General features: G+C 41.9%; 7 protein-coding genes and 1 pseudogene across 18 annotated transcripts; 4 read left to right on the forward strand and 4 right to left on the reverse strand.

Moving 5' to 3' along the window:
• The first annotated feature begins 59127 nt into the window (after positions 1-59127).
• Positions 59128-124901, forward strand: Tmigd3 (transmembrane and immunoglobulin domain containing 3). 8 transcript variants are annotated; one of them, XM_076933069.1, is made up of 7 exons: positions 59128-59240; positions 116033-116134; positions 118003-118356; positions 120022-120088; positions 122038-122138; positions 122643-122701; positions 124774-124901. In XM_076933069.1, exons 2-7 carry the CDS (start codon positions 116095-116097, stop codon positions 124774-124776), a joined length of 624 nt encoding a protein of 207 aa, XP_076789184.1. In that variant the 5' UTR covers positions 59128-59240; positions 116033-116094; the 3' UTR covers positions 124777-124901. The 8 variants fall into 8 exon arrangements, with proteins under 8 accessions (XP_076789184.1, XP_076789187.1, XP_076789185.1 ...); XM_076933072.1 differs by having other exon boundaries at positions 118003-118344; XM_076933070.1 differs by having other exon boundaries at positions 118003-118344; positions 124777-124900.
• Positions 104576-108265, forward strand: Adora3 (adenosine A3 receptor). The gene is made up of 2 exons (XM_034500626.2): positions 104576-105317; positions 107194-108265. The coding sequence occupies exons 1-2, from the start codon at positions 104983-104985 to the stop codon at positions 107798-107800; spliced, it is 942 nt and encodes a 313-aa protein (XP_034356517.1). The 5' UTR covers positions 104576-104982; the 3' UTR covers positions 107801-108265.
• A 1463-nt stretch (positions 124902-126364) lies between the features above and the next one.
• C4H1orf162 (chromosome 4 C1orf162 homolog) lies at positions 126365-134235 on the reverse strand. Of its 3 annotated transcripts, none has more exons than XM_034500630.2 (6): positions 133209-134235; positions 129559-129606; positions 128779-128836; positions 128139-128233; positions 127832-127881; positions 126365-127532 (listed from the first exon to the last, which is right to left on the reverse strand). In XM_034500630.2, the coding sequence occupies exons 2-6, from the start codon at positions 129593-129595 to the stop codon at positions 127374-127376; spliced, it is 399 nt and encodes a 132-aa protein (XP_034356521.1). In that variant the 5' UTR covers positions 129596-129606; positions 133209-134235; the 3' UTR covers positions 126365-127373. The 3 variants fall into 3 exon arrangements, with proteins under 3 accessions (XP_034356521.1, XP_076789188.1, XP_076789189.1); XM_076933073.1 differs by having other exon boundaries at positions 129559-129740; XM_076933074.1 differs by lacking the exons at positions 128779-128836; positions 129559-129606.
• Positions 134236-139350: 5115 nt separating this feature from the next.
• Atp5pb (ATP synthase peripheral stalk-membrane subunit b) lies at positions 139351-153804 on the reverse strand. Its single transcript, XM_034500835.2, has 7 exons — positions 153641-153804; positions 153349-153385; positions 149806-149951; positions 147883-148046; positions 145630-145755; positions 140323-140502; positions 139351-139735 (listed from the first exon to the last, which is right to left on the reverse strand). The coding sequence occupies exons 1-7, from the start codon at positions 153678-153680 to the stop codon at positions 139658-139660; spliced, it is 771 nt and encodes a 256-aa protein (XP_034356726.1). The 5' UTR covers positions 153681-153804; the 3' UTR covers positions 139351-139657.
• Positions 153805-153884: 80 nt separating this feature from the next.
• Wdr77 (WD repeat domain 77) lies at positions 153885-163097 on the forward strand. Its single transcript, XM_034500934.2, has 10 exons — positions 153885-154186; positions 154442-154627; positions 156363-156504; positions 156763-156812; positions 159298-159368; positions 159489-159543; positions 159950-160021; positions 160656-160764; positions 161253-161321; positions 162056-163097. Exons 1-10 carry the CDS (start codon positions 154072-154074, stop codon positions 162213-162215), a joined length of 1029 nt encoding a protein of 342 aa, XP_034356825.1. The 5' UTR covers positions 153885-154071; the 3' UTR covers positions 162216-163097.
• Positions 163098-168985: 5888 nt separating this feature from the next.
• On the forward strand, positions 168986-181654 carry Ovgp1 (oviductal glycoprotein 1). Its single transcript, XM_034500638.2, has 11 exons — positions 168986-169106; positions 169708-169737; positions 170136-170340; positions 171302-171358; positions 172877-173042; positions 173491-173615; positions 175116-175224; positions 175310-175495; positions 176434-176550; positions 179270-179405; positions 180314-181654. Exons 1-11 carry the CDS (start codon positions 169022-169024, stop codon positions 181300-181302), a joined length of 2205 nt encoding a protein of 734 aa, XP_034356529.1. The 5' UTR covers positions 168986-169021; the 3' UTR covers positions 181303-181654.
• A 21752-nt stretch (positions 181655-203406) lies between these two features.
• Cimap3 (ciliary microtubule associated protein 3) lies at positions 203407-220278 on the reverse strand. Of its 3 annotated transcripts, XM_076933075.1 has the most exons (7): positions 220052-220242; positions 208181-208326; positions 207505-207603; positions 206653-206783; positions 204730-204847; positions 204221-204273; positions 203407-203653 (listed from the first exon to the last, which is right to left on the reverse strand). In XM_076933075.1, exons 1-6 carry the CDS (start codon positions 220224-220226, stop codon positions 204265-204267), a joined length of 678 nt encoding a protein of 225 aa, XP_076789190.1. In that variant the 5' UTR covers positions 220227-220242; the 3' UTR covers positions 203407-203653; positions 204221-204264. The 3 variants fall into 3 exon arrangements, with proteins under 3 accessions (XP_076789190.1, XP_034356314.1, XP_034356315.1); XM_034500423.2 differs by lacking the exon at positions 204221-204273 and having other exon boundaries at positions 220052-220278; XM_034500424.2 differs by lacking the exons at positions 204221-204273; positions 220052-220242 and adding an exon at positions 208411-208593.
• A 3389-nt stretch (positions 220279-223667) lies between these two features.
• Positions 223668-237032, reverse strand: LOC117707402 (chitinase-like protein 3; annotated as a pseudogene).
• Positions 237033-270879: the final 33847 nt, after the last annotated feature.

Genomic DNA, 270879 nt, shown 5'->3' on the forward strand with positions numbered 1-270879 from the left:
ACACCTAGAGACACTATAGGAACTAAGAAGCAATGAATCCTAGCACGGTGCTGAAGCAGTTGGCCTTAAATAGGAACAAGGACAGTACAGTCACAGACTGTTTTGTAGCAAAAGGCCAGACACAGAACAGGGAGGCGTGTATCTGAGGTAGGCATAGCCCACAGCAGAGCAGGGAGGCCGAGGGCGAGCTAAAGTATAGTCTTTATTTTGCCCACCAGGCTAAGTACCAGGCAAGCCTTGAGGAAAGAGCACTTTTCTAACTGTTCTCCCTTAGGAGTGGTACCTTTTGTCAGTTTTCCATGCCCTGCACACCACACACCCACACACGCACGCACCCACGCACCCACGCATCCACGCAGCGCCCATGCATCATCCATGCCCTGCGTGTTCCTTGTGTATATTTTTTTCCAGTTTATACTAAGTGCTGTAAGTGTTGCCTCTGGATGGATGGATGGATGGATGGATGGATGGATGGATGGATGGATGAATGAGATCAGATCTGCCCTGTGTGCTTTCTTTTAGCCTCTCTTAACATGGTGGTCGTATATCCACACTGAGATCACTCAGCAAGGTGCCCTCCATTGGTTGGAGTTTTACTGAGGAGAGTCAGTGAGAGAGGGGTGGGAGGTAGGTAAGGGAGTGGCTGATAGACTCCGGAACTTGACTTGCGAAAGAAAAGAGGTCAACTAAAAAGCAGTGGCGCTCCGTGGGAAGGAATAGTTTCAGAGGAAGCAACCAAGTGAGTGAGGGCGAGGGGACTTTCCAAGGATCAAGCAGACACAAGTGAGGAAATCAGGGGAGAGGAAGTGTGCAGCATCTGTTAAGATACGAGGGTTCAGACTGGCACAGCAGAGCTCCAGAAAAAAAGCACACAGCCCTTGGGACTCCAGCCTGGACACTGTGAGTAAGTCACTGATCCGCTAGGGCCGAGAACTGGACCTGCACTCATAACCATCTGGAGCGCCACAGTCTGGGAAGAAAGTGAACGTAGGAAGGAATTAGCCCGTTAGATACCACTGGGGCCCCTGTGCAAAGCTTTGGGAAACCTCCTGGACACTTTTCCTTCCTTCCACTGTGAGCTCGTGATCATTCATGGAAGTACTTGTGTCCCTAGAGTTTGATAGACGTGAAATATCTGTTAGGTCCTCCTGTCTTCCCATCTGCTGCGCATGCCATCACCTTTCTCAGTCACCAACCTGCCAAGCCTTGGTGTCCTTTAATCCCTCGTCCCTATCTCTATGCCAGTCTCCCTCAGAGCAACCTGCACTGTCCAGCAGAACATTCTACTGAGATGAAAATAAACTACTCTTCTGCCTATTTTCATTTATTGTTGGCTGTTTTGTTTTATTTTGTCTTGAGACACGGCCTTGTTTTATAGCTCTGGCAGGCTTGGTAGTCATTGTGCAGTCCCAGGCTGGCCCTAAACTTAGGGCAGACCACCTGCCTTGCCTTCCCAAACTCCAGGATTACTCCCAAGGCTGTGTCTTCACTCCCCAAGAACTTCATTGTTCTCTATCTGCATAATCCACAGGTGGCTATGAAATACTTCAAATGTGACCGTGTACTGAGGGGCTGTATTTTCAATCTGATTTAAATTTAATTAGATTTATATTTAGGTAGCTGCATATGGCTACAGGCTTCTATAGTGCTCGGCACAGGAAGAGACACTTCCTATCCTGTAGCTGTCCCATCTGCCAGCTCTCTCTAGCTCCGTCACCCTCACCCTTTGTTGGTTATTGATCACCTCTGGTCTAGACTCTTGCTATACGAACACTCCTCTCAGGCTCCTGCTCAATTGTTTTCCTTTCCATCTGCCTTGTGTTCTTGCAGAAACACCCTCCTAAGCAATAGTTAAATCCTGACCCCCCACCCCCACCCCATTTTAGAACTTTCATTAGTTCAACACCAAATGAAGCATGAACTGTTCAGTCTAATACCCGGCCATTCACATATCTTCAGCTCTCCCCCCACCCCCCAAAAAAACCACACACACCACATGCACCTTACTAGGACATGTGTTGTGAACTGTTTGCTACAATTCCTCCTAACTCTTCAACTGCCTCTCTGCTGGTTACAGGTGCCTTTCATCCCTTATCCCAGCTCCAAGTCTGTCTCATACTGCAGCTCCTACCCAGAGGACTTTTTTTTTCCTTAAAAGTCCCACATTTTCTATTTGTATCTCACCTATGGCCTATGTAGCTGCCTTGGGAAATATTTTACATTTTCTTTTTCGTTTCCTTTCTTTTCTTGATACTAAATACCACTGCTTTCAGTGAAGTAGTACTCACTGCAGTGTGAGCCTTGCACCTTGTAGAATGAGGCGCTCCTCAAAGAGCCGTAGAGTGAGTCACGTGCTTTCCTGAAATCTACACTCACATCCTTGTCTAGCGCTAACAAAAACACGACTGCTCTCAGAGAGAATGTCTTTAAAGCCTATCAAATTTGGCAGTATGAAATCATTTCTTTTCATGTTATTGCTGGCCGAAGGTCTTCCAAATGCTTCCCAAACCTAGCATACTTTCACAGTACAGTTTCAGTTTGGAATCCTAGAGAGTGTGGTTATGCCGAGATCTGGCAGGACACACAAAGCTGTGTCCGGGACCAATCTATGGAAAGGGCCTTTAAGAAGCATTGAGAATGTGCTACAGATCAATAGGAAGAATCTTTCATGTTTTGAGCATTACAGGATGTATTTTTATAGCTTGAATTCTCAGAAACACATAACCCATGAGGAGCATTGCATATATTCAGGAATATCTCATGAACTTTTTCTGGTACTGTGTTAGAAGTTAGACAATTGGAAAGCAGGAATATTACTTTACTAAGTAAATTGTTCTGGGCTTGATCAGACTAATGGCTAGGCATGTAGTGGGGGAAGTTCTACACCACTGATCTTCCCCCAGCCTCAGGTTAATATTTTATATGCATAATATTCTTTATACATATAGGACCTCATACACATTCATTCCACAAACCTAAACTGAGGCATACTGCTTGCTAGGGGCTTAGGCTTGTTGCTAAGAATACAAAGAAATGGTCCCTGTGCTAAAACATTATGACCTGGCATTGGTAAGCTGTAACTAATTTAATCCTATCAGTAACAACATTAAATAGATAGTAGTAGGTTCATTTTGCAGAGGGGAAAAACTGTTCAGCAGTATTGAATGAATCGCCAAAATATGCAGAGTTAGTTTTTAACAAGGCCTAAAACTTAAGCCATCAAAACCTTGGTAGACTAAAAATCTAAGTTTCCGAAAGGCAGCATCTTGATCTATTTTGTTCATTCCTATTCTCACACAAATATTCAAGGAGTGAGAAGGATAACTCCTCAGTTTACAGCACTTGTTGCTCTGGCAGAGGATCTGGGTTTGATTCTCAGCACCCAAATGGCAGTTCTCAATCATCTGTAACTCCACCTCCAAGAGTTCTAACACTCTCCTCTGTTCTCCACGAGCACCAGGGATTCCCGTGGCATGCATACACATATGCAGGCAAACACACCCATACATACAGAATAAAATAGTCTAACTTTTAAAATTCAAGTTTGTATATTTATATATGGAACAAAGGAAGGAGACTATAAGGCAGGTAATTCACTAGTCATGAGTCTATTTTGACTGTGTGGTATGATAATAACCTTATTCATATTAGTGTACTTAAAGTGTGCTCCATAGATTGTTACTTATCTGCAAACTTTATTATTAGTGAACCTTGGTTCATTGTTGTGCAAAAGAGCGAGTAAGCATTTAGAGTCTTTCTGTGACACTGCTGTGACAGTCAAGCAAGTGATCGACTGTGGTTGAACCTGGGCACAAATCAGTTCAGGTGTTGTCCAGCTCACGTGGTGAGTCACAAGTGGCGTGTGCTGTGCTGTGTCCTAGTCACAGCATCTAATTTAATCCTACCCAGGCCATTTACCACCCACCTGCTCCTCCCCCTGGAGATTGTTTCATGCCTTTGAAGTAAAAGTCAGCAGCAGATTGGATTTTTAAAAACTGCTTCTTCACCACAGATGCCGTATCTACCGACCTTATGCTATAGAAGCACCGTTGAGTGGTAATTAAGTCTGTGATTCCTAGAGTGATTTGACATGGGTTTCAGTACAGTGCGGGTGGGGGGGGTGTCTGTCAGTGACCAGCTGTATGGCCTTGGGCAAATTGCTTAACCTCAGGAAACCTCAGCATTCTTACTTATAATATGTACAAGAAAAGTACAAAATTTCATAGGGCTTTAGTAAAAACTGAGATACGCAAAGCACTCTTTTGATTAAAAAAAAAAAAAAGCCTGAGAGAAATATGTAAATTTTTTATGTAGTCCTGGCTGTCCTAGAACTTGTTGTGTAGGCCAGGCTGGCCTCAGACACCTGAGTGCTGGGATTAAAGATGTGTGTTATCACATTCGACTTAAAAAACTGAAAAAAATATATAAAGTGCTGATCATAGAAAATTACATACAATGACAAAATGCCAATTTTTATGTCATAATATACATTACCATTGCTATTTTACTTGTATGTCATAAAAATTCATGCTATTTGAAAAAAAAAGATTTTAAAATCCTTACAATCAAGATAATTCTGTAACTCTCCAGGCTTGTGTATAGACAGATTCTCTCAGTTATCCACACTACATTTCACATAAGCTTTATTGTTAAAACAAAACAAAACCCTTGCAAATAAAAAAAAAAATCACACACTAAAACTAACCAGACCCAAAGTGTGTACTTTGAGATGTACAGACTTTTATATACATTATTCAAAGATAATAAAGGTCAGTTATTTTCATGGTCCTCTGTGCTTGTTTGTTTCAAATATATTGTGTGTGCTATCGAAGGGCAATGCATTTGGCTTCTAGGTGGCTACTAAGAGCAGGTTCTGAAGCTGCATGTGGTGATGCACACTTTTGATCTTAGTACTGAAGGTTAGACAAGAGAAGAGGCGGTTCTAAATCAACCTCAACTACATAGGCATCTGCATTTGTCTGTGCTGCATGAAACTCTGTCTCAAAACAATACAACATAAAATAAACCTGTTATACTAGCAAGCAGAAGCTATGTCATGTACACTTTTATATGAAATAGTTCTAAATAGATAATCACAGTTTCTGTTTCTCCGGCTGCATTATCTGGGTGCTGTAAAAAGGCAGACAGACAGGTACACAATGTGTGTTGAATGACAGGTACACACACGGATGAGACAGAGTCATTTGCTGGACTAGCATATAGCTCAGTGGTTGTACAAAACTAGTGTTCAATCCCCAGCACTGAAACATAAATGTTGCTTATTTGGTGGCATATATTTTGCCAATTGCTGTGTTTTCTACAACAGATGTTTATATACACGATCCCTTTCTGCTGAGCTCAGCCTATCTGGTCTTTCCTCCAGTGAACCTGGTTACCTGACAGGAGCTCCTAAAAAGAAGTCAAGGACTCTTGCAACAAGCAGGTTAGATAGTGATGAGCACCAGCAGGGAGGATACAGCTGGCCTCTGCAGAGATAGTGCAGAGTAGAGAGGGGGGGCAGACTGTGCCAGGAGGAAGCAAAGCCTTTCTTATCGGGAGAGACAGGCTTGCACTATCAGGGAACAGACAGTCACCAGGCCAACCCATACCCCCATAAATGGAGGGAAAGGGAATCCAAAAGGGTTTGCCTAGCTTCATAGAGGCACCTAGCATTATTTAGTCTGTAGCAAAATTGAAGCACATGTAAACTACAAATAGTCCCAATCACAGGGGCTTCCTGTAGGCAGAAGACTGTGGGTAAAGTTGCTAGATTAACAATGAAAGTGTAAGATGCCTGGTTAAATTTCCATTTCTAAGAAACAAATACACTTTAATACAAATATGTTTCATGCATTATTTAATATTTTCTTAGAATCCGAAATTGTAACTGGGTATTTTTTTTCCCAGCAATCTGAAGGCTGGTTAATCATGTAGCATCTGGACTGAGTTCAAATTCTGGGACTTATTAGCTGTGTGACCTTGAACAAATTATTTAAGCTTTCTGAGCTCCAGTATGTATAAATTGTGGATAAAATTATCTTATAAGGTTGTTAATAAGATAAAATAGTAACCATATTAGAATGGGAACAGATACATATAAATGCCAATGGCATCAGCTTCTTTTATAGAAAATATAAATGTTTTGTAATCAAACTACCTTTTAAAACTTAGATTTATATTCCATATATCTTTTAAGAGATCTGAGTGGGAAGCTTTTTCCCCTTGTGATTTACATGACGTTTTCAACTGAACTAAGATGAGTTTTTAAGTTTACTATCACTATCCAGAAGGAACACAGAACCGATGTCTGATAGCACCACCAGACTTCCTAGTCCTCCCCTTGATATTCAGTGACTGAAATCAGTCTTAAAGGTGTTCTAATCTTCAAATTGTCAGTGAGAGATTTGGTTAAATATTTGCAAAATATTCCTTGAATATTTTACTAGGTGAAAGTTTGAAGCCAGAAGGCAGGGAACATAGCTCAGTAGTACAACGCCTGCTTATGAGACCATAGGTTTTATCCCTAGAACAGGAAGAAAAGAAGGAAGGAAGGAAGAAAGGAAGAAAGAAAAAAAGGGAGAAAGATTAAAACTCAGGGAGGTATTAGTGACAGCTCTTGGGTGAGATTTATTGCAGTGGGATTTGTGCTTTTCAAATCATTAAGAAGTACCAACTTGAATAGAACCTTCCAGTTCTTACATATAGAATTTTATTAATGTGTGTGTGTGTGTGTGCATGCGCGCACACACACACACACACACACACACACACACACACACACACACGTGCAATAGAAATAGCAATAGGTTTAGGCTCTAAAAACCTGTTTTTCTCGCTCAGGGTAAGACACATGTATGCTTCTGAGTATCTGCTCCCAAGTATGTAACAGTAATAGTTTGTCTCAAAGAATGAAATGATGAGTCTGTCATTTCAGACATTATAGTATTGGTGTTAGAATAAGCATTCAATAAATGCTTGTTACAATCAAACTATTGATTCATTAAAAAGATGATCATGTGTCAGACCAGCTTTAAAGAAACATTCAAGGAGTTTAGGAAATGGCTCAGTGAGTGACATGTTTACTGTGCAAACATGAGACTCAGAATTTAATCTATAGTGTGCATGAAAAAAAAAGCTTGTCTTAGTGGTAATCCAAGGGCTGGGGATGTGGAGACAGGTAGTTTCCTGGGGCTAATCAGCCTGGTCTAATCAGGGAGCTCCAGGTCCCAGTACTAATCCCTATTTCAAGAAAACAAGGAAGATGCATCGTTCCTAAGGAATAACAGAATAACACGGAAGGTTGACATCTACGTGAACTCCAGCGTACACATGTTCCTGTGTACATACAGGAATAGACACACTCACACACATGCATGCATACACACACACACACACACACACACACACACACACACACACGAACAAGTCAAGCCTGAGGCTTACTACTTTATATAGCTAAGTTGAAACTTCCTACTCTGTTCATGTCTGATTCTGGATGAGAACCAGTAATTTCTAAACAATGATACAACCTAAGAGGAATGCAGGGAAGGACTTTAGATTTTTCTATCCTTCATCACCAGTGTGCCCTCTCTCCTCTCTCTCTCTCTCTCTCTCTCTCTCTCTCTCTCTCTCTCTCTCTCTCTCTGTTGTGACAGTTGGGGGAGGTAGTAGAATAAAGTTAAGATCAGAAAATGAGTGAAAAAATGTCCATTTCCTTTTGGTCACTTGTTAAACCAGACACCAAACATGCAAATAGGACCTGGAAAGTGGAAAACACACTGCCGTAAACTCATAATGTTAATTTTGAAAGGGAAAAACCCCAAATTCAAACCAGATTCAGAAATTATGACCTCAGGGTTTTTTTTTTTTTTTCAGAGTTTCTACTGGTTACACTTGTTTAAATACACTTGTAAGATATACTAGAAAAAGAAATAGGGAAAATACAGAATTTATGAGAATATTTAAATTCAAAGAATAAAGAGCTCTGTGTTTGTATTTGCTGCTAACCATTGAGGCTCACACAACAGAGTATGTTATTTTCTAAGAACAGGGAGCATGAGGAGTTTGCCAAGGCATGTTGGGCTGGGACGTCATAAGGATTGCTTGGGATATCTGGGCAGTGCAAGGATGATTGATGATGGACTAGGGGAACAGAGATGCTGGCTGCGGAATGAACTGGAAGACAAGTTTGAAAGTTAATGACTCAGCAACTGTTTATTGTGTATCAGCTGTGCATATAAGTCACGGGAATGCCATGCTGCAGAGAGCATGATGTGAGTACTCTAGAGTGAATCAGGAGGAAGATGGAAGAAAAAGAAAAAAGGCTTGATGATTAGAAGTTTAAGAAATACTGAGTTACAAACTTTACAAAAGAAAGTGTGTGTGTGTGTGTGTGTGTGTGTGTGTGTGTGTGCACGTGCACGCGCTAAAGCATGCAGAAGTCAACCTCAGGTGTCAGTCTGAATTGTTTGAGACAGAGTCTCTTTGTTGTTTGTATTTGCCTATGCCAGGCTAGCTGGGCACGAGCTTCGGGGGTTCTCCTATCTCCACCTCTCAGTGCCACATTTACAGATATGTGCTGCCACATGTTTTGAATGGGAGCTCAGCTTTACATAGCTTCTGGGGAATCAGACGGGTTTTTTGCGTTTGTATCCCCAGACATTTTACCCACTGTGCCATCTCCCTAGCCTATGATTAGTATTTAAGTTAAAATTAAAAAAAAAAAAAAAAAAAAAAGAATAAGGGCTGTATTCTCAAATAGAGACTAGATTTTAATTTACCATCAAAGAGAAAGATGTTTCGGTGGCGGCAGTGGGAGTAGTGCTGGTAGTGGCGGTGAGGGTGGCAGTGGTGGTGGTGTTGATAATGATAATAGTAATGTTCCAGGTACACATAGGATGCAATTAAAGGTCTGGTCGAGGCTTTAAATACAGTCAGAAGCAGAGGTGAGGCATGTCCCCAAATCCTTCCCTTGCCTCCTGCGTCTTGGGTGTGTGGTGTGAAGGGGAAAAGGCAAGGGTGTGCATGTATCTGACAAACATCTGAAACAGATCGTGTCCTCCCTCGGGTTTCCGGGTTTCTCGGTTCCCTCCTTTCACCCCCAGAGCTGTAATTGCCAAAACAGATAGATTAGCACACTTTCGGCCTGTGTAAGGATCTCACTAATGCTCATTTGCGGATTTTAATGATTTCCAGAACCCCTTCCTGATCTTACTGTCAGCTCAGGTTCATCACAGAAAGTTTGTAAGCCAGCCTGGTGTGGAAGGTCAGCTCCTCAGTGAGGCATTGATAGGGAAATGAATTCAAAGAGATTCTCCCAGTTCTTGCACTGCTTAGTTCTCTAAGGCCCTAAAACACATAAGAGCTCGCTGTCAGATGTCCTAAGGAGCTGGCTCTGGGCAACTTATCAGTATAGTAAATGATACCGGGAGTAGCCTCCCTTTCCCAAAGTTTCACAGTTTCCTCCAATCTGCCTGAGAGAGGAACTCACAGCTCTGAGCTGTTACAATAAAACTATTGGCAGTCAGGAAAGTGAAAACAGGGCCTGGTCTTAATTCATCACACCACCCAGAGTTTTAACACATCAGGGTAATAACAACAACACAATGTTGTCACCTGATAATCTCCCCCTGTGCCCTGCAAGAGTGTCATGGACATAGCATGGCTGGCCCTGCAGATTCTATGCATGCTGGGAGGCACATTCTTTGCATGGGATCTGGAGTTGGGGTGGTGCCCCTGGGCTGTGCAGTGCCAAGATGCAATGCAAAGCAGTTGGGAAGATGCAATTCTCTGATAGAAGCCTTTTGCCAGGTCTGTGAGTAAAGTGTTTCCATCTCTGCTTATTGCCAGGGAAAAATAAGCATTTTAAAAGGTTCCTCGGCTGGGAATATGACAAGAATGCAGCCTTGCCATAGAGGCAGAGGGAGGCTTATTCTTGGTTGTTTGCTGTGTTTTGGTTCTGAGACAGTTTTCACTACAGCCCAAGCTTGCTCAGCCTCTCAAGTGCTGGGATTTCAGGCATAAGCCAATGATGCCTGACTTGAGGGGTAGTTCCCCTGTCTTCAGACAGCACCACACTTAGAAGAATCTGAGTCTGGGCCTGGGAATGTAGTTCAGTTGCTAGAGTGCCTGCCTAGAATGCATAAAGCCCTTGATTTAATGACCAACACTGTATAAAACAATGTGGTGGCATGTGCCTGGACTCCCGGGGAATCAGAAATTCAAGGTCATCCTTGCCTACAAGGTGAATTTCAGATGGGCTACACAAAACTTTATCTTTTAAAACATCAAACTAAGGGCTAAGAGATGTCTCAGCAGTTAGGAGCACTGACTGCTCTTCCAGAGGTCCTGAGTTCAATTTCCAGCAACCACATAGTGGCTCATAACCATCTGTAATAGAGTCCAATGTCCTCTTCTGATGTGTCTGGAGACAGCTACAGCTACTCATATAAATAAAAATAAATAAATCTTTTAAAAAAAAACAAAACCAAAAACATCACCTAAAAGCCATAGAAATTAAATCTAGTAAAAAAAAAAAACAAAGAATAATTAGCAAAGAGTCTTGGTTAAAAACATACAGGGTCTCTTTTCAAGGCAGCCTGCTTCTCCAGCTGCCCCCCTGCCTTTTCATCATAGCTACCAAGTCCTGGAGTGTAGGATCAATTGTGGCTGCTTCCAGGGCAAATGCTTGGTGGCACTAAGCAGTCAGCTTGCCTGTGGTGACAACAGTGACATCTTCAGAGGGCAGCATCCATCAGATGTGCCCTCCCGCTGTTCAGCTCACTTTAGAAGCCTTTCATTTGGGTTTCTAATTTTTAAGATAATGGGAGGGTAATGGTGATTATTTTTTATTTCCTCTCACTAACCGAAGCTTTTGTGTCTGGATCTTGCTGCCCCAGCTGGGCTGCCTAAACAAACACATTTAGAGCAAGCAGAAGCTGGGCCTTAGAAAGTACCAGCTTCACCTTAGAGAGTACCATCTAATTCCATCACAGACCAAGATGTTGGCCTGCAATGTATTTATATCTCTAGTCATTTTCAGAACTACTTTGGGTCCTTCTTTCTTCACACAACAAACATACATAAGAGGGCTGGGAATGTAGGTCAGTGGTAGATGACATGCCTGGCACACATAAGGGCCTGGAGTTTAATCACCAGAATCATAGAGCTTCCTGTCTGAGACATACATGAGGTTCATTTTGCATTTCCAAGTAGCAGTCTGTGAGGTAAATTGGCTTTAGGGATTTTTAACTCATCTGAATGATTTGCAAAACACGAAACTGAGAAAAGCCACCATCCTCAGGAGCCTGTGTCCTCTCAGAATGGGCCAGGTTTGGGCCTCACTTTCTTGGTTCCTAGCAAATAGAACCATTTGGACAAACCCTAAACCCTGTTAACTTCTTCAGCTCTGTGGTAGGTAATAACTGTGTGGTCTGCCACCATGTTGGTCTTCCATGTGAGTCAGAGAGGAGTTATGGGGCTAACAGGAACTTTGGGTGGCAGGTCTGCACTGCACACCTGACTTGAGAGCAGTCAAGCAAGCAGTAGGGAAGTCGGAGGAGCAGAGAAGAGGCACCAAGATGGAGATGAATGCCATCCTGAGGTCCCTCAAAGAGTCAACAGGCTCAGATGCCTTGGAAATACCTTGAATATCACTTTAAACAAAAAGCCTAAGATTGTTTCTTGCCCCTGTTTGTTTGTTTGTTTGATAGGGTCTTCTGAAGCCTAGGTTTGGTCTTCAATGTGGGATAAACTCCTAATCTTCCTGCTTTCCATTCTCAGATTCTGAGTGGGAATACCACCACACCCAGGCTGAAACTACCTTAATTCGTGACAATGAGGATAAATTTATAAGATGGAGAAGTTGCCTCTAAATACTTGGTGACATAGCTGTCAATAGTTGAGAAGAATAAGAATGGCTGCCAAGGAAGGCCCACAGTTGATGTGAAGTGGGTAAAACATTATCAAAGATTTCAAGACCCATATGTCAAGAGATGATGACATGTTTCTAAGGGACTGTGGACATTCTACAAAAATTAATTTCTAGCATAAGCAAAGCATAATGACGACCGCCCTATAAGAATTTGGATAGAAAAATGGCAGCAAGTGTGGGCTGGGGGAGCCTTGATCAATGACAAGGTGTGAACAAGGCAGAGGCTTTGGGCTGACGAGAAACAGTCATCAGACTTCAAAGCCTGCTATGAGACTGACAGCATTGAGGATCTGTGCAGAGACTTGGCTGTCAGCCTTCCTGATAGTCACAGATAGGGCAGATGCTCGAAAAGAGCTGCACTCTCCTGGGCTGCCTTCCTGGCTGTGTGGATGCCCCAGCCTCCTCTTGCTATCCCCACTTCTCAGAGGCCTGGGCCCACTCCAGTGACCTTAAGGATGGTTCATTGTGAGTGATTCTTGCTATGTATTCCTTTTATACTTCTACGTCTCACCAGAGAGATAAGGAATAGGGGCCTAGAGTAAACCAGTGCCGTGTTACATTCACTGTAAGCGAGTCTGAAGGGAAACTCTCATGAACATGAGCGGGAGGCTTGACTTCCAGGGTTCAAGCTCAGTAGGATTCTATGCACAAACAATCATGCTGATCTGCTTCGTTTGTTTAAAAACAAACAAGCAAACAACTAGAGAATGCCTCCTTATTTGGCATTGTACGCTATGATTGTTAAATCACTATCCTGAACATTTCAACTGTTTGTGTTCCAATGCAGATGTCCATGCCCTAAACTTGGAGGAGAACAAGTGAATGTATTTTATAAAGGAGAAGGTAATATAATCAATCACTCTATTTAACGTTTCTACCTGGGCGAAGATGGAAGCTTAATTTTCAAGGTACATGTACACTCTCTGTTGACACTCTACCACACAACAGAATGTTCTACTGGTCTCTCCAGCCCTGAGTTAATTTGGGAGACTGTCACTCAAGCATGATGACAGCCCCAAGTTCCCCTTGTCACATCACTGGGAAACCAAGGCCGAGAAGGACATGTGAGACTGGGCAGGCTTCAGGGGTCTGAACCAACTCCAGCCAAGCTGTCATCTGTGGGAAGTGGCTTTTGGTTGACCAGTGGTACTTCCCAGTGTCAGCACGTGTGTTGTGTCAGCAGCTCAGACTCTATGCTAAGGGACCCCTGTCCTCAGCCATCCTTCATCTTGGGAAAACTCTCTGGTATAAAGAGCATGGCCTCAGTGGGGAGGTAGGATGCTGCCTCAGTGAAGCAGGTGGTTGGTTACTTGAGTAGCAATCTGTTACAGGAAGGAGAAGACTGTGAATTGGTGAATGGCAATGGGAGTTAATTGTGTTGGAACCTCATTTTTGTTCTCATAACTTTGATAGAGACCTGGCAGGGCCTTGCACTACAATCTCCCTTAATAATGGGGCATTGCCATGCCGTGACCCAACTCATGTGTCCTCCCCCATACATGTTGAAATCCCCCTTTCTACTTTGGAAGAGTGTGCATTGGAGTAGATCTTCTTGAAACTTCATTCTCATCTTCTGGGGGGGGGGGGGAGACAGAGAGAGAGAGACAGACAGACAAAGAGTGACACAGAGAAAGAGAGAGAGAGAGCGAGAAAGAGAGAGAGAAACAGAGACACAGAGAAAGAGAGAGAGAGAAACAGAGACACAGAGAGACAAAGAGCCAGAGAGAGCCAGAGCCAGAAACAGAAGTTACATTGCACCCACAATCAAGCAGCAGAGAGAGATGCAAGCTGATGCTCACTCAGCTTGCTCTCTTCTTACTTCCCTTCTTAGTCAGCCCAGGAGTCTAGGCTGTGAGACGGCACCACCTATATTCAGTTAAGCTCTCCTGAAATGCCCCTTCAGGAGGTCCTAGACGTGTGTCTCCTGGGTGACTCTAAACAAGAAAGAGTTACCATCACACTCACTCACACACCTATCCTCACACTCACACACCTATCCTCACACTCACACACCTATCATCATCACACTCACACACCTATCATCATCACACTCACACACCTATCCTCACACTCACACACCTATCCTCACACTCACACACCTATCATCAAACTTTAAAACCCAAGGCTTCCTGACTACCAGGTCTACTCTCTCTCCAGTTGCCTTGATAAAGTGCCCATTCTGAATGAAGATGAACTGGGTGGGTCTTGCAGTTCGTCCACAGGAAGACGACTGTGTGTGAGTGCAGTCTCCATGCTCACTGTGGCTCATGCCATCCCTGATGTCAGGGAGGAAATGAATGGTCATTTAAAAATTCTGGTTGGCTAAAGAGTTAGTGGTTTAAATGAATGCATCTAATTACAAAATGTGAAAGGCTGGTCCTGGCATTAAAAAGATGGATGAATCTGTGAAGGGAATATGCTAAGACTTGTTTGTTGAAAATGGAATTATTAATGACTTGTCAGTAATTTTAAGAATGCCTTAAATCATTCCACTCTTACTCTTTTCATAGAAGGAATATAACAGATGAATTTATAAAGGGTTTATTGTCTGCCAGGCATTAATTTTTATATTTATATGGGTCATTTAATTCTGCAATGATCCTACCTGGAAGATACAGTTATTTATTACAGTTGAAGGCACAGAAAGGTTAAGAAACCTGCCAAGGATACAAAGGCCCAGGAGAAGCCTGAACTTCCAAATCTGGACAGCTATTCACTGTTCCTTCTGCTCCTGTCTAATAGACAGAAAAGAGCAGACAGAGGTATGAAGGTCTGTATCTATATTTGGAAAAAATTCATCTTTTTTCATTTTTATTCCTAGAGTGATAGCAACCTTTTGCAATGCTGAGCCATACTAACGGCAAGACAAGTCTACTGACTATCACTCTTGAGTCTTTCACCACATATCCTTATCTCTCTCTCTTCCCTTCTCAGCATGTCTCTAGCATTCTCCTTGCCCTTGGGAGTGAGAGGTGACTGTGGACTAAGATCTCCTTTCCCAGAGGTAGAATAGTCAGGGCCTGAACACCCACAGGCATGGGCACTAGACACAGAAGACCCCACAATCACCAATCACCATAGGCCTTACTGGGGAGAGAAGTCATTTATTCACACTGAACTCTGTCAGTGTGATAAATGAGTCTTCCTCCTCCTCCTCCTCCTCCTCCTCCTCCTCCTCCTCCTCCTCCTCCTCCTCCTCCTCCTCCTCCTCTTCCTCCTCTTTTTCTTCCTCTTCTTCCTTCTCTTTTTCTTCCTCTTCTTCCTCCTCTTCTTCTTCATCCTCTTCTTCCTCTCCCTTCTCTTCCTCCTCCTCCTCTCCTTTTTTTCTGAGACAGGGATTCTCTGTGTTCTGGCTGTCCTGGAATTTGCTCTGTAGACCAGGCTGAACTTGAACTTGAACCTTTGCCTCCTGAGTGCTGGGATTAAAGTCAGGTGCCACCACTGTCTGGCTCAAGTGGGTTCTTATGTTGTCTAAAAGTAAGTGTGTGGGCCTCACTGGAGAGGGACTGAGCTGTCACCTGCTCCCCATCATGAAGCTGGATAGAGACAAGCTGCAGTGCCTTGGTTTGATCTTAGCAGCTGAAACTTGCATCTGCTCCACTTTCGTCTGTAGAGGAGACTTGCAGAATTACTCATTCCGCCCAGATGTGTAAAGAAAACGGTTTTCTTTTCTTCTAAACCACTATGGTGTCTTTTATAAGCCCTCACCTGATGAGTAGCAAGAGGTAAAAGGCTAATTTTAGCCCCATAAGGTTTCAAACCTAGTCTAATTCAGCTATTTGAACAATGTCTTTTGACCTGTGTGTCTTCGAGATAAGGTAAAGTCCTTCTGATTCTGCTATCCTGCTTGCTTCTTCTTAAATGGCCCCGCAGTTCTGAAGCCAAGGACACTCCACCAGGACACCTCCACCACTAGTTTGCCCTCATAGACACTGCAGTGTGGGGTCAGGGACACAGTGGTCTCCTAACAAAGGAATCAAGGCAGTGGGGCAAGACCTCGAGTGAGCTGGGTGTTCTGTCAATTTACTTCATCCCATGGGGATAGCATCAGAGGACACCGAGACTTCCTGCCTGGCATGTGGCTGTCCCCCACATCCTTTCCCAGCAGCAGAAGGAGAGGAGGTCTACTGGCATCTAGCCCAGTCAGAGGATGTTCTTTTAATACCAGAGAAACAAAAAGAAGAGGCTCGGCTTTTGAACTTGAGTGTGGGGGATCCTTTTTTTAATTTTCATTTATTTATTTATTTATTTTACAGTAGTTGACCAACCCACTAGGTTGCTAAGCTTCCAGATGGGGCTTTCGTGGGGAAGGGAGCTACAGAAAAGACTCAGAGAGGAATGAAAATACTGTGTTTACTGAATATTATCCCCCATTATGTCAAGGTAGACTTGGGATGGTTAAATGGCTCCTTTACTTGTGCATGCTCAGGAGTGTGTGCGTGTGTGTGTGTGTGTGTGTGTGTGTGTGTGTGTGTGTGTGTGTGTAATATAGTAGAAAATGCTTCCAAATTCTTCTCAAAGGAAAGTGTAGGACACAAAGACGTGGCCTCTGCTATTTCTTTGTGTTTTACACAACTTTTGTACAAACTCAATTTCTCATCCGTAAAATGGTATAGTAGTGGTATGCACTTCACTTTGTAGTTAACAAAGTTTAAGTCTGTTAACATATATCCAGAATCTAAGACTTAACTGTATTGAAGTCAACACATTAGCTACTTAGATCCTAAAAATGAATGCCATATATTTCAAACCTCAGAGATGTGCTGTGTATGGTGCAGAAGAGTGTGAGTTTTCAAATCAACTGAAGTTGCATAAACCCAAGCAAGTTGCATACCCACCGTGAGCCTTTCTGAGAAAGTCAGAGAACAGCATCATAGGATAGGTGTGTGAGTGTGACAATAGGTGTGTGAGTGTGATGATGATAGGTGTGTGAGTGTGATGATGATAGGTGTGTGAGTGTGAGGATAGGTGTGTGAGTGTGAGGATAGGTGTGTGAGTGTGAGGATAGGTGTGTGAGTGAGTGTGATGGTAACTCTTTCTTGTTTAGAGTCACCCAGGAGACACACGTCTAGGACCTCCTGAAGGGGCATTTCAGGAGAGCTTAACTGAATATAGGTGGTGCCGTCTCACAGCCTAGACTCCTGGGCTGACTAAGAAGGGAAGTAAGAAGAGAGCAAGCTGAGTGAGCATCAGCTTGCATCTCTCTCTGCTGCTTGATTGTGGGTGCAATGTAACTCACTCCCATCACCAAGCCTTCCCTGCCATGATGGACTGACTATTCCCTTCAGACTGAACCAACATCCCTTCCTTTCTCAAGTTGCTGCCAATAGGTATTTTGTCACAACAAAACTTACACGCTTTAAGAATTAAATTATGCACTGCATATAAACCATGTAGCAAAGAGTGACACCTGACTGAGGCTCTGTGCTCTTCCCCTTTCTCATATGTCAGCAGGATGCTGTCTGAGAACTAATGACTGCTGGGTTATCAGCCAAAGAGCTTCCGTTTTTTATGACCTGCACAATATACTATGGCAGAAGCTCAGTAAAGCTTGTGTAACAGATTCAGATGAACCTCCAAAGCTAGGGCTCGAAGCTATAGCTTTTTCTCCATTAAATGCTGCTGGTTTGAGGACAGATGTTTCATGCTCCTCCACCACCAACTTCAGTCATGTTAGGCACATCTCCCGTACAACCTTGTTTCTTCATTAAAATTCCCCTGGGGTCTGTTGGAGGCATTTGTGTCTGCTTCAGTCACCTTGCTCAACCCACACTTGGAGAGAAAAGTGTTTGCATAAATACTAGCAGATGAATTTTTCAAATATCACTTTTTCTCTCCTGGCACTCTGTGAGGAAAATGAGCAAATATAAACAGACAAATATTGCACTGGAAAGATAGCAGATGAGCGTCTGCCGGGACCTGGACTTGCCTGAGGTTTCCACATTTGGGAGCTGTAGGATGGTGACAAAATCTACTTGTAATATTCTTGCTTTTGATTTCTCAGCCACAATATTAATTGCTTAAAGACTTGACTCATTCCACACTTTCAGCCTAGCTTTCTCCTTGGAGAAGTCAGCAGGATGCTGGAAACTCCCTCTACGAGGGGATTGCCTGCTTAAGTCTAGCATAAACTCAGTTTCGCTCAGGGATCAGGGAGAAGAAAGAAGAGTTTATTGTAACTCCATGCAAGGGCAAGTGAGAAAGAAGCCTCCGTTTCCTGTTTCAGATGACCTCATGCTTATGGCCTAGAGTGTATAATGGATATTAAACATGGGAACTGATTACACAGACTCCCTCACTTTTCTTGATTTGGGTCATTTTGGTTTAAACCACACACCCTAGAAGATGCCTTTATCCACGAAGCCATCCTTAATACCAACCTATACCTTTGGGCCAGATAATATTTTCAGCCATATGTACAACAAATTTTCTGGAGCATCTAGGCTATAGACTAACCAGTAATGTCCTTCCCCTCCCCTAATTCACATGTTGATACCCAGTCCCCATGGTTGATGATGTTTGAAAGCAGGGCCTTTCTGAGGTAATTAGACCATGAGGTAGAATCCTAACAAATGGGTATAAAAGAGAATGCAGGGCCAGCATGATGGCTTACAGCTGTCAAACCTGATGACCTGAATTTCATCCTGGGACCCACATGGTTGAAGGAAAGAAGCAACTCCCACAAGTTGTCTTTAGACCTGCAAATGCACACTGTGGCACATGTATGCACACAAAATTAGACATAATAATAATGATATACTTAGAGAACTTCTCTGCTCTTCCTACCTTAAAAGAACAGTGAGGAGACTGCTATCCATAAACCAGGAAGCAGGCTGGCAGGAGACAGTCTCTTGGCACCTTAATCTTGGACTTCCTGACTTCCAGAATTGTGAGAAACTAATTTCTGTTGGAGATACTCAGTCTATATTATAGCAATCCAAATGGATTAAGACAATCTACTAGAATCATACACTGTCCTAATAGTTAAAACATAACAGTAGAGAAGTCTCTAATGTTACATAACTGAAGTCCAGTGGGAAAATAGTCAGTCATGTTATGATCTAATGATTTGTTTAAAAACGGCAGCAGAAGCAATGGTTTCTGTTACCATCACCAACCATAATATATTCCAAGGACTGGTTTTGGAGTAAATGAGTGATAGAAGCTGCCCTGTTTTTTTTTTTTTTTTTTTTTTTTTTTTTTTTTTTTTTTTTTTATTTTGTAGTGCTGGGAAGGAACCCAGGGCTTGATGCATGTACCCAGGCAAGCAAGTGCTCTAGCAGAAATCCCAGCTCCACCTTGTGACATCTTTGTTGTCAGAGACTGCACAAAGGTTGTGCCTCATAACAAAGGTTATCCATCATTTATAGTTGATTTGGTTGATATCTTCTTCATAAGGTATCTTTTAAGTCCCCTCAAGAGCCTACAATTTGTACTCATTATGGAAGTGCTTGGGTCTTGGAGAATACTTCACCTTGGGTGGACAAGTGTTAACTCATTTTTTGAAGTTACAATGATACTTTATCTATAAGGTTTCATGCGTGAGGTAGCACTGTCATAGAAAACCATAAGCTTTGAAACCAGCCCTGGATTCTAATCCTAACTCTAATGTTTCTTAGCCATGTGCTTTCTGGTTGTATTTTACTTTTCTGCTTTTTAATCGGCTCACATGGAAAACAGGGAGAAGAATACTTACCTCTGGGTTTCAGCGATTCTTATGTGAAATAACCCTGAGAAGTATTTAGTACCGAGCACCATCAGAGCTAATATTGATTGTCAACTTGATTGGATCTAGAATCACCTAGGAGCACAGCTAGGAGTTTGGGCACAGCTGTGAGGAAGTCTCTGGATAGGGCCAACTGAGGCAGGAAGCCGAGTCCCTGCCATTGGTGGCACTGTTCTATGGGCTGGAATCCTTGGCTGAATAAAAAAGAAAGACATGATCTTAGCACCAGGGAGTCTTTCTCTGCTTTCTGACTAAAACAAATCACAGTCTCGGGCTCCTGTCACCCTGCCTCTCCACTTTGAAGGGCTATACCCTCAAACTGTGAGACCAAATATACCCTTCCTTCCTTAAATTGTCTTGGTCAGGCCTTGAGAAGGAGAAAAGTAACAAGCACACACTCCGGAACTGTGCTTCTGTGTGGCACAGAGCTCCATCTTTGAAAGAAAACATTTGCTCGGAATGACTTATGACAGCCACGTAACTGGCAGTTAAATTTTAATGAAAAGCTATACCCATAGCTGACTCTGCCTCATCCTAATGATGCCAAATTCCATCTACTTCAGTCTACCTTAACTAGAATTCAAAAGCGTTCACTCACCTGCAAGTGCCTCGACCAGGAGACCCAAATCAGAGATAGTGATAATCTGGCTGTTTATACTTTAAAGTGAGATCCTCAGGTCTGTCTTATGTGGCCCTTTACCTCCGCTTTACTGTGCTTTTCATAGAGTCAAAATGGTGTGTATGTATATATGTATATATACATATATATATATATATATGTATATATACATATACATCCTTGAAAATGTTGCACTAGAGATAAAATTTGTGGTCACAAATACAAGGGAAATACAAGCTGGGTGACTGGGGCTGTTGTCATAGTGATTGCTATGTTCTCATGAGTTGCTAGATTCTCCCCTTGAGTCTATCCTGAAGGTTCACCTGCAACTTTTGGGTTATTGAAATAAATGCTAGTGGAATTTACCAAATAGTTGAATTGTGAAGCTGATGTGAAAGGTTTTTTAGGTCTCCAAAGTTTGAACATCAGTGAAATAACCTACTTTAAAAAAATATGGAAACAAGTTTAGTGTCCAAAATACAAAAGCTGATTAAGTTACATGTTGGTTATTGGGTAACCATTGATAACCATAGTTGATGGGCCAGCAAAGTGGCTCAAGGTAAAGATGCTTGCCACATAAGCCTGGCAATGTGAGGCTTGATCCTCAGAACCCATGTAAAGGTAGCAGGAGAGAACTGATTCCACAAAGTTGTTCTATAGCCTCCACACGCAATAATAACAAATAAAAATAATAAAACAGTCATGATCAGATATGTTTCCATATAACACAGAAAAGTGGCATATAATTTTATGCACTCAGAATGAATTTAACTGTGTTAAATGACTAAGTCTGTGTCCATGGAAAGATTGGAAAGAATTACTCATAAAATGTTAGTGTGTGGCCAAGTGTGATGACAAATGTCTTTAGTCTCAGCAGAGGCAGGTGGGTTTTTGAGGTCAAGACCAGATATAGCAAATTCTAGGACACTCAGGGATAAGTTCCAGGACACCCAGGGATATATAGTAAAACCTGGTCTAAAAAAAAAAAAAAAAAAAGTCATTGCATGAGGCTTGAAAGTATAGTTAATTTTGGGGAGGATCCTAGTGTATTTTCATTACAAGTGGGTATTGTTTAGTTTGGGAAAATATTTTTAAATGAAGATCTCCAATGGGAAAAAGAGACTTTCCCAAGATGATTCAAACGAACCATTCATTTCCAAGGAGAATGTTCAGCTGCGCTCTGGTTGGTAGCAGAAGGGAGCAGTTTTCAGAAACTAAAAGGAACTAGAAATCATGCCTCAATCAAGTCTGGGGTTTGCTGTGAGTCCGTGTGTGTGTGTGTGTGTGTGTGTGTGTGTGTGTGTGTGTGTAGTTGTTTTCAATTTAGTTGCCAAGTCATGTGGCCTTGTGTCTTCCCACTCTCGGGTGAGATCAAGGTTTCTCCTTCCAAGTCATGGCATCTGGTTTTCCACTTATGCGGGATAGGGGTAGGAGAGCTACGGTGGATAAGCATTAGACTGACACCAGCTCCCACTGCAGGGGCAAGTCAGGCGGAACAGCACTGAATCAACTGACTTTGTCTCTGTTTTAAAGTTAGCCCCGAAGTTCCTGGTTTTGAGCTTAAGGAGAAAGCAGATAGCTGGTGATCAGATCCTGACTTCCCCATGATCTAATATCACCTTTCTCAGAGGACATTTTAATGTTTCTTTTTGTTTTCAAAATTCTTCTTGTAGTCATATCACATTAAGAGTCCTGCATGCTTCTTAGTCCTAGTTTCTTGCACAGGTACTTTTTTTGTCCTCTCCTCTCTCTTTTCCTCTTTCTCTCCTTTCACTCCCTCCCTCGATCCCTCCGTTGCCTCTTGTTGTGACAGTTTAGATCTTATAGAAGCAGAGTGGCTGACTATGCTGGTCTCCATGAAACCAGACCATTAGACAAGTACTCAGGGCTTAGCCCATCCTGTTCTTTTTATGTTTAGAAACACAAGAAGTAGGAATCATCTCCTAAGTCACCAGGACACCCAATAGGTTCTTGGAGGCAAAGCTGGTCCCGGTGAGGTAGCAATGAGAAATGTCTCAGTAGCTTCTTAGTTCATCGAAATACTGAAATGGGCATCTCAGCTGCACTATTCTACTTTAAATTAAAGTTTTAGGCAAAAGATGCATTCTAGAAAGCTCAGTGAGGGCTCCTGAGATGGCTCCACAGGTAAAGGCATTTTCTGCTTACTTTGGCCACCTGACTTCAATCCCCAGAACCCACATGGTAAAAGGAGAGGCCCACCTTACAGAAGTTTTCCTCTGACCTTCACATATGTGCAGTAGCAAGTACACACCCACACCACACACACCACACACGCCACACACGCCACACACACCACACACATCACACACACCACAAAAGGCAGGGGGAGGGAGAGGGAGAGGTAGAGAGGTGGGAGGAGAGGAGATAATCATTTTTAAAAGCTTAGCAAACAAAACTATACAAAGGAAAATTAAATTTGGTCCTAAGTCTTGATACTGAGATATCATAAATCTAAAAATGAGCTGGCCTGGAGAAATAGCATTTTGGCTAGGCAGCCTTGTAGCAGCTTAGAGAATTCCAAACTCCAAGACTCAGAACTTGGACACAGAACAGGGTTATCAGTGAAGTGACTTGTCCAACTGAGATTTACTAGACAGCCCAGTATTAGCAGTTCCCAAGGGGCCTGGGTTTAGCTTGAGTCAGTCAGGGTAAGACAGGCCACAGTGCTGATCTCACCTCTGCAAGCCAACCGAGTTCTCTGCCTCCTCCACCCCCTCAGCCTGCTGTCAGCCACCTCTACCATCCCCACCCCTGCAGTTACCTCCTCTCTGCTATTTACCCACAACACAGCCAGCTGTGGAAGTTTGGTGACTCATTTGCTACTTAGGTATTTTGGGTTCATTACTCTTCAGCCACTTTACTGAGAAGAGCCACTCCCAATGGTGCCAAAATAGAGAAGAGAGGAAGTGGGGCCAGCAGATGGGAGGGGGTGGGGCAGAAATTCAAGGACTGCTGTGGAAAAGGTCAACGGAGGTGCTGTTGTCAATGCCAGCGCTCCTGAGCAAGGCCACTCCAAAAGCAACAATGGAAAGGAAGCACGGCTTTGATTAAAACTTCATTGAGAGTCCTGGACACACAGCCCCAAGTTCTCAACAACAGAGATGATGTGTTCAGGAATCCAGAGGAAGCGTCATTGCTCCTTGGGAATATTTTTAAGCAACCACACCCAAGCTGTGTTGACTTGGCCAAGAACAGGGTGGAAGGCACAATTACAGGACAGTTAAGCACAGCCTACAACACACAATCTGATCATTCACCCTGTTCTCTGACCCCTGCTTCCAAAATGTGCGTGTACCTTTAACTCATCCATCTGGATTTGTTCTGTGGACTGGTTTTGGTATGGAGTGGCTGCTATTTAGAAACAGGGAGACATTGCCTGTGTCATGAACAGTAGAGGCAAGTGTGGGACTGGGTTTACAGCTCAATAGTAGAGTACTTGCCTAGTATGCCTTAGGTCCAATTCCCAGCAACCACAAAACAAACGAAACCTAGAAACTACATGTCAGGTCCTCCAGAAGGATTTGGAGTATACATTTGAAAGGCTTCAGAATATAGTTACAAATCATTCTCCTTAGGAAGGAGCCATTCCTGGTGCTCCTGCTGCAAACCTGCCTTCTTCCAGCTCCAGTCTCTTTGGAACAAATATTGAATTACTATTTGTGATATTTGTCATTTGATTGCAGTTTGAGGCTTGCAAAATGAATGTGAATCCACTGGGGATATCCATTCCTTTCTAATTATGCATTCTTTCATCAGATAAATATTCTCCCAAATACTGAATGCTAGAGCCAGTTGTCCAGGTCCAAAGTTGGGGAATGGGCTACAGACTGCTTCCGAGAAGTCATTCCAGAATTCAGCTGAACCCTTGAATTCTGAGAGAAAGGAGCTATTGAGGGCAACTTATGTTGGATTTTGAGGTTATTGACTTTGGGCTCTTGCGTCCTTCTTATGAGGCTAGGATGTTCACAATATAGAGAGTACAGATAGCTGCAAAGAGCAACCACTTTTCTGGAAACTGAATCACAAGGCAGAATATTTGATGGACTAGAAGATACAGGTTTTTGATGGGTCATACCATCATAGTCCAGGCAACAAGACCATGCAGATTACATCATTTAAATTAATAAAAATAATAATGCCATGCATTTAGAAATTTAAAAATATCACTTTCAAGAACAAATCATGGGCTAGAGATATAGCACAGTGGTAGAGGGCGTGCTTAGCATCACAAAGCTCTAGGTTCAAAACGTAGCGGTTGGGGGAGAACTTCAACACAAAACCAAGATACCTGGATTTATTTTATTTTACTTTATTTTTGAGACAGGGCCTCATTCTGTAGCCTTAACCAGCCTGGAATCCCTTCTATAGGCCAGACTGGCCTTGAACTCACAAACATCTACCTGCCTCTATCAACAGAGCACAGTTCTAAGTAGCATTAGGTACAATCATAATTGACAAATGATGAAAGAACAAATCATAACTAAAACTATTAAATATGTACAGTGGCAAATACAAATAAAAATATGTTTCCAGGTTATAGTGAAGAAGCTTCTTTAGAAAATTAAAAAAAAATCAGAAATTAAAGAGATTGAACTCAAGATAAAGGAAAAACAGCAAGCACAGAGGAAGGCAGAGGGAGGTAAATAATAAATAATAGAAGTCAAAATTAAAATAAGTTATAATAGAAACTGTCAAGAAAACAAAAGTTGGAACATTGTAAGGACTAATAAAATTGAGATGAATTAAAAGGGAATATATATATATATATATATATATATATATATATATTAGAATTTATAAAATAAGAAGGATGTCATAAACTACATACAAGTAAATTTGAACAATGACATGACATACCCAGTTCCTTAGAAAAATGAAACTTACCAAAATGGACTCAAGAAGAAATAGAAAATCTAATTTAAGAACTACAGTTATTTTTAAGCAGTTGTACTGGTAACTTAACATGTAAGTACAAAACAAAATAAAATAAAAATAAAGCACACAAGGGACTGAGAGGTTTGTAAGTAAATGTAGCCAAATACTTAAGAAAAAGTTCCCTGAAGTCTTATAAATCTACTCCAGCACACAAATAAAGAAGCAGAGAAGAGGGAATGACCAAAACTTTTTAAAATTTTATTTTATTTTTATTGGATATTTTATTTACATTTCAGATGCCATCCCCTTTCCCCAATTCCCCTCCCTAGAAAACCCTTATCCCATGCCCCCCTTTCCTTTTTGCTTTTATACAATTTTTTTTAATGTTAATCAAAGGCTTTATAAGTTTGGTAATGCTCAATCAGAAGTGTAACCCAATACCCAACCTAGATGTATCAACTATCTTTGACTGGTGGAGACACGTGAACATCTGCCTCCATGTCTCCTCCTCTCTTTCTCTCTCTCATCACCTAGCTTCTCCTCTCCTTCATCTTCTCCTCTCCTGACTCCTTCTCTTCCTCTCACCTTAGCTCCTCCTACATATCACCCTTTCTGTTAAAATAAAACCTTTCTCTCAAAAATACAATTAAAGCATAATTATGCCAATTTGTACCAGTGAGGTACAAGATAGTCCTAATACCCAGTCCATCATTTTGTTGACTAACCAGAACCTCTGTCATCTGTCCTAACTAAAACACTTAGTTCTGAACCTGGCTTTTTTCTTGGCTTTAGAATGAATGTCAACTGAAAACCATCCACTCAAATCTTTTCTCTCAAAGTAAATAGCCAGGATTGGCTATGAGACTATAAGTTTTCAACCCCGTCAGAAATCCAGAATGACTGAGTTAACTGAAATTATGGGAAGCACAAAGCATCGCTTCTAAAACTTTGCCAATTTATAGAGACTGCTGAACACCTGGACAATCCCTATACTACAAAACATTGGAGCATCTGATCTTCAGCCTTCTGGCCCAGGGTCATCTGACAGACCTTAGTGATGCAGAAATATTAAGGGCTGATTACTTTGTCTAGGCAGATATAATCAGTCGACTATTCTGCAAGTGTGACCACAACTTTTTGTTTGATATTGGTAAAATCTTGGTACCAAATGAAAAAGAAAAAAAAAGTTATAGACCCATCTCTTACCTACAGATGTTAAAGTCTCAAATAAAGCTATGGAAAATTAAATCCAGCAGAAAATCAAAATTAACATTTGTTCAGACTTATCTCAGAACACAATTAGGACATTAGAAAACATATTAATTTGCTGCTTTATACCTTGAAGGAAAAATATTGATCATTTCAATGTATGTAGAGGAAACATTTTCTGAAATTTAATTCATACTAGATATTATCAGCATATTTATAGAGGAAACATCCTTAGCTTGTTTGGTGGTGTTCACCACACATTTACAATGTATACAATAGAATGTATGTGTTTACTTAATGATGAAATATTATGAGACTATCCCTGATGTCTACCAGCATAGCCCTGTAGGCCCTAGGAAGAGCTGTATGATAAAAAGAAATTGTGTAAGTATTTAAAAGGAATGAACAAATAATTTAATTTACAGTAAACATGGCTGTCTACCTAGGAAATTCAAGACAAACTTCTAGTTATTATAATAAGAACATATCAAAATCCATATATACAAGGTTAAAATGTAAATATCAGTTGTGATTCCAAATAGGAGAAACCAATAATTGGGAACTGTAATGATAGTGTGTGTGTGTGTGTGTGTTTCACTAGCTATGGTGGCATACACCTTAATCCCAGCCCTTTGGAGAGAACAAAAAAATATTGTTTTGATTGTTAAAAAGGTTTCTGGCCAAGTATAACATCATTAACTTGTGTCCTAGCACCACAGGAAACTGAAGCATGAAAGTCACAAGTTCAAGGTCAGCCTGGGACCTTGAACATACTGAGACCCTATCTCAAAAACTCCCCTAACAGCAAACCAAACTTCTTCTGAGAGAAGCAGAGTCAGGCAGATCTCTGTTGAGATTTTCAGGCCAGCCTGATTACATAGTGAGTCCCAGGCCAGCTAAGAGTACATACTTAAACCCTTTCTCAGCCTTTCACTCCTGAAAAACAAACAAACAAACAAACAAACAAACAATAAAACATATTTCTAGGCTCTGGAGAGACAGCTCAGTGGCTAAGAACACTTGCTTCCCTTGTAGAGGATCCAAGTTTGGTTCCCAGCATCTGTATCAGGTGGCTCACAGTGGCTTGTGATACCATCTCCAGGAAATCTGATGCTTCTGGCTTTCTTGGGCACCTGTACATACTTACACATACCCACTCCACACACACATACACATAACTAAAAATATTGTTTTGATTGTTAAAAAGGTTTCTGGCCAAGTATAACATCATAAACTTGTGTCCTAGCACCAGAGGAAACTGAGGCATGAAAATCACAAGTTCAAGGTCAGCCTGGGTAACATACTGAGACCCTATCTCAAAAACTCCCCTGAGAACAAACAACAAACCAAAAAGGCATGCTAATATTGGAAAATTAAAGCTGGTCAAATGTATTAATAATTGGAGAGAAGCCAAATTAAAATAGCCATCTATTATTTTATATGCCAGATAAGTAAAATTAAAGAAAAAAAAAAAGGTCTAAATACTGGCAAGGATGTGGGAGCTTATAGCTCTAGCTCAACGGGTTATTATTTGCACTGCACTCCACTTCCTCTAGAACGCATTTGCACATGGCCAGGAACCTCCCTTTACTCACAAGCCTAATCTCCACAGCATAGAATAGTGCCTGGTACTGAGGGAAGTATGAGCAGAAACTAGTAAAGTTGAAGATGCAGATAAAGCACTCCATTTGTAAGAATATAGTCCCCAGGAAAGCCCTAGGAAGCTTCTTTCACATCTACATTAGAGATCATGCATATATATATATATATATATATAGTAGCACATGAGACCAGAGAGATTATGAACTATTTATATAATACAGTATTGTATATCACCTGTAAAATACAGTCCAGTGAGTAATACAGAACTAAGGGTGTCAAGGTGAATAAAAAATATTTTTCACTGCGCTTCAAATATTTTCACTTGAGAACCATCTTTCACTTACCTTTAAGAACTAAAATAGAGGCAGGGAGGTGATGCCTTTAATCCCAGCATTCAAAAGGCAGAGGCAGGCAGATGTCTGAGTTCAAGGTCAGCCTGGTCCACAGAGCCAGTTCCAGGACAGTCAGGGCTACACAGAGAACCTCTGTCTTGAAAAATAAACAAACAAAAGAACGAAAATAGTTAGAAAAATAACCTCGGTATAAAATTAAAATTAATACCTTAAAGTAACATTTGGTTTGGTTTGTTTGTTTTTGCAGTGCTGGGATTGAACCCAAGGCATGGTTGTGTATGCCAGGCAAAGTAGCACTCTCTTCCTGAGTTGCATTCCCAGCCCAATTTGTAATAATTTTTGCTTCTGACAAGTTAAAAAGTAAAACCAGATATATGCTAAGAGATCCAAAATGACATGTGGGGTTTAGAGAGGGTAAAAATTAACCTGTCTAAAAGAAATCAGAGAAGCCTTAGAAGTGAAAACACCTGAGCTGTGCTTAGTCGTCAAACAGGTGGGAATGGGCAAAGAGACTCTTCATGGAGTGAAGCCAGGCCCGGGCAGAGGAAATAGTGCACTGTAGAAAATAGAGCAGCTCTGAGGGTGTTTAGAAGCTCAGCTTCTCTGGAATATGACCCAGCACAGAGTAATGGTGAAAGATAGGTCGGGATGAAACCTTGGAGAAGTTGAAATACACAGTAAAAGTTAGAAAATGTAAGCTAGCTAAAGTCCACCATAGCGCCTGGACTGACTCTTATTTCATATACACAAGCTCCATTAGAGTTCAGAGACATTCAGATTTAGATGTTTTCCTAATAAATTAGGGTTTTTTTTTTTTTCATTTAAAAGTTATATCATGGGCAGTGGTGGCGCACGCCTTTAATCCCAGCACTTGGGAGGCAGAGGCAGGTGGATTTCTGAGTTCGAGGCCAGCCTGGTCTACAGAGTGAGTTCCAGGACAGCCAGGATTACATAGAGAAACTCTGTCTTGAAAAACAAAAACAAACAAACAAAAAAAAGTTATATCATTAAGAAACCAGGCCAAGGGTAGTAGCTTATATTTGAAAACACGAAACGTAGATGGCTAAGGCAGGAGGATGACTGTGAGTTTGAGGCCATCACAGAATTAGAGACTCTGTCTCAAGAACAAAACAAACAGTAAATAAACAAGCAAGGAAAAGATACAATGTTAGTAATGATTGCATTGATACTTAAAAGGAAGCTGCAACTCAAAGGTATGAATAAATGTACATATCTAACTATAATGAGATGTTTCTTACAATCCTTTCACCATCATCACAACTTAGTTTATCTAAATTTTACTTTATCTTGATACGAAACAGCCTTTTACTTGCTTGATTTTTAGTCTAGATATTCAATAATTTATTTTGGGTGGGAAATAGTGTGTGTGAGGTCCTAAATTCAACTCCCAGTCTGGAGGGAGGAGGAAAAAACTAAGTGATGTATTTTATTCTGCTAAAATTCATAACATTGTGAACAAGCTAATTCACAGTCTTTGCTGTCACGGATATGTCATCTAGAGGACAGACCTGTGGACTAATCAGTGATGATTAGGTCTAGTGAAGAGAGGCCTAGGTCTGTGTACAGTTTGTTTTTATAGAACAAAGACAGGCACCAATTTTTGAAGAGAAGGTTTTTCAGGGCTGGCAATGTGTAGTAATGAAGTTTGCATTGTATATACAAGGGGGGGGGGAGGCTATGGATACTCTCCTCAGCTTGAGGAAAGTATGAGAGGACTCTCCCTAGAGGAAGAGGTGCTAAAGCAGGGCATTCAACACTTGCTGAACTGCACCAGATCGGAGAGGCTTGGAGAGCGTGTCAGGAGGTGGAGGAGTAAAGCAGCGTGTACATGCAGTCAAGTATGAGAAGAAAGTATAGTGAGAACTGATGGAAGAAGACATGCAAGCTGCAGGCAGCGGGACATAAAGGATCTTGTGAGGATCAATTCTATCCTGCAAGTTACCAGGAAACAGTGTAGTACCTTAAGCATGGAAACAGCACACTCTGGTTTCATGTCCATTCTGGAAAGATTACTCTAGAAGTCACCTGGCCACTGGCAGAGTGTGGCAGGTAGGGTAGAGAAGAAGCAATTAACAGGGCGCTCTGATACAAGTGGACAAAGTCCTCAGCTACTCAGAAGCAATAAGGGATCCAGAGATCTTAGGTCACAGAGCCTGACACCTGAGTATCCGATCACGTTTGTCGGGGGGGGGGGGGGGGGGGGGGGGCGGGGGGGGCTGAATCCAAGGGAATGGATGCATGTCCAACTTGCCACTTGTGTAGCTAGTGATGCTGAGTACCTGCACGAAGGCTGGCGGGCAAAGATGATCTGTTTAACTTGATACTTGTTATCATTGATGTAGGAAGAGTTTTTGGTTGGACATGCTGACCTGAAGGTGTAGGTGATTCATGGAATTTGTTTGATAGGTTATCACCAAAGAAAGCCCATAAATAGACCATGTGGCACCAAAAGCTGAAAGCAAAGAATCCTGTCTGACTAAAGAATAAGGCAAGGCTAGCAAGTTGGCTCAGTTAATAAAGTGTCTACTTGCCAGGCAGTGGTGGCGCACGCCTTTAATCCCAGCACTTGGGAGGCAGAGGCAGGCGGATTTCTGAGTTCGAGGCCAGCCTGGTCTACAGAGTGAGTTCCAGGACAGCCAGGGCTACATAGAGAAACCCTGTCTCAAAAAACAAAAAAAAAAAAAAAAAAAAAAAAAAAGTCTACTTTTCAAGCACAAGGACCTGAGTTTGAATCTTCAGAATACATGCCAAAAGCTGCTGGTGGAGTATGGAGCCTGTCATCCCAGCATTGTCTGATAGGGACAGGGAAAACCCCAAAGTTCATTTGTGAGCAAGCATAGCTTAATAAATGAGCCAAGTGAAAGATCTTTTCTCCAAAAATAAAGGGGGAAAATGTGTTGTGGAAAGTATTACTGGGAAAAAAAAAAGCGGTCCAGCTAGCTCCCAGCCTTACCGCCATGTTCCCGCTTTAAGCCTGTTTGTCTTGGCAAGCTCTCCAGCAGGACTGGAGCTCCCGAGCTGGTTTCACCAGACTGTTCTCTCTATCTTGCTCCTATAGTTACTGGTCGTTGTGTTTCCAGCTCCCTTTGGCTCATCCCTCGAGCCACTAGTTCCTTCACAGCCATAACCACCTGGTTGTCGGAGGACCCACTTCCCAGTAAAGTAAAACTCTAAAGCTTAAAGATTAACCAAAGGGCCGGGCAGTGGTGGCACATGCCTTTAATCCCAGCACTTGGGAGGCAGAGGCAGGCGGATTTCTGAGTTCGAGGCCAGCCTGGTCTACAGAGTGAGTTCCAGGACAGCCAGGGCTACTAAGAGAAACCCTGTCTCGAAAAAAAAAAAAATTAACCAAAGGATTTATATATTTCAGTAAATAATACACAAGATGCCCACACAATTAGAATAGTCATCCCAATTATCTAACCTTGATATGAATAACTACTGGAGATTGCTAGAGACATGTACCTCTGCCATCTCCTTTCTTCTTCCTCCTCCTCTTCTTCCTCCTCTTCTCTCCTCTCTTCTCTCTCTCTCTTTCTCTCTCTCTCTCTCTCTCTCTCTCTCTCTCTCTCTCTCTCTCTCTCTCTCTCTCTTTCTCTCCCCCAAACTTTCCTGCTCCTCACCTTCTACTGTCTAATCACTGATTCTCTCCTTTATTTTACAAATTAAGGTGGGCAGAAGGATCACAAGAAGTCACCAGTATACTGATTCACTCCTCTGCAGCCCCTCTTGGGAAAGCAGAATTAGCATCAAAATACAAGATCAGGGCTATCCACAACAAAAATGACCAAGGAAAGACACCCAGAATTAACCTTTGACCTCCACATGCATCTGCACCTGAGCATGCACACACAGTCACACATAAGAAGCATAGATACAAATGACTAAGATAAAAAACTCAGGTGACAGCAGATGCTGGTGAGGATGTGGAGAAAGAGGAACACTCCTCCATTGTTGTTGGGTTTGCAAGTTGGTACAACCACTCTGGAAATCAGAAAATTGGACATAGCATTGTCTGAGAACCCAGCTATACCACTCCTGGTCAACCCAAAAGATTCTCCAACATATACCAAGGACACATGCTCCACTATGTTCATAGCAGCCTTATTTATAATAGCCAGAAGCTGGAAAGAACCCAGATGTCCTTCAACAGAGGAATGGATACAGAAAATGTGGTACATTTACACAATAGAGTAGTATTCAACTATTAAAAACAACGAATTCACGAAATTCTTAGGCAGATGGATGAAACTAGAAAGATCATCCTGATGTTGGGCCTTGGACGAGGTAACTCCATTTAACCTGTTACCTTCAGTCACGTAGGACACAGGTAGAGGGCATGATTAACAAGTCTCTACCTCCAGAGATTTAAATATTAATGAATTATCAAAAGGCCAGGGGCGTAGCTAATTAAGTTATTCCCTCCCCTTTTTCCTTCCCTATAAAATGAGACTCCCCTGGCCTTTTTTTTTTTGGGGGGGGGGAAGCGTGTACCACTTACATCCATTAACCATGTCTTGAACAATAAAGCTTTGGAAAACCAGACTCCACGTGTCACATGGTCTCTCCGCCTGATTCCCAGCTTTTGGAACCCTGGAACCTTGCCGATGCAGCTGCCGGCCCGCCCACCGGCAGCTGCGTGAATGTGGGACCCTCCGCTGGTGATGTGGGAAGCCCGCCCGGGACCCTGATGCTAGACTGCCCTGGGACTCTGCCGCCGGACTCCCTCCCCGCGCCCGCGAGATTTCTTCCCCACATCCTGAGTGAAGTAACCCAATCACAAAAGAACACACATGGTATGCACTCACTGATAAGTGGATCTTAGCCCCAAAGCTTGCAATATCCAACTCACAGACCACATGAAGCTCAAGAAGAAGGAATACTAAACTGTGGATGCATCAGTCCTTCTTAGAAGGGCAACAAAATACTCATGGGAGCAAATACAGAGACAAATTGTGGAGCAGAGATTGAAGGAAAGGCCATCCAGAGACTGCCCCACCTGGGGATCCATCCCATATACAGTCATCAAATGCAGACACTATTATGGATGCCAAGAAGTGCATGCTGACAGGAGCCTGATATAGCTGTCTCCTGAGAGGCTTTGCCAGAGCCTAACAAATACAGAGCCAACCATTGGACTGAACATGGGGTCTCCAGTAGAGGAGTTAGAGAAAGGACTGAAGGAGCTGAAAGGGTTTATAACCCCATAGGAAGAACAATAATATCAACCAACCAGATCCCCCACCCCCCAGAGCTCTCAGGGACTAAACCACCAGCCAAAGAGTATACATGGAGGGACCCATGGCTCCAGCCGAACATGTAGCAGAGGATGGCCTTGTTGGACATCAATGGGAGGAGAGGCCTTGGTTCTGTAAATGCTCGATGCTCCAGTATAGGGAAATGCCAGGGCGGGGAGGTGAGAGTGGGTGGGTGAGTGGGGGAACACCCTCATAGAAGCAAGGGGAGGGGGGATGAGATAAGGGCTTTGGGGGGTGGTGGTTACCGGGAAAGGGGATAACATTTGATATGTAAATAAAGAAAATATCCAATAAAAAAGCATAGATAACACACACACCAAGAAATACATGAAAAGTGGGGAGAGAGCCAAAAGGAAAGAAATGTCAAGGAGGGAGTTTGTAAAGTTCTAAGAGGAAAAGGAGAGGTCAGTCAGGGACAGTAAGGTCAGACCCAGGTAATTAGTGAACTTGGAGGACAACATTGTCAGCAAAAGGGGCACATTTCCCAGATTGTCACAGACTTTCAAGTGAGTTGAGGGGTGAACATGAAGACAACTATAAGAAGCAGAAAAGTTGAAGGAGGCTCAGCTAAAGCTAGGTGAGTGGAAGCCTGCAAGTTTTAGTTTTTATTTTTATTCATTCTTTATTTATTTTTTGAGACAGGTTTTCTCTATATAGGCCCAACTGTCTTGGAGCTCTCTATGCAGACCAAGTTGAGTTAAAAATCACAGAGATCCACCTGCCTCTGACTCCTGAGTGTTAGGCTCAAAGGCGTGCAGCGTTATCCTAACTGGATTTTAATGAGAGTAGAGATCACAGTGATTTACTGCCAGGAAACACCAAGCAATGGGGAAAATTGGAGGAAAAAGTCCAGGGACGCATCAGTTCATAGAACGAGACCTTCTTAGACATAGGCATAGTCCAAGAGGGAACGAGGGAAGGGCAGAGTTCTACAGCATGCTTAGGTGCTAGCTAGGTAGTTCAGGGAGCCAATGGGGTGGCGGTAATTTTCTTATGAAACAGGAAGTAAGTTGATTGCCGAACTTGAAGGTGACCGTGTTGAGGGGCTTGAGGCAAGAGCAAAGATGGATAAGCGAGCACCTGGGAAGAGAGGCAGGAAATGCAGGTTAGCAACCGCTCAAGGGTTACCTGAGACTGAGCTTGTGAATCTGCATGGCTGGTGGCTATGTAGTGCAGACACATGCAGTCGGTAAGTAAGGGTGGAACGCTGTAAAAAAAAAAAAAATAAATAAAAAGGTCAAGGAAGAAGAGGTCTGAGGGCAAGATAAATCAAGGTTACTTGTGTAAGTATATAATCTAAGATAACATTGCATAACCTATGCGACCTTGGAGATTCACAGTCTGTTAAAGACATGGAGGAAGAGAGAAGTAAAACTAAAACAGATGGGCGCATAGAGGCTCCAGGTTGACCTGCTGACTTAAGGTTGGATAGCAATTTCCCACTGAAAAAGAAATCTTTCTTCAGGAATCTACAACCCCAGCACTCAGGAGGCTGACGAAGGAGGACCAACATGAATTCCAGGCCAGGTCTGGCTACAGATTGAGACTTGGAGAACCAGGTATGGAGGCTTTGATTACACACCTTTGATCTCAGCACTCAGAAGACAGAGGTGGATCTCTGTGTGTTCCAGGCCAGCCTGGTCTACATAGCAAGCTCCAGACCACCAGCCTTAAGACTCTGCTTAAAAGTGAGGTGGAGGACAGCTGGAGAAATGGCTCAACAATTAAGAGTGATTGTTGCTCTTCCAGAAGAAATGAGTTTGGCTCCCATGTTCAATGGCTTCCAACTGCCTGTCAATCCAGCTCTAGGGTGTCTGTAACATTCTTTTGGCCTTGTGGGCACTGACTTCACATTCACATATACACATTGTCTTAATCAGGGTTTCATTGTTGTGAAGAGACACCGTGACCATGGCAATTCCTATAAAGGAAAGCGTTTAATTGGGTCTGGCTTGCAGTTCAAAGGTTTAGTCCATTATCACCATAGTGGGAAGCATGGTGGCTCGCCCACAGACATGGTGCTGGAGAAGGAGCTGAGAACTCTACATCTATCTGTAGACAGCAGGAAGGAACTGTGAGCCACTGGCCTGCCTTGAGCACCTGAGACCTCAGAGCCCAACCCCAGTGACACATTGCCTCTAGCATCTACCTAAAGGCCACACCTTCTAACAGTGCGACTCCCTATGACTCTATAGGGACCATTTTCATTCACATACACACATAAACACACATACACATAATTTTAAAACACAAATAAAATCTGAAATAACGTAGTAGAGAGGTGCTTTTCAGAATTCCCAGTCAACTACTCATTTGTGTCTTTATCCAACCTTTCATTTAGGCCTTCAACAATGTAAAAAATGTTTGCTGAAAACTTACTATTTGCCAAAATACTATGACTGGTAGTGAATAAGACTTTTCTTTCATCAGTTTTAAAACACACTTCCAACCCTCCTCCCACATCGCTCTCTCCTATGTCTCTGAAGTCAGACTGCTTATACCAACGCCAGTCAGACTGCAGTCATGATGTCATTGTCACAGTCTGCCCAGGCCTAAACTTTATCATAGCTATTCATGCTATTATGACGTCAGTTGAGTTAAGTACACTGTTGGTAATAATATGTTGGGCTAAATTGTTGTTTAAATTACAAAAAAAAAAAAAATCACACTGTGTGATTTGGCATTAAGAGGCAAAGTCACTGTATTTTCGGAAGGCACAGAAATAAAGGCTTGTGTATTTTATGTTAATAAAGCAAATAGTCATCCTTGAAGAAATGATTAAAATTGTTATTGTTACTTTTTTAAAAAAAAACCAAGAGCTAACTGTCTTAAGAGAACTGAAACAGAAAAAAACACCCACAAGTAAAATTGTGTTGTTTTGTTACTGAGATACACATATACAATAAATAATCTCCTAAAATACACAAAGCACTTCAGAAGGAAGTGAGTGGGAAGAATGTCTCCTGTTTCAAAGCATAGAGGCGGTGGGTGTGACAGACTCCTGGGTCTTCGGATTACAGGTAAAGCATCTGGTCAGAGTTTAGTTGGTGGGGATTTTTCTTTGTCAGTGGTGCATAAAATCATGAGTGTTTTAGAGTTAAAAATATCTTTAGAACAAATGTGACACAAAATTCATGTCCTACAACTATCTAAACATTTTCTTCTTGGAAAAACACAGATTATCAGGATTCCAAAAACTAGGTTCTCCAATTAGACAATGAGGAAACTGAGTGCCAAGAGGTGGGTGGCTGGCACATGATGACACCCACGGCTTGTTAAAGGCAGAGGAGATTTATTTACTACAGAGAAAATTGTCTTGCCTATGGCAAAAATAGATAAAAATTATATAATGTCTTGGTGGCCTATATCTCCCTTTAAAACCCTGTGACTGCTCTGCCCCCATCACGAGGACGCTAAACAGCTTCCACAAGCATCTGTGAATACTAAGCCTTAACAACTCGCTTCTGATTTAAGCCCGTCATCTATATCCAGTTTCATCTCCGTAATCACCAGCCCTGCTGGCTTGATAGTTTAAATATTTCAAAGAGCATACTCTCTCAGTGTCCCTTTTTATTTTCCCCATGACATTTTAAAATCACACGATGTAAAAACATCTATAGATAGCAAATTTCTTTATTTGATGTGATTTTTCCTCCCAATATCTAAAAAATTTCCCCACTGTCAGTCCTCCCGCAGAGCTCAGATAGGTAAAGAAAGCAGGTGTCCAAACTTGAAAGGGGAGGATTAAACCAAGGCCAGAAATGGCATCCATTTCCCACAACTGACGAGGCCACCGTGGAACAACCAGGGGCAGGCTTATCTCTTCCCACCCATCCCTTCTGGTCGATGCCAGCGCAGAAGCAATCTCCATTCACCACCCACTGCTTCCAATATTAGGAAGAAAATCTAGTGATGGTGTAGAAAAGCTACTAGTTGCCTAGTTTTCTAGTTTTTTTTTTTTTCCCAGTGGGAAGTTGCAGAGTCTTGAAGGGAAAAGTGTCAGAGGCCCTGGAACTAGAGTTACAGATGGTTGTGGGTGCTGTCTGGATGTTGAGAACTGAGTCCTCTGACCTGGCAAGCACTCCTAACAGCTATCTTTCAAGCTCCATATAAGGAGATTTTTATGATCAACAATTATATAGCTCATTCTTTCAGGTTCAGTATTTGAACTGAATGAGACTCATTAACCCCCTCAGTTATGAGAAACTACTTTTCCTAGTTTTAGGATAGGGTGGTAATTCTGATGACCCCCCCCCCCAACACCAGGCAATGAGTTGTAATTCATATATGAATTATCCTAGAGACATTAAAGAATATGAAAACCACCATGGGAGACCATATTTTATCCTTCTAAAATGTATCAGTTGAACATCAACTAAATTATTTGTTGATACTGCTATTTTGAGACTAGGTCTTTTGTAGCCTAGGTTGGCCTTATACCCACACAGCAGAGGATGCTCTTGAGACTCTCACCCTCCTGCCTCCACCTCCTGAATACTGGGATTACAGGCATGTGCCACCATGTCTGCTTTATGTGGTTTTGGAGACAGAACAAAGGGCTTTGTGCATTCTAGATAAGCACCTACAAACTAAGAGATATCACCAGCCCACTGCTATCTTTTTTAGCAAAAGACTGGGAGTGTAGTTCATTGATAAAGCACTTGTCTAGCATGTGAGGCACTAATTCAATTCAAAGTACTGAAAAATATCTAATAATTTTTCTGTGTGATTATTATTTTTTTAAAATTCTGTTGATCAAATTCAGGATTGTGGGCATGCTTGGCACGCACACTGCTACTGTTAGTGTCCTCAGCCACGACCCACAATTTCAGTTGTGTATTTTGTTTTACTTAATATTACTATGCAATTGTTTCTTTAAATTATTATTATTACTGTGTATATATGTATATGATTGGTATGTGTGGGTGTCTATGTCACAGTTTGCATGAAGAGATCAGAGGACAACTGCACAGTTGGCTGTTTCTTTCCACCTTCACATTGATTCCAGGAATCAAATTCATGTCACTGGGTTTTTGTGGCAAGTGTCTTTATACACTGAGCCATCTTTCTCTCTGACCCTAATTGTTTCATTTGCACTAACAGTCTCCTAAGTATAACCTATTAGAATCTGCAAAAGATTTCACTTTTGATGTAGCTTTTCTTTTTACCCATTCACTTGTGATTATAAATTTTTATTTATTTTTTATTTTTATTTTATTTATTTTTAAGTTCAAATATTTGGTTTTGCAAATTTTGCTATGCATGTTTTGATTTTATAAATAACACAGCAACAAGCATCTTTCTACTCTAAATGAGATTCATACTTAGACTGTGAAAATACAATGGGATATGTTCAAATGTATGCATGTGGGGATTAGTGGCCCGGAAATGGTAAACTGCTTAGAATAACTGTATTTTAAAAGACTGGGAATGTAACTCATTGATAAAGTGCCTGCCTAGCATGTGTGAGGCACTAATTCAATTCACAGTACTGAAGAAAAATCTAATAAGTCACTTGGTTTTTAGAGATAGAGTATGCAGCTCAGGCTGGCATTAAAATTGTCATCCTTTTCCTCAGCCTCCTGAATGCTGCAATTATAAGTATGCACCACCAAGCCTGGTTTATAAAGAAGGATTCTGAAAATAAGCACAGCCGTTTACCCATCACTACCAAGGCTGGACTCCTTGTTCCAGAGAGTAATTGGGCATAGCTCCAGCAGCCAGGGAAGTACTCTGCCATTTTGTACTTTTCCAGGGCAGGGAGCCTTTAAGGATGGGAGAAAGCAGGGCTGTTGAGAGGTTTGAGTTCTGGTCTATGCCTGGTAACTTCTGCTCAGCTACCATGAAATGCCGGACTTCCTTAAAAATACTACATGAAAGCCATTGTTTCCAGCCTTTCCAATTCAATGACATGCTCCATAGAGGTAGACTGACCTCTGGACCTTCATGTGCCTGCTCTCCTTGGAGTTATCCCAGGATGCTGTGGGTGTATCACAGGACAGCTGAGAGAGCAGGTCTTAACCTCTGTGGAAGTAATCCCCCAGCCTGGCACCCAGAAACTTCAAAAGACAAATTGATCCCAAAGTTCTTAGGCCACAACATTTAACACAGCTGTTATAATGTGCACCCTAAAACAGGAAATGTCTTAGGAAATACAACCCCATACTTGTTATTTTTATTTTTAAGAACTATTTAAAAGTCTGAGCAGAAGATGACATTTATCTGGAGTTACCATTAACGAGCTGAAGCTTTTCCCCAGTAGCTCTGCTTTTATGTCTCGGGCCATTGTGGGCCCACTGCTGCTCAATGGGAGCGTAAATATCTCCAAATTAATCTATAACTCATTTTACCTCGCAATATGAGTGTCTCAGACAAGGGAGTTGGTAAGTCACAGGGCTTGTTCTTTTTGTTGTCACTGAACAAGAAAAGATTTACTAAAGCTCAAAGTATTATTAAGACACCTTGTTGTGGGGTATTCAGCAGAGAAGACTGCTTAGACATGGGTTTAAGCTAATAGAAAGTCTTTCTTGCCAGCCAGTGACTACTCTGGGTGTCAGCGATCCCAGTGTAGTACTGAGCCTTTCTCAGGGTGAACTTTTAAGCACAGATTCTTGTTCTTGTTCTTAAGCACAGAACAAGAACAGCTATCCAGAAGCAGAACTACAGAAACCAAAGAATAAGGTTAGGAACCCTTCCAAATTGGTTCCAGAGCCCCTTTGGTTGCCTGTTTGACCCAGACAGTTAGGGACTTTCTCAGATCTCTAGATTTTGATGGATTAAGTCTTTGTTTTCATTTTGGCAGGTGGTATCAGTCTACATGCTGAGTTTTATGGCCTGAATGGTTCTTCCATCATGGACTCAGTTGTGCTAAGGGGCCTTGTTACAACATTTGTGCTTGAAACACTAGGAAGCAGGAATATCATGTAAAACAGAACAGAAGCGGCTCTCACCAGTAGAACAGCATCAGCCAAGGCTAGAAATTTAACCGTATGTGGTCATTGTACTTCTCTCCTCACCCAAGGGCCATCCTGCCCACTCTCTTTGTTGTCCACGTACCATTTGTCAGTCATGTAGCCTCCTCAGATTGTCATCTCTAGGTCTTTGCTAGAGTTCTACATGCATCTGGTATGGCCCAATTCCTCCCTTTCTGGCTGTCTGAGTGGCCAATTCCTGGTCATTCTTTACTGTGCTATCACTTGGGTAATGTCTGAAAGCCCTGTACAGAGGAAAGAGCTTGGATGTTGAAGAGAGACACAGCCATGTTCAAAGTTTGTTCCATTTCATACTAGATGAGTCACGAAGGGATAACCTACACCCCCAGTTGGCTTGCTCCTCTGCTAAAGAAGCTAATGTCTCAGGAGAGAATACGTATTACATCACATATGTGTATGAAATTCTTCTGTGACTTAGACAGTCACTGTCTATGTCTTCCATGTGTATCTTCTAACCTCTTCCAGAATTCTCTAGAAGATTCATTTCAGCCAAAATTTAGAGTGTGAACTGTGTCTTATCTATAGTTAAATGTCTGTGATCATCTGTATAGAATTAAAAATTTTCACCCTCTGCCTAACTTATAGTTTCCAGGTGAAAAGATGTAAGATGGAGGCTCTGGAGAGAATCTTTGTATCGGGAGTGGCTTGTCAGAGTGAATTTGACTGGGTGAAGTTGGGGCTACGTAGTTAATAGGAGTCAAAGTTGGCTGAAGCTAATGTTCTCGTCTAGAAGTGACCTGAGTAGAGCTGACAGCTCAGCAGGTAAAGCTACTGCTGCCCAGCCTGACGTCCTGAATCCCATCTCCAGGATCCACATAGTAAGAACTGACTCAAAAGTTGTCCTATGACCTCTCACACATGCAAGCACTGAAGGAATAAATAAATACATTCTCAGCCAGGCGTGGTGGTGTGTACCCAGCACTCAGGAGGCAGAGGCAGGTGGATCTCTATGACTTCAAGGCCAGCCTGATCTACAAATCAAATACCCAGGACACCCAGAACTACACAGAGAAACCCTGTCTTGAAACAAAACAAAACAACAACAACAACAAAAACAGAAACCTTGTTCATTTGTTTTAAAAGTTACCAGGTCAGTTTTAAAACTTCACCTGTCCAATACAGCAGCCACTTGTCACAGAGTTTCACTCATAAGCATTTGGCTGAGGGCCAGGGCAACTGTAAAACGGAAATTCTGGTTTTACTTGATTCTAATTAAGTGTGATGGTAAAGTAGAACATTTTATTATATTTAGTTCTAATTTGCCAGGTTCTTATTTACTTAACTTTGTGGAAGACCTATTAGTATGTGTGGGGCAACTGGGGTCCATTAATGAGCCTACATTTGTGTGTGCGTGCGTGTGTGCGTGCGTGCATGTGTGTGTGTGTGCGTGTGTGCGTGTGTGCGTGTGCGCGTGTGCGCGTGTGTGTGTGTGTGTGTGTGTGTGTGTGTGTGTGTGTGTGCGTGTGTGTACTTATATGTGTATGAAGCAGTTTTTTTCTCACACCGGCTGTATGAAGGTCCTTGGCTGGCATTAGGATGTTCTCATCCCCTTTTTCCACCATACTTTTTGTAGACAGGGCCCCTCCTCTTACTGAGCTGGGAACTTATTCTTTAAGTAGATTGGTTTGCCATAAATAAGCCCATGGCTGTCTTGGAACCCCAACCTCTGGCCCCCAGCCCAGGGTTTATGTGTATCTGCTGCCACACTTAGCTTTCACATAGGCCTTGAGGATCGAAACTCACCTTTTCACTATTGTGCCACACTTTACCCACTGAACCATCTTTCAAGCTCAAATGTACATGTTAGACTATAAATTTTATAAGCCTTAAAGGATCGGATGGAATGCCTGGTGCTGAAAATACTGGAAATGCATAGCATGCACTGGGGCTCGAAACTGCTCATGAGTAAAAGGCTGTAACATATCTATCTCATTAGCTTTTGGGACAGGCTCTCATATAGCCCAGGCTGGCCTTAAGTTCACCTCTAGATAGCAGGAAATGACCTTGAACTCCTGATCCCCTCACCTCTACTTCCCAAGTACTGGGATTGCAGGTGTGCACCACCCTAGGCATCATTGGGTTTTTTCTTTTCTTGATGCTGAGAAATTAGCATTTTGGTTACATTAGATTATGTTTGTTATCAAACTAATGTCACCTCTTCATCTTTCTCTCTTTGTTTTTAAGCTTTCCTATTGAGTGGAATGCAAGATATTTCATTAGTTTTTTTCATACTGATTACAATCTGAAATTAGCATTTTGGTCCTATAAGATTTAATGCATTGCGAAAATGAATTGTATCTACCAGTGTTCTTATTTTTTTAACCTATGATTGTTAAGAGTATGAAGATGATTAATCATGTGGTAGCCTGTGGAGAAGAGGTTCTGGAAGGAGACAGCTGTGGTCCCACTAACACAGGCATTCTGGCCATTTTATATAGTATGAATCATGCTGGTGAATTTCTAATAGATGGGGAGTCTTGCGTGAGAAATCAAGTTGCAGAGCCCAGACTCAAACCCTGGCCCATCCCAAACTCAAACTCACATGTTCAGAGCTGCCCTCTTGAAATCTCCTGGGGCCCTCAAGGAGGCCAGAGCAGCATCTGGACCAGGCACAAGTACTGGCTATGCCAAGTAATTGCTTCTCTGTCCCTTTGAGGTGTGAGCCAATCCTCACAATAGATTCCCTGACAACAGGGCTGTACAAGAGAAGCTTCCAGCAATGTTCACCTGATGAAAGACACCACCAAGGCTGCCAACATATCTTCTATCTCTGTACACTCCACCTATTATGTCAGCATCTACAAGTTTTTTTTTTTCCTGTAGAATAAGGTGTCTTGACCACAACATTTAAAGTCTGGCACATGTTAACTCTTATATGAGGGGGAATATGGGAGTTGTTCTGGATCATGAGACATTCAGCAGAATCTCTGCTTACTGTTCACTAGACACTGTCCCTGTCTGAGAACTATCCTAAGATCTGCCTCTGTGCATGTTCCCTTTGCAACCTCTATATTCAGCCACTCTATATTCAGGCTCCCTTCCTGCCTAAAAATAGGTTCTTCTTTTCCAGTCTTTTAAAAATAAAACAAATCAATTAACCACAAAAACCTTTTCTTCTTGGTCAAGTTTCCTAAATAACTGTAGGCAGAATTGACTGTCACTTTCCATCCACCTTTGCAGGCAGGGTACCTCACTCTGAAAAGCTTGTGTCTCTGTCCTTTCTGCCATGCTCACCTGATTGGTGATCTCACCCACCTTTCTAATACTTGGTGATGCCCAGGATGTCTTGGCTTCATGGTTCTTCTTTCACTCTCCCTCACAGAGGGAGTCTCTAGTAATGTCTCTGTTGTGTTCTGCTTCTTAAATTCTGACATGTCCTATCTCCTAAGGGGATCATCTCTTTCTTCCTGGGACATGGCCACTGATTCACAGTATTTTTGTTCCAGTGGAAACATTAATTCCAAAGTTTCTTGTTCAAGCCCAAATCTATCTCCTGGGCATTAAACCTACATATCCCCATGTATCTCTCATACACTCTTGAAGAGAACTTACAATCCCCACCCCAACACACACACACACACACACACACACACACACACACACCTATTTTTTTCAAAGGTCCACCTTTCCAGGCCTCATCTGTCCCATCTCAGCCACACAGTAGTCACACAGGAAGGTGTCAAAACTCTGGTGTTTCCAATATGTGGTACTTCCCTAAACTTGTTCCGCTTAGGTTACCTAGAAATGCAACCCTGTAGCTGTAGGTATACCTGAGCCAGATAACTTAGTGTTGTAGTAAATACAAAAACATCCATAATAAACCCTTCACACTGTGGGTACTCCTTAACACACATAAGCTCCCTTCCCTGTGTAGTATAATGTAAAATAGATGCTACAGCTCCTGGAATTTGCTAAGTGACCGAGGTCACAGACCTATATAATACACTTATACAGACACATGTGTTGATCCTAATGAGCCCCTTTAATAGCACCTGATGGTAAGTGAAAGAAATGGTTTAAAGTGGGTCTCTAGACAGACAGCTCAGAAGGGCGGCTGTTCACTAGAAAGACAGAGCGTGTGGATGATTAGAGGCTTGGAACTTTTGGCTCCATTTACCCTCCACGAAGTGATGAGGTGGAGCCTGAAGCTTCCCAGCAGCTGACAGTAACCAGTGCTGTAAGGTGCCCAGAGAAGCGGTGTGCCCCGTCTACACCTCATCTGGATGTTCATCTTTTATAATAAACTGTCAAGTAAGTATTCTCCTGAGTCATGAGCCAACCTTGCAAGTTAATTAAACTTAAGAAGAGCATTAAGAGACCCCTGGCTTTTGGGTCGATGATCAGAAATATGGAACTTAGGGCCTGGACTTAGGAATAGCAGCTTAAGGGAGGGAGTCTGTGGGACTGAACTCTTGACCTGTGGCAAAATGTCAGAATTGAGTTCCTGTGTATCCAGCAGATATCTGCTTGGGAACAGTGAGCTATGGGACAGACTGCAGCCACATTGGGTGTTTTGTGTTGAATAGGCAGGAGTGGAGTAGGAAATAAAGATTTCCTTTTTTGCTTTGCTCTCTGAAAGACATACTCCAGAACATTGATAGCTGTGCTTTGGTAGTGAGATTATAAGCAGTTTTGTGTGTATTCCCTGCATTTTTTCCATGGGAAAGAAATTATGCAACTAGAGATAAACTAGAGATAAATTTTACTAAAATACTCTTACACATACACCTGACTACACCACTCCCTTTCTGCTGGCTGGCTGTTGACTTTCCTGGTCAAGTACAAACCTGTAAACATGGCTTACAAGATCCTTCATGAGGGGGCTTTAGTTTAGTTGTGAAATTTTTAAAATTTTTGACTGTTTCTTACTTGTATGAAATATATTTTGGTTGTATATTCTTGTGTCCCACCCTCTCCTGCTGACCGTTTCTTCCTAAGTAGTCTCTCTCCTACTTTCATGTAGTGTGTGTGTGTGTGTGTGTGTAAGAGAGTGTGTGTAAGTGTATATGTGACTGTGTGTGTGAATATGTGTTTGTATGTGTAAGTGTGTGATTGTGTGTATGTGAGAATGTATGTGAATATGTGTATGTGTGTGTGTGAATGAGTATATTTGTGTATGTGTATAAGAGAGTGTGTAAGTGCATGTGTGAGAATGGGTGTAAGTGTGTGTGTGTGAATGTGTGTGAGTGTGTGTATATGTATGTGTGTGTAAGAGAATGTGTGTGTTTAAGTGTATGTATTAGAATCTGTGTGTGAATATATGTGTGTGTATGTATATGTGAGTGTGTATGTGAGTCAGTCTGTGTAAGAGTGTGTGTGTGTGAATGTGTGTATGTTTGTGTGTATGAGTGTGTTATGTGTGCATATGTGCAGGTGGTCACAGATGCTATATGCTCCCGATTGTAACTGCACGTCATATCTAGAAGACAATATGTTATAGTACTCTTCCCATCCTCTGGTTTTTACAGTCTTTTCACCCTCTCTTCCAGAGTGTCCCTGGCTTTTAAGTGGATGATATAGACGTCTCCTTTAGTGCTGAGCACACAGTGGTCCCTTATTCTCAGCATTTTGATGATGTATGTGTCTCTGCTCTACCTGTCACCCAAGGCTAAAAGAGACTGTACCCGTCAGCAAGTATAAACATAAGTATTTAGAGGCACTTTAAATGTCCCATTAACAAAACATCAGTAATAGATTCTTCCCTAGCCATAGGCAGTTGAGCAGGTTTATAGTAACAGGAATCCCAGAGTCCAGCTCCAGCAGGGTTCAGGTTCCAAAGAGGAGGTGTGGAGCCATCGAGGAAAGGAGACTGACACTATCTGAGGGTGAATCAGGATAGTTCCTGTATTTGTCAAAAAAAAAAAAAAAAGGCTATCTTTTATACTCTATATTTACTTAGTAGCTTAATCACAGGCAATGTTGAAAACAGACTTACTGATTCCAAGAAATATATGATCTTTTCATAGATTGCTTTCAACCTATTTTAGCCCTATTTTCAACATCCAGAATAAAAGAGGTCATCAACTTTATCACAATATTTGTTCTTGACAGCAAAATAATAAGTTCAACAAGCATCTAAGTACCTGTTGCTCTCTAAAGTTTAGCCACCCCACAACGTGTCCCTTCACACTTCCTCCTGCATGCTCTCAGCCTTTGTGGTCAGCAGGTACCAGACATTGAGTCCTGAGAAACAAACCCATGAGAGCAGTTTTCATCCTCAAGGGGCATGATGCAGTGTTTGTATCATGTAGCATAACTGGCATTGAGCTGTTTCCTAACTGATCCTATGTGCCTTGGTCTTACAATATGGACCTGCTGTCCTCATACACTCCCCAGAGGGGAAGATCCCAATATCTTTCTCTTTTTCCACTATGCTGTACCATCCTAGTGCCTTCAATGTATGTTCCTATCTATGGCAGAGTGGGATCAAGCCAATCTAACTTCTAACAGAATCTGTTTTTCATGGGGCATACCAGGTCTTGCCATTCATCCTGTAAGTCACGTACCCAGGGGATCAATCATGGGTACTGTTCTATACCTATTAACTGAACTCTTGCCTTAACTGCCAAGGCCTCAGATTCTGGGTCTGGGTCCACTGTTTCTCTTGATTGTGTGTTTTTATCCTTGGGCCCAGGTGTAAGTGCCTGAGAGTTTCTAGAACCGTAAGCCTCTAACTTCTCTACTCTAAATGCAAACAGGGGAGCACAGTGGAGATTCTTGCACTGGCAAGATGATAGTAAAAAGATGCTGGAGAATATATTGAAACTTTGTCAACCAGCCATCCATACCAACCATGCGGTCCACATCAAGGCTGCTATTCCTTCCTTTGAAGTGAACCACAGACCCAATCAGGAAGTGGTTGGTAGCCTAAGAATCGTCATGCCACTATTTCACCAGTGGACATATCTTGCCTGGCAGATCAGTGTTGTAGCACTAAGGTCCACAGCTGGGTTACATTACTGATGACTTTTTCTCCCCCCAACAGCTCAGATAACACCTTCCAGCACTATGAATGCTAATAGCCAGGAGGAAGCCTCCAGCCCAGTTCTAGCTTGATTTTTCTGTGTCCTGTATCCAAAGTGAGTGCTGTCTTCAGCAGCAGCAGCTTACTGTCTAGTTCTGGTGGGCAACCAAGAGCAGTGGAAATATTTTGTCTTCTTTTGAGAGTTCCTAGGAGATCTGTTTGTCAAAAAGTATACCAGAGCTGGCACTGGGATTTGGGGTTGAAAACCGGCTGCGAGTGATATGTTAAAATGTTTCTCCACGATGTGCTTACATACCAGTTGGTACGTGTACACACACTCCAGATTTCTAATTCTCATTGTTATTTCGAAACTCCATTTAGACATGTATTCCCTAAACTCTGCTCTTATAAAAAAGAGACACACTCTGTGTTGTGTCCATTCCACACTTCTGTATTTATCAGAGAACTTAGGACACTGGTATTCATTTGAATCATCTTGTCTCCCTCTAAGAGACCATGAAATCTTAAAGGACAAGGAAAAAGGACTGTGTTTTAATGCAGCAGATAGAAGATAATCAAATTTTCACTGAAGACTGGAGAGTGTTGGTCAGGGTAGTAAGGTTGCTGTCTTAGGGTTTTACTGCTGTGAACAGATACCATGACCAAGGCAACTCTAGTAAAGGACAACATTTAATTGGGGCTGGCTCAGAGGTTCAGTCCAGTATCATCAAGGCTGGAACATGGCAGCATCCAGGCAGGCATAGTGCAGGAAAAACTGAGAGTTTTACATCTTCATCTGAAGGCTTCTAGCAGAATACTGAGTTCCAGGTAGCTAGGACTAGGGTGTAAAAGCCCATGCCCACATCGACACACCCACTCCAACAAGACCACACCTCCAAATAGTGCCACTCCTGGGCCTAACATATTCAAACTATGACAACCTAACATGCATAAGGCCCTAGGTTCAATCCCTAGCACTACAAAATCATTAAATAAAATGAAACTGAGAAGCCCTGTGGTTTACTTCAGGTGGGGAGCGGATGGAAATAGGCCCTTAGTGCCTACTGTTCTCTCTGTCTCTGTCTCGTTGTCTCTCTGTCTCTTTCTGTCTGTCTCTGTCTCTGTCTCTGTCTCTGTCTCTGTCTCTCTCTCTCTCTCTCTCTCTGGATCTTCTACCACCTCGTGGATAAGAAAGGAGAAATTATAACAATAAAAACCAAGTGCTGGGCTCTATGGGAGTATAAGCCTGCAATTCTAGTACCTGGGAAGTGGAGGGAGGAGAATCAGTTCAAGGCCAGTTTGAACTATTTGAGACTGAGAGTTTTATCCAGTGGGTTTTAATCACATTCACCCCCTTAATTCTTCCCTCCTCCCCACCCAACTCTGTGTCCTTAAAAAACAAACAAATAAGCAAACCCAACACCCTTTAAGACCAATTTATGCTGCCCAAATATTCTTGGATGTGTGATCTTCCACTGGAGCATGGTTGACTTACCAGAAACTACACACTTAGACAAAACTGTCTTCCCTGCTCCCAGCATCTAACAATTGCAAATAGCTCTACAGCTAGGGTGGTGTTCAGTTCCTCTCTCCAAGCTGGGATTTGGTCTGGCTTGAGCTTGCACAGGGTTTGTGAATGTTGTACAACTGTTCTTAGTTCATATGTTCAGGGACCCTGCTGTGTTCAGAAGACAGTGTTTCCTTGTGGTCATCTGCCACATTGGGCTCTTATGCTCTCTCCACTCCCTCTTCTGCAATGATCCCTGAACCCTGGGAGACGGGATATAATAAATATGTTGGAAATCATTTTTTTTTTTTAATATTAGAAAGCGAGGCTCAGAGATGGTAGGCAATTTGCCCAGGCTGAAGCAGGTTGTAAGCTTTCAAAGTTAATGTATTTGACCCTGTCCTTTGAACGAAACCCTTGGTATTCTGGGGAAAATTTCCATCAGGGCTCAATTTAACCACTCAGCACACAAGAAACCTCTTGGTCTCTGCAAAGTAGCCAGCAGGGAGTTGATGAATGTTGGCAACTGAGGTTTATGCTGTTTCTCCTGGATCCATCCTCCCATCTCCAATTCTAGAAAGACACTCAAAATACAAGGATCCTCCCCTACCCCCCCCCCCCCCGCCCCAGTTGCTGGATCCATATCCATTTGGCCTATGAAACTTCCTGACTTTCAGAAAATCTCACCACTCTGCGGTCAGGTTCAAAGTAGGGACTATTTTCTTTTCTTTTCTTTTCTTTTCTTTTCTTTTCTTTTCTTTTCTTTTCTTTTTTTTTTTTTTCAGAGCACGGCAAGAGTTTCACTAGTGAAGATGTGGGGCTTCTGGCAAAGATATTAATACCAGGTAACTTGAGGTCAAGTGCCCCATGGTACTCTGTCTTCCCAAAGCCTGACTGCAGACCCACAGGAGGCTAGAAGCTTCCTTAAAGACTTTGGGTTCTGATTGAGATCAGGGGGCCTCCCAGCTGGCACCAGCAGCTGGTATACTTTCCAAAGATAAGGAAACCAAATATTAGCTAACAGCAGTGTAAGCAGTGCCATAAACACACCCATACCTTTTTCTCCTCCCCTCCTCCACCCCTGGAGCAGCAGCAACCTGTTACACCTGTCCTTAGAGAGGAAAGGAAGGAACTGAATACAGCCTGGCTGAAAGACTTGTTTAGCCCGGACGGGTTCTCCTACAGAGAAAGGTTTCTTTATTCCCCACACAGAATGGGGATGGGTTCCTTGATTTCTTCATGACTCACCTCTCTCAGCACCTTAACTTGGCCTTGAATTATAAACATACCACAATGGTTCTGCCATCTCTAACCATGGTTTATATGGTTGCGGGATCCGGTTTAGCGAGTGTTTTCCCAGCCCCTTTGATGTTGGCTTTATGTCTTGTGTATCAAACGATAGCTTCCCCTTAGGACTTCACACCCTGTATCTTCAGTGTTGCTTGGCATGGTCCTCTGCCTAGTATACCAGAGTTCATCAGGAGCTCGTTAGAAATGTAGCGTCTCTGATTCTACCCCAGAATCACTGAGTCAGTTCACGTTTTAACCAGGTGATTCATCTGCCATTTAAACTTTAAGGTGCCCGGGGCTGGAATGATGTTTACAAATATACAAATTCTGTGATCCTAAGTGAGCTAAATAGTATGTCAGATAGGCTTGTCATTTTCTGCTCATCGAGGTCTTTGGGTGTAGCCAATACTACCACGACCCTCTTTGTATGTCCTTGTATATATTACACATGTATATATTAGATATAATGCCATGTTCCAATATTTCCATTTTAATAATAGTAATAAGTGTAAGAATCTAATGCTAGTATCCAGCTGCCACTTGGCCCACAGTACCCCCAACAGTCCTTTCTCCTTCACAGGCACCCTATTACAGAGACACTGTAAGTGAATCTCTGGCTAACAGACTTCCTGTGCTGGGGGTTTCTCACCTGGGGAAGTGGGTTGACATCAAAAGGGATACCTGATACCTGCTGGTATATCCTGCTCCCCACCTCCTTCCCTACCTCTTGCCTGAAAATCAGAAGCCTGGCTAGAAGCCCTAACCTTCCTCACCCTCAGAAAGGCATAAGAAGAGACCTCTCTTTCGCCATGGGGCTCTCTTCAGAGCCTCTGCCATGCTGTTTCTGGTGCTGGAGCCTGAACCTGTGTTGTTTATCTGTCTGTCCATGGCCTTAGTAACTCTTCCATTAACCTTCAAAATCCCCCGAAATCTATTTCAGTATCCTCTTGATTCCCCAATTTGAGACCTTTCAATGAGTGTAATAAGTACTAAGTACTCATGTGGTAAAAATTTATGTGTATTATTTTTAAGTCTCCATTGTATTGGTGATTACTTAGAGTGCCATAACAAAATATTACAGGCAGGGGGTTTTGAGTTTCATAAATTTCCCACTGCTTTGGCGGTTAGCTGGTCAAAATTAAAGTGTGGGGAGGTTTACCTTCACCACAGCTCTTTCTCTGACTTCCCAGTCACCCCCATCCTTACCTCGTTCTTTTGTTGTTCGGTTTTATTTCTGCTTGGTTTTGTTCTTTATTCAGTTCTAAGACAGTCTCAAATAGCCTAGTTTGGACTTGAACTCGAGCCAAGGGTGACCTTATACTTCTAATCCTGCCTCTGTATCCTTAGTGCTGGGATTACAGGCATGTGCAAGTACTCCTAGTGTATGTGGTGTTGGGGATCTAACCCAAGGCCTCGAGTGTGTTATGCAAGCATTCTACCAGCTGAGCCATAGACACAGTCCCCGTGCTATGTTCTTATGGGCTCTTGCTTCTTTATGTTCATGCATCTGGTGCCTGCAGATCCAGATTTCCAATTCTCACAAAGATAGGACTTTTGGAGTAAAGAGACCGGAGTCAGATCAGGATCATCATCACGTGGCAAATTCTTACCATTTTAAAACTGAAACAGGCTGAAAGACATTCATATTAATGTCATTGTATGGTGGTCACGATGCTGGAGCTGGGATTCTGTGTTTACCTGTTTATATGCCTGGTGTGTGCTATGAGTTTGTGAAAAGAATACAGAATTATGACATCTGTTTTCACAAAGTTTACACTTTTGTGGATACCTTTTCATTTTGGAGCCTGTTTGCCTTCCCTCTCTTGCTGTACAGATCTATTTTTGTGTACTTATACATTATTGATTGCCACATTCAAGAGAACACTACGGCAAAGTCATTTACCTCCCACATCTAACCAGCCTTTGAATGTGGCTTTAGGAAAAGTTACCGGAGGCTGCATTGCTTTTCTGCCCGGTCAGCTGCTTCCTGTGAAATGCATTGGAATTTGCCTGCAACTTTCTTGGTTTCCTTTTAAACATTGCTGTTTCAGCAAGTCCTCCTATCCAGTCAGCCATGCTATTTCTCGATGCCAGCATAACAGGATAGGAGATGAGGCGAAGTCATCAGTCTACATCCATGGTAGAAGCTGTGGGATGGTGCAGCCATTTGCTATGTCAAGGAAGACAGAGCCACAAGCTCCTGTGAAGGAGCTTCTGAAGCAGCCAGTCTCTATCTCATAACCCAGCTCTGCCCCACAGCCTGTGACCACCCACTGGTGTGTTCCTGGGGCTGTGAATATTTCTACAGCTTCGTCACTTCAGGGTACTCAGATGCAGCTTCTGGCAAGGTCCAGCATATGAGAATGGCAGGGGTTCTCTTGTGCTGAAGTGCCAAGCACCACTAGACTCCAACCTTTGTTACTGCCTCTATCAGTTTCCAATCTTCACTGAAGGAGACAGGGGGAAAGGCCTGTTTAGTGAGAGAACATCTTAATTAGACAGTGCTGTAGAAACCACCAAACAAATTCAGCTCTTAAGCTAGGTGGTAGTGGAACATGACATTAATCCCAGCACTCATGAGACAGAGGCTCTGAGTTTGTAGCCAGGCTGCTCTACAGAGCAAGTTCCAGGCTAGTCAGGGTACACAGAGAAACCCTGTTTCAAAAAACTGAAAACCAAAACCAAACAAAGAAGAAAAAAAGGAAGAAATTTAGCTCATTAACAGTAAAGACAACAAATTGTCAAAACATATGCCATTTTATATATTCTATCACCAAAATCTAAGATTATGTGTGGAATTGGGGCTGTGAATTGTCCAAGCAGAAGTATAAGGTTTCAAACAAAATCAAAAGAAAGGGGGATTGCTTGACCATCTTTGCCTTTCAGCATGCTTCATCTTACTATGGTTCTTCTTTTCTAGATAAAGTCTTGCTCTGTGGCCCAGGCTAGCCTGAAACTTTACTTCATAACTTAGGCTGGCCAGCTTATGAAGAACAGGTGTCACATTATTTGTGGGCAAGGCTGGCCTTGAACTCCTCTTCTGCCTCCAACTCCTAGCCACTAAAATTATATATGTGTGCCACAAATCCTGACTGATAGGTGGTTTTGTTTTCTTTTAATTTGCAGTACTGAGGATTGAACTCATAGGTGCAAGGAAAGCATTCTACCACTGAAATACAACCCAAGCCTTCGTGTTTCTTGAGTTCCAAACTAGTTCACAAAGTAGCTCGTACATGTTTAACTAAGAACTACTGTGAGCTGGATGTGGAAGCACAAGCCTTTATTCCCAGCACTTGGGAGGAAGAGTCAAGAGGATCATGACTTTGAGGCCAGCACGGGCTATGTCATGAGACTTTGTCTCAGAAAAGAAGGAGGAAGAGGATAAGAGTCAGGAGTGTGCCAACAGTAAACCTATTGTGTATAGTTATGGTTCAATACAAAATCTGCAGTCCTCAGTGCCTGTAGTCCCAGTTTCTTAGGAGGTGAGTCAGGAGGACTCAGGAATTCTTTGGACCCAGGAGCCTGAGGTCAGTTTGGACAATATAGTAAGGCTTGTGCTCGTAGGTACGCACATACATACATACCAGGTAGGCGACATTGGCTTGTAATTCTAGCACTTGGGAGATGAAAGGTAGAAGGATCAGAAGTTCAAGGTTGTCCTCGCTACACAGGAAATTTGAACTTGGCATTGTTTCAAAACAAAATTTGAATTTTGAGGCATTGTTTCCAAGCAACAAGCAATAAATAATAGATAAATAAACTCCAGCTCTCTGAGAATCATACTAAAATGTCAAAGGATAGCTTGGGCAGCCGGAGAATGTGTGGTAAGGATAGTTTCTGAAAAGACTGTGTATGAGAATGAGAATGAGTGGAGATCTCCAGGAAGCTAAGGGATACCAGCAACATGGATGATCCATCAAGGGAAGGCCCATCAGCCAACAGGGTGAGCTGCTTCTTTTAAGGACACTTGAGTTACTGACAGTGTCCCTACCTTTACAGTCTCATTTTGCTTTAACCAACTACTTAAAGTCCCCCTCTTTAAGGGACAGTCACACTGGGGTTAGGGCTTCAGAATATGAATTTAGCATGGATGCAATTCAGTGATGCTCAGCTGGCTTCTCCTTTCCCCTTTTCTTTAGTCTGGAACTGCAGCCCATGGGAAGGAGTTGTCCTCATGCAGGGCAGATAGTTCCTTCTCACTTAAGTCTCTGTGGAAATGCCCTCAGACAGGCCCAGAGTGTGTCTCCTAAGGAATTTCAAATCCAGTCAAGCTGACAATGAAGATTAACCCTTACAATTGCCTCCTTTCCCCTCAGATGGCTGGAGTGCCCTTTGTCTCTGTACTCGTAAGTCTTGGCCTAAAACTCTTATTAGTGCATTCTTAATGTAATTCTACATTCTTCTCCATATCTGTCTCTCCTAAATGGGTACTTTCTTTTCTTTGTTCATTCAGTTTTCTTTTCTTTCTTTTCCCTTTTTCTCTTCTTTGGAGACAGGGTCTTATGTTTAGCCCAGGCATGGAGCTTAAGATTCTCTTGTCTCAGCCCCACTTCCCCCGAAGGACCTGAGATTGTAGGTATGTGCCACACCTGAAAAAATGTGGACTGATTTTTTTCCTTCCATCCTTCCTTCCTACCTTCCTTCTGTCCTTCCTTGCCTAGGTTTGTGCAAGTTGACGAAAACTAATAATGACACTGCCCAAACCTGTAATATTATTTATGTGATATAAGTTTGGTTGATAGATGAGCAAAAGAACAAAACAAACCCCCAAAAATTGTTGGTACAGAGGCAGATGTACTTAGAGGGCAACAAGTCTGAAGGGGGCCCTCCTTTGCAAGAGAAACTACTTATGCGTTTTGCTCACTCTTTCTTTCTTTCTTTCTCTCTTTCTCTCTTTCTCTCTTTCTCTCTCTCTCTCTCTCTCTCTTTCTTTCTTTCTTTCTTTCTTTCTTTCTTTCTTTCTTTCTTTCTTTCTTTCTTTCTGTGACAAGGGTCTGTCCATGTAGTCTCAGCTATCTTGGAACTTGCTATGTAGACCAGGTGGCTTCAGACTCACAGAGATCCTCTTAAGTCTGCCTTCCTGGTGCTGTAAATAGATTTTAATAAACTCTATTAACTATTAATATAATCTGGTCACCTCCTGTCAATAACCGAGGCAGAGTCCTCTGGATTATTTAATCAGTTCTTGCCCAATTACTGGGGAATTACCCCTAATCTATATTTCTATTTGCTAAGACTGTTAATTCCCAGCTGTGCTCCCAAAATATTTGCTGTTTGAATCTCGCCAGGGGTAATTCTGCACCAGCAGTCTGTCCAGGGGTGTGTGTGTGGGGGGGGTGCATTTCACTCTGGAACATGCTCCTGGTCCATCACATCTAATGGACACCTCCTGATATCTTCATCTTCTTCCTCCTTTACTTTCTTACCTCCTTTCTCTCTCACCTTCCTTCTTATGGTCTTTATCTAAGATGCTCAGCCAGGTAACTAAAACTCTGCATCTTTTTATTCTCCCTAGTAATTGGCTGTAGCCATTTTTATTTAACCAATAGCTTTTAATCAGGGAGCAAGGTTTCTAGAGCATCACTTGGTGTACATGAGGATCTGCTCATGGTGTGTGTGTGTGGGTGGGGGGAACCAGATCTTGAAGGACAGTCTTTAGCATTTGAACACATAGCAGCACCAGACCAACCCCCAACATAGTGCTGGGGTTAAAGGCATGTGCCATTACTTGCAGCTGAACTTCTTGATGGCAGTGCTCGCTGTAATCTCATGTTTACATCTCCAGAGCCTTGTTCACTGCCTATTCTAGTTTGCTTTCTGTTGCTGTGATAAATACTGACCAAAACCAAACTTGGGGAGGAAAGGGTTTATTTGGTTTGCAATTCCATGTCACCAGACATCACTGAGGAAGCCAGGACAGAAGTTCAAAGCAGGAACATGGAGACAGGAACTAAAGCAGAGGCCATGGAGCCATGCTGCTTCCTGGCTCATGCTCAGCTACCTTTCATAGACACTTCAGGCCCACTTGCCTAAAGATTGTACCACCTACAATGGGCTGAGACCCCCTTCATCAATTACTGATTTAAAACATTCCCCGCAGTTCCTCAATTGAGATCCCCTCTTCCTAAGGTTGCCTAGATTCATGCAATAACTAATAATGACGCTGTCCATACCCGTAATATTATTTACGTGATATAAGTTTGGTTGATGGATGAGCAAAAGAACAAAACAAACCCTCCAAAACTGTTGGTACAGAGGCAGATGTACTTAGAGGGCAACGAGGCTGAAGGGGGCCCTCCTTTGCAAGAGGAACTACCTATAGGTTTTGATTTTGTAGTTTGGTATTCTCTTCCATAAATAGCCACATATGTTCCAGCACTTTAACATGAAAACTGGAGGATCTGCAGACAGCCTGGGCTATGCATTGAGATCATGCTTGAAAAAAAACAAAACAAAACAGAGAGACAGACAGAAACAGACAGCAATACACACAGAGAAACAGAGAAGCAAGGAAAGGCACACACAGATATATTTTGGGGGGTCCCCCTAATTGATAAGACATGATATGTCTCTCTACCAGAGTCAGGGGAAAGAAGCTCCTCAAACACTTTTGTCCTTCCCTGACCATTTTGCAGACATCTATAACCTGCTGCTTAGTTGTCCTTTGATCACAGGAAATGAAAATGTTGGCGCTGTGTACCTGGCAGCATGGACCATACTGACTTCCAAAAAAATCACATTAATTAATGACAACGAGATGCCCAGTGTGGTCTCAGGCAACTTTTCTTCCCATTCATGATCACTCCTCATCTTTGTAGAGAAGGGAGGGATGGCCCCTTAGCACCCTGTGATCCTGTAGGAGCTCAGCCATTTGCCTGCATGTTTTGTTTGGAGCTTCATTTGTTCCTCGGAGCCTGGCGCATTAGGGTTGGATCTTTAAGTTATTGTCCCCCTCCCTCCTTTAGTTCATTCTTCAGTACTGTTTGGAAGCTAGCTACCCTCGCCTCATTAGCATCTGCTGTTTGTCGACTTCTCCCTCCTCATCCATCACTGTCCTGGACCTTTGCCTCATTCTTATAAGCAGCAGTAACTGGTCTCTTTTCTTTCTAAACTCGCCAAGCTTCCGTTGAGGCTCTGTGTGAGAGCCACAATGGCCTCAAGCAATCCCAGATGACTGGGTGGCTTCCAGTGCTCCACAGGCTTTGGTGGTTTCCTGGTCACACCCAAGGCAAAGCTTAGATTCTGCTGTGTTTTGTGCAAGCTCACCTTTTCTTCCTCAGCTGCCTCAGCTTGCTGGTCCTCAGGGTGCTCTGAGCTGGTCCTTGTTCTTCAAAGGTGGCTCTTTCTGCCATCTGCATAGTGACCAGCAAAGCACATGGGCTTCCATGTGCCCAGCTGTGCCTTACTCTTTCTGCTTCAGTCAGTACTGACCAACAAAAATATGACCTGAGCCACATGTTTATTTTAGTATAGATAGTCTGGTAGGGATGTTTTAATAAGCTAAAAGAGGGTAGGCATTATAAAATAACAACAAAACTCTCACGTGCTGCAAAATCAAAAGTAGATGAAGCCCTCCTGACATTTCAGACTGTGAGAAAAACGGTGTTGAATTTCCTCAGTCATTCACTTTTATACCCTTAAGAACCCTATTGGACTATGGCCACATTTTTCTTCATTTTAAAAAATTATATTCATTTATTTGGGGGTGGGTTATATGTGGAAGTCAGAAAACTAGTTGCCAGAGTCTGGTTTTTCTTTCTGCCATCTGGGTCCCTGGGATCAAGCTAAGGCAGTCAGGCTTGATAGCGCTCTTCTGTCAACCTTCTTGATATCAGATTTGGATGTTGCTTTCTCTGACCCTCCCTGGCCTGTATTAAGCACCCTCATCTTTTGCTCTAGTGTGCTATGCTTAACCTGATCACTGTACTCACTGCGCTGTGATGCAGCTGCCTGCTCACTTGTCTTTGTTTCTTGTTAGAGTCTGAGCTTCTTGACAATGAAGACTTTGTCTAATTCATTTCTGTATCATCAGCACCCAACAATTCAGGCCTAAAATATTTGCTTGGTTTGTTTGTGTGAAGGAGTTTGAATGCCTAAACAACACTCCTCTGTGGAGCGATACAGTACTGCAGGACGGGGGCCCTCGCTCACTCTGACCTCATCTCCTACCACACTCCCCTTTGTTCTTTACTCCCAACACATTGGCCTCCTTTCTAGTTCTTGAACAGCTTTAAGTCTGCGCTAACCCCAGGGTCTTCCCACTGTGTGCACTTTCTTGAAAGAGCCCTTCCAGTAAGGGTGTGTTGGTGTGCTGGGTTCTCTTATTGCCCCTGGCACCTCACTAAAACCTTCTTCCTTAAGCGCTTCTTAAAGAAAACACACAGAAGCTGTGTTTTTTTTTCCCCCTCACTCAGTCACTCCTTTTTAAAGCAGGGTTCCCATCATCATCTGGAGTGTTGCTTTGCTGATCTGATCTCCCCACTAGAATACAAGCTTCTTGAGAGAAAGGCTCTCCTGTTGTGTTTGGTAATGTACTCTCCTAATGTAGTGCCTGACCCCTAATAAATATATGCTCAATAAATACTGATTGACAGCAAGAAAGTTAACCTATCTAGGATACTGGTGAGAAAGGCAAAAAGACAAGATTCTGACTCAGTTTCACTATTTCTCCCACTTAAACTCTCATAGTGTCCAAATGGCTTGGAAATTCCAAGCGGGTCTGGTCCTCTTGGCACAGCCAAGGTGTGCCTGGTTCTCTAGAGAAGAGTTGAAGAGATGGAATGTGGCTGCTGAAAGCTTCCATGGCAGTTGGTAAAGATGACCAGACAGACATGCAAGACATCAGCGAGACCCACTGAACAGGAAGGGCAGGTAGGAAAGCCCTTGTGTGAAAGAACCACACTGGAGTTAGCTCCTTCTAAGCCTTGAGAGGCATTGAGATGGTACAGAGCGTGCAGACAAGAGACCAAACTCTGTGTGTTGGCTACTCAGGACAAGGGCAAGCTCCTTCCTCAATGTTCACTTCTCTCTGCTAAGTAGAGGCAATTCTATTCACAAGACAGTGAAGACAACCTGACATCAATGATGGATGTGAAAGCATCCTGTGAACCATCAAGCACTCGACAAACATAAGTTATGGGAAGCATTTCCCACGAGTTGTCCTGTCTGTCCACCTTCTGCCTGTAATCGTTGGATTTATTGATTGCCTATAACCCAGGGCTCTGGTAAACTTTTATTTTGTTGTAGAACTCAGGTTCTTTTCTCCTCAATGTCCCTCAATGGTTCAGAAAATCATAACCATTATAATTTATGATTAAAGGAGCCATATCTTGGTATCTCAATGAATACTGTGTGCCAATTATTTCTTATACAGATGTCTTTCCTTCCCAGATTGAGACTGTAAGCTGTCTGCTAAATCACCTGGCACTGTATTTACAGCTTTGCTCCTTACTAGTGATGTGGGATGTGGGTTGCTTAATCTCCCAGTGTTAATCCTCTCATCTATAATATTGACATGATAATATCCTTTTCAAAGTGGTAGTGTAAGAATCCAAAGATGTATTCAATACATCTAAACTATTAACCTAGACCTAGCACACAGTAAGACACTAATCAATGATCTCTTATTAACAAGAGATACTAGCATGAAGCTGGATAATGCTAGAATTGGTATTTTTCTCAAATTCTTGATTGGGAAACAGAAATAAAACTAAGAAAGCAGAGTGACTCCAAGCCAAACCTGGCATTAGTCTCTAGGCTGTCAGTGCAAACAGAAAGGTTTATGGCTTCCCTAACCCAGGCAGAGACTTAAACAGCAGTAAAAAGGTACTTCGTTTTCTTGGTTTGGCAAGTGATAAATCTCATTTGAAATAGGCGGTGAGTTTATGTAGAGAGGGAATATTGGCAGTTTTAGTCTCCAGATGTTGATGGGATGGTTTGAGGCCATAGAGACAGATGTAGCACTGTAACACAGTTTCCAGGACATTTTTGAAAAGTTCCCTAGACGTATTTCAAAACTGTCTAAATCCAACCTAATAGAGGGCGAGTCCTCAAAGTGACAGCATCTATCTTACTTCTAGATTAGCCAGAGATGTGTGTGGTCTTTGTAGGAGGTACACAAGCTGGAGCTAATTGGGTCATGTGCCCCAAGGCAGAACTTGACAAGGGTTTGAGAGGATGCAGGGAAGTTGACTAGTTATAGTACATCCTCTTAGGTCTCCAAGGCAACTAACCAAGTCTTTCAGGTGAGTTGTACCTGTACTAGGGTCTTCTTTCATTCTCTTCAGGACAAACCGTTTATTCATTTTCAGTGTTTGTTAAGAACCCACTGAATATCTGCACCTGCCCCTGGGGTCCAAAGACTATGAAACAGGAAATGAAATCAGCACCATCAACTTCTGCCTTCATTCTCATTGCTAGTTCAGCTGTGAGGCCGGGAGGACAAGGCGGGGCCTGGTAGGGGTGGGAGCATGGTCTTTTAGGACTCGCACGTGATTAAGTGTGGTGAGAGAAATGGTAGACACCTCTGTCAGCCTCACCCCTTAAAATTGTAGTCTTCGCACTACCAGTGCAAGGGCTGTTACTAAGAACTGTTCAGCGAAGGGTTGTTACGTGAAAAATCTAGGCTGTTCTGAGGATTTATTTTGGACTCTCTGTTTGATGTGACAACAAATATTGGCGTTGAAATGAGGACAGCCGACAGGAGGCTTTAGCATGTGGATACCACTGTTCAGAGTCACAAGTCATACACAAGAGCAGATCCAATAATCGCCCAGCCTCTCCCTGCTTGTAAGGCTCCTTGTAAGTAGACGTATAAAATGTGGTGTGGGTGGTGTTTATCCCTTGAAGGCCTTCCCACTCTGATGAGCTCTTTCTCACTTTTTCTTAATGAGTCTATGTTCATCCCGGAAACAACTGATGTGTAGCTTGTTTTGTGCTTAGATAACTCAGTGGGAGCAGATCTGAGCACACTGGAACACAATGGATGATCTAGTGTACCCTCAAACATGTCCCAGTTTGTGTTAAGAGTCGTCTACGTGAGCAAGGACCATGTTTATATACAGTCAGTTTGAAACTCATGTTGTTTGAATTAATCCCTTATTGATATTTTGGACAGCTATTATGTCAATTAATGAAATTTGTATACTAGAAATTGTTACTGCTGTTTGTTACATCAGTCTATCTTTTTTTTTTTTTTTTAACATTTGATAGTTTATAGCTGTATTGGTTATATAATAGTTTGGAAGTTTATGTGTCTTTGGGAAAAGGAAATGATGGTTATGTAGTGTCTCATTTATTTCCATTAAGTTGTTTTGTCTGATATTAATATAGGTGCACCAGCTTTTAGTTAGTACACTGCCCACCACCTCTGCCTGCCTGCCTTCTTTCCTTCCTTCCTTCCTTCCTTCCTTCCTTCCTTCCTTCCTTCCTCCCTCCCTCCCTCCCTCCCTAAGCATGAATTTTTTGCAACCTACTTTTAATAAGGGTTCAACGTTTCCACTAGCCCACCACCCAGCAGAGGTAGTGGAAGAGAAAAGTTATTAGGATGGGGAGTGGACCTGTTCAGCAATAGTTCTTTGGGGGTGAGCTTGATCTTCTTTGGTAGCAGTTCAGTACCATAGTAAACACAAATACAGCTCAGAAGATACAGTCCAGTCCTTTCAGCAAGCAGTCACCAGGCAGCTGTAGTAAAATCCTGAAGAAATTACCAGGCTCACCAACCTGCCTAAGGTGAGGCCTCAGAAGTGGCAAACTGCCACGGGAACCTCACGAGCAGTTCTTGGGTGAAATTCTCTCAACGGCAGTGTTACCACAAGTTCAGCTCAACAATGCTATGTCAGGTGAACCAACACATGGATGTCTTCAGTGAAGAATGGTGAGGCTGAGCAAACCAAACCAATGCTTAGTGCTTGTCTCCCGCTGTCTGTGGGGTCACATTTATACTCCTTCATCAAGTGTCTGCTCATGTGTCTGCTGTATCCAAACATCCTTTCACCTGTGTCTGCTTCAGGAAAACATTCTATCACATGTTTGCTTTAGCAAGACATCCTTTCACCTGTGTGCCCCAGCAAACCATCATTTGACCTAACGTTCCCAAAAAACACATATCCTGAGTCTGACAGCAGGCTCCTTAATCTACCAAACCATCTCACCAGCCTCAAATTCTGTGGAATTTCTTCAGTTCTATTTTTCGATTTGTGGATTTATCTTCTGAGTCAGTCTACCATTTAACTTGCCTACTGAAGTTGTGGATTGAACCCCATAGCCTACCCAACCCAGGCAAGCACTCTACCACCAGAGTGGATTCCCAGCAGTGTCCACTGAGTGTTAAATTCAAGTAAAGTTTTTTTTTTTTTTCATTTGAGTTTCCTCTCACACATATTTTGCAATGTTTGAAAGTCTTGTTATTTTCTCATACTTATAATTATTCTTCTACCTTATTTAATATTCTATAGTCACTTATACCTACATGTAAAGTCATTGAAAGTCAAGTTTCTTCAGCCTACTGTGCTGTCTCTCTCCTCCATGCCCCAGAATACTTTCTTATGGTTTTGTTTTATTTGTGAACTAACATCCTCCGGGACTATGTGTGGACATTCTGAATGATGACTAGCAAATGGATTCGGGTTTACTTTTGCTGGGAGATTGGAGCCAACCTGGGGCCATTTTTAAAAGCACTCTTGGTTTGGGTATTTTGGATCATAAAGAAAATGTGGACACAGCTTCCTATTTTATGGGTGTTATGTGTATTTAAAATTCTCAGAGAAGTCTTGTGGACACTGTACCAAGTACCACGACTAATGTATGATTTTCCCCAGTATATTCTTTTAAGGATATGTGTGTTTTTCTTTTAACATCAAGTATATAATCCTCTGCAGGTCATGAGTAAATGTTTGGGCCTCTAATATTTTGAAATTATGTGGATCTGAAAATATCCTATCTCTCAGTAAGAAAAAAAATAAAAAATCCTGGATCACCGTGGACTAGAAAATGTTCTAGAATAGACAGCAGTTTTATTATTTTCCCTACTCTTCTAGCTTGTGCTATGGGCTTTGTTTTTGACTTTTGGATATTTCCTTCATTTTCTTGCCAAAGAAAAGATGTGTGTACAGGTTTATCTCATAATTTGAGAGATTTATAAGAAAGATATTTCTGACATGAAACTCTCTGTACTATGTATGTCCACAGGCCCTTAGGCTTCTGAATATTATAACATGTCTGACGATATTCTGATTATATTTTACAATCATTCTTTTAGTTATCTTAACAAGCAGGTAAGATCAGCATTATTATAATAAGCCGTTCTCCTTTTAAAGACCAGAAAATGGAGGCATAGAAAGGTGGAGTAGTAAAAAATAAAAATAAATTAAAAAAAGAAAGGTGGAGTAGTATGCCTAAGGGCGGGGTCAGTATGTGGTGGGTGTTTGAATCTGAGACACACAGCATCCATATAATACACATTCTTGAGCATGCCCTCAGCCATAGCCATTTCTGCCTTGTGCCCAGCACTCTTCCATTTGGCTTAAAATCAGAATAAGGAATCTGGATGTCCTAGATTAGGCCTACAGTCCCAAAGGCAAGAGAATTGTGAGTTTGAATCCAGCCTGGGCTACTCATTATGTAAAGTGAGCTTCACTGTGACTCTGCCACAAAAAGCAAGCCAATCCCCCCCCTCCCCCCAGACAATAAAACAAACAGTTCAGAATGGGAACAGAACACAGAGTCCTGTGCAGGCTCTACTACCAAACTGTAACTCAAGCCCAGCCATGGACGCCAGGACCTCACACAAGCTAGTGCTAGTTGTGTGCCTTCCTTGGGAGCGCCACTTCTCAGCCTTGGTGCTCTTTTAACTTCTCCACATTTCCATCTTCATCTCCCCATCCTGGTGGGGGCCCTGAGAATAACAGCTTCAATGCTAAGACCAGTAGCAGAGAGTAGAGTGAATGCTGTTGTTTGCGCTCATTTGGTCAGTCTTGTAACTTTAACTCCCTACAGGATCAGCTCTCAAGGCTCGCCTTGTCTTTCCCATGCCTGAAGCCACTTCCAAGGGTCATTTAATGAAATGGGCTAATGTTGTAACCTTTGAGGCAATGGATGGGAGTCGGGAAAGCCAAAATATTTAACCAAATACCTCAGGAAAAACGGTAAGGTGAGATGCTTTGGGGAATAAGTGTAGAACAGGAAGTGAAGGTAGTGTTGTAAACTGCCTGGCTGGGTGCTGAAGGCGAGCCTCAATAAAGACACGGAAGTCCTCTGAACAGACTAGATGGTATTCTTTTGTTCAGGGTCTTTATGGAAATCTTTGTCCAACCATTGCCGTACCACTAAATTAACACAACACAGACATTAGTGTTTGCACATGACAAAACAAAATTAGCTCACAGAAGTCAGTAAGGGAACATGATACAGGTGTAGTATAGCCATAAACAGGGCCTGTAGATCAGGGCAATCTGCTTGAAACCCAGAACCTTTACATCCTGGGCAAGGACTCTGTCATCGAACTACAGGTCCAGCTTCTCTGACCCTACCTTTTCCAGGCAGTTTCATTAAGTATCCCATGCTGGCCCTAAATCCACTCTGTAGTCAAGGCAGGCCTGGCTTTGATTTTAATTTTGGTGATATAGGCTTATAATCCCATTGTTCAAGAGGCTGAGGAATGAGGCTCTGAGCTGCAAAGCTACTGTGGGCTACAGAGTGAGAGTGTCTGAAGACAAGAAAGAAAGGGAGGGAACACATTGAAATGAATATATCAACACAAGGATTCTGACACAGGCAGTTTAGAGAACCATCTTCTAGATTAAGTTTAGAAAGGAGGTCTTGACTTTTGAGGGCAAATGGCAAATTGACTTTGAGTATGGCAGGTTCAAATTGAAGACTGTGTTTGGCTGGTAATTATGATCTTCGATGGATGCCTCCTGAGAATTCAGGGCTAGACCTAGAATTTGGGCTTCCCACTCTCCTCAAGGCTAATCTTTTAATGAAATGCAACCACTTTTCATTTCCCTAAAGCACAGAGGCATCAAGACAAGGTGTCTGGGAGTTTTAAGCAGAAGACAGTCCCATTACGTTTGTTTCAACACGATGCCTGTGCTTGCAGAGTGGAAAATGGATAGGAGACCAGACAGTGGGATGTGGTCTTTGTGTCTGTGTTTTGCCCTTTGTCAGTAGCTCTCCTTGAAAAAACAAAAACCAGTCAAAACAACAACAACAACAAAACAACAACAGAAAAAATCGCTCAGCTTTTCTTTTAGATAACTTTCCCCTGCCTCTGATATATATATATATATATATATATATATATATATATATATCCGAGTTCTCGTGAGATCACCATGGTTCACTCTTCTGGTCCATGGGTCCCATACACACTGTGTTCCATGGTTGGACCAAAGAACACTCCCTTCTGCTGTGTCTACAAGTAGACTTTGGTGTCAGTGTCTCATCACCTTCCAAATTATAGCTTTCAGATCTCTTGTGAGGGAGTAGACAGACATGTAGTTACACGGTCAGGCACCTCAGCAGGGTTGGCTGTGTTCATACTAGAGCAAAATTCCACGAAGTCTGTTTGTTTGAGACAGTCTCACCACACAGCCCAAGCTAGCTTTGAACTTGTGACGATCCTCCTGCCTCAGCCTTCCAAGCTGTGGGATAGCAGGCCTGAGCTGCCACCCTTACTCATGAAGTTTTACAGTGAAGTGCACAGCAAACTGCCAGTAGCATTTAGCTCTCAGCATAATGTTTTCAGACTTTGTCCCCAGAGAATCAGGCATTTAAAAGGATGTTCTCAGAGATGCTAAAAGCCATGAAAAAAATTGTTTATTTGTTCATCTGTTATATATGATTATGGAAAAATATACACAACAGTTTTAAAGTCTAAGGGAATGGTCTAGAACAGTGGTTCACAACCTTCCTAATGCTGTGTGACCCTTTAATACAGTTCCTCATGTTGTAGTGACCCCCCGAACCATAACATTTTGTTGCTACTTCATAACTGTGATTTTGCTACCATTATGAATCATAATGTAATTATCTGATACACAGGATATCTAATGTAAGACCCCTATGAAAGGGTCCTTTGACCCTCCCAAAGGGATTGAGAACCACTGGTCTAGAAGTAAGCACACGTTTAATATTGTTAGTTTTACATGTTGGAGAAAAGCTCCTACCACAGGATAAAAGGTGCACACATGGCTGTGTGATATTCAACCAAATGTCCCACTCTTACAGGACTCTGGTATCCACCCTGCAAACAACTCTCTCTTCCTCAACCATCATCTTCCCCTCAGAACAACTGCTCAGATGCTCTGTGGTCCATCCAGGAAATGGAGGCATCAGGCAGCTTCCTGTTTCCACCCCTCAGCCAGCATAGCCTCCCACACTCATGGAAAAGAACACTTTTTAAACTTTTGTGCTGTCTGTCCCCAAGTTAAACAGCCCCAAGCAAAGCAGTACTCTTGTCTGAAAAAAGAAGAGCTGGTGGACAGACAGATGTTCCTATTGACAGACACCTCTCAAGATTCACCATCTTCTCTACAGGAGTCTTTCAGCTTCAGGCTCTTTTATGGGTGCTTTCTCACCTGCCTGTGTTGGGCTCCCCACTCTGGGGTCTGCCTCTACCTACTGTTTTTCTACTCTCTTTTTCCTATGTCTCTCTCTTCCATTCTGATGATAGCGACCATTGTGTATATGCATGTAAGTGGTTTCGTTTCTCCCTTCACTGTATCTGTCAGGCTCGGGGTTCTCACTCACAGGGGAGCTCAGATTCCTTATATGGATGGACCTCGAGCTCATCACTTTCCTGCCTCAAGTTCTCCAGCACGCTCAGAAGTGATTAATCAATTCCATTACAGTTCATATTCTCACTAAAATACCCGGCAGCAGCAAGTGCCTCTTCCACTACAGCTTTACCTTCTATGGCAGAAGTCTGCAAGCTATGCCTCCCGGGCCAGATCTGGCTTGCTTCCCATTTTTGAAAATAAAGTTGTATTGGAACATGGCCATGTCTATCCACATACATACTGTCTATGGCTGTTTCTGTGCTATAATCATAGTGGTGAATAGTTGCCACCGAGACCATCTGGCTAAGATCTCACATGCTTATTGTCTGTCTCTTTTTAGAAACAGCTGTCCTGTCCTGGTCTCTAGGCATTTGATCAAAGGTGTCAGTCTTTTACCACTGCAAACTTAGTACAATATTAGTGTCCCCTTTGCCACTGGAAATAGGACTGTAAGTGCCTTTGAATCTAGTGCAGTCAGAGAATAAATTAACCCAAGCCTGTACCTGTTAACAGAGCTTATTTTTCCTCAAGGTTCCTGGATTCCTAGCAGATGCCAAATTTCCCTATCAGGATTACATCAAAGAAGCAAAACCTCTTGACATTTGATATTACAGGACTTGAAGGTGTGTTGTCCTTGTCTGGTGCCAGAATGTGAGGTTTGTAGGACAAGCAGTCCAGAAGAGGGGATGAAGATAATGTGGGCAAGGTTAAGCAGACCACCACCTAGAACCCACAAAACTGTCAGTACCTCCCTGTTCCCAGCTATGCTGGCGCTATCCCCAGGGACTAAGTGCTTGCCCAGCTCTGATGCTGGGAAAGCCCCAGGAAGGTCTCTAAGGAGGCGGGGCAACTATAGGCTATGGCCTATAAACACCAAGGGGCGGGGCTAGCAACTAAGTGACAGTGGGAGTTGGGAATGAAACTCAGGTTCTTTGTAAGAACAGCTCTTTTGAGCTATCCCTCCAGTCTGACCCATGAACTTGAATCCACTTGAACTCCTACTTCCAATTATTCTGGGTTTATTCCCAGGAGTAGAATTGCTGGCTCCTACACTTCAAATACTTCCTAATACTTCAAAGTGCCTCCATAGGTTCTTGGTGCCTAAAGCAAGTTATGCAGCCTTACCAACTGTGCACAGAGCTTCTACTTTTCTCTGTGTCTTATTTGTAAAACATCAGATACAAAAGCAAAGAAAGAAATATTTGCCAGCTCAGTCTCAGGAAGCAGCGACAGGGCACAATAGCACCCACTTATCTGTCCACTTTTCTCCTTTTTATTTCGTCTGAGGTCCCTGCTTATGGGATGCCATCAGGATGAGTGTCCCTCTCCCCAGTCAATCCTCTCTGAAAATACCCTCCTAGGCACAGCCAGAGATATACCTCACCAGTCTCCTAGGTGACTCTAAATCCAGTTGAGTTGACAGTGAAGATTAATCATTACCTTCCACGTATTTATCAGCATGTATTACAAAGATTGGTGGCAGATGCCAGCTCACTGGTCCTTATTTATTTGATTGATATAGCAGGTTTTACGTGGTGGGTCTGCTCTGTATTTCCTTTACATTGACGGTATGGACCATCTATTGGATACGTACTTTTTAATTCTTGTTAAAATTGTGTATCTGTGTTTGATGTGTGTGAGAGACAATGGGCACACACACGACACAGTGCAGGTTTGGATGTCAACAGACAACTTTGAAGAGTCTGTTTTCTACTTGCACATCCTGCTTCTGGGCCTTGAACTCTCAAGCGTCACACAGTGCGTGCTTTTGCCCTCGAGACACTTCTCCCAGCCCTAAATGTGAATTTTCTTAGGAAAAATGTCTGTTTCAGTCCTCTGCACCTTTCCCAATCAGATCCAGTTTTGTGGAGTTGCTGGTGTTCTTCTTGAGTTAGGGAGACCAGCCCTTGACTAAGTATCTGATCTGCAGATAGTTTCTGCTAGCCCGTGGATTGCTTCTTTCCCTCGGTTGCTAGTGTCCTTTTGTATGCGGATGCTTTCAACTTGAAGTGCACCATCTATCCGCTTTTCCTTTTGTTGCATGTGCTTTTTGTGTTGTATGAAAAAACAAATCACCAAATGCCCAACTGATGCCTTCCGTCTTCTCATGTAAGGGATGTAAAGTTTTAATACTTCCATTTCAGACTGTAGTCAAGATAACTTTTGCTGAGAATATTCAGTGTTCTAATGCTGTTGAAAATTGTTCTTCCTTTTCCTTTCAACATCCTTGGTTCCGTCATTGAAAATAATTTGGCCGTGTACATGATGGTTTGTTTCTGGCCTCCCTGCTGTAACCCATTAGTCCGTATGTCTGTCTTGATGGCAGTACCCTTGATGGCTATAGCTTTGCAGTAACATCTAAAAACTAGGAACTGTGAAAACTGTAAGTTTCTCTTTCCCTTTTAAGGACTATTTTTGGCTATCTGGGATTACCATTTTCAGATGGTTGTGATGGTTGTGTTTCTAGCTTTTAAAATTAAGTGAATATTAATTTTATTGGTAACAAACTACTAAAAGACAAGTTTAATAGAAAGCTGAGCCAAATGACTCCCTATGTTACCAAATGATGACTCTTTTATTTCTTTTCTTTTCTTTCTTTCTTTCTTTCTTTCTTTCTTTCTTTCTTTCTTTCTTTTTTTTTTTTTCCAAGTCCCTACTCTGTACCAAATTAATCCCCACCTCCTTTCAGGTGATTCAAGTTCTCTGAGTCCAACTTCTGCAGGGTTATTCTTCCTTGCCATGTTCCTTCCTTTTCTCTTTCTGACCTTTGCTTTCTAACTTCTCCACTAATGCCCAACCACTTCCGGATAGTATCTTGGCTTGCTCTCCACACCTCCCTGGGCCTTAGACTCCCATTTGCACCGTTGGGAATACTTCCCATGGTTTTCTAGGCCTCACGTTCCCCCTGGCTCCTCCTGTGAGAATCAGGTTACCTGTCATTTGCTCCCACCAGCCTTAGTTTCTGAAAAGATTCTGTCTTCTAATTCCTGTCCGTCCCCACCCCCCACCTCACCCCATGCTGTGTGGATAATAAATATTATGTGGTAATTTTCAGAAGCTCTTCAAAGGCAGGCACTGGGTTTTCATGGTTTTTTTTCCAATGTATAAACATAATTGATGGTACACAAATCACGTTTGTTAAACTCAACAGAAAAAAGAAGTTGGAGTCACCCAGGCAGACACTTGCCACTTAAGAGTAGATGTCACCTCAATGGGCAAAAGGAAGGACAAGTGGGAGAGGCCCTGTGGTGCTCTGGGACTCAGAATGTATGACGACTCGCTACAGAGCTGCACTGTCAGCTGACTTCTACAGAGTAGGCTTGGAAAATTCTCCTCTTGCCAGTTCACCACACAGAACTTGTATTCAGAAAACCTATGTAAAGTTCAAGGCCCCCAAAGGCCACTGGGCAACAGTCCAATTCTTCTGTAGCTTAGTAGCCTTTTCCCGGAGGAATGCCAGAGGCCCCGGAGACCTTTTCATTCTCCAGTGCATTTAGACAGTGGAGACATGGTTTTGGACAATTTTACTTCTTGAGACTGTAGATACTGTGGTTGTCATACAGATGAAATGGCCTTAAAACCAAAGCAGACCCAATGGGCTTGGTTCCTGGGACATCCAAGATGAAAAAGATACATGTAGGACATATTATGTGTCTAGCCCAAAGATGAAGGGAGTAGGCTGGCTCAGCAGCCAGGATGAAAGAGAGACATGCTTAGCAGGAAATTTCCTCAGACCCTGCTGGGATCTATTAGTCACAGGCTAATGAGGGGTGTATGCAAAGGAGGTGGTAATGCAAAAGCTTCCAAAGGCACACGGGCCATTTGTGATGACTTTCCCAGTCCACCATCTCCCTCCCACATATGGTAACTGAGAGCATAAATGATTGTGTTTTTCAGTGAAGTTGTATCATCTGTACACATGGTAGGCATGTGTGTGGGGGATTGGGGGAGCGGGTTGGTTTTCAGCTGAGGACTGACCTCAGGTCTATGCATTCTAGACAAGAGTTCTAGAATATACTTATAGGCAAGAAGTGCTCTTTTTTATATGAAGGAAGAAGACAGGAGAGTTATAAATCTCATGATGACCTTCAATGTCCTCTTTGGCCAAGGATTGTGGGTCCAAGTTTTGACCTGCTGTTGGCCATTGGGGTGTTGGGTACAGCTGCTGGAGAGGTAAAATGTGGGGAGTGTTTAACTTCATCTCCCTGTGTCCCTGTCTGGTGTTGGGCTTTAGAGAAGCATCAAGACACTGCTCAGGGGCTGGAAAGATGCAGTCTAAGATGGAGAAGGCCAAAGTTGGGGTTCCCTGATTCTCGGGCACCCAGTCACCACTGTGGCATCACACAGAAGAATCAGGAACAAAGGATGGAGGTCCATGGGCCAGCGACAAGGCTGAGACCATTGGGGGCCACATGCTGAGGATGAGTTTGAGGATGATGAACCCAGGCTGGGGAGACGGGAAACTCCAGCTTAGCTCATCAGTGAAGGTAGCAAAGGTTGTCTGGAAGTACAGAGAGGCCTTCTACGGGAGACTTAGGCCGCAGCTCTGTAGGTGAAGGCCTTCTCCATGCTCCCCACCAGAATTTTGATGGAAGGGACATCCATGTTTATCCATACTGTTTATTGACTGTTCATCATGGAAAATGGATGTGTACCAACTTTTTAGGATGGGCCAGAGACTAAATTTCTTTTGCAAGAGGAATGTCCAGGAAGGGAAGCTTATTGGCTAAACCCTTAGGGCCTCTAGGTACCTTATTAGTATGGAGAACTCTGTTTTGGGCCTCCTTGACAGACATGGGGAGGGTGGACATGTGTTCCAGGCCAGGAATCTGGAAGGGAGCAGGGAGGCACCTATCATCTCAGGTGTGTGTACCCAAGTGCCGGAGCCTCAGACCTGCTCTACCTTACGAAGCTTCCTAGCATGGTCCACTGTCCCACAAAGGATGACCTTGAACTTCTGTTCTTCCTTCTTCTACCTCCTAAGCATTGCAGTTATCGGCTATATTACTATGTGTAGTGCATGGAGTGCTGCAGATCAAATCCAGAGCTCTATGCATGCTAGGCAGATACTCTACCAACGGAGCTGCCTCCCTAGCCCAGGGAGTAGATTTTTAATTACCAGTATCAACCAGGCTCAGTTTTTGGCTGCAGTCATTCTTTTTTAAAAATTGTGGAAATGTCACATGAACTAACAGAGGAATTGTCTGAATTTTTTTTTTTAATTAAAAAATGTAAGAACACTTTAATACTCAAGCATTTAAAGAAAATGATAAGACTTTAATAGTAGTAAAGGTACGTGGTTAGAGGAATTAACTTGAATAAGTCATAAAGGTCACTCCCATTCTCACGCTGGTTATCATGGACCCCATGTGGTTCATATCCTTTATTATGTTGGGTTTTTTTTTTTAAATTATTATTCTTAAGGTTTATGAATGCCAAATCAGACATGTCTTCCTTAGTTGTGGTGAAGTAAAACCGATTTTCTTGAAATTGCTCTTTGATGCCCTGTAAGTTTAGACTGCCTTCTCTCTAAATTTTTCCAAGTCATCACAAAAGGCCTAGAGTCCTCTGACGATTTGCTGTAAGAGAGTTCACAGTGCTGCATGGACTTTTGGCAAACCCGGCTTTGATTTCCCCCAGAGACAAGTTTCCCCTTTAAAAAGCCTGCTCTGTGATCATAATCGATGACCCGTGTCATAATTGCTGCTGACATAGCAGCCCGAATCATAGGAGGATGCCTGGGTGTCAGCTTGCCTGCAGGTGTGTAACTAGTCTTCATCAAGCACACGTGGAGAGCTTCCTGTTAGGTTAATGTGCTAGGAGACATTTGTGAGCAAAGTATGAGCCTCATGCTTGAAAACCTCGGAACCCAGGTAAGCAAAGCTGTCCAACAAGGATGCTCACAGCCCTTCAGTAAGTCTTGGACTGGAAATGAACTGTCAGAGTTAGGAGAAGACATTATTCCGACGTTGGGTAATAAGAATTTTAAAGTGAGTAGGTGATCCCTGATCCTAGACCTGGAGGGATTTTAGTTCGACTTTACCAGGATGGAGTGGAGCTGGTGCCTGTCACGTTATATGTCTGTAATCCTAGCACTTGATGGCTAAGGCAGAGAATCATGAGTTCAAGTCCATCCATCTTGGGCTTGTCAGAGAGATTGGGGGCAGGGCCAGAGATTGGGGGCAGGGCCAGGGGAGAGAAAGGGGAAGAATTATGGGAAAATAGGGCCTGACTGGATGGCTCAGCAGGTAAAGCCTGAGAATTTGAGTTCAATCCCAGGGAAACCACAAAGGAATCCTGTAAGGAGCCTGCTTCTTAAACAGCCAGGCCCACCTGCCCAGGAGTGGTACCACCCACAATAGACCAGCCCTCCCTCATCAATTACTAATCAAGAAAATGCCCCACCCCACAGGCATGCCCACAGGCCAATGTGATGGAGTCAATTCCTCAGCTGTAATTCTTCCTTCCGACTTATGTTGAGGTTTGTGTCAAACTGACCAAAGCTAACTTCAGGTTAGAATTGAAATATAACTTCACTCTAAGAATTCAGACTCCAGTGACAAAAAGGAATAACAGGCTGAGGGGTGTGAGAGATGACATGGGTTGAAAGACCTCTGGATTAACCAGCCTCTGTCGACTGTGCAGGATAAAAAAAATGTTCTTTTCCTGAGTTCAGAACTTAGTTGCATCCACAGAAGAGCAAATGATAATAAAGCCAACACCAAGTAAGAAGGGAGGGCAAGGGTAGGTCTTATCTGGGAGTGGGGGTGGGGTGGGTGGGGGTGGGGTGAGAGACGACCTTCTCAGAGTGCTTCTTTGTTTTCCTCACCTGACCTGTGCCTGGCTAAGATCACTCTAGTGTTAGGAATCTGGAATACTGTTCCTTTGCTGATATTAGTAAGTCATTCTCCTAAAAACAAGTAAATAGATACAAGATACACAATACCAACAAAAAAAAAAAAAAAAAAAAAAAAAAAAAGCCTACCCATCAGACCTAGCCCTTTTGCTGGTGTAAGCAGAGAAGACAGATGCTCAAAGCGGAGTCTAAAGGACTCGGAGCTGACAAGCTGTGTCTCCTTGGCATAGAGGATCCCATTGCCATAAATGGAAGTGGTGTTTGGAGTGTTGTTTTTGCCAGGTCTCCCGGACTTAAATGGAACTAAATGCTCTTGCAAAGATGGAGAAGAGAATGAAAAAAGAGGAGGGGGCGTGTCTGGGCATGGTAGCTGGCTGCCAGCCCTTGCTCTGGAGGTCCAAGTTCAAATATGCTTGCAGGCAAGCCTCAGTTAAGTTTTCTGTCCTCATACAATGAGGCTGTTGTATGGCCAAAGGCTGGAGCAGGCCACTGGCTTTCCAGAGTCCCAACAGCCAGCACCATTTGGACTTCCTCTCGATTCTCCTTCTTTTGGAGACGTTCCTCCTTCGACAGGCATACTTCTGATCCACCCTGCTGTAAGCTCTAGGAAGCAGGAGATGCACTGCGCATGAGCGGGAGTGCCAGCCCTGTTAGCACACAGCTCCAGGAAGTGACAAAGCAATCAGGTAATAAAGATATTCAGTAGATCAAGAAGCCAGTAAACATTTTGTCCTGCTTTTAAACATTTGCCCTGCTCCCAACAACCATTTTAGATGACAGAATTCCTAGACTGTTTGGTTCCTTTTGCTGTGTCTGTTTAAATTTGTAAGCTCCCCCTACAGGAATGACTTGACAAGATGCCCATCTGATTTTTAAGTCCAGAGGGATTTCTGTGCCTACTGCTTACAGATTTAATCAGATGGTTCTTGAAATGGCCCTGACCCTTTCGTTGGGAACAGTTTCTAAAGTGATAAATTTTCTCCCCACCAAGCCTCTGAGAAATTCTCCCTCCTTCCCTCCCTCCCTCCTTTTTCTGTACCCCCCTATGTGTGCAAGCTTGAGTAAGTGTGAGTGCATGACTTCTTTTGAATTCTCTTCAAACAGTAAGTCTTAAGCAAGTTGGTACAAAAGAAAATAGGATTGGAGGTAAGAGTTAGTAGAGGCATTTAGCCGCAGTGATAATAAAATGGGCATTTATTTGGTTCTGACTCTGCCAGGTACTGTTAAAGGCACTTTATGAATTGAATTCATATAATACTCAGTGTGATTTCTGTAAGTGTTATTATTGTCATCACTTTAAAATGGAGAAACTGAGGCACAGAAGAATAATGTCCTGAAGTTGCTCGATCACTGAGCCTGGCTCCCAGAACTATTACTTACAGCCAGATGCTGGCCTGGTTTACAGTGAGTGGGGTGTTCCCTAATGTTCATGCCCACTGAATTCAGGATAGTCATGAATACACTTCTGAATATAGTTCCTACCTATTCATCACCTCTGTGTTCTGATCGCCAAGCATAAGTAGGAAATAATGGGCGGATGAACAGGGAGGAGAGTAAGGGATAGTCATGCCATTGAGAGCACACACCTGACCATTCACGCACTCATATATGCATATACTTATTCACCATTCATCTAAAGACAGTGTCTGTGTGTGCATGTGCATGCATATGTGTGCAAGTGTGCATGGGGGCGGGGGCAGAAGTCAACCTCAGGTGTCATCCTCACTTCTTTTCCTTTCTGGTTGAAACTGGGCCTATCACTGGATTGGACATGACTAAGTAGGCTAGGTTGGCTTTGCAGAAATGTGTGATCCATTTATCTCTGCCTCCTCAGTGCAGGCGTTACAAGCCCATACACACACCTGACTTTTAAAAAATTCTTTCTTTATTTTCCAAACAAAGGTTCTGGGTATTGAACACAGGCCTTCATGCCTGACAAGGCTAACACTTTACAGATTGTACACTATCCCTGTAGTACACTATCCCTGTAGCCTCTCTTTTGGTTCCTTTGAGATAGGTTCTCATGTAGCTCAGGCTAACATAAAACTTGCTGCAGAGCTGAGACTACCCTTGAACTTGAGATGCTCTTGTCTCCATGAGCTGCAATTGCCTGCATTCACTGCCATGCCCAGCTCTGCCTCTTTTGTGTACTCACGTCATTTCGGCACTCCCTGAGACTTTCTCGGCAGGTTATACATAGCCCTTCCCCGAGGGATCAGTTTTTCCCATTCCAGGTCATGGGAAGGGGCAAGAAGGAGAAGACTTCCTTTTCCAGGGCTTGTCAGGAAGCCATGTTTGGAAAGGAACACATGAAAATTGATCATTAAGAACAGTCAAGAGCTTACCAGTTCTCTGTGCATGACAGGGTATCCTCGGCAGCTTTAGGGTATGGGGGTGGGGGAGAGACCAGCCCTGCCCTTTAGAACTCAGCATTGAGAAAACCAGCTATCCAGGGCCCCAGGATCACCCTCTCTGGCCCTGTCATTTACCCATATGCTATCTTTATAAGCAGCGTGAATGTTTTACCTGCCTGCATATATGTATACCACATGTGGTACCTGCAGAGATCAGATGAGGGCATAAGATGCCCTGGCACTGGAATTACAGATGGTTGTGAGCCACTAGGTATGTGATGGAAACTGAAGCTGGGTCATCTGAAAAGCAGCAAGTACTTTTGGCCACTGAACCATCTCTCCAACCCTGCCCGCATCCTTTTATATTATTTTATACTTGGGACTTAAAAGTAGATCCAGTTCTTCCACAAAGACAATTGCATGTCATGCTGTCATTATGCTGTATGAGGTTGTACTGGTATTTGGTTATTAGATGGCATATACTTGTTATTAGATGTTATTAGATGGCATATACTTGTAGAACAGTATTCATATTGTGGTCCCGTTTGTGTAACAAAGATAAAAATGCATAAATAACAATAAAATGCATAATGGTTACACCTACATAGTACTTATATACCAGGCATTATTTTAACTGATTAGTCTTCCAAAGAACTCTGTGAGAGCTAATGAGATAGTTCAATGGTAAAAGTGCTTGCCTCCTAGCCTGCTCATCTAAGTTTGATTTCCGAGTCCCACATTGTGGAAGGAAAAACCTGATGATTCTCGAGTTTCCCTCTGACCTCCACAGGTGGCATGTACACACACACACACACACACACACACACACAGAGAGACACACACAATCTTTTTCAAATGTAATTTATATAAAAAAGAACTCTATGAAGTAGAAATTACTATTATATCAATCTTATATAGATAAACTAATGTATAGAAAGATTGCCACTTCTTTAATATTCCTGAAATAGTAAATGACAAGGTCAGAATTCAATCTCAGGTGTTACAGTATCCAAGGGTCTACTATTAACCAACAGGCTAACCTACAAATGTAAGTGTAAACAAAATCTAGACAGACACATAACAAATTCTCAACTGTTGGTAGCTGAGAGGTATGGAAGTGGGTTGGATGGAGAGGAAGGGATATTTTCTTTTTGCAATATATAATTCCTCCTCCCTTTGTTGGCAGTGCTGGAGATAGAACCCGGAGCTCCACTGAAGGAGTTACTTTGAAATTAGATTATGACTTACAACGTTATGCTGCCATTAAGGGATACAGACAGTTGTGGAGTCAGTGGAACCTTAGGCAAAGGGAGAGAACCCATGGGATCTGTTTCTAAGTAGGGAGAATGAGAACTGGGTCAGGTTGCTAAGTGGAAAGGAAAAGAGGACTGTGGAGAGGAGGAGAAAGAACTGAGCAGCTAAAAGAGCCAGCAGAGAAGGGCTGGGGTTGAATCTGCTAGTTGATGTGTGGCCAAATAGAAGATATTTAACACTGTCAACTTTAAGGACCCACATTTCAGTATAAAGTCTTGGGGTGAGGGAGATCTGTGTATGTGGGTCACAGAAATGAAAGACTTAGCACATTTATAAAATTAATCAGTAATTGTAATTTTCTAGGTGAGATGGCGAGGGTGGTCAGAGGGCCCTTGGAGAATTTAAGTCATAACAGGATTGGCTCCACTCTGAGGCCAAGTGCTGTTTTGGAGAGAACATTGATCTCCCTTCTGCTTATGATTATAGATGAGTAGGGTCACCCAGGGCCATAGAGGCCTGTCAGGGCAGAGGTTGTGCATCAGCTGTTGGGACACTTAGTTGCCCTGATGACAGGCCTCTCTGACTTGGTCCCATGCCAGCAGAATCCAGTAGCTCTTCTGCCTGCTCTGCTAGCAAGCTTAACTACCTTCACCCTTAAACCAGGCTGAGGGCTTTAGGGGAAGGGCCCATTGGTACACACAGTGTCAGACAATGCTCAGCCTTGGAAAGTGAGCCAAAGCAGCCTTCACCCTGCTTTCCAGGGCCTGGGCAGAGGCCACTGTTATGGGAAAGACTGAGTCTTCAGGGAAAGGAAAATCTGAAAGTACTGTCAGCAGGCCCAAGGACAGCCATTCTTGTTTACAATGTTCTAATAACTGGAGTCTTTCTGGAGTATAAACAAGACAGGTTTGTCCCCCGGCCCCCCAGGCTTAGATGAACTTCATTTTAGGACATGGCATGTCTTCCTTTGACAAGTGAAGAGGTACCACCTCTGTCACCATTTCTTCCTCAAATAGCTGCTAGGAGAGTGACAATAGCTGTTTTCAGAGTGAATATTATGAGTCAAGACTCCTACAGAATATTCTTCACAGTACGGTGCCACCTTATGTGATAATGAAATGGAGACTTGGAGATGATCAGAGTTCCACTTATTTGTTTCAGGAGTAGGATTTGAATTCATGTCTGTTCTGCTCCAAATCTCTTAAAATTGTACATTATGCTTCCCCAGATGGGCTTTTCAAACATAGATAAGAATGGCTTTTGAGCCAAGAACCCTCTAATGGGCAAGCAAATTGTAGTATAGACATTTGTATGTTACAGGGCACGGTGTCTGCTCTTCCCTGCCTTACCCACTATAAGTGTCACTTGTATATGTGTCCTAGAGAAGACACTCAGCTATTAAGTGCTATGAGGTCCTAGATGCCTCAAAGCCTCAACGTTCCTTCCATATGTGTAGAATTGAACTCATGCCCAGTTGTGTCCAGAAGTCTGTGAGGTGAGCCAGGCTGATCCTTTTCTCTTTCCCGTGCCAAGCCAGAGGTCCTCTTGCCTGAGCACTGCTATCCATCAAGCTGATGGGCACCCGAGACATGCACCTCTGCCGATAGCATCTACCCCTAGTAAAGCTGATCTGTGCGTTTGTAAGGGCTGGACATGATTTCTCCTTGTCTTGAGCATGGGGTCTAAATTATTTAAGCTACTTGAATCAAGTCTCATCTTTATTTAAGCTACAGAGTCTCCTAGAAGGGCAAATTAGGAAGATTCTGAGAAGAGGCAGTTCACAGCTGGTTGAGCCTTTGAGTGGGTGGAAATGCACTCACTACTTGTGGATATACGTCACAGACAGTACTGTTTACAACAAACCGCCAGACATACAAAGAATACACTGGAGACTTTTACTTCTGACCAAGATGGAGTAATAGGAGCCAAGTTTACCTTCCAAATCATAAACTGGACAAAATACGTAAGACAACAATATTCTGATGCTAATCTTATCAGGCTGTTTTGGAAATCGCTTCCTAAGGAAGAGAAAACAGAGGAAGTGGGCCCTGCAGTTAGCCAGCTTACTACTGGAGGAGTTTCCCATTTGATACGTTATTTCTGCACTGGTGAAAGGAGCCAGTTCAAGCCGGATTGGGTTATACTAAAGGCAGGTTTATTGGGAAGCTGCTCTCGGGCAAGTTCACTGGCCCCAAGGATTCCCCAGCACATTTAGAGTCATCCTCTTCCTGGATCACATGACCTCTCCTGACTCCCATCTTCTTCCTCTACTTGCCTCACAGATACCCCTCCTCTTGAGACACAGGCCAAGGGCCAACCTCTTCCCCCTTACCCACCCCTCCTCTGTCTCTCTTCCCACTGTCCCCCCTCCTTCCTTACCCTCACAGGCTCCATTTGGTGGTCAACAGCTTCCCCTTTACCCATCCCTTCCTTTCCTCTTTCCTCCTCAGTGCCTACTCTGCTCTCTTCCCCTTTTACGACCCCTCAACCCACACCCTGGTCTCCATCCACACACTGTCCTGCTCCACAAGGAATCTCTCCTGTGGCATCTCACACATGGTCCAAGCAGGCCTCTGCTCTCCTCTGCCCGCTCCGGGAGATGGTAGGAGCTAAGGGGTTTGTTCCAGTCCATGATCCTTTTTCCCTGCAGGACCTATCTCAGATTGAGAATGGCTAGGTTTCTTCTTTGCTAGCCCATCCCCCTGTATTGAAGGGTTCTGCTACCTTTACCAGGCTTATGAGCTAACTTGGCACAACCTTTATGTCATACAGGCTTTCACCCTTACACCTGAGGGATGTGGATGGGTTCAGGCACCTGGCAGGCAGTATGTAGACCAGACCCACCCTGTGAGTAACAAGGTGATGCCAGCTACAGAACCCAACTGGAATTACCAGCCAGGTCATAATGGACACCAGAGGAGAGACCTTAGGGTTTGCTGCCTCCTTCAGGGTATGGAATCGGTCTCAGATAAAGTTGTTAACTTTGATAAGCTCCAAGAAATCACACAACAAATGGACAAAAATCTGGCCATTTTTCTAAATCAATTACAATTATATAGACGAGAGCCTCCTGGGGAAGGGCAGCCCAGGCCTGGGGTGGGAAGTTCAGGGTTGGTGGCAGGTTATGCCAGGTAAGAACTGAGGGATGCTGGGAGAACCTGGAGGCCAGGTCTGCTTTGATATGTAAAATGTGCACCTTAGTGTCTTGTCCTAGGGTGGAAACCAAACATCAGTGTGGTGCAGGGAGGAGAAAGCAAGGTAGTGGGGTTCAGGACAAGGACTTGGGAGCTGAGGGAAACAACAGAAGAAAGCACTGGAAGTGGCGATGTGTCCTAAGGAACGCTCTGGGGGATCAGAAGTCCATCTGGTCAGTGTTTGTCAGCTTACATGTGTTGGGAATTTAGCTGAGGCATGGGGAGAAGCACCCAGAAAAGCCCAGGTGGAGAACTTCATAGTTATTGGGGTTTGGGGTGAGAGTTCTTAGAAAGCTAGGACCTTAGTCATGGGACAGAATTATCCCTAGACAAAAGGTGGCTGTGATTTCCCCTATTACCACAAGCCCAGAAAGAACAGAATTATTCCCAAGTAATTTAGCTGTGCTCTAGAACAACACTCAAGTATATTTATGAGAATACATAAATGTCTTAACACTAACAAAACAAAGTCTACCAGGCCTGTTATCCAATTCAAAACATAGCTGGAATAGAAACAGGAATACCACTAACAATGAGGACCATCCAAACAGAGACCAGAAACGACACTTTTGATAGAATTCATAGATAAAGTTTGTGTTGTTTCAGTTTTGGTTTAGACCAGGGTCTCCTACAATCAAGACTAGCCTGGAACTCACAATCCTTCTGCATCCTCTGAAATGTTGGGAATGCTGGTCTGTGCACCCCTGACAGTTGTCAAATGGTAGTTATAATGTATCCTCTGCGCTGAAGAAAGCAAAGATTAAGCATTTTGAGGACAGGGAAGACGGTAAAAAGATAGCTGGGTGTGGTGAGATATATACACATGTAATCCTAAAGTTTTGGGAAGCTGAGACAGAGGGATTGCCTCAAAGTGGATGCAGCCTAAGCTTAAGTGTTTTAGTTTCTCTTCCTGCTGCAGTGATACAAAATACTCTCTTGACAAAACAACTTAGGGAAGAGAGGGTTTATTCTGGCTCAGATGGTACAGTCTTGGCGGGGAAGCCAAGGCAGCAAGAGATTTACAATCAGTCAGAGAGCAAGCTAGGGAATGGTGCCACCCACAGAGGGTCTTCCCCACCCAATTAACCTAATCAGGAGCTTGTCTGCCTACCTCAGTTAGCATAAACAAGATCTCCCACAGGCATGCCCTGAGACCATTGCTCAGGTTAATTCTAGCATCTGTCAAGTTGATAATTAACACTAACCATCATACACAGCAAGTTCCCTATCATCTGAAGCTATAAAGCAAGACTGGCCCTTACCATACCACCCTGCCCCACCTTCCCTGTCGAGAATAAAGCCACAATCAAACAAAACAAGCAAGCAAGAAAACAAACAAACAAAAATTTGGTTTATGGGCCTATAAAAGAACAACCCAACATGAGACGATTTGTACATATGAATAATTTCCTGCTGGTGAGAGCCTTCTTGTTTATAAGAGGCCTGGGTAGGAAGAAGAACAAAAGTGGGGGGGCGGGGAGGGAGAAGAAAGTGTAGAACACATCCTTATACTAGGTCCTCCTCCCTACCATCCAGGTACTAATCCATTCACGAGGGCACCCTCATGCCCGCATAAGAGAATCCCTTATGTTCTCACTTATCCACACCATTGCACGTGGACAGTGCAGGACACATCCAAAGCACAGCACAATTCAGCAGCAACAGAATCATTCAAAAATGACCTTTTCAGGGGTGGGGGAGGTGTCTCAGTTGATAAAGGGCCTGCTTGTGCAAGCACGAGGACCTGGGTTTGGATCTTCAGAACTCAAGTACAAAAGTAGAGTGTGGTGGCCTGCTTGTGTAATCCCAGCACTAGGGAGGCAGGGAGAGGAGGGTTACAGGGACTTTCTGGAAAACACCTAGAAATGGATCCACACATGCAGCTGATTTTTAATAATGGTGCCAAAGCAACTGAATGGGCAGAGGACAATTTTTTTCAACCAACAGCGATGAATGCAATCAAGTGAAGCTCACTTTACCTTACACATCTACAAGCCAACTTGAAGTGTACATAGACACGAATGCAAAGTTAAGACTATGAAAATGTATTCATCTATACTGACAGACCACGGGTCCATAGTTAGAGAATGCAGTGAGGAAGGGTGGGGGAGTGGTTATGAAGAGAAAGGAGGAGGAGACTTCAGGAGACACGGACGTGCTTGCTTTGGCGGTTGTAGTGAGTGTTACACAGGAATAAAGGTATGCCACAATTTACCAAAATGTGTACTGCATGTGTGCTGCATTGCCCATCAGTGCAAGTTTAAACAAAACGGAATTTTAGACTGATAGTCACTAATAATCAGACAACCAGAACAATAATGCCCTTCCTATGTGCAGTGGAGTGTGACATACTTCAACTGAGCTTACTCCATGGTCATGATCCACAGGGTTGACTTCACAATTCAACAACACCTGCAGTTTGAAGTCATCATGTTAAGATGTAACTGGGAAGCAAAGGATTTCATAGAGACAGCCTCATCACTTCATGGAACAAGCCCTGCAGACGTAGTTTCTGTGTCATTAGCACAAAGCTTCCTCTTTCCTACTGTCTTTGTAGTTGAGGCATCATTGAGGCCTATGGTTCCTAGAGGTCCCAACCTTTCAAATTCTTAGACCACAGACTCTCTTGCTACCGTCTGACCTGTGTAAGGGACCATCGCTTTTATGATTTCATAATGAAAACTCTCCACTGTGAGGAGTCAGGGGCTCTTGGGGAACACTGATGTGGCGGCTCCCAGACTGATGACTGCACAGTTGGTAAAGGTGGCCAAGGCCTTTAGACTTCAGCCACCTGCTCTTGGTTGTTTCTCTCATAAAGGAAAGCAAGCCAGCTCCAGCAATAATCCCATCTCTGGAATAACTTAATGGTTTCCTGGAGAATTTACTTGCATTTGTTGCTAGTGTTGCTCTTAATATTTGAAGATCTGGCTAGCTAATGTTTAGCACATGACTATAGAGCCTCCTGAAGAAGAGGAAAACTTTTGAAGCCATTGGAAAGTAGCAGAGAAAAACAAAACAAAACAAAGCAATGAGAGAAACCTAGGCTGGGGATAGCCTCGTTCTACCATGAATTAGTGCTCCTGTAATGTGATAATTATGTGCCTAGTGGTCTCTTCAATTACACATCTCTCTGTGTCACAAGCAGTGGTGTAATTTGCACATTAGGTTCGAATTAGCTTGGGCATGGTGGCTTATATCTGTAGTCCTAGCATTTGGCAGGCCAAGGCAAAAGGACTGGGCAATAAGGTGGGCCTGTCTAGATTCCTTTTCTGCCAAAAAATCATTTCATGTCAGACTTTTTTAAAAAATAATTTTATTTATTTACATTCTAGCCATTGTCCCCTCTCCCAGTCCCCCCCTCCCACAGTTCCTTATCCCACTCCTCCTCCTCTTGTTTCCAAAAGGGTGCTCCCGGCCACCAGACCTCCCCCTTCACTGGGGCCTCAAGTCTCTCAAAAGGATTAGGCTCAGCATGTTCTGCCCCTGAGGCCAGACCAGGTGGTCCTCTGTGCTGTGGGGTGGGGGCCTCCAACCAGCCTGTGTATGCTGCTTGGTTGGTGGCTCAGTCTCTGTGAGCTCCTTGGCATCCAGGTTAGTTGAGACTGCTGGTCTTCCTATGGGATCACTCTCATCTTCAGCTTCTTTTTCAATCCTTCTCCTAATTCAACCATAGGAATTTCCAACTTCAGTCCAATGGTTGGTGTAAGTATCTGCATCTGTCCCAGACAGCTGCTGGTAAAGCCTCTCTGAGGAACACACTAGGCTGCTGTCATCAGTCTCTTCCCAATTTTTGTCCGTTCAGTTCTTTTAGACAGGAATAGTTCTGGGTCAGAACTTTTGACTGTGAGTTAGTAACCCTGTCCCTCCAGTTGTGACCCTGACTGTCTACTGGAGGTGGGCTCTTTGAGTTTCCACTCCATATTGTTGGGCATTTTTGGTAAGGTCACCCCTATGGGGAGCCAACAGAAGGTGGCTATCATCCTTGCAGCCATCTTGAGCCATATACCCTGACAAGAGACTTGTTTATAATAGCCTACAACAGCTGAGCACACTCCGATAACATTTTGTTTTAGATACCCAGGATTTTCCCTTGGGTGTGAGAGACTTAAAGGTGTGTGACTTAAGGGCGTGACTTGGAGATCAGATTTAGAGACAAGACCTAAGGGCATGACTTAAAGGTGTGACTTAAAGACGTGGCTTAGAAGTGAGACATATAAAAGGCAAGAGGCAGACAGAAGTAATTATTATTATTAGGTATTAGGCACCAGGCACTTGGAGGAAGAACTTGGAATTAGATAGTAGGCACTTGAGATTAGACATTAGACACTAGGCATTAGTTATCAGACACTTGTAACTTGGAGGAAGAACTTGGAATTGGGAAAGAGACTAGCAACTTAGAACTGGAATTAGGACCTGAGACTTGGTACTAGGCACTAGGGACTAGGAACTCAAGACAAGGGATTTAGAAAGAGAGAAGAGAGACTGAAGAATAAACAGGATTGAATCACACTCTGTCTAGTCTCCATTCCTCATGTCTGTCCTCACCCTCTCTCTTGCTGAACCCCGACCCAACCCACAGACCTGAGCAGCTTGGGGCTGTGCGGGCTCTAACAGTCTAGCCCCCAAGGCTTTTTGGCAGTGCCGGTTCCAACATTGACAGAGCGGGTCTCAACATTTTGGCCCCCAAATGTGGGGCAGCTCGGGCCGCAACACACCCCCATTGAGTCCTGAGAATCTCTTACCTCCAGGCTTTCTGGTACTTTCTAGAGGCCCCTCCCCTCCCCTGAGGCTGCATATTTCCATTCATTCTCCTGGCCCTCTAGGCTTCTCTTCTGTTTGACCCCTCCACCTGATTCTGTTCCCCTTTCCCCTCCCGCTCCTCTCTCCCACACATGTTCCCCCCTCCCTCTGCCTCCCTTGATTATTTTCTTTCCCCTTGTGAGATTGAAGCATCCTTTCTTGGGCCTTTCTGTCGTTACACTTTTTACAGTCTGTAGGTTGCATGTATTTTGTACTTTTTGGCTAATGTACACTTATCAGTGACTACATACCATGCATGTTCTATTGGGTCTGGGTTTTCTCACTCAGGATGATATTTTCTAGTTCCATCCATTTGCCTGCAAAATTCATGATATCCTTGTTTTTAATAGCTGAATAGTATTCCATTGTGTAAATAAACCACATTTTCTGTATCCATTCTTCAGTTGAGGGACATCTGGGCTGTTTTCAGCTTCTGGCTATGACAAATAAGGCTGCTATGAACATATTGGAGAACCTGTCCTTGTTATATGTTGGAGCATCTTTAGGGTATATGCACAAGAGTGGTACAGCTGGGTCTCCAAGTAGAACTATTTCCATTTTTCTGAGAAACTTACAGATTGATTTCCAGAGTGGTTGTACCAGTTTGCAATCCCACCAGCAATGGAGGAGTGCTCTCTTTCTCCACATCCTTGCTAGCATGTGCGCCACTTCAGCTTTTGATCTTAGCGACTCTTGTCTGGTGTGAGGTGGAATCTCAGGGTTTTGCTTTGCATTTCCTTGATGAATAAGGACTTTGAACATTTCTTTAAGTGCTTCTTGGCCATTGGAGATTCTTCTGTTGTGAATTCTATGTTTAGCTCTGTACCCCTTATTTTAGTTGGGTTATTTTGGTTTTTGGAGGTTAACTTCTTGAGTTCTTTATATATTTTGGATATTAGCCCTCCATAAGATGTAGGGTTAGTGAAGATGTTTTTCCCCCAATCTGTAGGTTGCTAATTTGTCCTATTTTCATTCTTCTACATACTGGCTGCCAGTTAGACCAGCATCATTTATTGAAGATGCTTTCTTTTTTCCACTGTATGTTTTTTGGCTTCTTTGTCAAAAAACAAGTGTCCACAGATTTGTGGGTTTATTTCTGGATTTTCAAGTCTATTTCATTAATAGACTTTAATGTCTCTGTACCAATACCATACTGGTTTTTTTTTTTTTTTTTTTTTTTTTTTTTTTTTTTTTTTTTTTTTTTTTTTTTTATCACTATTGCTCTGTAGCATAGCTTAAGGTCAGAGATGTTGGTTCCCCCAGAAGATCTTTTATTATTGAGAATTGTTTTGGCTATCCTTGGATTTTCTTTTTTTCCATATGAAGTTGACAATTTCTCTTTTTCATGTCTGTTTAGAACTGTGATTGAATTTTGATGAAGATTGCATTGAATCTGTAGATTGCTTTTGGTAAGATGGCCATTTTCACTCTGTTAATCCTATGAATCCATGAGCATGGGAGAGCTTCCCATCTTCTGAGCTCTTCGATTTCCCCCCAACCCCCCATGGATTTGAAGTTTGTCATGCAGATCTTTCAGTTGCTTGGTAAGAGTTATACCAAGCTATTGTAAAGGGTGTTGTTTCCCTGATTTCTTTCTCAGCCTGCTTATCATTTGTATAAAGGAAGGCTACTGATTTGTTTGAGTTAATTTTATATCCTGCCACTTTGCTGAAGTTGCTTATGCGCTGTAGGCATTCTCTGGTGGAATTTTGGGAGTCATGTATGTATACTATCATATCAACTATAAGTAATGATATTTTAAGTTCTTCCTTTCCAATTTGTATCTCCTTTTGTTGTTTAACTGCTCCAGCTAGAACTTCAAGTATTGATTGACTAGATAGGGAGAGAGTGGGCAACCACATCTTGTCCCTGATTTTACTGGGATTGCTTCTAGTTTCTTTCCATTTAATTTGATAATGGCTGTTTGTTTGCTACATATTGCTTTTATTATGTTTAGGTATATGGTATGAATTCCTGATCTCTCCAAGACTTTTAACATGAAGGAGTGTTGTATTTTATCAAAGGCTTTTTCAGCATCTAATGAGATGATCATGGAATTTTTTCCCTTCAGTTTGTGTATATAGTATATTACTTTGATGGATTTTCATATATTGAACTGTCCCTGCTTTTTAGGGATGAAACCTACTTGATCATGGTGGATGATGGTTTTGATGTGTTCTTGGATTTGGTTTGTGGGAATTTTATTATTTTTGCATTGGTATTCATAAGTGAAATTGGTCTGATGTTCCCTTTCTTTCATGGTATATTTCCTTGTTTTGGTGTGAAATGTTTTGTAGATATCTGGTAAATCCATTTGGTTCATAACTTCTGTTAGTTTCACCGTGTCTCTGCTTAGTTTCTCTTTCAGTAACCTGTATATTGGTGAGAATGGTGTGTTGAAATTTTCCACTATTAATGTGTTAGATTCAATGTGTGTTTTGAGCTTTAGTAATATTTCTTTTATGAATGTGGGTGCCCTTGCGTTTGGGGCATAGATGTTCAGAAGTGAGACTTTGTGTTGTTGGATTTCCTTTGATGAATATGAAATGTCCTTTCCCATTTCATTTGATAACTTTTCATTAAAGTCTAATTTATTGGATATTAGAATTACTAACTCCAGCTTGTTTCTTGGGACCATTTGCTTGGAAAACTTTTTTTTTCTAGCCTTTTACTCTGAGATAGTATCTGTCTATGTCACTGACATGTGTTTCTTGTATGTAGCAAAATGGTGGATCCTGTTTATGTATCTAATCTGTTAGCCTACTTTTTTAAATTAGGGAATTGAGTCCATTGATGTTGAGAGATATTAAAGACCAATGATTGTTGACTCCTGTTATTTTTGTTGTTAGATGTGGTATTGTGTGTGTGATTCTCTTCTTTTGGGTTTGTTGTGAAATGTTTAATGTGTACTGTTTTCTTGAGTGTAGTTAGCCTCCTTGTGTTGTAGTTTTCCTTCCAGTTTCCTCTGTAGTGCTGGATTCATAGACAGATATTGTTTAAATTTTGTTTTGTCACAGAACATCTTGGTTTCTCTATCTATGGTGATTGAGAGTTTTGCTGGGTATAGTAGTCTGGACTGGCATTTGTGTTCTCTTAGGATCTGGATGACACTCTGTTCAGGATCTTCAGGCTTTTAGAGCCTCTGTTGAAAAATCTGGTGTAATTTTGATAGGTCTGCCTTTATTTGTTACTTGGTCTTTTCCTCTTACAGATTTTAATATGTTTTCTTTGTTCTGTGCATTTAGTATTTTGATTATTATGTGACGAGAGGATCTTCTTTTCTGGTACAATCTACTTGGTTTTCTGTAGGCCTCTTGTACATTTATGGCCACCTCTTTCTGTAGGTTAGGGGAGTTATCTTCAATGATTTTGTTGAAGATGTTTTCTGGCCCTTTGAAGTAGGAATCTTCACCCTCTTCTATTCTGGTTATTTTTAGGTTTGATTTTTTTCATTGTGTCCTGAATTTTCTGGATATTTTGAGTTAGAAACTTTTTATACTTTTATTTTCTTCGACAAATGTGTAAATATCTACTATGGTGTCTTCTATGCCTGAGATTCTCTCTTCTATCTCTTGTATTCTGTTGGTGATCATCTGTAGCTGTTGGTGATCGTCAGTAGCTCCTGATCTCTTTCCTAAGTCGTCCATCTCCAGAGTTGCCTCCATTTGTGTTTTCTTTATTATTTTAATTTCCATTTTTAGGTCTCAAATAATTTTGTTCAATTCCTTCACCTGTTTGATTGTGTTTTCATGTATTTCTTTAAGGGATTTGTTTTTCCTCTTTAAGGATGTGTTTTCCTGTATTTCTTTAAAGGAGTTATTTATGTCCTCCTTAGGGTCCTCTATTATCTTCATGAGATGGGATTTTAGATCAGGATCTTGCTTTTCAAGCATGTTAGGGTATCCAGGGCTTGCTGTGGTGGTTCTTGTGGTGCCAAATTGCATTGAGTTCTGTCCCTTATGTTCTTGTGCTTGCCTCTTAACCTCTGGTTATCTCTGGTGTTAACTAGTGTGCCTCTGACTGGAGCCAGCCTCCTTGTAGGCTTGTAGAGCTCTGTGACCTGGGTTAGAGCCATTGTCCTGGGAGGTGGTCAGTGCTGTCTCTGGTTAGGGGGTGCCTCCTGTTTCTCTGATTAGAGCATGCCTCCTGTGTCCCTGGTTAGGGCGTACTTCTTGTGTTCCTGGCCAGAGTGAACTTCATGTCAGACTTTTATAAACAAGCTAAAACCTAAAGGAGATGAAACTAGGACAGAAGTCTGAGTGAAGACTCTGGCCTTAGCTTTTTAAAAACAGTGGCTGAAGTTGTGAAAGTTAAGAATGGTCATTGTTTCCCAAGATGTTAACCTTCTTAATGATCCTAGAAAAAACAGCAGGATATTATGGATGCTTGGGCCAGATCTTTGGCACAGGGGACACAAGGCTGTAAATGACAGCTTAAATTCCTAGGCTTGGCAGGATGACCTCACTCACAGTACGTAGTTGATATCCTTCTTGATATCTTATAATTAGATTATGCTCTGATAAGTAATGGCCAGAGCCTGTGAATTTGAATAGTCTTAAGGGAGGGGAGTCATGATGTCTTGATATTACTGGTTTTTTGGCAAATACATTACAGTATCAAGGTTGTGCTATCTTTATTTAGGAATTAAAAGCATGATTCCAGAGTAAACATTCATGCCTTGGTTCAGATTCTGTTCTGCTGTGCCTGCCAGCCTTTGTAATCTTGGGAAAACAGCCTAACCTCTATAAAGTTCAGACTTTGTGTTCAGAGAAGCAAGCACTTTGCAACCAGTAGAGATTTTGCACCCCCACCCTGAAATATTTGGCAAGAGCTGGAGGCATTTTGGATTGTCATAATTTGGGAAGAGGGACTGCTGTTGGTATTCAGTGGGTAAAAGGCCTGGGTGATGGTAATATCCAGTAACCCAGTAGTGCACAATGGGCATCTAACTGTACAATGAGGAGTTACCTAGTCCAGACTGGCAGTGGAGTGAAAACTAAAAAACTCCCTGGCTCAGGGGCAGCACATTTAGAGTCTGACACAAGATTTGTAGGTGCCAAATCAACAGTGCTGTCATCAGCAAATGATCAGTTTAGTGTGGTTTGATTAGAAAACATAAGACAACAAAGAAAATAAAACACACACACACACACACACACGATTCTGAAAAAGTAAGGATCATCCATTTCTTGGTAGAATTTAGAGAATTCTCTATAAACAGTGGTAACTACAGACCATCCAATTGTAGCACGGGCCCAGCCAAAAGGCTTAAAGTGGGGGCTCTGGGGCCTGAAAATATATATATATATATATATATATATATATATATGATTTAACTCAGCCTACTTGTCTATAAAGTGGCCATCATAGTACCTGTCTTATAGGAAATACATGAAGGCACATGAAGGGCCAGCCTGCATAGTATAGCAAGCATCCAACTGGTACTTGCTATTCTTGCAGTATCAAGGAGTGGTTAGGGAGAATACTAGGAGAAATTTTTTAAGTTGTTATTTACTTGCAGTTGTGTATATGTAGGCATACTGGTGCCACAACACACATGTAGTGGTCAGGGACAACTTGCAGGGCTCAATTTTCTTCTACCACTGTGGGTTCTGGGGACTAAACTCCACTTGTTAGGTTTGACAGTGAGTGCTGTTACTGCTGAACCATCTTGTCAGCTCAGAGGAACACTGATTTTAACAAGACCCTCTAAAGTATTTAATATGGAGTATGAAAGGGACACCAACCAAATAAATGGAGAATTTCTGCAGCAGTAGAAACCATCAGAAGACCTGCAGGAAGGGAGCCAGGTGTTCATAAATGCCATCTCCATGGCTTCTCACACCCCTTTGCATCTCTTTGAGTCTCATTTGACAGTTGTGGAAATGGGCTCACAATAGTCACTTGCTGAAGATCACACAGCTGCAGAAGGGCAGAGCTGGGCTTTTGAATCCCCAGTGTGACTCCCTCTGGCCTGTGTTTTTGTGGGCTGAAATTCAGCAACGCTCAACTCAGGGCAAATGTCCAGAACATTAACAAGTTAGGAGGTCTCTATGTTCAGGGAAAGCAAGTGTGAAAGCCTAGCCTCTATCTCCTGGCATCCTGGGTATGTGGAGAGGAGAGCAGAAGGCTGCAGGCAGGGGCCTTTCTGCTTTACTGTAGCTGCTGGGTCCAGTCAGGTCACCCTGCACTGTCAGGCAGCACAGAGTCATACACAGAGAGAATTTCTTAGTGATGTGTGAGACCTCCTGGCCAAAGACAAGGAATGTGGGCTCTTAGGTTACTCAGCATTCTCTCCCACCACAAGGGGAGGGCTTTGGGATTTCTAACCTGTGGGTCTCGACCCCTTTCAGGTCAAATGACCCTTTCTCAAGGGTTTCTTAAGACCTTTAGGACCATAATAAATATCAGATGTTTGCATTACAAATCATAGCAGTCGCAAAAGTACAGTTATAAATAACAACAAAATAATATTATGATTGGGGGAGACGGGGTCACCACACTATGAGGAACTGTATTAAAGAGTCATAGCATTAGGAAAGTTGAGAATAACTGTTCTAGAAGATCCCTGAGACCTGAGACAATTCCTAGCAAATAGGCTGTGTGTGTGTGTGTGTGTGTGTGTGTGTGTGTGAGAGAGAGAGAGAGAGAGAGAGAGAGAGAGAGAGAGAGAGAGAGAGAGACACACCGGAAATAGTGTAGAGTCCTGAGGGCCTCGCTGTGAAGAGACTGTCCTGGCAGCACTTGGGGTTGGTGCAGATGATGGTGTCTGCATCTCTGGTGTCTTGAAGGACCCCTTTGCCTTTCCTGGTGTTAGACAAATGCATTAGTCTTCTGTGAAAGGTCCTGCTCTGCTCTGGCCAGAAAAAAAAAAAAAAAAAAGCACTAAAAGTTCACTAACCTGCTTGTTTAAATATAGGACAGGAAACAGATGCTGGCTGGGCGGAAGTGGGTTGGGGGTGGGGTTTGAAGCTTAGCCTCTGCTGATTTGCTCTGAGGCCTTTCCGTTGTTACCCTGGGTTATATCTCCCTCGGAATTTGGCTTCTCTGGAAGCTCCTCCTCATGATTGACAAGAGAGTTATTTTAAGCTGATCTTTGTGACTTCCTTCTGGCTGTGTCCTCTGCTTCCTTCGTGGTCCAATTCTGGCACAGCCTGACAGGCTGTGGGAGGTGAGGACTGTCTTTGTATGGGCACATGGCAAAGGCTGAGTGGAGAGCCCAGTGGTGCTGACTCTGTCAGGCTGAACACCGGGCCCATGATAGGTAGGACAGTGTGGAGGAGTCCCAGCTTCAGGCCTAAGTCTTAGTCTCAGAGTGTGGAGGTAGCCCAGGGCATCCATTTTGGAATCCTCTAACCCTATCTGCAGTGTCCAGATAAATATGGGGATGCTACTATGTCTCAACTGGTCTGTCCTCCAAGGAGCTCCCCTTTCTGGGACCAGGCTGTGTTGCCCTCTGTGGTCTCTGAGGATGACTATCACTGAGTTCCGGTGGGAGTATGTCTGGCCAGGTGCACCCTCAGACTGTGTGGCTGAGGAGTCAGTGACCTGTCCCAGTCTCTTCACCCTCCATAACAAAGGAGGTGAATGGAGATCATTGTGGCTCCTGGGGGTGGGGGATGGCCTCCTCATAGTTTCTGTTGCTCTCTTTCACTTCCAGTATATAGTGGAGACCCTGAAGTGCAGCTCGTGCCCAACGGCTGCCTACAATAATGCATGTCTGTGGCCTCTTGTTCAACGGCTGGTTACCTCCTGGAAGGGCCCTCCTTAGTCTTCTCTGGAGATGGATATGGTCCCCAGCTCCTGTCACAGATCACAGAGCCACCCTCTTCTGATTTCAAAGATATTCTCTCTCTCTCTCTCTCTCTCTCTCTCTCTCTCTCTCTCTCTGGCTCATCATACATGCAGGGTGAGGCTGGTAGGGAATAGTTGTGAAATTAGTACTTCCTTGCCAAGGCCCATGAGAAATAGTTTGGTTTTTGAGATTCCCCCTGCAGATTAAGAGCTGGCTCTGCACTGCCTTTCTGTTCAACTCAAGCATATGACACACAACCTCAGCGCTCCAGGCAGACCGACACACTGGTCAAAGATGTGAATGCCTTGGGTCACCTGACTCTAGCAGCTGCTAGCCAAGCCTTGGGCAAGCTACTTAACCTTTAAGGAAGGTGATTCACAAGGTGTTGTAAGTGTGTGCATGACCACGAGTCCCTCTTACCTGCACCCTCACTGACTTGCTGTGGGCGGGGCAGTCACCGCACCTGCTTCCTCTTTGGGTCTTTCCGGTTGTCTGTGAAATGGGAGCCACTTCAGCTTTGTCACATCTAACATCTAAATGGTATCTAGGAGAGCGAAGCATAGCTCCTTTGATTTGGTTAGGGCATAGCAAGGAGCTCATCTTCTGTAAGTGGAAGGTGACGAGGGTTGTGAGATAACCCTTTAAAAATGTATTAATTCCTTGAGTCTCACACACACACATACATACACACTTACACATTCACATACACATATACACACTTTTACACACACACAGTCACGTACACTCACACACACACACCCTTACACACAATGTATTTGACCACATTCACTCTCTACTCTTCCCCCTAACTCCTCCCAAGTCCACGCCCATCCCCACAACCCCTCCTAATTTCATGTCCTTTAAACAATTATTTTTATAACCTGTTGAGTCTACTCCTCATTGTTCATATATTAGTGGGTGTGGATCCACCCACTGTAGCGTGGTTGACCTTCTAGGGGCCATGCCTTTAAGGAAAACTGACTTTCCCTCTCCCAGAAGGCCACGCCCCCTGCTTGACTGTAGGAGCAACCTCCCCTTAGGCTGACCTTCCGGCCGTTCCTTGTAGCCCCGCCCAGCCAGCAGCTGCCCCTGCCTCCCTGCAGATGTTTCCAGTTTGCAGATTGCATGGGGTTCTCGTCAGTCATTTGTTCCATTTGCTCAGAAACAACAGCCAGCATTCTTGTCAGGAAGTGAGAGCGTGCCAACCTCAGGATGACACAAAAGGCCCCAGTCATGGGTACTAGATAGAGATGGGGTGGGGGCTGGAAAGGACCAGAGACTGGACCATCTGCAGTGACCTAGACTTCGGCTGCAGTCATGGCCACTGAAACATCTAAGTAGCTTCCCTCTGGGAGGGCCCAGAGTGGATCAGGTCAGAAAGAGGCATTCTCCTGGCGGCCCGGGAGTGACTGGAGAGTCTGGCTCTGAAGACAAAACACTCTCGTTCCTTGCCCCTTCACAGTCAGGATCTATTCCAGGGTTAATGAAAGGTTAGAGGGTGTTCGGTATTCGGGATCAAGAGCAAACACAAATGAATAGAATGAGCATGAAATTATAAGTTCTGTGCCGTGCGTGCGCTTCAAGTTTGTCAAGCAGCTGTTTTGGCAGGAGGTGACCATAATATTCGTCAGCCTTCACACCCTGCCCAGAAGGTGGCCTTTTTATAGCATTGAAGAGTGCCAAGCACTCTGCCAGGCCCTCCAGAATGAGTGACAGGTGAGACACAGAAACTGTGATTATGGTTCTGAATAGGGCTGGCTCCTGCGATAGCCAGGCTTCACCTGGAGTGACTGAGAGTCCCCTGCAGCTGCGGGCCCTCCATCCTGCCTGTCTAGGAACTGCCTGCAGTCAGACCCCCCAGGCTGGCCTTCTCCAGGGCTCACAAAGGGGGGGGGGGGCATTGCTGAACTCTGGCAAGAGCTTCTTCATGCTGACAAGCTACTCACTTCCTGGCACGTTGAAAAGATAGGAGAAGACGCCATCGCCTTCCTGCCGTCGCCTTTGGGCGAGTCCAGTTTCTGAAGCTGGGGAAACCAACAGAGGATTTGGAGCAAAAGACTTCTTCAATAAAAGGCAAGAGATAGGTGCCAAGGAAAGCCGAATCTAGAACAGCTCCAACCTCCAGGTGCTCAGCACGCCTGCGGTTCACGGTTCACAGAAGGTCTGTAGGTATAGAACTGCTTTCTGTTGGTTCGGAATCCACCAAGCACCTTATGAGGAGTCACTGGGTGCGTGACAATGAGGTCCATGTGAGGAGCATGGGTGTGGGACTCTAAGTAACTACCAGAGTGGTCCAGACCCTGCTCCAGCTGTTTGGTCCTTTTTACTTCACTAAGGCCCCAGAGAATAATCTTCCTCCTTCACCAAAGGGGAATTTAAGTCATGGGAGATTGGACAGTGTGGCCAAGGTTATCCACTTAGAAACAGGGCTCACAAAACAAGTAGGACATAGCATGTTCAACTTCTGAGTCAAGCTGGCAGCAGCCCATTTTGATTTCTTCTCTGGGGCCGGGCGGGCCTCTGGGCGTGAGTGCAGTGGGACAGGCCTGCCACCTGGAGGCAGAAGCACAGTGTGCACATGGAGCGGTGGCTCCCTGCAGGCATCTCACTGAGGCTGAGGACAGGCTTGAGGCCAGAAGGTCTGGAAGGTGCTGCCAATATGAGGTGACATGACTGGCCGGACAGGACAGGGAGACTGGCCAGGAAACACACTTGCACTGAATCACTGTTCGGTTGGATGGTCCTAGCGTGTTCATCTGGGGGTTCAGCGAGGTGGGCACCAGAATGAGAAAGGAGCTGAGTGTTCTGGCTAGCTAGGAAATCTGACTGCATTCCAGTTTTGACCTTGAACCAGCCACTTTGGGCACCAGTTTCCTCTCGTGTTCAGTTCGATTCCACTTCTAGCACACTTGTGCCTTAAAAGTCTCACTGTGAATGTTGATTTGGGACAAGAAAAGTGACGAGTAGGCCAGGTGAAGCCACTAACTGCCAGGAACAGTTCTGGGCCCTTCAGCAAAAGCAAGAAGACAAGAGGACAGGGCCAAGAACAAATAACAAGAGCTCTGATTATGAAACACAGAAAACAGGGTGCCCATGGCGTCAGATTAGACAAATCACAGTGAAGCGAGAATGGTCCTGTGGTGGTAAACACAGAGAAGCCACAAACTGTTTGGTTAGGCATTCTCTCTAAGGGCCTCTTAACCAGACCGAGTAAGTCACACCATGCTAAGGACTGCAGCGAAAAGATGCTACAAAGAAACAAAAGTTGACCCTCTTGTTTTTCCCAGCTTCTACCCAACACAGTGACATGGTGAGCATGCTCTTGGGCCGGGGTTGGGGTGGGGGTAGAGTGGGGACAGACCTGGCAATTATATATGTATTCAACTCAAACATAAAGCAGGTCTCCCGTGTTGCCAGGTGCTATTTTAGGCTCCTGATGCTTTTAGGATAATGTGGTAAAAGACAGGGGAAGTCCAAAGTTGAGTAAAACTGGCCAGCGAGTGGGGGAAACAGTATAACTCCAAAGTAGCATAAAAGTACCCAAAGAGAGGCTAGCAGAAGCTGGTGGGATCCTGTTGTGAGTGGGGAGCCACTGGCTGCCCACCAGTGCCCTCGATCCTTCCTGGGAGTTGGTTGGTTGTATAAAACGAATGAGTTCTGCCTATGTGCTGTGCGTGCGTGGCACCATCCCGGATACTTTTGGGCATCAGTACCCCAAGCTCTGTATTGAGTCCTCTCCAAGACACTCACTTAAAATGACAGAGCTTTGTGATGTTTTGTTTCTTGTTTCTTGAGACGGGATCTCACTTTGTAACCTTGGCAGTACACTCTGGCTTTGAACTCACAGAGATCAAGCTGCCGCAGCCTCCTAACTTCTGGGATTACAAGCGCGTGTACTGCATCTGGCTGGGTGTTTTATTTTTTTAAATTGCACAAATCCCTATGATGCATAAGAAACAACACCAATGTTCCTCCTACATGCTCGTTATTTGTGACTTGCATTCTTCCCCAAAGCATGGGCTCATAATAAAGGGACAGAGCAAACAACCAAGACACCAGGAGCCAGGGCTGGAGATTTGACTCAGTGGTTAAGAGCAATTGCCATTTGTGATGGTTTGAATAAAAATGGCCCCCTTCAGCCTGGTTTACAGAGTGAGTTCCAGGACAGCCAGGGCTACACAGAGAAATCCTGTCTCAAAAAACCAAAAAAAGAAAAAAAAAAAAAAGGCCCCCTTAGGCTCACAGGAGAGTGGCAATATTAGGAGGTGTGGCCTTGGTGTAGGTGTGGCTTTGTTTGTCACTAGTGAGTGGGCTTTGAGATCTCAGAAGCTCAAGCCAAGTTTAGTGGCTCACGGTCTCTTCCTGCTGCCTGCAGATCCAGATGTAGACCTCTCAGCTACCTCTCAAGCACCGTGTCTGCCTGCATGCCACCATGCTTCTTCCTACCATGATGATAATAGATAAATCCTCTGAACTGTAAGCCAGCCCAATTAAATGTTTTCCTTTGTAAGAGTTGCGGTGGTCATGGTGTCTCTTCGCAGCAACAGAATCTCTAAGATACCACTCTTTCAGAAGACCTGAGTTCAGGTACCAGCACTCATGCCAGGTGAATCTGAGTGCCTTGTAACTTTAGCTGCAAGTGTACTGATGATTGTGTCTGGCCTCCACACCATCTCCATATAACTACTTGTGCACACACACATACATAAAAATAAAAAATAGTTTTTAAAAGGACACCAGGAGTCTGAAGTTGAGACAATGCATGTAGCTTTTCTGGAAAGTCTTTTTAAAGTGAACCATGATTGCTGAGGCAAGCCTGGCTTGGGCTGACCCACTCTGAGTCTCCTGGCTGCCTATTGCAGAATCAACCTGTACTAAGCTAATGAACGGAGCAGGAGAGGTATTAAGAAAAGCAACATCCTTCCTAGAACCAAACTCTGCAGGGAAATTGGTCTCTTAAACCTTCTGTATAAGCAATAACAATATAGTATCTTTCTTCATGACGAAACACTGAGACAGACTCTGTATAATAACAGCTTTAATGAAAAGTAGAGGGAAATAAAGTTATTGGGGAGAACCCTTCAGCAGAAAGTAAAGTAATGTGGTTTCCTGATGTTGTCTGACTGTGGACTAGATGCAGGAGTGTGGGGTGGACAGGGTTGAGGGAAGATTGGCTGGCTGCCCTCCACTACCAAGCAACCTCATGGGAGGAGCCAAAAACCAGAAAACTGGCACAAATACCCTGTTCTTAGTAGTTGGCCCAGCCCGTGAATCACCCACATCCATTCAGACACTGAAGAGTTTCTGCCCCTTGGCAGTTTGTGTTTGGTATTATTGATGTTGGCCTATTCTTGTATATTTCACTGGAAAGAGCTTAGGTTTGAAACTAAGATAATTTCAGCTCTGGAGAGTTAAGACTGTCATTTTGACAGGATTCTAGTTTCACCTAAAAGACAAACCTCCCCGCACATCTGTGAGAGAGTTTCTAGATTGGGTTAATCAAGATGGGGGGACTCCACTCTACCTGTAGGAGGCATAGATCTATGGGCTGGTGTCCCAGACTGAGTAAAATGGAAAAGAACACTGAACGGACCCTCATCATCCTCCCTTCTCCAGGTGTGGGTGAAATGTGACTCAGATTCTAGTCTTTTCCGATCGTAGTTGACAGGGTAGCAGGTATAAAAGGCCAAGCAAGGAGCTGGGCCATGTCACTTAGCATCCCCATCAGTGGCAGGGCTCACACACTCATGATAGAAGAACCTTGTAGAGTAAGAGGGGAAGGCATGTCATTGAAGTATTAGAGGTTGCTGGTTTCTTGCTGTATCAGGGAAAATGTAGGGTGGGTTGAGAAGAAGCAGGCCAAGGCAGAGCCCCACTATAAACACCTACGACCGGCAGTGCTCTATCTTGGGTTTGTTCCTGCACCTGCTAGTTAGTGTTTACATAAAGGTCACTGAAAGTGACATCAGGACCCACAGTTGACCTGTGTGGAATCACAGGCTGAGCCTCAGAGACTCTGAGTGTCCCTGACTTTAGTCAAAAAATACCAGGGTAGGTAATTGAAGGCCTGAGGCTTGAATGAGGAGGCCGGTTTATGAAGAGGCTAAAGGACATTTGGATAAGTCATGGGCTTTGAAAAGGTTAGGACAGTGACCAAAGGGCTCTGTGCCCACAGGAGGATGGGTTAGGGATTGGAGGGTATTGGGGGAAGGACCAACAATGCACAACCCAGTGAGACTTTCGTAGGGCAGACATCTCACAGCAGCAGACCCCTCCTGAGTCTGCCCCGTCCTTAAGTCAGGAGACCAGACTATGCTGGTCTCCATTATAGAACATGTTCTATACCATAACAGACTTAAGCAGATTCCTCCTCTGTTTGGTGAGAGACGTTCATGCTGCTTGCCAGTCTCTTTGAATCCAGAGGATCAGAATATTATGTGAGACTAGACTGGACTGACCATAGGCAGCTCTACCTACCTTCCTTGCTCCTGGCCTCTCTTGCAAGTCCGAGGTGGTTGGCTGAGGCTGGTTTTGAGCTCTCTTCATTTTCTTTCCTTAGTAGCAGCTTGTGTTTCAGAGGACGGTGGAAATGTGCTGCCATCTGGTGGCCATATCTGAACATAGTGCCTTAGCCAGACTTCAACTACTCAAGCGTTGGCTAGTTGAAAGACATACTCATATTTTGAGAGTCTATAATCTGGAAGAATGTTAGGGACAGCTGAATCCTTTAGACCAGTGGTTTTCAACCTTCCTAATAACCTTTAATACAATTTACTTTAATACAATACAAATGTTGTGGTGACCCCCCCAACCATAAATTTATTTTCATTTCTACTTCATAACTTTAATTTTGCTACTGTTGTAATAAATCATAATGTAAATATGTATGTTTTCCAGTGGTCTTAGGTGAACCCCGTGTAAAGGTCATTTGTAGTTAGCGATCCATAAGCTGAGAACTGCAGCACTAGACTTTCTCTTGGGCTTGGAGGCCTGGCTCACTTGGGTGTGGTCGAGACATGGTAGCTAAGGTCTGGGCACCTAGTCACGAGCAGTTCCCTTTCCTTGAGCAGGATTTCCTGTAGCCCTCAGCTTCGCCCTAAGAAGAGCCTGGGAACCAGATCAGTGAGCGTGGGAAGCCACCTGAAGGCTTAGCATCTTACCTGTAGTTTGACAGAGAGTGGGAAGGGAGCCTATGGAAGAGGGGGCAAGGAGAAGACACCCAGAAGATGACTCAGGACTGGTTCCCTCTGCAGCCCTGCTGTTCGCTGCCATATAGAAAGTTCTGTAAAAGTAAAAGGCTTTGGGGGAAGTGATAATGGTGTCAAGAGGAAGTGAGTAGACATGGTTCTATGCCAGTATGCCCACAGCTTTGTGTCAGCTCTGAGCAGCAATCTCCACCTTCCAGTTGCCCAACATCCTGTCTTGGCTATGACTTGGGCAATTCTAGGTTCTGGAGCCCCATCCCTGGTCTCCCACTAATATACTTTGCTGTCGAAGACTGGCAGTTGAGGTTTTCTAGGCTTTTCTGAGAAGCTACAAAAGAGCCAATGTGTGCCCTCCCTCCGGCCAGCCTTTTCAGAATGTTATGCAGCCAGTGGCTGAGCTATGCCGTGGTGCTCCAGGCCACTTTGTCAGACTGATAACTCCTCGGAGCTCATCCTTGTCTCCCTTGGAGAGATCAGACCCTCCTGGTAGAGCTGAAAATCATGATGGTCCTCCTTTCAGATGGAAAAAAGGGGGGGCAGGGAAGGCTGAGCTTACTTCAATTCACTATTAAAAACTTTCTTAAATAGACCTTTTCTTTTTCCCACCTATGCCTTATAAATGGTCTTCTGTGAGATCCAGAGTGTCACTAGTGGCCTGCTTATGTGGCCCTTTCTCTGATCCTCCCATCTCTTCCTATTTCAGAGCAGGCACTGAATCTATTTCATATGTATGCTTTGACAGTCTCGGTGGCCTAAACATCACATTTTATAATATTAATTTCTTCCTAATATAGATTACATAGTGACATCAAACAGAGGTGGCTTCATGTACTTGTGACAGCTTCGTATTGTAGCTGATTATTTATAAGGGCTACTGTTCAGAGAGCAGGCTCTGAAGCCAGCCGTATGGGTTTGAATGTCAGCTTGTCACTTCCTAACTGTGCTATCTTGGCCAATTTATTTAACCTTTGGGGCCTCCTCTTGCTTATCATTATCGAGCACTGTAGTTTTCTTCAGAAGACTTTAGGCGAGACCACAAATAATAAAAATGTTATTTTATTATAAAACTCCAGGACATTCTGGTGTCCTGGAGAGTACCTAGCAGATCCTAGTTGAGGGATTCTGTCACTGTGTACCCAGTGCTAGGTTTCTGTCACCTGGCTCTCTGAGAAGCATCTCTAGTCATTCACTGAGCAATCGTGTACTGCCATCTGCCAGGCAGCATGCTGTAAAAAATGAAAAGTTCTGGTTTGGTCTCAGAGAACTGCAGGCTTATAGGAAGGGTCTGGGTAGGAGGCTGTTAGGGTGACATGGTGGACCCACATGAAGGAGAGGTGGTGTCTTAGTTAGGGTTTTACCACTGTGAGCAGACATCATGACTAAGGCAAGTCTTATAAAGGACAACATTTAATTGGGGCTGGCTTACAAGTTCAGAGGTTCAGTCCATTATCATCAAGGCAGGAGCATGGCAGCATCCAGGCAGGCATGGTGCAGGAGGAGCTGAGAGTTCTACATCTTCATCTGAAGGCTGTTAGAAGAGTACTGGCTTCCAGGGAGTAAGGATGAGGGTCTTAAAGCCCACACCCACAGTGAGACACCTACTCCAACAGGACCACACCTTCTAATAGTGCCACTCCCTGGGCCGAGCATAAACAAACCATCACAGGTGCTGTAGGAAGTTTTCTTCAAGGTCCTGTTAGAGAACTGTCTTGAAGGGAGACTTTTTATTTTCTAGGTGGGCCAAAGAAGAGATCCTCCAGCTAGACCAAGTGAGTGTGTACAGGTGAGGAAGTGAAAGGGAATTACAGAGCCACGAATTGCTGGGAGCCATGGGCTTATGGCTTCTGTGAAAGAAGCAGATGGTTTGTACAGGCTCAAACCCCACTAATTATAATGAAACCCCTGGGAATTATATTGAAAACTATTATCAGGAGCCAGGACCCAGTAACAGAAGATATGAGAGAATGGATCCATGGGTACTATTGAGGGAACAAGTGTGTGAGGTCTATCCTAGCTTCTCTGCCCCCTTTCCTGGATTGCCTTTTAGATTTCAATCCCCAGTGAACAGATACTTAGCACAGCCATAAGACAAGCCAGTGAAGGACTGTGGAAACCTGTCTCTCACCCTTCAAACTCGCCCTTGAGGACTTGATGCTGTGTTCATTCAGAAAACACAAAAGAAAGGGCATTTCTCCTTTGAAGAAAAGAAGCTCCCAAGGCGTTGCAGAAGCCTCTGGGAATAACGTTGCTGGGTGGGAAAGGCTGGCTATGTTCCTCTGGAAGAGCGTCCACTGTTCTTAATAGCTGAGCCATCTCTCTAGCTCGTCTGCCTAGCTTTTCAATGTAACAAAACATAGACTGTCATCTTGTTTCTGTTGTTGTTAATGTAGAAGCTGCCCATTGCCTGACCAACAAGCCTTAAATAGAGACAAAAGCTTGATCTCCTGTCCTGCCACTCTGTGGCAAAGGATAGAGATTTTTATAGAAACTAACCAAGTAAGATTCTGATTGGTTTTGGGTAAGGAAGACTCTTCCTTGCCTCTTGGTAGAAATTGCTCTCTGTAACTTCTCCTCTGAAGAGAGAAAGAAAGCAATTACAGCAGAAGTAAGAGGAAGGACCACTGGGGAGGCTGATGAAATGTGAAACAAACAAACAAACAAAACAAACCCCACTTAAACACTAGGGCTGGAGAGATGGTTCAGTGGTTAAGTGTCCCTGCTGCTCTTGCAGACGGGGACCCGATGTCCTTCTCTGACCCCTATTAGCACCTTACACAAATGTGCATACACATGGACACCACACACATCAACACACACATACAAACATATGTATGTAAAAATTGTTTTCAGCTTTGTCCCTGATTGTCCTGAATTTTTTAGATAGATCTGGGTGCTCTTGAACTCACAAAGACCTGCCTGCCTCTGTCTCCTCAGTCCTGGGATAAAAGACACGCACCACAATTTTCTCTCTCTATCACAAGATCTTTGTGCTAAGCAGGCAGAGGGTGAAAATATTACATGGTTAGTGTTTCCATCTCTTTTACCCAGTCCTACCCACAGCTCATCTGGGCCCTTAATTGTTAGGAGCCAACTCCTAGCAGAAATCGGTTATAATCTTTGCAGCCATCTCGAGCCATGTACCCTGACTAGAGACTTGATTTCAACAGTCTACAACAGCTGAGCACACTCTGATACCATCTTGTTTATCCCACATACCTTGTTTTGCTGTTTAGTGCCCCCAGCTGCAAGGTGCACGTGGTAAAGTGTCTTCAGCTGTGTTCCCCTGCTTGTGCTTATAAATACCCAGGATTTCCTTGCAATAAACAAGACTAGAGACTTGACCACCCACCCTGTCTTGTCTCCATTCTTCGAGTCTCTTGCCCCTCTATCCCCACTCTCTCTCTTGCTAGACCCTGTTGTCTGATCCCCTCGGACCAGAGCACTTAGTCCCAAAGCGTGGGGCAGTGTGGACAGCAACACTTGATTTCTGATTTCTCCCCAGCATTTGTGTGTGTGTGTGTGTGTGTCCATTGTGAGTGGTACTCAGAGCCTTGTGTATGTAAGTCAGCCAATCATTCTACTTCTGAGATATATCTTTGGCTCCCCACACCCTGACTTGAAGTTTGGTTTGTTTATTTGTTTCTTCTTTCCTTTCTTTCTTTCTTTCTTTCTTGCTTGCTTGCTTGCTTGCTTGCTTCCTTTCTTTCTTTTTGAGACATGTTAAATTACTTAGGCTGGCCTTAACTCTGTAACCAAGACAGGCCTTAAACCTGTAATCCCCCTGTTTTAGCTGTCTATGTAGCTGAGAGTGTCAGCTTTCAGTAACAGACCCTGGCTCTAATCTCCTCTTTGAGCCGCCTCCATGTGACTCAGGCCAGCCTCCTATGCTCTTTCCATCTGTTTTTTTTTTTTTTTTTTTTTCTTCTTCTGAGGGTTCCTGGCCCTGTACTTCCTCTTGGACTATCTCACTTCTTGAAACACTCTAAAGAGGGGTGCTTATCTTGATGGAGCTTGAAAGTTCTCTGGGGCCCAGGGGACAGCAGAAGCCCTGACTCTGTTTGCCTGGGGAAGTAAGAACAGCGGCACTCTCAGATTTTTGGCTTCATAGAACTGTGTCCTCCAGATTATTGGGAAGGCACGGATACGTGGCTGAGGTTGATGGTCCTGTAAAGGGCCCTTTCTGAGAAGAGTCTCTAAGAGAGCATCGTACCAGAAGGAATGAGCAAGTTGTGAATTCTCTGGACTATTGCTACATTTTAACTTCTGGGCAGATGTCTGACAAGAGCTAGGTCCACTGGCCCATACACATCCTGCTGAAGAACCAACAGAAGGTTCCACCTGAAGCTTTTTTGAGACAGCATAAAAGCTAATAATACCATGGCGACTGACTTGTTGAACATCATCTATATCACCATGGAGGTTGCCATTGGGCTCTGTGCTGTAGTGGGCAACATGCTGGTCATCTGGGTGGTCAAGCTGAACCCCACTCTGAGGACCACCACGTTCTATTTCATTGTCTCCCTAGCACTAGCTGACATTGCTGTTGGGGTTCTGGTCATACCTTTGGCTATTGTTATCAGCCTGGAAGTCAAGATGCACTTCTATGCCTGCCTTTTCATGTCCTGTGTGCTTCTGATCTTCACCCATGCCTCCATCATGTCCTTGCTGGCCATTGCCGTAGACCGATACCTGCGGGTCAAGCTGACAGTCAGGTAACCTGGTTGAAGAAGGGGTGGGTCAGTAGTTAGAAGGCTGAAGAGTAGAGCTACCAAGTTTGGCCCCCAGATCCTTTCATGGAAATGAGCCAAAACTGACCCTTGATATTTTAAAAGGGCAGTGAATATCTTTGCACCACATGGTTTGTGAAGACATTAGGCATGAAGAGCTGAGATATGGGAATAGGAAATGGGGGCGCTCTGAGCCCTTCTCCATTGAATATGGGTGTCTGCTTTCTGGCCAGGGTAGCCAAAGATGATGAAAATGTGATGTATTTTTCAGTTTAAAAAAAAAAAAATCTGATCTCAAGTTTTCAAAGTGATAGCGACCCATTAGATAGAATATCCTGTTTTAGGAGAAGTGGAAGACAGGCATAAGAAGAGATAAACAGATGGGCGTGTGGCTTCACAGATGTAAGATCTTAATGCCACTTCTGTCTGAGCCTGTCCTAATGTTGAAAAGGGATTCTTAGATGTATATTTTTCTTTTAATGAAATGTAAAACTTTCCTGAGATAAAGATGTTGTTGTTTGCAAAATGGTAGTATCATTTTCTGTGCCCTGCAAAGAGGACAGTCCAATGAGAAATCACATTCCCTGGTTTCTTCTGGTTTCTCTTGGGGGAAGAACATAGCACAGAAACTACAAACAAGCTATACACAAGTCTGGGTTCCTCTCCCTGACCTTGTGATCTGACACTGGGCACATTATTTCTCGGCTTCAGTCTCTACCTCTCGGAGTGGTTCTGAGCATCTAAACCAGGCTCACCTCCACTCAATTGTAGTGCTGCCATTCTGGCTTCTGTACATCATCCAATGCTGTTTTACATCTTTTAAGATCTATAAAATGAAGATAATAATTTTACCTTTATAAAGTTAAGTATAAAGCCAATAAGTTTAAAGTTCTCAGAAAAACCCTGCCTAGAGCCTGTGTTTAGTAAACGGTAGCTATGCCACCACCATCAATAAAATAGAGATTGTTATGAAATATCTCTAGTTAGCTACGAGGTTTAGTTGAGATAAGCCTTAGTTCCATTCTTGTGTAGTCTGTTTTAGGCTATATAGGAAGGATTATTTTAGGCAGAAATGATGATTCCCCAGGATGAAACTATTAAGGGCTCTGAAACTCTTCAACATAAACTTCACAAAACTCTGATTGGTTAAGTCAAACACCAGAATAGATGCCCGGGTGGAAAGGGGCAGGGACAGATAGAAGTGTGGGGGTGTAGTACAGCTTGTGAGTCCTGTACAATAGCCAACCGAGACAACACAAAGCACAGTACACCAGAAGGCTTGGAGGAGATTCTCATCTGCTTGAAACTCCCAAGACTTAGAGTAACTCTTACACTGCAGGACAGGGAAGGGCTGGAGAGGTGGCTCAGTAGATAAAAGTGCCTGTTATTCTTGCTCAGGTTCCGTTCCCAGCGCCCAGCACCATCCTGCCCATAACTCTAGTTACAGGAGATCCAGATCCCCCTTCTTCTGACCTCCCTGGGCACCAGGCACACACATGGTACACAAACATACACGCAAACAAAACATTCATATGCATAAAATAAAATGCATAAATTTAAAAAAAAAATTCTTGGAGCCATGGTTGAGTGGAGGCATGTAGGTAACCTGATTCTTGGAAACATACTGCTGGTAATTCTCTATTGTTGTTGTTTTTTTTTTTTTAATGCTCCAGAGGAGTTTCTGGATCATTCTATTTTCATTTTGTCTTTGTATCTAGTGGAATTTAGTCAGAGTGACATTCCACCATGGGTGTTTCACCACAGCAGATTAGGGAATTGGGAGAGCTTACTTTGTCTTTCTCATTTTCTCCCAGGTAGTCATTTCTTGTTGTGAACTCACCATTTCCCCCCATTTAAACAGATATAGAACGGTTACCACTCAGAGAAGAATATGGCTATTCCTGGGCCTTTGCTGGCTAGTTTCCTTACTTGTGGGACTGACCCCCATGTTTGGCTGGAATAGAAAAGTGACCTCAGAACTCTCTCAAAATACCACCATTCTTTCCTGCCGCTTCCGTTCCGTGGTCAGTTTGGATTACATGGTCTTCTTCAGCTTTGTTACCTGGATCCTCATCCCCCTGGTTGTGATGTGTGTCATCTATCTGAACATCTTCCACATCATCCGAAACAAACTCAGTCAAAACCTGTCTGGCTTCAGAGAGACACGTGCATTTTACGGACGAGAGTTCAAGACAGCTAAGTCCCTGTTTCTGGTTCTCTTCTTGTTTGTGTTGTGCTGGCTGCCTTTGTCCATCAACAACTTTATTTCCTACTTTGATGTAGACATACCAGAAGTTGCAATGTGCCTGGGCATCCTGTTGTCTCATGCAAACTCCATGATGAACCCTATCGTCTATGCCTGCAAAATAAAAAAGTTCAAAGAAACCTACATTCTGATCCTGAGAGCTTGCAGGCTCTGTCAGAACTCAGATTCTTTGAACTCAAATATCGAACAGACTACTGAGTAGTTATGATGACAGATAAAGAGCCAGATCATCTGCCTTCACATTCAGCACCAGTTAAACACTATAAAGACTTATCAGACATTCTTGCTTCCTTCCACTGCAGTGGCATCATTGGGCTAGTTGCCACAGAGCTCCACTCCTCCCTCCACTCCTCCCTCCACTCCTCCTTTCTCCTTCTGCCTCAATTACTTTCTTGAGCTTCTCTAATTCAATTCTGTGGAAGCCTGACATGAAGGCAACACATTCCTGATTATCACGGACTCTGCTCTTCCTTCCCAGACTCAAGAAGCAATGGAATATTGAGGGAGTCTCGTCTTATCAAAGGAAGACTCTAGTGGGGCTGGATGTACAGAACCTGCTTTAAAAGATCCCTAGGGCATTGGAACAGAAGGAGTGAATTGAATTTAGAGCGGACTAAATCCACCTGTGTGGGTGCATATGAGCAAATAAAAGATGATGTCCAACTGACATGTAGCTCTTTGCTGGTATCGCTTGGGGTTTGCAAGCACAGTTGACGCCTCTTGGCATTCCTCCTGCTTGCTTCTGAAACACAGTCATTCCTGCTCCAAGGTACAGTTTCACCATTGTAGATGGCTGTCCTCTTGGGAGGGAATGGGGTGGTCTATTATACAAGGTTCTGATGTTCTTGAAATCCAAGACAACTGCAGGTTTAGGACAACTGGAAATTTATTTGTTGTTTGTTTTGTTTGTTTTTTGCTTTTGTTTGTCTGTTTGTTTGTTTTTGTTTTGAGATAGGGTTTCTCTGTGTAGCCCTGGCTGTCCTGGAATTTTCTGTATAGACCAGGCTAGCCTCAAACTCAAGCGATATGCCTGCCTCTGCCTCCCATGTACTGGGATTAAGGGCAGGCAACACCACCACCTGGCTACAGCTGGCGATCTTTAGGTGTGCTCTGTAAGTCTGGAACAGGACATTTGAGAAAGCTGACACTAACACATACACACATTTGTGGCTTCAGCTAGTATGGAGGAATGAAATAAGTTATCACAAGATTTTATACAGATACTCTGTATTTGTTACTTTTCTGTTGCTGTTAAATATATATATATATATATATATATATATATATATATATATATATATATATATATATATATATACCGGGCTGGAGAGATGGCTTAGCGGTTAAGAGCACTGACTACTCTTTCAGAGGTCCTGAGTTCGATTCCCAGCAACCCATGGTGGCTCACAACCATCTATAATGGGATCCGAAGCCCTCTTCTGGTGTGTCTAAAGACAGCAACAGTGTACTCATATGCATTAAATGAATAAATAAATCTTTTAAAAAATATATCATGACCAAGACAACTTGTAGAAGAACGAATTTATTTGGGCTTCTCGTTCTAGAGGGAATTAGAGGCCACGATGGTAGGGAGTGGGCATGGCGTCAAGAGTCAGGCATGGGAGCTGGAGCTGGAAGCTGAGTGATCACATCTCCACCAGAATCAGGAAGTAGAGAGTAAACAGAAAGCAGCAGCAAGGCTTCAACCTCTCAAAGTCTAACCTCATTCAGTGTTGCACACCCCTCAGCAAGGCTGCTTCCATCCACAAAGCTCAAAGCAGTGCCATCAACTGAGGACCAGCAGGGGTGGGGAGGGTGCATTTCTGATCCAAGCCACCACATACTCCTCAAGTAGCTCACATGTAGGCAAACAGATTGCTTAAAGGATACAGATGGAAAATGAAGGCAGGGAGGCCAGGCTTTTGCTGGGCTCCTCGTTACTTTGTGAACCCAGACGAGGAGTCAGTGCTTTTTAGTAAAGGCAATCTTTGAGTGCCTGCTAAAATTCCGTTATAGAATATGAGGCAAAAAGTCATTCTCATTTTCTGGGTTTGTGTGTGCACACATTCCTGGGTGAGAAGGTACACATGTAGGTGTGGTGGTGGTGGTGGGGTGTGCATGTGAATTTTGCATGTAGAAGTCAGAAGACAAACTCAGATATCCCTTCTCCCACCAAGGTGGGCATTGCCCACTTTGTTTATTTTGAAACAGATTCTCTTAACCGGCCTTGAGCTTAACAATTAGTCTAGGTGGCAAGGCCCAGATATCAGATATCTGGCTATCTCAGCATCCCCAGGGCTATGATTGTGATCGTAGGCCATAGTGTCCAGCTTTGTGTGTGTGTATGTGTGGGGGAGGGGAGAGAGGTTGCTATGGATTAAACTCTTTCCCTAGCCCTGTCAATTCTTTTCCAGCCACTGAGATTTTAAGTGCCCCTTGGCTCTGAAATTCTGTAAGTGGTTACTACAATTATTTTTATTTCAGTGTGAAGGTGCAGTCGATCATGGTGGGTAAGACATGATGGTGTGAGAGTGAGGCATCTGGTCACATTGTCTCTGTGATCTGGGAAACAAAAGTTAACCATTGGCCAAGTATGATGGACGGAACCTTTAATCTCAGTACTAGAGGGGCAGAGAACTCTGTGAGTCTAATGGTAGCCCTGTGTATGTTTTGAGTACTAGGCCAGCCTGGGATACACAGTGAGACCTTGTCACGAGGGGATGGGCGAATGAGAAAAATGAAAGAAGATTGATCATCATGGTGCACTTGAGGCTCAGTCACGTCACTGAGCCCTGCAGGGAGGGCCCACCCTTGCTTTTGCCTCTCTGGAACCGAAGCTACCCATGGACTCTCACTCCCGAGACACTGTCCCTGAAGTGATGACAAGAGGAATTAGGTGACTGGGCTCTGGCCTAGGGCAAGGCTTCAGACAAACTTCAGGAATAGCCAATTCCACTTTCAGGTTTCCACTTCTCTTTGCTTGATTGGAACCATTGTCTTGAGGTTCTCAGCAAATCAATACAGTGTCTCCCTTCTTTCTTATTCTGTCATCCGAGAAGAATCAAGAACTCAGGGCTTCCCCTTACAGAGTCTCTGATTTAGTTCAAAGGTAGCTCCAGGAAGAGGCCCTGGGCTTGCTCTGGGGTGTCACAACCTCTGCTCCGTTGGCCGGACAGTAAGGGGGAAGTGCTGTAGAGACTTAGTTTCTCGGTACTCTCCACACTGCACCTCTTGAGTTTTAATTTCAAGCTCCATTATTGTAGCAGAGCTCAGTCTCCCCCTTTTTAGGAGACTTGATCCAAAGTGATCACTTCTCTTCCAGTGGGAAGCACAATCAGAACCCGGCTTGCAGGTGTCATTAGATCATGCCTATGAGGTTCTGAAAAGTACTTTTGCTTTTTTTCTTTGCCCCTCCGACTGTCACTGGTGGCTTGCTGGGACCTGGGTATTTTCATTCTTGCCAAGTGAGAATCTCCTGAGATAAAGAGCTATGTCAGCTTGGAAGAAGCCAAAACCCAGACTCAGAAGAAGCTGAAGCTCGGCATGTGAAAAATACTCTTAGCATAGAGTATTTAACAAAGACAAACCAAAAATCTCTGGCTACATCTGAGTAGATCTACTCTGGTCTCAGGTTTAGAGAATGTTGTGTCAGGCATCTTCCCATAGGGCCAGCAAGTTTTTATCCTGAAAGGAAAGCTAACTGGAAATTTTTCTCTATAAAAAAGAGGTACAGAGACACACAGACAAATATAGGGGTGGCTTCCTCCTCTTCCATATAAAGACACTGAACAAATGTATGTGCTAAATATATGAGTTTATTACTTTGATTTTTAAAAATATAAATCAAGTGGAAATAGAGACTAGCCTATCAAGAGTTAGAAAAGGTTATTTCTCCTCTTCCATTTTTTATTACCTTTGTGTATGTGTGTGTGTATGTGTGTGTGTGTGTGTGTGTGTGTGTGAGAGAGAGAGAGAGAGAGAGAGAGAGAGAGAGAGAGAGAGCAAAAGGAAGAGAGGGAGATAGAGAGGGAGGAGACAGAAAGTTTTCAGTGAGATTGGACTAGAGTTCACTATGTAGCCTATACTATCATTAAAACTCATGAGAACTCATAGTAGTCCTCCTGTCTCAGCCTCCCCAGTGCTGGGATTACAGGCATGAGCTTTCACATCTAGTTTACTCTAAACTTGCTGCAGCACTTGGCCCAGATTCAGGCAAGCAGAAGAGTAGGGAAGCTTTATGGTTGCTTAAGAGAAACTTAGGTATAGTGATGCACATTTGTAATCAAGGCACTCTGTGACCTGAGGCAGGAGAATGAGAGACCAGACTGTAGAAGAGCACCTGTCCCTCTCATAAAAGAATGAATAAGCAAAGCACATTGAAATGTTAATGAGCTTGTCTTGAGTGTTGCAAGAATCATGAACAGGGTGGCTGTAGACTGCAAGTGGCTTCGTACTGCTGGGGACAGACTTGGAGAGGCTTTTTGCAAAGTCTTTGTGGAAGCCCAACAAAGAAAGGGTATTTGATTGGCCAAAGTGTTAAGTCTATTACTAGAGGGTTGGTTCTGCAGTTGGTTAATTGACTTTGGTGGTGTGGCTGTCTGGGTTAAGTTTGTGGGTGATTCTTCAGTGCTCACAGAGGTGATTTTTAATTTGATGATGAAGAGGCCCTAAATGTTGGAGCTATTTCAGCCCTTTGGGTTTTTTGAAGCAGAAAAGAGAACAAGAAGAGGCTTGAGTTGTGTCCTTGTTGGAGGGTGTAGCACCTGGCCATTCGGATGCTACAGAGCTGGGAACACATCTGATTCGTCCTAAGCTGCAGTAAGAACAAATATTAAGGAAGCTACCACTTATTAGACAACACTGGTGACTTGAGGATAATTGTCAACAGGGCTCTTGTTTGACTTCCAAAGATCATTGCTAGAGATAACAACTCCACTCCCTAAAAATCCCATTGACTGTCGGCTGGAGTACTGTGTGTTGTAGATCGGTGGCTGCTTTCCTGGCAGATTGCTTCAGGTTGTGAATTAGAATCCTACGCTGATACCATCACCCATATGCATACTTTCCAGGCATGTTTTGTAGAAAAAAACACTGCCCCTAACCACCATAGCTGGGTAGGACAGGAGTAAGAAGCCTGGCTTACTCAGATGACAGATGACTTTACAAGGTAATTCTCTTTGTAAACCCTAAAGTGCTCTACATTTCTGCAGTACGATGGCTGTGTGTGTGTGTGTGTGTGTGTGTGTGTGTGTGTGTGTGTGTGTGTGTGTGAGAGAGAGAGAGAGAGAGAGAGAGAGAGAGAGAGAGAGAGAGAGGAGACAATGCAGTGGAAAGAGGTTTTCGTTGCTCTTATTTTCCAACTCCAGTAGATTTCACATCAGATCACACGAGCTCTACTTTAGTAAGTCTGAACTTGGCCCACTTACTTAAACTGCTGTGTGCTCTCCTCATTTGAAACAAGGGGCTAACACCATTTATGCCGTGTGGATGTGTGGATGTGTGGCAGGGCATACATGACAGCACACATGTGGAGGTCAGAGGACAGTTTTGTAGAGGTGGTTCTCTCCGTTTACCATGTGGGTTCTCAGGAATCTGTGTATTCTTCCCTGCCCCAAATCTAAAGGTTAATGATATCCTTAAGAGAGAGGAACAGAATTAGCAGTTCCAGCTAACACTGACTGTAGGCATCTTCATAGTCCTATCTTCTTATTTGTTTTATTTATTTGATATTCCAATTTGAGACGGAATCTCATAATCCAGGTTGTCCTTGAACTTGATATATATAGCAAAGGATGGTCCTGGATCTGTGACCCAGACAGACCAGGAGGAGATAATAAATGCTTACTACTGTCAATGTTACTCAGAAAATAATAATACTGATTTTTTTAAAATGCAGTCTTTATCTCTGTCAATACTAGATACAAACCAGTCAGTGTTGTTCAGAGATAGCACACACCAAAATTCCAGCACTGTGGAGAGGGAAGCAGGACGTTCCGAGGTTCAGGGTCATCCTTGATCTCTCATGAGATTGACTGCTGGGTCAGACGTCTGAGAGCTTGATCATGGCCACCACCAAAGTGACTCAGGTGTCGGGAGCCATTTGCTTGCTTCTGAGTAAAAAGTCAGGCAGAGTCAAGGCAGGTTAGGATCTCCTGGCACATTTCCCGGCCTGCTGAGGCTTGAACCCTTGGGAAAGAGGTACACTTGAAGCTCAAGGCAAGGGGCTAAAAGTTCTATTGACCTTGGAAGGAACGGGGGTTGGGGGGGAGTTCTGGATGAAAACCAATTGTTTCTGCTAGCTGTGGTTTGTTTTCCCACTGCACTCTGGGGTATAAAAAGGCTATGCAAAACAAACAGAGGGGGATGCTTTGGTATTCACTAGCAGCCCTCCCAAATCTATATTTATTTTTTTACTTATAAATCTATATTTATTTTTTTACTTTTCCTATAATCATCTTCACTCCCCCCTCAGAGACTGTTTGAACTCGTGCCAGTGGGCTCTGACACACTCAGGCATGAGTGATAAGGTGATAAAGGCAAGTTTTTCCTTCTCACGTGAGGCTCTCCATTGCCTGCTTGAGTCCTCATAAAACAATGGCCAACTTCCCCAAGGTAGCAGTACAAAAGACTGGGGTGGAAATCTGTACTACCTTTGAAAGACAAACATCACACTGCCAAGTTTTGTTTATCATGCAGGCTGTCATATTTAGGATTTTCATCGCTGTAAGGAGATACCACGACCAAGGCAACTCTTATAAAGGATAACCCTTTACTCACCCAAGTTCCTTTTGGTCAGTGTTTTGACCATAGCAACAGAGAAGCTAGCTAGAACAGGCTGTGATGATACCATTAACATACCTAAAACAAACAGCTAATAGCATCGACTATCCAGGCAATGTAATGAATTCATGGGTTCTCATTTGCTAACACACCTCACTCATCCTTATTTAACCTATAGAGTCTTCTTTCTAGTCTTCTTTTTGTCTGCATATATTGTTGGGGGGAGAGGATATATATATATTAAATGAGGAACAGATAATGTAATGTAGGTAAAACCCTATCACAATGCAAGCTGCATATGCTGAATTCCTGCGAATTAGAGGAAGGTGCCCCCTTTCTCAAGAAAGGCTGCTATTGCACAATGCAGAAAAGCAATCTACATCTGGCCCTTGGAGGGAAGTACTAGCTAGCCCTAGGGTGGTAAGAAGGAGCATCCAGCTTAAATTTGAGAATTTAAGGTGGTTCAAGAATTTACATTGTCGTGACTAGTGGTCAGAACATGTGCACTTATCAGGAATCAGAAGAAGCTACAGCTGCTTCTGCATGAAAAGATCTACTTGATGTGAAGGCCCAGCTCTGTTCAGAAAAGCTTTCTGGAATTTGTAAGCTCCAGTCCTGGACGCTGACAGCTTCATTCATGGACTCTAGCTTGCAGGCACACATGCTTCTGACAGCCGGATACTCCACCTCTAACCACACTCCCTAGGTCTTCACTGCAGTTTGAAACTCAAGTTGCTTAAGGGTTTCTTTGCTGGGATTCTTCCCATCTAAATAAGTACTGGGCCTCCTAAGAATGATGGGGGTGGGGGAATAAGAGGCGCAGCTTCTTTTAACAAACAGCAAAAGAGGGAGGATACAGTTGCTCACATGAACATATGCCGGTGATGGTATGACTTCTGAGAGTCTATAAGGTATATATGTATATATGTCAAGTGGGTTTAGTCAAGGAGGGGGTTGGTTCTCTTGCTACTTTGGGCTCTGAGCTTAGATTTTTCTTTTTCTTTCTCTTTTATTTTATTTTTTTGTAGGTGTTTGGTAATTTTTCATTTATTTTTTTATTGGATATTTTCTTTATTTACATTTCAATTGCTTTTCCCTTTCCAGGTCTTCCCTTTGGAAACTCCCTATCCCAACTCCCCTACTCCTGCCTCTGTGAGGGTGTCTACCCAACTACTCCTGTATTCCCAGCCTGGGATTCCCCTACACTGGGGCATTGAACACCCTCAGGCCCAAGGGCCGCTCCTCCCACTGACGTCCAACAAGGCTATCATCTGCCACACATGTGGCCAGAGTCATGGGTCTCTCCATGTGTACTCTTTGGTTGGTGGTCCAGTCCCCAGGATCCCCGAGGGGTCTGGCTGGTTGACACTGTTATTTACTGCCCCCCCCATGGGGCTGAGACCCCCCTCAGCTTCTTCAGTCCCTTCTCCAACTCCTCCATCGAGGACTCTGCGCTCAGTCCAGGGAGCTCAGATTTTCACAGTTGCTGCAAAGATAATATTTCATTCATGAGTGATATCCCTCTGATGAGTTCCCCTTACTGAGGACACAACCCAGATGGCTCTGCAGAGCAATATTGCTCAGAATGACTGGTGGTTCTCCCTTTAAGTAGGATAAAACCGCCTCCATTCAATCATGTGTTTCCCTCAAACAGATCCAGGGCTCCTGAGCTCCTCCTCCTTATTATTCCAGCTGAAGGCTCACTTCCTTCTCAGCATGGAGCTGCTCCTTCTGCTCTCCTTGGCTCTCTTTGCGGGTAAGATGTTGGTGAGGAACACTTCTGCCCGCTAAGCCACAACCTTCTGAGGGATCTAGGTCTTCCTCTCTGCTTGGTGTAGCAGTTTAAAGCATATCAATAGTTGGAAGGGAGAATAAGAAGAGGTGAAAATATGTCATGTTAACAGGTCCTACTAAGAGGTCCTAGGTTCTTGCCTCTGATAAGGGAGCTGTGGGGAATTTGAAAACCTTCACTAAAATTAGGGCTCTGTAGGTTTTTTTTTTTTCTCAGTGTCCCCAGTTCTCCCCCTCCCTCCTTTCTTCCCTCACGTGTTTGCACAGATATAGGCAGACATGCTTATCTCCTTTCTGCTTAAGCCTGACACCAAAGATGGTAGTCAGAAACTGGACTTGCCCCAAGCTGTGTCACCTCTTGGTTGTGCTCCCTGTAGACTTACTGCAGACCTCTATGGGTCAACATTCTTGCCTATGAACTGAGGATCACAAGATCTTCTCATCTGGTTGTGATGAGAAGAAATTGACACTTAGGATATGAGTTTGTTTTTTAGAAATGTGTTATCTCCTGTAAGACGCTGGAAGCAGCCTCTTAGTGGTGGTGGGGTAGGGTTCCCTTAGCATACACTTGGAAGGCTGAGAGTGATGGACTCTGCTGTCCTCTCTCTTGTCTTTTATCAGATATTTTCCAAGCCATAGTGAAACTGGACATTGCATGCATTACTTCCCCATTACAAAATATCCTGATATGATAAAAATGCCTACACTGGAGGTGGGCAGTGGTGGTGCATACCTTTAATCATAGAACTCAGGAGGCCAGCCTGGTCTCAAGTCAAGTTCCAGGACAGCCAGGATTACATAGAGAGATCCTGTCTTGAAAATAAAACTAAAACCAAGCAACCAATCAAACAAAAAAGATTACACTGGTCTTGTACAGCAAGTTATCAGGTCCTAAAATCACAAATCCCCTTATTTTCAGTTCTCTGCAGCCAGAACAAGCCTCCTAACCTTTCACTTCCTTTTAGTGGCTGCCAAGATAAGGTAGGAAGCTAGGGGCAGGGCGAAGGGCACAGCAAACCTCAAGCTCTTCAGTGATCCTATGTCCACATTTCACACATTCTCAGGCTCGGAGGAAAGACCTCTCCAAGGGTTACTGGGAGCTAAGCATATGGATTAGGGCTACCTACATTCAGGGAGGTCTGTCTTTTTCCCTTAGTTAATTTTCTCTGGAAACACCCACATAGAAACATCTAGAGATATGCTTAGTTAATCTAGGCATCTCTAAATCCAATCAAACTGACATCAAGATTAACTATCACAAATCCCCAAATAAAGGTTTCTTCAGAGATGGTGTCACTCTGGAGATTCTTTCTGGCTTGCAACTGGCTGTCTTCTTGTGACTTCACATGGTTTTGCCTAACAAGAATTTAAGTAAACACACCAGCCATATTAGATAAAGAAGTACCCTAGTGAGGGGCTGGAGAGACTCAGCAGGTAGCTCACACTGTAACTTCAGTTCCAGGAGATGTCCTTTTCTGACATTTGGGTGCTGGGTGGAGGGATGGTGCTCTTATATACATGCAGGAAAAGAACGCGTATAAACATAAGATATTAACAAAAATTTTTTAAAAGTTTGAGAGTCACCCCAGAAATATAATTGTTTCTTAAATGTCTTGTTTCCAAGTGCAGTCATAACACATAACACAGGGACTAGGGTTTCGACATAATGAAGAACATACACAATTCAACCCATAGTACTGACCATTTATAAATGAACAAAATCCAAATTCCAATGAACTGTCTTCCATGACCCAGGAGAGATTTGGTGTGTCTTCAAGAATAATGAGCACGGTGTGTGTGTGTGTGTGTGTGTGTGTATTTATTTGTTCACAGATGCCATGGTCATGGATGAAAAGGTAAAATCAGGCGTTGAGCTGGACACAGCTTCTGCAATCTGTAACTACGATGAACACTACAAGGACCACACCAAATACTGGTGCCGTGGCTATTTCAGGGACTCGTGCAACATTATTGCCTTCACCCCTAATAGCACCAACCGTGTGGCCCTGAAGGACACAGGAAAGCAACTCATCATCACTGTGTCCTGCCTGGTCAAGGAGGATACAGGCTGGTACTGGTGTGGTATCCAGCGGGACTTTGCCAGAGATGACATGGATTTTACGCAGCTGATTGTGACTGACAACAGAGAAGACCGGGCCACAGGCTTTTCACCTGGTAAAGAGACAGGCAAGGGAATCTTCAAAGGGTAATGGGTGTTTGTTGAGGTGGTAAAAACTCACTGAAGGATTTGGGGTCTGGTGGTGTATACCTTTAATCCCAATACTTGGAAGGCAGTGGCAGGTGAATCTTTGGATGTTGGAGGCCAGCATGGTCTACATAAGTGAGTTCCAAGCCAGCCAGAGCTATAAAGTGAGACCTTGTATCAAAACAAAACTAAAAACAAAACCAGACAAAACCCAAAACAAACAACAAAAAATCTCACTGAAGGAAGTAGCTACTAACTCAAGTTCCTCTTGTATTATTTGAGGTAACCTGGATCTTGATCCCACTAAGTAGGACGGAGCTGGGGTTTAGGTAGAATTTTGTAGGGAAGAAGAGTGTCTAAGTGCTAGGTATGCTTATAACTTCCCTTTCCTCACAGCATCTCGGCTCATAGACCTTGGAAGAGGTTAGAAGGTCTCCTAGACCTGAGATCTTTGTACTGAAGGTCAAGGCGTTGATGCTGTCTTGAAAGCTCAGCCTTGCAGGTCTAGAACCTTGGAGATGGCTCCTTAAGAAGTGAGTGAGGAGCAAGCCACCCGCCGCCAGAGGGCGGACCTCACTCTGCTCTTTACCGTCTCATGGGGAAAAAAAAGTGAGTGAAGCTGTAAAAAGAGACTTAGGCCTCTTGTAACTGTACAGCTTGAGGGATTTAATAATTAATATAAGTATTGTGGTCAAATTTGCCAGCACCCATTTTTACTAATGTGGATTGTATTTAACCCATGGAGGCTACTGGGAGGGACTAGAAACAGATGGCCAAGTCTTTGTAAGCCAAATAACTGTGATTTTTAGCTGGAGCTAATTTTTGGGATCTCTCAGTGTTCATAGGTGCCTTCTCTGTAGGCTGGGAAATCCTCTAGCATCTGTAAGGCAGAGAGCTGTGGAAGACATGATCTGTTCTCTCATTGTTTCTATTTTGAGAAGCAATGTGCTTTCAAGCACTGTCTAGAGCTCAGTGGCAGTAAGAAAACACACTGGAAGGACTCATGAGAAGCCTCATGCCCACCCTGTGCTGGGAAGAGTCTTACTCACATTTAATCTACTAGTAACTGATTCAGCAAGTGACCTACTGAGGGGGTAACATCCATGCTGGCTATGTTTCCGCTTTGTGTGTGTCTGCCTTTAATAGCATTTCTTGAGGTTTAGGCTCAGGAAGAGAGGAGTCTTATCAAAACCTGCTCCTTTAAAACAAACATAGAGAAAAAAAAAAAAAGAACTATGTCATTGGTTGATCCATTTTCTAAAGATGGGACTGTCTATTTGATACATCAAGACTTTTTCCCTTTGGGAATGAGTCTAGCCTGGGACTCTAACCACGAATTGCTTTTAGCCTTCACAAGGCCTGTGTACAAATCTGGGAAAGGTGTCCCTTCCTCGGTGCAGAGGACCCTGTAGCAGGCTGCATACCAGGTGCACTGTGGGTTGGATTTCAGCACCTACTTCTCATTCCAGCCTTGTCCCCTCTCCACAGCATGTTTATGTAACAGTTATTGCTGTCACTGTCTTACACAAAAAGCCAATAATGCACTTATTCTCTGGAGAGCAAAGAAAGGCAGGTGGGGATGCAGCTGGAAGCAAAGGAAGGGCTCTCAAATAGGCTTTGTTATCAACAAGTTCCTTCTGATTCAGATCCTTCAGGCAACAGGACCCGGAGCTGTAGGACTTCCAAAGCTGTCCAAAAGGCAGAGAGCTCTCGGTAAGTTGGGATCTGAGGAGATGGCTGGGTCAGGGTGTGAATGGGGTGAGCCACAATATAATGTAGTTACTAGGTTACAACTACTTTCAGCTGTAGTTTCTCTGCCTAAATAATCTTCATTGTAATGGGTTGGTTTCTTTAAAAAGATTAAGTTTTTTGTTTGAAAATAGCAGAAAATAGCCTCTAATTAGTCTATAAATAGGGCACATTGTCCTAAGGAAAGAGAGCTGTCTGAAATGCAGAGACAGGGATGCAGGCACCAGGACCTCATCAGGACTTTATTTTCATCTCTAGCTCCATTTTCATCTGATGCTTGCATGTACATTTGTTTCCTTATCTTTCTATGTCCTTCTTCCCTAGTTCTATTCTGTTCTTTAAAAAGTTTGATTCATTTTAATTGTGTGTGTGTGTGTGTGTGTGTGTGTGTGTGTGTGTGCCCCTGTGGAGCCAAGAAAATGGAGTTTGATCCTCTGGAAGTAAAGATAGTTATTAGCTGCCATGTGGGTGCTGAGAACTGAGCCAGATCCTCTGTAAGAGCAGCAAGTGAGTTGTTAAATTAATAGGCTGGGGCTGGAGAGATGGCTCAGAGGTTAAGAGCACTGACTGCTCTTCCAGAGGTCCTGAGTTCAATTCCCAGCAACCACATGGTAGCTCACAACCATCTGTAATGGGATCCAATGTCCTCTTCTGGTATGTTTGAAGACAGCTAGAGTGTACTCATATAAATAAATAAATAAATAAATAAATAAATAATAAAAAATAAATTAATAGGCTGGCAAGCCAAGGATGGGTAAGATTCTGCACAGAGCCTTACCAACCTAAGACAGAAGTGCATTGCTTTTAATAATGCATATTCCATGATGGGTAAGAAAGGCATTCTTATCAGAACAACCTAAGACAGGCTCAGTCTTGTTAATGAAATGAAAAGGGGGAAGAGGAGGAGAGCCTTTGGGGCTGCTTGGCAAGAATCTTACATGGGCCAAGGATAAGGAAATGGGCTGCTTAGCAGGAATATGACATTGGCCAAGGACAAGGAAGTAGGTTTCAAGCAGGAATCTAAATGTTAGGCTAGAACAAAGAAATAATTTCAGGTAGGAATCTAAATATTAGGCTAGAACAAAGTAATTTCAGATAGGATTCTAAATTTTAGGCTAGAACAAGGAAGTAGGCTTCAGACATGAAAATGACCTTGGGCTAGGATAGGGAAGTAGGCTCAGATACTTTGGTCATCCTGATAAGCCCTTAGAAACAGGTATCAAGGGAGTGTTCACATAATTGGGTTTAATGCCTTGCTTTTTCTTTGACCATTTGTGTTTATTGTATTGCTTGTTTCTTGACTATTTGCATCTATTGTATTGCTACACCCTCAAGCTAGAACTTACCTTAATACATGCATGTAACTAAAATGGTATAAAAGCAAAAAGGAGGAGTGGGGATGGAATGGGAGGTTCTAGGTAGGGGAAATGGGGAAAGGGAATGGTATCTGTATTGTAAATAAATAAAATATCCAATAAAAATATTTTTAAAAAGAGCAGCAAGTGCTCTTAACTTCTGAGATATCTCTCTTTTGTTTTTAGACAGGATCTGAAAAAGAGTCCTCCCATTTTTCTATGTTGCTAACCATTGACCTTAAACTTTTGATCCTCCTGCTTCTGCTTCCTTCTCCTGAGCAAAGGGATGACTGGTGTGTGCTACCACACCAAGTTCATAAGCACTCTAACAGCGGAACTATCCCCCCATTCCCTGTCCCCATTTAACCTCTGGAGAAGGACTCACTGGCCCAGCTTGGTCAAATGGCCATCAAATTCAAATAATGTGGTCCAAAGAACAGGGTCACTCTTCCAGAATGTAGTTGTCAAGAGCTGTTGGGGCTGGGATGGAACTGGTGTGAGAAGAAAACCAAAAGGTCTCCTTTCAAGAGACCTGATATCTGATGTGGTTTCTTTTAGAATGTCCATTCTGGTCATTTGTATACTGATTACTGGTTTGGGGATCATCTTTATAATCAGTCATTTGTCCAGAGGAAGGCGAAGCCAAAGAAATAGAGAAGGTAAGTAGTCTGGAAGGGGGTTGGGGGCATCTAGAGTTCAAGGAGTAGCTTTCACATGAATGTGACCCTCCTCTTATTACCTAGTCACTTAGGTACCAAGGCAGCTAGCCAGCCCACAGGCTGAGGAGGATGTACTCTACCCTCATAGTGACAAAGGCATTATGAGAAGTAGTGGAAGAAGCATGTTAGTCTTAAGTGAAGGTAGGTGCAGACAGGGAAGAAAGAAGGCAGAGTTAACCACATGTAGGTTCCATATCTATAAGGCTACTTGCCTCCCCAGCACACAAGCTTTGGATGGTAGCTTGATATTTTTACTGCCTGTTTGAAACATTTTATTCACCTATAGGGCTGGAGACAAGGCTCTTGTCAAATAATGGAGCTTCTATAACCACCCCTGACCAGGCCAAAAAGTCTGGAAAGGTCTTTTTGCCAAGGGGTCTGTGTGGGACGGGTGGGCCCGGGATCTTGGCCCTTAGCTTTTTGTCTCTGTTTTCCCTTGAATAGTTACTGGCAAAAGCATCAATAGAAACCAGCAAGCAAGCCAAGCTCCATCTATACCTTTGGTAAGTTCCATCCTTAATTCTTCAGTCCTGCATCCTCAGCCCCAGCAGAACCCTATCTTTAGCCTTCCCCTTTCATAGAGAGAGGACTGTGACTGTATGTCTTTGCCTGGGACACAGGCAGGCCCTACCATCTGAAAAGTTCTCTAGGTCACCATGTGGTGAGTTCACCCTTCTCCTATGCTCTGAATCATTTGCAGAACTGAAAGACCACTGAAAGAATACCACAAGCCCCTTTGTTTAGCCAAGGCTATGCTGTTTGCTTTAGTCATTTTATGATCAGAAACCATAGAAACACCTTGAACATTGTAGAGGCTATAGGTATAGATACAAAATGGATTCCAGTCACTCTAGGTTTGGAAACATAGGAAAACATTTCAGTTTTAATAATAATGAGTAATAATAATGAGTAAGATAAAACAAACAAAAACTCAAAACAGAAACCCACCACCATCACCAAATCCCAGGAGCATCCTAATGACAAAAGACCTATTAATGACACACCATGGGCCAGTGCCTAGAGGATCTGAGAGGATGTGAAAATAAGGCTACAAGGTCTCAGGCTGCTCCTGTGAGATTTGGGTCTCATGCAGGCGTAGAGCAAGCCCTATAAGGAGGTAAAGGAAAGGCTTCCACAGCAACTTTGCCTTTTTGCCATCTAGAAGTTTTGGGATCAGTGGAGGTGAGGGATATACAGAAAGCAACAGCCTTCAGGGCTTGTCTGGTTCTATCCCCTGTAGGAAACAATTGTAGTTTATATTTCTTTCAGAAACTTATTATTGATTCTCTAAGATATGACCCTGGGCAACATTTCTTTTTCCCAAGCTAGTTTTCCTCTCTACATTAAACACTCTGTTTCTATACTCTTCTGAGTTTTCAATCATCCATCCATCCATCCATCCATCCACCCACCCATGACCCACCCATCCCACTTATGCACCCTTCATTTTGCAAACTAGGAACATGCTAGTTGCTGAGGTTACAAAGACAAAATAGATAGCATCTGCCTTCATGGAGCATATGACATAGAAGGGGAAAACAGCTGGGCAGCTGTGGTACTCCCAGAAGCCCAGGCAGAAGCATCTCAAGTCTGAGGCCAGCTTGGACTACACAGTGAGTTCTAGACTTGCTTAGACTACAGAGTGAGACTCTGTACCATACATAAACAAAAAAGGTGTTGTGGTAGGGTGGAGGAGCACAAGCAACCATGCATAAGCACACGTGCAAGCTTGTCAACTAGAATAAGCGAAAGAGGCATGATGTTATAAATGATGGGAAAATAGAATCTAATGTTGTTCTCTTTAGCAAGGAGCCTGTAACTTGTTTTAGCCATGGCCTATTCCCTTATCCTTGGGTAAACTTAGCATCCTGAACTAAAGTCCCTTCTAATTTTGTTATTCTTGGGCCCTGAAGTCCAGATACATCAAAACTCAGTAAGAGGGGAGCAAGCCCTAGGTACCTACAGCTGACTGACAAGTCTCAAAGGGATGACATCAAATTCCAGCCCTGAAAACAAACACTGGTAGTATTCAGTTTCTTACTGAGCCAGTAAGATAGCTCAGTAGGTAGAGGTGCCTGCCACCAATCCTGTTGACCTAAGTTTAATCCCCAGTACTCTGATGTCAGAGAGAACCAAGTTGTCCTCTGACTTCCACATGTGTCCACATACCATAGCACTTGTGTGTCTTCTACCATATATATATATAGATATATAGATATAGATAGATAGATAGAGAGAGAGAGAGAGAGAGAGAGAGAGAGAGAGAGAGAGAGAGAGAGGAGAGAGGAGAGGAGAGGAGAGAGAGAAAATAAACTACAAAAAAAGCCTTGGGTAGTTTGTTCCTGGGAACACTGGGAATGCCAGGAGTGGCTCTTACCACATACCCTGCCTTTCGCCATCTAGAAGCTTTGGGGATGCTTAGGTTTCTTTGAAAAAATTCCTGAGTGTGGGAATGAAATCTTCAATTTAGAAGTGAGGAAAACAGGCTCAGAAATGTGACTTTTGTGGCTTTTTGCTGACAAACACTATGGCAAAAGCCCTCAACTCAATTGTTCTTTTCTGTTTCCCAACAAAGTAGGCAACGATTTGAAGTTCTTTCCACATGTCCTGACTCAAGGAAATGGCTCTAACTGAACACATGTGACTGAAGATTTCTTTCATTTAGTTCCTAAATAAAGTGATGTCATTACAGTAGAATCTCCATGGCAACTGGTCTGCATCTCAGAGACTGATTCTGACCTTTCAGGATTTCTAAAGGACTCTGTGACCTTGCAGCAATCTTTTGTGGCAAATGGCAGCACTGAGGCTCAGAAGAGCTTTGATAGACCACGCCAAGCAAGGTGGCCATTGAATAATCTCTCCAAACCTTAGTTCTCATGCATTAGATTAGCTACAGCAAAGAAGAGGTTACAGAAGCTTTGACAAAGGGAAATTGCTTAATTATTTTATCAGCCAGTAAATATCTGAATATTGTTGAAAAAGCACACCCCCTCCGGCACAACTGACTTCTCCTAGGCTATCATTGCTAGAAAAGTACTTATTGAAATGTGCCTAAAAAAGCATAATATTCCAATGCATTTTTGAGTTGGTATCAAATGTTTTATCCCAAAATAGAAGATCGATGGCATCTGTGGTTCTCATATTCTCTTAGTAAAAAGACTCTGGACCCCAAAGCACATCCCCAATAGGAAACTGTCACCAGTTAGTGGGTACTGCTTTTAACCAATGAGCAACCAAGGGGTGACAAGTGACAAATGTTTTCCCATCAAGAAGCACAAGGCAGGAAAGAAGCATCCATCTGTGGGAGCAAGAAGGATTACCACTACTGCAGTGCTGCCCTGCAAGCTGACCATCTCCCCACATGGCATCCCTCCTGTTCCATCACTGTCTTTGCTGCCCGAAGAGCCTTGCTACCCTGTGGGGGAAGTGCACATCCATGTGTGTGCTTGGACACGTAGAGGCTGGAGGATAACCTCAGATGTCATTCCTCGGGAGCTGTCCACTTTATATGAGACAGGGCTTCTTGTTGGCCAGGAGCTAGCTGACTAAGCTAGGCTAGCTGAACAATGAGAGCCAGAGAGCCTCCTGTCTCCACCTCTCCAGCACTATGATCACAATCATGTGCCACGGTGCCTCACATTTTCCCATGAGTATTGGGGATCAAAGTCAGGTTCTTGTTCCTGCAAGGCGAGCCTTTCACTGATGAAGGCATTTCCTTAGTCCCAGAAGCACACAGTTTGATATGCCATGCTCCCTTCTAAGGAGAAGTAAGCCCAGCCTCAGCCTCCAGAATCCTCAAGTGGCCCCCCAGTCTTAAACAGGGTTGGAGTACAGACTGAGTGTTGATTAGATTCAGTATGTATCTTGTCAGATTAGGTCAGGGCTCTTGAAATGCCTTTGATGAGCATAGTTCAGGTTCTGCCCCGACTCCTTTCTATAGGGAGGGAACTCCAAGCACATAAGCAGTCTGAGGGAAAGGGCAAGGGTCTAGATGTCATGCTTGCATGCTTCCTTATAGTCTTCTTCTTTGAGTCACAAACATGCCCCCCACCCCCGCCAAGTGCTCTCCCTCTGCTCCTGACCAGTTTCAGTCTTGTCCAGTGGTCATGTATTGAATTTATACATAGCCAACTCACCAGGGACTATATTCTTGGAGAAAATTGGCTATTTCCCAGCATCTAAAATTGTTAATAATTCTTCAGCTAGACTGTGTGTCCAACTCATCTTTCCATGCTTGGACTTGCACAGGTCTTGATGCTGTCATAATAGCTATGGGTTCGTATGTATGTATGTATGTATGTATGTATGTATGTATGTATGTATTATTTGTGTGTGTGTCTGTGTGTGCTTGTGTACTAGGTTATGCACACACACCACAGAGTAAATGTGAAGGTCAGAGGACGACTTTCAGGAGTCAGTTCTCTCCTTCCACCATGTGAGTCCCAGGATTAAACTCAGGTTGTCAGGTTTGGTAGCAAATATCCTTATCTACCTCATCAACCCTCAGGTTTATTTTATAAATATATTATTCTTGCTTAGTCTTACCTTTTAGAGTTAGCTTGCCTAATTAAAAAGAATCTTGCTGATTTTTTATGGGGCAGTCTATATGATTGTCCATTTGTTTTGGGGAAAAATGAACATGTTTAATTTCTTCTTTGGGCTCTCAACCAAGGTTGTCACACATATTTCTAATGCCATACAAAGAGGATAGAAACCCACATGTTAGTAGTGTTTTATACAATCTGGACTTTGTGTTGGCTTAGAATTCTGGTCTTGATTTCTGGAGAAGATGAAGGGACAGAATGATAACTAAGAAGGGGCCAACCTTGGAGGAAGGTCTGCCATTATTTGAAAATCTTCCATGGTTATTGTCAGTGCATTTTTTTAATCTTGAGCTCTATCCCCCTTTGGAAAGGTTTAGGGGTGTCGTCCCTCAAGGGACTGACACCACCAGTCGGAGTGAAAGCACCAGCCACCTTTTCTCTGGTGGGGAATGTCACTAACCACTGGTCCTTATGACTGATGGCAACTGCACTAGATCAAGTCTAAACTACCCCAACTGCAGCTTGCGTAGACTGTGGTCCCAAGTTTGTGGAAACTAACAAAAGCAAACATACTAAACAAAACCAGAAAGCAACATGTCCAAGGAGCTGAGCTGAGGTCCTGCATTCTGCCTCATTGGAGAGGCAGATCTGGGTCTGCCACTTTAATCTGAGAATAGACGGTGGGGTCCAAGCCTGAGAAGTGGTTTCTAGTCAAATCATTGCTGCTTTCTTCTGAGGGTTTGAAAGTCATGCTGGCATACGTGAGTGACTCCTTTGATATAGATGACAGCTTTTAAGGAGAAAGAGGAGAAACAAGTGAATTTAATTTGAAGCAAAAGGTGTCTCTTTAAAAGTGACCTGGAAACTTTGAAAAGTGGGGACCCAAAGAGAGCAGAAGAACTCATAAAAGAGCCACTTGCCCAGAGTCCAGAAAGTGATGACAATATTCCAGTCTGAAATGCAGGATAGAGAAGACACAGAATAAACTAGCTCCCCTCCGCTGCCTCCTCCCCCCCCCGAATAATTTGGTGTGCCACCTCATCACATGCAATTTCCCTCTTGCACCCCTAAAGCAGCACATGGTCTTACCTTGGTGGGAGGCTCTGAGTGAGGGTCCTGGGTCTGAGCACTGGAGTAACCTGCAGCAGACACAAAGAAGAGGACTGTCCTTTCACTATGGGATCTGGAGGAGTGGGGAACCTCTCACTTTGGGTGAAGGTTAGTGGGTAGGGGTGTGTGGGCTGTGGAGAGCAGCAAGGAGGAGCAGGGAAGAGCCTTGAGGTGGATCTGCAATGAGGATGGGCCAGGCAGACCTCCCTTCCCCTTCCCCAGCGCTCAGTGCTCACAGTGCCCTCAGGGACAGCAGGAAAAGCCTCGTCTCACAGAGACCACTCACATTTTCTGCAGCTCTTGACGATGAGGAGGATAAGGACCACAAGGAGCAGTGTCAGTAGAACCCCAGCAAAAAAGGCCAAGATTACGTGTTCCTTTCTGTTTTAGCAGAAACAAAAGGGAGTGGATAACCTGTCGGCAGAGGGCCCCTTGAAGCCTTTCCAGGAAGCCAGGCTTAACTTTCTTATGTAGGCTCTTACATGGGCTGGAGGACTTGGTCCCACCCACTGCTGGAGAAGAGATATTTTGCTTTCGGGGGTTCTCAGCCACGAGACTTTCTCCCAATCCTGTCCCCAACACTCCACACCCCAGCACTGTGTGAAGTGTGAGTGAGGATCTCTCAAATCTTGGGCAAGGATGAGTTCATACTGCTTGTAACCCAGCACTTGGAAAGCCGAGGCAGGGAGATTGTGGCAGTTTGGAAGCCATCCTAGGCTACATGGTGAGACATGCTCAATCTCCCTCCCCTGCCCTTCCAGCAAAACAAAACAGAACTATACTCCCAAGATCAAACACTGAGTTCTTTCACCATTTCTGAATCTCTTCTCCCACTCATGCTGTCCTTCCTAAGGCCCCAAGACAAAATGGTTAACAAAAAACCCTAGTGGACTGGAAATGCCACAAGGATAAATGTGTTCCTTTACTTGGGGTTGAAGGAATAGGGTGTAGAGCTGGTCACTGGGGCTGCCGTGGAGGATGGCCCTGCAGAGAACATGGAAGGTGTCAGTTTTGGGGGGGATCAGTATCTCTGCCCTACTCCTTCCTGCCTTCCCTCTAGGATAAGACCCCATGCACTACCACTGCCCATGGGAACTTGCAAGCTGGCTACAACTCTGCAGAGGGGAGATCAGTGAGTCTCTTTGTCAACGCTGGGCAAGTGAACCCAGGACTTTTTGCATACCAGGTCAAGCCCTCTACCACTGAGCTACATGCCATCTGAGCGAGACCTTTAAAATGAGAAGTAGAGCTTCTCATTCACTTGAAATGGTATACAAAGTAAAGGAGCAGAAGTCTAGTGGGAAGCCCTGGGGAGATGCGGTTCTCACTTCAGCAGATACTTTTCCAGTTTCGTTTCTCCGAACTGCCAGTGTGTATGAGTGTGCATGTGGTGTGTGCGTGTGGTGTGTGCGTGTGTGTGTGCGCGCATGTGTGTTCTCCAATGTCTAACCCGCAGGGAGAGGAGCAAGAAACATGAACTAGATTTTCATAAACTACCAGCTGATCTAGTTTGGAGGACTGGCCAGGTCTTTCTGATTCCTTTTTTCTATTCCTTGGTGGGAACTGGCTTCTACATGGCACACTTGAATTCTTGTAGCTCAGAAACATTCTAGCCAACACTGTTCCCCATGGGGCTTTCAACAAAACTCCTTCTTTTACTAATTCAGGGTAAGCACCCAAAGGAATGATTTCTGTCCCGAACTCACTGATTTGGGGTTTAGGTGTGGAGGGAGTAGATCCCATGCTGTCTTCTCCTGAGAATAAAACAGGTACTTTTTAGCTTGGTCCGGAGGCTGGGCAAGGACGTGCACTCAATGGTGCATAGTTCAGAAGGGGCCAATCCCTCTATGAAGGTGCAGTGATGTGTTATTATTGGTACTTTGTTCACCTGGAGATATTCAATAACCAGAGAAGTTACATTGGAACCCTTTAGCCTAGCATTTACTCTACGCTTTTAAAGATAATCAACTGGGTGTGGTCGAAAGTATCTCTAATCCCAAGCACAGGGGAGGTGGAAGTAGGAGGATCAGGAGTTCAAGGTCAACTCAACTATGTAGTGAATTCCGAGTTAGCCTCTGTTACATGAGACCCTATCACAAAACAAACAAAACTAAGAGGCTGGAGAGATGATGAATCGGTGGTTTAACAGCACTTGGTGCTCTTCTAGAGGACCAGGGTTCAGTTCCCAGCACCTACGTGGTGGTTCACAGCTATCTATAAGTCCAGTTCCAGGGGATCTGACACCATCTTCTTTCCTATACTACAACTGAACGCATATATATTCAGGCAGGCAAACACTCATGCACATTAGTAAAAAATAAGTAAATAAAAATAGAACAAAATCAAGAAAACTACTATTAGGTGACATAAGACTCAGTCTCTCCAACCCCCTCCCATTCACTGATTCAATCACTCAAAAACATAAAGTAAAAATCCAGCACCTTGGGGGCCACCAACACAGTACAACTGTGTAGCTTTGGCACACCCAGTGACTCCTCGGTTGTAACACATAACGACATACAGTGCTTCTTTTAAAGTAACATCTTTGAGATAAGTGGTGGCTTTTCAGGCATGCAAGCATGTCACTGAATAAGTAGTATTGAAATGAATGCAAAGATGAGGTGGAGAGATGGCTCAGTGGTTCAGAGTACTTGCTGTTCTTTCGGAGGACCCAGGTATGATTCCCAGCCCCCACACAGCAGCTCACAACCACCTGTTAACTCCCATTCCAAGGGATTAGATGACATTTTCTGGCCTCTTTGGGCACCAGACAAGCATGTGGTGCTCAGAGTACATTCAGGCAAACCACAAAACTGTAAAGCATCTAAAGGCAGGAAAGTACCTTCACCTGGACCCCTAGCACATTGCTAGCTGGGTGGGTTCCATTTGGCCATACACCACGGGCATTATTAAAGCTGCCTGAAACACTGTTTCCTATACAAGGCCAGATCTGTCTCCTGCTCAGCATTTTATGTTCATTCTTGCATACTTCTAAAACCCCTGTGGAACATTTTTAGTGGTGATAGGCCTTTCTGAGTAGCGGCCTCTTCACCATGTTTATGGGGGAGACTTTGTGAGATACTATGCAGATGTCAAAGACCAATGAGAGTCTCAACTCCTGAGCAGTACAGAGAATGTTTTTTCTTATACATGCCATACCTGGGAAGTTTATTTTAGAAAGTATTACAAGGAGAGGATTGGCTTCAAAACTAAAATAAAACAGAGTAATCACATCAATATACCATGATAAAAACTATTCAACACATAGGACTGTTTATTTTTGGAAGTTCTTTATATTTTCAAATAACAGTTGGCCAGAAAGAACTGAAACTGGCAAGCAGACCTGTGTGAAAGCATACTACCCAGTTCAGACTGACTGGACTTTCTTTTTAATTCTTTATTTTTTTTAAAGATTTATTTATTTATTTATTTATTTATTTAATGTGCTTCAGTATTTTGTTTGTATGCATGTCTATATGAGGGTGTTAGATCCTCTATAACTGGAATTATAGATAGTTATGAGCTGCCATGTGGGTGCTGGGAATTGAACCTGGGTCCTCTGAAAAAGTGCTCCTAAGCATGGAACCATCCCTTGAGCCCTGAAACTGGACTCTCTTAATGAGTTCCATGCTTATACAAATGTTTTCCAATGTTTTTAATAACTATTGAGACAGGCACTTTTATGTATAAAATTTCAGCTACAACCCTGGTTACTTTTTGGTGGCCACAACTTTAATTCATATTTAGGCAAACCCACAATTAAAAAAACCTGGGGTTCTACAAATCTTCTGAATCTTAAGGCAATTTACATAGACAGAAAAATGCCATAAATGGCTCACATGTTTTAACCAGTTAGCTTTTATAAGTGGATATGCCTATCCTTAGATATGGGGGAGAGTTTTTTGGGGGGAGACTTTAAGAAGGATTCCTGTCCCCGAGTAAAGCAGTAGCAAGGCAACATTGTACTGTAGCTCACCATTCAGCACTTTCATATCTGTCACTGTCAGGTCAAAAACATAGTGCTGACAAGAAAATTTGGTGGGAAGTCTCAACTGTGAGAACAGGAAGAGCATGCAGAATGAGCAGAGGTAACAATTTTTCTATCACTCTTTGGTTCCTTTTGAAATTTATGTTGGCCATGTGAAGTAGTGCATGCTTTTAATTCCAGCACTTGGGAGGCATAGCATGTCTGTGGACTTGAGATCAGCCTGGTCTACATAGTGAATTCTAGGCCAGGGCAATTACTATGAATAGGGAGAACCTGTCTCAAAATAAAATGAAACAAAACAAAATAAAATAAGTCAATGGTACTCATTGTAGAACACAATGAAATATTAGCATATTTTGTTATATTTTACTATAGTATACATTTATATGTTCTATAAGATATATTTAAAGTATTGAAATATATTCTTCCTGAAGAGTGTGAATTTCCACTAGACCTTACATTTAGAGCTACTGATAACCTCTGCTTTTTGCAGGAGTGGTTTTATATGAAGAGGCACCCCCCCCAAATATTATCACATAAAAAATCCTAGGCCATTCTTCTCTGACAGATTAAGTCTTAAGACAACACAGAGAAACAGCTACTTACAAATCCAGGTGACAAAATATTTACCTTAAAAACCAACAATCTGGCCATGTGTGGTGGCACTCACTGAGACAGGAGAATTGCAATGAGGTCAAGTCTAGCCTGGATTATATAGGATCTGTCTAAAAAATTCAAAGGGAGCCTGGCATGGTGAGTTTACATTTTTAGTCCAACAAGTTGGCAGAGGCAAGCAGATCTCTTTAAATTTAAGGAGAGCCTGAGTTCTAGGCCAGTCTGAGATACATAGTGAGACCCTGTCTAAAAACAAAAAAACAAAACACAAAACAAAACAAATCCAACCAAGCAACCAAAATAAGGGCAAGTTGGATGGCTCAGAAAGGCACATACCCCACAACTCTGGAAAACAGATTCCTAGATCCCATGCAAAGGTGGAAGAAAAGAACTGACTTGAAAGTTGTTTTTGATAAGTGTATACACACACACACACACACACACACACACACACACACACACACACACACTTTTTAATCCCAAAAGAGAATAACAATAATCCAAGCATAAAAGAATAACAATAATCTAATCCAAGCATTTGACAGAAGCAGAAAGTTGAACCAGAAACGGTACTGTTTGCAGTTTGATCTGGCATGAGAGACTCACAGTCCACACTGTGAGGCCTGTGCTACACAGCCATTCCAATGTAATCCTTCCCCCACCCAGATAAGAAAAACATCAGAAGCCACTAAACAAATAATTAAAACCTTTGGTGAGCAGTTATTATTTAGTTCAGATTAGAAGGGTCTTTACCTTTCCAGAAAAATTCCCGACATAAGATGCAGCCGTGATACTAAACTTTTCACTTTTCTGTTCCTAGTCTTGGTTTTCAGAAATGATGAAACAAAAGTTTACTACCACTGCCACTGTCACCCTGAAGCTGTGTCGCAAAGATATGCTTAACCTCCAAGGCACAGACTTCCTCTTTGAGGCCAATGATATTTTTTTTCCTTTCCCTTGTTTCCTTCTCTTTAAATGGGGTCCCTTCTCACAGAGACTAGGCTGGTCTCCATCTGCTGTGGAAGATACTGCCTTTCTGATCCTCCTGCCTCCACCTCCTGAATGGTAGGATCACAGCCTGAACCATCATGCCTGGTTTGTGTGGTGCCAGGATTAAACCCAGATCTTCCTGAAAGCTAGGCAAGCATTCTATCATTGGAGCCATAGCCCCAGCCTGTGCTACATTTCTAAAGCTCATGTAAGCCATAAGGGTTCCTTGTATACATTTTCACGCATGAATGCCAAAAGACCAAGGAAAGTTCATTTCTAGGGAAGAGTTTATTATTTAACCTTCCTGAAGCTACCGGCACCAGCACGACCTCATCACCATCAGCAAGGACTTCATAATTCCATCTGGCCTGATTAAGGAGATGACACTGAGACAGAAAAATGAAGAGTTCCGTGTCCAAATTAAACAATGGGAACTCAAGTGTGTTCAGAGCATTGAAATACCTTTGGAGGGTACAGAAGATTCATTTACTTATAAGCATTTATTAGTAAAATAATATAAGGCAGATGGCATAAACCACTCAAGGATTGATGGATGGGATCAGGCAGTGTATTTGGGATGCTGACATGGTGTCGGAGTGGGCACTGGTAGGAGGAGAAGCAATACAGAGTAAACACAGATGGGCTGGAGCCAGAATATGGAGGTCTTTACATTTAAACCTGTATGCAGCCATTAGGTTTCACAGAGTGAAGAAGACACAGCACTCACATAAACCCAGATGGTATGTATAACTCACTAGGTATGGCCTCCAGATGCAATCACGAGTTCGATGTGGTGGTATGTCTGTGAATCTCGTTCTCAGGAGGCTGAGACAGGGGGATTTCCAAGCTTGAGGGTCTGGGCTACATAACCAGATCTTTTTGGAGAGAAGAGGGGGCAGATTTGAGAAACATTAGCTGGATGAGGTTGCCACCATCATAGACAGCATACTATTCTAGAGTAAACTTACTAAGTAGGACTACAGTCTGAAATCATGGCCAAAGTTATAGTATCATAAGCTGTTTTATCATTTTCAAGTCCTGTATGCTGCTGTGTAAGATGTATGTGCTATACTTTTGCAGTGTGTTTGTTTACTCTGACATCATTGCAAACATGTAAGTAATGCCCAGATGTATGACATTACCATAGCCAATGTCAATGGATGAAAGGAATCTCAGCCTCATTAAAATCTAATACATGTAATATATGTGAACTAATGTTGGCCATCATGTGCTATGTGATTGCATTTAACATTCAAAGAATAATACATAGAAGATTACAAATTTTTTAATGTGTATAGATGTTTTGCCTGTGTAGATGTCTGTGTAGCACATGCATACCTAGTGAAGAGCCCCTGGAACGAACCATATGGGTGGTGGGAATTGAATGATAGTTGTGAGTTGCAATATGGGTACTGGGTCTGTCTCCTGAAGAGTAGTCAAGTGTTCTTAACTGCTGAGACAGTTCTGCAGCTCAAGAGTTTTACTATGTGTGCTTGCTGAGTTTCATACATATCTACAATGTATTTTTGATCTCCTCTTTTATTGTTAATCCCCCCTTCTCAACTTCATATCCTTTTTTCTTAATCCATCTAGTCTACTTTGTGTTTATATTCCCATGGGTATGGCGCAGTCCACTGGAGCAAAGCTGAGTATACTAGGGCTTATGCCCTTAAAGACAACTGATTTTCCTTCCCCAGAACCTGTCAGTTATCGATAGCTCCTCAGCTAGGGGTGGAAGATTTCAAAGCCCTCCCTTCTACATGGACATTTTGATTGGGATACAGCATGAAAATACAGTTTTAAGGAAGGTTATATCATGTCATAGAAAAGCTGTGGAGGCGGAGACAAAGAAGGTTGGAGTAATGGTGATATTTTGTGCATTGTTAGTAAGGACGCAGGCAAAAGGAACAGCAGAAAACCACAGATATAATAGGATTGAAGGACATGGGGATTAAAACACAGGCTGAATCAATAGTCATTCAAACTTTTGAGTCACAGTGGCCAAGCACTATTTTTATTCACTTACTGACTTATTGAACATTGACTCGGCCATCTGTCACTTTTTAAAGCAATTTAAACTTAACATTTATTTATGAACTTACTTCTATATGTGTGTGTTCATGTACATGGCATGTGTGTTAAGGTCAGGGGATAATTTGTGGGAGTTGATTCTCTCTTTTCACCTTGTGGGTCCCAGGAATCAAACTCAGGTTATCAGGAGAGATGACAAGTACCTTTATCTACTATCTCTGTGGCCCACAACATGTGCTGTTCTAACCTCGGGATATAAAAGTGGACAAAAGTTGGCTTTTACCCATCTTTGTGAAACTTTCTGAATGTACGAAGTTGTTAGCATACAGGAGGCAAATGAGTCCATGTGTTGTGATGGAGTGGAGTCCTTTACATGTGTCTATGGCACGGGAAGCTTCTCAGAGGAAAACACTGATACTGACTGAAGTTCTCATTAATAATGCTAACTCTCTCAGTGTTATTCTAGAATAGGAAGGAGGGAATGTTCAGATAACAGACCATTTGAAAATTGCTAGGAAGGAGAGCAGGAAGATGAGAGACTAGAATGAATAAATAATGTTGAAGAAGCAAGAAGAGGTAATCCCTTGGAACCTTTGTCTGTACAGTAAGAGATTACAAAGTGCCTAGGACATGAGTTGGGGTCCCTGTAGAAACCCATTTGAGGGCAACAGGGATGAAAACGGCAGGGGTAGAGAGAAGAGATACAAAGAGATTTGAGAGGCATTCAGGAGAATGGCAGCAGAAACAGGAATAAAACAGATGACCAAAGAGAGCTCTCAATGGCAAGACTAAGAGCCCCAAAAGGAAACAGTGGAAGCTCGACTTAAAGAGTGACAGTTATGTAACCAAGCATGTATGGAACAGATACTGACCCAAGCTCTGTAAGGTGATAGAGAAGAAATGAGCAGGACAAAGCTCTTAAGGTATTTTGCAATCTTATGGCTAGACATCTTTGTTCTACAAAACAGTGTTCCAGACTGAACTTGCAAAACAGAATGTTATGGATGCAATGTTATAGATTTATACACTATGGATTGGGACCCAAAAGAAAAAAACAAGAAGCTAGGTTACTCAATGAGGAAAGGGGGCTGTTAGAAAAGCTTCAGAGAAAATGTTCAAGTTGCATTTATTTTCAATTTGCTTTTCAAGCCACACTCTTCAGTGTGGCTGCTGTCTCAGACACTGTTCTACTGTTGTGAAGAGACACCATGAACAGGACAATTCTTATAAGAAAGCATTTAATTGGGGGCTTACTTAACAGTGTCAGTGGATTAGTCCACGACAGTCAATCATGTTGGGGAGAACAGCAGCAGGCAGGCAGGTATGTTGCTGAACAGTAACTGAGAGCTCATATATGATTCCAAAGTTTTAGGAAGAGAAAGCTAGAGAGAGAGTGGGGGTGGGGGAAGAGTGGGAGAGAGCAGGAGTGAGCAAGACTGGACTTGGTGTAGGCTTCTGCAACTTCAAAGCCTACTCCCAGGGACACATCTCCAACAAGGCTACATTATTCTCAGTTTCACCAATTGGGTACCAGACGTTTAAATATATGAGCCCAGGAGTGAGCAAGACTGGACTTGGTGTAGGCTTCTGCAACTTCAAAACCTACTCCCAGGGACACATCTCCAACAAGGCTACATTATTCTCAGTTTCACCAATTGGGTACCAGACGTTTAAATATATGAGCCCATGGGGGCCATTCCCATTCAAACTTCCTCAGCCATGCTTAGAAAAATCCCAGTGTTTCACCACAGCTGAGCCTAGGGGTAAGGGTTTGGGATATGTTCGGGGGTAAGGATAACAAACACAGTAGACTTTTAACCAATGACACCTTATAGGCGACCAAATGAGAGACCATGTAAGGAGTAACATGATCATTGCTGGGTTTACAGTGGAAGTGATGAGGTACAGGACAGTGGAAGAGTCTTTCCATATGGTCTGAGCACAGGCCATGACTATGGGAAAGAAAAGGAAGGGCAGACATCTGATGCATCCAGTCAATTGTGAGAGTATGTTTTCTGTACTGTGTCCATCCACTGACCAATATTGTGGACATAGAAGAATGAGCATAGAATTGTACACAAATGACAATTTGTCATTTGGAGTGCTATGAACACTCAAAAAGGTTGTGAGAACAGTTGGGCACAGATCTGGGACACAGAAATCATCCTGATTTGCATGGTGGATGAGTTCTGGGCTGCAGCTCTCTAAAACAGATGCACATAAACCCTAAGATCACACTGTTCCTAAGTGCTAATTATTTCACTCCATTTGAGATGGAACGTCCCTTGTGGTTAGGTAATGCTACCTGACAAATTCTGTCCAACTAATTAAAGGATGTAACTGTTGATGTATGACCTCCTGAGTGCTCCCTTCATAGACAGGGCACTTGTGGAGCTTGTGATGTGCTAATGAGACTGGCACAGGTCTAAAAGATCTGAGTTTTCTATGCAGAGGACACTTCCCTGGAGTCACCCAAACCAGCACAAAATTCTAAGTAAAACCCAAATTCTTCCATGTTAAGCTGTTGAAATATGGGGAAACTTTGTACCTTACTTATTTAACCCTGGCCATCCTGATTAAGTCTGTGATGTAGACAAGGAAGCCTTCTGTATACACATGATAGAAGTTGTGGGCCTGTACTATCAAAGGTAGAACATGCAGTACAATTCCTAGAAAGGAATTTGGAAGAGGAAGCCCAGTAATTAGGAGTGAAACAGACACACAGTAGCTAAGGAAATCGAAATAGGAGAAAAAGCATACATATTTGAGGCCAGAAGAGGGATGGAAAAAAAGATGTGGTCAAGTATCAGGTGTTGCTTAGAGGTCAAACATGAGGATTGGAAAAAACAGACTGGATTTGGAATTATGACATAATCTTGATGGCTAGGGCACTGGTGTAGGGTCTTTGCATAATATGGACGTCTCTAGATACCACTGTATATAATTCACTATATGATATTCATGAGCCCCAAAACTAGATTATGTATTGCCCATCATTAATTTTTACAAAAGCCTTTGCTTTAGTTTGTGTACGGTCATGTACACCTGAGTATAGATGCTTATAGAAGTCAGAGGCATTAGTTACCCTGGAAGTGGAGTTTACAGGTGGTCGTGAACTTCTCAATGTGAGTGGGGACAAACTGGAGTCCTCTGCAAGATCAGTGTGTGCTATTAATCACTGAGCCTGCTCTCCAGCCCCATCACCCCGTTTTATTATCAGGAACACTTTCACAGTTCAATTTTCAATTAAATCCTATTGTCATCTTCTGCAGTCCAACAAAAATTATTGGCAAAAGATCTCTGAACTCTGAACTTTAGTTCATATTTTCAGTTCTTTTACTCAATCTGAAAGTTTGTTTATTATTGACCCTTCCTCCTACCTTGCTAACTCTACTGACTCCCAAATCCTTTTTCTTCCTTTCCTGTTGACCCTCTTTGAACACTGGAATTCTTCCGTGGTTCTTTACTCAGTACTATGTTTTCTTCTGGAACATCTCATAGACAAGATGTATTAATTAGTTCAATGACATTTAAAACATTTTCACCATATATGTACATATATGTGAGGTTGTGTGTTCATGTGTGGAGGCCAGAAGACAACCTTTGGTGTCTATCTTGCCTTGCTTCTGGTTTGCTGCTGTGTATACAAGCTGGCCCACAAGCTTCTGGGAATTCTGTCTCTCATCTGGGATTACAGATGCTTGTTACTGCACCAACTCTTACACGGTTCTGGGCATCTGAAGTCAGATCTTCATGAATGCATGGCAAGAATCCGTTACTAAGTTATCTCCAGCCGTCAGAGATATTTTATTTTAAATCATATAATTCTTACTCATAATAAAGAAGTGCTATTTCAGAGTATGAAACTTACAAATTCTGTTTTAAACATTTTATTGCAAGACGTTTTAACTAATTACAAGTTTAAACTATAACCCGGTAATTTCAGCGGGGCAGCTAGTTGCTGCAAATTGCTTATTCAAATGTGATCAGACAACTCCGCATACAGAGAAGGATCAGAAATACCTTACTGGCCAAGGGTTAAGCCACTAAATGGACCTTGATCATTTCTTAGGAAAGGTACATTGTAATTTCAATAGACAGCCATACAGAAAGAGTTCTTCACATAACTAGTTCCCATTTAAGTTAACTCTCTCTGGCTATCACAACTGAGACAGACACATTCACATAACTGGCTGAGCTTGAGCCTTCTTTGCAAGCAGCTTTAGATCTTCAATGCACTTGGCAATGGTCTCCTTTTCCTATAACAAGGAACAAGAAATCTAGTTAGTTCTCTCAAGAACATGGGAGGGTGACATAATTCTAAGGTCCTTCCTACTAGATCAGAACGTCAAGATCATTGCTTAACGTAGAAAGCTTACTAAAAGAATTCACAAGAAAAATTTTAGTACATTGAGTAGATGCAATTTATTTTAGAAATAAATCCTGGGAGCTAAAATTTCCTGGTCCACAGCTTTTATGAGTAAAACCTACAAAAAACTTATGGCTATAAATGTTTATAACTACTTTTACCTGTTTGGGTAATCATAGCTCCTTGAAAAAGACCAACCAACAGACAACTAGTAATACAGAAATATTAATAAAATAACTGGGGCTGGAGACATGGCTCAGAAATCAGGGGCACTCACTTCCTACTCTTTCAGAGGACCTGAGTTTCGTTCTCAGCACCCACATCAGGTGGTTCATTGCGGTCTGTAACTCCAGCTCCAGAGGACTTGAGGCTTCTGGCCTCCATGGGTACCAGCATTCTGTGTGTGTGTGTGCAGACACACGTGTGAATGCTAGCGTACTGGTCCAACCACAGAAGATACAAAAGGTCATCAGGTACCTGCTGTACAGAAATGCTCTTCACCACATGCTTCTCCACCCAGTCTATCATGTGCTCTTCCTCCTTGCGACGCATCATGTCCTGTACAGAAATATGGTAGTCCAGGCGATTCTTTACCTCCTTATATGCTCTATGTAGTCGTTCCCGGTAAGAGACCTCCAAGGCCAGGGCAATGTTATTCTGAGGGTGAGGGGGAGAATTAAGAAATAGTTTACATTTAATTAAGAAATACTGTGACAAAATCCTGCCAGGAAAGAGCTGGTCTCCTGGGAGTGTTCTCACTCCTAAGACTGCAGGTGAGATCAACACTTTTGCTCCAATAACTGTCCAAAGAGGGACTTGCCAGGAGTGCACAGGGCACAGGAACAGCAGAGCAGCCCAGGACAGGATTCTTCTGGTCTCTTATCTGTGCCCCGGAGCTAAGGCTGTCCCACAGCTCTCCATAACCAAATCCCACCCAGAGAGAGATGGTCTCCCCAGGAGTGCTGACACACCTAAGATCACAGACTCACAGGCCCACTGGAGAAATAAGCTCCACTCAGAGACAGCAAGACCAACTAACACCAGAGATGGGGACAGGCAAGCACAAGAACCTAAGCAAAAAAACCCAAGGTTACTTGGCATCATCAGAACCCAGTTCTCCCACCACAGCAAGTCTTGGATACTCCAACACACCAGAAAAGCAAGATTCGACTTTAAAATCCTATTTCATGATGATGATGGAGGACTTTAAGAAGGACATAAATAACTCCCTTAAAGAAATACAGGAGAACACAGGTAAGCAAGTAGAGCCCTTAAAGAGGAAAAAAAGTTCCTTAAAGAATTACAGGAAAACACAACAGGTGAAGGAAGTGAACAAAACCATCCAGTATCTAAAAATGGAAGTAGAAATAATAAAGAAATCACAAAGGGAGACAGAAAACCTAGAAAAAAGACCAGAAGTCATAGATGCAAGCATCATCAACAGAATACAAGAGATAGAACTATGAGAGAATCTCAGGTGCAGAAGATACCATAGAAAACATTCACACATCAAAGAAAATATAAAATGCAAAAATCTCCTAACTCAAAACATCCAGAAAATCCAGGACACAATGAGAAGACCAAACTTAAGGATAACAGGTATAGAAAAGAGAGAAGATTCCCAACTTAAAGGGCCAGTAAATATCTTCAACAGAATTATAGAAGAAAACTTCCCTAACCTAAAGAAAGAGATGCCCATAAACATATAAGAAGCCTACAGAACTCCAAATAGACTAGACCAGAAAAGAAATTCTTCCTGTCACATAATAATTAAGACACCAAATGTACAAAACAAATAAAGAATATTAAAAGCAGTAAGGGGAAAAGGTCAAGTAACATACCAATGGCACAATTACACCAGACTTATCACAAGAGACTATGAAAGCTAGAAGATCTTGGGCAGATGTCATACAGACCCTAAGGGAACACAAATGCCAGCCCAGACTACAATACTCAGCAAAAACTCTCAATTACCATAGATGGAGAAACCAAGATATTCCATGACAAAAATCAAATTTACACAATATCTTTCCACAAATCCAGCCCTAGAAAGGATAATAAAAGGAAAACTCCAACACAAGGAAGGAAACTTCACCCTAGAAAAAGCAAAGAAGTAATCTTTCAACAAACCCAAAAGAAGATAGCCACACAAACATAATTCCACCTCTAACAACAAAAATAACAGGAAGCAACAATCACTATTCCTTAACCTCTCTTAACATTAATGGACTCAATTCTCCAATAAAAAGACATAAACTAACAGACTGGATATGTAAACAGGACCCAGAAATTTGCTGCATACAGGAAATGCACCTCAGTGACAAAGATAGACACTACCTCAGAGTAAAAGGTTGGAAAAAAATTTTCCAAGCAAATGGTCCCAAGAAACAAGCTGGAGTAGTCATTCCAATATTGAATGACTTTCCAACAAAAAGTTATCAAAAAAGTTAAGGACAACATTCATAAAAGAAACTTTACTAAAGCTCAAAGCCTACATTGCACCTCACACAATAATAGTGGGAGACTTCAACACCCCTCTCTCATTAATGGACATATCACAGAAACAGAAACTAAACAGAGACACAGTGAAACTAAGAGAAGTTATGAACCAAATGGATTTAACAAATTATCTATAGAACATCCTAAAAAGAATACACCTTCTCCAAAATTGACCATATAATTGGTCACAAAACAGGCCTCAACAGATACAAGAAGACTGAAATAGTCCTATGCATCCTATCAGATCACCACTGACTTTAAGGCTGGTCTTCGGTAACAACAAAAACAACGGAAAGCCCACATACACATGGAAACTAAACAACTCTCAATGATAACTTGGTCAGGGAAGAAATAAAGGAAGAAATTAAGGACTTCCTGGAATTCAATGAAAATGATGACACAACATACCCAAACTTACAAGATACAATGAAAGCAGTGCTAAGAGGAAAATTCATAGCACTAAGTGCACTGGTAAAGAAATTGGAGAGATCCTATACTAGCAACTTAAGAACACACCAGAAAGCCTAGAACAAAAAGAAGCAAACACACCCAAGACCAGTAGAAGCAGGAAATAGTCAAATTCAGGCCAGAAGTCAACCTAAAAGAAACAAAGATAATGATACAAAGAATCAACAAAACCAAAAGCTGGTTCTTTGAGAAAATCATCAAGATACATAAACCCCTAGCCAAACTAACTAAAGGGCACAGATACAGTATCCAGATTAACAAAATTAGAAATGAAAATGGAGACATTCAACAGAAACTGAGGAAATTTAAAAAATCATCAGATCCTACTACAAAAGCCTATACTTAACAAAACTGGAAAATCTGGATGAAATAGACAATTTTCTAGACAGATAACAGGTACCAAAGTTAAATCAGGAACAGATAAACCATCTAAACAGTCCCATAACCCCTAAAGAAATAGAAGCACTCAGTCTCCCAACCAAAAAAAAGGCCCAAGACTAGATAAGTTTAGTGCACTCTTCTATCAGACTTCCAAAGAAGATCGAATACCAAGACTCTTCAAACTATTCCACAAAATAGAAATAGAAAGAACACTACCCAATTTGTTCTATGAAGCCACAATTACACTTATACCTAAACCACACAAAGACCCAACAAAGAAAACTTCAGACCAATTTCTCTTATGAATATTGATGCAAAAATACTCAATAAAATCATGATCAAGTAAGCTTCACCCCAGGGCTGCAGGGATGGCTCAACATATGGAAATCCATCAATGTAATCCTCTATATAAACAAACTCAAGAAAAACAAAACAAAAAAAAAAAAAAAAAAAAAAAAAAAAAACTACATGATCATCTTATCAGATGCTGAGAAAGCATTTGACAAATTTAACACTCCGTCATGAGCACAGGGAAAAATTTCCTGAACAGAACACCAATGGCTTATACGCTAAGATCAACAATTGACAAACAGGACCTCATAAAGTTGCAAAGCTTCTGTAAGGCAAAGGACACTGTCAATTGTCGGCCATGGAAGGGTATACTGGTTCTTGGGTTGTGGGTGTTCAGCCTCGCCCCCAGAACCCAGGCTCCTGACCCGAGGGAGGTCTAATCTCCATTCAACTTGCACCCTTCAGTCATGTAGGGCAAAGGTAGAGGGCAAGATTAACAGGCCTCAGGCCCTAGAGAGATTTACATACTAATGTACCTAAAGGCCAGAGGGTGGAGCCAATTAAGCATTCCTCCCCAGCCCCACCCCCTTCTTTCCCTCCCTATTTAACACAGGTCTGTCCTGGATTTTGGGGGGCGGGGTGCATCCAGATCCATCTACCATCCACCATGACATTAAAGCCTGTAAAAACCCATGGACTTTCTTGTGCCATTGGGGCCACGCTGTGAGAAACCGTGGAGCCACAGCAGCTGGCCCTAACTTCCCAGTGGAGAAACCTTCACAGCTTTCTCAAACAATTACCTACAGTCAATAGGACAAAAAGGTAACCAACAGATTAGGGAAAGATCTTTGCCAATCCTACATCTGATAGAGGGCTAATATCCAATATATACAAAGAACTCAAGAAATTAGACTCCAGAGAATCAAATAACCCTATTAAAAATGGGGAACAGAGCTAAACAACGAATCCTAAACTGAGGAATATCGAATGGCCAAGAAGTACCTAAAGAAATGTTCAACATCCTTGGTCATCATGGAAATGTAAATCAAAACAACCCTGAGATACCACCTCACAGGAAGCAGAAGTTGAACTTGCCCATGGTTACAGAGCTAATAAATGGTGAAGCTAAGATCTGAACCCAGGCAATCAGGCTGGACTCAAAGAAAATAACAAACTATCCGACATGCTTATAATTTTAAAATCTAATTAAGCTCTTGGTATGATTAAAAGCTCTACTGATTTCTAGGTAAGTTTTTTGAATGAATGTTAAGGATTGGATTATCTAACAGCGAATGTTAAGATTTTCTTACCCATATATGTATGAAATGCAGAGAATGTATTTCACCTTTGACCTTTTTTAGATAGTGTGTGCCTCTTAAAAATCAGCCCTAACTTATTATTTTCCTCTTGTATGGATTCAAAGTGTGTTCTTTTACAGCTTATACTGTCTTGATTTCAGAACAGTCTGAAGTACTTTTTCTTTACTTAACAGTTATTAAATATCAACTGTAATTGCCAATTTCCAGTCAAATTTCTTTTCCACATAAAATAAATAAAGCCAATTTTAATCATTTTTTGAAATATTCTGACTTTTTGGGTAGTGTTTGGGCTTTCTTGAGGATGGGAGGCAAGTGATCTATTGTTGAGCTACATCCCAGACATTAAGTTTTTTTGTTTTTGTTTTTTTGTACACCCAGAAACTAACTACACTATCTTAGCAATTACTGAAACCTGTTGAGGTAACCATTTTTTTTTTTTTTTAACCCTGTATGAAGGTGTGTCTCTGTATTTTCAATGTTTAGTTCTTAAATATTCATCCTTCCTCACTTGCCTAGAGGTAATCTAATAATGTATCAGAGGTTGCCTCGCTACTGAGCTGACTAGGGTGGAACTTCTGGGAAGAGGACTGATGCAGGGAGAAGAAAGGTCATGTGGAACAATCAAGGGCAGACATGGAGGGAACAGACATGGACCAAAGTGGAGCTGAGAAAGGTATAGAGCTAGCCATGTGACAGGTGGTAGGCTAGATAGTCAGGTTGAATTAGAGCCCCAGCAAAAGGCCTAAGCTTTAAACTATAATAGAAGCCTCCATGTCTTTATCTATATCACTGGGAGGACTGAGAAAGTCCTGCTATAGAAACCTACCCTCTGAACATCGAAGAGGTAGTGGCGCTTCTGAACCAGTGCCTGCTGTGCCTTCTCCATGTTGATTGCCTCCTGGACTTGTTTGATGCTTGACTGCTTTACTTCTTCTAGTTGAGCAATTTTTTCCTGTAATTATGATATTACATCAGTTGAAGCACTAATGCTACCAAAAAGTCACTTTTATGCTCCCTCAGTTTTATTCCTCATCTATGAAAATTACCAGGACGAAAAACACACAGAGGGAAATAGACAAATCTTTAGAAAAGTTATATAATATCACTGAATGAAAAAGACCAAGGAAGGTCAACTTAAACTAAAGATGTACGAAAAAGCTATATTAAAACTCGTTTGAACAGAGGTACCCTACATAGGTGAATAATACTGCTCTTAGAAGCCAAAGGTTACTAAACTAAAATCCCTGTGCTAGGAATAAGATGCTAAGTTGTTGGTCAGGGAGGCTGCAAGCACTCTCAATTGTCTATTTCCATTGCTCTTGACTGAGCACTACAAATGAGATGGTTAAGATCCTACTGCTGAAATGACCACACTTTGGTCGGAGGACAGAGAAATCTATCTTGAACTAAAAAAGATAGAAGTTTTCCTCTGCTGGCTAGCTTTCAAAATGCCTGAAGGTTCTAGGTAGAGAGAGTAAGAAAAGTGATCAACATTTTTTCCCAGATCTGAACTCTTCAAGATATAAAACACCGAACTTGCCAGGGGAGATATGTACAATAGACTTATGTCTATTATGGGGTAATCAACCAGTTTTCTGATTAGATTTGACTCTATTCCACAGGAAGGAATTCATGCATGGTTCTGTAAATCTACTCAAAATTTCACATGGCTGAGAGGATGTAACATACTCTCTCTTTTTTTGGTTTTTCGAGACAGAGTTTCTCTGTATAGCCCTGGCTGTCCTGGAACTCACTCTGTAGACCAGGCTGGCCTCTAACTCAGAAATCCGCCTGCCTCTGCCTCCCAAGTGCTGGGATTAAAGGCGTGCGCCACCACCGCCCAGCTCATACTCTTGTTTTTTTGCTAAGTGAATACAGTGGCAAAGTGCTTTCTGAATATTTGTTATACCCACATATTAATGCTACTTTTAGCCTTCATTAGAGAAGCTTGTTTTCAGCAGGTAGTAATTCTGAGACTCATTAACCAAAGTGCCAGGAAACACAATGGTACCCAGCCCTATATGAACATCTACATCACTTCTTCCAAGGCTCAGGGAACATCAAAGAAGAAATGGAATGACTCCTAACAGCTGGTGGATATGGGGGAAGACTGTGAAATGGACATGACCTGGTCACTGCACTAATGCATTCAGAGTGGCTGTGGGTATTTTATGTGTACAAGATTGAGCTGTCCACATTCAATCATGGATGGGGCAGGAAGTCATGAGGCCCCACCCTTCACTTTGAGGGAGCAGTTAATGGTCGCTGAGGGAGTCATTTTCTTCAGTGGGATAACCACTGGTAAGCTGCGTATGCTTCTATAAACAAACCCCCACCTATGCTCATGCAAGCAACATCATTAAAACTCAGCCAACAAAAACAGAAGCATGAAAGCAGGAAAAGGACTTGTTGGGAAGAAAGGTTCAACAGAAATAGGAGGGAGAAAGAAGGTAATGAAGAATGAATCTGACCAAAGTACATGTATGAAACTGTCAGAAGCAGAATGTCCACAAGTTCAAAGTCAGCCTGGTATACAAACTGATCACCAGGCCAGCAAAGGCTACATATAGATCCTGTCTCAAAAGATCAAAATAAAATTCTATCACTTCGGAAACGGACATTAAGGGACTCAGGAATTCAAGATCAGCCTTGATTTTATATGGGAGCCCTCACCAGGGTCCCAATATCACCAACCAATCAAGCAAACAAACACAAATGGAAGCATAGTTTTGTTTTTTTATTGCAAATAAATAGTTATGTTTATTCCAGTTGATACTTGATGTGAAGCATATTCTAAGATTTTATTCTCTGATAATTTTATACATGCATATTTCTTTATCATTAAAGAGGCTACAATGAAATATATTTTGGTTTTTAGAAATGAGAAAAAAGACAAAGGAAAAGTTTGGTACATTTGAATTCTATTTCAAAGTATTAATTAACCGAAACATGACTATAACCATGTAACTAACTCTATTTATTGGTGTACCTTTCCCTCTAACATTCATATAAATAATATTAGGTAACTAGGGTGTTTCTGCTATAATCTACAGTGAGAAGTGAAGTTTACGATTCTTACCTCATTAAGTTTGTCAATAAATTCTCCAATAGAGGCGCCATATTTCTTAATCACATAGACAATCAACCCTACTACTGATATGGTAGAGAAGGTCTCTGCGGTAATCACATATATTTCTTTGGATAGAAAATACAAGCTAAGCCCAGTTCCAAGCATGTAGGGTCCTAAAAAAAAAAAAAAAGTTACTTTATATTTTATGTTATGCTTACTGTACATTTGGCTACTTCAAGGCAAAGTTAAAAATGATAATCAGATTTCACACATACAGATTAGGTAGTATGTAGAGCTGAAAGAAAGATCTAGACTGAAGGAAATCTGTATCATGACTCTAAAAACCTATCAGAAACAGAAATCAATATAATTTCTGAACTTTGTTTCCTCAAAAGGGGAAACAGTACCTTCTTCCCAGGACCGATAAAACAGAAACAATGTAAATGAATCACTTAGCATATAGGAACTGCTCTACAGAGACAGGAAGTTACTTTCTCCAGTAATGGCTCCAGCAATATATCCTGTTGATTGAGTGGATACAAGGGGCAGGACAAAAATCTGCCCATTCTCTGCCTATATTTAAAAAAATGTTAGGATGCAAAAAACCAAACCAAAACAAAAAAAACCCCCCCAAACCAAACAAACACAAAACAAAAAAAAAAACAAGCAAAAAGGAATTATTAAAAAATATACACATAAAAAGAAGTTGTCAGAATTCTGGGAATTAGGACACAAATAATTTTTTTCTAGATTTTTTTTAAAAGCTGGAATTTATGATGATTTAGTGGTTAAGAGCATTTGTTGTTCTTGCAGAGGGCCCATGTATGAACTAGTACACACATAGCAACTGACAATCTTTGTAACTCCAGCTCCAGGAAACTCAATATCCTCTTCTGGTCTCATATGACAAGCACTGCATAAAAGTGGTACACATACATACATGCAGGGAAAACATTCATATACATAAAAAAAATATAAAATATAAAATTTGCACTACCAACTTGGTGCATAGAGTGGACCTTTGCTTTTCCAAAGTGTGTAACTAAAGTAGCCCCTACACCTTCCAAACAGTCTTGCTATGTGGCCCTGGTTGGCACTGAACTTCCTTCTGAAACCATGTACAGCATCTTAACAATTGCCACACTGAGTGGATTTTGAAGGGCCCATTGTATTAACATTGTAATGATTTACAAGATCTGAAGACACTCATTTTCTTCAATTTCAGATAAGGAAATGTTATTTTAGGGCAGACTAGAGCCTTAAAACAAATTTTGGGCTTCCAGTATTCCAGGTAAGAAAGGCATTGTATAGAGACAAAACAAAACAAACAATCAAACAAACAATCCAAATTAGTCAAGTGACCTAAGTTCCAATCTAGTTCAGCCACAAGTTGGGGTAAGGCCCCCTTGCAAATCACTTTTCTAAGTATTCTTGATAATAAAAGTTTTCATGAAAATATCCAAGTATTAAATAGCAAAAGTGAAATCAGTCATTATAAAAAAAAAAAAAAAAGCATGGTTCTGAAGGTCTGTCTCTTTCTATAAGATCAAGAGATGCTCCTACTTGTCCTTAAGGTATGCGTGCATGACACACTCTCTGTAATAGTCTCTATTGCTTTATTTTTATTTATAGCTCCCTTTATTATCTGACAGGACATACAGGTACTAATTTTTAAATTTATTTTATTAATGTTTCACAATATCAGAGTTTAACTTAGTCCATTATTGTATGGCTAGAACAATGCCTGGCAGTAAATCAAAGAAATTAGCATGATTAGCATATCAATAAGTAGAAACAAAGCTAAAATAAATGAAAATGCTGAAACATATTCATCTCAAAGTTTATATGGAATCACTGTAAGTTCTTCTGGACAAAGAACTGACCTGATGTTAGTAGTATCAAATGTATTACTAAAGACACGGCAATGCTCACCTGTGACACCAGTCTTAGGGTAGAGAAACTGGAAAAATTCCTCAGGAATCAGCCCAAAACGTACTTTCCCTCCATATTCAGGAAGAGGTGGTAGAGGGGCAAGACGAGGTTGTCCTGTGTGAAAGACCCTTGTTGCCTGTAATACCCTACAAGCAACCATTATACAAATTTAAAACCAACTTTTCAAAGAAAACAAAACACAGGAACAATTAACAAAAACAATGAATGAATGGGGGATAAAGGCTGAGGTGTTTCCTACTGCCACAATGAAAGAGAACAGACTAGAAATAGGAAGGTCCAGGGAAGTGACTTAGAAGACACTTGAAACTTATATTGGAATTTTTGCCTAAATTTATGGATTATTTACCTAGGACTTATATGCCAATCCAGAGCAATGAAACATGAGAGAAAAGACAACAGCCAGGTACCCACTTAAAACCCTAGACTGACCACTGGGCTTTGAGTAAATAATCTCAAAGTTTTTAAAATTTCAGGGTTAAAAGGTTTAAATTCTTTTTTTTTTTTGGTACTTTATTATATTTGCATACACACTACCACACGTGAAAGTCAGAGGGAAATTTGCAGGAGTTGTTTCTCTTCTACCACCACATGGGTCTGGGAAGAGAACTCAGGTATACTTGTCAGGTATAGTGGCAGGCATCTTAACCTGCTAAGTCACCTCACCAGCCCCTAGAACTCATGTTTGTGTAATCTCAGATCTCTTTATGTAAGAAATAAAACATTACTTTGCGGGCCACTGTGAAGTCTGTTAATTTATATAACATTCTTAGAATGGTGCTTGTCATATAGTAGGGTTCCACATGAGTAGTCAGCTCAATGCCACCTCTGCTAGAAGCAACCTGATGTTAAAAACCTTGACTCATAACATTCCCTTTGATGGAGGACTGCTCATCTCTATGTGAAACAGGCCTTCTTAGTTTGCAGTAACTCTAATTATGTTCAATCTTTGAGCTACATATAAATCTTTGGCACCTAAACCCATTTGTTCTGGTCTAAGGTAACACTCATACATCTGTAGTAAACACTCAAGATCCCTCACAATCCTGCCTGCCTCATAAAAATCTTACCAGATTTTTGTTGTTATATGGGGAAGGAGGATGGTGAGCTCTAGATTCCACACAGTTTTTTTTTTTTTTTTTTTTTTTTAATAACTATTAAATCTTGCTATTGCTACTTTTAGGCTTGAACTATTATATTACATGAGCATAACAGACTTGTACATTATTTGTATTAAAGCATTCTATGGTGCATTTTTTTAGTAATCACAGCATGCCGATGTCTGATTAAGCTTCTGATAAAATCTGTACTTCATTCACATCTGCTGTCAAACTTAGTTTTCTTAAGTTCTGAGGGTGATTCTTTCCTACTTCCTATCTCACATCTCCTTACTGATTTTTACTTATTTATAGCAGTGCTAGGAATTAAATCTAGCACCTCATACATCCTTCAGGCAAACATTCTACCACTGAGCCGCTCCCTTAGTCCTGTGTGCTCCTTTTGAGTATCACTTTATGCCTCTAAAACATCAATGACCCCAGCAAGCTTCGAAACTAAAGAACCATGGTAGATATCCTTTCACTTAAATTAGGGTTTCTTGCTTCAACCTGACTGACATCTGGACTGCACAATTCTTTGCTACAGACAGACGGCTCTTCTGTGCATGTTTAGAAGTAGCCCCGTAGCTGCTGAATGGTAGCAACCAAAACCATTTTCAGACACTGTCAAATGTCACCTAGAAAATCAGCTGAAGGCTGAATCCTGCTAGTTCAAATCATACCATGAGAGAACTTTTAGCCAAGGCCATCTGCCTTCATTCTCATTTTCTTCAACTATTTTAACATCCCCAAACCTGATGGCTCTTCTTGTCAAATACTCCCTAACTGTAGCTCCTTCATATTATTGCCGGTGCTTCTAAGCCATGATCTGACTTGAAAACACTTCAGCAGGTTCTCTCTCTTGTGTACAGAACACAAGTAACAGCACAGCTAAAGCCAGTCCCTGCAGATTCTGTATCTCCATCTTTCTTTAGTGCCTCACCTAGACTCACACGAACTATTCACTCTCTAGAACATCTCTCTAGAACAAGCTGAATGACAACCAAAGGGCTTAGGGCTGAAAGATGGCCCAGCAGTCAAGAGTGCTTACTGTTCTTCCACAGGACCAGGATTTGGTTCCTAGAACCTATGCTGGGTTGCTCACAGCCACCTCTAACTCCAGCTCCAGCTCTAATACCTTTATTCTGCAAGCACACGCGCACACATAAGTAAATAAAAATAAAATTATTAAAAAAAAAAAGTTTGACTTTCCTCAGAGAAATAGCAGGACTGGCATGAATGGTACATAAAGCTAAATGTGGAAGGGATGAGAAAGACCCAAGATATAGATGAGGTTAATTCAGGTTGAGTTTTCTTGGTTTTGCTACATTTAGATTTTCTGTCAATAGGGCTATGAGTTCTGAAGATTTTAAGTGGGGGAACTGCCATAATCTCTCTGCTACATTGAGAATGGGCTGTACTGGGGTAAGAACAGGTGTTAAGACTAAAAGCCTAATGAAATTGTCCATTTCAAAACTGTTGGTGGCTGCTCAGGCCATAACAATGGTAGTGAAAGTAGTCGTGTCAAAGCATCCTCAGGAGCCCAGTCTTACTGCCGGATCAGAGACTGGAGTGTGACAGAAATGAAGGTTGCTTCTTCCATCTTCTTCATGACACTCACTCACTGTATCACGATTTCTGGCAGGGCTGAGGACCAATCAAAGAGGTACACTGTATGGAGTCCTTTTCTATGACTAGTTGAAAGTGGTCAATTATGGTCTCACTTTGTTGCACACACAAAGCATTTGGCAGTTATTAAACTTTGAAAGCTTCATGATTCCGTTTAGGACTAAAAAACACACACCCTGGCATAAAGAAGTGTAACAGCAACATTGCCCACCACCATCCCTAAACACACACACACTGTACCAAGCACTGTTTTTCTGAACTTTAGTTTTCTGAATTAAGTCACATCTCATAACCGATATGCCTCTAGGTGAGGTGTCAGAGCTAGGTTGGGGAACCAGCGGTCCCCAGCTCTACCTCTGGGGCCTTTAAACTGCTACTGTGCAGCTGTGTCTAGGGCTATGGTTATTGTATCTCCACCAAGTTATTCACTATTGCATTATGTGATCATCAAGACAAGCATTTACTAAGCAATAAATGACTTCGGACTCCTGATACGGTCAGAAAAAAGATGGACTGGAAATCTAGAAGACGCCCCAAACAACATGTTTTATTTCGCTATATTTAACCAGATCTGTCCTTGGGTGTAACCTAGTAACTTGGCTGTGTGTCGCTGAAGGTCACGATGAGGGGTGAAACTTAGCCTCTCTGGTGTTTGTCAGAGGGATAGGATCACGTTCAAAGCAATTACAAGAACAGACATCTGAATGGGGATGTCCACTTGCTGAAGTGAAGGAAAACAGTACTTTCTGGCTTAACGCTAAGAAATGGAAAGAGCAAAATACAACGTGGTGACACTTACCCTGGCCCCAGGACAGCCGCGTTCTTCAGACATGGCGCTGCAAACACAAAAGACGTAGGTTAGCAAAGTCAAGGAGAAATCCAGTTTCTACGTTCCTCGGTCTCGGTGAGACGCGATCCCTACGGCCCCTGAGAGGTCCCCGAGATCCTACACGGTCAGGGAGCTCTCCCGATCACTCCTGTCTCTGCTCAGGCCCAAACACTGCTGTCCTTTCTTTACCCGCTTTCCGCCTCCCTGGCCTAGCTTCTTCCCAGTCGTCCTGATACGCCAGCTTAGGGACTACATCTCTCACCCGCTGTGGCGGCGGCAGAAAGTACCACCCGGGACAGCATTGTCTGCGAAGATCCGGACGGCGGATTCCGTGTCCCCGTGACCCCGACCCGAGACTGTCAGAGGCAGGAACAAGATGGCCGTTCACATATCTCGCGAGAAGAGATCAGCGCACTTTCTCTCGGAAGTGCTCTGATTTTCCCCTCCCCGTGTATCGCGAGAAGAGGGAAAAAAAAAAAAAAAAAAAAAAAAAAAAAAAGTCTGGAAAAAAATCCCGCTGCGGGTACAGCAAGCGGAAAGCGAGTTGGAGGTGTAGACGTAATTCTCGCGAGATGTAGAGCGTATCCCTCGGAGAGGGGCGGATGCACAGCGGTGCACCACGTGTGGTGTTCCTCGGGCGCCGAGTCAGGGTCTCGTCTAGTTTGGGTCCAGCTTCGATTTGGAATCGTGGAGATGCGGAAGGATACCCCACCTCCTCTCGTGCCCCCGGCGGCCCGCGAGTGGAACCTACCCCCCAATGCGCCTGCATGCATGGAACGGCAGTTGGAGGCTGCACGGTACCGGTCTGGTGAGCCGAGATCCCGGGCCTGGAAGACCCTTTGCCCACTCACGGGTCCCCTCTCCCAGTACTGATCCCCCCAAGTCCTCCCAGCGCCGTGTGCACTCCCGATCCATTCCTGGCGTCCAGGCCCTGCTTCAGCGCAGCTCCACAAACCTGATCGCTGATCCAGGCTCGTTCTGCCGCGGGTTCTGGGAGGTTACCATAGAAACAAGCCGAGCCTTCCATCGGACACCTTGTAACTTTTTCCTTTTTCCGTCGTAGATGGTTCTCTTCTGCTCGGGGCCTCCAGCCTGAGTGGTCGCTGCTGGGCAGGTTCTCTGTGGTTTTTCAAGGATCCTAGTGCAGCTCCCAACGAAGGTTTCTGTTCTGCTGGTGTCCAGACCGAGGCTGGAGTAGCGGACCTCACTTGGGTGGGGGACAAAGGTATCCTAGTGGCTTCTGATTCAGGTGAGTCACCTCCCTCCCCTGAAATTGAAGACTTGGGTAAAAGTTAGGATGGGAAAAGGTATTTTTCTTTTCTCCCTGAGGTTCTAAACTGCCAGGTGGCCAATGTCCAGTTCACACACACAAAATAAGAAATAGATTGCAGGTTGATTTAAGAAGTGGTGCTGAAGACAAACGGTGATACCTGTTTTATTTTCTTTCTTTCTTTTTTTGTTTTGTTTTGACAGGGTTTCTCTGTGTAGCCCTGGCTGTCCTGGAACTCACTCTGTAGACCAGGTTGGCCTCGAACTCAGAGATCCGCCTGCCTCTGCCTCCCAAGTGCTGGGATTAAAGGCGTGCACCATCACTGCCCGGCCTATTTTCATTTTATTTAGAGGTAGGGTTTCACTGTCCCAGAATTAAGTAGACAGGCTGGCCTTGAACTCACAGAGATTTCTTCCCTGTACTGCAATTAAAGGCATGTGCCACCATGCCTGGCCTCCTATGCTTTTGCTGTTGTTGTGTGTGCTGTAAATGTGAACCACCTTGCTAGGCAACTACTCTATCACTGGACATCCATATTTCCACTTTCTTTGAGTGTCAGGCTTTGGTATTAAAAAAGAAAAAAAATGAAGTTGGGAGGAGATGGAGGGTGAATCTTGGACAAGTTAGGGTATGAATATAGTCAAACTACATTGTATGCGAGTATGAAGTTCTCAGAATTAAACATATTAAAGAAAATCAGAATTTATAAGTTGGTGGGAGCTGGGTGTAGGTGCTGCCTTTAAGCAGAAGGAGGCAGAGCTCTGAGTTGGAGGTCAGCCTGTTCTGCATATCCAGTACCAGGCCAGCCAAAGGTATGTAGGGAAACCCTGTCTCAAGATTAAAATAAAATAGATTTATTTTGGGTCTGGAGAGGTGACCCTATGGTGATAAGTGTTGACTGCATTTTCAGAAGTGGACACTGGGCACTCTCATTCCACTGGCAACCATTTGTAACTCTAGTTTTAGGGGAGCCAGTGCCCTCTTTTGGCCTCCATGGGCACTGCATGCACTTGGTGAATAGATACAAAACAAAACACCTGCATACTTATAAGAACATCTTTCCATCACACATACATTCTTGTTAAGTAGAGCATGAAAATTGAAAAGAACATTAGTGATGGAGCCTGACAGTTGCACATTAGAGTATTGCAAGGCAGGGCTGGGGAAATGGTTTAGCAGTGAAGAACACTGGCTGCTCTTCCAGAGGTTATAAGTTCAGTTCCCAGCAACCATATGGTAACTCACAACCATTTGTAATTGAATCAGATGCCTTCTTCTGGTGTGTCAATGACAGCGTGATGATATAATATAAATCTTTAAAAAATATTACAAGGCATTTTATTCAAGTAGTCCAATCAAATATTTCCTCGTGTCTGTATAACTGGGAAGAGACATCCTCACTGAACTGTGATCTTAGGCTTCATCTTTGTCACCCCGGGAACCAGTTTCCCAGGATTTGCTCTGGAAGCGGGAGAATTGATTGTACATCTGTTTCCCTATCTCTAGTAGGCGTTTTCCTCACACAGGTATCTGGCCTGCTAGGAAAGCAGCAGGGCGACATAAAACCAAGCATTCTGGAAGTTAGCTAAGCCCTGGAGAGAGGCGAACTTTGCTCTTACAGGAACAAGTTTTTGTTAGCTCAGTAACAATTCCTGTTTGAGTCCTAGGCTTGTGCTTCCCTCGCCTACATGTCACCACACTCTGTCCCCAACAGGTGCTGTTGAATTGTGGGAGCTAGATGAGAATGAGACACTTATAGTCAGCAAGTTCTGCAAGTATGAGCATGATGACATTGTGTCTACTGTCACTGTCCTGAGCTCTGGCACACAAGCCGTCAGTGGTAGCAAAGACTTCTGGTGAGTTCCTGCTTTCATTAGTTCTGTCTCTAGATATCCTTACTGTGGATATCCCTACTCTCCTGTTAATTTTATTATGTAATGCTTTGGGCTGCTTTTAGTCTAGTGAGTAATGGCATGTCCGTTTCCTAAGAGATTTGGTAGTGCATTGTAAATAAAACAGCAGGAGTCTAGGAAACAGATGTGGGACATGTTGTTTGAGTACATTTTAATGTTGATACTGCAGGTCAATATTCCTATTTATTTTTTGCATTGTAGCATCAAGATTTGGGACCTGGCTCAACAGATGTCACTGAATTCATACCGAGGTAATTGTTCAGTCCAGCCTATAGTTATCTTTTATTTTCTAATTTGGGATACTTGAACCGTGTTTGGCTAATAATAATAGCCAGTCTGGGTTCTTTTGATTGATCTTTTCTTACCCTAAAATTACAGTCAGGTTCCATTATCTGCTTCCTGTGCATTTCTCTGTGCTTCTGTTTCTGTTGATAATTTCATAGCCTTTTGACTATGTGGGCATCTTTGTTCTGTTCTATTGCTGTGAAACAGTACCATGATCACGGTTACTTATAGGAAAAAACATTTATTTGAGGGCTTGCTTACAGTTTCAGAGGGTTTATGACTATCCTGGCAGGGAGCATGGGGCAGTAGGCAGAGCCGGGTGCTGGAGTGGTAGCTAAGAGCTTATATTCTAATTCACAAGCATGTGGAGAAGGATAGCAAGACTGGGCTTGGTGTGGGCTTTTGAAACCTCAAAGTCCATCCCCAGTACACCTCCCCCACACGACCACACCTCGAAATTCTTCCTAAATAGTCCTCCAGTGGGAGCCAAACATTTTCAGTAGATGAGCCTGTGGGAACCATTTCCATTAGGGTTTGTCAGGTTCTGTTCGGTCTTCCTGTCCATTTCTTACCTTCCATGTACCATCAGGCTTTAGCAGTAGAGTCACATTCATGTCTTCACTGCAGTGTCTGACTCTTGGTTCTTCATTGCTTTCTTGTAGCCTGCAGATCAAGATCCTACTTTCTTGTCAGCATCCAAGCCTTATGACAGCTGTGCACCAGCTTAATCCAGATACAGTAGAGCCTTGCTCCTCTCAGAGGATAACACCTTGTGGATATGTGTGGATATGTGTGTGCATGTGGAGGCCAAAGGTCAGCTTTGGAGATGTTTACTTTGTTTTTTGAGACTGATTCTCTGACTAGGACAGGGAGCCAGGGAGCCACAAGGATTCAGTTGTCTCTTCCTCTGCGGTGCTAGGATTACAAGCAAGTGCTACCATACTTGGCTTATTTATAAGAGTTCTGTGGTTGAATTCAGGTCTTCATGCTGGTGTGGATAGTACTTTACTGACTGAGCCATCTCCTTCCCAAGGCTTTTGAATCTAACTCTATAAAATGTCTGTTTGGGGCTTTCATCACTTTATTGTCCCTTCGGCTTTGCTTCATGAGCAGAACTCGGAGTTGAGTTTAGTTTGGTAGCAGTTCTTTACGAACTTTGAGTTCATAAAGATGGATACTAGAGCGAGAGGAGGGTGGTAAGGGATTTAGTCCTAAATGCAGAACCCTTCTGGCTACTCTGCAAGGCCTAGCTAAATGACCTCAGTGATTCCTTTAGCCTCTAGCTAATTGGTGACATTCATTCATTCATTGGATGTAGACTGCCCAAAAGAATTTAAAGCTATGCCTGACTGTACATTTTAAAATTGTTTAACAAAAAAATTTCAGTGGAGCAAGTGAGATGCCTTGGTTGGTGGGTAAAGGTACTTGCCACCAAACCTGGAGACCTGTGTTTGAGCTTTAGAACCCACTTGGTGGAAGAGTCTGACTCCTACAAGCTTTTCTCTGACCTCCACATACATGCTGTAGCACATGTGTACACATACATTTCATAAATGAATATTTTTTTAAAAATTAGGTAGTTGCCAAGAATTTAACTTTTTTAGCATATCATGTGTTGGCATATTATTTTTTTCTAAGTTTCTAAGTATGTTTTTTTTTTAAAGTCGGTTACCTATTTATAGAAACTTAACAAATAGTGACAAAAACCAATTTATTTGTACTGTTAGCATTAGATTTCACTTTGTTTTAAAATAAAGTCCAACTTGGTTTGTTAATACAGACAAGCCATTTGGTTATATCTTTAGTGAAACAACCATTTTGTTTTTCAGTTCACTGTTAGAAACAGAGAGGCAGCCACAGAGCCACCCTGGTATTTGTGGCATGACCGAGACAGCTTCACTTCATTCACTGAGTTTTTGCAGGTGTCCCTTTGCTCTTTGGCTCTTAGTTTGAGAGCCTCAGGTTTTCAGGCTCTGAACCCTGGCATGGGAAGACCTGGGCTGGAAAGGAGGTACATTCGAATGAGCTCAGCCTATAGGGTGGGAGACGTGTGATGGGAAAGCACAGGCAAGTTCAGTCTTACAGGAAAGTATAAAACACACTTAAAGGGGGGAAAGTATTCTAGAAAACTCACTTGGAACGTAGCACCAGGACTCTCAAGTATTTCATACTTGAGGTATGTGTTCTGTTAATAAGGACATTGTTCTAGAGTAAGCCTCTTCCTTCACAGCATCTATGCTGCAAACTCCTTCCCTCTTCTTACTAAGCCTGTAATCGAACTTCATTGTCTTTACCACTTCATTATTTCTGCTAGCCTTTTCCGGTTTTATAACTATTAACTTTTACTCTGATTGTTCTGGTTTATAATCTGTCAAAATGTTTATTAAATTATCTGATGAAGCCAGCTTGTTTCTTACATTCCCTTTTCTCTGCCATGTTTCTCCTTTACAGCTCACGCAGGACAGGTCACCTGTGTTGCTGCCTCTCCCCACAAAGACTCTGTGTTTCTTTCATGTAGTGAGGTGAGATCCAGTGGCTTCTTCCCACCTGTAGCTAACCTTTAATAGGCCCAAATCCCTGCTCTGGAGACTGGAGAGATGTTGTTTTGGTTTGTGAAATTCTTTCTCTATTCCTTTTTCTAGGACAGTAGGATTTTGCTCTGGGATACCCGCTGTCCCAAGCCGGCATCACAGATGGGTGAGTCTGAGACCCATGGTGAGGAGGAGGAGGAAGTGGTAAGGGGAGCCAATGTGCTGCCCACAGTCACAGCAGAGCTCTTAGATGCCTACCCTCTGACAGAACGACACCATTTTCTATCTCACTGAGACTTTGCTGAACACAGAGTAAGGGTTAGCTTCTGTGTGGGTAGTTTACTCTGCAGACAGCTGGACAAAAGGACTAGGGTTGTTATTTTTATGCCTTGTGCTTTTAATTGTGTATAGGAGATGGTGGGATGGGTGGGTAGCTACAGGTTGTGAGGCTCAGGACTGCTCTAGAAGTATTTAAGAAACCCAGTGAAAGTGTTCCCAGGACTTAGTCTCTTGGAAGACAGCTTCTTCTAGGCTGTGACCTTTGTTCTAAGTCTTCGTTTTCTTCCGTCCAGGCTGCAATGCCTCTGGCTACCTCCCTACCTCCCTGGCTTGGCATCCTCAGCAGAGTGAAGTCTTTGTTTTTGGTAAGGCAGCATGACATACCGACTCTGGGAATGGGGAGGATGACAAAGTGCTACTTACTGCCTTCGTGGAGTCGGTGCTCCTGTCAGCACACTTAGGCACTGCATGAATTATGCGGCTTTTAGTTGGCTTTGGAGAACATCATTCTTTCCTAGTGGGTTTGCTTCCTCATTGTTCAGCTCCTTTATTCTGGGCATGATTAGAAATCAGTGAGCCATGGAGCAAGCGCTTGCTACTAGGGGATTATGTTCTGCTATGGGGTGACTGCATATGGTAAGAGTTTGTAGTTAAAGTACTGGATAAAATACTTTTTCTAGTAATTGTCACAGTCACATGGTGACTGACTGATTCTACATCACAAAGGAAACTGTTGTCTACATCTTGAGAAACTAGGATTCATTCAAATCCAGGTCTGGTTCACATCAAAGACTATGGTTTTTGTTATTTTCTTCCTCAAGACAGTGTCTGTATGAAGTTTGGGTTGTCTTAGAACTTTATATGTAGACCAGGCTGACCTTGAACTCAGAGATCCTTCTGCCTTTGCCTCCCACATACTAGGGTTAAAGGTGTGTGCTACTATGCGTAGCCCAAAGTGTGAATTCTGAACCACTGTGACTGTGTGTATTTTTTCTACAGGTGACGAGAATGGATCTATCTCCCTTGTGGACACCAAGAATGCAAGCTGTACCCTCAGCTCAGCTGTGCACTCCCAGTGTGTCACCAGACTGGTATTCTCTCCACACAGGTACTGTTTGTCACTAGGAACCTGGAAGGGATGGTTGGGGACAGTGGTGAATGAGTAGGAATGGAATGATACAGGCTGTATCTATTTGGCAAAGCATCAGCTGCTTACATTGGTCCTTAGATGGGGCAGTCTTCTAACTTGGCTTTCCTAAGCTTGTCAATATAGTCTTTATTTGGTTTGTATAGTTTGAAAAGACCTGAGATGTAATCTCATTCCTGCTCAGAGTCTGTGAGTATAGGTAATTGCTAATGTAGAGAGGGACCCATTGGGCTGGTTGGTTACCAGCATGGTTTCTCTGAGCACTGGCTGTGTTCCATTTTCCTTGCCTTTCCTTTGAAGTGTAATGCTATTAAGACCTAAACCCAAAGTGGGCATCAGGATGCCTTCTCCCCTGGCTTAGTTTACAGTGGGGTCTGGGCTGGCCCTGTTAGATTTTGGTTGTGGAATCTATGGGCTTCATCGTCTCTTCCCTTTGTGTCCTCTCGTAGTGTCCCCTTCCTGGCTTCTCTCAGTGAAGACTGTTCACTTGCTGTGCTGGATTCAAGCTTTTCTGAGGTGTAAGTTTGAAGTAGAATCCTGTGGTCAGGAATCTGGGATCAAGACCAGTGGGCCAGCAGGTTTTCAGGAGCATGCATGTAGAATTCTTCTTTTGTTGGGTCTGGAGAAATGACTCAGCAGTTAAAAATACTTCTTTTTGTTCTTAGCAACCACATCAGTCTGCTCATAGCTGTCTATAATTCTAGATCCAAGGCATATGATGCCTCTGGCTTCTGTGGGCATCTGCATTCAGATGCACACACACCCACATGGAGACACACTTACACATTATTAAAAACAAGTATAAAGACAATTCTTCATCTTTGTCTGCAGAGATCCCCCACCAACTCCCCCCAAATTCTCTCTATTTACAACTATGTGCCTGCAAGACTTAGTGCTGGAAGCTGTCTCATTGTAGGCTGTCTGGCTAGCATTCCAGCTTCGTGTAGGAAACCACTTCTGAGTAGTGGAACGTGCTGTAGAGTAAAAGGCACTGGATGGGAGACCTGGGTATGTGTCTGTGCCATAATTTCCTGTTGACTCTGGACATTATTGCTTCCTTGTACTGTCCACTATGTCTTCACCTAGGAAAGTAGACTGGATTGGGTAATCTAACTTCCACTGGCTGTGATGGGGCTGTATAGATGATGAACTGTTTCAAAAAATGTGTTATAAGTATGTTATAGGTTTTCTTTTCCTCCTGGGTTTTCACCTTCTGTCTTACCACAACTCATTTCCCCTCCTTTTGTTCTAGGTTTAGAAGTCGAGCCCACAGAGACTTTGTGAGAGATGCTACATGGTCTCCACTCAATCACTCCCTTCTTACTACAGTTGGCTGGGACCATCAGGTCATCCACCATGTTGTGCCGTTAGAGCCTCTCCCAGCCCCTGGACCTGACAGTGTTGTGGAGTAGAATGGATTTCAGAAAAGAAACGAAACAAGCCCTCTGTCTGCAAGCGCCTACTCGCTTGCCCCTGCCTTGCATTTGTGAGCACAGGAGCCTTGTAGAGCATGTTCACTCCTTAGTCCCGTGCAGTAACTAGGCAGATTCTCAGCCTGAGGGAGGGTGCATCCCATAGTGACTCGTAGGAAGAAGCGTCCTTTATAAATGGATGTATGTGTGATTATACATGTGTGAGTGCTGTGTATAGTTTGGAGAAAATTATCCTTCAGCTTTCCCAAAGCAATGCTCTTTAGCCTGTCAAGTGACCAGAGGGTTTTATGCTTCCCATGTCTGGGAATTGGCTATGTTGTTAGGGATATGGAATGTGGGTATCCCTTAGATTCTTGGGAATACTTCACACTACTCAGAGGTGCGTAACTTATTTTTATATAGAGTTTAATTCACTATTATGGGAATTACTTCCATATACAAAAGTGTAGTCCAGTGTATCTTGAGAAGACATAACAGTTTTGTACAAATCCCTGTTAAACTGAATCAAATCCATTTTCTGGGTGAATAAGTTTGGTCCTTGCAGTGTAGTGCTTGCTCACCCTTTCCTTCCTTGGTGTTGTGTATGAGAGATGAGTGTTTCCTGTCCTAGATTTCACAGAAAAGTTTTAGGGATGATGGAGCACTTAAAAGTGTTTCGGTGAAGTGAGAAAATTGACATGGATAGTTACAGAGAAATCTGTCATTTTTCCCACCTAAAAATACCCTGAGGACTGATCTGGGTTCCTTCCTCTGGAGGTCTGAAGTCTGAGTGCTGTATTTTTGGACTCCTAAGATTTGAGATTCAGCATCAGGGAAGCTGTCAGAAATACTGAAAGGTGAAATAAAGACCTTTATCGTGGATATTCCTTCCCAAAGCTGTTGTTTATTACATCACCTGCTCAGCTTCGGTGAGTCACCGGACTGTCAGTCTTACTGCCCACTGTCTGTGTTCTACGGTATTCCAGTCCATTAGAGATGGATCAGTAACTGATCTTCCTGGACCTTTCCAACTTTGGTTTAGGAAAAACACATAAAATGGGCACCCCGAAGGACTATGAGTCTCCATTCTATTGCCAGTCATGAACCTCTGTTGTGATTACTCTTGAGTAAAACACTTGAGCCGGGCGGTGGTGGCGCACGCCTTTAATCCCAGCACTTGGGAGGCAGAGGCAGGCGGATTTCTGAGTTCGAGGCCAGCCTGGTCTACAGAGTGAGTTCCAGGATAGCCAGGACTACACAGAGAAACCCTGTCTCGAAAAACCAAAAAAAAAAAAAAAAAAAAAAACTTGAGAGTTTGCAGTCAAGGTCACCTGGGTTAGGGACTATGTAGAAGTAAGGACTTCCATTGTTAACTAAGTTACAAGGAAGGCATAAGATAGGTAGAGTCAGTTTCTGTTTCTCAGAGATAAAACTTGTGCTTTGTGTCACTTAGGGAAGCCTGCTTTTGAGGCTTAAGACGTGAAAGGAATGAGTAAAGTTTGTTAGAATGGCTAAAATGACACCAAAGAAGAGAACTGAGGTTTTGAAGAGTGTGTTACTCTTCATTAAGAGTGGGGTAGAGAAGAATGTTTGCTGTTCTTCTAGAAAACCCATGTTTGATTCCAGAGCCACAAGCACATACAAATTTCTTTTTTACAGATTTATTTATGTATATGAATACACCACTATTGCTCTCTTCAGAGACACCAGAAGAGGGCACCAGATCCCATTACAAATGGTTGTGAGCCACCATGTGGTTGCTGGGAATTGAACTCAGGACCTCTGGAAGAACAGTCAGTGTTCTTAACCACTGAGCCATCTCTTCAGCCCTGCACATACAAATCTTAAATGTTTCCATTTAGGTCTGTATTGGCAAAAGTAATCCAATCCACATTGATTAATAGTTGCCACAGACGTCCAACTTGGTCAAAGCCACAAGTAATGACAGGCATACTTTTAGATTATTGTATACTATGGCATACAAGGTAAAAGACCTCAAATAATCAGGAATATGAGTTGTAGCAGGTCATCATCTGGAGACTAGTTCCAGCACTTCACTCTTCAGTGAGGGAACACTAGGGCCATTTTGATCGTTGAAAAGCATTAGTTTTCTTCACATTAGTGTTAATTGTTCAGATGTCTGAACAAGAGTAAACGCATTACCTTAGATTTGTTATTCTTAGCATCACTACTATTAAACTGACCTCTGGCCAGCTAAGGTTTGAGACTTGTTCTAGAGTGGTGAGTGTTTGGGACAAGAAACACTGAAGATCTGTATAGTCTCAGGTGACGACAGATGTTACTGGTGTTCTAGGTATCTCACTCTGTAGAACAGGTAGCCCCTGGTTCTTTAGTGAAGAACTATATGAATGTTTCTTGTGGTTCACTGTCATGGCTTCAAAAGTACCCAGTGAGGTTCAGGAGATTGTTCAGTGAGTAAAAGTGCTGGCCATCAAACCTGATGAGCTGAGTTCAGTCCCTGGGACTGACAGTGAAAGGACTATTAACTCTGCAAGTCATCTTCTGCCCACATGTATGCACATGAATAAAATGTAAAAGGTACCCAAACTCAAAACTGCTTGTGACATCTATATTTATGTAATATATAAGGAAGGACAGGATAATCAGAAAGAGGCCTTCTAAAACCCATCAACTTCACATAGTATAGAGCTCTGGTTTTAAAAAGGTACGTATTTGGACAATGCATAATGTCTTGTATTTTCTTTGTGTTTTGTTAGTTGTTTGGTTTAGTTTTGAGCCCATGAAGTAAATGTGAATAGAAAAAGACATTCTTTAATGTGTGTCTATTGTGAAGGCTTAGGGCATTTAACAGAATCCACGTGTGGAAGAAGCTAAATACAATTTGGATCTAATCAGTATTTATATTGAGTTGCTTGTTGCCAATATGGATAATGTTGGGGGCTGGGGATAGGGAATTTAGAACTAGGAAATTGCTTTTGTTGGGGAAAGGGTAAGCAATCTCCAGTCTCAAACATCATCTCAAGAACTTCATGTCTAGTCTATACAGTATTGGAAATAGGAAAAATAGGATAGTAAGCAAGGTAAGTAGGCCACTGTTGAGCATCCAAACAAATTTCCTTGTGAGATTTTAGACTTCTGTGAGGAAGTGTAGATGTTTTTATTGCGTGACATAGGACAAGGTACCCCAACGAGTGAAGAAGGAATACGCTTCTGAAGGGGAGGAATAACTTCTAAGTTACAATGAACACAATGCATGGTCCTACAGTTTTTGATTATGCTTTTCGTGTGGTCCACCACTTACTGTGGATTACTTTGATATTCTGCCATTCTCTGTGTAAGGAATGAGCTGTCAAAATTCAATGGCTCAGTAAGTAGAGTTTACTTCCTAACATACAGTTCTGGTGGGAGCCAGCCAATATTGTTTGAAAACTCACTCGCTTGTCCCTGTGATGTTAGACAAGCTTGTCATTTTGGAGGCATTGTGCTGAAAGCATTAAGAATTAGTTTCAAATGAAAAAGTTACATCCTAGTAGTAATTGTCTATAGTGGATTCTCAGCAATGCAATGAAAATTGCACATTTCACATTACATGCTAGATTAGCTTCAGTTCTACACTTATAATTTATCAGAAATCATTTGGCACTGGCCAGCCTTAGTAAGCTGGGAGTCTCATTCCAAAGGTAGATGACTTTTGAACCTGTAGCTACAGAAGTGGTCCTGGATACATCAGTTAAGAGCTCATATCATCAGCCTAGGTAGGGGGCCCATCTCAAAAAACAAGAAACCTGAAACAACTGACTTAATGTTAAAATTCAGTGTTGTAGAAGTCTTAAGGAGCAGCGATGTACTCTCAAAACGGCAGTAAGAAACGGAACACGATCTGTGAAAACATTGCTTATATGATAACAGTAGGTAACATTCTTCATGCTTAACCAACAATCATCTTTTATAACAAATACTGGGAAACAGACCAGTTTAAACATGAGGTCATTGGCTAAAAAAATGCTCATTCAGGTTTACTGTGAAAGGTCAATATTCTTTTTTTACTGATGGCATTATTATTATATTTTTTACAGTTCAGCCGTTTCCTGCCTCCCAGTTCCCTCTACCACAGTTCCTCATCCCATTCCTTCTCCCCACACTGTCTCCAAGGGGATGTCCCCCAACTCCCAAGAGGCCTCCCCATTCCCTGAGGCTTCAAGTCTCTTGAGGGTTAGGCATGTCTTCTACTGAGGCTAGACCCAACAGTACTGATATACGTGCGCATATGTGCATATATATCTGCCTCGGACCAGCTTGTGTATGCACCTCGTTGGTGGCTCAGTGAGAGATCTCAGGTTAGTGGAGGGAGACTGCTGATCTTCCTAAGGGGTCGCTCTCCTCAGCTTTTTCCAGCCTTTCCCTAATTCATCCATGGGTCCCTGGCGTCAGTCCAAAGGTTGGGTATAAGTATCTGCATCTGTCCCAGTCAGCTGCTTGTTGGGCCTCTCAGAGGACAACCATGCTAGGCTCCTGTCCATAAGCACACCACAGCATTAGTAATAGTGTCAGGCCTTGAAGCTTCACCTTGAGATGGATCCCAAGTTGTGCTGGTCACCCTCAGTCAAAAATTCTGACCCAGAATTGTTCCTGTCTAAACTGCAGCTACAAAAATGGAGAAGAAATGTCAATTTTCTTCAGAATTTTGTATCATTCACACAGCTGATTTAAGCATGCTTCCACAATTTATCCACAATGCCTCGAAAGTTTAGGTCAAATATTTTGCTGAAACCAAAGCACTACACATTTGTGTCCCTCCCTTTAACTCCATTAGTTTAATGAAATATGAGAGGGGTCATGATACTTTGGAGAAAGTTTTAGTTAGCCAAATAAGATACATTAGTATTTCCCCCATAAAAATAGGCTAAATGCTAAGAAATACTTTATAAATGCCAGTAGACGTGTGACATAGTCATTGGCTGTTTCTTCCCCCAAGAACTGAAGGAATAAGATTGTGAACAAATAGATGGACAGACAGAGCACATTAATTTTCAGTGCAATCCCCATTTAATGTGACTCTTATCAACCACTATGCATACAGAATCAGAGGTGCCAGCTTAGGGGTATGGTCAGTCACCTCTGAATTAGAGGTCATTCCTTGTATCTATTGTCTGTGTTGGCTTTCTTAGCACCATATACCTCTGAGCATGTGGAGAGGTCAAGTACAGCTTGGCAAGCAAATTACACCGAGAGCTAGTGCCCTGGCAGCAGTGTAATGGGCCATCTCAGTCATGCAGAAAGGCTCAGAAGCAGAGAGCAACATTTCATATAAAGGTTTTAAAAGAAAACCAGCAGAGTCTCAGGCTATGAGGTAGAGGGAGCCTGCCAAGACTGATGCTCCAGAAATCAACTGTAGTACCAATAGTTTATAGATCAGGTTGCAAAGGCACAGACCCAATAACAAGAACTGGAGCACGGGAATAGTGACTGGGAAGCAAGGGAAGATGGTCATTAGAGTGAAAAAGCATCAGGGGTCATTAAACCAGTGCTACAAGGTGTTGCCAATCCTGACTTTTGTTGGCCTTGGGAGACTCTCTTGATTCTCTTAGGTTAAAAGTAGCCCTAGGAATGGAAAGTACATGAAAATAGATGGGACACAAGGGGCCCCAGGGATGATACAGTCCAGGATGGAGCTCTGGAGTCTGTTCGACAATAAAGCCCATTCTTCCTCACTGCAACACACACGCACACACACTCACACATGCACTTGCACACACCACCATGTTTTATACCTTTTGTCCTTGTTCTTTGATACCCAAATAAACTACTGGTTTAAAAATTATGAGTTTCTTGCTTATTTCCTCCCATAAATGAAGGACAAATATTCAACAGATTTGACACTGGGGCACTGTGGTTTCCATGGATCCTCCATGGCACTGAGATCTGCTCGGCACCTCCTATTAATCCATGTGCAGGGGCATCTGTCTCTGAGAGGGAGACCACACAGTCTGAGACCATCCGAAACGGAGAAAGAAAACCAATGAATCAAAGCTAGCTATCTGATTTACACTTTTAAAAAACCTTTTCATTATTGTTGTGTTTCTTTGAAATTGGTTCTTGGGTATGAATAATCTTACTCGTATATCCGAGGCTCAGGTCACCTCAGGTCTTGTATGTTTGCCCAATAGACACTGGGTCTGAACTCTATATTGTGTGGAAAACCTGCTGCTTTAGTGTGTTTACTACACTTGCTCACACAAGTGTCAGTGTTTGCTTTTGAGCATCCTGCTCCTTTGGGCGACTTTCTAATGACATCTGTAATTTAACTTATTTTATATGCAAACCATAGTTTTCACATGGTCTCTCTAGTTTTCATAAATTCCTTTGAAGTAAGAATGAGCTATTTATGGGAAACAGGCTTTCTTTTAATGTGTGGAAACTTAGGGCCTCAGTAACTCATTCAAAATTATAAAACTTCCTAAATAGTAGCAAAAAGCCTTAATCCAAAGTGGAAGCTTTGAAACTTTCTGATACCCTGTTTTCCTGATAATCTTGTATACACAGAGCTCATTGTGTGGTAGGTCTCCTCCACCTCAATTGTGGGGAGCTGGATGCCAGGAAAGGGGACCGATTGCCAGACACGTCTCAGGGACACTGTATTTCCCTTTGTTATAGCCTGTGGTGAACACTTACTCCCTGCTAGTGTCAGGCCAGGGATATTGCTTTGTTGGCCATGAGAACTACAGCTGTTCTGGAGAGGGAGTGCAAATTGTCTGAGGTCATTGTGACTCTTGAGTCATTGTTTCTGGCCTGGTGTGTATGTGTAGCTGTCCCCCTCACTGCACATGGCCCAGCTCCTATTAAAGAGGCTTGAGCTCCATCCCCATAGCTGCCAGGCAGTTGAGATGGGGAGGCTGCTGCTGTTGGCTGGTGCGTATGACAGATCCTAGCAATGACACAGTCCAGGAGCTATCAGTTTGTCATTTCTCTGGTGCCCAGCTGAGACACCTGGGGCTTAGGGAGCCTGGATTAGGTGAATGTGGGATAGAAAATAATTAAAGGCACTCGTGGAGGAAGGAGCTGGGCAGTAGTTCTCCAACCTGGTGGTTTTCAAGCTTGGGCTTCATCTTGGACCAGTTAATTGGAAACTTCTGAGGAGAGGGTTATGATGTGCACACTTTGTGTGTGTGTGTGTGTGTGTGTGTGTGTGTGTGTGTGCGCGTGTGCGCGTACTTTTGAATCTGTAGTCAGAATTGAGACTTACTGGCTGAGAGGTTTAGCTTACACTTCTAACCACCATTGCCCCTATGCAAAACATGTACAGGTAGCATGTGATGATCTTAGAAAAAGGAGCTTAGACTAGTTCCACTCTGTTAGCTCTGGTGGACAGGAAACCAGTGACTGATGCATGTCTCCATTTGTGTGTCTGCATGTGTACATGATGCTGAACTGGAGGGGGCACTTACTAACTGGCAGGTGTGTGGAGCATGCACACTGAGTGCGTGTATATGAGTTTCTTCATTTCCTGCAGGGCTGGTTCTTCTGATGAAACACAACGATGGTAAGGAAACCACCTCTCCTCCAGAGCCAGGGAGATTCTCTGTCTAGGAAATCTCCATTCAGCATCTCCCGGACCTCTGTCTATCATGGCTCCTTGGTCAGAGGTTATTGATCCAGTAACAATTCAACACAGGACTCTGGTTACTTGCTGTTTGTATGTATCAGTATGTGCCAGGATCTAGACTCTCAAGGCATTGTTTCTTCTCCGGAGCCTCAGCAGCAAGGTCAAGATGTCTGGGAGCATGCATAAGCAGCTTTGGTGTATGTTTGTGGGGGATATGGAGGCTGTTATAGTGGCCTGGTTTCTGATTAGGCTTGTTAGCTCACTCTATTGCTCAGAAGCTGGGTTCTTTTCTTGCCCCATGATCTTCTCTGATTAAAACTTGCTCTTCTTGCCAGGTACTGCCTATAAATTGGTGTGCTATTTCACCAATTGGGGACATAGTCGGCCAGGCCCTGCCTCCATCATGCCCCATGACCTGGACCCCTTTCTTTGTACACATCTGATATTTGCCTTTGCCTCAATGAGAAACAATCAGATTGTTGCCAAGAATCTCCAGGATGAGAATGTTCTCTACCCAGAGTTCAACAAGCTCAAGGAGAGGTATGTTAGATGTGTGCTTGAGTTCTCAGACTTTATAGCTAGAAGGAAATTAATCTCATTTCTCTTAATACTCTTAAATTTTCCTGATTTTTCTAATTCTATTTTTCTCTCAAATGGGGATCTGAGTACTTCCAACTTAAGAGCTCTCCACTGACCAGTTCCCCAGCCCCCCTGAGCTGCTTCTTGCCTCGATGACTTGGTAGTTAGTCTTGCTTCTTCCTGGATGTCTTCACACTCCTCTCTCCTGGGAAGCTTTGGCTTACCCTTTGAGCCCAGTTGTGAGGCGTTCACGCTGCTGATGTGCTTCAAAGAGGTCCTGAGAATCACAAATACTCAACAAATGTTTTTGTTACCTCTTGCCTCTTGAAACTGCCAGGCTGTGAGTTTTCTTCCCAGGAGAGCTCTCTGAACACGGAATAGTTAGGTCATTGACTACACAAAGAAGCTGAGGCTCAGGAGGTGCTGAAGTGTTTCCTGTCTGGCACCTGTGGGCTCCTCCTCTGGCCAAGGGAAGGTTTGTTATTAATATTAACAGAGTGATGGGCAGGTCAAGCCCCCCAGTGAGTGGGATGCTGGTCTGTGTATTTGCTGTTGTGTTTCAGGCACTTAAAGGCACATAATCATTACTCAATGAATATTTGTTGAGGAAGTAAACAAGTGGCTAGAAATATTCTAGACTTTTCTTTCTTTTCTGGAAAAATTAGGGGGAAGTGAAGAAGTTTAGGCCTTTGTATAGTCTTGGTGCTCAGAGATGTAGTGGTCTTTGGATTGATTAGTCTTCTTTATTTTCTTTTCTACTGTGATCTTCCCCACATACCTTCTCCTATTCTTTTCATATCCCCTACTCCTTTTCCCATGGTTTTCCCAGAAAGGAAAAGGAAAAGAAAAAGAAAAAGGAGCAGTGACTGAAGGTGTCCATAGAGTAGAAACCTGCTTACCCACTTTCTCACCTACGTTCCAGGAACAGGGAGTTGAAAACACTGCTGTCCATTGGAGGGTGGAACTTCGGCACATCACGGTGAGCTATTCTGTTGTCTTTTCTCTGGGAGTTAGAGCAAGATGGAAGTGAGAATAATGGTGTGTGTGTGTGTGTGTGTGTGTGTGTGTTCCCCAGGGTTGTGTGGAAAAGCCAGCTTGGATATAAGGACAGCAAAGCCCATATTGGTACTTTCTCAAGTCCTGCATTCAAGGGACTCCTTTCCCCAGAGGGTCATAGGATTTTGGAAAAGAAGGTCCCATATGTGGTAAGAAAAGGGACAGGGAGACATGAGAGACAATAGGACACATTGAGGGCCGGGAGTGTAGCATAGTGGCAGAGCACTTACTGAACATAACAAAGATCCTGGGTCTGACCTTTAGCACCATCTGAAAACACATACAAAACAAAACAAAACAAAACAAAACAAAATGAAGCAAAGCAAAATAAAACAAAACACAAGGCCACTTGAAGCTACAAACCCATAGGAAGAAATACCAAGGAAAATAGACATCTGATGTGAAACTTAGAGCCAGAAACAAGTAACAGGTAAAATGGGGCACCTACAAACGAATCTCTAACTCTTTTTGTTGGAGGCAGGAGTTTTGTCTCTGAAAAGAGAAGTCTTATAAAGGACAAGAAGAATAACCCCTAAACCTCACAGGCCCCGATACCTTCCATTTTCTATGTGGCGATGGCTGTGCTGGAGATTAAGAAGCAACAATAGATGGTATTTTGGTGCTATTGCAGGGACTCACTGCACATGTCCCTCATTCAGTGGCTGCTCTTATTAGTGCCTCCCATCCAAAATACAATAGGGAAATGAGAAAGCACCTTCATATTTTCACAAGGAAAGTTTCCTTGCTTCCTAGCTAAGGTCTGGGGCAGAGCCTGCTTTCTGGCTGTGGAGGGAGACCTGACAGTCTGGTGAGTATAGGATGCCCCTTGTGAGAGACCTCCAGGTGGGATGGAGGATTCTAAGTGTGAGGTGACTGACAACTAGCTCTGTCTAACCCCAGACTTCATCTTTGCTCCTCTGACTTGCTGTGAGTCTAAAGCCAAGTGAGATGTCATGTATGTGGATATGTGTATATGGATATGTGTATATGAATGATTTCCTGTGGTGTGGCTGTATTTTAATTTATTAGGAAAAGAAAGCAAGATTCACAAGTACTAAATAATTTGAAAGGTTTCTTCCAGGTGTCCTCACCCCTCAAGAGGGCCCAGCTGACTGATGGCTTATAGACAATGGTACCCAGGTCCATTTTTAGTCTCTAGGTCTAGTTACTTTATAATCATTTTTCACAAGACTAATCTAGATTTGCTTAAAGTTCAGCTCCAAGAAGCAAGAATTATTCCGAAGTGTTTTGCTGTGCAAAGGAGAGCAAACAAACAAATCAAACAAGCCAATGAAGAAAAGAGCCATGGGAGGGAGTTGCTCTTGAGAGCACTTTGCCTCTTGTGCCAACCAAGCTTCTAGATAGGGGACTCTGCTCGGGCCTCAGGGGATGCTGTGGTTTTGAAGACACTGCATTTTGCCTTACACTGCCCTCCCTGCAGGTTCACCAGTATGCTGTCCACACTTGCCAACCGTGAAAAGTTTATTGATTCAGTTATATCCTTTCTGAGGATACATGGCTTTGATGGTCTTGACCTTTTCTTCTTGTACCCTGGACTACGAGGCAGCCCCCCACGTGACCGGTGGAATTTTCTCTTCTTAATTGAAGTAAGGCCAATAAGCAAATGGTCCTACTTCTCCTTCAGGGTGGGTGAATAGCAGAAAGGTAACACAAGGTTGAGGCAGGAGAAAGGAACAGAATGTTCTTTTACTGACATTCCCTGGAGGCACTGGGTCACATAGTTGTGGAGCAGTTGCTCTGAGGCTGCTTTTGTCTGCATCTGGATCTTGCCCCAGCTCTGTAGCCTAAAGGGACACTTTGTCTTTGAAGCTTCCTGGCTTTGCTCAGGAAGTGCCAGTCTGGTTTTGGAGTTCGAAGCCCGTTTTCTTTCCCTCTGTTAACTCAAGTACCATGTTGGTATGTGTCTGTCTTTCTCATAAACTTGGGCAGAGCCTGTGTTCTCTCTCTGTCCCAGACCTGACTTAAAGAGCTTAAGCAATTTCTGGATGAGGCTTTCTCCCTGGCTGGTTTGTTTTTCTGTGTCTCTCTTCTTAGGAGCTCCAGTTTGCCTTTGAGAGGGAGGCCCTGCTCACCCAGCATCCACGGCTGCTGCTGTCGGCTGCTGTCTCTGGCATCCCATACGTCATCCACACATCTTATGATGCGCTCCTTTTAGGAAGGTGAGTGGCTGTTGCTCCAGAGTGGTTCTAGCATGGTTCTACCATTTGCTTGTCTCCATGTTAGTGAGGTTCTAGGGTGAGTTGAGGAGTAGGGTAAGGAGCTAATGAGGTGTGGATAGGAATGGTATTTTATCCGCCCCTGGGGGTTTCATTTAAAAATCAGAACTTGGTGTTGTACTACTGGCTTATAACGCCATTGCCGTAGATAGAGCCTTCTTCATGGCCCATTGCTGGAATGCACAGGTAGAGAACGTCATGGGCCTGACCTCTTCCTCCTCTGAACACAGGAATGGACATATTATATGCAATTATTATTAGATAATAATGCCAGAGGGCAGATGACAAGTGCCAAGGGAATGGCCACTCATACATTACAGAGCACATCTTTTTTGCAAGCATTAACAAAACAAACAAAAATTGGTAGGTTATCGATCTTCTTACACATGCTGGCTCTGGATTAATTTTCTTGAATCACAATCAGGTATTTAAAAATGAAGAAACCAAGGTTGATGCAGAAAAAGAGAGGAGAATTGCACAAGGGAGAGGCGTTTTAATGTGGGAGGAAAGGAGAGACACAACAGGGAAGAGGGCTCATTAGTGTTGTGTTGCCAGGTAACACTGATGTATGTGTGTGCACACACACATACACACACGCACATATATATACACACATACATGTATATGTATATATATATACATATATAGAGAGAGAGAGAGAGAGAGAGAGAGAGAGAGAGAGAGAGAGAGAGAGAGAGAGAGAAAGAGAGAGAGAGAGAGGGAGAGAGAGGGAGAGAGGGGAGAGCTGCCTTTATCTAACTGGGTGACTTTTAGAGAATTTGTAAATCTGAGTTTCTAATTATTTAACTTTAAAATGTACAAAGTTGGTTGGATATGATATTGAATTCTTGTCTGTAATGACAGCATCAGGGAGGTAGAGGAAAGAGGAGCATGAGTTTGAGATTAGCCTGAGTTACATAGTAAGTTCTAGGTCCACCTCAGTTATATAATGAGACACTGTCATGAAAAACAGAAAGAAGGGAGGGAGAGAGCGAAACTATTTATTTATGGCATTGACCAGATTAAATTAGATAACCAGTATAAACCCTTACATTATGGCGTGATACATGCTTAGTTAACATATTGTCATTATGATTATGAAAGTGTGGGTGCCAGTGGTTACTTAACAAACATCTTTTACTCTTATGGGTTGGTACTGAGCTTTGATTCGTGATGGTCAAGGAAGACCTCTGAGAGCACTGCGTCAAGCCTGCCCTGCACGTAATCCTTTTTCTGTCTGAGTTCTTTCTACCTCTACATGTGGTCCTGGGATACATGGAGCTTGATGCACAGCTATTTCTAGTCAACGATTCATTCCATCTCAAAGAGATTGACATAGCCTAGGCAGGTTCATAAGCGCAAGAAACTTTGATGACCAACTTACAGCTACTTAGCTGAATAGTGCTATGATGATATGAGTTGTATCTCCTCTGTTTCTTATAGACGTTTGGATTTCATTAATGTTTTGTCTTATGACTTACATGGAAGCTGGGAAAAGTTTACAGGACACAATAGTCCTCTGTTCTCCCTTCCTGAAGACTCTAAATCTTCGGTAAGAAAAGGAAAGGTCTCAGGTGATCCACGTTTCCATCATTGAGCCCAGGCCATTGGTGAGGCTATCTTCTTCCCACCTACAGGCATATGCTATGAATTACTGGAGAAAGCTTGGGACACCCACAGATAAGCTTATAATGGGTTTCCCCACCTATGGACGTACCTTTCACCTCCTCAAAGAATCTACGAATGGATTGCAGGCTGCCTCAATGGGACCAGCATCTCCTGGGAAGTACACCAAGCAGGCTGGCTTCTTGGCTTACTATGAGGTGATGATGAGATTAGAGAGCTCTGTCTACTGGTTGGGGAATGAATGGTTGGAGGAGTCAATAAAAGCATAGGGTGGTGGGGCAGGTAAAGTCTGAGCAGACTTGGAAGCACAGGGAATATTGGGGGTTAGCAGAGGACAGCAGGGTGCCAGGTGGAGAGTTATAGCCCCCTCCCCCTTAGGAGGAGTGGAGATGCTGCAAGTGCAAACAAGCTGCTCTGCTTTGCATTGGATCGTGGGAGATATTTTCCTGCTAATCTCATGAAGCATGGTTGTTCATGGTGTCATAGTTGAAAGAATGTTTTTTAAGGGCATGATGGACTAAAGAAACTTCAATGTACAAAACCTTTGAGGTGTAACGAACCAACCAACCAACCAACCATCCAAACAGCTAACAACCCAGCCACAGTAGCAACAAGAAGAGGCATCACAGGGAATGGCACCGATGTTAACTTCTGACACACAGCTTGAGCACCTGTACTTCTCTGTAACATTCAGTTTCTAGCACAATGCTGGGAGTTTGGTAGGTATTCAGGAGCATGGTGGGTTGTGACAACCCATTTTGTCCTGCCTCCAAGATCTTTAAATGTACTAGAAGTTCAAGGGATAGCTAGATAGTGACCTTTATTTGTCTTAGTGTTGTTGTGCTTGACTTTGTTTCTGGTGAATGTCACTCACTTTTCTATCTCTTTATAAAAAGTAATTAATTTTTGTTTTTACGATGGACACTAGAGTAAGGGTTATGTAACAGAAGGGACCAAGTCTGAATGTACAGGAAGTCCTTTGTGGACAGTTTCTTTTGCTCCCTCTTTGGTTTCCTGTTTCAGGTCCTGGTGAGAAGCTTTTCCTGAATCCTACCTCCTGTGTGAAGAAGCAAGTGTATCTCCTAGTGCTTCTCTTCAGGGCATTTCATGGAACTCACGTGTGTCTTCCTGGCAGGTTTGTTCCTTTGTCCAGAGAGCAAAAAAGCACTGGATTGATTATCAGTATGTCCCATATGCTTTTAAGGGGAAGGAGTGGCTTGGTTACGATGACACCATCAGTTTCAGTTACAAGGTAAGACACTTGTTCTTTCCTCTTTCCTGTTCTGGTATTCAGAGTCTCATTAGCTTTGATGAGATTTCCTTCTTCTTCTTCTTCGTCTTCGTCTTCGTCTTCGTCTTCATCTTCTTCGTCGTCGTCTTCTTCTTCTTCTTCTTCTTCTTCTTCTTCTTCTTCTTCTTCTTCTTCTTCTTCTTCTTCTTCTTCCTCCTCCTCCTCCTCCTCCTCCTCTTCTTCTTCCTCTCTCTCTCTCTCTCTCTCTCTCTCTCTCTCTCTCTCTCTCTCTCTCTCTCTCTCTCTGCCTGTGTGTGTGCCCATGATCATGCACACACATGTATATCATACCAAACATCTATAAATATCACTGATAGGTAGCAGGGATTAGGACAAGTTCAAGGCTTCCAGAGGGAGGTGGGAGCAGGAGGAGGAAATAACTTTTGAGAGAGGCTCACTAGGATAGATAGAAATCCTGTCACAGGTTTAAAGGAAAATTTGGGTGGGACCGAGTATTTCTGTGGAGGATTTAAAATACTGCTTTAAGGGGAGTTTCTGAGTTGGTATGTGACTTGTAATTTGGAAGATTTTGGAGCCCAACTGATCATTCCTTTTCCCCAGTATAAGTGGTATAAATAAAATTGAGTCTGCCAGGTGTTTGTGTGTGTGTGTGTGTGTGTGTGTGTGTGTGTATGCACACACAAGATGAGGTGAGAGGAACTGGTGTCATGTGTCTTTCTTAATTTCTCTTCATCTTATTATTATTTTTTGTGAACCTGAAGTTCATAGATTCAGCTAATTTGGTTGGTTAGCAAGCCCCAGGGTTTTTCCTGTCTCTACCTCCCCAGTGTTGAGATTACCCTGCTATACTTGGCTTATTAAATGTGGGCTCTGGAGATCAAACTCAGGTCCTCAGGCTTACAGAGCAGATATTTTACCAACTGAGCCATATCCCTGGCCTGTATCTGGCAGGTTTTCATAGCGATTTTAAGATGTTTCATGGTCTGGTTATCCCCAAATCTGCCATTCCTTTGGAAATTTTGAGATACTTAATAAATGGTAATTCTTGGTTTATCCTACATTCAGTAGGTATTTCAAAAAGTCTAATTTTAGTGTGTTTTCTCGCATGTGAACTTGCTATAAAAAATTGTAAGTTTGGAAACTCTAAGGGACAAGGAAGGATCCAGGCATATGATAATGATTGTCAGGACCAAGTGTTTTGGATGAGTGGTAGATTGTGAGTATTGACAAGTGGTGGATATTGGGGCTTAGGAGTAGAGAGAATTAATAGTTCTTTTGTAAGCAATAGAAGTGGCAGGTGTTGACTATTCTTTGGAAAACAGCTTGGGGTAAAAAGCAGTAGAGATAGTGGGGCACTAATGGTGTTTCACTGTGTGCATCATGCATAACTCAAGTAGAAGGCAAGGCTTTGGCTAGTAGGACCTTGCTCTAGTTTGGGAATGGAAGACACAGAAAAGATGGCTCAATATAAATAGCAAATCAGATGAACTTAAATATATGAGACTCAGAACATCAGATTGAAGTTCTCACCTGCTTGTACTTATGTGCTATGGGGAAGCCCTGGGACCAGCAGCAGAGAGTGGACTTGCATTGTGGGACATTACTGTACCTTGCTGAGCTAGAGCCAATAGAGGACATAAGCCTGGTGAGGAGATGATTAAAGCATTTTGTGAAAGAATATCAGAGCAGAAAGAAACCTTTAGGTGATTATTGGCACGGAACTACTTTAAATGTTTTAGTGCTTCTGCATGGGCAAGCCAGTTAGCAAGGAAACAGGAATCTCTCAGGACCCCAAAACCATTACCTCCCTCCATCACCACTCTCCCCCACAGTTTACACATAAACAGAATGGAAGGTTCATTCCAGTGAAGAGTTTGGCTTTCTCTTTGTGGAGGGGCACACCAGGTAATTTAGCCGCTTGTCTGATGTTCCCATTTCATAACATCCAGTCTGTTCTGTGGCACAAACCCATGTACATGCAGGAAAGCATCCATTTGTCACAGTGCCTTAAATTTCTTGCTTTATTTATTTTATGCATATGATTTATTCTGCATGTATGTGTGTGCACCAGTAGTAGTGCTCTTGAAGGTTAGAAGAGACTGTCATTTCCTCTACAACTGGAGTTACAGATGGTTCTGAGCCACCATGGAGGTGCTGGGAACCAAACCTGGGTCCTCTGTCAGAGCAGCAGGTACTCTTAACAATCACACAATCTTTCCAGCTCCTCACACTGCCTGTTAGTTAACTAGGGTAGGGGAACTAATTCAAGGTGCAGTCTGGCTTCTTGATTTACTATAAATAATTTGTTTTCAGATTAAAAAACAACAATAAAACTTCAAAGTGAACCAAACTAAACCAAAACAAGAGCAAGATCAAGAACAAGAACAACAATAATAACAACAACAAAACAACTCAAAAAACCAAAACCCAAACTGACCACAGGAAACCCAGTAAACCTTATTACAGTTGTGTGTAGGCATTCTTTTGGCCCTCAAAGTATTTAAAATATTATTTAGTTTTCTTGAATGAGGTGACCAAGAAAGATAAGAGTCATATAAAATTTCTATGGCTCTACAGCTAATGAGAAGTAGATGGTAGACTCCATGCAGATTATAATCATACCTGCCCTCCTTCATTGCCTTCTACAGGGTTGCTCATCTTCTGTTTTGTCTCCTGTACCAGACTAGATGTTGTTAGTAACTGACTGTTACTTTTACAGGCAATGTATGTGAAAAGAGAGCATTTTGGGGGGGCCATGGTGTGGACACTGGATATGGATGATGTCAGGGGCACTTTCTGTGGCAATGGCCCTTTTCCTCTTGTCCATATATTGAATGTGCTCTTGGTGCAGGCAGGTAAGTAACTAGACCTGGAAGTCAGAGTTGTAAGTCACAAAACCAGACTCTGGTGGATCTAGTCTACCAGGTCTAACTTCTTTGATTTGACATTGAAGGAAGATAGCAAACTTTAAGGCCAACCAAATTTGACCTCTTTGAGCTTTCTTTGCTTCATCTAAAAACTGAAATAGTCTTAGACTCAGGACACTATTATAAGAACTAAATGAGAATTGGATGAATATACTGTTTCATAGTTAATTTTCATTTCTATTTTTCCTTCTCATTTCATGTTCAAGGGACTAGAAAAGGGATACATGTATATTTAAACATACATACACATAATACAAACACATACACACAAATACACACACATACACACACATACACACACACACACCCTGGCAGTTAGGAGATTGCATGTAAGACCTGAAATCCCTTAGAGATTCAGGACTGAGGATCAGTCAGGCCAAACCCTTATACTGGCTCTAATCTAATTGTTTACAATTTGCTGTCTAGACTCTCCTGACCTCTGCTTTGTTTCTGACACCTTCAATGTGGTATACTGACAGCTTCTCTTTGAGGTGTCAACAGCAAATCAGGCCTTGAACAATAGTACTGTAGGAGGTTTAAAATGAGGCTTTAAACATAGGCAACTAAGAACCTTCCTTGAATTAGGGCCCAAATGCAGAAAATCCACAGAGGACCCACAGTTTGGGCCACTAACACCTTAGAGTAAGGGAACAGAGAGTTTGTGTAGTGGGATTTTTATCTCCCCCCTCTGGGAATTAAATCATGAAATCCTTCAATGAAGGATTTTTGAATCCTGTTCCTCAGCTTTGGAGTGGATTTAGTGTTGTTGGGAATTAAGAAGAAAGGAAGGAAGAGGTAGAAATCTTACCTATTTTTTTCTGATGATTTTTCTCCAGAATCCAACTCAACCCCGTTGCCACAATTTTGGTTTACATCCTCTGTGAATGCCTCAGGACCTGGCTCTGAGAATCTGGCCGTGACAGAGGTGTTAACCACTGATACTATAAAGATTTTGCCCCCAGGAGGAGAGGCTATGGTCACTGAGGTCCACAGAAAGCATGAAAATATGACTACAATCCCTAGTGGTGGATTTATGACCCCTGGAGGAACAGCATCTCCTCCAAAGCATGCTGTAACTCCAGAAAGTAACACTATGGCTCCTGAGACAAAAACTATGACCACACTGGACTTCTTTTCTAAGACCATCACCGGGATTTCTAAGACCACCACTGGGATTTCTAAGACCACCACTGGGATTTCTAAGACCACCACTGGGATTTCTAAGACCACCACTGGGATTTCTAAGACCACCACTGGGATTTCTAAGGCCACCATCAGGATTTCTAAGGCCACCACTGGGATTTCTAAGGCCACCACTGGGATTTCTAAGACCACCACTGGGATTTCTAAGGCCACCATCAGGATTTCTAAGGCCACCACTGGGGTTTCTAAGGCCACCACTGGGATTTCTAAGGCCACCACTGGGATTTCTAAGGCCACCACTGGGATTTCTAAGGCCACCACTGGAACTTCTAAGGCCACCACTGGGATTTCTAAGACCACCACTGGGATTTCTAAGACTACCACTGAGATTTCTAAGACCACCACTGGGATGACAGTAACAGCCCAGACACAGACAGATGAGGAAGAGACCATAGCAACAATGGATCGTCAGTCTGTAACCCCTACAGGGATGGATACGACTCTTGTCTATCTTCAGACTATGACTCCCAGTGAGAAGGAAACTTCCATAGAGAAGACTGTGGTTCTTGAAAAGGCCACTGTTCCCCCCAAAGAGATGTCAGCTACCCCTAATGGACAGAGCACAACCCTAAAATGGGAGAGTTTGATTACTGAGGTAGAAATGTACTCCCAAGATGGGTGAAATTGGTCTTCTAGCTCTATTGTCCTGTTTCTAAGATATGCTTTTTTCATTTTTTGAAAATGGCTTCACACTTGCTGATGGGAACCATTTGTTAACTCAATATATCTTCTAACAAATCTCTTCTCTCTCTTTAAAGAAAAAAAAATGAAAAATTCTGTTATGAATCAAAGATAATGAGCTTCATTGGTGGCAAATCCTAGGGAAAACACTTGTCCTTTCTTCTATTTGCTACAACATATGTTACCTCATGTTGCCACTCACAAACCGTTAAGGGACAAAGTTGGCACCTAAGCCACTATGGGCAATCTTCTAATCTCTTTTCTGTTGAATAAACTGGAAGCATGAGAATCTTCCTGTGGTTGCTGCAGTTTCTTCTATTTGTGTGTGTGTGTGTGTGTGTGTGTGTGTGTGTGTGTGTGTGTGTGTGCCTGTTTGAGTGAATGCTTCACACATTCAGGTGCCTGCAGAGGGCATTGGCTTCCTTGGAACCAGAGTTATAGGTGGCTGTGAGCTGCCTGGAATGGGTATTGCAAACCCAACTCTGGGGCTCTACAAGAGTGGTGAATACTTTTAACTTCTGAGTGGTTACTCTAACTCATCCTGGGATTCTTAAAATGATCTCAACAATCCAATTGTTACCTTCTTTCTTTCAAGGTGAATTCTTTTCATTTCTGGTTTTGGAAACATTTTTGAGTCTAGTCTACAGTGATATTTTGTTGTGTAGATTTTGGGATTCCTTCTCTAATAGTACCCACATACCACTGGATGGAGGCCAAGCTGGAATCTCTTTCTTCTGGAAAGGTTCCCCACAATCCTAAAGGTGAGCTGTGAGGAAGAGAGAGAAGGTGAATTTTCCAAGGACATTTTTTATTTTTAAATTAAATTAAACTTAATTTAATATTTTTATTCTTTAATATTTTTATTACAGTCCAGACATTATCTTTCCCTGGTCTGTCCTCTGACTGTTCCTCATCCCATACCTTCTCCCTCATCTCCAAGAGGGTATCGCCACCCCCTAACTCCTACCCCTAACTCCCACCAGACATCCCAGTTTCTGGGGCCTCATGTCTCTAAAGGATTAGGAGCATCTTTTCTCAGTTGGGCCAGACCAGGCAGTCCTGCTGTATGTGTGTCAGGGACCTCATATCAGCTAGTGTATGCTGTCTGGTTGGTGACTCAGTGTCAGAGAACTAGGGGGTCCAGGTTAGTTGAGACTGCAGGTCTTCTTATGGGGTCGTCCTCCTCCTCAGTTTCTTCCAACTTTTTCCTAATTCAACCACAGAGGTCCCTGGCTTCTGTTCATTGGTTGGGTGTAAGTATCTGTATATGACTCTTTCAGCTGCTTGTTGGGCCTTTCAGATATCAGCCATGCTTGGCTCCTGTCTGTAGGCATACCATAGCACCAGCATAGTAATAGTGTTCAAAAGGAGCCTCCCCTCAAGATGGATTCCAATTTGGGCCTATCACTGAACCTCCTTTCCCCCCAGTCTCTTCTCCATTTTAATCCCTACAGTTCCTTTAGACAGGAACAATTCTGGGTCAGAGTTTTTGACTATAGGATGGCAACTTCATCCCACTGCTTGATGCCCTGTTTTTTTACTGGAGGTGGACTCTACAAGTTCCCTCTCCCCACTGTAGGGCATTTCATCTAAGGTCCCTCCCTTGATAGTCTTGAGAGTCTCTTACTCCCAGGTCTCCAAGGACATATTATGCTTGGAAATTTTTATTTGTTCCTGTAAAAAACAGAACCACTTACTTCCTCCTTAAGAGGATAGTGAAAAAACAAAACATTGATTAAAAACTATTTTAATAGTGGGCTGCAAAGATAGGCAAGCAGTTAAAAGAACTGGATACTCTTAGAGAATGGGATTTTTTTCCCTGTGGCATCCAGACTTGTAAATGTTTATAATTCTAGCACACAGGTTATTGGATACCTTCTTTTGACTTCTGTGCACCAGGCACACACATGAGGCATGTATATACATGTAGGCTTTTCATGTAGGTCCTGGCTACCTGCCTACCAGATTGTCAGGCTAATGTGCCAAGCCTATTTACCATTGCATCCATCTCCCTTGTCTATAGCTATGTAACATGCAAGTCTCCAGAACTTTCTGTGAGTAGGGTGGCTGGAAACGCAGAAAGTTCCTCCAGGCAGGAAGTTAGGCGCGGTGGCTGTGGCCAAAGCAGCTCACTAAAGGCCTTCGCTGTGATTCCCAATGGCAGGCTTCAGAAGACACGTGGAGTCTATGGGTTTAAGCGATTTATTTTCATGACAGATGGTAGTTGAGTCTGGATGTGCACCCCCCCCCCCCCCCCCCCCCCCCCCCCGTGAAACTCAGGGCAGACCTGAGTTAAATAGGGAGGAAGAAAAGGGGGAGGGTCTGGGGAAGAATGCTTAATTGGCTACGCCCTCTGACCTTTAGGTATCTCATTAGTATGTAAATCTCTTGAGGCTGAGGCCTGTAGTCACTGTGGAGGGGCTGGTAAGAGCCTTGTCCTACTTGACTAAATAGTGCAAGTTAATGGAGTTCCATGCCATGTGTTAGGAGCCTGGATTCTGGGAGCATGGCAGAATAGATACCCGTCCCTTGCAGGGTCTCCAGGCTACTTCCAACCAGTGCTTCTACCAAAAACCAAGACCTCTTTCATGGCCCTATAATTTTCTCCTTAAATATGACTCTGCTCCTGCTACAACATAGATTCTAAGAAGGTTTTTCTTTATGAAGCTAGCAGGAATTCAAAACAAGCCATCATTAAGTAGGAACACTTGAGTTGGGAGTTTATTTTAAATGACTGTAGGTGGTATACTTAAGTCTCTAGATCTAAGTGCCATTAGTTGGGCACCACTCTGTGGGAAATGGACTATATTCTGCTGACTACCTATGATACCAAGGGAAATTTAGAAAATTTGAGCCTGCGAACCTATGATAATTTTTATAAAAGGTTTAGTAGCCAGGGTTTTACCAAGGCTAGATTAATAACTTATCACAGCTTATCACACAGTGTGTGTGTGTGTTGTGTGTGTGTGTGTGTGTGTGTGTGTGTGTGTGTGTATGCCACAGCACACATGTGGAAGTCAGAAGATGCTTTCAGGAATTGATTTTCTTTTTTCACTGTGTGTTGTGAAGATCAAACTCAAGCCATTAAGCCTGTGAGGCAATTACTTTTATCTGTTGAACAACATCTCCAGTCCCAATACTACTTACAAGAGTAAAAGTTCTAGAACAATATTCTTACCAGTGTTTGGAGCAGGGTGTTCTAAGTTTACATAAAAATATGCACATCAACATGTTTGGAACAGACTGCTTTATGTTTGTATACATACATGTAGTTTATATGTAGCCCAAGAAATCTTCTTTAACTTTGGAATTTGCAAAGTTCAAATTAAGACAGAGATACAACAATGAAAATCTTGTACCACTCACTAATCCCCTATGCATGCATTCCTTCAAGTGAAAACTAATGTAATTCTGTGCTTTCTATGTCTCTCTTTATTGTGTGTAGAAAGTATTTGCTGGCAAGATTGATTATTGTTCATCATGGCTGCTGTAGGGTCCTGCTCAAGGTTGGCTTGTAAGAGGTGAAGGAGAAACTTACAGCTAACCTTACTAATGTAAACATGGAGGAGAAATGGGAGGAACTCTGTTCATGGTGATCTTGGTGCAGAAACAGAGCTTTGATGTTGCTCTGATAATTAAGGTTGAAGTCTACCATTGTCTGGATAGCCTTCTGAGCTCAGCACAATGTGGAGGAATCCCTTCACTGGCAGGGCTTCACCTTCTCTGACCTTGTCTGGGGAGTTAAAAAACCTTCACATACCTCTACCTGTAGAATGTCATGTAGCCTTGGTTAACAGTGTAGGCTCAACTTCTTTCTCCTGAGAAGAACCCGTTTCAGCTAGCATCTGAGATTCCTGAAATGCTTCCCATGCTAATGAGGCATTTTGGTATATTAAGCCTTCAGTCAATGACCGTTGCCCATCCTGGATATTCTGACCCCTGTTCCCAAAAACTATATAAACTTTGAATCACCCCAAGTTAAGTTGATCTGTCTTTCTACAACTGGTCCCTCCCCACTTCTGCTCCTTTTGCCAGAGTAGACCAATATCTGCTGATGGTCCCTGGGAGTAGGGAGGGTTACACTTCAGTGTTCAATATGGCCCTCCCCAGTAAATCAACTGATTTATCCAGCAGGATGCCTGAAAATTTCCCAAGGAGGCTCTACCAGTGGTCCAGACCAGAATGTTGACTGTGCAGAATGTTCCTGGAAGCCTGTGAGTTTCCTCTTTAGTAAAAATGTTTGCTGGGAGGTCTAGGTTCTTTTGTATAGGGTTTCACATTCTCTCTACCACTTAAATATTCCCAATAATCTTGCTGCTGGCATGAAAACACCACTTGTTCCTACAGCTTAGTATAGAGTTCTGGGGACATTGATTGCAGTCAGGACCTGGGCCAAGATCTAGACATAACAGAAGAATCTAAGCATGTCAGAAAAGTGATTAACAAAGATTCCAGTTTGTATGTGAACATTCTAGGACAAACTTGGTTTACAATTGCACATATAGTAAGATGTTAAGTTAGGCTCCTTATCTTAAGAAAAAATTATATTCTGTTCCAGATTTTCCTTATATTTCTACACAAAGTTCCATGTTGCTTATCCCAGTTTCATCATTTGCTTTGGACTTTGTCCTTATCCCCTGTGCTTTTCGTTGTAGATGGGCCCAACCTTCTCATTCCATCCCCAGCTAATACGATAAAGTACAGTCAAGATAGCAAAGGCTTTAATGAGCAAAACTGGCAAAAATATATCTTATTTTTTACATTAAAGTTACTTTCCTTTTTATTCTGCATATTGGGTGTGCATATACTACAGCATTGTGTGGAGGTCACAGGTCAACTTTGAGAGTCAGTTCTCTTTTTACATCATGTGGTTTCTGAAATCAAACTCAGATGGCCAGGCTCAGTGGCAGAGGCTTCTACCTATTTAACCACCTGGCTGGTCCAAAATATGTGTATTTTAATAGGATACTTCAGAGTTGTACTGCCTTCTCCCACTTTGAGACAGTTGGCTCTGTAAGTTGCTAAGCCATTGACTAAAATCTTACGAAGGTAGAAGCAGAGATAAAAATTTTATTTTTATTCCACACATACTTGTGTGGGAATACTGCATGGAAATCTCCACTGAAATAATGGTGACATCAGAAACCTGGTTCAATGATGGCTTTATTTAAATTAAATTTGTTTGCTTTATGTGTATGGAGACACATCATGTCTCCTGTGGAAGTCAAAGGACAACTGTTGGCTCTCTTCCTCCACCATGTGGATTCCAGGGACCAAACCCAGCTCATCAGGCCCAGTGCTTTCATCCATTGAGCTATCTCACCAGCCCACTGATGACAAACTTAAAACTATGAAGCTGAGAGAACTGAGGAGCTCACACCTTGCCATGTTATTTCATGTTGTGTCAAGAAAACAGACTCAGAGAGCTTATGCATGGATATCCTGTAAAGGAAGCTTTCTACAAGCACTAAGATAGCCTGGGTGTTCAGAGACTGACAGGATGGAGACACAAATGTTAAATGGGGGGTAGTCTTTAGAACAGCTGGGATGGTTATTGGTTGGCTGTTTTGAGATGGGTGGGAAAAGAAGGCAGGACACAAGATTAAACAATGAGACAGTTGTCTAGAAAAAAAGCTATTGCCATCTGGCTTGAATTTCGTACTTTTAAACTTTTATTTTCAACCATAATTTTTATAAGTTAGGAATACTGCCACTAGGTGGCAGCAACATGCAGGGTTACATTTTGTTTCAGTAGGGAATGAGAAAAACAATTGCTAAATATGTCTGTAAAAATGAAATCAAATCATGGTTCTCATTACCATAAAAGTTGCTTTCATCACACACTCTGAAATGAAGAGCTTGGGCCTATTCAGCTGTGATCAGGCAGAGTTCATTCTGCATTCAGAATGAACTCTTGAGTTTCAGAGTTTGTTCTGCATTCAGACAAATCACACTTGAAATTCCACTGCTGCCTTTTATTAATTGTGATCCCAGGAAAGTTAAGTCATCCTAATATGGGTATTGCCATGATAAGACATCATATGTGCCTAGCATAAATTTGTTGTTAAGTGATGCCCTCAGCAGCTATTATTTCCCGTAAAAATCTTTCTAAAAAGAAATGTTAAGTTAGGCTTTAGAGGGGTTGAACATGATGACATTTCCAACAGGAACCTTCAATGTGCAGATAAAGGGAGGAAGACAAGCTCCACATGGGAATGGTTGAAAAAGCAGGTGAATAGTGTCACCAGAGTATATTTCAGCATTGTGTGATTGCTGCTGTTTGGATGCTCTGGTTTATTAGAGTGATGGAATAATGTAGTTTTTCTACCCCCCTTTGTACCCTTAATTTAAATTTCCTTGCATGCAAACTCTGTGCCTAACCTAAGTCCTGTCTTATGTCCTGAAGTCCTGTCCTTGTCTTGTGTGTTCACACATGCATATATGTACACACTACAGTGAGTCCATAGAAAAATGCACACATATGTGGATATGAGTGTTCTAGAGAATGCTGTTACATGCCTCATGCTTTTCTCTGTGATTTGAACTCTGGGAAGTTAGAGACAGTTCAAGGATGATCTCCATTCCTTATGGCTGTATTAATACAACCAAAATCTGAAATCTGAGATGAGGATGCAAGAAAGTAAGATAAGCTAGCCTCTTCCTAGGCCTTTTGTGCTCTGCAGCATCCTTTCCCTCCTCTTACTCTGTGATCAACTGCAATGACGTACAGAGCATGCCCACTATCACTTTCACCATCATTAAACCCATTTCCTCCCCTCTCCCAATATGTTCAATGCACACACTTACTTCCAGGATTCCTGTTGTATACTTTGGTCAGGTTGGCCCAAGCAGAAGCTCTTTATCTAAGCTCATACCTGGATAGCTATGGTGGAACCAGTAGGGGACAAATAATTTTCTTATTTGTTGAATAAGAATTCAGAGCCCAATATGAGTGTTATGAAATATAAAGTGGTTACTGCAGTTTGGGGTTGAGGCACTAACCTGATCTTCCCCAGTAGACAGTCCCTGTGAATTATGGGAGCCATTTTTCTCAAAAAACATTATTCTAGGACAAAGCCAACAATGAGAAATGGTTGTGGGGCTTTGCTTCCTCTGCCCAGATTGGCTAGAGTTCTCTTTTTACCTTTTCGGCAGGGCTGTGGGGACCTCTTGGCATTACTATGGGCCAACAACAGCATTTTAATCCTCTGATCACCAGAATTTTACTTTCTATGAATCATGTGTCACAGAGGAATGCAAACTGGGAACAGACCTTGGTTTTGGACCCAGCCCGTTCTGTTCAAGTCCCACTCTTGAGCATCATTCCTGCTTGATGGATGGAGTCCCGGAGTTGAATTTCTGTTACAGTTGACCATTTGAGGTGGGTTCTTCTGATGCAGAGGGCTGTGTTTAGGAAACCAACTATAGGCATTCCCCTGGATTCTTAAAACTATTTCCACAGTGTACATTTCACATTAAACACCATGTGTCTAAAAAGATTTGTCCAAGTAAAAGATTCAAAACATTGCCAGATAGACGGTGGGAGTGAGAATGGATGTATCTACACATTTTCTGATGTCATTTACTTGGTTATTTCTCCTAACACACAGTGGAACTGTTAAGTTGACCTCACTGAATTGAGTAATGCATGCTTGGAGTAATTCCTTTTTAATAAATGTATGCTTATTAATTATTTGAGAATCTCACACAATATATTTGAATTTTATTTACTCTAGTTCCTCCTTATCTCCCTCAGGTTTACCTCCTCCTTGCATTTCATTTTTTCCTATTCTCTTCTTTTTTAAAATTTGGTAATTCATCAACTCCAGTTTCTCTTTTTCTTTAGTGACAAGTTTTTCTTGTGGGAGAAGTGGATTAATCTTGTCAAGAGAAATGGGTACACAGGTTTGTCCAAAGCCACCCAGGCCCTACCTCCTGCTTTGTCCATCACTGTCAGTGATTCAGTAGCATCTGTACCCACACTCTGGCCTTTGATCTCAAGGGGTTACAGAAAAGATTCACGGTGAGGAGATACAGCTTCTGGAAAGTTCTCAATATATTTACTGTGATAAAGTCAAAGCCAAGTTACTATGAGTCATCTGAAATTTGTCAGCAGGTAAAAAGTTTTCAGATCAATATTTTAAAAAAAAATATTGGCAAAGCTAGAGTGAGGAAACTTTACTTCTGAATCATAGGAAATAACAACAGAAGAAACACCTCACAGCTCATGGTCTCTCCCACCATAACTGTCATTTGTGGAACGTGTATTCCCTGCTTTTCTTTGGTAATCTCACAGTAAATGGATGTCCCTCCTCCTTCCCAGTGCCCTGCTTTATAGTAGAGAATTGGTGCATGTGTACAGAGGCACGAGGAAAGAGCAGAGAATTTAAATGAAAAAAAAAAAAAAAAACCCTAGTAGGTAAAAGGGACATGAGAAGGTACATCAACTCTGGGTGGTGGTGATAATGCCAAGGTAGAACTTTATGAAGAAAAACGTTTTTTAACAACATCCCTACAGGAGAATTTAGAAGGACAGTTCTTAAAAATGCTACCAATGCTTATTAATCAGAACTCCTTAGGTGTTCTTTAAGAGATATCAATAAGGAGCAGGTGCAGAGACCCAGAGACAAATAAAGTGGGAATTTCTGGTTTCATTGGGGACTCAGCTGTGTCATGTGATGTTTCTCTGGAAACTGGCTTATGAGAGGATGTTTTGCTGAGAACAGACATTTGTTTCTCTGCAGGCTGCCTGATGAAGGGCATGTGATGTTTTGCAGGAACAGACATGTGACATTTGGAAAAGGTGTAAGTATAACCCAATAGACAGTAGATGGTGCTCTACCATTGGTTTGCCATGCTGGTCTTTATTCAGCTTCACTTGTTGTGACTTCATACAGAGACATGCACCGAAGAACTTCTTGTGATATTCTGGTGGCTTCTTGCTGCTTCTGCAGTTGTGTGGCAATCAGTGGAGCCTTGTGTTTTCTTCTGGATCGAGCTGCTGCTGCTGCTGACTCATGTTTGGTGTTTTGCTAGTGGACTGGACTGCTGACAATGAAGATTGGAATGTCCCAAAGAATTTCTTCTAAACAGGTCCACACCCCCCTTGTCCTATTAACCACCTTCTCCTTTACCTTTGGTTGGTGGGATATGAGGGAGATTGATGTAAGTCTGCAGCCAAACATTAGGCAGGGCTCTGGAAACTCTGGAGGGAAAACTTGTGGGAATCAGAGGATTTGAGGACTCCAGGAGAACACTGCCCACAGAATCAACTAAGCAAGGCTCAGAGCAGCTCACAGAGACTGAAGTACCAGCCACAGAGCCTGCATGGGTGTGCCCTGGGTCCTCCACAGATGTGTTATGTTTGTTTAGCTTAATGTTCCTTGTGGTATGCCTAACAATGCGAGTGGGGGTATCTCTGACTCTTTTGCTTGCTTCTGGGACCCTTTTCCTCCTACTGAGTTTCCTCATCCAGGCTTGACTTGAAGGTTTATGCCTAGTTTTATTGTATCTTGTTATGCTCTATTTGGTTGATATGTTTGGGAGCCTATTCTTCCCTGAAAATAGATTGAAGAGAAGTGGATCTTGGGAAGAGGTGGGAGGGATTTGGAAGGGTTGAGGGAGGGGAAACTGTGGTTGAGATGTATTGTGTGAAAGAATAAGAAAGGGATATAAATAAATATTGAATAATTCTTGTTGAATTATTGTTGGATTGTGTAATATGCTTTTAAAATTAAAATATTCGGTTTGCATATAAACTAATAGGTTTCATTTATATTTGATATTTATATGCATCTCTATATAATTATACTTTGCTCTTATTCACCCCTGGGACAGAAATTTCCCTGTCCAATCTATTTGCAGTAGAGGACTGTGATTGGACAGGGAAAAGGGAGGCAGAGTGAAGGTGGTAGAGAAGGAGACACAGGGAGGAATGCAGAAGAGCAAATATGGAAGTGGATGTAAAACCAGCCATGTGCACAGATGATGATACAGAAAGGTTGGGATAATTGGGATAAATTGTCTGTTCTGTGTTGGCATCTTACCATTATTCAATTGGCTTTGAAATTGTTGTGAGGGTATCTTGGGATTTGAGTATTTGTACTGGTTAACCATAAGCATTAAGTTAACCATAAGCATTGGTTTTATAAGTATTTGGTTATATAAGTATAAGTATTGGTTATATAAGTATTTGTATTGGTTAACCATAAGCATTGGTTAACCATAAGCATTAAGAGTTTTGATTTTCTGGGTGATGGGTAATGTGGTTGCTGATCACGGGGGAAAGATCATGGCTTGGGGCTAGCGTGGTCATGAGGGGAGCTCTGGAGCTCTAGCTGCCAGAGAGCCTGCTGAGATGAGAACACCTGGCTGGCACTAGACCACCACCCACTGTTGAGCTTAGTGCAGAAACATGGTGGCTGTGCTGGGAGCCAGCCAGATGCATCTTTTCTAATACTTCCCACAACCCACCCCATATTGCCTTCTCCCTTATCTGTTCTTTTTCCTCATGGAGTCCATTTTCTCCCCACAAATAGACCCCTTCTTTTTTTAAAAAGATTTATTTTTATTTATTTTATGTATATATGTACACTGTAACTGACTTCATAAAAACCAGCAGAGGGCATCTGATCCCATTACAGATGGTTGTGAGCCACCATGTGGTTGCTGGGAATTAAACTTAGGACCTCTGTAAGAGGAGTTAGTGCTCCTAACAGCTGAACCATCTCTCCAGACCCACCTGCTTTCTTGTTAAGTATATATAGCTACATATATACTTAAATTTAGACTGTCATATGAGAGAAGACATGCAATATTTTTCCAAGTTTTCCTTATTGGTTGGTTAACATGATGACCTTCAGTTGTATCTATATCTTATTGCTCTGAAGAGACACTACAACTACAGCATCTCTTACCGTGGAAAACCTCTATTTGGGGCTGGTTTACAGTTTCAGAGGTTTAGTCCATTGCCATCATGTCGAGAAGCATGGGACCATGAAGGCAGACATGGTGCTGGAGTAGGAACTAAGAGTTCTACATCTGGATCCACAGGAAACAGAAAGACGCTGAGACACACTGGCCAGACTTGAGTTTACAAGACCTCAGAGCCCACTCCCACAGTGACACACTCCCTATACAACGTCACATCCACTCCAACAAGTCTACATGTTTTTTTAATTACATTATTTTTTTATTTACATTCCAAAAGTTGACTCCCTTCCTGGTCCTCCCTCCCCTAGCTCTTTATCCCCCTTTTCCCAACCTCTGAGAGGGAGGGATTTGAAGGAGACATCCCACTTAGGGCTGAGTGTTCCAAGGTTTCTCACTCTCTGCATAATGTCTGAAGGTGAGTCTCTGTATTTGATCCCATATGCTGCAGGAGGAAGTATAGGTTTTGATTTTTCAGAGCCTACTTTATTTAGGGTTCTTTTTAAAAAAAATAATTATTTTATTTATATACATTTCAAATGTTGTCTCCCTTCCTGGCCTCCCCTTCACAACTCTCTCCCTCCCACCCCTTTACTTCTAAGAGGGTACTTTCCCACCCAGTCACTCCCACCTCATCTCTTTAGCATTCCCCTTTGCTGGGGCATCCAGCCTCCTCAGGACCAAGCTCCTCCCCTTCCCATTGTTGCCAGATATGGCAGTCCTTTGCTACATATGTAGCAGGGGCCATGAACCCACCCATGTATACTTGGTTGGTGGTTTAGTCTCTGGGACCTCTGGGTAGTCCAGTTAGTTCATATTGTTGTTCTTCCTAACGGTTGCAATTCCCTTCAGTTCCATCAGTCCTTCCTCTAAGGGGTCCTTTTGTTCAGTCTGATGGTTGGCTGTGAGTATTTGCATCTGTATTAGTCAGGTGCTATCAGAACCTCTCCAAGGACAGCCATACCAGGCTCCTCTTCTGCAAGCTCTTCTTGGCATCAGCAATAGTGTCAGGGTTCGATGTCTGTGAATGGGATGGATCCCAAGGTGGAGTGGTCTCTGGATGGCCTTTCTGTTTGTCTCTGCTCCATGTTTTGTTTAAGTATTTCCTTTAGGCAGGAACAATTCTAGGTTAAAAAATTTGAGATGGGTGGGTGACCCCATCCCTCACTGGGGACTATACCTATCTACTGAGGGTGGTCTCTTCAAGTTTTAATTCCCCTTTGTTGGGTATTTCAGCTAATGTCATCCCCATTGGGTCCTGGGAACCTCTCACATCCCCAGTGTCTGAGACTTTCTAGTGGCTTCTTCATTCCCCATCCTACACTGCTACTTATTTCTATTCATTCTCCTGGCCATCTGGATTTTCTTCCTGTCTCTTCCCATACCTGGTTCTGCCTTCCTTTTTTCCATCCCCCCTACTTCTCCACCCAGGATCCTCCCTCCCTCTGCCTCCTCTGATTATCTAATCTTAGATTATTTAATCCCAATCTAAATGGGATTGAAGCATCCATATTTTGGCTTTCCTTCTTGTTAAGCTCTATATTGTCTGTGAATTGTATTGTGGGTATTCTGAGCTTCCCCCACTAATATCCACTTATCAGTGAGTACATACCATGCATGTCCTTTTATGTCTGGGTTACCTCACTTGGGATTATATTTTCTAGTTCCACCCACTTGCCTAAAATTTGTGAAGTTATCGTTTTTAATAGCTGAGTAGTATTCCATTGTGTAAATGTACCACATTTTCTGTATCCATTCCTCTGTTGAAGGACATCTGGGTTCTTTCCACCTTCTGGCTATGATAAATAAGGCTGCTATGAACATAGTGGAGCATATGTCCGTGTTATATGTTGGAGCATCTTCTGGGTATATGCCCAGGAGTGGTATAGCTGGGTCTTTAGGTAATGCTATGTCGAATTTTCTGAGGAACCGACAGACTGATTTCCAGAGTGGTTGTGCTAGCTTGCACTCCCACCAGTAATGGAGGAGTGTTCTTCTTTCTCCATATCCTTGCCAGCATCTTCTGTCACCTGAGTTTTTGTTCTTAGCCATTGTGACTGGTGTGAAGTGGAATCTCAGGGTTGTTTTGATTTGCATTTCCCTGATAACTAAGGATGCTGGGCATTTGTTTAGGTACTTCTCAGCCATTTAAGATTCATCAGTTGAGAATTCTTTGTTTCACTCTTTAACCCATTTTTAAAATTTTTTATTTTTTAAATACATTTCAGATTTTATCTCCTTACCCTATTCCCCCCACCACCCAGGAACCCCCTATCCCATCCCTCCTCCAGCCTCCACAACGGTGTGCCCCCACCTATCCCCCACTCCCCCCTCCCCACCCTTGAGTTCCTTCCCAATCAGTGTTCAGCCTTCATGGGACCAGGAATCTCTTCTCCCACCCATGCCCAACAAGGCCATCCTCCCCTAAGCATACAGCTGAAATCATGGGTGCCTTCCTTTGTGCTCCCAGGCTGGTGGTTTAGACCCTGGGGAGCTCTGGTTGGCTGGCACTGTTGCTCTCCTCTTGGGGCCACCAACCCTTTCAGCTCCTTCAGTCTTCTCTCTAACTTCTCCATTAGGAACCCTTGATCAGATCAATGGGTAGCTGCGAGCATCCACCTCTGGATATGTCAGACTCTGGCAGACCTCCGAGGAGACAGCTACATCAGGCTCCTGTCAGCATGCACTTCCTGACATCCATATCGGTGTTTATCTTTGGTAGACAGATATCTTGATATATGGGACAGATATCAAGGTAGAGTGGTCTCTCGAGGGCCCTTCCTTGACTTTCTGTCCCATACTTTGTCACCTTATTTGGTCCAGTGAGCATTCTGTCACTCCTTTCAAGAAGGACCGAGGCATCCACACTTGGTCTTCCTTCTTCATGAGCTTCATGTGGTCAGTTAGTTGAATCTTGGCTATTTAAAGCTTTTGGGCTAATATCCCCATATCAGTGAGTAAATCCCATGTGTGTTCTTTTGTGATTGGGTTACCTCACTCAGGATGATATTTTCTAGTTCCATTCATTTATCTAAGAATTTCTCGAATTCATTATTTTTAATAGATGAGTAGTACTCCATTGTGTAAATGTACCACATTTTTTGTATCCATTCCTCTGTTGAAGGACATCTGGGTTCTTTCCAGCTTCTGGCTATTATAAATAAGGCTGCTGTGAACATAGTGGAGCATATGTCCTTGTTATATGTTGGAGCATCTTCTGGGTATATGCCCAGGAGTGGTATAGCTGGGTCCTCAGGTAATGCTATGTCCAATTTTCTGAGGAACCACCAGACTGATTTCCAGAGTGGTTGTATCAGCTTGCATTCCCAGCAACAATGGAGGAGTGTTCTTCTTTCTCCACATCCTTGCCAACATCTACCATCACTTGAATTTTTAATCTTAGCCATTCTGACTGGTGTGAGGTGGTATCTCAGGGTTGTTTTGATTTGCATTTCCCTGATGACTAAGGATGTTGAGCATTTCTTAAGGTGCTTCTTGGACATTCGAATTTCCTCAGTTGAGAATTCTTTGTTTAGCTCTGTACCCCAATTTTTAATAGGGCTATTTGGTTGTCTGGAGTCTAATTTCTTGAGTTCTTTGTATATATTGGATATTAGCCCTCTATCGGATCTAGCATTGGTAATGATCTTTTCCCAATATGTTAGTTGCTGTTTTGTTTTATTGACAGTGTCTTTTGCCTTACAGAAGCTTTGCAATTTTATGAGGTCCCATTTGTCAATTCTTGATCTTAGAGCATAAGGCATTGGTGTTCTGTTCAGGAACTTTCCCCCTGTGCCTAAGTATTCAAGGGTCTTCCCCACCTTCTCTTCTATTAGTTTCAGTGTATCTGGTTTTATGTGAAGGTCCTTTATCCACTTGGACTTAAGCTTTGTACAAGGAGATAAGAATGGATTGATTTGCATTCTTCTACATCCTGACCTCCAGTTGATCCAGCACCATTTGCTGAAAATGCTGTCCTTTTTCCACTGGATGGTTTTTAGCTCCTTTGTCAAAGATCAAGTGACCATAGGTGTGTGGGTTTATTTCTGGATCTTCAATTCTATTCCATTGATCTTCCTGCCTGTCTCTGTACCAATACCATATAGTTTTTAATCACTACTGCTCTGTAGTACAGTTTGAGGTCAGGGATGGTGATTCCCACAGAAGTCCTTTTATTGTTGAGAATGGTTCTCGCTATCCTGGTTTTTTTGTTATTCCAAATGAATTTTCAAATTGCTCTTTCTATCTCTATGAAGAATTGATTTGGAATTTTGATGGGGATTGCATTGAACCTGTAGATTGCTTTTGGCAAGATGACCATTTTTACTAAGTTAATCCTGCCAATCCAGGGGCATGGGAGATCTTTCCATCTTGTGAGATCTTCTTCTATTTCTTTCTTCAGACACTTGAAGTTCTTGTCATACAGATCTTTCACTTGCTTAGTTAGATTCACTCCAAGATATTTTACATTATTTGTGTCTATTGTGAAGGGTGTCATTTCCCTAATTTCTTTTTCAGCCTGTTTATCTTTTGAGTAGAGAAAGGCTACTGATTTGTTTGAGTTGATTTTATATCCAGCCTCTTTGCTGAAGTTGATTATCAGGTTTAAGAGTTCTCTGGTGGAAGTTTTAGGGTCACTTAAGTATACTATCATATCATCTGCAAATAGTGAAATTTTGACTTCTTCTTTTCCTATTTATATTCCTTTGACTTCCTTTTGTTGCCTAATTGTTTTGGCTAGGACTTCCAGTACTATATTGAATAGGTAGGGTGAGAATGGGCAGCCTTGTCTAGTCCCTGATCTTAGTGGGATTGCTTCAAATTTCTCTCCATTTAGTTTGATGTTGGCTACTGGCTTGGTGTATATTGCTTTTACTAAGTTAGGTATGGGCCCTGAGTTCCTGATCTTTCCAAGACTTTTATCATGAAGAGATGTTGAATTTTGTCAAATGCTTTCTCAGCATCTAGTGAGATGATCATTTGGTTTTTTTCTTTGAGTTTATTTATGTAGTGGATTACATTAATGGATTTTCGAGTATTGAACCATCCCTGCATTCCTGGGATAAAGCCTACTTGGTCATGATGGATGATTGTTTTGATGTGTTCTTGGATTCAGTTTGCAAGAATCTTATTGAGTATTTTTGCATCAATATTCATAAGTGAGATTGGTCTGTAGTTCTCTTTCTTTGTTGGGTCTTTGTGAGGCTTAGGTATGAGCATAATTGTAGCTTCATAGAACAAATTGGGTAGTGTTCCTTCTGTTTTTATTCTGTGGAGTAGTTTGAAAAGAATTGGTATTAGGTCTTTCTTGAAGGTCTGAAAGAATTCTGCACTAAAACCATCTGGTCCCGGACTTCTTTTGGTGGGGAGACTTTTAATGACTGCTTCTATTTCTTTAGGGGTTATGGTACTGTTTAGATGGTTTATCTGCTCCTCGTTTAACTTTGGAACCTGGTATCTATCTAGAAAATTGTCCATTTCATCCAGATTTTCCAATTTTGTTGAGTATAGGCCTTTGTAGTAGGGTCTGATGTGTTTTAAATTTCCAAAGTTTCTGTTGTTATGTCTCCCTTTTCAGTTTTGATTTTATTAATTTGGATACTGTCTCTGTGCCCTTTGATTAGTCTGGCTAAGGGTTTATCTTTCTTGTTGATTTTCTCAAAGAACCAGCTCCTGGTTTTGTTGATATTTTGTATAGTTCTTTCTGTTTTTACTTGGCCGATTTCAACTCTGAGTTTGATTATTTCCTGCCATCTACTCCTCTTGGGTGTATTTACTTCTTTTTGTTATAATGCTTTCAGGTGTGCTGTCAAGTTGTTAGTGTATGCTCTCTCCAGTTTTTTTTTTGTAAGCACTTAGAGCTATGAGTTTTCCTCTTAGTGTAGTGAGCCGCTGTTTCAGTGGCTATACACGTGCGTTTTCCAACATGGCGCTGGCCACATGTTTCCCCAGCAATAAACAATCATTCTGAGCAGCTGCTAGGTAGAAAGAGCGCCAAGCCACTGGCCTATCCTGAGGCGTAATACTGGGTAGTGAGCGAACAGCCATTCAGAAGTGAATACGTCACTCTAGGGTGTATTTAAGGGACCCTCTTCCGGTTTCTTGGGTCTTTCCGCTTTATCGTGTGGAGTAGTAAAAAGTTCCTCGTGGCAGTAAACCCGACTATCGCCTCCTGTCTTTATTCGCGGGCGAAAAGGGATTTTGGGGGCATTCGTTACATCTTAGTATTGCTTTCATGGTGTCCCACAAGTTTTTGTATGATGTGTCCTCCTTTTTATTAAATTCTAAAAAGTCTTTAATTTCTTTCTTTCCTTCTTCCTTGACCAAGTTATCATTCAGGAGAGCATTGTTCAGTTTCCACGTGTATGTGGGCTTTCCATTGTTTTTGTCATTATTAAAGACCAGCCTTTGTCCATGGTGGTCTGATAGGGTACAAGGGATTATTTCAATTTTTTTTTTGTATATGTTGAGGCCTGTTTTGTGACCAATTATATGGTCTATTTTGGAGAAGGTACCATGAGGTGCTGAGAAAAAGCTATATTCTTTTGTTTGAGGATGAAATGTTCTATAGATATCAGTGAAATCCATTTGGTTCATAACTTCTGTTAGTTTCACTGTGTCTTGGTTTAGTTTTTGTTTCCATGATCTGTCCATTGCTGAGGGTGGGGTTTTGAAGTCCCCTACTATTATTGTGTGAGGTACAATGTATGCTTTGAGCTTTAGTAAAGTTTCTTTTATGCATGTGGGTGCTATTGCATTTGGGGCATAGATGTTCAGAATTGAGAGTTCATCTTGGTACATTTTTCCTTTGATGAGTATGTAGTGTCCTTCCTTATCTTTTTTGATTACTTTTGGTTGAAAATCAATTTTATTTGTAATTTTTTTTTTTTTTTTTTTTTTTTTTTTTTTTGGTTTTTCGAGACAGGGTTTCTCTGTATAGCCTTGGCTGTCCTGGAACTCACTCGGTAGACCAGGCTGGCCTCGAACTCAGAAATCCTCCTGCCTCTGCCTCCCAAGTGCTGGGATTAAAGGCGGGCGCCACCACTGCCCGGCTTTTATTTGTAATTAGAATTGCTACTCCAGCTTGTTTCTTGGGACCATTTACTTGAAAGATTGTTTTTCAACCTTTTACTCTGAGGTAGTTTCTGTCTTTGTCACAGAGGTGTGTTTCCTGTATGCAGCAAAATTCTGGGTCCTGTTTATGTATCCAGTCTGATAGTCCATGTCTTTTTATTGGAGAATTGAGTCCATTGATATTAAGAGATATTAAGGAAAAATGATTGTTGCTTCCTGTTATTTTTGTTATTAGAGGTGGAATTAGGTTTGTGTAACTATTTTCTTTTGGGGTTGTTGGAAGATTACTTTCTTGCTTTTTCTTGGTTGTAGTTTCCCTCCTTGTGTTGGAGTTTTCCATCCATTATTCTTTGAAGTGCCAGATTTGTGGGAAGATATTTTGTAAATTTGGATTTGTCATGGACTATCTTGTTTTTTCCATCAATAGTGATTGAGAGTTTTGCTGGGTATAGTAGTCTGGGCTGGCATTTGTGATCTCTTAGGGTCTGTGTAATATCAGTCCAGGATCTTCTGGCTTTTATAGTCTCTGGTGAGAAGTCTGGTGTAATTCTTATAGGTCTGCCTTTATATGTTACTTTGCCCTTTTCCCTTACTGCTTTTAATATCTTCTCTTTGGTTTGTATATTTGATGTTTTGATTATTATGTGACGGGAGATATTTCTTTTTTGGTCTAGACTATTTGGGGTTCTGTAGGCTTCTTGTATATTTAAGGACATCTCTTTCTTTAGGTTAGGGAAGTTTTCCTCTATAATTTTGTTGAAGATATTTACTGGACCTTTAAGTTGAGAGTATTCACACCCTCATCTATACCTATTATCCTTGGGTTTGGTCTTTTCATTGTGTCCTGGATTTCCTGGATGTTTTGTGTTAGGAGATTTTTGCATTTTGCATTTTCTTTGACCGTTGTGTGTATGTTTTCCATGGTATCTTTTGCGCATGAAATTCTTTCTTCTATCTCTTGTATTCTGTTTGTGATGCTTGTGTCTATGACTCCTGATCTTTTTCCTAGGTTTTCTAACTCCAGGGTAGACTCCTTTTGAGATTTTTTTATTGTTTCTACTTCCATTTTTAAATCCTGGACAGTTTTGTGTAATTCCCTCACCTGTTTGGTTGTGTTTTCTTGCATTTTTAAGGGCCTCTACCTGTTTACCTGTGTTCTCAAATTTTTGAGAGTGTTGTTTATGTCCTTTTTAAAGTCCTCTATCATCATCATGAGAAGTGATTTTAATTCTGAATCCTTTTCCGGTGTGATGTGGTGTTCAGGACTTGCTATGGTGGGAGAACTGGGTTTTGGTGATGCCAAGTAACTTTGGTTTCTATTGTTTACATTTTTATGCTTGCCTTTCGCCATTTGGTTAGCTCTAATGCTACCTGCACTCACTGGTTCTGACTGGAGCCTGCCTTTCCAGTTATCTTGGTTGTGTCAGAATTCCTCGGGGTCCGGATGTCTCTGTGATCCTGAGCTCCAGCTGCTCTGGGTACAGTGACTCTTCTAGAATATCTCAGGATATAGTGTCTCCACGGTAGTATACTAGCTAGGTGTTTGCTGCTCTGAGTATAGTTGCTCCTCTAGGATGTCTCAGGATATGGTGTCTGCTGCTCTGAGTTTAGTGGCTCCTCTAGGATGCCTCAGGATATGGTGTCTGCTGCTCTGAGTTCAGTGGCTCCTCTAGGATGCCTTGGGATATGGTGTCCCTTGCTTTGAGGTCAGTGGCCTCTCTAGGATGCCTCTGGATGCGGTTTCCACAGGGTAGCCGATCAGCTGGGTGTCGCTCCAGTCACCGGGATCCGGGCGCGGGGTGGAAGGGGAGTGGTATTCTATAGGGGTGGGGTCTGGGTGCCAGGTGTGCTCTGGGGGCTCCTTACTGCCAGTTGTGCCTCTGGGGCATAGGGTGTTATCCCATTTTTAGTAGGGTTATTTGGTACTCTGGAGTCTAATTTCTTGAGTTCTTTGTATATATATTGGATATTAGCCCCCGATCTGATGTAGGGTTGGTAAAGATTTTTTCTCAATCTGTAGGTTGCCTTTTTGTTCCATTGACAGTGTCCTTTGCCTTACAGAAGCTTTTCAGTTTTAGGAGGTCCCATTTGTCTATAGTTGATCTTAGAGCACGAGCTATTGGTGTTCTGTTTAGGAAATCTTCCCATGTGCTGATGTGTTTGAGGCTCTTTCTCACCTATCCTGACTTAATAACTTCATTACAGATCTTTTCCATTTTAAAGGAAGAGCTTATTGTGTGCTATCTTGACTGTTTTCTGTCACTGAGTTTCAGTGAAGCCTCTGATCCTTATCTTACAGGAAGTCCTCCTTCCTGTTCCTCTTTTTTTGTTGTTTTCAAAACAAGGTCTCATTATATAGCTCAGGCTGGCCTCAAATTTATGGCCCTTCTTCCTTAGTCCCCTGCTTGTGAGCATAATTACATACATGTACTTTCTTGCTCAGCTCAATAAAATCAAACACTTCCTGACTAGAAAGCATAAATTGTGGGTTATCAGATTAGAAGAGGCCTGTGGAGGTTTTGGGTGTAACTCAGTGGCTGAACACTTACTCCCCTAACACAGTAAAGCACCGGGCTTAACACCTAGCATTGCAAATTAAACTAAGTAATTAAAAATTAGAGAAGATTATGTAAGGTAAGTGTGGTAAGTAAAAACGCTTTTTAGTTTCTGGTATCTTTATAATAGTTTTAATATTTAATACAATTCTCAGAAGAGACTTTTCTGTCTTTTGCCACTATGATTTCAGAAAGCCTCAGTTCTCAAGAAATTAGACCTCTCTGGCATTGTTCAGCCAAGAGGTTTTGTTTCTAACTTTTCCTTTTAATAGCTAAACGTTACTACGTGGCTCTCATGGTTACTCTGGGCTAGAACTTTCCCATTGTATTTGTTTGTGTCTCATGCATGGGCACTCAGACCCTTGAAGATTTGCCCCTTTTTATAATTACTAAGAGATTACAAGTGGACCCTAAAACACTGTCCCAAAAGATAAGATGGGCCACACTTGGGGTAGGAGAGATGGTTTAGTGGTTAAGAGAATTGACTGCTCTTCTAGAGGGCCTGGGTTTGGTTCCCAGTACCTACATGGTGGCTCACAATGGTCTATAACTCCAGACTCAGGGGTATCTAATGACCATGTTTTGACCTCTGAGGGCACCAGGCATGTATGTGATACACAGACATTCATGCAGATAAAATACCCATCCACATTAAAGATGGATAGGTCATACTTAGTGTTAATCTTGAATAAGTATAAGTTATTTTAATGTTAAAAAGAAGGGGCTTGTCCTCCCAGGCTTGAGTATCTGGATATGAAGATATACACCTTAAGCATGGCTGCTATGGATTTATTGATTTATTGATTTATTGATTTATTGATTGATTGATTGATTAAGACAAGGTCTTTCTATGTAGCCCTGGGTGTCCTCATTATGTTGTTCAGGATGCTGTCTGCCTTTCTCTCTCAAATGTTGGGATTAAGGATCTTTGCCACTGTACCCAGCTATTGTGGATTCTTATTTCAAACCCCAAGACTCACTTGTAAACCTTCAGGGACCATTTAAATGAAGGATAGACCCAATCTACTAGCCATCTTGTGGAATTTCTCTAAGACCTCAGGTTGGGTATATGTTGATTTCTAGTATTTCCACTTGTCACTTGCCTGTCTTTAAGTGGGAATTCAGTACACAGGCTAAACAAGTGATGTCATTGGTAACAAGACTTTTGGGTTCTTTGAGTGTTATGTTAATCTAAGAAAGAACAGAACCTGGAAATTTCCATTCTACACCAGAAAATTCATAAGCTTGAAAGAACTTCTCAACATAATTTAAATATTTTCTATATTTTTTTTAGCTCAAATCTTATCTAAGTCCTTGATATACAGGGGCTAAGATCTACCTAGTGACAAGGTTAGTTGTAGAACATTCAAGACGGATGCCAGAGAAGTAGAAGTAGTAGTCAAGGATTCCTGAGTATTTCTCAAAAGTAAAACCACCTGGTTAGGCACCCAACGGGGACCATTAGACCACAAACAAAGAGACAAGTGTAGGAACATTCTGGACCAGCCTTTATGTATTTGGAGGGTGACTATGAGACCCTTTCCCCTCTCTGGACACCAAATGGGCAGACAAGAGGGCCCAGGAACACAGAAATACAAGAGCAATTATGTCCTCAATTCTGGAGACTCTGCGATCAGGAGAGAACGTGAAGACAGTGCTTACTTCTCATTTGTAATACAGGCTAAAGTAGGCCACACGGTTCCGATGCTTTCTAAAATCTTTGTCTGTGGACAGCTGCAATGAGAGAACATTGTCTAGCTTAGTATTTCAGTGAGAGTCCTCTGCTTCTGATCTTCCTGGCTACATGAAATGAAACTTCACAGTGGCCTAAGTAAAGCCAGACCCAATCATAATTGAGGTATAGTGATTCAACATTTGTGAACTGAGAACATTATACTCTGGCGTTCATCATGCTAGGAATTAGTGGCTATGTGGAAAATTTTCAGTAATCAATCAGCATCTTGAAGGCAAGAATTGTATGTTTAACTATGTTACCCATAGGTCCTAACATGCATATCTATACATTAGGCATATAAGAAATATTTGTGGATATAATCATCAATTCTTCTAGGAAAAAAATCATAAATCTAGAATTATGATGGCAAACCCATACTAAGTATATGTTTTTATGTACTGTATTAAATGATTTTCCATATATCTCAGTTTTTAAACTTTACAACAATGCCAGATAAATTACATTATTAAATCAATTTTAAAGATAAAAATTGATGCATAGAAAACCCCTAAAGACAATATAGGAACCCAAGACAGAACTCTTGTTTGAAGACAGGTAATACTTTCCATGTTTTTGCCCAGAATGCTCTCCATTTCTGCAGTGATCTGTCTCATGTGCACTATATCAGAAAGAGCAGTGGATCAGGAGTTATAAATATAAATTACAGCTGCCCAGTTGCCTAATCATTACTATTCTTAGCATCTTCCTATGTTATATAGGATATTTTTTTCTTGTTTACTTTAAGGGATTTTCCTTATCTCTTAAAGGGATCCCTTAGCAGTTATTCCCTTATCTAAGGAACAAATAAAATAATCATAATTATCTATAAAATGTTAATGCAGATGTGTAACTCTCCCAAAAGATCCTCACATTCACACACACTCACACACACACACACACACACACACACACACACACACACACACACTATAACTTCAGGGAATCATGAACTTTCTAAATTTCACTTACAGTCTTCTGGTTAAGAATAAATGATATTTAAATATAAATAATAAATGATAAATGATATATAGTATGTAGTACTAGACAGAACAGTTTTAAAGGCTAGTGTTATTACCTCAGCCTTTAGAGTCCTTTTCTCTAGACATGGGACCTGAGACCAGTCTGGAGATCCAAATTTCATTGGCCATGTAACTTTTGGGATTGACTTCTTCTCTGGATTGTATGTGCCAGGGCTTGAAAGAAATAGAAATAAAGACAGATATCATGGTTGATGACTAAATAAAACATCTTACCAGTCTTTGGGAAAAGAGGACTAACCTTTCTTTCTTTTTTATTGGATATTTTATTTACATTTCAGATGCCATCCCCTTTCCACATTTCCCCTCCCTAGAAAACCCCTATCCCATGCCCCCTTTCCCTTTTTGCTTTTATACAATTTAAAAAAAATGTTAATCAAAGGCTTTATAAGTTTGGTAACGCTCAATCAGAAGTGTAACCCAATACCCAACCTAGATATATCAACTATCTTTGACTGGTGGAGACACGTGAACATCTGCCTCCATGTCCCCCCTCTTTTTTTCTCTCTCTTTCTCTCTCTCACCACCTAGCTTCTCCTCTCCTTCTTCTCCTCTCCTTGCTCCTTCTCTTCCTCTCAGTACTCCTCCCACCTTAGCTCCTCCTACATATCACCCTTCCTGTTAAAATAAAACTTTTCTCTCAAAATACATTTAGAGCATAATTATGCCTATTTGTACCAGTGAGGAACAAGATGAGGACTAACCTTTCAATGTCAGGCAAACATGAGCATCATTTCTTTGTTATTATATTTCTAATGTCAGTGTTAAAGAGAACCAGCCTCAACATCCAAGCAGGGTAAAGACTCTAGTTTAAGAATATTTCTGTAATTCAGTGTCTTCAGCTGACAGACCAGAGGATACCAGAAGAGTGAGTAATCAGAGACCCACAGTGATGAGAGATTAGTGCTGCCTAAGATTTGAAGTTTGTGAAAGATATTCAGTGACAACATTCCTACAATCTAGGGACAAGCAAAGCAGAACCAGTTGTTTTTCTTGACAATGAGGTTATTTTTGAATTGCCTTTGTTTGTAATGCTCTTATAGACTCTATTGTGAGCGATAGTTTAGAGGAAGATACAGAGTCAAGGTTAACACTTTAACTTCCTTAACACAAGCTTGAAAAAGTTACTTGTATTCTCTGGACCTTGGATTTCTCATCAGTCAAGGAAAGACTTTAACTATTCCCCTTGCAGCTACATATATTGAATGGGTTCATATACATCTAGACTAAACCCCACTAATTTACAAGGCTTCGATACTCTAGCCTGCTCTTCTGTTCATATTTCTTCCTTTCTCACTATATCCTAGCCACGATAATGTCTTTCCCTTTTCTAGCTCATCGAATTCCTTCCCAATTTAAAGCTTTTGCACTTGGGATGCTCTATCTTCACACCTTCATAGGAATGACAATCTATTTGTTCAGATCTCAGATTGAATACTTGCTGAGTGTTTTCCTTAACAACCTCAGATAAAGTAGCCTCCAGCTTATCACTCTAGATCCTGTTCTAATGCCCCCACAGGACAGCACCAGCTTACCACAAGTTCAGACATGAGCATTGTAGAGTTTATGTTACTGTCCTGAGGTAGCTGTCACCTGGACTACTTCTCTCCTGGAACTATTGCAGTTTGACTAGTAAATTATATGGTTAGTAGTCTTACTACTGTTGATATTTTCTTGAGTATTTATGTCTGGTTTTGTTAGTTCCAATATGTAATCTCCAAGACATCAGGATCCCTGTTTGATGGGTACATTGAATAATTTGTGGAAGCTACAAAACCAACTGATACATCAGCAAATATTTACTGAATTAATAACTGATTCAACAATTAAACAGTACCAGAGACCTGGAAAGTCAGAGATCTAATTTTTAAAGATTTAGCTGGGAAAGTGTGAATGTAATTCCTGCTTTATATAATTCTTTTCCTATTTCCTTTTGAAATGCACATTAAGCAGAGACATACCCAGGGTAAGAATCACCCTTTTCTTCACTCTTAAATCGAGGCATCAAGACATTAAATGGAGCAAAGCTTTTTTTCTGTTTTTCACCCAAAGTTTCAACTTTCTGATACATTCCTGGGTATGGTGTCACATCCTGTAATCACAAAAAGATTAGTGGATTAGATATAGGTATATCTAATAAGATACAATCTATATCTCGATAAGATAAAATTTAACACGAATCATTTAAGGTAAACAAAACAGAATCATTTTTATCCTGTTTATAAATCAGCTACAGGTCAGTGTGCCAAAGATGTGGAAATAGGCCCATGTAGGCAAAAACCTAGTATGGGGGTGGTGTAGCTATACAACGATATACAACACACAGAAATGAACTTAGCATGGGTAAAAAATCACCGTAAGTTGGTATAGTCTGACACTGGGAGAGTTTTATAGTTAGTATCTCCAGTCATTGACTGTCCATGTCAAAAACCAGCAAGAGAGTAGGGTCTTATTTAGCTCAGTGGAAGCACATTTGCCTGGTGCAGTCTGGGCTCAGAACTGCATCAGAAAAAGGAGAAAGACAAGGATTTTTTTTCTCATAATTAGACTTGAAATCTAGCCAGACACATATTCCACAAAGTGAAAAAGTTGGAATTTGCCCTTAAACTGACAAGATAATGTGATATATATAAACATAGGTTTTATATTTTAACTTTTGGTTATTAAAGTCTTGTCTTGGGCCTTTTTTTTTTTTTTTTTTTTTGCAAAGTGCTTTTCTCCCCTACACACTCCAAATCTACCCTGTACAGTGCTAATGCCTCAACATAAATTTATGTTGCCACATGGACCACCTTACAATCCCAGAACATTACCTTGCCGATCGACTTAAACCTCACAGCTGTTCTGGCTCCAATAGCATAGCCTTTCGTACTGGTTGGGACTTTCGATAGGTTATATGCTAAACCATTCCACTTCCAGTGGAAGGAAGAGAGGAAAGGAGGGGAGGAGAAGGAAAAACATCAGTAACACAATCATAGAATGGTCTTCAAAGTGGAGTGAATATAGAATGTGCAAACTTCTCTACAAGACATTGCCCTCCCCCCCCCCCCCCCCCACGTCGTGATTCTTTTATAGTCAAAAGCATAGAGTTAAACAACACAAGTGACTTTGCAAAGAGGTTTGGCTGGATAGACAAATAAATGAATTTCTGTGAGTCCCAATGACTTCCATCTTTAAAGCCTCCAATTTACTTTTATGGAAGAATCAGCCTGAGGACTGTACTAAGCAGAAGAAAACTGACATCAGTTCAAGAGGGTGCTAAAAGTGAAGATGGAGAAGGGATTATATGAAGACAAGGCTTGCGTTTAGTGGGGGATGGAAAGTGGTGAACTATAGTCGTTTACCCATGGACTCTACAGCTGGTTGCCACTTTTCATATGGGGACCCAGAAATTAAAGTTACACATATAGAAGTTTTTCTCCCAGAACACCTATATATCCTGCTGTAGACAGGAAACAGAGACCCACTCAAGGGGAAGTGAATACTCACATCTCTTGCTGCTGCATAACACCCAGGGCCTGTGTGGGGCATTCCCCTAAGAGGGAGAAATGTGTTCCCCAGCCAGCTTGGGGGATGGTGGTGAGGAAAGATTTTCCTTGCTTGACGTGTTCCAAAGGAGTAATTATTCACCTTCCCTAAAGATCAAGAGAAGAAATTCCAGGTGAGCACGTGGGTGGAGGGAAGCATGGGGGCAGGTGAACCATGCTGTCAACTCTTACATTGTAAAGCAGGTGTAACTCCACGGAGCGGGGGAGCAAGCGGTACTTCCTCCGTGTTCATCTCTCCTGGTCGTCTTACCCTTCTGCTGTCTGCTCTGTAGTCCTTTGCTACTCTCTTCACCTATTCTGCTGAAGCACATCCTGCAGGGTGCTAGGATTAGCTGTGTACTGCGTTGCTAAGGGAACGGAGCCGGAGTGTCAGAGCAGAGCGGTAAGGCTCGAGCGCCTGCGCAGCAGGTTGCCCAGGACACCGGTCAAGTAAGATCTAGGCTCTGAGGTTCTTAATTCAGAGGGCGGCGCCTGCTACGCACCAGGCGGAAGGACTACGTGGGGGAGTGTGGCAAATGCTTTGGAAATGTCCACGAGGAATACACTACTGTAAAGGTAGGGCTATGGGGCTCAGATCACCCTAGGTCTGGACTCCTAGGACCGGAGAAGCAGAAAACCAAACTGTGTTGACAAGTGAGGAAGAAGTGCCTCTGAACCATGCCTGGAGCAGAGGAAGGTGGGGCAGGGTGGGTGCTGAGGTTGAGCTGTCAGCGCTCAGTGGAACAGTAAGAGTGCATTGACATTGTAGAAGTGCTTAGTAATTTAAAACTTTCCTAAGTTTCAGTATCATCATAATTCTATTGACAGGTTTGTGGAACATTTTAAGGGCGTGGAAGCAAAACCATACAGTGTCTACTTCCTAGTAGCCAACTAACCTCGGAGCGCTTTCATCCTAATGGATGTCCTGGGCACAAACAAGAACTCCCCCCCCCCCCCCACTGGATTTTAAAGTAGCTTTATGAGTTGTCCAGGTATAGTAGGTAACAAGACACACTGTCGGGGCCATGCTGCTGTTTGTCATTTTAAAGATGATCCTGCAGTCTACATGCACTTTATATGAGCACTTTCTTCAGAGATGATTTTACAGAATTGTTTTGTTTTAAAGATTCATTTAGCCGGGCGGTGGTGGCACACGCCTTTAATCCCAGCACTTGGGAGGCAGAGGCAGGCGGATTTCTGAGTTCGAGGCCAGCCTGGTCTACAGAGTGAGTTCCAGGACAGCCAGGGCTACACAGAGAAACCCTGTCTTGAAAAACAAACAAACAAAAAAGATTCATTTATTTTATGTGGGTGTGGGTGTGGTGTGTGTGTACACATGCATGCACGAGTGTGCATACACACATGCACACACACACGTTCAGTTGTATGTATCTCTGTCACTTGCAAGCAGGTGGGTGAGGAAAGACAGAAGGTGTCAGATCTTCTGGAATTTGTGAGCAGTGGGAACCCAACTTGGGTCTTCTGTAAAAGGAGAAATTTCTGTTAGCCACTGTGCTATCTCTCCAACCCTATTTTACAGATTAAATGGAAGGTTTTTTTTTTTTTTTTTTGTGTGTGTGTGTGTGTGGGGGGGGGAGAGGGCTCTGTTAGTACAGGTCTTTAATTCCAGTTACTCAGGAAGCTGAGTCAGGAGGATCATAGGTTACAGGACTTCTTGAGCTACAAAGTGAGTTCGATCTAGGTAACTAAGTGAGACCTATCTCAAAATGAAAACTGGAGAGGGCTGGTGATGTTTCTCAGAAGCACTGATTGTCTAGAATGCATGAGGCCCTGGGTTCATTTCCCAGAATTACAAAATAAATACAATGATCCTATTTTGGAAATTTGCAAGGTGTGGTGGTGTGTGGTGGTATAATCCCATAACCCCAGCACAAAGGTGGTTGGAGGTAAGATGATTAGAATTCAAGGCATCCTTAGCTACAAAGTGAATTTGAGGCCAGACTAGGTCCTATGGGTTCCTGTTTCAAAGGAAAAACCTATAAAACTAATCCTATCTATCTATCTATCTATCTATCTATCTATCTATCATCTCTCTCTTTTTTATTTATTTATTTATATTTATTTATTTATTTATTTATTTATTTTTAAATGTTAATCAAAGGCTTTATAAGTTTGGTAATGCTCAATAACAAGATGTCCATATAATCAGAAGTGTAACCAATACCCAACCTAAATATACCAACTATCTTTGACTGGCAGAGACACGTGAACATCTGCCCCCATGTCTCTCTCTCTCTCTCTCTCTCTCTCTCTCTCTCTCTCTCTCTCTTCCTCTCTCTCTCTCTCATCACCTAGCTCCTCCTCTCCTCCTCCTCCTCTCCTTATTCCTCCTCTTTTATCCTTACTCCTCCCACCTTAGCTCCTCCTACATATCTTATCTATCTATCTATCTATCTATTTATCTATCATCTACCATCTCTCTCTTTTTTTTAAAAAACAAGACCTGCCATAATGGAGCTGAACTTAAATGAACTAAAGACTGGGTCTCAAAGTCCTAGTATATAATTTATTCCAAGAATCCTATAAAAATATGATTATGGTAATGCTACTAATAAAGAAAATATAAATACATATTGGTATTAATATGATAACTTTCACTCTCATTTTTGTTTTAAGAAGAATTAATATATTTTTTCAAAAATTTAACATTTTTGCTTTTAAGATAATTAGTTTTAAGATAATATTTTGATTTTAATTGACACAACATATTTAAACGGTACAGCACAACACTTCAATACATGTATAGAATATACAAAGATTAAATCAGCATTGCTTGGGTAGCTAGTATCTAAAATACTAAAAAATAAGAAACTTAAAAATCGAACACATAAAATGCTATCATTCTACTTTATAACAGAATGAAAGGCATGAAGAGATAATTCAAAACATAAAAGCCAACTTCTTTAATTTTCTGAAGTCCTTCTAATATGATTATATTGCTAGATAATCTGATTTGAAATTAAAAAAGAGAAATTAAATCACCAATTAGATATATATAGCTCAGGTTTCAAAATTAGGTGATTTATTTTAGGTTGCTGATCATGTATTAATTTGTAGAATTCCTTGTCTATAGTAATCTGCTGCATTTAATCCATTTTCCATGAACAAATTTTTCCCTGGCCAACTTATTATGTCACTTGACATTTATAAAAGAAAACCCATAAATTATACATACAGCAAGTATTAGCAAAATGTAAGACATGAATACACATAACATATTTCTAAATAAAGTGTGGATAAATAATAAGATAATGGACAGAAATATTAATATGTAGGGTATAAAGGTCTTATTTCTTCACTGAATCTCTGATCTAGCCTTAAACATGCTTGAATGTAAAGTCAAAACTGAAGTCTTTATGTTCCTACCATTAATTTAAGAACAATCTATTTTTTTTTGTTTTTTGTTTTTTTTCGAGACAGGGTTTCTCTGTGTGTAGTCCTGGCTGTCCTAGCCTCACTCTGTAGACCAGGCTAGCCTCGAACTCAGAAATCCGCCTGCCTCTGCCTCCCAAGTGCTGGGATTAAAGGCGTGCGCCACCACTACCCGGCCCAAGAACAATCTCTTATGAACAGGCTGAGAAGGAAATTAGGGAAATGACACTCTTCACAATAGTTACAAACAATATAAAATACCTTGGAGTGAATCTAACCACGCAAGTAAAACATCTGTCTGACAAGAACTTCAAGTCTCTGAAGAAAGAAATAAAAGAAGATCTCAGAAGATGGAAAGATCTCCCATGCTCCTGGATTGGCAGGATTAATTTAGTAAAAATGGCCATCTTGCCAAAAACAATCTATAGATTCAATGCAATCCCCATCAAAATTCCAAATTCTTCATAGAGATAGAAAGAACAATTTGAAAATTCATTTGAAATAACAAAAAACCCAGGATAGTGAGAACTAGTCTCAACAATAAAAGAACTTCTGGGGGAAATCACCGTTCCTGACCTCAAACTGTACTACAGGGCAATAGTAATAAAAACTGCATGGTATTGGTACAGAGACAGGCAGGAAGATCAATGGAATAGAATTGAAGATCCAGAAATGAACCCACACACCTATGGTCACTTGATCTTTGACAAAGGAGCTAAAACCATCCAGTGGAAAAAGGACAGCATTTTCAGCAAATGGTGCTGGTTCAACTGGAGGTCAACATGTAGGATGTAAATCAATCCATTCATATCTCCTTGTACAAAGCTCAAATCCAAGTGGATAAAGGACCTTCACATAAAACCAGATACACTGAAACTAATAGAAGAGAAGGTGGGGAAGACACTTGAATACCTAGGCACAGGGGAAAAGTTCCTGAACAGGACACCAATGGCTTATGCTCTAAGATCAAGAATTGACAAACGGGACCTCATAAAATTGCAAAGCTTCTGTAAGGCAAAGGACATTGTCAGTAACACAAAAGGGCAACCAACAGATCGGGAAAAGATCATTACCAATGCTAGATCCGATAGAGGGCTAATATCCAAGATATACGAAGAACTCAAGAAATTATACTCCAGACAACCAAATAACCCTATTAAAAAATAGGGTACAGAGCTAAACAAAGAATTCTCAACAGAGGAAACTCTAATGTCCGAGAAGCACCTTAAGAAATGCTCAACATCCTTAGTCATCAGAGAAATGCAAATCAAAACAACCCTGAGATACCACCTCATACCAGTCAGAATGGCTAAGATAAAAAACTCAGGTGTTAGTAGATGCTGTTGAGAATGCGGAGGAAGAGGAACACTACTCCATTGTTGGTGGGAATGCAAGCTGGTACAACCACTCTGGAAATCAGTCTGTAAGTTCCTCAGAAAACTGGACATAGCATTACCTGAGGACCCAGCTATACCACTCCTGGGCATATACCCAGAAGATGCTCCAACATATAACAAGGACATATGCTCCACTATGTTCATAGCAGCCTTATTTATAATAGCCAGAAGCTGGAAAGAACCTAGATGTCCCTCAACAGAGGAATGGATACAAACAATGTAGTACATTTACACAATGGAGTATTACTCAGCTATTAAAAATAATGAATTCGAGAAATTCTTAGGTAAATGGATGGAACTAGAAATTATCATCCTGAGTGAGTTAACCCAATCATAAAAGAACACAGATGGTATTTACTCACTGATAAGCGGATGTTAGCCCAAAAGCTTGGAATAGCAAAGACTCAACTCACAGACCACATGAAGCTCATGAAGAAGGAAGACCAAATGGGAATGCCTCAGTCCTACTTAGAAGGAGTAACAAAAATACTCAAGGGAGCAAATATGGAAACAAAACGTGGGACAGAAACTGAAGGAGGGGCTATCTGGAGACCATTCCACCTGGGTATCCATCCCATGTACAGTCACCTAAGCTAGACACTGAGGTGGATGGCTGGAAGTGCATGCTGTCAAGAATATGATATAGCTGTCTACTTAGAGGTCTGCCAGAGACTGACACATTCAGAGGATGATGCTCACAGCTAACCACTGATCTGATTAAGGGTTTCCCAATGGAGAAGTTAGAGAGAAGACTGAAGGAGCAGAAAGGGTTTGTGACCCCATGAGGAGATCAACAATACCAATCAACCAGAGCTACCCAGGGTCTAAACCAACAGCTTGGGAGCACATAGGGAAGGACCCATGACTCCAGCTGTATATGTAGGTGAGGATGGCCTTGTCGGGCATAGGTGGGAGAGGAGATTTTTGGTCCCATGAAGGATGAACACAGAGTGGGGGGGGGGGGATGTGAGGGTGGGGAGGGGGAAGAGGGGGTGAGGGTAGGTGGGGGCACAGCCTCATAGAAGCATGAGGAGGGGGGATGGGATAGGAGGTTTCTGGGTGGTGGAGGGAAGTGGGGTAAGGGGATAAAATCTGAAATGCAAATATAATACCCAATTAAAAAAAAAAAGAACAATCGCTTACAGCCATTCACTATTGACTTTGGTTACAAAGTGTGATGTGGCAGATAATTTCCTTAAAAGTTTTGAAATAGCAAACACATGAAGGCTTTTATATTTGGTGGGGTTAATTATATGTGGGAAGATAGTTGTTATTTTCTTTTACCTGGAGAATCTGGCAACAGCACATTGTAAGCATCTCTATGCAAGATTTCAAGAACATACTCAACACAGGGAAGTTTGATGCTTTTCTTGACTTAATATGAGGTACTGAATGAATTCTGGGGAAACAAGATGGACTGAATTCTTTTTGTGTAAAAGTCCAATACATAAGAAAAAAATTTCATTGAAAAAGAATTAAAATCAGCAGATTACTATAGACAGGAATTCTCCAAATTAGTACATGATCAGCAACCTAAAATAAATTGCCTAACTTTGAAGCCCGAGCTACATACATCTAATTAGTGATTTAATTTATTTCCATTTTTATTTTAAAATCAGATTATCTAGCAATAGACTTCAGAAAACAAAAGAAGTTTGTTTTTGTGTTTTGAGTTATCTCTTCATGCCTTTCATTCTGCTATAAAGCAGAATGTTAGTATTCATCTTATGTATTTGATTTTTAAGTTTTAAGACTCTCTCTAGTAGTCTTTCATAGGGATTGATCACTTCATTGTTTATATTACTTTACTGACTCCGGGAATTTTAGCACTGACTTGGTAAAGAACTTGGTAAAGTTCTTGAATACACTATTTATAGAGTCCCCTTTTAACTCCCAATCTGTGCTTCAGGAAATAATAATATTCTTAACTTCTCATATTCTTCTGAGGGTTATATTTGCATCATTAGTGACATAAAATATAACTTGCAAAGTACACTGAGAATAGGCAGCCTGTCAATTTTCAGCATTGATGGGCTGGTTTGTTCCAGATGAATCTAGCTAAGAACAGGGAAAAAGAAAAACTAGCCAACAGAAATAAAGTAGGAATTAGATATGAAGATACTATGAAGAAGGCAAACACAGTGATACATCTACAAAATACTCTCACATGGCAGTCTCAGGGAACATTGCAGCAGAGGGGGCAGAAAGAATATAACAGTCTGAAGACCAGACCAGGAGTTTTCTTCTCAGAGTGGCACCTCAAAAGCTCTACCTGGAAAGCCTGACCATCATGACTGCCCAAATGGGAGCTGAATAAGGATGACACCAGTGAACATGCCAGATTAGCCAGGGAAAGTCCACAAGGCCTCGACCCTACACAAAGGCCTCCAAGGGGGCAACTGAGAAACCTGTGAGTGGGCAGGCTCTAAAAAGAGTTAGGGGAGGGAAAGAATGTGCTTAAAATATATTGTATAGAAATAATTTCTTTTTAAAATTTTAAATTTCTATAAAGTTTTAAAAAAGTAATGTGATGCAATAGCTCATGGAACAAAATAAGGACAGCAGTAGGGACAAGGCCTGGCTTTCATCATTATCACAGTAATTTAGCAGTTCTGCTTTCCTAATTTTTGATCTTCTATCTGATAATATAAAATATGGACTGTGGAGGAAACAGTGAGAAATGCTTGGGAACTCTCACTGTATACAATGCATTTTTTTGTATGTGTGCATGAAATGAAATCTACATTGACTCTTAAATAAAAGCAAAGTCAAAGAAAAAGAAAAATACCTAAAAGAGATATCATGACCCAGTTCATAACACTTGCAAAATCTTGATGATAGTATTTGCCATTACAAGAAAATCTTTATGAACGTAACTGAAAAGAAACAAAACAAAATTGAGCAAATAAAATGTAGTCTGTCATTTTATGACCAAGCTGTAGTTATCCCAGGAATGCAAAGTTGATGTAACATTTTGGCTTATGGCTTCAAGGTTATAGCTGTAGCTATTCTTTTTGCTGTTTTGGGGCCTGTGCTGAGGCAGGACATCATGGCAGGCAGCAAATGGAAAGCAAAATTGTTTACTCAATATCAGGGAGGAAGCTGGGGTCTTGGGGAGCAGAGATAAGTTACACCTTTCAAGGACATATCCCCATGACCTAGTTTCTACAACTAGACCCTATTTTTATAGTTTTCAGAACTTGCGTATAGACCATCAAGCTACGAAGCCAGGGGTGTTTAAGCACATTGACGAGGCCAGAGCCCCATGATCCGGTTAATACCCAAAGGCTCCACCTCTGAACATTGCTCATTGGGATCGAGCCTTCACATGAACTTCCAGGGGGACATTTCAGGTCCCAAACACAACTATAAGTGAAACACACACTAAAGTTTCAAACAATGAACAAGATGCAAACTATCTGACTATATTTTGTGTTGATTATATGGTGAAATGATATTATTTGGGGTTAAATCAAAACATGATTAAAATGAACTTGTGTTCTATTCTTTTAATTTGGCTACTTGAAAACTTAAAACTATACACATGACATATGTTGTGTTTTTATTGAATAGTTCTGACCTAGATTGTATAAAGTACAGTTACAAAGTCATGAGAAAAATCAGTTCATTTAATAAAAAACTGAGGAAGCCTAGAGTGTTAATGTCACAAAAAGAACATTCAAATATTTAGCATGTATATCAAAGGTGCCTGTCTGAGAACTGACAAAGGCCATACACTTTGAAGCTTAAACAAGATAGATACTGGGTGACTAAAAGTCTAAGAATGATAGAAACATGAAACAGTGGAAACTGTAGACTGAACAAACTTCTGTTGGATGTGGTGGTTTTAATGAGATGCCCACACACCAGAAGTCTTGGGCATTTGCATAGTTCCTTCACAGTTGGTAGTTTGGGGGAGGATTAGAAGGTGTGGCCCTGCTAGAGAAGGTATGTCACTGGGAGAGGGCTTTGAGGTTTCAAATACTCAAGGCTTCTTGTACTGTAGTTTGAGATGTTAGCTCTCAACTGTGCTTCAGTAGCCTGCTTCACTATAATAGACCCTAATCTTCTGGAACCATACAACCCCAAATAAAGTTTTCCTTCTATAAGTTGCCTCGGTCATGGTGTTTTGTCACCTTAACAGAAAAGTAGGCAACACAGTAGAAATGTAAATCAGTAATTGTATTCACTCTGGTCAACTGTAGTGACCTTTACAACATTGAACATAGCTCTAAGCCCCCTTAAGTATCCCTCCCTGGCATTTACTTGGCAGTAATGTGCACAATGGTGTACTAAAAGGCATGCGCCAAACAGACAGAGGCCAATACAAGAAAACTACAGCCAGTCAAAATACAGAGCTGTGGATAACAATCCTATTGGACACATCTACAAAACACTTTTCCACCAAGGCTCAAGGAACATTGTAGAAGAGGGGGCAGAAGGAATTGAGAGCTCTTACAGATGTGCAAGAGCTAGAAGAGATGAAGATTTGCTGTGAGACTTTCTCTCCTAGTGGTGTCAGAAGCTACACTCATAAAGTCTAAGTGTGACTGCCCAGATGTGAGCTGAACAAGGACAACACAGTACACATGCCTAAGTGGATAGGGAAAGGTTGGGAGGCCTCAACCCTACACAAAGGACTGCAGGCCACAAAGGAATGGTGAGGGTGGGAGATGTGGTCCTCTCCTATCCAGTACCAAATGGTCAGCCCCCAAAACATACATACAAGCAACAATATATAGACTGAGCATGTTATATTTGAGGAACACACACACACACACACACACACACACACACACACACTGAAAAAAGAAGCCATGGATTTGAAAGAGAGCAAGATTTAGTGTATAGGAACATTCGGAAGGAGGAAAGGGGAGGAAGAAATAATGTAATAATATCATAATCTTAAAAATAAAATAAATTAAACAAGGGAGGCTAGAGAGATGGCTCAATGGGTAGGAATGCTTGTTGTTCAAAAATGAGGACCTGGATTTGGATCCTCATCACCTGTATAAAAAGCCGGGCATGGTACTCATACCTATAATCCAAGCACTGAGGATGAGAGGATCATTGGGGCTTGTGGGTCACTGACCTAGCTGAACAAACGGAGAGCTCCAAGTTTACTGAGAGATCTTCTCTTAGGGGAGTAAATTGGAGAGGACAGAGGAGGTGTGTTCTTGTGGCCTCTAATGTGTGCATCCACATACATATATGCACATGGACCTTCATCTCATATGACCATACACAAAACAAGTGAAAAATCTGCAAGGTAATAATATAGTCTCACTATGTTGAGTGAAGGAAGTCAGATATGAACATGTCCAAGAGACACAAGCCAGATTTTATGAAATTTCAAAATAAGTAAAAGTAATCTATGAGTGGGGAGTTGGGCCAGGGAGTCCCTTGGTGGAGCAGGCTGAGAGGCCATGTGAGGCAGGTTGCTTAGTGAGAGTGAGTTTCCATTTACACCACTGAGCTCACCTGCTGAAGCTTCATTGTTGATTTAGCCCCTTTTAATATTATTATATATCGATAAAATTTATATCAACATCTCTAAGCCAGATGTGCTGGCACCACCTATATGATTCAAACAGTCTGGAGGTGGAAGCCAAAGAATATGGAGTTTGAGATGAGTCTGAGCCACACAATGATAATTTGTTTCAGGAAACAAAGGCAAAAACACAGAAAACCTAGTAATGGCACAACATGACCTACCTTTTCCCCCTTTTAGAGATAAAGGGATTGTATCCACAAGTTACACATGTTCATAGTGCTATTTGCCTTTTTCTGTTACCACAAACTAGTAAGATGTGAAAGTTTGACCCCCCTCCTCTTCTCTCTTCTCCCTTCATCCTCTTTCTTCTTCCTTTCTTCTCTCTCTCTCTCTCTCTCTCTCTCTCTCTCTCTCTCTCTCTCTCTCTCTCCAAGGACTATCTATGTATCCCTGGCTGTCCTGTAACTCACTATGTAGAACAAGGTGGCTTCAAATTCCGAAATCTGTCTGCCTCTGCCTCCTGAGTGCTGGAATTAAAAGCATGTACTGTTATACCTGGCATTAATTTTCTTAACACTGTTTTTGGTGTCCACTTGTAAATATGCTCTAACACTCATATGAGGTTAAAATTTGAACTTGCTTAATCCCAATTTTATTTGTTATAAAATATATGGTGCAAGAATCCAATGTCTTCTAAAGTAGTTAAGGCTGAGAATCTACTCACTGCTGTACATGACATAGTCTTAGAATTCAGTTTTCTTTTTAAAATTAAGATTAGTACATTATATGTCAGTCTATGAAATTTTGTGGCGCATAGTGTATTATGGACAGATTTAATAGTAGAATGAGAAAAGTGAACATCATAAAATGATTTGTCACCCAAAAGCAGGCCTTAGATCTGAACAAGATTGGGGAACCTCTATTCTGAGGAGTAAGAATACTGCTACAGGATAGTTGTCCAGAGGAAATGGATGGTGGAGAGGAAGCCAACTTTCTAAATCCTCCCTTTTAGACTTTCTTAAATGTCACACTCTGTCATTCAGTAGTAGCAGGGGGACATGGACTCTTGTTCCGGTTTGTGTTTCCTAGCTTCATGATCTTGGGGGAATTACTGAAAATCCTAGGCCCTGGTGTATCTATGAAGGACTGTGGCAATAATCATATCTTTCCTCTGAGGGCTGCCGTTAGACTGTAGGGGATCTCCACAGGGGCAGTTCATGCATGTAGACTGAGGGCTGCCATTAGACTGTAGAGGATCTCCACAGGGGCAGTTCATGCATGTAGACTGAGTGTAACTTGCTAATGCACAGGTGGGAATGTACCTACCACTTCTGTGCCCAGGCACTAGCCAACTCCCCGGGCACCTTTGTTCTAAGTTTTCTTATTGGGGAAATTCTCTTTGCCAAGTCTTTTGGTACAGCTAGTAGAGGCTTCTCATCCCAACTAAGGACCTGGTTCCTCCTGTTGTCCTCATATGAGCTCTAGCCTGCCTCTTTACAATTTATTTCTACCAGGAAGGGGTGGTTCTCTTTTCTGAGAGTTTCATTACCATGAGTGATGTCCCAAAGGGCATGATGATCGGTCCGTCGCAGGGATTCATTCTCTTTGTTCTTGTCAAGTTGTTCTAGCTTAGACTTTTCAGATGCCACAAGAGATTTGAATAGTAACTGTATTGCATGGCAACTTTCAGGAGGCCTGAGTTCCTCCTCATTTTCTGTCTGCATGAACCACGACTTTCTTGATAGGCTTTAAGCAAGAATATGAAGGGTGTTCTCCAAGTCTAGCTGCTAAGCAACAGCCCTGCTCTAGAAGCTCTCTTTTAAGTCATTGTGACATGGTTTTCTGCAAAGCAACACTATGGTATAAAGGCAGCTAGAAAGTCTGATTTGAGTAGCAACTCTACCAATGACCAACAATAGGATACTGGGCTGAATCTCTTAAGCTTTGATATAACTTAATGTGCCTTGTTCATTTCTACCACAAGGAGATTGTCTTCTCCATAACTGTGCCCAAGAAACTCTTCTCAGTTAAGAGAATTGTTGGCTGTCTTTGGTTAAAATCTTATAAGAGTCATTGTCTAGGACAGGATAAATCAAAGTATTGTCCTTCATTAGGCACCTTTTAACAAGCTTTTGTCTACTTCATTTTCCCGTTTCATTTATTGCTGGACACTGTAGAAGCAACATATAATTATCTTCTTATAAAAGGAAATTAGCCTTTCTCACTACTGTGCCTTTCACACTTAGAGTGGTATCTGTCATGTAGTAATAGAAAGTGCTTGGAGTTCATGGTGCCTGATAAACTGGTGTGTGTGTGTGTGTGTGTGTGTGTGTGTGTGTGTGTGTCCTTCATCAGTCACCTGTGCTGCCACCTCTCATGAGATCCCTGTGCTTGGTGTCAAGGATGTAGTGAGATTGTAGGGAAGGGTCCAAACTTTGGTTGCCTGGCTCTCGATATGGCTTTATAAGAAGCCAAGCTTCCCCCAGGTCTCAGTTTCTAGGAAGTAGTAATATCTGTCTTATGAGGTTTGCATGTGACTAAGTAAGAAAATGCATTTTTATTACTTGCAATTTTAACTGGAAGTGGTGGAATCTGCTTGAAGTTACAACTGCTTGAGAGGGTTAGGCAAACGGATCACTAAGCCCAGGATTTTGAGACCCATCTGGGCTACAGGGAGACCTATTATAAAAGACAAGGAACCTACCATTGGATCCCCTTTCCCTACCTGGACTGCCTGGTTGGGCCTCAGTGGGAGAGGATGTATCTAGTCCTGCTGGGACTAGGTGTCCCAGGGTGGGGGGTACCCAAGGGGGACTCTCCATTCTCTGAGGAGGGGACTGTGGGAGGGAGGAGCTGGTAAGAGTGGACTTGGAGGAGAGGAAGAAGGGGAGCTGTAATCAGGATGTAAAGAGAATAAAAATAAATAAATTATTGAAAAAGATACACTGAATACATGTACAAATTTTTCAAATCATAAATAAAAATTAATAAAAATTGAGAAAGGCAAGGAATGAAACCAAAAAATAGTTTGACACATAAGGTGACCATACAATGGGTGCTGGAGGAAAAAAAAAACAGAAAAATATTCTTATTACATGAAGACCTTTAATTTTAAGAGAAACACACTTGAGTGCTTTAAGGAGTAGGGAGTCCTACTTAGTTGTGGTGTAGTTTTATAGACTCTAAAAGCAGAAACACATCTGGCATTGTGAAAGAGCTAGACTTAGGAGCTATGAGGCTATTGGTAAGCATTGTCACTTAGTCTTACATTCTAGCTGTTACATATAAAGCACCCACTTCTTATGTACGAACTCCTCTAGAGCTCCTGAGCTTACATATTACAGATTCTGTCACTCTTAGTGACAGACCAACAGTCCTTGTTCTCAGTTGTGAATTCAAGATGACATTATAATCTACTCCATTGAGTCTAATGACCCATCAATTGGATAACCATGTGAGGGGTGACAACAACTGGAAGCTACCACTGTTTTAAAGTACAGTACATGTTCACGAGAAAGGATCCTGCTAGCTCATTTTCTGGGAAGACACTCTATGATGCATTCACTGCATCTCCATGACGAGTCTAATGCACAGTTGCGAATCCTGCAAACATCAGAGCAGCACTGGGCCTTCAGCAGAAGTAGGATGATGTCTGGACTTCCAGTTTTGGACAAGCCAGGCTGTACTACATATGCTCAGGAGTCTAGGAGTCTTGGTTGCTGTGGGGATGTGAGAGGCAGCTGGGTACCTGATTGAACAGGCTTTGAACCCTGGAGAACTTTAGGGATGGTAGGAGTTTGGCCTTGCTCCTGGGCCCCTGGCTCCTTTCACATAGCTACAGCTCCCCACAGAGAGGTTTGTGGCCATTGGTCATGTAGCACAGGTAGAGAGCATGACTACAGGCCACAGAGCCTCAAGACAGATCTCCATATCAATGAGATATCTAAAGGCCAAAGGGTGTAGCCAATTAAGCCTTTCTTCCCAGACCCCCCTCCTTGCAAATGGTATTTAACCTCAGGCCCGCACTGAGAATAGGGGGGTGGGGTGGGGGTGTGGGGGTGTAGGGGTGTGGGGGTGTGGGGGTGTGGGGGTGTGGGGGTGTGGGGGTGTGGTGGTGGGGGTGGGGTTATAGTTCATCCATTTTCTGCCATGACAATAAACGTTTTAAGGCTATCTCTCTTCTTTGGGACCTGCTGTGGGGAACCATGGAGAAGGTCTCTCTCTACACTTCCAGCCATGGAGACCACCAACCCAAACAGGCAATCTAAGCCAGCTGAGACCCAGCCAAGTGAGTTGCCATGACCAGGAGTTTCATCCCCACAGGACATAGCTAGAGCTTCTCCTCCTCCCAACATTTGGTTGCAGGTCAATCCAGCCTTATGCCCCGAGTATCTCAGCTCTTCTGCAGCCTCTCAGTGGCGCCTGAAAGTCCAAGGGTCCTGGAACCAGTCAGTTCCTGGCTGCCTTGGCCCAGGCACCCCTAACCCAAGAGCTCCAGCCTCCGCGGGACCCCAGGCTGTGTTCCTTCCACCCCTGGAGTGGAGTCCCATGGTTTTTCACAGCCTGATGTCCACCCAGCCCCGGTACGGAGTAAACACAGTCAAATTCCTGTGCCTCTGCCTCTCTGAGCTGAGACCTAGCCCCTTGGAGTCGGCAGGCATAGGACCCATAACTCAACCCACAGGACCCATGCCCACGTGCTCGCTACAGCCCAACAGGTGGCTCCTTCCTGAGAATGGTTAATAGGCTACAGACATTTGTAAAAGTTTTTATCTTGTCCTGTGCACTGAAATCCAGCCATTTCCTCCTTACAGCCACCATGCAGATGTACACAGGCAGGTGGAAGATTGTAGGTAGGGTGGATGGCTCCATGCTCACACAGCGCTTCCACCTTTCATCAGAGGCAGATGGTGCTTTCATGCTGAGAAAATGTTTTCATCTCCTGCCCCCTCTCTCTCTCTCTCTCTCTCTCTCTCTCTCTCTCTCTCTCTCTCTCTCTCACACACACACACACACACACACCAAGGGAACTTATGTTTTGGCTGTTGGTTTCATTTTTAGTACTCTAGTTAAGTCAAGATGAGCTTTGCAAGGAGCAAAGGAGACTGTTCAGAGCCCGGGAAAAGCTGACAGGGACAAGTTCATGCATAGTTTCTTCATACCAGGTCATTTTGAGGAGAGGGTCCATTTGGAAGTTGTATTGGGATGAGATTTCATTTGGGCCATGCCAGAAGGCATTTTGATTATTCTCTTGGCACAGGTGACACAGAATCCACTGCCTCAGAGCCTCTCTTCCAGTTCCTGTTCTCACTGTATAGAAGAACATTTACTAGCTGAAGATCTGAACCAGAGGCCATGCAACCTGAGAAACACAGCACAGAGTGGTAAGTTGGGGCCCCCATGAGAAGGCAGGTTTCTGCTAGAAGTGAAGTGTGACTATGGTGGTCTTTATTATGGCTTAGATCAGAGGACAATTCTATGCTCAGGATTTAAGGAATTATATCAACTCATATTCTTACACATTTCCCTGTCTTCCTATCTTGCCTCAAAGCCAGCTGGACTTGGAATTAAAAAAGTCATTTTTTTTTTCTCCAAATAAGTCATTAAAGTATATGTACTGAGTACCTACTATGTAAAACAAAAATATAAAGATCCAGGTAAGCTCTGATATAAAGAAAAATATGTATAGTGACATGAGACTAGTGTTGATTCTTTGTGTTAAATCTCCCCAGAGAGAGATAAGTGAGTTATCAAAGAACAGCCCCATAGAGACATATATGTTTATGGTAAAGGTCAGCACTATTTCTGTAGACTTCTATACACCTCGAAGACTTAGCAGACCTGGATCCTGCTTCTATGTATGCTTGGTTTTCTCTAAAGACATGCCATCCCTGGCATGGAAGTTGAGGAATGCTCAGTGACTCTCATTTGGGCAAGAGAAGTGGGATGAAGTGGGAAGAGTCTCCCTTGGCAACGGATATAGGCATGCCAAGGCTCCCTTTGAGTTGATGGAGGGATGTTTGCAGACCCTTGGCATGTCCCTGGTGTTACATACTTGTACTGTGCACTCTGAGGGCATTCTTCAGGGTAGACGTGAGAGGGAACTGGCCCTGGTTGCAGAAAGAGCCAGTGAAGTCATCCATGTCAAGGGTCCATAACATGGCACCTCCCAGGTTGTTCTGTTTAAGTCATTCAGCCTGTTGGAGGATAGAGGATTACAAGAGTCTTTTTTAAATATTTTATTTACATTTCAGATGCCACCCCCTTTCCCCATTTCCCCTCCCTAGAAAACCCCTATCCCATGCCCCCTTTTCCTTTTTGCTTTTATACATTTTTTAAAAAAATGTTAATCAACAGCTTTATAAGTTTGGTAATGCTCAGTCAGAAGTGTAACCCAATACCCAACCTAGATATATAAACTATCTTTGACTGGTCGAGACACGTGAACATCTGCCTCCATGCCCCCCTCTCTTTCTCTCTCTCATCACCTAGCTTCACCCTTCCTGTTAGAATAAAACTTTTCTCTCAAAATGCAATTAGAGCATAATTATTTCTAATTGTACCAGTGAGGTATAAGATAGTCCTAATACCCAGTCCATCATTTTGTTGACTAACCAGAACCTCTGTCATCTCTCCTAACTAAAACACTTAGTTTTGAACCTGGCTTTTTTTCTTGGCTTTAGAATGAATGTCAGCTGAAAACCATCCACTCAGATCTTTTCTCTCAAACTAAATAGCCAGGATTGGCTATGAGATTATAGGCCTTCAACCCCGTCAGAAATCCAGAATGACTGAGTTAACTGAAATTATGGGAAGCACTAAGCATAGCTTCTAAAACTTAGCCAATTTATAGAGACCGCCGAACACCTGGAAAGCCCTACAGGAGTCATTTGATCTCTTGAAATTCAGGGTTGAGGCCACAGAACATCCAAAGACTTTACCTTGATGCGAAAACTCTTGACATTATCATAGACAACCCATTTGTTACCCTGATAAGCATAGGGTACTTTCTGAGCAGAATCCCAGGCCTCAGTGGCTCCATCATTCAGGAAGGTGCAAATCTTCAAGAGATACAGTTCAAAAGATCATCTAAATAGTATGTCATGTAAGAGACAGAGATACATTTTATTTTTTTTCCTTTAATGTATATATCTAGTGGGGGCAGTTCTCCTTACTTTTCTAGTGGGTTTTATTTGGAGTTAACAAGCTTGAGATATTTCTCTTTTTGTGATGCTAGGGGGAAAACTCATGGTACTGCCCATGCTATGTAAATACTCTGCAACTGAGACCTATCTTTAGTCCATGGTTTTTTTTTTTTTTTTTTTTTTAATTTAGTTATTTGCTTTTTGGTATAAAGTCTCAGTCTATAGCTAAGACTTCAACCTGTTGACCCCCCTTGCCTCTGCCTTCTGAATGCTAATATTATAGATGTGAGACACCATAGCTGACAGAAGTATTTGTGGCATATAATTGTACACTATGATACATTGAAATGTATATGGTACTAGAGACTAAAGCCAGAACCATAAGGCAAGAGTTAGAACACTGAGTAACATCCTCAGCTCATGTTATTTTTTAAATGCTCATTTACCATCCATATTTTAGGGTTAGACTTTTAGAATCTGTAGTAATATAAAAATATGTTCATTTATCTCTTATTTTTCCATATATTTTTCTTATTTTCCCCTTTACAGACTTAAGAATGTTGTCTGTTGCATGGAGAGATGTTGTATTTTAAGCAGTCTTCATTTTATTAAATATAGACTCTAAGTGCAATACTTTTATGAATTTGGAATGATGCTTTGCTTAGAGCAGATACTGAACATAATGAATAGTAGATTTCTATCCATTAACCTCCAGGCTACAGTACAGCTCTAGGCCTGATACAGAGAACTGTACAGACAACCTACTGACCTCATAATAGGCCAAGGTGCCAGGCTTTTCTGTGTAGGGCCCTAGTGTACCAGCACTAGCAGTAGGGGCACTTATTCCAGTGTTGGAGGGGTCAGTCAGGGTGAAGGCTTGTCCATATGCTGGGAATCCAACAATGAGCTTTTCAGGTGCTGCCCCATTTTCATTCCAGTAGGTCATGATGTAATCCTGCAGTGGCAGAAGGTTAGTTTTAGGCCTTAGGTAGCTGATGACCTGTGCTGGGTTGTTGGGCCTTGGATGAGGTAACTCCATTTAACCTGCGCCCATCAATCACGTAGGACACAGGTAGAGGTCTCCACCTCCAGAGATTTAAATATTAATGAGTTATCTAAAGGCCAGGGGTATAGCTAATTAAGTTATTCCTTCCCCTTTTCCCCCTCCCTATAAAAGTCAGGCTCCCCTGGCTTTTGGAGGGGAGCGCTCATCATCTACACCCACTTGCCATACCATGAACAATAAAGCTTTGGAAAACCAGACTTCACGTGTCGCCTGGTCTCGCCACTAGATTCCCAGCTTTTGGAACCCTGGAACCTTGCTGATGCAGCCACTGGCCTGCCCACCGATGGCTGTGTGAATGTGGGACCCTCTGCCAGCTGGCGGTGTGGGAAGCACGCCTCGGACCCGCTGCTGGACAGCCATGGAACCCCTCCTCGAGGTTTTTTTTCCTCCACACTGGGTTATATTACTTCCCTGTTCTTACTGCTCAAATTGTATGTGGATAATTTATTAGTTTTCTTTCCAAAATACTTTACTGAAGTTGTAGTTAATGTAGTATAGAAGAATATTGCATACTCAAAATTTGTTTTTTATTTTGTAATGAACGTTTTACTATCTGGACCATTCTAGCCTGCATTTGGATCTGTGTCAAGTCTTACCACATTGAGGAAGGTGTTGATGCCAATGTCATTTAGGGATTTGTAGAGCAGGCTGTTTTCCCCAGTGTAACCATCTTGGGAGCCTTGGAGATTGTAAGTCATGACCTGGATATAATCTAGGAAGCTATGGATGAAGGTTGTTGTTTAAATAATTTCTGATGGCCATTTGTCACACTGATGTCAGAAAAATGCACTTATTCAAAGACTGTAAACAAAGCTCATGCATAGCAAAACATCCCAAGAATTAAGATACTCTGTTTACACACCTACAGGAGTTCCAGAATAAGGTAGACCACTTACTGTGATAATTGAGGGATCTCATAGCCAGATTGGTTGATGGAGATGACACCAGCTACTGTGGCAGTGACCATCAGTCTGGGGCTATTGTTCTCAATGGCTTCTAGTTCAAAAGCTTCATGTATTTTCTACAGAATATTAAAGTACATTAGAGTATATCACAACTTCATTTCAGCCCCTTTAATAACATAAGTATATATATTTTAAAAAGTACTTTTATATTTTGTTTTACCTTACTCTGTCGTCATTTCAATAAACTCAATAGAGCAGCCATCTAATATTCATAGGGTTTAGAAAATTTCACTATGTCCCATCTTACATTAGTAGCCAGTCTTCCAAAATCTAGGTCTCAGATAACTGATAGCTCTGCCACCATCACCACATTCTGAAACATCATTTGCTGCAGTTTCCTATATCCAGATTTCAGTGGTGGAGAAACTTCTTTCTACTTTCTCAGTAGCTAAAGTATGTCATAGAACCAACATCTCATCAAATACAATGCAAAGTTATCTAAGAAAGAAGGTGGAAGTGGCTGAATGACAGGCACACTTCAGTGCCAGATGATAACCTACTTGTACTTTATGTGACTCTAGTCTTAATATGCACTACTGGGGTCAGCTCTTATAGTTGCATTATTTGGGAGTGCTGGGTCATCTTCCAACAGAATGCCCGTGGAAACTACCATGCGTACAAGTGATCAAGTGACTAGGACATTTTATTAGATGAAGAGGCATTATGAGAAGGGTGTTAGAACCGTCTTAAATATTAACTCCATATATTACAAGGTTTCTGACTTTATATTATCTTGTTTTCATGGTCAGAACTATAACTTTTTCTGGAGACATGTTTTAATTAAAAATAGAGATAATCTACAGAAGCAAGGAAACTAGAAAGGGGCCATTGAGGTATAGGTAAAAAAAGAGAGCCCAAGAGATGAGAGATAGAATAGTAGAAAACAGTCTGGAGGGGGAAAAGAGGAATAATGGAGGAGGGTAAGTGTGGAGGGGAACTATAAGTGTAGAGTCAAGTGTTAGTGTAGTGTACAGTAGGCGTAAGAGGAAGAATATCTAATACTAAGACTATTTCACAAAGCCATGTGGAAGTTCACTATTTATAAGCTTCCTAAAAATACAATAACAACAATAACAAAGCTTAACTGGAGTTATCTATATAGGCGATAGTGTAAAGTTCCTCCCAGAAGTCATAGGTTATTAAAAATCCAGTACCACTGGAAATGTGGAATACTAGTCTTCAAGTAGTTGGTTAGGGGGTCCCAAAAACCTGCAGGACAATACGGCATATTGCCATTGCTGCTGGTTACTCATAGAACTTGATAGTGAGATCCCATCATTAAGAGCACCACATACTTTGCTCATAGGATATAGAAAAGTCAAGTTAGTAGTGACCTAAAACTACTTCCCTGCTGGATACCAGAAGGTACGTTGAAGACTGGTGGTGGAGAAAATCCATTAAAAGATGTACCCAGATATTTGGCCCTGATGAGCTACAGTAACAACTGGCCTGGAAAGATATGCCAACTAGTGCAACATAGGCATGAATGTTGTGGGAGTAACTAACACCTTTTTAGCTGAACTTAACTCCTGCTCTATAGAGGAAAACTCATGCATGGTGCTGTCAAAATGGTCAAGAATCTGTAGATGGGGACTCATAGACCCTACTATTACTGTCTTCCTGAGGAAAATGGTATCAAATTGCCTCCTAAGTAACTTATCCTTGTACCCACAACCAGGGAAGCTTCTTTATGCAAATGCAAATGACAGTTAATACAGACTCACAACTGGTGAAAATGCAGAGAATAATTGACCATGGAGTGTTGTGCCTTAAAGGAGCTATCTGGATCACTTCTCATCGCCCAAATGCTCAGGTAACATTGGAGAAAAGGGGTGGAAATATTGTAAGAGCCAGAGGTTGGGGAATATTATTGAAAAATAATGCCTTTTGGCTATGATGGGTCTGTTGCAGCCACAAGTTCACAACTGTTGTGGTTGTCTGCAAAAGACCAGCACAAGATCAAGCCAACTGACACTCCAGTATGGAGAGAAAAGGGTCTCAGGACGTCTCACCTTTAGTTGAGGAGCTATTGGCTATGGTGGAAAAGAGAATCATTTTTTTCTCAGTGGTATAGTCCATGGCAGTTTGCTTATGCTCCAGTAGATGGAGGCACACACATGTAAATATGAGCAGGAGTCACTGAACTCAAAATCAAAACCCTGAAGTTGGGAGTGGGATGAAGCAAGTCTGAGGAAAATTGGGAAGGTGTAGGTGGTGGAGGAGGTAATGAATATGATCTAAGTACATTTATGTATGTGTGAGATTATCAAAGAATAGATAGAAACTGAAAATAAAGGAATGGAATTACGGTATCTGACAATTAGAGCTATTGGACAAAATAAACTGGTTGACTCAGTATTACTTTGTGTTGCAACTATCCAGAGGCTGCCTGATGACCTAGTATATGGGGGCATATGGAAATAATCTGTCTCTGTGGATATAGGACAGTGGTAGAGCAATCTGCCAAAGGAGTAAAAAAAATAAAAGTAAAGAATGGGATAAATTAAAAGCCATCTGAAGTCTTTGACTTCAAAATCTATTCTTTTGCTCAGTGATCATCTCTCTTGCTGATAACACCAATCCATCAAGTCAAGTTCTTTCCCATGAACTCTGTATCTGTATTTATCTGATGCATTCTGGCCACTCAGATACACCATGGTCACTAGGTTTAGAGGTACAGGAACCCGTTCTTCCTTCTCCAAGTCACTTTGTTGTATTTATCATCTTAACATATTTATGTTAACATAGTACTCTAAGTCAGAAAGCTGGGGATATTCTCCATCTTTTACTTAAAATAGATCCCCATGTCTTATGAATTTCTGTCTTCAAATGTCTCTTTATATCTGCCCTCCCTCTCTCAGTGTGAAAACATTGCTTTCTTCTGATTGTATGTCCCTTAATTTATGTCAATAGGTTTCACTGGAGCTTTGCCTGCTTACTCTACTTTTTTTTTTGGCTAATGTTAGAATAATAAGTCAGAACCAAAGGTTTGTTCATATTTCTTCACTGTATACAATCCTTCAAAGGATTCTCAATTATCTTGAGGGAGCATTCCTGATTCTTTAGCTAAGGGACCCACATGATCAGATTCTTGTTTCCTGTGAAAACTCATAATCTTTCTCCCAGTCATGTGATCACTGATCTCTGTGTCTTCATTTGTGACATGTCCATTGTGACCTCATTGTGGACATTAGTGATTTTCCAAGACTGAGATTAGGTATCATTTACTGGGGAAGCTCTTTCTGATCCTGCCTCCCATGCTTTTCTGTGTTTCTTTTGTACTCTGTAGACTTTTATCATGGGACTTATTATAATGAGTGTGCAGTTGTTGATTATGTTTCAGTCTTCTGCCTCACAATATATGTTCTTTAAAGCTAAAATTTTGCTTTATTCACATTTTAAGCCTAAACACAGTGTCACAGAGCACATGTTACTCTATTATTATTAGACAGTATCATATAATTTTTCTCAGAACTGAAGCCTGTAGTCAGAACAGGTGGTTATATCCTTGGTTGCCTATCTGTAGAATAAAGACCATAATGCTTAGAGTAATTTTATCATAGAGAACTCAAAATAGAGATCTGTGTAAGCTTGACCAGATAAAAGCCCAGCATAGAGTGGAGAGGCAGTCAAGAAATTCTATGGCCACTGAAGGAATTATTATTGGTAACTTATAGCTTTCAGGAGAAGTTAGCTTTCCTTATGGGTGTGGCCCCTGATAGGTGAGACATGCTCCAGTGGATGACCATATACTCAAGAGTATATAAGTAGCACTAATTGAAATTGTGTGTGTGTGTGTGTGTCTGTGTGTTTATTATACAAAGTTAGGTGGATATGGAATTAGGGATGGATCTGGGAGAAGACAAGGGAGGATATATGATCAAAATACAATGTATGATATTCTCAAAGAACTAAAATATCCATTACATGTAAATAGAAATCATTGTTTTTTAAAACAATGTGATATATTTAGAATATAACTTATTGAATGGATACTCCATAAAAAAGAATCTGCAGGTTTTTAAAAAAAGATTTTATAATTCTAAATTCAGTTGAGTTTGGGTTTACTCTATAACCACCCAATTCTCCTTGGAAAGACCAGACTTCGAGTCTTCTAAAGCTGAAGACATTTCCTTTTTTTCCTGCTTTCCTCACCTGTACCAGGACAGTAAAGAGATGCTTGTCCTTAGCAGGGCTCCCCCCGAGACCTGGGAAACTGCCAGTCCAGGTTCAGTCCATCAAACCCATACTGGCGCAGAAATCTGATGGCTGAGTTAATGAAAGTCTGTTGGTTGTGAGGAGTGGAGACCATGGCACTGAACCTGAAGGAGACCAAAAGAAGGCAGGGTAAGGCCTCTGTGATACTAACATATTGGAATTAAAACACTTTACAGGCCCAATTCTGCCTCTGAGCTCTTCACTAGGATACCTCAACCCGATACATACTTGTTCCTGTTTTTGCCTCACCCTCCCTTTGCAACCACTACTCTTGTCAGCTTTAGGAGTCAGCATTCCCTTTGTTTGGTTATCTACAACTATAACTATTCCCAAATTATTTTTGTTTTTCTGGATAGCCAACTATCTTAATTTACCATGCTGGCTTCAAATACCCTCCAAGTTCATGTGCACTCAAAGAAGTCTTACTTATGAGTGGACTTCTCCAAAAGACAAATAAGTTGTATAAGTTCTCCCAAGCCCTTCTGCCCTTGAAATACTTTAGGAAGAGGCACTCTGAAATCAGGTAGCTAATAGTTAAATGGTGCTGTACTTGAATTTCCACTTGAATTTAATCATATGATGCCACAGTAATCTTTCCAGTATGTTCTGCTTATGAGTAAGGTTCTTGTCAATTAATTGAATTAACAGATTTACTTATGGAATGCCTTCTCTGATGTTGTGAAGTACCGCAATAGAGGCCATGCTGGGTTAGCTTGCTTTTGATAGTAAATGAAAGAGTGGTTTTCTAGAGAGAACTTATGGGGCAGGTCCAAAGTCCCAGCCTCCAATGGCTAGGAGGGTTTTCAGCTGGATGTTTCTTAAAAGCTAAAGGTAAAGAATGATTTCAAAATCCATGGCTCCCCTTATCTACAACAGCTTATGTTATGTAATATATTATCTGGGTTGTCTTCATATGTTACAACTCACTCCAGCATAATTTCTTTCGTTATTGTAAACTTTCTTTGTGTTATTATAATTGTAGTTCAAGCCCTAGTCTGAAATTCTGAATTGCAGAATTGTGGGTTTTTTTTTTTTTGAGGGGGTATTGACTGATAGTAATTATGGTGACTATAACCTAAAAGTATAATTATCTTGTTTTATTATACTATACAAAATGATAAACATTGAACATTATTATTTACACAGCATCCTTCACAATTAGTATAGATTTGGTAGGCTAGAATTATACACATTCTTGAGAATACTGACTGTGAATATCAAGTCCCATAAGAATTAATAAGGGCTGTGAGAGAAAATTTAAATTACAGATTTATTGCACATTTCTTAGAGAGTTTGACTCTGTGTTCTGGGCTAGGTACTGCATTCTTTTTCTAGTGGTTCATGTAGTTTTTTCGCAAGAACTGCATGGACCATAATTGGCACAAAAGCCTGGAGAAAAAGTTTATTTCCAGTTTGGAATCATAGCCTATCTTTACCCTGCTGTACTCATGGTAGTGTCATTACTATCGGGAGAAATCATCTCATCTGAGTCTCCTTTTGCTGATGTGGTTGAAATGAATGAATCTGTTAATTAGTAGATATGAGGTCTTATTCTTTTTTTGTTTTGTTTTGTTTCGAGACAGGGTTTCTCTGTGTAGCCTTGGCTGCCCTGGAACTCACTCTGTAGACCAGGCTGGCCTTGAACTCAGAAATCTGCCTGCCTCCCAAGTGCTGGGATTAAAGGCGTGCGCCACCACTGCCTGGCTCTTATTCTGTTTTAACACAAAGAAGTACTCTATTATAATAATCAAATCCTTCAATTCTTGGGCTCAATGATTTCTAAATTCTAATATCTTCTATTTCTTGTTTCCTGATATAAGTAGCTAAGGTTGTTTGGGGTTTTCTCTCCCTATTAACTTTCCAAAGAAGACAAAAACCCATATCCCTTGTTTTTCACATGCTAACTATGGCAGTGATATGACATATTTGCTACAAACACATAGCTCCTAGACAAGGAGGGCTAGCGTCATGTGTCAGATGCTTACTAGAAATACACCATGTTTTCTGCAAGAAGAATAAAAAAATGGTTAGACTGATGTCTCACACCATATTAAAAAAAATCAACTCAGAGTGCCTCAAGAGCAAGACAAAAAAGACTTGAGCTTATCAATCTTCTAGAAAAAAGAATGAGGAGAGCCCTCTCAGAGTGGTCTGGGCAGTGGCTTTTAAATATGGTCTCCAAAGCACAGACAACAATTCCAAGAATAAATTGTGAAATGCTTCTGTTGAGAAAAAAAAAACAGAATCAAATCATGAACTCAGGATTTTTGTTGTATTGGGTTTTTGATTTTTTGAGAAAACTTAAAATTGGGTGGGAGGATCTTGATGGACTTGGAGGAAGGGAAGTATATGATCAAAATATGTTTAAATTTAAAATTGATTTTCCAAGTGGTTGTACAAGTTTGCACTCCTTCCATAAATGAAGAAGGGTTCCCCTTGTTCCACATCATCGCCAGCATGTGCTATCTTTAGAGTTTTTGATCTTAGCCATTCTGATGGGTGTAAGATGGGACCTCAGAGTTGTTTTGATTTGCATTTCCTTGATTACTAATGACTTTGAACATTTTTAGAAGTGCTTCTCAGCCATTCAAGATTCCGCTATTGAAAAGTCTCTGTTTAGCTCTGTACTCCATTTTTAAATTGGGTTATTTGGGTTGTTGGTGTCTACCTTCTTGAGCAATTTGTAACTTTTGGATATTAGCCCTCTGTCAGATGTAGTGTTGGTGAAGGCCCTTTCCCAGTCTATAAGCTGCAGTTTTTTCTTATTTACAGTATCCTTTGCCTTACAGAAGTTTTGCGGTTTCATTAGGTCCCATTTATCAATTGTTCTTAGAGCCTTGGCCATTGGTGTTCTGTTCAGGAAATTGTTTTCTGTTGAGGCATCTCCAGGATGAGACAGAAACTCAGGATAATGGAGGCACCCAAGAATCAATGGGGGTTACCTTAGCCGTGAATCACAACATTGGGGGAATATTGGGGGGTGCCATTCTCTTAGAGGGGAAGGACTGTGGGGTGAGGAATGGGGAGAGGGGGACAGTGATTTTGATGGAAGTGAATAAATAAAAAATGAAAAAGAAAAGAAAAAAATTAGTGAGACAGGAAGAAAAAGTTCAAGAGGCCTTTATGTAAAAACTATTCACCATGGAAGAGTAAGTGTGTGAAGTAAAAACATGCTTCTGAGCTAATGAACCATTCTAAAATGCAGGCAGCATTTAAAACTCATGTCATGTGTGATAAATATGTGTAAATGGCATCAATGAAAACTGATGACATTGGTTGGGCCCTCATACCAAACCCATGGACTTTGAACTACAGTTTAAAAAGCATTACTATGTGGCAACTATTGACCCAAGAGACAACAAATCAGACAGTTTTGCTATTCTCTGACCTGCTTTTTAGAGTATTTAAGGCTTGGTAGTCAGCCAAGTCACTCACACTTCTCATAGTGACCTTGTTGTTCCGCATACCATCGAAGGTATAGATGAGGTGAGTACACAGGCAGGGGTCAATATCAGCAGGACTGAAACTTCCCAATTTTGGTCTGTCCTGGGCCACATTATTATAGTAGCACATCAGCTGGTAGGCAGAGCCTGTGGGAGATGCATAAGAACAGTGGCCTGATGCAGATGGAAGTGACTTCTGTTGACAATTTGGTCCTGTCTCTCTCCCTTGTGGTATTCAGTGCAGCACCTGTTACCTAGTAGGAGGTAATTGGTGCTAAGACTCTTAAACAGACATTGCAGTTTAGACCTTAGGCACCAACTTGAAGCTGATAATTATAACTGTGACATTCATTTAGAAGACTAGTTAGAAATCATGCCTCCATTCCTGTGAAGCTCTACAAGGGCTGGTTTGTTAATGCTCAGATGAGCATACTACAGAAGACAGCACTAAGAGCTGAGCTAAAAAAGTCTACTCCCAATAGTGAAAATCCATCTCTTTCCCTCATTAGTTTATCTCTTGGTAATTTTTTTCAAATAATGTAATATAAGGCCATAATTTAAAAATCACAAATAAGAAAACTGAATTAGGAATAAATTGGAGATTTGAGGCTTATGGTGGGGAAAGGCTTTGTAAACAATAAAACACTAATTCATGACATACCCAGATGAGGATTCAGCAGAAGTGCCAAACCTAGAGAGAAAGAACAGACATTTAATGTCTTAACAGCTGCTTGGATCCTTGAAGTTCAAACTCTAAGGTTCTGAGGGCCATTCTCCTAGTCCTAGATCAGAACATTCCAAGCAAAACTTTACAGCTATCTCAAGGGGTGCTGTTTTCAGTGAATATACTTTTTAAATCCACTCTTATGCTTTAGTGGAAAATGCTAATGGCCATACTTGTCCACCTTCTGTTTTCTAATAAGTTGTTACTGACTGTAAAGTATATTACCCACTAAATTAGTACTGTCTGAAGTTACTCTGGTTCTCTTTACTTAGTGATCACACTTTAGATTGTGTCTCACCTTCCAGAGTTGGGGTGAGCCCAGCCTTCCAACAGTCAAGCCATCTGCTAAAGCAGAGAACAATATTCCCACCAGTTTGAATTTTTTTGGAGTATCTTTGAAGAGACCTTAGTAGAGGAACAAAGATGTGCAGTTCCAGGTACCTTTCTTTGGTCAAAACGGAGCAGGTTTTGAGGCAGCATGTCTCACAAATTAGCCCAGACTGGCCTTGAACTAGAGAGCCTTCTCCTGCATCTCTTGATTACTGAGATAATAGACCCAAACTATCACATAACCAGATCACTTATGAATCTTTTACATGTTCAGCTTCAGTCTTTGTCTGAGAAAGTTTCTGATACTTAATGAAGTTTACAAAGCACAAATTTAGAGCAACTAGTATGTAGTGGGAAAAGCTCTAGTCATGGCTCCTGGGCCAACTCTACTACCCCCATGGTGTTCTGCTTAACCCCAGACAATAGCCGCCATCCTCACAGTAGATATCACAATACCCAGTACCTAGTAGAAATAAGGCTATTAATGCTTAAAGTTAACCAATGGATTTATATATCAGCAGATACTCAAATTACAAGGTGCCCACACAGATTAGACAAGTTATTCCATCTATCCTAAAGTTTTCATATCATCTCTGCCAAAGGCTGGTTAAAGCCAGGCTCATTACCATCAGCTTCCATCTCTGCCACATTTCTCTCTCTCTCTCCTGTTTCTCCCTGCCTTCCTCTCTCTGCCTCCCTGAGCTCTGCCTCACTTTTCCCTATCCCATCATAGGCCTCCCACTGCAAATAGATTGGGCAGGGAAATTTCTGCCACACTAGTAAGATTTTGATGACTTGGCTCAACAACTACTGACTCTTTGAAGGGTTGTCTGTAAGTAACAGTTTTACTCCACCAATGTAGCAGAGCTATGGAGGATAAATGAGTAATAATTCTGAGAACAGTAGAGAGAGCTGCAACTCAGTGACACTGATTTTCTTCTCTGAAAATGCTAGTTCCAGGATAGAATCAAATGAATATAATGCATTTACATTTATTTTTAAGGCAGGTAGTGTAGGAAGATGAGGGAAGAGTATTGTTAAAAAGACTAACCTGGACCCCAGAGATCTCTCAGAAACTGAGCCACCAACCAGGCAGCATACACTAGCTGATAGTAATGAGTTATCTAAAGACCAGGGGTGTAGCTAATTAAGTTATCCCCTCCCCCTTTCCCCCTCTCTATAAAAAGTCAGGGGAGCCTGGCTTTTGGGGGGAAGCGCATACCATCTATACCCATTCACCACACCATGAACAATAAAAGTTTGGGAAACTCCATGTGTTGCCTGGGCCTGCCGCTGCCAGGTTCCCCACCGCAGCTGCCGCCGCCAGCTGGTGGTGCCTGTGTGAATGTGGGACCCTTGGCTGCGCAGGAAGCCCGCCAATACCCCGCTGTCGGACCACCTTGGGATCCCGCCACCGTACTCCCTCCCCCCAGTGAGGTCCCCCTCCCCCCCCCCCCAGCTGATCAGCTGGGTGTCTGCTCCAGCCACCAGGATCTGGCGAGGAGGGGTGGAAGGGGAGTGGTAGCTCCCTACTGCCAGTTCTGCCTCTGGGGTGTAGGGCGGTGGGCGGGTGCTCCTACCTGCAGCTCTAGGATGCCTCTGGACTCGGTTTCAACAGGGGAGCCGATCAGCTGGGTGTCTGCTCCAGTCGCCAGGATCTGGGTGAGGGAGAAAAGTTTTTTTTTTTTTTTTTTTTTTTTTTTTTTTTTTTTCCCACAGTTTATTACTGGATACTGCCCATTATGATGGGAAAGATGTGGTGGCAGTAGTTTGATGTGGCTTGTCCCCTTGCTTCAACTGGGGCGGGATTGGTGATGATTGATGTTTTGAACTCATTTGCCCTCAGCTTCCTGATAGATTTAATAAAAATTGCAGATGAGTAAACATGCATTCTGAGGATTTAAAGTAGATATGACCATATCTACTTTATATTGTTTTTTATATGAAAGTTTGGATTTGTGATTCTTTTAAGCTTCTTATAAGACTACTTTTTAGGATAAATAATAAAAGAATAAATCTGCTCTTTGTAACTGCAAATTGCTGCATGCCAGTAAGAGAAACTGGCTGAGAAACCACATTGCTTACTCATTGCTAACAGTTAATGTGTAACAAGTTGATTAGTTATGAATATATGTGGGTTCTTGAGAATAATTTGTTTTCTTTAACTGTACTATGGTAATGATTTTTCACATAAAGTTAGTAGGGAACATACTGTTTTTTTATAGTTATTCAGTAAAAGAAAAGTATTATGTAATCACATTGTAATTATATACTACTTGAAAGACTTTGCTGGGATATATAAGATATGAAAGAAAAAACAAAATGAAGCTTGCATCATCCACCAGGTATGTGTGTATATGTGTATATGTGCATATATATAGATGTGTGTACATGTGAAATGCTTGGAGCCTGCTTGTTGGAGCTTTGCTCCATCTATTCAGGGTGTAAATGTATATGTGCCTGTCTGTCCATATGTATGTATGTAGCTATGTATGTATATGTATTTGTATGTGTGAAGTTATTAAAGCCTGCTTTGCTTCATTCACTTTCTGTGTGTGAAGGTGTGTGTATGAATTTTCTCTCTTTCCTTTTCTTTCTTGCTGGCCACTAAAAACAGGAGTTCAGAATTTCTCGCTGGCCAAAGGGAGTGCCAGCCCCAATGAAGCTTCATTTCTTCAGAGAAAAGTCTGAGGAATGATTACTCTAATTATTGGCTGCCATAGCCCTCCTAGTGCTGATGCCACGCCCAACCCCCCCCAACCCCCTAGCTATAAGCTCAGATATGAATCGTTGATGCTGTACTTTACTGCCTCCTCCGTTTACCCTGTGGTGTAAAAGCTAGTCTTTGACATTTTTGATAGTAATATTATCCAATATTATGACATTAAGCATCTTATGTATCCAAAAAGTTATGAGAATCTGCATAAATCAATGCCCGTTCTTCAAAATCCAACAGCAATGCTCAATCCACATGTCCAAAATGAATGCCCAATCTTTCCCCCTAAATCAATATTTTTGTGTTACAGTTCCTTAGTTCATGTTTGATGTTTTTGTGACTACTTTCTATTCTTTTACATTCCATATAATGTTATTAAGGAATTTTTGCTAATTTAAAAATGTTGAAAAGATTACAATATGGATGGAAACAGAGCCTCTTTTGGTTGCTTCTATTGTTGCTACTATTGTCTGAGTTACAGTCTCCTCCAAGATCACTGCTGTGGCCTGAGCGTACATTTCTTATACAACTGATCAAAGGTCACCTGTCTATGGAAAAACCACCAAGGCTGCTTCTAAGTAATAGATGTTCTTACAGTGCCCTACACAGCTTGAAACCAAGGGTTTTCTAACTAAAGTCCTTGAACCCAATGCTCTTGTTTGTACACGAGCCCGAGAGTTAAGAATTATTGTAATATTTTAATCATTTTAATCAATTAATCAATGATTTAAATGAGATTGCTCATATCCCAGACTAGTCCTAATCATATAGCTGAGTCTGATCTTAAAATCCTGATCCTCCTGCCTCTGTATTCTCAGTGACTGAGATTATAGGTCTCTATGAGGTACTACTAGGGCATTTACACATTTTGAATGTGTGAAAAACAATAAAAAACAATACTTTGTAGCATATGAAATTTGTTTATTTGAGTACTTAACAACAGATATAATATGGTCTACAAATGATAAATTACTGCTTGGCCTTTTAAATAAAACAGTTTCCTTCCCCTGTGCTGAATAATCTTCCCTCTGCTGACATCTCTCAAAACTATGTTTTTTTCCATTCTTGAACCTTTTCACTATTGTTCCCTTAATATGCCAGAGAGCTTTTCTTTGTGCCTAGCAAAGTTTTTCCCCTCTAACTATGATACCATTATCTATATGGATGCAAAGTCCTTTTTTAACTTCATATGTTTGGTCACACATAATTTTCATGTTTAGTACAAAATATGTTAAGATTTCCCAGACATCACAGTACATTACGTGTATAAGTTGCATGCTGAAGAAAATGGTCCTGTTTAAAACCTGTTGACCCTTCACTGGTATCTTCAGGCTGTCACAGATACATTGACTTCATTTTTGTAAGATGCTCCAGCATCTGACAGGCTATTTTACACATAATTGTATTTATCATTTAGTATCTGTCTCATCTGCTAAAATGTAACTCTTTGTGGGCAAAGATTTTTTCTCTTTTCTTTGCTACAAAGACAGACCAAATATCCAGAATATTGTGTGAAACACAGTAAGGTTAAATGAATGCTTGTTGCATAAATCTTGTTAAAAAGTGCATGAAATTCAACAACTACTGTATTTGTATTTTACTTTATATATATTTATATATGTATTTAAATATATATAACATGAATGAGCACTTTAACTTATTTGCCTACTTATCCCTTTACTTCTATGCTAACAAACAGTAAGAAATATAGCAGATGGAATTATTTTTCTAAAGATTATTTTATCATACATATACGCAACCCCAATTACTAAAATTTAAATTTAGAGATATACAGGAAGAGAGTTGAGAAAAGTCATCATTTAGATATTAAGTGGAGAGTGAGCCTAGTCAATACAGGTCTCATGTAACGTCCTCTCAGCAAGCATCCTCACAAAAGTGTCTGAAGAAACTTCATCTATCCACCCACATTGGGTGCCGGTGGACCTTTGTGTCATTAGCTGGAGGGGGAAGCCCAGGTCTCATAATCTGGGGATGAGGGAGAAGGAAACACCCTACCCTATCATAAGCATCTACTGAGACCCTTTCACACTATCTACTGAGCATGTCCTTTCCTGGGTTTTCTGTGAGAGAACGTTTGTGCTATCCAGTCTTGTGATAGTCTTGTGTGGCTAATCACAGATGTGATTTCAATAAATCCAGGGCTATGACTTTCTCAAAGGACAGCATTTCTCAACACAGACTATGAAAATCTGAAAGTAGAATCCTCATAAATTGATAGGGCAGTAAAACCAGGGAGAACCAAAGAAAGTAAGGTAAGGCCTTGATTAGTAGTCCTAATACTTTGTAGTAATGTCAACTTATAAGTCAGATTAAAAGAAGGTTTTTTTGAATACTGCAAAAGTTTCAGGTACCTCTAGCCAAGAAAGAGTTCTGTTTGTTTTTTTTTCTTATAGAAAAAAAAAACCCAGCTAAGTATTGTGTGGGAATGATTGAAAGGAAGGCTATCTCAATTATTTCAAACTACAGTGAAGAAGGAACCAGAAGTCTCATTTAGCTTCTCACCAAGTCATGATTCTTATTCTTTCTTCTACAGTGTGAGTGGCTGGAGTACAATGTACAAGTCAGAAGTCTCAATGTCCCTAGTGTTCTATTCTCAAGGAGTGAAGACTGCCTAAGGAGACTGAGCCATCATCATGTTTGTGCTTTATTCAGGTAGAAGAGTGGCCTTACTGTAATACACCAATAGGTCCATCTTTTTCTCAATTTGCTTTGACAACTGAGCTGGAATGCAACTGAGAGCAACCTCCTGATTCAGTTTCCTTGATGTAAGAAGAAGGCTATGCAACCACTACTGGAGTATTGCATGTCTGGCAAGAGGCTGGTGAGAAGGAGTTGCTATAACTGTTGTAGATTAAGACTTTAAACCTCTTTTCGTCCATTTATTGTTATTTCTTAGGCAAATGAATGTCTTGTAGAGACTCACATCATTCCATGAGTTGGCCATGATCTTGTTCTTAATCTCAGGAAAGGCACTGATCAGATAAATGCATAAGCAGAGATTGATGTAATCAGAATTGAAGGCCCCATGCCTACTCAGCATATGCTATAACAGCTGTTAGGTAGGGCCTGTTATCAGAAGAGGGAAAGTAAAGAGTGCAGATTCACTAGTGATTATTGATGTCTTACAAAGTACAGTTTTCCAAAGAACTTGCTTGGTAACATGCTATGACTGACACCAGAACATTGTGTGTAGCAATGAAGTTAGATCGAGTAAGTACTTCAGTGATAAAGATCTGCTTAGATGTACCTTCTTAAGAGTAAGTACTTAGGAGACAAGCAAATAACTGCAGAATCTATTTCCTGTAGCTGAAATAAAATGTGGCAGCTGGTAGACTGTGACTTTAATGTGTTCATCCACCCTGTCCTAATAAAAACAATTACTAGTGCTTACTTAGCATAAAACTACCAAACATTATTTTGAGAAATTTATTCTCAGCCAAACATGATGAAGTAGCTACTGTTGTTTCCCCCAATTTATTCATTTGGAAACAGACATGGAAGAAAGTTGACACTTGGCTATTTGGCACTTGTCTTTTTTTCCCCAAGAGGAAATTAGCTGTATGGTAGGAGACAAAAGTTTCCATGTTCCTTGAGATGTGTCATAAACTGATCTATGCCTTGGTTGGCTGGTTGTGAGTTGGGATGGGCTTGTCTTTTCTGTTACCCTTCAGAGTCAGTAAGATGATGGAGTGGATGGAGCATGCTTTCATGAAGAAGTCACCAAGTTGGTGTCTCCCCATGCTTTTTAAAAAAAAATTTTATTGGATATTTTATTTACATTTCAGATGCTGTTCCCTTTCCCCAATTCCCCTCCCTAGAAACCCCCTATCCCATACCCCCTTTCCTTTTTGCTTTTATACAATTTTTTAGGAATGTTAATCAAAGGCTTTATAAGTTTGGTAATGCTCAATCAGAAGTGAAACCTAATACCCAACCTAGATATATCAACTATCTATCTTTGACTGGTGGAGACACGTGAACATCTGCCTCCATGTTCCCCCCCTCTTTCTCTCTCTCATCACCTAGCTTCTCCTCTCCTTCTCCTCCTCCTCTCCTTATTTTTCTCTTCCTCTCAGTACTCCTCCCACCTTAGCTCCTCCTACATATCACCCTTCCTGTTAAAATAAAACTTTTCTCTCAAAATACAATTAGAGCATAATTATGCCAATTTGTACCAGTGAGGTACAAGATAGTCCTAATACCCATTCCATCATTTTGTTGACTAACCAGAACCTCTGTCATCTCTCCTAACTAAAACACTTAGTTCTGAACCTGGCTTTTTTCTTGGCTTTAGAATGAATGTCAGCTGAAAAACATCCACTCAAATCTTTTCTCTCAAAGTAAATAGCCAGGATTGGCTATGTGACTATAAGTTTTCAATCCCGTCAGAAATCCAGAATGACTGAGTTAACTGAAATTATAGGAAGCAGAAAGCATAGCTTTTAAAACTTAGCCAATTTATAGAGACCGCTGAACACCTGGACAGTCCCTATTCTACAAAATGTTGGAGCATCTGATCTTCAGCCTTCTGGCCCAGGTTCATCTGACAGACCTTAGTGCTGCAGAATTATTAAGGGCTGATTACTCTGTCTAGGCAGATATAATCAGTCGACTATTCTGCAAGTGTGTCCTTTTCTGGACAGTAATTTGTCTGAAGATGGAAAGAGGCAATTCTTGCCTAGTGGCTGTGTCTGAAGGAGAGGTTGTATGGAGACCTTTCCACCTGGGTATTCATACCATGTGCAGTCACCAAAAATAGATGCTGATATGGATGACAGGAAGTGCATGCTGACAGCAGCCTGATATGGCTGTCTCCTTAGAGGTCCCTCAGAGTCTGACATACCCAGAGGCAGATACTCACAGCTAACCATTGATCTGATCAAGGGTTCTCAATGGAGAAGTTATAGAGAAGAATGAAGGAGCTGAAAGGGTTGGTGGCCTCATGAGGAGAGCAACAATACCAACCAACTAGAGCTCACCAGGGTCTAAACCACCAGCCTAGGAGCACATAGGGAGGGACCCATGACTCCAGCTGTATATGTAGGGGAGGATGGCCTTGTTGGACATAGGTGGGAGAGGAGATCTTTGGTCCCATGAAGGCTGAACACTCAGTGTGGGGGGGAATCTGAGGGTGAGGAGGTGGGAGTGGGGGGTAGGTGGGGGCACACCCTCATAGAAGCAGGAGGAGGGGGATGGGATAAGGGGTTCCTGGGTGGTGGTGGGAATGGGGTAAGGGGATAAAATTAGAAATGTAAATATTATATCCAATAAAAAAAGGGAAAAAAGTTGTTAGAACCAACATCTTTAATAAAATATCAGCCCTCTTAAAAAATTATCTTGATACTAAAATTTGTTTTGAGAATTGTATATTGCAGAATACACAGCCTTGGTGCATCTACTCATCAAGCAAGCTGAGCAGACCTGCTCAAACCTCTGATGTCCTGGAATTCCATCTGGATGCAGTGAAGAAACTGTCAGAGGCTTATCAATTTACTCTTCTCCCCATCCCTCTTCTAATATCTCAACACCCATAATCAGCTTGAAGAAGTTAATGAAGAGTCAGTGCCCCTATTCTCTGGGCTTGGGGAGTAAGGTGGTTAATATTGGGCTATTTTTTTCTAGGGAAAAGTAGTGGTTTTGTTGAAACAGGGAGGATTAGCTAGGATTTATTTCATAGCCATAACCTATTGGTAGAAATATGTATAATTATTATCAAGATGAAGTTATAATTTCTTAAATGATACAAAATTTAATTTGATTTCAAATTTAAGGTTTTCATTGGTACGAGCTTCTTATTGATATAAAAGTGAGATGAATATTAACACTCTCATAGGCATTGTGCCTATATAACACATTTAGGAATACAAGGCTTAGACCCAATCCTTCTTTAACTTTTTAAACTGATTTGACATGGTTAGTCTGCGAGTTAAGGGCCTATAGCAAATTCATGGCTTTGAGTTCATTGTTAGGGTGTTCTCTATATTTTATTTAGAAATAGCTGAGAGGAGTTAACAGACAACAGTCCAGATTACCTTACATGGATAGTAGGTTTTCAAAACATCAGAAGTCCACGGAATTGACTTTACAAACATTTCTGTCTTAATGTTCATTTTGATTAGAGACCTGTCTGGTCCTGACAGCTTCCTGTCTTGGATTCTAAGAAGAAATTGAGCATCTTTGGAGTTACTCCCCATGCTTTTACTGTTATTGTTCTTTGTTTTTTTGAGTCAGACTCTCATGTTGGCAAGGTTGTTGTTAATCTCAATTTGTGGCTAAGGATGATCTTAAAACACTAATACTGCTGCTTCCACTTTCCAAATATTGTAGAATCACATTGTGTCATCATGCCTGCATAAAAATTATTTTGTATACTATCATGCTGCTGTTTTCAGCATTTTGATTTCTTGCTAAATGGTGCCAATCCTCTAAACATAGAAAGTTTCCAATTCTAAAAGAAAGTAGTTAATGTACTTTGGTTTAAATAAAAATATGGAGGTTTGTGATGTTTCCAAACCATAGAGAAATAAATCAGGAACAACCTGGTGGTCTGTCCCCGAGTTCACACCACTCACCACTGTTAGCACAAAAAGTTGGCCTCAAGGTGACAGAAAATGAATGATTTGAAAGGAAGCTTTTATGACAGCAGCCCTCGTGAACTACTGACTGTTTTGGCAGTAACTTTTCCTGTATTTCATTCTTAAAAAGACTCTCATCAGTTTCCAGACACACTGAGGTCCACAAAGCCCCAAAGTTTGCCCTGGAACACACTCCCACTCACATTTGTAAGTAATTGAGGCCCAGTAAAGGAAGAGACACTACAAGAAAATGGCAAAGTCACAGGAAAGGCATTTTATTTTCACGCTTTGTTCAAAAGAAAATCTCAGATTCTTTTGTTTGAATTTGAAGGTAAACAAAAGTTTTAAAGGAGAAAAAAATTAGGAGGAAGACCATGGGTCCCAGGCAAAGCTGAGATAATTTAATGAGCAGGGAGAGCTGCTCTCCTACAGCTTACCTGTGTACCTACTGCCTCCTCTCCTGTGCTTTATCAGATTTTTATTTGCATCAATTGCTTTAAAATGTTGATTTTGGCAGTGCTCAGTACTATCTCAGTACTATCAGTTCAAGACTATCTGAGAACTTAATGTTAACAGGGAACAATACCCTCTTGATTTCACTTTATTAGAAGAAAAGATTGGCCTTAAGCCCAGAATGACTCATAAACATCACCATGGAGTAAATTATTAAGTTAAAGATTTGTTTAATGAATTTGATAGTGGCTTTGTTTTATTACTTCTGAGACAGGCTTTCTCTGTGTAGCCTTGTCTGTATTAAAACTTTCTCTGCTGGCCAGGCTGATCTTAAACTCAGGAAATCTAGGATACTATGAAAAGACCAAACCTAAGAATAATAGGAGTAGAAAAAGGTGAAGAGTCCAGTTCTAAGGACCAGAAAATATTTTCAACAAAATCATAGAAGAAAATTTCTCTTGACCTACAGAAAGGGATGCTTATAAATATACAAGAAACTTATAGAACATCAATTAGATTGAACCACAAAAGAAAATACTCCTGCCACATGATAATCAAAATATTAAATATGTAGAACAAAAAAGAATATTAAGAGTGGTCAGGGGAAAAGGCCAAGTCAAATACAAAGGCAGTCCCATGAGAATTATACCCAATTTCTTTTTTTTTTGTTTTTTAATTTTTTATTGGATATTTTATTTACATTTCAGATGCCATCCCCTTTCCCCATTTCCCTTCCCTAAAAAACCCCTATCCCATGTGCCTTTTCCTTTTTGCTTTTATACAATTTTTAAAAAATGTTAATCAAAGGCTTTATAAGTTTGGTAATGAACAGAAGTGTAACCCAATACCCAACCTAGATATATAAACTATCTTTGACTGGTGGAGACACGTGAACATCTGTCTCCATGCCCCCTACTTTCTCTCTCTCATCACCTAGCTTCTCCTCTCCTTCATCTTCTCCTCCCCTTCTCCATCTTGTCCTCTCATACCCCATTTCCCAACAGAGACTCTAAAAGGTAGAAGGGCCTGGACAGATGTCTTCAAGCTTCTAAGAAAACACAGATGTCAATCTAGACTAATATATCCAGCAAAATTCTCAATCATCATAAGTGGAAAAACCAAGATATTCCAAGACAACCAAATTTTTAACAATATCTTTCCACAAATCTGCCCCAAGAGAAAATACTGGAAGAAAAACTGCAACCCAAAGAGGTTAACTGCCCCTATGAATACACAGGAAATAAATAATTCTACACTAGAAAAAGCAAAGGAAGGGAAACACACACACACACACACACACACACACACACACACACACAGAGAGAGAGAGAGAGAGAGAGAGAGAGAGAGAGAGAGAGCGAGCACTAACATCAAAATAACAAGAATTAACAACCACTGGTCATTAATATCTCTCAATATCAACTTTCCAATAAAAATATAGGGTATCAGAATGAATGTGAAAATAAGGTCTATCATTCTGCTGCATACAAGAAACACACCTCAGCAACAAAGATATACATTGCTTCAGAGTAAAGAGCTGGAAAAAGTTTTTCGAGCAAACCGACCCAAGAAGCAACCTGGAATAGCCATTCCAATATCTAATAAAATAGATTTTTAACCAAAATTAATCAAAAGAGATGGGGAAGGATATTTCATAGTCATCAATGGATAAGTACTCTAAGATGATGTCTCAATACTGAACATTTATGCCTCAAATGTAAGGGCACCCACATTTATAAAAAATCACTAAAGCTTAAGTCACACACTGAACCCCACATATTAGTAGTGGGAGACTTCAACACTTCAACACCCAATTGTCACCAATGAATGGGTCATTGAGACAGAAACTAAACAGAGAAATAATTAAATTAACAGACATTATGACTCAAGTAAACCTAAGAGATATCTACAGAAACTTTCACCAAAATACAAAATAATATATAATATACTTTCTCAGTACCTCATGGAATCTTCTCCAAAACTGATCATATAATTAGCCACAAAAAAGCCTCAAGATATTCAAGGAAACTGAAATAACCCTTTACATTTTATCAAATCAACATGGATTAAAATGCTGACCTTCACCAAAAACAGAAAGTATAGAGAGCCTACAAACTCATGGAAACTGAACAAACCTCTATTCAATGAACACCAGGTCAAAGATGAAGTAAAGAAATAAATTAAAGATTTTTTAGTATTCAATGAAAATGAAGGCACAAGACACCCAAACTTATGGGACAGAATGAAAGCAGTGCTAAGAGGAAAGTTTATAGCACTAAATGCCTTCATGAAGAAATTGGAGAGTTTTTATACTAGTGATTTAAAAGTACACCTGAAATCTTTAGAAACAAAAGAAGCAAACACATGCAACATGAGTAGATGGCAGGAAGTAATCAAATTCAGGGTGAAGTCAATAAATTAGAAATAAATAGAAAATACAAAGAATTAATGAAACCTAGAGTTTGTTCTTTGGACAAACCCTTACCCTAATTAAAAGGCAGAGAGATAGTATGCAAATTAATATTATCAGAAGTGAAAAGAAAGACATAACAACAGACACTAAGGAAATCCAAAGAATCACTAGGTCTTACCTCAAAAGCCTGTACTCCCCCAAATTGGAAAATCTAAATGAAGTGAATGGTTTTGTAGATATATACCACTTAGTGTAATTAAATCACTATCAAATAAACAATTTAAATAGTTCTGTAACTGCTAAACAAATAGAAGCAGTCATTAAAACTCACCCAACAACAACAACAACAACAACAAAAGCTCAGGGCCAGACTGTTTTAGTTAGAATTTTAAGAGACTTTCAAAAAAGAGCTAATAATAATGCTTCTCAAACCATTTCATAGAACAGAAATGAAGAGAATATTACCTATGAGGCCACAGTCACCCTGATACCTAAACCACACAAAGACTAAATCAAGAAAGAGAATTTCAGACCAACCCCCCTTATGAACACTAATACAAAAATAATCAATAAAATACAACCTGAATCCAAGAACACATAAAAGCCATCATCCACCATGATCAAGTAGGCTTCATCTCAGGAATGCAAGGATGGTTTAATACCTATATCTAATTGAGGGCTAATATCCAAAATATATAAAGAAGTCAAGAAGTTAGACTCCAAAAAACCAAATAACCCAATTACAAATGGAATGGGGTACAGAGCTTAACAGAAAATTATCAACAGAGGAATCTTGAATGGCTGAGAAGCACTTAAAATGTTCAACATCTCTGTACCCCATTTAAAAAATAGGGTTATTTGATTGTCTAGAGTCTAATTTCTTCAGTTCTTTGTACACCTTGGATATTAGCCCTCTATCAGATGTTGGATTGGTAAAGATCTTTTCCCAATCTGTTGGTTGCCGCTTTGTCCTATTGATGGTGTCCTTTGCTTTACAGAAGCGTTGCAGTTTTATGAGGTCCCATTTGTCAATTCTTGATCTTAGAGGATAAGCCATTGGTGTTCTGTTCAGGAACTTTTCCCCTGAGCCCATGTGTTCGAGGCTTTCCCCCATTTTCTCTTCTATTAGTTTCAGTGTAGATGGTTTTATGTGGAGACCCTTGATCCACTTGGAATTGAGCTTTGTACAAGAAGATAAGAATGGGTCAATTTGCATTCTTCTACATACTGACTTCCAGTTGGACCAGCACCATTTGTTGAAAATGCTGCCTTTTTTCCACTGGATGGGTTTAGCTCCTTTGTCAAAGATCAAGTGACCATAGGCATGGAAATTCATTTGTGGGTCTTCTATTCTAGTCCATTGATCCTCCTGCCTGTCTCTGTTCCAATGCCATGCAGTTTTTATCACTATTGCTTTGTAGTACAGCTTGAGGTCAGGGATGGTGATTCCCCCAGAAGTTCTTTTACTGTTGAGAGTAGTGTTTGCTATCCTGGGTTTTTTGTTATTCCAAATGAATTTTAAGATTGCTCTTTCTATCGCCGTGAAGAATTGATTTGGAATTTTGATGAGGATTGCATTAAATCTGTAGGTTGCTTTCAGCAAGATAGCAATTTTTACTATATTAATCCTTTCAATCCATGAGCATGGGAGATCTTTCTATCTTCTGAGATCTGCTTCAATTTCTTTCTTCAGGGGCTTGAAGTTTATGTCATACAGGTCTTTTACTTGCTTGGTTAGATTCACCCAAGGTATTTTATATTATTTGTGAATATTGTGAAGGATGTCGGTTCCATAATTTTTTTCTCAGCCAGTTTATCTTTTGAGTAGAGGAAGGCCACATTGTTGCCAAGGCAACAGCCGCACACTCCACCTGGCTACCTCACCTTTACCTGGGAGACTACGTCACCGCCCATATAAAACAGGCAGGACCCCCCCTGACTCGCTCTCTTATCTCTTCCATCTTCTTCTCCCCACCTTTGCCCTTTCCCCTGAATAAACCTCCTCCACCCTTGGAACCGCGTGGTCTGGAGTGGTCTGTTCTGAACTGCGGACTTTTTCTTAAAAGAACTAATAAAGGCTACTGATTTGTTTGAGTTAATTCTACACCAAGCCACTTTGCTAAAGTTGTTTATCAGGTTTAGGAGTTCTCTGGTGGAAGTTTTGGGGTCACTTAAGTATACTATCATATCATTTGCAAATAGTGAAATTTTGACTTCTTCCTTTCCTATTTGTATTTCTTTGATCTCCTTTTGTTGCCTAATTGCTCTGGCTAGGACTTCCAGTACTGTATTGAATAGGGAGGGTGAGAATGGGCAGCCTTGTCTAGTCCCTGATTTTAGTGGGATTACTTTAAGTTTCTCTCCATTTAGTTTGATTTTGGCTACTGGTTTGCTGTATATTGTATTTTATTGTATTGTATTGTATTTTACTATGTTTAGGTATGGGCCTTGAATTCCTGATCTTTTCAAGACTTTTTATCATGAAGGGGTGTTATCTGTTATGGCATCCTTTTCAGTTCTGATTTTATTAATTTGGATACTGTCTCTGTGCCCTCTGATCAGTCTGGCTAGAGGTTTATCTATCTTGTTAATTTTCTCAAAGAACCAGCTCCTGGTTTTATTGATTCTTTGTATAGTTCTCTTTTGTTTCTATTTGGTTTATTTCAGCCCCAAGTTTGATTATTTCCTGCCATCTACTCCTCTTGCGTATATTAGCTTCTTTTTGTCCTAGAGCTTTCACATGTGTTGTCAAGCTGCTAGTTTGTGCTCTCTCCAGTTTCTTTTTGCAAGCACTTAGAGCTATGAGTTTTCCTCTTAGCACTGCTTTCATTGTGTCCCACAGGCTTTGGTATGATGTGTCTTCATTTTCATTAAATTCTAAAAAGTTTTAAATTTCCTTCTTTATTTCTTCCCTGACCACATTATTATTGAGTAAAGTGTTGTTCAGTTTCCACGTGAATGTGGGCTTTTCATTGTTTTTGTCATTATTAAAGACTATCCTTAGTCCATGGTGGTCTGATAGGCTGCAAGGGATTATTTCAATCTTTTTGTATGTGTGGAGGCCTGTTTTGTTACCATTTATATGGTCCATTTTGGAGAAGGTACCATGAGGTGCTGAGAAAAAGGTATATTCTTTTGTTTTAGGGTGAAATGTTCTATAGATATCTGTTAAGTCCATTTGGTTCATAACTTCTGTTAGTTTCACTGTCTCTCTGTTTAGTTTCTGTTTCCATGATCTGTCTATTGCTGAGAGCAGGAACTGCTGGCAAGTATTCACTTTTTATCTTCCTGGGCTATGGTACCCTCTTTTCTGAGTCCTGAGTGCTGGATCTCCTGGAGCTGGAGTTACAGGGTTCTCAACTCACAGTTTCTCCCTGTCATTTCTGAGACTCTGTTTCATGTATCTTTGGCACTTGAAGTCTTTTTCTTGCTCTTTCTAGTCTGTCACTGTGGTGGTTTGAATATACTTGGCCCATGGAGTGGCACTATTTGGAGGTGTAGCCTTATTGGAATAGGTGTGGTCTTGGAGGAAGTGTGTCACTGTAGGTGTTGGCTTTAAGATCCTTGTCCTACCTACCTGGAAGCCAGTCTTCTCCTAGTGGCCTTCAGATAAAGAGGTAGAATTCTCAGCTCCTCCTGCACCCTGCCTGGATCCTGCTGCCATGCTTCTGCCTTGATGATAATAGACTGAACCTCTGAATATATGGAAGAACTTTCTCTCCATGTAGTCAACAGGAAAGGAACTCAAAACAAAGAATTTCTTGTAGGAGGAGCTAAGGAGGGAGGAGTAAGGAGAGGAAGAGGAAAAAAGAGGAGGAGCAAGGCAAGGGAGAGGGCAGAGATGTAGAAGGATGAAGAGCAACACAGGTGTGGAGAACAGTCCTGGGTAACAACTTATATTTAGGTTAGCTAATTGGGAAACACCTCTAATTGTATGGGAATATTGTTACTGAGCATTATCAAAGATATAAAGCCTTTGATTAATATTTAAGCAGTTGAGTCTCATTTTCTACCAGGCCCGCATGGATGGTGGGATGGTCTGGGCAAAGCCCAGCCTTGCAGAGACAGTGTAAAAGATTGGCAGAGCCATCTCTCACGCTCATGGCTCGTGGGTGGCAGGGCTGGTGTCTCTGGTCACCTGAGCCAGCGGTCTGAGCCAAGTTGCCACAGGCCTAGGCTAGTCGGGAACATGGTGGCTGATTAAAAAAAGCCAGATTGAATGCTGTTTTAAAAATATTTCCTGCAACAGCTTCTCCACGGAACTCAGGTGAAGTCTCTGGCAGGACTATGGATAATGAATTAACCCTAAGACCTAAACATTATGTAGATTTGAGTAGAGGGCAGAAACCTTGAAGATACTAAAAATTGAGCTTCATATTTTGTGGTAATTCTGGCTCTCTGAACTCCAAGTGCTAACACAAGCTCAGCCTTGAACCCTTCTTGAATGTTTCTTCAGCTTTAAGTGTGGTTAAAAGCATCCTTTTTCCATAGAGTATATGGTAATATATTATGAGCTTTGAGCAGAGTACAGCTATGTCCTTTGCCAACTGAAGTAAAGCTGATTTGAGACAATGAGTATCTCAAACAGCAGAAACAACAGTAGAATAAAGAGTTCTAAGAAAAGTAGGGTCTGATGGGTTCCTTCCAGTCTGTGCCAGTGCCTTGAGCAGACCATGAGCATCAGCTCTGCACCCAATCCCTGGAAACCCAGAGGAGGCTGGACTCCCTGGAACTCTAACATGCCCAGGATTGTAGGTGTGGAGGCAGCAACACCCATCCCAAACAGGGAGTAATTGGGACCCACGGGGACCCAGGAACTCACTTCCAGTCAGTGGCACAGGTTCCTTCTGCACCTATGCACTGAGCAGACCTTGAGTGTCAACTTTGCACTCAATTCCACAAAACACAGAGAAGACTGGACTCCCAGGAGCTCTAACACACCAAAGCACATAGGATCATAGGGTCATAGAATCTCAGGAGATTGGTCACACCAGGATTTCAGGATCACAGAGACAGCTGGACTCTGAGAAGTTCTGACAAAACCAAGATAAGAGAAAAGACAGTCTTCAGTCAGAGACAGCCAGTACAGGTAGCACTAGAGATAACCAGATGGTGAAAGGCAAAAACAAAAACAAAAACATAAGCAACAGTAATCAAGGTTACTTGGCATCATCAGAAACTAGTTCTCCTACCACAGCAAGTTCTGATACCCCACAACACCAGGAAAGCAAGATTCAGATTTAAAATCACTTCTCATGATGATGATAGAGGACTTTAAGAAGGACATAAATAACTCCCTCAAAGAAATACAGGAGAACACAGGTAAACAGATAGAAGCCCTTAAAAAGGGAACACAAAAATCCCTTAAAGAATTACAAGAAAATACAACCAAACAGGTGAAGACATTGAACAAAACCATCCTGGACATAAAAATGGAAGTAGAAACAATAAAGAAATCACAGAGGGAAACTACCTTGAAGACAGAAAACCTAGGAAAGAGATCAGGAATCATAGATGATCTGGTGGTGATTAGGAACCACCACCAGAATACAAAAGATAGAAGAGAGAATTTCAGGTGCAGAAGATACCATTAAAAAAACTTTATGGGCAGCACTTCCTAGTTACAACTTTCTATTAGATCATCCCTGGAGTAATTGGCAAGTGATTTCTACAGAATAGCACCTGTCTGTGGGAAGTCCCACCCAGAGTACAGGAGGACAGCATCCTATCTAAATACCTTTAAGAAGATTTATGAAGAGCTCTGAGATATAACACCCACTTTCTGAGCATGTCTTGAAGCTGTGCAAAGGGTAGCCTCCCAAGGAGTCTTAGCATGGCATCTTCATGGAACTTTCTGCATCCTGGATTTCTGTTGTGCTTTCTCCAATGAAAATCAGAACTTTAGTCCTGAGGCCTCTTCTGTATTTATTTCATTTTTATTTTCTGCACCTCAGCCTTACAAGCATTATTTTTGGCAAGATTTCTATTTATATAACCCTCAGAATTCTTTTAAACTGTTTCTTGTTAGACTTTGTTACAGTAAATATTATGCATATTAAATTTTCCTTGTTCAAATTACTACATAGCTCTATCACTCAATGACAGGGATATAAAATAATCTTACCCAGAACAGAAAGCTTAGAAGTTAAATTTTATTGCTGACTAGACACACCACATTTTATTTACTTGATTTTCCATTGATTGACTCTGGACTGTTTTTAAGCAGTGACTATTATGAATAACCTCCCTTTCAACTCTTAACATCACTTTTCTGTTGACATTTGATTTCACTTTTAATGGAAAAATACCCATAAGCAGAACATTTTAGTCATAGAGTTGATATATTTTTTCTCTTTGAAATGTGTGTGAATGTGTATTATCACATCTTTCATAGCCAGGTCCCAGAAACTTGACTAGGGTAATGAGGGAATGAATAAGGGATAGATTTCACAGACACATGCACAGAAAAACTGGGATCAGGTGGGCTGTCTGCTCTGATGGAGAGATACTACCACAACTAGCAACTTCAAACTTTGGCAGGTTTATTTTATATATCTGAATTAAAGTACAGGTTTATTGTATACAGGTGAAAGAGAGGTAGGCTTATGCTATTCAGCTGAATAGGCAGGCAGATTTAGCTAATCCCTGAAGGTCAGCCTCTCTAAGGGAGTTTCAGGATGCAGCCATCCAGGAGGAGGAAGCTGTGGTTGATCATGTTTTCATACACTGTCATTCTCACTCAGACTAGAAGAAGGTTTTACTATGCCTATAACTATTACCTGAGAAGGCTTTGATATTCCCATAACTCTGTGTCACTGGGTTTCCTGATATTTAGTCTATGCTCATGTCAACGATCCATATTCACTCAGGACTTCACTGCTCCTTACACTGTACAATGTGTGTGCATGTGCACGTACATGCATGCATGCATGTGTGTGAGTGTTCATGAGTGCGTGTGCTTGTGTGTGCATGTGTGTATATGTGAGTGTGTGTCCATGTGTACATGCATGTGCATGAGTGCGTGTATTTGTGTGTGCATGTGTGTGTGTGCTTTGTACAGGTAGAGTTAAGAGACTGTCTTTGATGACAGTCATTCACCTGCATTTTATTTGAGATAGGGCCCATTATTATTTGCTACTACATATGCCAGTGTCCATAAATTTTGGGGGATTCTCCTGTCTCTACATCTCATCTTGATGTAGGAGCACTGTGACTGCAGATGCACACTGCTGTGTTGTATTCTTCACAAGTGCTGGGGATTGAACTGACTCAACAGACTCAAAGTCTCCCTGGAGATCTGCTGCCCACAGAGAAAGAGAAACCATAGTCCACAGGCCTTCATGCAGAACAGCTTCACACAGAACAACAGCTTGACCACTCCTCTGAAGACCCAACAGTCTGAAGACCTCCCAGGAGATCTACTGCAGCCAGGGAAACTGACCAGCAGCTTCTCTGCTCCTCTGAAGACCCCCCAAATGGAAGGCCCCATAAGAGGTCTGCTACAGCTCTAGCTGTAGGCCTGCCAGGAGACCTGAAGCAACCCAGAGACAAAAGAGGCAGACTCCAGATAAAGTCACCCAGACCACAAACACCAGGGATAACCAGATGGCAAGAAACAATCGCAAGACCATAAGCAACAGAAGACAATATACATGGGCATCATCAGATCCCAGTTCTCCCACCACAGCAAGTTCTGAGTACACCAACACACTGGAAAACCAGGAAGCTGACCTAAAATCTTATCTCATGAAGACAATAGAGTCCTTTAAGGAGGATATAAATAACACACTGAAAGAAATGCAGGAAAACACAGGTAAACAGGTAGAAGCCCTTAAAGAGGAAACCAAAAAAATTCCTTAAAGAAATATAGGAAATCACAAATGGTTGAAGGGATTGAATAGAGTGGTCCAAGACCAAAAAATGGAAGTAGAAACAATAAAGAAAACATAAATGGTGGCAAACCTGAAAATGGAAAACCTAGGAGAAAGGTCAGGAATTACAGAAGTAAGTATCACTAACAAAATACAAGAGATAGAAGAGAGAATCTCAGTTGTAGAAGATCACATAGAAGAGATTGTCCCAACTGTCAAAGAAAATTCAAAACATAAAAAACTCTTAAACTTACAAATTTCTGAAACACCTGTTTGTATACTACTTTTTATTTGACAGTCTTGAGAACATAATCATATTTTGCATCACATTTCCTGAAAGATTTTAAAATAAGGTTCTACATTTATTTAAATTTATTTTTCTTTATTATGTATGCTCCTCTACTTCTAGAGAAAGATCAAAATCATTCCATACTTCAGGAACAAATATGTAGAAATTGACAGTCTCTTCTCTGTCACAAAAATAGCATCGTTGGGATTAGAAATAACAAAGAATCTATTACTAGATGTGCAGCCTTAATTCTGTTGCACAAACACTCACTGTTCCCGGACTTAACCCTTCATTGTGTGACAACCTTTTGTGAGATCACCAGATGTGGGTTCCAGGTAACAGGGCCTTGAGGTGCACACAATGGAAGCATAGTTTGGAGAAGGCAGCCTGAATTTTGAAGTCAGCTCGAAAAGTAAATAAGTGAAGGGCAAAGGCATTCATAACACAGTGGGAACAGAATGTATGACCTGCGATCTCTTGCTTCATGGTTAAGAAGAGTAAATATTTGACCTAGAGTGTGTACATAATTAAATAGCTAAGGTTTGCTGTGACATCTTGTGTAAGGAGTAGCCATTTTCTTATACTCAGCACAGGTGTCAAGTGTTCAATTGGAAATTATTCTGAATCATAGTTTGCTATGAATGGAAAGTTCTTCAGCACTACTTCCTGATTCATCCTGATTATTGTAGTTCTCTTTCTACTTTTCTGATTGACATCATAGTCAAAAGTAACTTGGTGGTGAAAAGATTTATTTCATCTTATACTTCCAAATACAGCGCTATCACCCAGGGAAGTCAAGGCAGAAACTCAAAGCAAGAACCTGAAGACAGGAACCGAAGCAGAGGACATGGAGATGTGCTGCTTATTGGTTTGCTTCCCATGGTTTGCTCAGCCTGTTTTCTTATACAACCTAGGACCACCTTCTTAGCAGTTGAACTATATACAATGATCTTAGCCCTGTCATGCCAATTATTAATCAAGAAAATACGCTACAGACTTGCCTACAGTTCAAACTGATGGAAGGTTTTCTCAATTGAGGTTTCTTTTTTGTGTATGGCTATATTTGTGACAAAAACTAATGAGGACACTGATCAAAAGGAGGAGGAGGAAAATAGAGTGATCCTAAGAAAGGCAGAGGAGATTTATTAAAGATCTTTACATGAACCCTCAAAATAAAAAGCTCCTAACCCAAAACATCCAGGAAATTCAGGACACAATGAAAAGACCAAATCTAAGAATAATTGTAATAGAGGAGAATGAAGATTCTCAGCTCAAAGAACCTGAAAACATCTTCAACAAAATTATTGAAGAAAACTTCTCCAACCCAAAGAAAGTGATGACCATAAAGGTACAGGAAGCCTATAGAACACCAAATAAATGGGATCAGAAAAGAAAATCCTCTTGTCACATAATAATCAAAACACTAAATGCACAGAACAAAGAAAGAATATTAAAGCTGCAAGGGAAAAGGGCCAAATAACATACGAAGGTAGACCTATCAGAATTACACCAGACTTCTCAACAGACACTAAAAGCCAGAAGAGCCTGGTCAGAGGTCATGCAGACTCTTAAGAGAACACAAATGCCAGCCCAGGCTATTATACCCAGCAAAACTCTCAATCATCCTAGATGGAGAAACCAAAATATTCCAGGAAAAAACCAAATTCAGACAGTATCTGTCTAACAATCCAGCCCCACAGAAGATTCTAGAAGGAAAACTCCAACACATGGAGGGCAATTATACCAAAAAAGAGACAAGATATTAATCATCTCACAACAAAGCCAAAAGGAGAGAACCACAAGCACATAATGCCACCTACAAAACCAAACATAACAGAAACCAACAGTCATCTCTCTTTAATATTTCTCAACATTAATGGACTCAACTCACCTTTAAAAAGACATAAACTAACAGACTGGATACACAAACAATTTGGCATTTTGCTGCATACAATAAACACACCTCAATAAATAAGACAGAGTAAAAGGATAGAAAAAATTTACCTCAGAGTAAAAGGATGGAAAAAATTCTTCCAAGCAAATCATCTCAAGAAACAAGCTGGAGTTGCCATCCTAATAGCCAATAAAATAGACTTTCAACCAAAAGTTGAAAGTGTGATGAGGGAGGACAGTTCATATTCATCAAAGGAAAAATCTACCAAGATGAACTCTCAATTCTGAACATCTATACTACAAATGCAAGGACACCCACATTCATAAAAGAAACTTTACTAAAACTCAAAGCACACATTGTACCTCACACAATAATAGTAGGAGACTTCAACACCCCACTCTCAGCAATGGGAGGATCATGGAAAAAGAAAATAAACAGAGGCACAGAAAAACTAACAGCAGTTATGAGCCAAATGGTTTTAACAAATATCAATAGATCATTTCATTCTAAAAAAAGATACCTTCTTCTCAGCACCTCATGGTACCTTCTCCAAAACTGACCATATAATTGGTCACAAAACAGACCTCAACAGATACAAGAAAATAGAAATAATCTCATGCATTCTATCAGATCACCATGGCCTAACACTGATCTTCAATAACAGCAGAAAGCCTACATACACATGGAAACTGAACAACTCTCTACTCAATGATAACTTGGACAGGGAAGAAATAAAGAAAGACTGCCTAAAATTTAATGAAAATACTGACACATCATACCCAAACTTATAGGACACAATGAAAGCAGTGCTAAGAAGAAAATCATAGCACCAAGTGTCCTGGTAAAGAAACTGGAGAGATCTTACACTAGCAACTTAACAGCACATCTGAGAGCTCTAGAACAAAAAGAAGCAAACATCCACCAGGAGTAGGCTGCAGGATATAGTCAAACTTAAGGCAAAGATCAACCAAATAGAAACAAAGAGAACAATACAAAGGAGAATCAACAAGATAGACAAACCCCTAGCCAAACTAACTAAAGGGCCCAGAGGCAGAATCCAAATTAACAAAATCAGAAATGAGAAGGGAGACATAACAACAGAAATGGAGGAAATTAAAAAAAATCATCATATTCTACTACAATAGCCTATAATCAACGAAACTGGAAAACTTAGATGAAATTGATGGTTTTATAGATAGATATCACATACCAAATTTAAATCAACAGCAGATAATCTATTTAAATATGCCCATATCCCCTAAGGAAATAGAGGTCATTAAAACCCTCCCACCCACCCCCCAAAAGCCCAAGGCCAGACGAATTTAGTTCAGAATTCTACTAGACCTTCAAAGATCTAATACAAATATTCCTCAAACTATTCCATAAAATAGAAATAGAAGGCACACTGCCTAATTCATTCTATGAAGCCACAATTACTCTGATACCTAAACCACAACAAGGACCCAAACAAAAAAGAGAACTTCAGACCAATCTTGCTTATGAATATCAATCCAAAAACACTCAATAAAAATTTCACAAACTGAATATAAGAACACATCAAAACCAACATTTATCATAATCAAGTAGGCTTCATCCCAGGGATGCAAGGTTGGTTTAATATACGAAAATCCATCAATGCAATCCACTATATAAAAAAACTCAGAGGAAAAATCCACATGATCATCTACTTAGATGCAGAAAAAGCATTTGACAAAATACAACACCCCTTCATGTTAAAAGTACTGGAGAGATCAGGAATTCAAGGCCCATACCTAAACATAATAAAAGCAATTTACTACAAACCAACAGCAAATATCAAGTTAAATGGAGAGATACTTGAAGCAATCCCAGTAAAACTGGGGACAAGACAAGAATGTCTATTGGGTTGTAGTGTTTGCGGGTCTGTTTTTGGGTTGAATTGTGGGTCCTGCGTCTCCCCACTAAGGGTCTAGGGCCACAGCTCTGAGTGGCAGAGGCTTGGGAATTTGACTGTGTTCACTCCGCTGGCACCAGGTGGACATCAGGCTATATGAAGCCACAGGACTCCATTCGTGGTGGAAGAACATAGTCTAAGATTCCACGTGGAGCCAGAGCTCTTGAGTTGGGGGTCCCCAGGCCAAAAGGCAGCAGGGAATTGGTTGGTTCTCAGGCCCTTGGGCCCTCAGGCACTACTGGGGAGTTGTGGAAAGGCTGAGACCAAAGTGGGGGCATATGGGCTGGTGGCCTGCCGCCGAAGAGGAGAGGGGGAGGGATGAGCTCTGTCTGTGTCTCATAAGAGTCTTGGTCATGGTAACTCACTTGGCTGGGTCGTGGTTAGCTCAGCTTGCTTGCTTGGGTTGTTAGGCCTCCATGGTTGAGAATGTAGAGGTCGTCAGTGGGAGATTACATGGCGGCTCTTAGTTGAAAACCTTCTACAGTGTTCCCTATTACGGGTACCAAGGAATAGAAATAGGCTATGTTCTTAAGATATTTATTGTCATGGTGGAAAATGGATGAAATTATACCCTGATATTTTCAGGGCAGACCTGAGGTTTAATACCTTTTGCAAGGAGGAGGGTCTGGGAAGGAATGTTTAATTGGTTATGTAAGCCCCTGTGGCCTTTAGGTACCTCATTAATATGGAGATTTGTCTTGAGGCTCTGTGGCTTGTAGTTATGCCCTCTATCTGTGGAGGGGCTAGTGGACATTGTCCTACTTGCCTGGAGGATCCCACTCTATAGAGGTCTTTGGCCTCCTGTCAGTAGCTTGTGTCAGGAGCCTAGAGTCTGGGAGCATGGCGAAATGCATGCTGTTCCTTACAGGGAACCCTGTGGGATCTCTGGCAATTTCTAGCTGGTGCTCGACCAGAAACCATGCTGTCCTTTCACAGTCCTACAAATGCCCACTCTCCTCATATATATTCAATATAGTACTTGAAGTGCTAGCTAGAATGATAAAACAACAAAAAGAGATCAAGGGGATACAAATTGGCAAAGAAGAAATAAAGGTATCACTATTTGTAGATGATATGATAGCATACCTAAGCAACCCCCAAAACTCTACCAGGGAACTTCTTCAGCTGATAATCAGCTTCTGCAAAGTGGCCAGATATAAAATTAACTCAAATCAGTAGCCTTCCTTTATACAAATGATAAACACACCTAGAAAGAAATTACAGAAACAGCTCTCTTCACAATAGCCACAAATAATATAAAATATTTTGGGTTAACTCTAACGAAACAAGTAATGTTTGTATGACAATAACTTCAAGTCTCTCAAGAAAGAAATAGAAGATCTCAGAAAATGGAGATGTCTCCCATGCTTATGGATTGGCAGAATTAATATAATAAAAATGGCCACCCTACCAAAGGCAATCTACAGATTCAGTGCAATGTGTATCAAAATCCCAACACAACTCTTCAAAGACATGGAAAGAGCAATTCTAAAATTTATCTGGAAAGGCAAAAAACCCAAATATCGAAAACAGTTCTTAACAATAAAAGAACAGCTGGGGAAATCACCATCTCTGACCTCAAGCTTTACTACAGAGCAGTAGTGATAAAAAACTGCATGATATTAATACAGAGACAGACATTTGATCAACAGAATAGAATTCAAGACCCAGAAATAAAACCACACACTTATGGAAACTTGATTTTTGACAAAGAAACTAAACATATACAATGGAAAAAAGAAAGCATCTTCAGTAAATGGTGCTTATCTAACTGGCTTTATGTATGTGGAAAAATGAAAATAGACACATATTTGTCACCTTGTACAAAGCTCAAGTCCAAGTGAATCAAGAACATTGACATAAAACCAGATACACTGAATCTAATAGAAGGGAAAGTGGGAAAGAGCCTTGAACTCATTGACACATGGGGAAATTTCCTAAACAGAACGCTAATAGCTCAGGCTCTAAAATCAAGAATTGATAATTGGGATCTCATGAAACTGGAAAGCTTCTGTAAGGCAAAGAACATAGTCAATAAGACAAATCAGCAATCTACAGATTGGGAAAAAACCTTCACTAACCTCACATTAAATAGAGGGCTAATATCCAAAATATATAAAGAACTCAAGAAGCTAACCACCAAAACCCCAAAAAACCCAATTAAAAAATAGGGTATAGAACTAAACCAAGAATTCACAACAGAGGAATCTCAAATGTCTGAGAAGTACTTAAAGAAATGTTCAAAGTCCTTAGTTATCAGGGAAATACAAATCCAAATGACCCTGAGATTCCACCTTATAGTAATCAGAATGGCTAAGATCAAAATCTCAGGTGATGACACATGTTGGTGAGGATGTGGAAAAAGAGGAACATTCCTCCATTGCTGGTGGGATTGCAAACTGGTACAACCACTCTGGAAATCAATCTGGAGGTTTCTCAGAAAATTGGAAATAAATCTACATGAAGACCCAGCAATACCATTCTTGGGAATATACCCAAAAGATGCCACACCATGCCACAGGGGCACATGTTCCACTATGTTCATAGCAGTCTTGTTTGTGGTAGCCAGAAGCTGGAAACAACCCAAATGTCCCACAACAGAAGAATGGATATAGAAAATGTGGTTAATTTACACAATGGAATAGTACCCAGCTATTAAGAACGAGGACATCCTGAGTTTTGCAGATTAATGGATAGAACTAGAAAATATCAGCTTGAGTGAGGTAACTCAGACCCAAAAGGACATGCATGGTATGTACTCACTAATAAGTGGATATTAGAAAAAAAAGTACAGAATACCCAAGATACAGTCCACAGAACTCACTAAGTTCATCAAGCTGAAGGGCCCAAGTGAGGATGCCTCAGTCCCAGTAGAGAGGGAGAAGAAAGCAATCACAGGAGGGGAGGGAGGGAGGCACTGGGGAGGAAAAGGAGATTGGTGGGCAGGAAGCAGGGAACATGATCTCTTATTGGGTGAGGGAAAAGGACTGAAGCCCTGAGAGCCAGCAGAAAGAATGGAAACAGGCAATCTTGGGAGGTAGGAGGTTGGGGGGGGATCCTCTAGAATGTACCAGAGACCTGGGAGGTTAGAGGCTCTCAGGACTCAAAGAGAGGGACCTTAGATGAAATGCCCTGTAGTGGGGAGAGGGAACCTAGAGAGCCCACTTCCAGCAGAAAGACATGGCATCAAGTGAGTCATTGGGTTGCCATCCCACAGTCAAAACTCTGACCCATAATTGTTTCAATCTGAAGGAACTGCAGGGATGGAAATGGAGAGCAGCCCTAGGAAAAGGAGATCCAGCCACAGGTCCCAAGTGAGATCCAGCTCCAGGGGTGGCCTCAAGGCCTAACACTATTACTGAGGTCATGGAGCACTCAAAAAAGGGACCTATCATGACTGCCCTCTGAAAGACCCAACAAACAGCTGAAAGAGTCAGATGCAGATATTTGCACCCTACCAATGGACAGAAGCTGCTGACCCCTGTGGTTTTATTAGGGAAAAGCTGGAAGAAGCTGAGCGGGAGGGTGATCCTGTAGGAGGTCCAGCAGTCTCAATTTACCTGAACCCCTGAGATTTCTCAGACTGTGAACCACCAATCAGGCAGCATACACTAGCTCATATGAGGTCCCCAATACATGTACAGCAGAGGACTGCTGGGTATGGGTTCAGTCAGAGAAGATGCACCTAACCCTCAACACACTGGAGGCCTCAGGGAGTTTAGAGGTCTGGTGGGGTGAGGGGTTGGGGGGCATCCTCGTGGAGACAGGGGGTTGGGGAAGAGGTATAGGGAACCAATGGAGTGTGTACTGGGAGGGGAATAAAATATGGAGTGTAAAAAAAAAAAGAAAAATGAAAAGTCAGGGTTATATACTTTGATCCCGTCTCAAACAAATGAAACAGAACAGAACAGAACAAAAACAACCACCCAAACAAACAGGAACTTATATTTCGTTCTACCTTGTTATACTGAGTTGTTGATACACTCCTTAATCTTGTCTCTGAGAGTTAACTGAAAGCTTAGACCATGGCTTAAACATGGTGTGACTGTATGACATTGTCTGTTGAAACTGTGTGTTTGGATGATGTTTGTTAACATCTATTCATATGCTCCAAATAATACACATATTTAATAGATTTTATTTTAAATTGTGATACGCATGTGGGTTTGGGAACATGAATACAGGGCACAATGTGACCAGAAGTGGGCATAATATCCCTGAAGCAGCTCATAACCCCACGGGGAATGAGTGTCAAATTTGTGCACTCTGCAAGAGCAGTAATCCTCTTTAACTGCTGAACCATTTCTCCAGTGCCTAGAACTATTTTTTGAATTGGTAATGACCTATTCTCCAAGACACTTAGAGATTATAGAATAATAAATGTTCATTATTTTTTACTTATTTCTTTTTGCTACTAGTATAGCTTCTTTTCTCTTAAATGGTTACAAATCTTTCATTTAATTTTTCATGCTTTATTTTAAATCCTTAATTTCTTTAAGAAATTTGTGAAATTAAAATACAATTACATTATTTTCCCTTTCTTTTTCTCTCTCCAACTTATGTTCCTCCCACTTTGCTCTTTCTCAAATTCATGGCTTCTGTTTCTTCAATTGTTACATATATATATATATATATATATATATATATATATATATACACATACATATATGTAATACAGGCTAACATACAACATTTTTTATTAATTAATTTACTTTATATCCTGATCCTTTATATCCTTTTATAGCTTCCCCTTTCTCCCCTCCTCTCAGTTCCTCATTTTCACCTCACCTCCCTGCTATCCTCCTCTCTTCCCTTTCTCCTCAGGAAAGGCTTGGAAAAGGAAAGCATCCCATGGGTATCAACCAGCCTTGGCTTATCTAGTTGCAGTAGGACTAGGTGCATCTTCTCCTATTGGGCTCAGCAAGGCAGCCCAGTTAGGGGAAAAGGGATCCAAAGGCAGACAACAGAGTCAGATACAGCCTCTGTTTCTATTATTAGAAGTCTCATATGAAGATTGAGCTGCACAACTGTTGTATATGTGTCAAGGGCCTAGGTTCAGTCCATGTTTGCACTCTGGTGGTTCAGTCTCCATGAGCCCCTTTGGGACCACTTTAGTTGTTTTTGTAAATTTTTCTTGTGGTTTCCTTGACCTCTCTGGTTCCTTCAATCTTCTTTCCCCCTCTTCCATAGGATTCCCCAAGATCTGCCTAATGTTTGTCTGTGGGTCTGCATCTGTTTTCATCAGTTGCTTGGTTAAGCCTCTCAGATGAAAGTTATTCTAGGCTCCTTTCTACAAGTATGGACAAATATAATTAATAGTGTCTGGGTGGGTTCCTTCTCATGATATGGATCTCAAGCTGGGCCAATTATTGGTTGGCCATTCCTTTAATTTCTGCTCCATCTTTACTCCTGCACATCTTGCTGGCAGGAGAAATGGTGGGTCTAAAATTTTGTAGCTGAGATGTCTTAGTCCTATTGGAAATCCATTCTGGTTACAGGAGATAGCCATTTCAAGCTCCATATAAACATTGCTAGGAGTCTTAGCTAGTGCCACTCTCATAGATTTCTGGGAGATTCTATTATCCTAGGTTTCTAGTTCATCTCAGAGATGTGTCCCACTCCTGATTCCAGTTCTTTGTCCCTGTATTCTCTCCCTCCATCTTCCCTCTACTTGATCTCTCCTACTCCCCTGCCCAACCCTTCCTACTGTCAGTTCTGTACCTCTGTCTACCTGCTCAATGCCTGTTCTATTTCCCCTTCTCAGTGAGATTCAAGTATCTCTCCCTCTTTGGCCCTTTTTGTTACTTAGCTTCTTCGGGCCTGTGGATTGTAGCATGGTTATGCTATACTTTATGGCTATTATCCACTTAAAAGTGAGTACATACAATGTGTGTTTTTTTAGGTCTATGTTACCTTATTTAGGATGATCTTTTCTAGTTCCACCCATTTACCTACAAATTTCATGATGTCATTTTTAATAGCTGAGCAATAATATCCATTGTGTAAATATACAACATTTTCTTTATCCATCTTCAGTTGAGGAACATGTAGGTTGTTTCCAGTTTCTGGTTACTAAAAATAAAGCTTCAGTGAACATAGTTGGGCAAGTGTCCTTGTGGTATGTTGAAGCATCTTTTGGGTATGTATCTTTAATTTTTTTCAAAACCTACTTTTAATGATGGTTCTTAAATGATTTAATCTCTGTTTTAGCCCACCACCCACTAGAGATAGTGGAAAAGAAAGAATATGGGGGAAGTTGACCTGCTTAGATGGCAGTAACTCCCATGTTTTCAAGAAATTAGCAGTTCAGTTCATAGGTCAACAGTGGCAGCACAGTCTACTCACAAACACTTCATGGATACATCAGCAGTCCATTTCAGTAGTATTGGGATAGCAAACATGAATCAGCAGTAGTGGCATTACCTAACAGAGACAGTCAGGCCTCAGCCCGTAAAAAACCCAGATGTCCCACAATGAAAGAATGGATACAGAAAATGTGGTTCATTTACACAATGGAATACTATTCAGCTATTAAGAATGAAAACATCATTCTTCTGGTCTGGCCCTGAGCACTGAGCAGATTCCAGGCGACAGCTCTGACCCCAATCTCACAGAACACAGAGGAAGCAAGCCTTCCAGGAAATCTAACCTGGGAAGTATCTTAGGTAAGCAGATAGCAACACCTGCCCCAAACAGGGAGTAATTGGGACCCATAAGGACCCAGGAAGTCACTACTGGCCCGGAGCACTGAGCAAATCTTGGGCCCTAGTTCTTCCTGTCTGCTCCTGAGCACTGAGAGGATTTTGGGCCCCAGCTCTTACCCCAGTAGTTACACCCACCCCACACAGTTCTGATACAACCAAGATAATAGGAAAGACAGGGTCCAGGCAGAGACAGGGCAGGTAGCATTAAGGAGATGCAGATGGCAAAAGGCAAGTGCAAGAACATAAGCATCAGCAAACCAGCGTACTTGGCATCATTAGAACCTAGTTCTCCTACACAAGAAAGTCCTGAATTCCTCATATTACTAGGAAAGCAACATTCAGATTTAAAATAACTTCTAATGATGATGATAGAGGACTTTAAGAAGGACATAAATAACACTATCAAAGAATTTGAGGAGAACACAGGTAAACAGGTAGAAGCCCTTAAAGTGGAAATACAAAAATTCCTTAAAGAATTACAAGAGCACACAATGAAACAGGTGAAGGAATTGGACAAAACCATCCAGGACATAAAAATGGAAGTAGAAACAATCAAGAAATTACAAAGGGAGACTACCCTGGAGATAGAAACCTAGAAAAAAAAATTAGGAGTCATAGACACAAGCATCGCCAACAGAATACAAGAGATAGAAGAGAGAATCTCAGGTGCAGAAAATACCATAGAAAATATTGACACAACTGTTAAAGAAAATGCGAAATGCAAAAAGTTCTTAACACAAAACATCCAGGAAATCCAGGACACAATGAGGACACCAAACCTAAGGATAATAGGTATAGATGAGAGTGAAGGTTCCCAACTTAAAGGGCCAATAAATATCTTCAACAAAATTATAGAAGAAAACTTCCCTAATCTAAAGAAAGAAATGCCCATAAACATACAAGAAGCTTATAGAATGCCAAATAGACTAGTCCAGAAAAGAAATACCTCCCATCACATAATAATCAAAACACCAAGAGCACAAGACAAAGAACGAATAGTAAATGCAGTAAGGGAAAAAAGCCAAGTAACAAATAAAGGCAAACCTATCAGAATTACACCAGACTTCGCACCAGATACTATAAAAGCTAGAAGATGCTGAACAGATGTCATACAGACCATAAGAGACCATAAATGCCAGCCCAGGCTACTATATCCAGCAAAACTCTCAATTACCATAAATAGAGAAACCAAGATATTCCACTGCAAATCCAATTTACACAATATCTTTCCATAAACCCAGCTTTACAAAGGAAATAGTAGGAAAGCTCCAATACAGGGAGGGAAATTATACCCTAGAAAGAGCAAGAAAGTAACCTTCTTCCAACAAATCCAAAAGAAGATAGCCACACAAAGATAATTCCACCTCTAATAACAAAAATAACAGGAAACAACAATCACTGTTCCTTAATATCTCTTAATATCAATGAACTCAACCCCCCAATTAAAACACATAGGCTAATGGACTAGATACATAAACAGGACCCAGCATTTTGCTGCATACCGGAAACCCGTCTCAGTGACAGACTGTACCTTAGAGCAAAAGGCTGGAAAACAATGTTTCAAGCAAATGGCCCTAAGAAATAAGCTGGAGTAGCCACTCTAAAATCTCCATCCCGCGAACACAAAGGGAGGGACTCATGGCTCTACCTGTATAGATAGTTGAGAGTGGCCTTGCCAGGCATCAGGGGAAGTGGATAGCCTTGGTACCTGAAAGTTTGGATTCCCTACTGTTGGGGAATTTCAAGAGCAGGGAGGTGGGAATGAGAGGATGGTGGGAGCACACCCTCATAGTAATTGAAGGAGGGGTGATGGAGTAAGGGGTTAGGCATCAGTGGAAGTAGAGGGCCTTGGTGCCTGAAAGTTTGGATTCCCTAGTGTTGGGGAATTTGAGAGCAGGGAGGCGAAAATAAGAGGATGGTGGGAGCAACCCCCATAGAAACTCCCAGAATTATATGGATTAAACATGACAGAGGCAGGCCGCCAGAAGACTAGATTCCAGAATTCAAACAAAAAATTATCTTGATACTAAAATTTGTTTTGAGAATTGTATATTGCAGAATACACAGCCTTGGTATATCTACTCATCAAGTGAACTGAGCAGACCTGCTCGAACCTCTGATGTCCTGGAATTTCAGCTGGATGCAGTGAAGAAACAGCATCAGAGGCTTATCAATTTATTCTTCCCCCTGTTTCTCTTCTAATATCTCAACACCTATAATCAACGCTTGAAGAAGTTAATGAAGAGTCAGTGCCCCATTCACTGGGCTTGGGGACTGAGGTGGTTAATATTGGGCTGTCTTTCTAGGGAAAAGTAGTGGTTTTTTTTGGAACATGGAGGATTAGCTAGGATTTATTGCATAGCCATCACCTATTGGTAGAAATATGTATAATTGTTATTAAGATGAAGTTATAATTTCTTAAATGGTACAAAATTTACTTTGATTTCAAATTTAAGGTTTTCATTAGTATGCATTTCTTTCTTTCTTTCTTTCTTTCTTTCTTTCTTTCTTTCTTTCTTTCTTTCTTTTTTTTTCGAGACAGGGTTTCTCTGTGTAGCTTTGGCTGTCCTGGAACTCACTCTGTAGACCAGGCTGGCCTCGAACTCAGAAATCTGCCTGCCTCTGACTCCCAAGTGCTGGGATTAAAGGCGTGCACCACCACTGCCTGGCTGGTATGAGTTTCTTATTGATATAAAAGTGAGATTAATATTGTGACTCTCATAGGCATTGTGCCTATATAACACATTTAGGAATACAAGGCTTAGACCCAGTCTTTCTTTAACTTTTTAAACTGATCTGAGATGGTTAGCCTGTGAGTTAAGGGCCTATAGCAAATTCATGGCTCTGAGTTTATTGTTAGGCTGTTTTCTATATTTTATTTAGAAATAGTTGAGAAGAGTTAACAGACAACAGTCCAGATTGCCTTACATGGATAGTTGGTTTTTAAAACGTCAGAAGTCCACAGAATTTACATTACAAACATTTCTGTATTAATGTTCATTGTGATTAGAGACCTGTCTGCTCCTGATAGCCTCCTGTCTTAGATTCTAAGAAGAAATTGAGCATCTTTGGAGTTACTCCAGTTGTGGTGAGACAGCCACTAGGCAAGAATTGCCTCTTTTCATCTACAGACAAATCACTGTCCAGAAAATAACACACTTTCGAAATAGTCGACTGATTATATCTGCCAAGACAGAGTTATCAGCCCTTAATAATTCTGGATCACTAGGTCTGTCAGATGATCCTGGGCCAGAAGGTTGAAGATCAGATGCTCCAACATTTTGTAGTATAGGGATTGTCCAGGTGTTCAGCAGTCTGTATAAATTGGCTAAGTTTTAGAAGCTATGCTTTGTGCTTCCCATAATTTCATTTAACTCAGTCATTCTGGATCTCTGACGGGATTGAAGTCTTATAGTTTCATAGCCAATCCTGGCTATTTACTTTGAGAGAAAAGATTTGAGAGGATGATTTTTAGCTGACATTCATTCTAAAGCCAAGAAGAAAGGCCTGGTTTAGAAGTAAGTCTTTTAGTTACGAGGGATGACAGAGGTTCTGTTTAGTCAACAAAATGATGGACTGAGTATTAGGTCTATCTTGTATCTTACTGACCCAAATTG

Source organism: Arvicanthis niloticus, chromosome 4 (genome assembly GCF_011762505.2).
Source record: "Arvicanthis niloticus isolate mArvNil1 chromosome 4, mArvNil1.pat.X, whole genome shotgun sequence".
Lineage (NCBI taxonomy): Eukaryota > Metazoa > Chordata > Mammalia > Rodentia > Muridae > Arvicanthis > Arvicanthis niloticus.

Excerpts from the sequence above, each read along its gene's own strand:
- C4H1orf162 (XM_034500630.2), bottom strand. The coding sequence starts at position 129,595 with ATGGGATCTACTCCCTCCACACCTAAACCCCAAATCA. Across the intron at positions 128,837-129,558 it reads CACACCTAAACCCCAAATCA|GGCCATCCTCCACGGCAGCC; the intron begins GTGAGTTCGGGA and ends TGTTCTCTGCAG. Across the intron at positions 127,533-127,831 it reads ACTCAGAGCCTCCCACCAAG|CTGTCATCTATATCAAAGGA; the intron begins GTAAGACCATGT and ends TCTCCTTAAAAG.
- Ovgp1 (XM_034500638.2), top strand. The coding sequence starts at position 169,022 with ATGGCCCAGCTCCTATTAAAGAGGCTTGAGCTCCATCCCCATAGCTGC. Across the intron at positions 169,107-169,707 it reads GAGGCTGCTGCTGTTGGCTG|GGCTGGTTCTTCTGATGAAA; the intron begins GTGCGTATGACA and ends CATTTCCTGCAG. Across the intron at positions 176,551-179,269 it reads CCATCAGTTTCAGTTACAAG|GCAATGTATGTGAAAAGAGA; the intron begins GTAAGACACTTG and ends TTACTTTTACAG.
- Tmigd3 (XM_076933065.1), top strand. The coding sequence starts at position 74,632 with ATGAGCGGGAGTGCCAGCCCTGTTAGCACACAGCTCCAGGAAGTGACA. Across the intron at positions 116,135-118,002 it reads CTCCTTGGCTCTCTTTGCGG|ATGCCATGGTCATGGATGAA; the intron begins GTAAGATGTTGG and ends ATTTGTTCACAG. Across the intron at positions 122,139-122,642 it reads AAGCCAAAGAAATAGAGAAG|TTACTGGCAAAAGCATCAAT; the intron begins GTAAGTAGTCTG and ends TCCCTTGAATAG.
- Cimap3 (XM_034500423.2), bottom strand. The coding sequence starts at position 220,226 with ATGCAGACAGAAAATGAGGAGGAACTCAGGCCTCCTGAAAGTTGCCAT. Across the intron at positions 208,327-220,051 it reads CCTTTGGGACATCACTCATG|GGAAGGTGAATAATTACTCC; the intron begins GTAATGAAACTC and ends CTTGATCTTTAG. Across the intron at positions 204,848-206,652 it reads AAGGGTGATTCTTACCCTGG|CCCTGGCACATACAATCCAG; the intron begins GTATGTCTCTGC and ends ATTTCTTTCAAG.
- Atp5pb (XM_034500835.2), bottom strand. The coding sequence starts at position 153,680 with ATGCTGTCCCGGGTGGTACTTTCTGCCGCCGCCACAGCGG. Across the intron at positions 145,756-147,882 it reads TTATTGACAAACTTAATGAG|GAAAAAATTGCTCAACTAGA; the intron begins GTAAGAATCGTA and ends TCATAATTACAG. Across the intron at positions 139,736-140,322 it reads AGAGCATTTCTGTACAGCAG|GAAAAGGAGACCATTGCCAA; the intron begins GTACCTGATGAC and ends TCCTTGTTATAG.
- Wdr77 (XM_034500934.2), top strand. The coding sequence starts at position 154,072 with ATGCGGAAGGATACCCCACCTCCTCTCGTGCCCCCGGCGGCCCGCGAG. Across the intron at positions 159,369-159,488 it reads TGTTTCTTTCATGTAGTGAG|GACAGTAGGATTTTGCTCTG; the intron begins GTGAGATCCAGT and ends TCCTTTTTCTAG. Across the intron at positions 160,022-160,655 it reads GAGTGAAGTCTTTGTTTTTG|GTGACGAGAATGGATCTATC; the intron begins GTAAGGCAGCAT and ends TTTTTTCTACAG.
- Adora3 (XM_034500626.2), top strand. The coding sequence starts at position 104,983 with ATGGCGACTGACTTGTTGAACATCATCTATATCACCATGGAGGTTGCC. Across the intron at positions 105,318-107,193 it reads CGGGTCAAGCTGACAGTCAG|ATATAGAACGGTTACCACTC; the intron begins GTAACCTGGTTG and ends CCATTTAAACAG.